Source organism: Chelon labrosus (assembly GCF_963514085.1).
Source record: "Chelon labrosus genome assembly, chromosome: 24".
NCBI classification, from domain to species: domain Eukaryota; kingdom Metazoa; phylum Chordata; class Actinopteri; order Mugiliformes; family Mugilidae; genus Chelon; species Chelon labrosus.
The window spans coordinates 11,297,415-11,585,772 of record NC_140357.1 but is presented as its reverse complement, the minus strand read 5'-3'; the positions used below and the strand labels follow the sequence as shown (position 1 = coordinate 11,585,772).

Below are 288,358 nucleotides of genomic sequence, written 5' to 3'. Positions count from 1 at the left end.
CGGCCGATATGGTCATTTTTTTACACATCGGTATCGGTCAGGTGTAAAAATAGAGCCGATGTGAACAGGCCGATAATTATTCCTGTGTATTTGATGTGTGTGCAGAGCTAGTGAGCGGAGCTGAGCGGTGCGAATGTCCTGCTCCTCGCTCAGGTGGCTGTTCAGTCGGCCGCTCCTCCGCTCAAATTCACGTCAGGCCGCTCCGCTCAATTTCGCTCCCCGCTCCACCTAAAAGTCCTCCCCCGCTGCAGCGAAATCGCTCCACGCTCGCTCCAATTTAAAAGAGGGAGAAATAACCCTATCAGTTTCCTTTCTAAAATATTTCACGAACTCCATCTTGCCATGGCAATTTTTTTGAAAATGAACGGTTTTGGTTTTATTAGGAAGAAATGAATTCTGGGTGGATTTGGGCACGCGTCAGGCTGGTGGTGTGAGCGGTATCGGAGCGGAACAGAGCGCCCGCTCCGGCCTCTAAATTAACAAGCGCTCCGCGCTCCACCAAAATTCCATCCGCTCCGCCCCTCGCTCGCTCGCGCTCCGCTCACTAGCTCTGATAGCAGTAGCTTTCTTCCGCTGCTTAGCATTAGCTAGTTTTTCATATTCTTTGTAGGCTTCGGGATGCTTGTTTTTTAAGTGGGTGATCAAATTGGTTGTGTTGAACGATTTGACACGAGCTCCCCCTCGCATCACCCGGCCTTCACAGTCATTACATACAGCATAGCGAGGAGTCATTACATACAGCATAGGATCCTCTTCAAAGACTTTGAAAAATGACCAAACAGACGACATCTCTGCTCAACTAAAGATTTTTCAATGTTTACAGAAAACAGTATCAGTCATTTTATTTTGCTAAGTGGCTTTGGCCATTTTTTAGGCCTACTACTGTACCTTAAATATTTTTCAATGTTATCAGAATACAGTATCAGTCATTTCTGAAAATAAAATGCAAAAGTAAAAGAAAAAAAATGTGTTTCATATATATATATATATATCGACATCGGTAAATATCGGTATCGGCCATAACAGCAATATTAACATCGGTTATCGGTATCGGCCAGAATTTTTACATCGGTGCATCACTACTCATTCTATGAACTGAAGTGCCATCCCATTCCTAACTCATAGAATCCAATATGATGTCGGTCCACCTTTTGCAGCTATTACAGCTTCAACTCTTCTGGGAAGACTGTCCACAAGGTTGAGGAGAGTGTTTATAGGAATTTTTGACCATTCTTCCAAAAGCGCATTGGTGAGGTCACACACTGATGTTGGTCGAGAAGGCCTGGCTCTCAGTCTCCGCTCTAATTCATCCCAAAGGTGTTCTATCGGGTTCAGGTCAGGACTCTGTGCAGGCCAGTCAAGTTCATCCACACCAGACTCTGTCATCCACGTCTTTATGGACCTTGCTTTGTGCACTGGTGCACAGTCATGTTGGAAGAGGAAGGGGCCCGCTCCAAACTGTTCCCACAAGGTTGGGAGCATGGAATTGTCCAAAATGTTTTGGTATCCTGAAGCATTCAATGTTCCTTTCACTGGAACTAAGGGGCCAAGCCCAGCTCCTGAAAAACAACCCCATACCATAATTCCTCCTCCACCAAATTTCACAGTTGGCACAATGCAATCTGAAATGTACCGTTCTCCTGGCAACCTCCAAACCCAGACTCGTCCATCAGATTGCCAGATGGTAAAGCGTGATTCATCACTCCAGAGAACGCGTCTCCACTGCTCTAGAGGCCAGTGGCGGCGTGCTTTACACCATTGCATCCGACGACTTGCATTGCACTTGGTGATGTGTGGCTTGGCTGCAGCTGCTCGGCCATGGAAACCCATTCCATGAAGCTCTCTGCGTACTGTACTTGGGCTAATCTGAAGGTCACATGAAGTTTGTAGCTCTGTAGCAATTGACTTTGGAGAAAGTCGGCGACCTCTTTGCACTATGCGCTTCAGCATCCGCTGACCCCTCTCCGTCACTTTACGTGGCCTACCACTTCGTGGCTGAGTTGCTGTTTTTCCCAAACGCTTCCATTTTGTTATAATAGAGCTGACAGTTGACTGTGGAATATTTAGGAGCGAGGAAATTTCACGACTGGATTTGTTGCACAAGTGGCATCCTATGACAGTTCCACGCTGGAATTCACTGAGCTCCTGAGAGCGGCCCATTCTTTTTACAAATGTCTTGTTTCACAGTCTGCATGCCTGAGTGCTTGAATTTATACACCTGGGGCCAGGCCAAGTGATTAGAACACCTGATTCTGATCACTTGAATGGGTGAGCGAATACTTTTGGTAATATAGTGTACGATGACTCCCACCTATAAAGAAGAAGAAGAAACAACAGAGGAGATGATTTAGTGTTTCTCCTCTTCATCAGGTGTCAGTCAGTGATGCAGCACAAACGACTCAAACGACGACCTTCAGTTTGACTTAATCAGTTAATCATTGTCCTCCTGCCAATAGAGAAGGCCTACTTTACAAAACAACCAGTTTTAGACGTTTCAAGTCATAAGGACACCTTGATAAAGTCGTTCTCATCAGAGAGGAGGAATAATCTTTCCTCTAAAAGGTTGAGGGGCGCACATTAAATCTGGAAATACCTTGAGAGTTTTCTCCCCGGCTGAAAAATGTGGTGGAAATGTTGTCTTGTTCTTGGCAAGCTCTTGAAACTAGCTGGTCCGGACTGATGTTTGGATTAGTGCGACAGAAAGGGTGACAAACGGTGATTTATGGGGAAACGGACGGAGCAGGAGCAGAGGTTTTTGTCCTAGGAGTATGGGCATGGCATAAAACAAGGATGCATTAAAACGTGACACAGCAATAAATGTTCGCAGAAAACGTTTCCTGGTTAAGTTGCGTAATACTGGCAGCAGCAGTGTTTCTCAAGCCACAGCCAAGGAACCGCTAACATGTGTCCTGTCACTTTAACGCAGCAATTTTAACCAACTCTTATGTCGCATTTCACGTCTTTTTCGTCAACCTTACATCCAACGTTATCTCCCCGCTTCCTGTCCTCTGATTTTTATGAGTAATGTGTCAGAAATATCGCCGAAAAACGACAACAACAAACTAAGCTTTCACAACTTGTCGCTAGCAGCATAAACACTGACAGAGCCAACGGCTGCCGTTAGCTCTCTAAAGCCGACAAAGGCGTCGTAAGCTTCGTACTTTGAATTAAAATCCACCGTAATGAACCAATACTCACCGGCTCGGCTGCGTGTTGTGGTAAAATATCCGTTTATTGACCAAAAAGACAACTATTGTGAGGAGTGTGTCCTCAAGCTGCCGCACTGTTTCGCTCAGTGTCTCTTCTCTTTGGATGGAGCCGCAGTAACGACAGCCGCTGGCCACGCCCCCTGCGTAATGCGTAGAGTGCGTAATTACGTACGCCTGTCTTCTTCTTCTTCTTCTTCTGTAATGTTTATTGGCAGTTTGCATACTTAGTGCACTACCGCCATCTTCCGGGCTGAGGAGTGACCCAATGGGATGCTATTTATACCCTATTTAAACAAATAAAAGAAATAAAAAAAAAAAAAATAATAAAAAAATAATAATAATAATAATAATTTAAATTCTACTTGCTAGTTGGGTTTCTTTAAGGAAAGCTATAACAGCCCTAACTGTGGACTGTGTGCAAGCTGTACTCAACAAGTTTCCTATTGTTAGATCTTTCTTTACAACTCTCTTCATCTTTTCCCTCTCTCTGGAATATTGTGTGCAGTCTAGCAGTATGTGTTTTACGTTTTCTATTTCTCCACAGTGTGTGCATACTCCAGTCTGGTGTTTCCCTATAATATGTAATCCACTGTTTAAACTTGTGTGTCCCATCCTCAATCTGTTTAACCATGTTTCCTCCTGCCTTTCCAATCCACTGATTTTACTAGCTGTTACCTCCTTGTGTATGTTATACAGGTGTCTGCCTTTTCCCTCCTTATCCCATCTCTCTTGCCACATTCTGTTGATTTTGTCCTTAATAATACTTTTCATTTCTGACCTGCTTAATGCAACATCCAGCTCAACCAGTTCTGAAGTAACAGCTTCCTTTGCCAGTTTATCTGCCTTCTCGTTCCCCTCCACTCCCCTGTGTGCAGGGACCCATAAAAAACCTATGCTTTTTCTCTGTTGGTTTATTTTAAAAATGAGTTGATTCATTTCATGTAGTAGACCCTGTCTACATGTAGACTTTCCACTCTGAATGCATGCAAGTGAGGACATTGAGTCTGAACAAATTACCGCCTTATTGGGTTTTACTTCTTCCACCCATTGTAGAGCCAGAATTATTGCTAACATCTCTGCTGTAAAAATGGCCAGATGGTCTGTTGTCCTTTTTTTAATATTAACATTGTATTTTGAAATGTGGACTGCAACCCCTGTTTTCCCAACCTGATCTTTTGATGCGTCTGTGAAAATCTGAACTGCGTCATCATACATTATATCTATATATTGCTGAACGTTTTGATATACTCCTGACTTCATTATGTTCTTAGCCTCCAGATCTACCCTAGGAGAGCAAAACATCCAGGGTGGAATAGTTGGTCTACTGACAGTTTTGCAACACTCAATGGTGTCAATTTCCATCTCCTTAGCCTGCCTATTCCCATGCCACCCAAAGCTGCGTGATGGTCGCCCATACTCCCAGCAGTCTAATAGCACCTGCTTTGTGGGGTGTGTTTCTTCATGACCCTGGAGATTAACCCAGTAAAACATAGATAATTTTAATCGTCTGAGGTCTAAAGGCATTTCTCCTACTTCCACTTGTAATGATGGAACTGGTGTTGTCCTAAACGCACCACAACATATGCGAAGTGCCTTGGCCTGTACTCTATCTAGTTCTTGCATTGATGTTTTAACTGTTGAACTATAAACTATGCTTCCATAGTCAAAAACAGAGCGAACCAGTGCAGTATAAATCCTTTTTAGGGACAGGCCTGATGCTCCCCAGCTAAACCCTGCTAAACACTTCAGTATATTTATACCTTTTTTGCACTTATCAATCATTTTCTGAATGTGTGTTTTAAAATTCAGCTTAACGTCAAACCATACCCCCAAATATCTTATACTATCAACTTGCTTAATTTGCTGCCCATATAGTTTGAGATCAAGAGTAGGGTTTGTTCTTTTTTTGGAAAAACATATAAATTGTGTTTTCTCAATAGATAGATGAAAGCCCCACTCATGTGACCACTTTTCGACCTTAACAATTGCTGATTGCATTTTAACCTTCAAATTGTCAGTATTCCTACCTCTTACCCACAATGCCCCATCATCAGCATATAATGCTCTACCCATCCTCTGATCTATTCCATTAAAAATGTCATTAATCATTATATTAAAAAGGATTGGGCTACATACACTTCCTTGTGGAGTACCATTCTCTATTGGATATACACTTGAAAACTCCATCCCTACTCTTACCTCTATAGTTCTGTTATTCAGAAAGTCTTGAATCCAGTTGAACATCCTGCCACCTATGCCCATCTTATTTAACTTAATTAAAAGCCCTTCCTTCCACAACATGTCATATGCTTTTTCAATATCAAATAATATAGCCAAAACAGATTCTTTACATACTTGGGCTTTCCTGACTTCATTTTCTAGACAAATAATTGGGTCCATTGTTGTGCGGCCATTACGAAATCCACTCTGGTGAGGGGAGAGCAATCCTCTTTTTTCAATTACATATCCTAGTCTTATAGTAATCATTTTCTCCATAATTTTGCATAAGTTGGATGTAAGAGCTATTGGTCTATAGCTCTTAACCTCTGTTTTATCCTTACCTGGCTTACCTATAGGGATAACCACAGAATGTTTCCACATTCTAGGCAACTTCCCTTGCTCCCATATCTTATTATACAGTCTTAAAACTACACTCTTAGCCATATCAGATAGCTGCTCTATCATTTTATAACACACATCATCTTTCCCTGGTGAAGTACTCTTAGCACCTATTAAAGCTCTTTTCAGTTCAAATAATGAAAAATGTGTATCAATTGCACAGTCACTCGTAACTTTCCTCCCCAGTATGCCTCTGTTTTCCTCAATCACCTTTGTTCTCCACACTAACTCCTCACTTGATAGGTTCTGTGTGCTATGTACCTTAACAAAGGCCCTAGCCAGTACCTCTGCCTTTTCTGCATTAGTTACTGCTTCAGTGTCATTTCCTTTTATCACAGGTAAAGAGAAGTCCCTTCTAATTCCTCCCATTTTTCTTATCATTCCCCATACCTTACTAACCTTGATTTCTGACCCAATATTGCTGCAAAAGTCTCTCCAGTATTTCCTTTTAGCCTCACAAATTACTCTTTTGGCTTTGGCCTGTGCTTTTTTATACTCAATTAAATTATTGAATGTGTGATTTGATTTAATTACTTTAAATGCCTTGTTCCTTACCTTAACTGCTTCTTTACACCCCTCTGACCACCATGGAACCATTTTCTTTTTCCTCACCCCGGAAGATTTACCTATAGTCTCCTCTGCAGATTCATACAGTATGCCAGTAATCATAGAGTTCAACTCTTCAACATCATCACCTCGGTGTGACATAATCCCCGTCAGCTTCTCACTTGCTACCATACTATAAAGTCCCCAGTTGGCCTCTTTCATTTTCCATCTTGGGAACCAGTTATCTTCTAACTGAACACTTTGATCTCTCATCTTTGTCCATATAAGGTAGTGATCGCTTCCTAAACTATTTTCATTAAAAACTTCCCATTGGCTTCTCCCTGCTATTTGTTCTGACACTATAGTCAGATCGATAGCTGACTCTGTTCCTCTGCCTACATCAAATCTTGTACCTCTCCCATCATTCAAACAAACTAGATGGTGCTCATCCATGTACTCCTCAATAGTACTCCCATTTTCATCTGTTCTAGTACTGCCCCATAGTGAGCTGTGTGCATTAAAATCTCCACATATTATTACTTTACCATTTCCCCCTTCCCATATATCTTCTAGCATAACTTTTGTTAACTTTTGACAGGGGTTATAAAAATTAGCTATTTTGATTCTAGTTCTGTTAACCCATACTTCAATGATGATCACTTCAGTCTGTGCATCAATGTTTATAGCCCTAAAGTGAATACCTTGTTGGATGAATGTAGCCACTCCACCCCCTGTTACAGGACTTCTATCTTTGCGCACAGCCGTATACCCATGAATTATAAAATCAAGAGAGGGTTTTAACCAAGTTTCCTGAATACAGATGATATTAGGTTTTACAGATTGTTCTTCAATAAAGCATTTTAACTCTTGTCCGTTAGCAATTAAACTCCTGGCATTCCATTGCAAAATGGATATACCCATCAGAATCCACCACCACATGATGACTGACCTTCTGCTACCTCTGCTCTAAGCATTTCATTAATAGAATCGGTTGTTAGTCCCTCTTCACCTAAGTACTTCTCTGCTGCTTTTATTATTATTTTAATTCTTGCTGTTCTGCTGTCTGTTTGTGCTGTACAGTTAATGACTTCCACCATAAATGCAATAAATGTCTTCTTTTCTACAATCAGAGTATTCTCATTTACTCTACAGCATTTATGAACAACGTTTTGGGCTGGATTTTGGATCGCAGGTACCATTCCTACCCTTGGGCCTACATTATTCCTTGTTTTCACATCGACTTTTTTGATTGCTTCAGCATATGTAATATTCTCTTTCACGCTCACATTTTGGACTTGAACTGCTCTTTTGTGTGCTTCACATCCCTTATACGCAGCGCTGTGCTCTCCCCCACAATTACAACATTTAATTTTCGTCCCTTCAGTACATTTACCATATTCATGGTCCCCTCCACACTTAGCACAACGGGCCTTAGCTCTACATGCTACAGCAATATGACCAAAACGCTGGCATTTAAAACATCTTGTCGGTGGGGGAATGTATGGTCTCACTTCATAGCTCACATACCCAATTCTAACCCGTTCAGGTAGTTTGTCCTCATCTAAGGTTATCATAACAGACAAACTCGGTCCTTTAACTCCGTTTCTAGTGTATGGCAGTCGTTTAACTTTATTTACACGAACTCCACTTATGTTTACTCTAATTTCCTCTTCGGTCACGTCAGTCGATACTCCAGATATAACACCCATAACTCTCCCTCTTTCTTCCCACATTTGCGGTTTCACAGCCTTCCCCAGCAGTGTTTTACACATCATTAGTCCTTGCTGTTGATCTCTATCCGTACAAACAATTAGCAAGTTTCCATCTCTTAAAGTTTTGACTGTACGTACCTCACCTACTAGCTTGTACACAGCTTCGCTGACCTTTAAAGGATTTAATGTACACGGTGTTTGAAATCGAATTATAACTTTAATGTCATTTTCTTTAATCTCGCCTCCTCTGTTTCCAATGGCTTTCCTTTTCTTGCTCCCTTGTCTCACCTCCTGCCAAACTCCCTCGTTTGAATTCGCTCCACTGGAGTCTAATGAATCTTCAATACCTTCCAGCTCCTCTAGATCGTTCTCACATTCACTTCCTGCATGCATGTCACTTCCTGACCATCCCGGATCACTCCTCAGCCCTCCTGGCTTTCGCAACGGATCTGGGCCGTGCTTCACCATTCCCCTCGCTCCTAGCTCTCTCTCCGCCATCTTCGACCTAACCTCACGTACGCCTGTGAACGTTACGTACGCTTTTCTAAACAATGTTTTTTTCTTTTTTTTATTTACCTCTAACTCACCAATTTTTTTCAACTAACATTTAAATCAACACTTAAATACATCAACTGCTGAATCTGTTTTATTTTTTTATTTTTATTCAAGTTATTTTTGTACTTAGTCCATTGTGCTAATACACACAAACCAAACCAAATTTGTGAAATCATTTACCTTAACAAAAATAGAGTATGACGGCTTTTATATTTACAATTAATGTAATAAAAGAAAACTGATCAACATACCTGCACCTTTTTTTGCATAGTAACACATGCTCATAACATGCTCAAAAAACACTGCCCAAAAAAATATGCCAGGCTCCATTCTCGTTTTAACACGTCCTTAATTATTTATTTTATTATAAATTACGAATAAAGGCATAATTAAACATGATGAAACAATAATTGTTTCGTCTCCTCCATTTTAGTTACTTAATTTGCACAAGTGTTACAATGTTTTGCTAATTTATTTACTTAAATCAAACAAACTTGTCAAATTTAACTTAATTCACATTCAGTTATTGCATTCAGTATCAGGGCTATTAATTTTACAACAAGTGATTGTTATAAAATTGTGCATCCACAACATCGGTGTACTCTGTAAGTCTTATAAAACACATAGAAATTGCAGAAATATGCCAGTCTTTCCATACCATTCTCATTTCCACTTGTCCTCCAGTGTCCTTGTCCTTTTGACTTTCAGCACATTATACTTCCACTGCATTACATGTAATCTGACATCTATAACTACATTTCACACTTTACTTGCGACTTTACTTTTTCCTGACTATATTCAGTGAAGGACTAGTATTTTCATTGTTTCCTGACACACAGTAAAACAAACATACACAGAAAAAAAACTCACCTAACATTCTCCATGTAGAAGAACTATTTAAGCTGATGTGCTAAATGTAAAAAAATACACTTATACTGTTATTTAATAGCAATTAATAACATTGGATACTGGTGGTTAATTGGCGCCATCTAAAGGTGAAAATGATAACTGCAAAAAAATGTTTTTAATGTGTGAATAATTCGAGAGGAACTGGACTTTATTTGTTGGTGCTATTAGAATAGATTGATTGCAGTTCTGTTGATGATGTTAAATGGAAAAACATCTGGATGATGCTCTCCTCTTCACTCCACCTCCCAGTAAAATGGTCCAGTCAGAGTCTCTCTACACACAAGCTGCTGCTGATTCAACCTCTCTGGATCATCAGGACTCAGCTCATCCTCTCTCAGCACACATACCGTCCTGTTTACCTTTACTTCCACCTACACACAGAAGAAACAACAGAGGAGATGATTTAGTGTTCAGAGCAGCTGTGGTGCTCAGCAAGCTTCCTTTCAACTCTCATGTTAACGTGTTGGAGCTGGAAGCTCACAGACCTGCAGAGACTTTTAGCATCAAGTCCACAGGTTTCCAGGAAACACTTTTGATACTGTGTCTAGTACAATACTACTGAAAGACATATGGACTGACTCCAACCCTCCACTCACATCAGAGTCTCCAGTCTACAGTCTGGACTCTTCTCAAGATCAAGCAGCTGCTTCACATCTGAATCCTTCAGGTTGTTGTAACTCAGGTCCAGATGTTTCAGATAGGAGGGGTTGGACTTCAGAGCTGAGACCAGAGAATAACAGCTGATCTTTGACAAATTACACCAACTCAATCTGAGTGAAGAATAAAAGATGTTAATAAAATCACTGATAATCAATCAGATGTGTTCAGGTTTTAATGTTCAGGTCAACATTACTACGTCCTAATCAATGAACTGTTCTGTAAAATGAGTAGAGAGACTTTGTCCTTGTGTTATTGTCATGTCAGCCATCTACACTTTCAACTAACACTCATCTTTAAATTGGCAGACTAAATTTAGGACAAGAAAAGAGAAAATATGAGCAGGAGGAAATTTACATCTTTATAGGTGGAAGTTCTGTATGAACATAAATTAAGTTCAGTTTGTAATTAAACAAATCACATCCACAATAGTAACAGACATCCAGTGAACTGACCCCAGAGTCTCCAGTCTACAGTCTGGACTCTCCAGAAAACCACACAGCTGCTTCACTCCTGAATCCTTCACGTTGTTGTTATTCAGGTCCAGATGTTTCAGATGGGAGGGGTGGGCCTTCAAAGCTGAGACCAGGAAATCACAGCTGATCTCTGACAAAGTGCAGCCCTTCAATCTGAATAAAGAATAAAAGATGTTAATAAAATCATTGATAATCAATCAGATGTGTTCAGGTTTTAATATTCAGATCAACATTACTACGTCCTAAACAATGAGCTGTTCTCTAAAATGAGTAGAGTGACTTTGTCCTTGTGTTAATGTGGATCATCATTATGTCAGCCTTCTCCAGGCATCATCCAAACATCAACACAACATTCAGACACAACAGTCACATGTCAGATGTACATTACAGAGTTCTTATAATTCCTTCTGTCCACACTGACTGTGAAGTGGTCTCTTCCTAACACAACTACACTGTAAGAAATGACTTGATGAGTTTCTTCACAGACAGTATGAACAGAAAGAATGATTACTGACTCCAGTAACTCTTTAAATGTACATGTGAACACTAGACTGGTCCTGATTTGAGATCAGACCAATCACAGATGACTGAGGAGACACCTGCTGATATTAAGGAACATGATGCTCTTTCATTTAAACCAACTGTTTGTGGTCCATTTTCTATCTGTCAATCCTGACAAGACAACTGTTTAAACTGATAAAAACATTCAGTGAACTGACCTCAGAGTCTCCAGTCTACAGTCTGGACTCTCCAGTCCAACACACAGCTGCTTCACTCCTGAATCCTTCAAGTAGTTGTTGTAGCTCAGGTCCAACTCTGTCAGATGGGAGGGGTTGGATTTCAGAGCTGAGGCCACAACTTCACAGTGACTCTCTGAGAGTCCAGAGCCAGAAAATCTGTCATGACATATAAAATATGTTAATATGAATGAAGACACTTTATTATTTACTTTGTGCATTTGAAAACTAAACAGTTGGACTCATCCTGTTTGACATTTTGTTCTTCACATCAGTGATTCAGCTTCTTATCTGACATGACACAATAATTCTCATCAGTTTCTCTTAAACTTGCAGACTTCTAAACTTTGTTTTGTTTTAATCTTAATGGAGATAAATGGAGTTACATTTAGTCTTCTTCCACAGTCTGTCAGTGTGATCTGAACTCATGTCTGACTCCACAGAGTCATGATTAAAATTATAAAAATGTGGAAAACATCCCTTTAATATGGTGGTTGAGTGAGCTCAATGCACTGCAACTTAAGAAAACACGTGCAAATAGACTCACAACACCAGCAAACACAAAATGTGCTTCAAACACAAAAACTCACACCACCAGCAAACTCAAAAACGCTCTACAAATATAGAAATGTGCTGGAAGTGCAGAAACTCAAGAACTCACACAACGGAAATGTTCACTGAGGACCCTAAAAAGTGACGGACCTTGTTTTCTCAAATCCATGGATTGCTCAAAACAAACCCATCTGCTAGCAGCTGGCTAACTTGCTCCTGGTATGATGCTACTAGTACCACGTCACGTTAGTTGAGGTAAATTAATATAAGCTATACCACACTCTACATGATAATTTGTTTGAAATTCGTTTAACGTTTTAAAAAAATGGTATTGTCGTAACTTGTGTTCAATTTAAACTGTTACATAGCTTTGGCTCGCTCATGTCCAGCTGTGATACCTCCTCCATGTCTGCCACACTGTATGTACCGTTACCTGCTTCAGCAATAGATGCTGGTACTATGTTATCTTAATTCAACAAATTATATTTGAAAAATGTCACCTATATTTTCTTTTATCCCACAGATGTGACAGAATAGTATTGCCGTTATATTTTTCATTACTGTAAGTATTTATACTTTTATTTTCCTCCATAGTTACCGTGTGGATCATTGGTGACATGTTTGTCCAGCGTGGGGCCTAGAGAGCTACAGAGACCTTCAGAAGAAACCTCTGCAAGCTGGACGTATGTGTCTGATGTTTGGCTGGTGTGAACTTTGATGGAAAACCTTTCACCTCTTCTTTTCATACTCCCTGTTAGGAAGAGCAGCGCTGAAAATCCTCATCCTCTGAGGTGGCAGTGACATGTGAGAGTTCAGTCAAATCGAGCTGGTCACCTTGACGAAGGCGGACATGCACCCACTTAGACCTCTGCTCTTCCTCATTCCTATAACACCACCCTTAAGCCCACTGCGACTTGTACAAACCTTGTTTGACTACCTGTTTATTTTTACATTTTATAGTCTGAAATACAGTCACCATTTTGTGTCTAATGTCTTGTATTCAAGTTCTGTTACAGTCAGTAAATTATAGGTCACATTTCAATAAATTATCTTTGTATTTACACTCCTCAGGTCTTTTGTGCTGACGGTAAATGCTACATTTTACATTAAAATATCACTGTCAAATGAAAGTACAAACCAATCATAATAATTGATCACTTATCATAATAATTTATTTATTAATAACAAAAGTGATTACTGCTAATAAAGCAATAGCTTAAGAATTTATGGCATAATCTTACATTTAGAAAAACATCAATACTAAAGTTGACACATCCGGGCTGTAATAAGGAATCAGTGATGAAGTGATGACTTCAGAAGTCCTGTTAGTCCAGCTTCATCTTCATCTCATGCTGAACGTCACAGCAGCCTGACGAGATCACTTCACTCAAACAGACATGTAAAATAATGTGTTATACTTAAAGGAGAGCTACCGTTTTTTAAAACCTGGACCTTACTTCTGGCATAAAATACGATCGTTTACTTGCCCCTATAACTTTGGTGTCATTTGTAGTTATTCGGGAGATATTTAGATAGATTTAGATATCCATATAGTGGGAGTGACTGGGGCACCGAAGTGCAGCCTCTTAATAACGCATTATCTGCCGCGAAACTCGTTAATTTCACCAATATTTTGTTATGATACACTAGTGCTAGTGCTAACCCCAGGGTTTGGCTGGGTCTTCCAGTTGAATTTCGGGACACGAAAAAAAGTCTCTACCACAGCCCGGTTTATCATAGAACGGAAATCCTCCAGAGCTGTGATACAGACATTTCTGGAGACGTCCAGACGAGTATCTCCTGGCCTCAAATCCACTCTGAGCAACAGAGGCATTCCTCCTCTGTTGTCATAGACGAACACTGTCCACAAGAACACCACCAGTTACTATCTATTCGCGGACGTGCAGCGGTTTGTTGTTCTTTAGCCAGCTGTTCCTCTCTCTGCCTCAGCATCCTCCTTTCAACGAGCTCCTCATCCGTATACTCTGGCTCAAAATGGTAAGGACGTCCATCATAAACAAAGTCGTCGTCCACAACCTCAGAATCGGAAAAATATTCAGCCATGTTGCAAAAAACAAGGAGCAGCAAATTACAGGTAAACAAGCTAACCATCGCGCTCATGTCAGAGGTTAGTAGGTCAATCTACAGACCCTGGATGATGATAACAGGTAACTCCGGACTCAACGGGGAATAGCAGTGTATCATAACAAAATACTGGTGAAATGAACGAGTTTCGAGCTATGAACGAGCTATGCTGGAAGGCTATCCTAAGGCTAATTCAATAGCTGGCTAATTATCTAATTAACTTCTGCTAACAGGCAAGCTATGTTGGGCACAGACACTTAACATATAAATGATCCTCGAAATTCACTAACCGAATAAAGTGATGGACACATTTCTGGGATGTTGTGGTGGGATTTGCAGCAAAGCAGCCAGGTATCATTTGCATTTAAAATTATCAAAATGGACCAAAATCGCAAACACTGCAGAGAAGAAGTCATTAACTCGTAATTAACGCTGATCCTCGTGAGGATCAGCGTTTGAGCAAACAAGGTCCATCGCTTTTTTGGAGTCCTCTGGAAACATTTCCGTTGTGTGAATTTGCAGCACATTTCTGTACTTGTAGCGCATTTTTGAGTTTGCTGGTGTTGTAAGTCTATTTGCATGTGTTTTCAGAAGTTGCACTGCATTGAGCTTTAAGGCACATTTAGAACAGATTAAAAACAGACAATTAATGTCTAATTACTTATATTAATCAACAGACAGCTTTAATATACTGTATATATAAATAAAGGAATATAAACAGAAGGAAATTTACATTCTCACAGTGTTTGAAACAGCTGGAAAAACAAATTAAACACTGTTTGATAGGGTGATAATTTTATAGTGTGAACATTTAAAGAACTAAACTAACGTAAACTGATTTATAATGTTAATCACATCTGGACTCACAGAGCCTTTCTGCAGTTCCTCACAGCTGGAATTAGTCTCCGTCGTCCCTCCAATGATGTCTTGAACTTGTCCATGTCCAACTCATCCAGAACATTCTCTGACATCTGCAGCATGTAGGCCAGAGCTGAGCAGTGGATCTCAGAGAGTTTTTTCTCTGATCTGTTCTCTGACTTCAGGAACTCTTGGATCTCCTGATGAACTGAGAGGTCGTTCATCTCCATCAGACAGTGGAAGATGTTGATGCTTCTGTCAGGAGAAATGTTGTCCATGTTCATGTTCTTCAGGTTGTTGATGGCTTGATGGATGATTTTTGGACTGATCTCTGTCTGACCCAGCAGACCTCTTAACAGTCTCTGGTTGGACTGCAGACAGACGCCATGAAGGAAGCGAACCAACAGGTCCAGGTGACCATTTATACTCTGCAGGGATTTCTCCATGACTCTCTTCAGAAAGACATCCAGAGTTGAGTTATTGTAGTTTTGTCCCAGGAAGTCCTTCAGCACCTCTGTCTTCCTGTTGGTGTAACAGTGGATCATGTAGACTGCAGCCAGAAACTCCTGAATGCTCAGATGGACGAAGCAGAACACCTTGTCCTGGTACAGTCCTCTCTCCTCTTTAAAGATCTGTGTCAACACTACTGAGTACACTGAGGCTGCTCTGATATCGATGCCACACTCTGTCAGGTCTGATTCATAGAAGATCAGGTTTCCTTTCAGCAGCTGATCAAAAGCCAGTTTTCCCAGAGACTCAATCATCTTCCTGGTCTCTGGACTCCAGTGTGGATCTGTCTCAGATCCCCCATCATACTTGACCTTCTTCACTTTGGTTTGAACCACCAGGAAGTGGATGTATATCTCAGTCAGGGTCTTGGGCAGCTCTCCTCTCTCTCTGGTTTTCAACACATCCTCCAGAACTGTAGCAGAGATCCAGCAGAAGACTGGGATGTGACACATGATGTGGAGGCTTCGTGATGTCTTGATGTGGGAGATGATCCTGCTGGCCTGCTCCTCATCTCTGAATCTCTTCTTGAAGTACTCCTCCTTCTGGGGGTCAGTGAACCCTCTGACCTCTGTCACCATGTCAACACACTCAGGAGGGATCTGACTGGCTGCTGCAGGTTGTGTGGTTATCCAGAGGTGAGCAGAAGGAAGCAGTTTCCCCCTGATGAGGTTTGTCAGCAGCACATCCACTGAGGTGGACTCTGTAACATCAGTCAGGATCTCAGTGTTGTGGAAGTCCAGAGGAAGTCGACACTCATCCAGACCGTCAAAGATGAACACAACCTGGAACTCTTCAAAGCTGCAGATTAATGCTTCTTTTGTTTCAGTAAAGAAGTGATGAACAAGTTCCACCAAGCTGAACTTTCTCTCTTTCAACACATTCAGCTCTCTGAAAGTGAATGGAAATGTGAACTGGATGTCCTGGTTGGCTTTGTCTTCAGCCCAGTCCAGAGTGAACTTCTGTGTTAAGACTGTTTTCCCAATGCCAGCCACTCCCTTTGTCATCACTCTTCTGATTGGTTTATCTCTTCCAGGTGAGGCTTTAAAGATGTCTCCTGGTCTGATGGTTGTTTCTGGTCTGTCTAGTTTCCTGGATGCTGTTTGAATCTGTCTGACCTCATGTTCATCATTGACCTCTGCGGTCTCTCCCTCTGTGATGTAGAGCTCTGTGTAGATCTCATTCAGAAGAGCTGAGTTTCCTGCTTTAGCAATCCCCTCAAACACACACTGGAACTTCTCCTTCAGAGTAGATTTAAGTTCACGTTGACAAACTGCAGCAAAATGTTCTGAAGAAACAACCAAAAAATAAAAATATATGACTAAATTACACAGGGAATATTCTAATATTTCATTACCCTAAAGAATAAGTGTTTGAATATATCTTGCGCCATCTCTTTCAATGTTCAGAGAAATCCTCTTACTGCTCTGCAGACAATCAGCCAGCTCCTCTTGCTTCATTCTCCTCAGGACGTTCAGTATGATCTTCACAAATGCATCTCTGCTGCTCCTCCCCTGCTCTTCATCCTCACCCTCCAACACCTCCTCATCCTCCCTCTGACTCTCTAAGCATTCTGGGTAATCTGGACTCAGAACCCTCTGAATCTTCTTCAGCTCGTTCTTCACAAAAGTGACAATGTTGTCCTCCAGCAGCTGGAACAGAAAACTATATGAATGACAACCAGACTGAAATCATGGAGACAAACATCAGATCCATGTTGGACGGACTAACAGTCCACTGGTCTACAAAGAGCAGCATGGAGATGATGGAAAATAGTTGTTGTCCATGTACAGACCTTAAATATGGAGTCCAGGTGTGTTTGATGCTGATCAACAGACTGAACACTGAGAACATTTAAACTCTGCTGCTCCACTCTGTGAATGAATCATCAACAATTAGTTCACATCATATCAGTCCACAGAGACCAACATGTAAATGTCCATGAAGTGATATCTGGATGTGAACAGTGAATCAGATGACTCCTTGTAGTCATAAAGGTTGATTATTCTTTCTGATCCCACTGAGAATCAACAGCTTTCAGCTCTTAGCTTCTTGATGCTTGGCCACTAACTGTATTTACATCTGATTTCTGACCAACATCATTTCTGACATAACTCCTGGTTCTATTTGTCTCTTAAATGAATATTGTTAATGTTGATCTTATAACAGAGTCAGTCAGGTTCAGGTTATGGTGTCTTGTTTTTTTCACTTTCTCCTGAGATAAACATAGGATAGACTCTGCACTGGAACACACTGATATCATGTCTATACTGATGCAGACACATGTAATAATTCATCTCCACAGTCAGCTCCTGGTTTCTTCATTCATTAAAACACATTTCTTCTTTAATGCTTCTGTTGTTCTTTTCATTTGATGGAGACTCTCAGTGGAGTAGCTCCAGGAGCAACTTTAGTAATAATATGATATCTTCCTCTAACACTGACATTCTTGTTTGATGATAAAGTTTAAATGAATCAAACTCCCAGCTATTTGTTATTTTCTGTGTGTGACAACAGGAACAGAAAATATAACAGTCTCATGTATGTCTCACTGGTCATCATCTGAACCAGACTGGTTGGACTGGACAGCGTCCAATATTCAACAACAAGACAATTCTACATGTCCAATAAATTCCCACCCATCCAACAAATTACAGCCAAAGATCAACAAGTAACGTTTCACTCTCAGTAACAGTTTACCTCTGATCATCAGGGGAAACTTGTCCTTTAAAGTCGATAAAGAAATCTTTTGAACGGTCACTCTTGAAGGACACACAGCTGGGTTGTGGTTCATTCCTGTGAATAATGAAATGAAAATAAATAAATGAATTAAATCAAAGCAAAGGCCCTTTTGTCATTGTATACAGGACACAACAAAATTGTGAATATTCATCACATCAGTGCTTATAAAAAGAACAAATGTGAAAATAAAATAAAATATTCTACAAAACACAATCACAAACAATCCCATTTAAAACATAGACAAGGCTGGGCGATAAAACGATAACGATATATATCGCGATAGACACGTGATCGATATCAATAGAAAATACGTTCGATAGAATGTTCGATAATTTCACTTGAACTCCGTTAGAGAAAAACAGGAAGAAAACCCAGAGCCAGAACTGCAAGTCATTCTGGGGGGATGTAGGCAGAGGAAGGGCTTTAGCCTCTCGACCTATCATGGCCCAGCTAAGCCAGGTTGGTGGCATCAACAACAACAACAAAAAAGAACAGCATGGAGTGAACGGAGAATATGAGTGCGACAGCGTGAGAGGAAATTGTAGATAAAAAGGAAAGGTCACGTCACCAGTTTGGCAATATTTTGATTATTTTAAGTCAGACAAGAGTTGTCTGAGAGACCGATGTTGTCTGCAAACTTGGTGGCGAGTGAGCATATTAATTGTCTCTTATCTTTCTTGATTAGTGTAAGAGTCGGTTAAGTTTCGTTTATCTGCCAGCTGAGTGAGCGGCTGCTGACTCTCGGTTAAGCAGGGATCCACAAGCAGCGGTTATGAGTCGGTTAAGTTTCGTTTCTCTGCGTATTGTGCTTAAGTGAGTGAGTGTCTGAGTACTTTAGTTTGTTAGTGGTCAAGTCTGGTAGTGCGTTATGTTTCTCTGCCGAGTGAGATGTAAGATGTTTGAATGGTGCCGTTTATTGAATATATATCAATCAAACGTGGTAGGACTCAACTGAGCTGGTTAAATACACTCTAGATTCATGATTCTTGAGTAGTTTTTGATGGCGATTCTTTTTTCCACCGCTACTGAATATTAATTAAAAATGAATTAAAATGAAATGCTTTTGAATATGTCATTGTTATAATTTTAAAAAAATTAAAGTGACGGGTAAAAATGGGTTATGATGGGATTTTCATGACCCCGTCAGTCAAAATGACAGACAACGGAAAAAGTCTAACGCAACCTCTGATCAAGAGGTACACGGCAGCAGTGCCATACGACAAAACATCAAAGCGATATAAAGAAATAACGGCTGCAGTTTAGCACAGTTGAGAAGTCTGGGTAGAATAGGTTAAAAAAACGAATCAATAATTATCGATATCGACTGATATGAAACACTTATATCGTGATACATTTTTCAGCCATATCGCCCAGCCCTACCATAGACCATAATAAATATTAAATATATTATTATTAGGTGGCTTTTATAGTCACTGAGTGTGTTTATTGATGAACTGGATGACTTTGTTCAGCTGTGAAACTGTTCAATAGTTTAGGTGGTGTGAGTTTTTTATGGACCTGCATCTCCTCCCAGGGGTCAGGAGGTCAAACAGGTGGTGGCTGGGGTGGGAAGAGTCCTTCACAATGTGTAATGCTTAACTTAGTGTTCAGGATGGATGGAGGGATGGAGGGAGGGAGTACGGTGGCTTTGATGTTGTTCTTTGTAATAAAGGGAGTGAGAGCAACAGGTCTGTATGTATTAATGATGATAATAAAGGAGCTGAGAGTTGAGCTCTGACATGTAGAAGAGTCATGGACAGTTAGAGATGTTCATCTCACCTCTGATCTTTGGTCTGGTTCCCATGTTCCCCACTCAGAGTGGTTTTAGAGGGAGGAACTCCCTCCTCTCTGTCCTCACACTGATCCATGCTGCTGGATTCACATCAGCTCACACACACTTTATACCTTCACCTGCAGAGGTGAACAAACTGACAGTGTGTGGTGTGCACGGACGTGTTACATCAGGCTGCGTCTGCAAAAAAAGAAAAAGAAAAGAGCTGCAAGTGGAGACGGCCCAGCGACAGCGGTAACAGCATACACGTGATACCCACTCAGTGCCATGACTGAACACCGGCCCAAAATAAATAAATAGATAAAAATAACACCGGCCCTCGCGGCCCGATAGTCAGACCGGCCCACCGGGAATTATCCCGGTCCTCCCGATTATCCACTCCGGGCCTGATCCTTGTTATCTACCTTAACAGGTAGTGAACTTTATTGGCTCGTCACAACGGTGCACACTTACTTACAACTTTCCCACGGATACAACCCCCTTGGTGTCAGAAGTGGAATGACGGATATTTTTAACCCTTGCCTCCTTCGTCCCAACTTCTAACCTTCAGCTGTGACTCAGTTAAATATCGATCAGATTTCTACTGGAACTAAGCTGCTGACATCTGATGTTAAAGAGTAAAACATTAGAAACTGCTGCTGACTTTACCTTCAGACGGAGGTTAACACCGATAAAGGATCTGCGACACGACGCTGGTGACAGTGAAAATAACTTTAGACTTAAATGTTGATGAAAGTAAACTGAACCAGAGAGCCAGTGATGCGTTTGAGGAACCTTGTAAATCAGACACATCATTCAGAATTTAACTCAGTAATATTATTAGTAGTAGTATTAATCTAATAATGTGTGTGTGGTTGTTAATCATTTCCATAAATAATAATCCGGTGTATAATGAACACAATATAATTTCAAGACAAATTCATCAACATTTTGGTGAATAAAGACTGGATCCACCTACAAATGAAGGTCAGGTAGATCCCTTGTTCGTTTATTTTGTCAGTTTCATATTATTTGTAATGCAGCTGGATTTTATCAAAGGCTCTGAAATGAATTAAGGTTTTAGGACAAACGCACATTATTGACACCGTCCAGGAAAACAGCAAAAGAAGCCGATTCTTAAATATCCCATTTTCCCTGAAGGCACCTTGAATGTTGACTTCAAGAGTCAGCAGAGTCTGTCAGAGGACGATCACTGCTCAACGAAAAACACCACAAACAGGATTTGTCTCCCTGTTTCCATTTTCTGTACTTTATAGTTCAGTTCAACTACATTTAATTTCACTTCCACTATATAATTGGTGATTCAGATATTTAATTAGTTGTTTATTGTTTATTAGGAAAAACAATGCAACTTAGCAGCATCTCAAATGTCATAATCTGAAGATGGTGAAGCCTTCTGTCAATTTTCTAGGTGTCAAATTTCACCTGAAGAGTAAACAGTAGATGAAGAGGATGTCCCCGTGACTTCAAAAGTAGGTTTATCAAAAATTAAGCTCTAAACAACTGTTAAATACGTGCACAAACTAATGCACAGGGCAGCAAGGACATATTTGTAGCTCTAAAGACTATTTGAAACTTTTAATTCAATTGTAAATCAAACTCTTGTTGTTAAGTTATTAGTACGACTTAATACAGAGCATCATTAAGAACCAAAGTTACAGGAAGAGTACTACTGACTTCAACTAGTCGTTGTCAACTTCCCCAAGAAAAATGCAAAACTACTAACTAAATATACTGAATACTACAGACCCAGCCTACATCCTCAGTCAGTAACTAAGGAGCTGCATCAAGAACACAGACACTGAACAGACAAATTAAACCACCAACGAGACTGAAATGACACATACACCACCTGAAGCTCAGTGTCTCTGCTAACATCAGTATTTCAATCAGCTTAATAACATCTGAGTCTATATATAGAGAGTGATTATTATTACTATAAAGACTGAAGAAGAATAGAGCTGAAATACTGCAGTGAATGTGTCAAATTGTAGTTCCCGACAGTGACCGCTGGAGGGCAGTGAACGCAACAGTTTTTGTGTTTGGATCGTTCTTGATAACAGCAACATCATGGGGGGTGAACACACTTCATAGACACTGTGAATATTAAAGAACAGATGTCTGAGAGTCGTGTTGATGGGAGGAGCTACTAACTGGTATAAACTAATGTCTGTCTTGAAGTAAGGACTGGAACCTATTCAGGGTCGTATTAGAGAAACCAAACCACTGATGCTGCAGCTTTTTATTAAACTCAGAGCAAAGAATTAGACAAACAGTGAGCAACAAGCAGGATCAGTAGGTCTATTAGTGTTTTTAGCTACAATTCAATTTACATATGACACCTATACATTACTGTAAAATACTGTAACATTACAACATTATTTTAAAGGTGGTAAGATGTTATGAAATACATGTAATATGATACAGAAGTAGAAGAAGAATAATGACACATAGAGTGAATCAGAAGATCCATGTATAAACTGCAGCATTCTACTTCAATTAAATATAAATGGGGGAACCAAACAAGATTAAAAACAACAGTTGATGGTCTTTAATGAAAAACTCTCCTCTTCACTCCACCTCCCAGTAACATGGTCCAGTCAGAGCTGATTCAATCTCTCTGAATCATTAGGACTCAGCTCACATACGATGACTCCCACCTATAAAGACAAGAAACAACAGAGGAGATGATTTAGTGTTTCTCCTTTTCATCAGGTGTCAGTCAGTGATGCAGCACATCCAGTATAAAGAGCAGCAGGGACTTCAGTCCTGTTCAGAGCAGCTGTGGAGCTCAGACAGCTTCCTTTCAGCTCTCATGTTAACGTGTTGGAGCTGGAAGCTCACAGACCTGCAGAGACTTTTAGCATCAAGTCTGTTTCCTCCTCTCAAGTCCACAGAGGAAATAAACTGCTGAGAGTCATGAACACTTCATTGCAGCACAAACACTTTAGTGATGGATTTACATCTGTTCCATTTAAATAAAGAGTCTGAGTGTGTTGATGAACATCTCATGTGTTTCTGAAGCATCAGCTGACTAATAAACATTGAAGATATCTGATGAAACTAATGACAGAGATACAGATATGATGACTGGACCTCAGCAGAGGTTCTGCTCTGTATAAAGACCACATGGTTACTAAATGTAATGATGGTTCTGTGATTTACAGGCTTCAGTCAGACTGATCTCAGAGCTGTGACAAAGATGAAAGTGATCAGTTGTTTAGTTTTGAGGTGACCAGAGGTGTATAGTAACGAAGTAGATGTACTTCAACATGGCTACCTCCGCAGTTAACGCTGATGAGAAAGACACAGAAGATGTTACCACACTGACAGCATCTCCTTCGGTAGAAGACGACAGTCACCCGTGACTAGGAGATAGGAGGCACTTTTTTGTGTTCTTAGGCAGACAGACAGATGCTTTATTTTGTTCTCAGGCAGACACTTGATTCATTCACTCAACAAGTGTTTTTTGGTTTTTGTTTTATCATACCACATCTATTTCATTCACCTGAAAGTAAATAAAGAGAACAAGGGGAGAACCATTTTTGGTTGTTTTGCTTCTTTTTATGTGTACGATAAAAATACTTTTTACTTTACTTGTACTTGCACTTATGATACTTGAGTATATTTTTTCACAAGATACTTTTGATACTTAAGTAGATTTAATTTGAGCTACTTTAAGACTTTTACTCAAGTGATTTTCTTATGAGTGACTTTAACTTTTACCAAAGTCATTTTCAGTTATGGTATTTGTACTTTTACTTAGTTATTTTTTCAAGTATACACCTCTGGAGGTGACAGAACAAACAGTCTGAGATCAGATTTGATGAATGAGGACCACTGTCTCTATTCATCTAGTAAGGCTGTCAGCTGGAATCCAGATTTGTGCCCTGAAAACATGAGCACAGCAAGCTTCAGGATGATCTGATTGGCTGACTGTTGTCTCTGTCTTTCTGTCCAGTCCTGAAGTTTGTCATCATTCTCCTCTCACAGCTTCACTGAGGAAAACAGCTGCAGGTTTAGATAAAACACTGGATCTTTGTTTTGATACTGTGTCAAGTACAAAACTACTGAAAGACGCATGGGCTGACTCCAACTCTCCACTCACCTCAGAGTCTCCAGTCTCCAGTCTGGACTCTTCACAAGATCAAGCAGCTGCTTCACATCTGAATCCTTTAGGTAGTTGTAAGTCAGGTCCAGATGTTTAAGATGGGAGGGGTTGGACTTCAGAGCCGAGACCAGATAATCACAGCTGATCTTTGACAAACTGCAGTAACTCAATCTGAATAAAGAATAAAATATGTTAATAAAATCATTGTTAATCAATCAGATGTGTTCAGGTTTTAATGTTCAGATCAACATTACTACGTCCTAATCAATGAGCTGTTCTCTAAAATGAGTAGAGTGACTTTGTCCTTGTGTTATTGTAGATCATCATCATGTCAGACTTCTACATTTTCAACTAACACTCATCTTTGAGATGACAGACTAAATTTAGGACAAAAAAAAGGAAAATATGAGGAGGAGGAAATTTACATCTTTATGGGTGGAAATTCCGTATGAACATAAATTAAGTTCAGTTTGTCATTAAATAAATCAGTTCCACATTAGTAACAGACATCCAGTTAACTGATCCCAGAGTCTCCAGTCTACAGTTTGTACTCTCCAGAAAACCACACAGATGATTCACTCCTGAATCCTGCAGTTCATTGTTACTCAGGTCCAACACTGTCAGATGGGAGGGGTTGGACTTCAGAGCTGAGGCCACAACTTCACAGTGAGTCTCTGAGAGTCCACAGTCAGTAAATCTGTCATGACACGTATTATTTACTTCATACATTTAAAGATTAAACAGTTGGACTCACCCGTTCGGTGATTAGAAGAAATTAAATATAGATAATTATTGTATAATTAAATATATTAATCAACAGACAGCTCTAATATACTGTATATATAAATAAAGGAAGCTATACAGAAGAAAATCTACATTCTCACAGTGTTTGAAACAGCTGGAGAACATCTGCAACAAAATACAACTGACATGTAATGTTTGCAATAAGCAAGTTAAACACTGTTTGATAGGGTGATAATTTTATAGTGTAAACATTTAAAGAACTAAACTAATGTAAACTGATTCATAATGTTAATCACATCTGGACTCAAAGAGCCTTTCTGCAGTTCCTCACAGCTGGAATCAGTCTCCATTGTCCCTCCTCTGATGTGTTGTATTTCTTCAGGTCCAACTCATCCAGAACCTCCTCTGACATCTGCAGCATGTACGCCAGAGCTGAGCAGTGGATCTCAGAGAGTTTCTTCTCTGATCTGTTCGTTCATCTCGATCAGACAGTGGAAGATGTTGATGCTTTTGTCAGGAGAAATGTTGGACATGTTCATCTTCTTCAGGTTGTTGATGACTCTCTGGATGATTTCTGGACTGATCTCTGTCTGACCCAGCAGACCTCTTAACAGTCTCTGGTTGGACTGCAGGCAGACGCCATGGATGAAGCGAACCAACAAGTCCAGGTGACCATTTTTACTCTGAAGGGATTTCTCCATGACTCTGTTCAGAAAGACATCCAGATTTGAGCCATTGTATTTTCGTCCCATGAAGTCCTCCAGCTGCTCTGTCTTCCTGTTGGTATAACAGTGGAACATGTAGACTGCAGCCAGAAACTCCTGAACGCTCAGATGGACAAAGCAGAACACCTTGTCCTGGTACAGTCCTCTCTCCTCTTTAAAGATCTGTGTCAACACTCCTGAGTACACTGAGGCTGCTCTGATATCGATGCCACACTCTGTCAGGTCTGATTCATAGAAGATCAGGTTTCCTTTTAGCAGCTGATCAAAAGCCAGTTTTCCCAGAGACTCAATCATCTCCCTGGTCTCTGGACTCCAGTGTGGATCTGTCTCAGATCCTCCATCATACTTGACCTTCTTCACTTTGGTCTGAACCACCAGGAAGTGGATGTACATCTCAGTCAGGGTCTTGGGCAGCTCTCCTCTCTCTCTGGTTTTCAACACATCCTCCAGAACTGTAGCAGAGATCCAGCAGAAGACTGGGATGTGACACATGATGTGGAGGTTTCGTGATGTCTTGATATGGGAGATGGTCCTGCTGGCCTGCTCCTCATCTCTGAATCTCTTCCTGAAGTACTCCTCCTTCTGTGGGTCAGTGAACCCTCTGACCTCTGTCACCATGTCAACACACTCAGGAGGGATCTGATTGGCTGCTGCAGGTCGTGTGGTTATCCAGAGGCGAGCAGAGGGAAGCAGTTTCCCCCTGATGAGGTTTGTCAGCAGCACATCCACTGAGGTGGACTCTGTAACATCAGTCAGGATCTCAGTGTTGAGGAAGTCCAGAGGAAGTCGACACTCATCCAGACCGTCAAAGATGAACACAACCTGGAACTCTTCAAACCTGCAGATTCCTGCTTCTTTGGTTTCAGTGAAAAAGTGATGAACAAGTTCCACCAAGCTGAACCTTCTCTCTTTCAAAACATTCAGCTCTCTGAAAGTGAATGGAAATGTGAACTGGATGTCCTGGTTGACTTTGCCTTCAGCCCAGTCCAGAGTGAACTTCTGTGTTAAGACTGTTTTCCCGATGCCAGCCACTCCCTTTGTCATCACTCTTCTGATTGGTTTATCTCTTCCAGGTGAGGCTTTAAAGATGTCTTCTGGTCTGATGGTTGTTTCTGGTCTGTCTAGTTTCCTGGATGCTGTTTCAATCTGTCTGACCTCATGTTCATCAATGACCTCTGCAGTCTCTCCCTCTGTGATGTAGAGCTCTGTGTAGATCTCATTCAGAAGAGTTGAGTTTCCTGCTTTAGCAATCCCCTCAAACACACACTGGAACTTTTCCTTCAGAGTAGATTTAAGTTTACGTTGACAAACTGGAGCAAAATGTTCTGAGTAAATACAACAAATAAGATCAGTGAATAAATGACATAGTAAATGTTCCAACATTTAATTCCTTGAAAGAATGAATGATTATACTGTTTCTTGCTCTATCTCTTGAGACATTAGTAAATGTTTAATTTATTCATCAGTTTCAATGTTCAGAGAAATCCTCTTACTGCTCTGTAGACAATCAGCCAGCTCTTCCTGACCACTGAGAACGTCTGGGTGACGACTTTTCCTTGATTTATTATCTCTGTTTTCAGTCCAGCCTCTCCTCATGGACATCCCACTAGCTTCAGGTTCTCGCTTTCTAAAAAAGACAGGGCAGATTCTATAATGAACCCAGAACACCTTGAGAAAAGATCTTTAAAATATAAAACACTGTGAAAAGGTGTTTTGTTCATAAATCCACTCTGACTGAACCACAAACCACCAAGAAAGCTTCATAGACATGCCTCTTAACTTCCAAACAGTAACATTCAGAAACTAGTCCAGGTGTGTTTCATGGTGATGGACAGACTGACCACTGAGAACATTTAAACTCTGCTACTCTCTCACTTTCTGCTGAGATAAATACTGGAACACACTGATATCATGTCTATACTGATGCAGGCACGTGTAATAATTCATCTCAGCTCCTGGTTTCCTCATTCATTAAATCACATTTCTTCTTTAATGCTCCTGTTGTTCTTTTCATTTGATGGAGACTCTCAGTGGAGTAGCTCCAGGAGCAACTTTGGTCATAATGTGATATCTTCCTCTAACACTGACATTCTTGTTTGATGATAAAGTTCAAATGAATCAAACTCCCAGCCATTTGTTATTTTAAAATATGTGTAACAACAGGAACAGAGAATATAACAGTCTCATGTATGTCTCTCTGATCATCATCTGAACCAGACTGGTTGGACCGGACAGCGTCCAATATTCAACAAGACAATTATACATGTCCAATAAATTATCATCCATCCAACAAATTACAGTCAAAGATGAACCAGTGACACTATACTCTCAGTAACAGTTTACCTCTGATCATCCGGGGAAACTTGTCCTTTAAAGGTCACAAAAAAATCTTTTGACATGTCACTCTTGAAGGACACACAGCTGGGTTCAGGTGAGTCTGGTCTCTGATGGATCCTGAAAGAATAAAAACAGTAATGATGAACTCACTGAAGATCAGATATTCAGTTAAAAGATTTCTAATATTTCTGTACTTGCTGTAACATTATCTTACCTTTTCTCAGATAAATGTTGTTTAAAATCATGCTCCCCACTCAGAGTGGTTTTAGAGGGAGGGACTCTCTCCTCTCTGTCCTCACACTGATCCATGCTGCTGGATTCACATAAGCTCACACACACTTTCCACCTTCACCTGCAGAGGAAACACAAATCATTCACCTGAATATCAAATCCTTGACATAATTTCTGCTGTTAAAGCATCAGCTGCTCCTCCAGTGACTGGTTCTTATTGTGTGTTTCATATCAGTGTTGGTAGAAAAGCGGCAATCAGCTGCTGTTCTTCTACTATCAGTCCATTAGATGGAGTCATGAAGCTGTAGCAGTTACAAAAGCACCGACTCTGAAACTTCATTTTTGTTTTTTTAAAAGGTTTCACAGTAAACAGCAGAACACTACTGTGTCTTACTTTAATGGTGGAGACGATGGTTTTATGAAACACAGTGCAGTTTGATTTGTGAAGAAAGTAAACAAAAATCAACTGATGGTCACGTTTGATTCCAGTCAATCAATCATCTAACAATAACGTAGACTGATCTTCAAACACAAGAGTGATCCAAACTTTGTAATGAAATTAGAATCTGCTACAAACACCACAGAGCAGAAAAAAACAGTAACGTTACACAAGTTGACAAAGTTAAGTCCAAAGAGCTGAGCAATAAACAATAAACACAGGTGAGCTACTTCCTGGAACGAGTCAGTCTTCACCTGTAATGGAGGTTAATAAAAAAGACCTTTGACCAGTCTGTGATTTCCAGTTAATTCTAACTAATGTTTTTATACCGATGTCAACATGTATATTTATTAAAGCCCTCTGATCACTCAGCTCTGCAGTGTGAATATAATGACACAGAAAGACTGATCTGTTCTCCAGCGTCTGTCTGAAGAGCTCAGGCCTCATTTAGTGGCTCAGACAGCGGGAGATCAGCGGCTCCTCTCCACCTCCTCCACAGACTGATTCAGGAAAATCTACCTCCAGTCATCAGAAAGTGGAGCTACACAGAAACAACCACTCTATGTTCACCTGATGATCATCAACAACTCTCTACTCTCCACGGACTCTGATCACAAACATCCACACAAAACATGGTCATAAATATATATATATATATATAGTTGCCTCCCTCGACCCATTGCTAAGCTTTCGTCTCTGATTCATTTAATATGAACTATCTCAGTAATTTCTGCAGGAACAGCAAAAGTAAAACATTAGAAACTGCTGACTTTACCTTCAGATGGAGGTTTACACAGAGAAAAAGATTTACGACACAGCATTGGTGAAAGTGATAGTAAACTGGAACTAGGAAACACCCTAGTCTTATGACATACAGTCATAAAATAATTTGGTCCTGCACATTTATTTCTGATTCTTAAAGTTCATTTTCTTGTTAATACTGATTGTCAGTGCAGGACTGGAGTATTTAACTACAGTGTGGTAGTGGCCTTGTGGTGGCTGTGCAAGTGTCTATGGCTTGTTCTTAATCACCTTAAACAGCCACACCTGAGAAGATGTGAATAAAGGGCCTTGAAGAGGCCGATGAGGCTCACCATGTCTCTTCTGTCTGCTTTTTCTTTTTAATGAAATAAACCCTTGTTTTTGTGACTCTGTCAGGTTTTTGCACTTTATGTTGTGGCCCTCGAGCCCCCCGCTCGAGGGCCACAACATAAATTGATTAGAACTCAGGACCTTCTCCCACTCGAAGAATTATACCACCAGCTTCAGAGTGAGCAAACTGTACTTAGTTTATGGTGTAACATGGGGGAAGGTGAATCTCATGGGGGGAGTGTTAAGTGTCTGAATCGTTATCTATATGTCTCTGGTAGGAGTTCACCTTGGTTTGTATTGTAGCAGAATGGCCCACACATCCTTTGGCCAATGCAAAGCAGAGGTGATGTGTTCAAATGCTCCACAATAGGACTCAACCTCAGTCTCTCTGAACACCGGGACTAGCTGGATATTCTTACTGACCTTGAACGTGTCAGAGTTACTGGATGAAACAGACTGCCACACAGGATCTAGTCGATTTAATGAACACAGACAATAAATGTTTTTAAATGATCCAAACCCAGAAACTATAACGATCACTGCCCTCTAGTGGTCACTGTCAGTAACTACAACTGTCCACATCCAATATTACTGATATTCACATCTACTGCAGTATTGTAGCTCTAATGTTCATCAGTCTTATTGTGACTCTATATGTGAATACAGACGAGATTAAACTGTGTAAAAGTGTTTACTACTCTCTGATGGTTACGGAGAGGAACTGCAACTTAGCAATAATGACAGGCAGGAGACTTGTTGTAAAAAAATACAACCAGGAGACATTTTACTTTACAACCAAATGACAACAAAGATACACTATAAAATGAAAACCACATGTCATGCTGTTAAAAAAGTGAAGACACAAATTACAATACAGATGGAACAAATATATACACAATCAACAATGAGAAACAACAGAAAGGATTGTTAATGCTGGCTTATTTACATTTACACAAAATATTTGTTTTTGTTTTTAATGTGTCTGGATAATTCAAGAGGAACTGGACTTTATTTGTTGGTACGATTAAAATAGATTGATTGCAGCTCTGTTGATGATGTTAAATGAAAAAACATCTGGATGAAGCTCTCCTCTTCACTCCACCTCCCAGGAACATGGTCCAGTCAGAGTCTCTCTACACACAAGCAGTTGCTGAGGACTCAGCTCATCCTCTCTCAGCACATGCCGTCCTGATTAGAACAATGATGTACAGCTACAGAGAGAGGAAGAAAGAACAGAGGAGATGATTTAGTGTTTCCAGAGACTCCTTTTCATTAGGTGTCAGTCGGCGATGCAGCACATCCAGTATAAAGAGCAGCAGGGACTTCAGTCCTGTTCAGAGCAGCTGTGGAGCTCAGCCATCTTCCTTTCAGCTCTCATGTTAACGTGTTGGAGCTGGAAGCTCACAGACCTGCAGAGACTTTTAGCATCAAGTCTGTTTCCTCTGCAGATTTCTCTCAAGTCCACAGAGGGAATAAACTGCTGAGAGTCATGAACGCTTCATTACTGCACAAACACTTCAGTGATGGATTTACAGCTGTTCCATTTAAATAAAGGGTCTGAAGCATCAGCTGACTAATAAACATTGAAGATATCTGATGAAACTAATGACAGAGATACAGATGTGATGACTGCACCTCAGCAGAGGTTCTGCCCTGTATAGAGACCACATGGTTACGAAATGTAATAATGGCTCTGTGATTTACAGGCTTCAGTCAGACTGATCTCAGAGCTGTGACAAAGATGAAAGTGATCAGTTGTTTAGATTTGAGGTGAGAGAACAAACAGTCTGAGATCAGATTTGATGAATGAAGTCCACTGTATCTAATTGGCTGTTGTCTCTGTCTTTCTGTCCAGTCTGTCTCCATTCTCCTCTGACAGTGTCTCTGAAGAAACCAGCAGCAGGTTTCCAGGAAACAATTTTGAAACTGTGTAACAAAAGTACAATACTACTGAAAGAAGTATGACTGCAACCCTCCACTCACCACAGAGTCTCCAGTCTCCAGTCTTTACTCTCCACAAGATCAAGCAACTGCTTCACATCTGAATCCTGTAGGTTGTTGTAACTCAGGTTTAGATGTTTCAGATGGGAGGGGTTGGACTTCAGAGCTGAGACCAGAGAACCACAGCTGATCTCTGACAACCTGCAGTACCTCAATCTGAATAAAGAATGCAAGATGTTAATAAAATCATTGATAATCAATCAGATATGTTCAGGTTTTAATGTTCAGATCAACATCACTACGTCCTAATCAATGAGCTGTTCTCTAAAATAAGAAGAGTGACTTTGTCCTTGTGTTATTGTGGATCATCATCATGTAAGCCTTCTACACTTTCAACTAGCACTTATCTTTGAGATGACAGACTAAATTTAGGACAAGAAATGAGAAAATATGAACAGATTACGTCTTTATGGGTGGAAGTTCTGAATGAAAAGAAATTAAGTTCAGTTTGTAATTAATCAAATGAGATCTACAATCGTAAAAGACATTCAGTGCACTGACCCCAGAGTCTCCAGTCTACAGTCTGGACTCTCCAGAAAACCACACAGATGATTCACTCCTGAATCCTTCAGGTTGAAGTTATAACTCAGGTCCAGGTGTTTCAGATGGGAGGGGTTGGACTTCAGAGCTGAGACCAGAGAATCACAGCTGATCTCAGACAAACTGCAGCGAATCAATCTGAACAAAGAATAAAAGTTGTTAATAAAGTCACTGATAATCAATCGGATGTGTTCAGGTTTTAATGTTCAGTTCAACATCACTACGTCCTAATCAATGAGCTGTTCTCTAAAATGAGTAGAGTGACTTTGTCCTTGTGTTATTGTGGATCAACATCATGTCTGCCTTCTACAGACATCATCCAAACATCAACACAACATTCAGACAACTATTCATGTCAACACAAATCAACAACATGCTGCTGACCTCAGTCAAGTCCGTCATTACAGGATTAATATCAAATCACACATGTTGGAAAACAAACTGTTCATTAGTTCATTGATTCCATGAACTTCTTCTTCCTGTATTTGGTATCTCAGTAGGTTTGTGTTGTTAAAATGTTAAAGGAGAAGTTCATATTTTCAAGTCTGTCTTCAAACAACAGTAACATGTCAGATGTATATTACAGAGTTCTTATAATTCCTGCTGTCAACACTGACTGTGAAGTGGTCTCTTCCTAACACAACTACACTGTACGAAATGACCTGATGATATTCTTCACAGACAGTATGAACAGAAAGAATGATTACTGATTCCAATAACTTTTTAAATGTACATGTGAATGCTAGACTGGTCCTGATTTGAGATCAGACCGACCACCAATGACTGAGGAGACACCTGCTGATATTAAGGAACATGATGCTCCTTCATTTAAACCAACTGTTTGTGGTCCATTTTCTATCTGTCAATCCTGACAAGAGAACTGTTTAATCTGATAAAAACATTTGCTGTCAATCCTGACAAGAGAACTGTTTAATCTGATAAAAACATTTGGTGAACTGACCTCAGAGTCTCCAGTCTACAGTTTGGACTCTCCAGTCCAACACACAGCTGCTGCACTCCTGAATCCTGCAGGTAGTTGTAGCTCAGGTCTAACTCTGTCAGATGGGAGGGGTTGGACTTCAGAGCTGAGGCCACAACTTCACAGTGACTCTTTGACAGTCCACAGTAAGAAAATCTGTGACGACACATAAATATGAAATATGTTAATATGAATGAAGACACTTTATTATTTACTTCATGCATTTAAAGACTTAACAGTTGGACTCATCCTGTTTGACATTTTGTTCTTCACATCAGTGATTCAGCTTCTTATCTGACATGACACAATAATTCTCATCAGTTTCTATTAAACCTATAGACTTTTAAACTTTATTTTATTTTAATCTGTAAATGAATGGAGAGATGAATGGAGTTACATTTAGGCTTCTTCCACGCAGTCTGTCAGTGTGATCTGATCTCTAAGGAACATTTAGAACAGATTATGGACAGAAAAATTCATGTCTAACTAAATATATTCATCAACAGACAACTCTAATATACTGTATATATAAATAAAGGAAGAGAAATGGAAGAAAATCTACATTCTCACAGTGTTTGAAACAGCTGGAGAACATGTGTAACAAAATACAACTGAAATGTAATGTTTACAATAAACAAGTTAAACACTGTATGACAGGGTGATAATTTGTGTGAACATTTAAAGAATTAAACTAATGTAAACTGATTTATAATGTTAATCTCATCTGGACTCACATAGCCTTTCTGCAGTTCCTCACAGCTGGAATCAGTCTCTGTCGTTCCTCCAATGATGTGTTGAACTTGTTCAGGTCCAACTCATCCAGAACCTCCTCTGACATCTGCAGCATGTAGGCCAGAGCTGAGCAGTGGATCTCAGAGAGTTTCTTCTCTGATCTGTTCTCTGACTTCAGGAACTCTTGGATCTCCTGATGAACTGAGAGGTAGTTCATCTCCTTCAGACAGTGGAAGATGTTGATGTTTCTGTCAGGAGAAATGTTGTCCATGTTCATCTTCTTCAGGTTGCTGATGGCTCTCTGGGTGATTTGTGGACTTATGTCTATCTGACCCAGCAGTCCTCTTAACAGTCTCTGGTTGGACTGCAGACAGACGCCATGGAGGAAGCGAACCAACAGGTCAAGGTGACCATTTATACTCTGCAGGGATTTCTCCATGACTCTGTTCAGAAAAACATCCAGAGTTGAGTCATTGAAGTTTTGTCCCAGGAAGTCCTCCAGCACCTCTGTCTTCCTGTTGGTGTAACAGTGGATCATGTAGACTGCAGCCAGAAACTCCTGAACGCTCAGATGGACGAAGCAGAACACCTTGTCCTGGTACAGCCCTCTCTCCTCTTTAAAGATCTGTGTCAACACTCCTGAGTACACTGAGGCTGCTCTGATATTGATGCCACACTCTGTCAGGTCTGATTCATAGAAGATCAGGTTTCCTTTCAGCAGCTGATCAAAAGCCAGTTTTCCCAGAGACTCAATCATCTCCCTGGTCTCTGGACTCCAGTCTGGATCTGTCTCCGATCCTCCATTATACTTGACCTTCTTCACTTTGATCTGAACTACCAGGAAGTGGATGTACATCTCAGTCAGGGTCTTGGGCAGCTCTCCTCTCGCTCTGGTTTTCAACACATCCTCCAGAACTGAAGCAGAGATCCAGCAGAAGACTGGGATGTGACACATGATGTGGAGGCTTCGTGATGTCTTGATGTGGGAGATGATCCTGCTGGCCTGCTCCTCATCTCTGAATCTCTTCCTGAAGTACTCCTCCTTCTGGGGGTCAGTGAACCCTCTGACCTCTGTCACCATGTCAAAACACTCAGGAGGTACCTGATTGGCTGCTGCAGGTCGTGTAGTTATCCAGAGGTGAGCAGAGGGAAGCAGTTTCCCCCTGATGAGGTTTGTCAGCAGCACATCCACTGAGGTGGACTCGGTAACATCAGTCAGGATCTCATTGTTGTGGAAGTCCAGAGGAAGTCGACACTCATCCAGACCGTCAAAGATGAACACAACCTGGAACTCTTCAAACCTGCAGATTCCTGCTTCTTTGGTTTCACTGAAGAAGTGATGAACAAGTTCCACCAAGCTGAACTTTCTCTCTTTCAACACATTCAGCTCTCTGAAAGTCAACGGAAATGTGAAGTGGATGTCCTGGTTGGCCTTGTCTTCAGCCCAGTCCAGAGTGAACTTCTGTGTTAAGACTGTTTTCCCAATGCCAGCCACTCCCTTTGTCATCACTCTTCTGATTGGTTTATCTCTTCCAGGTGAGGCTTTAAAGATGTCTTCTGGTCTGATGGTTGTTTCTGGTCTGTCTCGTTTCCTGGATGCTGTTTCAATCTGTCTGACCTCATGTTCATCATTGACCTCTGTAGTCTCTCCCTCTGTGATGTAGAGCTCTGTGTAGATTTCATTCAGAAGAGTTGAGTTTCCTGCTTTAGCAATCCCCTCAAACAGACACTGGAACTTCTCCTTCAGAGTAGATTTAAGTTGACGATAAGCTCCATCAGGAGTTCCTTGATGAACACACAATAGATAATTATTTAATTAAATTACACAGTAAGTATTCTAATATTTCATTCCCATAAAGAATAGGTGTTTGGATATATTGGCACCATTTCTTGAGACATGTCTTGAGACAATGTTTAATTTATTCATCAGGTTCAATGTTCAGAAAAATCCTCTTACTCCTCTGCAGACGATCAGCCAGCTCCTCCTGCTTCATTCTCCTCAGGAAGTTCAGTGTGATTTTCACAAATGCATCTCTGCTGCTCCTCCTCCACTGCTCTCCATCCTCACCCTCAAACACCTCCTCATCCTCCCTCTGACTCTCTAAGCATTCTGGATAATCTGGACTCAGATCCCTCTGAATCTTCTTCAGCTCGTTCTTCACAAAAGTGACAATGTTGTCCTCCAGCAGCTGGAACAGAAAACTATATGAATGACAACCAGACTGAAATCATGGAGATAAACATCAGATCCATGTTGGACAGACTGACAGTCTACAAAGTGCAGCATGGAGATAATGTAAAGTAGTTGTTGTCCATGTACAGACCTTAAATATGGAGTCCAGGTGTGTTTGATGCTGATCAACAGACTGACCACGGAGAACATTTAAACTCTGCTGCTCCACTCTGTGAATGAATCATCAACAATTAGTTCACATCATATCAGTCCACAGAAACCAACATGTAAATGTCCATGAAGTGATATCTGGATGTGAACAGTGAATCAGATGATTCCTTGTAGTCATAAAGGTTGATTATTCTTTCTGATCCCACTGAGAATCAACAGCTTTCAGCTCTTGCATGTTGATGTTTGGTCACTAACTGTATTTACATCTGATTTCTGACTCTCAGTGGAGCAGCTCCAGAGCAACTTATTTAACATGAACATGTCAAATAAATTTCTGTCAATCAAAAGTATCACTAAATTACAGTCAAAACAGGAAAACAAATATATTCCCAGTTACAGTTTACCTCTGATCATCAGGGAAAATTTGTCCTTTAAAGTCAATACTTAAAAGTTTTGGCTGGTCACTCTTGAAGGACACACAGCTGGGTTCAGGTGAGTCTGGTCTCTGATGGATCCTGAAACAAAAACAGAAAATTATAACAGTCAGTGCATGTTTGTCATAATAGTACTAAACTGGACATCATTCAATATTCAACAAGACAAAGCAGAACTAATTATATATCCCAAATAAATTGCCATCCATCCAACCAATAAATTACATCAAAGATGAACCAGTAACAATTTACCTCTGATCATCAGAGGAAACTTGTCCTCTAAAGCCAATATTTAAATATTTTGACCGGTCACTCTTGAAGGACACACAGCTGGGTTCAGGTTCATTCCTGTGAAAAAAGAAATTAAATTAAATTAAATGCCTTTGTTTCCATTGACATCACATTAGTGCTTTAGAAAAGAACAAATATGAACAGAAAATAAAATATTCTCCAAAACACAATCACAAACAATCCCATTTAAACCCAGACCACAATAAATCAAAACAGGTGGTGGCCGGGGTGGGAAGAGTCCTTTATAATGTTTATTTATTCTCTTGAGAGGTAACAGACGTCTACAATGTCATGGAAAGTTGTCAGAGGACAACAGATGATCCTCTGTGCTTCCTAAAGTCCAGAATGAGTCTGTTCAGGATGGAGAGACGTGGCTTTGATACCTCTCAATACTAGTCTCTCAATGTTCTTTGTCATAATGGGAGTGAGAGCTACAGGTCTGTAATCATTAATCATGATAATAATAAAGCAGCTAAGAGTTGAGCTCTGACATGGAGAAGAGTCACGGACAGTTAGAGATGTTCATCTCACCTCTGATCTTTGGTCTGGTTCTCATGTTCCCCACTCAGAGTGGTTTTAGAGGGAGGGACTCCCTCCTCTCTGTCCTCACACTGATCCATGCTGCTGGATTCACATCAGCTCACACGCACTCTCTACCTTCACCTGCAGAGGAAACACAAATCATTCACTTGAACATCAACTGAAAATCATCTTGATCGTTGCTGCTGTAGAAACATTTGCTGCTACTATTTTCTGTTTCATGTGTCGGTGTGAAAAGCTATTCTTCTTCTATCAGTCCACTAGATGGACTCATGAAGCTGCAGAAGTGAAGAGCAACAACACAAGCACCAACTCTGAAACTTCATCTAAGACGTTTATTTTTTCTCACTAACAATACAGTTTGATTTCTGAAGAATGTAAACAAAAATCAGCTGATTATCATGTTGTTGGATCCCATTAAACAGGATCTTTAATCTTAAAACATCAGTTATTCAAACTTTATAATGAAATAAGAAGTGAAAATATCCTACAAACATTACAGAGCAGAAACAAACAGAGAAGTTACTAAAGAGAAAATTAAAGTTGGAAACAAACCAAACTTAGTTTATTCAAACACTCCTTAAATAAATCTAATAATTCCCTCTTCACACCTGGACACTAGAGACTATGACACTCGTTCCTGGAACGAGTCAGGCTTCATCTGTGATCGAGATTTATAAAAAAACAAAAAACAAAAAAACAAAAGACCTTTGACCAGTCTGTGAATTCTGACTAATGTTTTTGTATCTATATGAACATAATGACACAGAAAGTCTGATCTGTTCTCCAGCGTCTGTCTGAAGAGCTCAGGCCTCATTTAGTGGCTCAGACAGCGGGAGATCAACGGCTCCTCTCCACCTCCTCCACAGACTGATTCAGAAAAATCTACCTCCAGTCATCAGAAAGTGGAGCTACACAGAAACAACGACTCTACGTTCACCTGATGGTCATCAACTAACTCTACAGCTGATCGTATTCACGTGACTCTGATCACAAACATCAACAAAAAATGACGGACATTCAGTTTTTAACCGTTGACTCCTTTGTCACAACTTCTAACCTTCAGCTGTGACTCAGTTAAATATCGATCAGATTTCTACTGGAACTCAGCTGCTGACATCTGATGTTAAAGAGTAAAACATTAGAAACTGCTGCTGACTTTACCTTCACACGGAGGTTAACACGGAGAAAAACATCTGCGACACAACGTTGATGAAAGAGAAAGTAAACTGAACCTGAAAGCCAGGGATGCGTTTGAGGAACCTTGTAAATCAGACACATCATTCAGTATTTAACTCAGTAATATTATTATTATTAGTAGTAGTATTAATATTACAATTATTCTAATAATGTTTGTGGTTATTTATCATTTCCATAAATAATAATCCGGTGTATATTGAACACAATATAATTTCAAAGACAAATTCATCAACATTTTGGTGAATAAAGACTGGATCCACCTACAAATGAACTTTATTGAAATCATCTGTACAGTTTAGACTGAATGATGAACCATCTCCTCCCAGAATAAAACAGATTTCAGTGAATATGTGTCTCCTGAATTTGGTGCTTGAAAACAGGTTTCAGTGACGGCTGCTGATGTGCTCTTTATTTAAAGACACAACTTTTACATCACCAAAACAGTCACTGGAAATAAAACGTCTGCTGACTGTAAAAAAAACTCCACATATCACATCAAAATAAAGCTTCTTCTTCAAGTGAAACTTCAGCTGATACTTGATAAATGATTGAAACTTTACATCAAGTACAAATTACAGGTATGAAACATTTCTAAGTTATCTTTCTGAACCCACAAACATGCGATATGATTTTGACAAAAAATAAAAATAAAAACAAAAAACAGTTAGCAATTAAATTGGCAATCCTAAATTTGAGAAAGTTGAAAAATTATTTTACAGAAGGAAGTGTTATTTTGGGGACTATTTTCAGCAGTGGATTAATCCACGTTTGGTCCTGCAGTGAGTAGTTTCCCCCTGTTCGTTTATTTTGTCACTTTAATATTATTTGTAATGCAGCTGGATTTTATCAAAGGCTCTGAAATGTTTTAAAGTTTTAGGACAAACGCACATTATTGATTTCGTCCAGGAAAACAGCAAAAGAAGGTGATGCTTAAATGTCCCACTTTCCCTGAAGGGACCTTGAATGATGACTTGAAGAGTCTGCAGAGTCTGTCAGAGGCCGCTCACTGCTCAACCCAAACACCACAAACAGTTTAAACTACCACTATATCATCACTCGATGTGAATATTAACATATTTAATAAACATAGATGGTCTGAGTGTTCACATGAAAACCGTTTCTGGTTTATTACTGGGGGTGGGGATTTGTCTCCCTCAGGTGGAAGAAAGAGGAACTGCATGTTGTCGATTTAATGACCACAGATGATGATAACGATCACTGCCCTCCAGTGGTCACTGTCTGTAACTACAACTGTTCACATCCAGTAACACTGATGTTCACATTGACTTCAGTATTGTAGCTCAGTCGGATAATGACTCTGTATGTGATCACAGATAATACAGTATATCAGCAGAGACTGATGAGTGTTTACTGCCCTCTGGTGGTCACAGCAAGGAACTACAGCTAGCACCGAACAAATACTCTGTGAAAAATGGAAATTGGCAGATGCAATGTAAAAATAAAAATCTAATGAGATGCACAGTGAAGATGGAATATAGGGCATGCACTGAAAAACTGAATGAGATGAACTGCAAGAGATAAATTGACTGCACAAATAGAAAAGAGGAAATTAAGTGTTTCCATTTTTTTTACTCTATATTACAACTAACACTATTTAATTTCACTCCTACAATTTAATTGCTGATTTAATTAGTGATTAATAATAATAATAATAATAATAATTTACCTCTTACTCACCAAAAACACAATAAACTCAATTTTTTCAACCACAATTTAGATCAACACTTGAATACATAAACTGTTCAATGTGTTTTACTATTTTTATTCAAGTTCTTTTTGTTCTTAAGTAGTAGTACAACGTTTTGCTAAAACACTCACAAAAACCAAGCCAAACACAATTTGTGAAATCATTTACCTGAACAAAAATAGAATATGACGGCTTTTATAATTACAATTAATGTAGTAAAAGAAAACTGATCAACATACCTGTACCATGTAGGGTTTTATTTGCATAGTAACACATAGTACAACATAGTACAAATTGCACAAAACACTGCACAAAAATGTTCGGCTCCATACTCATTTTAACTCGTCCTTATACATTTATTTTCTTATAAATTACAAATAAACACTTTTGTTTCATCTCCTCCGTTTTAGCTACTCAATTTGTTCAAGTGTTACAATGTATTGCTAATTTACTTACCTAAATCAAGCCAACTTGTCAAATTGAACTTTCCCATTCAGCTATTACATTGAGTATTAGGGTTGTTAATTTCACAGTAAGTTACTGTTTTTATATTTACAATTAATTATGTAATAAAATACAATTGTGCATCCACAACATCTGTGTACCCTGTAGGTTTTTTGTTTAAAACAAATACAAATTGCAAAAAACATGCCAGTCTTTCTGTACCATTGTCTTACTACTGATATTTAATATCAGTAGTAAGACTGATATAATAATATAATGTTCCTAACTGACTCCACAGAGGTCACTGATGGTGATTTGGCGCCACCTAAAGGTGAACAAATAAACTGCATGATGTTGGACTACCAGACGATAAGCTGTCTGAGGTTTCAGGAGTTCATATTTAAACCTCAGACTTCCCACCAGTCCCCTAGAACTGAAGAAGGCACTCGGATGAGTGGTGAAACGTCTTCTCAAAAAACTCTACAAGTCCAGTTGTCTTTTTTGAACCTTTGTTGGATATTAGAATAGATTGATTGCAGCTCTGTTGATGATGTTGTTGAATGGAAAAACATCTGGATGAAGCTCTCCTCCTCACTCCACCTCCCAGTAACATGGTCCAGTCAGAGTCTCTCTACACGCAAGCTGCTGCTGATTCAACCTCTATGGATCATCAGGACTCAGCTCATTGTCTCTCAGCACACATACCGTCCTGTTTACCTTGACTGCCATCTATAGAGAGAAGATGGAACAACAGAGGAGATGATTTCGTGTTTCCAGAGACTCCTTTTCATCAGGTCAGTCAGTGATGCAGCACATCCAGTATAAAGAGCAGCAGGGACTTCAGTCCTGTTCAGAGCAGCTGTGGAGCTCAGCCAGCTTCATTTCAGCTCTCATGTTAACGTATTGGAGCCACAACTGAAAGAAATATGGACTGACAACAACCCTCCACTCACCTCAGAGTCTCCAGTCTACAGTCTGGACTCTTCACAAGATCAAGCAGCTGCTTCACTCCTGAATCTTGCAGGTTGTTGTAGCTCAGGTCCAGATGTTTAAGATGGGAGGGGTTGGACTTCAGAGCTGAGACCAGAGAATCACAGCTGATCTCTGACAAACTGCACCACTTCAAACTGAATAAAGAATAAAAGATGTTAATAAAATCATTGATAACCAATCAGATGTGTTCAGGTTTTAATGTTCAGATCAACATTACTACGTCCTAATCAATGAGCTGTTCTCTAAAATGAGTAGAGTGTCTTTGTCTTTGTGATATTGTGGATCATCATCATGTAAGCCTTCTACACTTTCAACTAACACTCATCTTTGAGATGACAGACAGACTAAATTTAGGACAAGAAAAGAGACAATATGAGCAGGACGAAATTTACATCTTTATGGGATGAATTAAATTAAGTTCAGTTTGTAATTAAACAAATCAGATCCACAATAGTAACAGACATCCTCTGAACTGACCTCAGAGTCTCCAGTCTGCAGTCTGGACTCTCCAGAAAACCACACAGATGATTCACTCCTGAATCCTTCAGGTTGTTGTAACTCAGGTCCAGATGTTTCAGATGGGAGGGGTTGGACTTCAGAGCTGAGACCAGAGAATCACAGCTGATCTCTGACAAAGTGCAGCGAATCAATCTGAATGAAGAATAAAAGATGTGAATAAAATCATTGATAATCAATCAGATGTGTTCAGGTTTTAATGTTCAGATCAACATTACTACGTCCTAATCAATGAGCTGTTCTCTAAAATGAGTAGAGTGACTTTGTCCTTGTGTTATTGTGGATCATCATCATGTCATTCTTCATCAGACATCATCCAAACATCAACACAACATTCAGACAACTATTCATGTCAACACAGATCAATGACATGCTGCTGACCTCAGTCAAGTCTCTCATTACAGGATCAATATCAAATCACACAAGTTGGAAAACAAACTGTTCATTAGTTCATTGATTCCATGACCTTCTTCTTCCTGTATTTGGTATCTCAGTAGGTTGGTGTCGTGATTACTGATTCCAATAACTCTTTAAATGTACATTTGAACACAAGACTGGTCCTGATTTGAGGTCAGACTGACCACCGATGACTGAGGAGACACCTGCTGGTATTAAGGAACATGATGCTCCTTCATTTAAACCAACTGTTTGTGGTCCATTTTCTATCTGTCAATACTGACAAGAGAACCGTTTAATCTGATAAAAAAAACATTGAGTAAACTGACCCCAGTGTCTCCAGTCTACAGTTTGGACTCTCCAGTCCAACACACAGCTGCTTCACTCCTGAATCCAGCAGGTAGTTGTCTCTCAGGTCCAACTCTGTCAGATGGGAGGGGTTGGACTTCAGAGCTGAGGCCACAACTTCACAGTAACTCTCTGAGAGTTCACAGCCAGAAAGTCTGTCATGACACACAGATATAAAATACATTAATATGAATGAAGACACTTTATTATTTACTTCATGCATTTGAAGACTAATCTCGCCCGATGACAGCTGGGATAGGCTCCAGCAGACCCCCGCGACACCAATCAACTATCTTTAAAAAGGTGGCCGTGGCTTCCCTCCAGTGCTGCATAATTCTGCATGTTTCAATCTGTGCCAGTACCCAAATTGCTCCTCACGCTTTTGTGGTGTTTCTTGTTGCAAACGTAGAATTCATCTCCTGTGTCTTCTCTTTTTTTCAGTGCCTCCCTGAGAGAGCCAGTTACCTGCCCTTGCAGTGATTTTGTGTTTTTTTCCCCTTGCCCCTGGAGTTTCCAGGGCTTATTGTTTGCCTTTTGCATTTTTGGATTTTACTTTTGGATTCACATTTCTTGCTGATTTTTTATTTTTTATTTTTTTTGAACAAACTCACGTAGACTTCAAAACATTGTGCTTCAGTCTCGTGCATTTTGGGTCCGGCCTCTAGCTGGACAGCCCATTACATTTAGAACAGATTAAAAATGGGCAATTAATGTCTAATTACACATATAAATAAATGGACAACTCCAATATACTGTATATGTAAATAAAGGAAGATGAACAGAAGAAAATCTACATTCTCACAGTGTTTGAAACAGCTGGAGAACATCTGTAACAAACTACAACTGACATGTAAAGTTTGTAATAAATAAGTTAAAAACTTTTTGATAGGGTGATAATTTTATAGTGTGAACATTTAAATAATTAAACTAATGTAAACTGATTTATAATGTTAATCACATCTGGACTCACTGAGCCTTTCTGCAGTTCCTCACAGCTGGAATCAGTCTCCGTCGTCCCTCCCATGTTGTTTTGTACTTCTTCAGATCCAATTCATCCAGAACCTCCTCTGACATCTGCAGCATGTAGGCCAGAGCTGAGCAGTGGATCTCAGAGAGTTCCTTCTTTGATCTGTTCTCTGACTTCAGGAACTCTTGGATCTCCCGATGAACTGAGAGGTTGTTCATCTCCATCAGACAGTGGAAGATGTTGATGTTTCTGTCAGGAGAAATGTTGGACATGTTCATCTTCTTCAGGTTGTTGATGACTCTCTGGATGATTTCTGGACTGATCTCTGTCTGACCCAGCAGACCTCCTAACAGTCTCTGGCTGGACTGCAGACAGACGCCATGGAGGAAGCGAACCATCAGGTCCAGGTGACCATTTTTACTCTTCAGGGATTTCTCCATGACTCTGTTCAGGAACATATCCAGAGTTGAGTCATTGTAGTTTCGTCCCATGAAGTCCTTCAGCACCTCTGTCTTCCTGTTGGTGTAACAGCGGATCATGTAGACTGCAGCCAGAAACTCCTGAACGCTCAGATGGACGAAGCAGAACACCTTGTCCTGGTACAGCCCTCTCTCCTCTTTAAAGATCTGTGTCAACACTCCTGAGTACACTGAGGCTGCTCTGATATCGATGCCACACTCTGTCAGGTCTGATTCATAGAAGATCAGGTTTCCTTTCAGCAGTTGATCAAAAGCCAGTTTTCCCAGAGACTCAATCATCTTCCTGGTCTCTGGACTCCAGTGTGAATCTGTCTCAGATCCTCCATCATACTTGACCTTCTTCACTTTGGTCTGAACCACCAGGAAGTGGATGTACATCTCAGTCAGGGTCTTGGGCAGCTCTCCTCTCTCTCTGGTTTTCAACACATCCTCCAGAACTGTAGCAGAGATCCAGCAGAAGACTGGGATGTGACACATGATGTGGAGGCTTCGTGATGTCTTGATGTGGGAGAAGATCCTGCTGGCCTGCTCCTCATCTCTGAATCTCTTCCTGAAGTACTCCTCCTTCTGGGGGTCATTGAACCCTCTGACCTCTGTTACCATGTCAACACACTCAGGAGGTATCTGATTGGCTGCTGCAGGTCGTGTGGTTATCCAGAGATGAGCAGAGGGAAGCAGTTTCCCCCTGATGAGGTTTGTCAGCAGCACATCCACTGAGGTGGACTCTGTAACATCAGTCAGGATCTCAGTGTTGCGGAAGTCCAGAGGAAGTCGACACTCATCCAGACCGTCAAAGATGAATACAACCTGGAACTCTTCAAACCTGCAGATTTCTGCTTCTTTGGTTTCAGTGAAGAAGTGATGAACAAGTTCCACCAAGCTGAACTTTCTCTCTTTCAACACATTCAGCTCTCTGAAAGTGAATGGAAATGTGAACTGGATGTCCTGGTTGGCTTTGTCTTCAGCCCAGTCCAGAGTGAACTTCTGTGTTAAGACTGTTTTCCCAATGCCAGCCACTCCCTTTGTCATCACTCTTCTGATTGGTTTATCTCTTCCAGGTGAGGCTTTAAAGATGTCTTCTGGTCTGATGGTTCTTTCTGGTCTCTGTTGTTTCCTGGATGATGTTTCAATCTGTCTGACCTCATGTTCGTCATTGACCTCTGCAGTCTCTCCCTCTGTGATGGAGAGCTCTGTGTAGACCTCATTCAGAAGAGTTGAGTTTCCTGCTTTAGCAATCCCCTCAAACACACACTGGAACTTCTCCTTCAGAGTAGATTTAAGTTTACGACCAGCTCCATCAGGAGTTCCTTAATGAACATACAAAAGTTAATTCATATAAATGACATGTGAATGTTTTGTAATTTCATTCACCTAAAGAATAAGTGTTTAAATATATCTTGCTCCACCTTTTGAGACATTAGTAAATGTTTAATTTATTCATCAGGTTCAATGATCAGAGAAATCCTCTTACTGCTCTGCAGACGATCAGCCAGCTCCTCCTGCTTCATTCTCCTCAGGAAGTTCAGTGTGATCTTCACAAATGCATCTCTGCTGCTCCTCCTCTGCTCTTCATCTTCACCTTCCAACACCTCCTCATCCTCCCTCTGACTATCTAAGAATTCTGGGTAATCTGGACTCAGATCCCTCTGAATCTTCTTCAGCTCGTTCTTCACAAAAGTGACAATGTTGTCCTCCAGCAGCTGGAACAGAAAACTATATGAATGACAACCAGACTGAAATCATGGAGACAAACATCAGATCCATGTTGGACAGACTGACAGTCCACTGGTCTACAAAGAGCAGCATGGAGATGATGGAAAGTAGTTGTTGTCCATGTACAGACCTTAAATATGGAGTCCAGGTGTGTTTGATGCTGATCAACAGACTGACCACTGAGAACCTCTGGGTGACTCCTTTTCCTTGATTTCTTATCTTTCTCTTCAGTCCATCCTCTCTTCATGGACACCCTGCTGGCTTCAGGTTCAGGTGGGTTTTGATTTTCCAGTTTCGTCCTGATAAACACATGACACACAACAGCGTAACCCTGATGTCGTTGACAATATCTTTAAAATATCTTAAAACACAGTAAAATGTTTTATTCATCAGTCCACACTGAGTGATGCACAGACTATTATCAGTGATTTTGAACTGACCAGACAGAAAATGTCACAGAGACGACTGTAAACTTTCGAACAGAAACATTCTTAGACTCTCTTTGATTGATCATGTAGCAGTAATAATCTCAGTGAGGTACACGTTCTACATCTCAAAGCCATCCGTTGTTTCTTTGCCTCCAGAAAATGATTCTGTGGATGTCACATGGAGTCACAGGAGTGACTATGGATCTTTTATTTACTTCCACAAGTGCACCTCCAATCGACCCAAATGATGCGAATTAGCCAAGAAGCTTCTCAAGTTATGACATAATATTCTGTGGTTTTCAAAGCTGAGTGCATGTAAATTGCTGTCTTACTGGAATTGTGCTGTAGTATAATTTAAATCTGGAAACATTACTTCACTGATAAATTAGATGTCCTGATAAACTTAACCAAAACTACAATTGTTAATATAAAATTTGTGGATTGAATGGATTCAGGAGATCTTTACAAAATAAACAATCATTCAGATCTTTTAATTTCTGTTTTGTTTTAGTTATTCCAGCAGTATTTGTACTCTGTACTATTGAACTGACGTTTTCCTGTTTACAACTACAATAGTTTGACCTGTATAAAGACAGAGTGTGTTATATATCTATATATGCATCTATTTTCCCACCAGTAGACAGTAGGTCATTGTTCTACACATGTACAGTATATCTATATCTGTATCTGTTTATCTTGTGAATCATCTGAGGAAGAATCTATAAGATGAAGAGCAGCATACAAACACACAGACGTCACAACTAAATTAAATAATCATGGACTTTATTAACAATTTACCTCTTTGTAGTAGCAGAAGGATGTTCTTGTTTAAAATCAATTAAGCGACCCATCGACCTGTCGCTCTTGAAGGACACACAGCTGGGACCAGGTTCAGATTCAGGTGTCTCTGGTCTGAACTGCTGCTTTGTTCTTCAACACAACACAGAAAGTTTTCTGATGTCAAAATAAACGTCCTAGTTACTTTTACAGATCAGTTATAAAGGAACAGTGTTGAACTGAATGTTATCTGATTAGTGTAGAAGCTGCAGGAGTTCAAGGTTAAACATGCACAGAGCTTTAATAGAATAGTTTAAAAGAAAGTGAATTAATATTTATTATTACCATATTTAAATATGGTTACCTCTTAGTAGCAGAAGGATGTTCTTGTTTAAAATCAATTAGGCGACCCATCGACCTGTCGCTCTTGAAGGACACACAGCTGGGACCAGGTTCAAGAGAGTCTGCTCTCTTATGGGACCTGATTAAATTAGTTCAACTGTTCAATAAATGCTCTGTGGATTAAATCATTAAATTTTGACGTGACACTAACAACTCACGTTCGTTTTTGTCTATATTCAGTAATAATGTGCTCCTCTCTGAGGACTCTCTCCTCTCTGTCCTCACACTGATCCATGCTGCTGGATTCACATCAACTCACACACACTTTCTACCTTCACCTGCAGAGGAAACACAAATCATTCACCTGAGCATCAAATCCTTGACATTATTTCTATTGTTTAAAAAAACAAACAAAAAAAAACAATGAATGACACTGAATTTGACTGGAGATGTCAGAATTCAACACAACTAAAGAACATGTTTAAAACTTTCAGTTCACTTTACAACACTTTACAGCTTTTATCTGATGTGAAAGGTGTGTTAGTTTGTACTTTGATCGATGTCCAGAATGTTAATCACTATTAATATCTAACAAATGAGGCCATGGTGAAAACAAACACCAACTGTAATGAGAGAAAACATAGGCTGATCAGTCTGAGAGAAAATAGATATACTACATATATGCATCTAAACGTATGTTTTAAAAGAATACATATATTATTGTATTCAGGAGAAAATGTGTTTTCACCACAACAAGTTCCAAAAGCACATATAACCTCTGAAGACAACTTCAACATATAAGACTATTTTAATAATTTGTGAATATTACAAACTATTGTTTTAAACCTCTTTTTAAACAACGACTCCTTCACAGGCTGCTACAGGCAGTCGTCATAAAGTAGAGCTGCAAAGAAACAATGACTCTGTGTTCATTTAAATAGGCTACATGTTCATTAATGTAAGATCAAGATCACAGGACTCATTTTAACTCAACTACGCCTAGAAGCATACATCACTGTGTTCATCTGATGACCGTTCCCATGGCAAATGATGTTGGAGGTTGTAAATTATTCTGAATTCCTGTTGCACTGATGTTAATGTATTTCTATAAAGCCATGAAGGTATGTGAATACTAATCTGACAAATCCAATCCAATCCAATCCACTTTCTTTATATAGCACAATTTTAACAAACACAAGGTTTCCAAAGTGCTTTACAAGATAAAACACAATAAAACACAATAAATAGATAACACAATAGAAACACAATAAAAGATGAAGTAGTAAAAATATGCATGTATACACATAAAATCAAATATCCAACGTCTCTCTATAATGCAGTCTCTGCCTCAACGTCAGTCGTTTTATTTTGTGGATTTAGACGTTTCTTCATCCCTAGAAAACGTTGGGCTATAGGAGGACAAGAGGTCCTATTTTAATAGATAAGCCATGTGTTGCTTTGCAAAACCTCTAAACTGCATTAAGTTGAAAGAGGATAACGTTCACACACGTTAAATGTTTGCATCCCAAATTTATACTTTCACCTCTGACACAGATGTCAGTTGCTGACAGCTGATGTTAAAGAGTTAAACGTTATAAACTGCTGACTTTACCTTCAGACGGAGGTTTACACGGAGAAAAAGATCTGCGACACAACGTTGATGAAAGTGAAAATAACTTCAGACTTAAATCTGAGGCTGGCTCCAGATGAATGAAGATTTAATAATTTAATTTAATCTGATCATCATATTATTTGATTCCAGTGAATCATTTATCTAATAATAATGTAGATTGATCTTCAAACAGAGTAATACAAACTAAATGATGAAATAACAAGTGAAAATCTTCTACAAACATTACAGAGGAGAAACAAATAGTTAAGTTGCTAAAGACAAAATTAAAGCTTTAAACAAATCAAACTTACAGTTTATTCAACCAGTCCAAAGACCTGAAGAAAGACTCCACACCTGGACACTAAACAGGTGAGCTACTTCCTGGAACAAGGGTCAGTTTTCCTGTGATCGTGTCAGGACAGGAAGGAGGGATGTAGATTTTCACAATAAGATGAGAGTTTATCAGACATATTTATTCTTGATTCGTTTAATTACTGTTATTGTCAGTTTGAAATTACTTTCTCTGATAGTTTCTATGTTGTAGGAAAACATGGTCTGCAGTGTTATATCTAAAAAAACACATTTATGATGCTTTTCATTCATAAATATTCAGTGATTGACTCCAGACCATGCAGGTTAATGATGGGATTAGGTGACCTCCTGTGGTGAAACAGTGAACTGCAAGAGAGTCAACATGACAGTCACTGACAGAAAGAGGACACAGAGACACAAAGTGAGGTGAAAACAAAGAACAGGATTTATTCTCCTGACTGAACACAGTGAGTGTCTACTCTGTCACTGATCTCTTCTTCGGTATGAAATTAACAGATTGTAGTTTATAATGTGGACACGGTTGCATCTGATCAAACTATTATTTATATGTGGCAGTGGGACATTGTAGATGAGGACAAATGCACACATTCAATTAAACAGCAAAAAAAGACAATACTTGAATATCATATTTTCCCTGAACGATCCTTGAATGATGAACTGAAAGTGGAGACAGCAGTAAGATGATGACTATGTTCATCTGTTGAGCTTCTGCTGCTGTAATGTGTTGTTTAGTTGTTTTAACAGTGTATTCTGGCCTTTTATGGAATTGGTTAGAAGAAAGAAACAAGAGGATTACATTAGATATGGTTTAAATCGCTTTTCATCTTCACATGAAATCAATCGCTTAGTTCATATTAAGAAACTAACTATGACTTCCTCAGTAAAAATCTTTTCTTCTCAAATCATAAAAACATTCAAATCATCACTGTTCAAATGACCTGTGATGAAGATTTGTCTCAGTCTCGTGGTGGCAATGTGAACTGCAAGGCACCCAGAAACTATCATGATCACTGGCCTCTAGTGGTCTCTGTCAGTAACTACAACTGTCCACATCCAATAATACTCACATTCACATTTACTGCAGTGTTGTCAGTGACAATGACAGAGTTGTTTGTTTACACATTTTTATTGGAGTTTGTGCCACAGGAAATATCAAAGATTTTATATTTTGAATGTACTATATTTATTCTCACACCTGTAATTGTTGGTTGCCGTAAGAATAAGATTTTCAATAAAAAAAAAAAAAAACATATTTAATATTGTTCCTGACAACTTAAAGTTCATGGACACACAGGCCAACAAATCACCTGACAGTTTCATAGAAAAAGTAACATAGAAAAAAATATGTGAAATATAAAAATATAAAAAATTTACCTGTACATTTCATAATATTGGCTTTTACCAGAATACAACATGTTTAGAAGGTTTACAAATCAAAGGCAACACTTTCTTTGACAACTAATCTATTTTCCAGATAATTTCATGGAAATCTGACTCATAATTTCCAAAAACGTATCTGTTATTTACCAGAATTTCCTATAATGATAGAAAAACAACCAAAAAACAACTTTAAATAATGACTTTTTGTTTCTTGGTGACTCTGACCTGCTGTACATTAAAGTATCAATTTTCAGTCATCTGCAGGTTAAAGCTTCTGAAGTGATGATTTGGTGAAGACAACTGTCTTAAGATGCTGGAATCTACTGAACAGACAAACAAGCGAAGACAGACATGAGAATATCAACGCTGAGAAACAACAGAAACAACTGTTGATGCTGGCAGGTTTACATGAGAGCATATTTGGTTTGTTGGTAATGTGTCTGAATAATTCAAGAGGAGCTGGACTGTTTTTATTCATGCAGTGCAGCTCTGTTGATGATGTTAAATGGAAAAAACATCTGGATGAAGCTCTCCTCTTCACTCCACCTCCCAGTAACATGGTCCAGTCAGAGTCTCTCTACACGCAAGCTGCTGCTGATTCAACCTCTCTGGATCATCGGGACTCAGCTAATCCTCTCTCAGCACACATAACGTCCTGATTAGAACAATGGCTTCCACCTGTAGAGAGAAGAAACAACAGAGGAGATGATTTAGTGTTTCCAGAGACTCCTTTTCATTAGATGTCAGTCAGTGATGCAGCACATCCAGTATAATGAGCAGCAGGGACTTCAGTCCTGTTCAGAGCAGCTGTGGAGCTCAGACAGCTTCCTTTCAGCTCTCATGTTAACGTGTTGGAACTGGAAGCTCACAGACCTGCAGAGACTTTTAGCATCAAGTCTGTTTCCTCTGCAGATTTCTCTCAATTCCACAGAGGAAATAATCTGCTGAGAGTCACGAGCACTTCATTACTGCACAAACACTTTCGTGATGGACCTCAGCAGAAGTTCTGCTCTGTATAAAGACCACATGGTTACTAAATGTAATGATGGTTCTGTGATTTACAGGCTTCAGTCAGACTGATCTCAGAGCTGTGACAAAGATGAAACTGAGTTGTTTAGTTTTGAGGTGAGAGCACAAACAGTCTGAGATCAAATTTGATGAATGAGGACCACTGTCTCAATGCATCTAGTAAGGCTGTCAGCTGGAATCCAGATTTATTTCTTGAAAACATGAACACGACAAGCTTCAGGATGATCTGATTGGCTGATTGTTGTCTCTGTCTTTCTGTCCAGTCTGTCTTCATTCTCCTCTGACACTGTCTCTGAAGAAAGCAGCAGCAGGTTTCTAGGAAACACTTTTGACACTGTGTCTAGTACAATACTCACACTACTGACTCTAACGCTCCACTCACCTCAGAGTCTCCAGTCTACAGTCTGGACTCTTCACAAGATCAAGTAGCTGCTTCACATCAAAATCTTGCAGGTTGTTGTTACTCAGGTCCAGATGTTTCAGATGGGAGGGGTTGGACTTCAGAGCTGAGACCAGAGAATCACAGCTGATCTCCGACAAACTGCAGTGAATCAATCTGAATAAAGAAGAAAGATGTTAATAAAATCATTGATAATCAATCAGATGTGTTAAGGTTTTAATGTTCAGATCAACATTACTACGTCCTAATCAATGAGCTGTTCTCTAAAACGAGTAGAATGACTTTGTCCTTGTGTTATTGTGGATCATCATCATGTCAGTCTTCCACACTTTCACCTAACACTCATCTTTGAGATGACAGACTGAATTTAGGACAAAATATGGAAAATATGATCAGGAGGAAATTATATCTTTATGGATGGAAATTCTGTATGAACATAAATTAAGTTCAGTTTGTATTTAAACAAATCAGAGTAACAGACATCCAGTGAACTGACCTCAGAGTCTCCAGTCTACAGTCGGGACTCTCCAGAAAACCACACAGATGATTCACTCCTGAATCCTGCAGGTTGTTGAGACTGAGGTCCAGATGTTTCAGATGGGAGGGGTTGGACTTCAGAGCTGAGACCAGATAATCACAGCTGATCTCAGACAAAGTGCACCACCTCAATCTGAAAGAAGAATAAAAGATGTGAATAAAATCATTGATAATCAAGCAGATGTGTTCAGGTTTTAGTCTTCACATCAACATTACTACGTCTTAATCAATGACCTGTTCTCTAAAATGAGTAGAGTGACTTTGTCCTTGTGTTATTGTGGATCTTCATCATGTCAGCCTTCTACAGACATCATCCAAACATCAACACAACATTCAGACAACTATAACAATAACATGCTGCTGACCTCAGCCAAGTCTCTCATTACAGGATCAATATCAAATCACACATTTTGGAAAACAAAATGTTCATTAGTTCATTGATTCCATGACCTTCTTCTTCCTGTATTTGGTATCTCATTAGGTTTGTGTCGTTAAAATGGAGAAGTTCATATTTTCAAGTTTGTCTTTAAACAACAGTCACATGTACATTACAGAGTTCTTATAATTTCTGCTGTCCACACTAACTGTGAAGTGGTATCTTCCTAACACAACTACACTGTAAGAAATGACTTGATGAGTTTCTTCACAGACAGTATGAACAGAAAGAATCATTACTGACTCCAATAACTCTTTAAATGTGCATGTGCAAACTAGACTGGTCCTGATTTGAGATCAGACCAATCACAGATGACTGAGGAGACACCTGCTGATATTAAGGAACATGATGCTCCTTCATTTAAACCAACTGTTTGTGGTCCATTTTATGTGTGTCAATCCTGACAAGAGAACTGTTTAATCTGATAAAAACATTCAGTGAACTGACCTCAGAGTCTCCAGTCTACAGTTTGGACTCTCCAGTCCAACACACAGCTGCTTCACTCCTGAATCCTGCAGGTAGAAGTTGTAGCTCAAGTCCAACTCTGTCAGATGGGAGGGGTTGGATTTCAGAGCTGAGACCACAACTTCACAGTGACTCTTTGAGAGTCCACAGTAATAAAATCTGTCATAACACATAAATATAAAATGTGTTAAAGTGAATGAATACACTTTATTATTTACTTCATGCATTTGAAGACAAAACAGTTGTAGTCGTCCTGACATTTTGTATCTGACATGACACAATAATTCTCATCAGTTTCTCTTAAACCTGCAGACTTCTAAACTTTGTTTTGTTTTAATCTGCAAATGAATGGAGAGATAAATGGAGTTACATATAGGCTTCTTCCACACATTCTGTCAGTGTGATCTGATCTCACGTCTGACTCCACAAAGACATCATGATTAAAATGATAAAAACGTGGAAAACATCCCTTTAAGGCACATTTACAACAGATTAAGAATGGAAAATTAATGTCTTTTAAAATATATTAATCAACACACAGCTCTAATATACTGTATATATAAATAAAGGAAGATTAACAGAAGAAAGTCCACATTCTGACAGTGTTTGAAACAGCTGGAGAACATCTGTAACAAAATACAACTGACACATAATGTTTACAATAAACAAGTTAAACACTGTTTGATAGGATGATAATTTAATAGTGTGAACATTTAAAGTACTAAACTAATGTAAACTGATTTACAGTGTCAATCACATCTGGACTCACAGAGCTTTTCTGCAGTTCCTCACAGCTGGAATCAGTCTCCATCGTCCCTCCTTTGATGTTTTGTACTTCTTCAGGTTCAACTGATCCAGAACCTCCTCTGACATCTGCAGCATGTAGGCCAGAGCTGAGCAGTGGATCTCAGAGAGTTTCTTCTCTGGTCTTTTCTTGGACTTCAGTAACTCTTGGATCTCCTGATGAACTGAGAGGTCATTTATCTCCATCAGACAGTGGAAGATGTTGATGTTTCTGTCAGGAGAAATGTTGTCCATGTTCATCTCCTTCAGGTTTTTGATGGCTCTCTGGATGATTTTTCTTCTGATCTTTGTCTGACCCAGTAGACCTTTTAACAGTCTCTGGTTGGACTGCAGACAGACGCCATGGAGGAAGCGAACCAACAGGTCCAGGTGACCATTTATACTCTGCAGGGATTTCTGCATGACTCTGTTCAGAAAGACATCCAGAGTTGAGTCATTGTAGTTTTGTCCCAGGAAGTCCTCCAGCACCTCTGTCTTTCTGTTGGTGTAACAGTGGATCATGTAGACTGCAGCCAGAAACTCCTGAACGCTCAGATGGACGAAGCAGAACACCTTGTCCTGGTACAGTCCTCTCTCCTCTTTAAATATCTGTGTCAACACTCCTGAGTACACTGAGGCTGCTCTGATATCGATGCCACACTCTGTCAGGTCTGATTCATAGAAGATCAGGTTTCCTTTCAGCAGCTGATCAAAAGCCAGTTTTCCCAGAGACTCAATCATCTCCCTGGTCTCTGGACTCCAGTGTGGATCTGTCTCAGATCCTCCATCATACTTGACCTTCTTCACTTTGGTCTGAACCACCAGGAAGTGGATGTACATCTCAGTCAGGGTCTTGGGCAGCTCTCCTCTCTCTCTGGTTGTCAACACATCCTCCAGAACTGTAGCAGAGATCCAGCAGAAGACTGGGATGTGACACATGATGTGGAGGCTTCGTGATGTCTTGATGTGGGAGATGATCCTGCTGGCCTGCTCCTCATCTCTGAATCTCTTCCTGAAGTACTCCTCCTTCTGGGGGTCAGTGAACCCTCTGATCTCTGTCACCATATCAACACACTCAGGAGGGATCTGATTGGCTGCTGCAGGTCGTGTGGTTATCCAGAGATGAGCAGAGGGAAGCAGTTTCCCCCTGATGAGGTTTGTCAGCAGCACATCCACTGAGGTGGACTCTGTAACATCAGTCAGGATCTTATTGTTGTGGAAGTCCAGAGGAAGTCGACACTCATCCAGACCGTCAAAGATGAACACAACCTGGAACTCTTCAAACCTGCAGATTCCTGCTTCTTTGGTTTCAGTGAAGAAGTGATGAACAAGTTCCACCAAGCTGAACTTTCTCTCTTTCAACACATTCAGCTCTCTGAAAGCCAATAGAAATGTGAACTGGATGTCCTGGTTGGCTTTGTCTTCAGCCCAGTCCAGAGTGAACTTCTGTGTTAAGACTGTTTTCCCAATGCCAGCCACTCCCTTTGTCATCACTCTTCTGATTGGTTTATCTCTTCTAGGTGAGGCTTTAAAAATGTTTTCTGGTCTGATGGTTGTTTCTGGTCTGTCTAGTTTCCTGGATGCTGTTTCAATCTGTCTGACCTCATGTTCATCATTGACCTCTGCAGTCTCTCCCTCTGTGATGTAGAGCTCTGTGTAGATCTCATTCAGAAGAGTTGAGTTTCCTGCTTTAGCAATCCCCTCAAACAGACACTGGAACCTCTCCTTCAGAGTAGATTTAAGTTCTCGACAAGCTCCATCAGGAGTTCCTCAGTGAACACAAAATAGATAATTATTTAAATAACTTACAGAGTATATATTTCAACAATACATTCCCCTAAAGAATAAGTGTTTGAATATATCTTGCTCCATGTGTTGAAACATTAGTAAATGTTTAATTTATTCATCAGGTTCAATGTTCAGAGAAATCCTCTTACTGCTCTGCAGACGATCAGCCAGCTCCTCCTGCTTCATTCTCCTCAGGAAGTTCAGTGTGATCTTCACAAATGCATCTCTGCTGCTCCTCCTCTCCTCTTCATCCTCCCCCTCCAACACCTCCTCAGCCTCCCTCTGAGTCTCTAAGCATCCTGGGTAATCTGGACTCAGATCCCTCTGAATCTTCTTCAGCTCGTTCTTCACAAAAATGACAATGTTGTCCTCCAGGAGCTGGAACAGAAAACTATATGAATGACAACCAGACTGAAATCATGGAGACAAACATCAGATCCATGTTGGACAGACTGACAGTCCACTGGTCTACAAAGAGCAGCATGGAGATGATGGAAAGTAGTTGTTGTCCATGTACAGACCTGAAATATGGAGTCCAGATGTGTTTGATGCTGACGGATAGACTGACTACTGAGAACATTTAAACTCTGCTGCTCCACTCTGTGAATGAATCATCAACAATTAGTTCATATCATGTCATTCCACAGAGGCCAACATGTAAATGTCCATGAAGTGATATCTGGATGTGAACAGTGAATCAGATGACTCCTTGTAGTCATAAAGGTTGATTATTCTTTCTGATCTCACTGAGAATCAACAGCTTTCAGCTCTTGTTTCTTGAAATCAGCTATTTGATTTCTGACCAACATCATTTCTGACATAACATCTGCTTCCATTTGTTTCTTAAATGAATAATGTTAATGCTGATCTTATAACGGAGTCAGTCAGGTTCAGGTTATGGTGTCTTTTTATTCTCACTTTCTCCTGAGATAAACACAGGATAGACTCTGCACTGGAACACACTGATATCATGTCTATACTGATGCAGACACATGTAATAATTCATCTCCACAGTCAGCTCCTGGTTTCTACATTCATTAAAACATTTTTCTACTTCAATTCTGCTGTTGTTCTTTTCATTTGGTGGAGCTCCAGGAGCTCCACCAAACTTGTCTGTCATAAACTGTCATAAAGTGATATCTTCCTCGAACACTGACATTCTTGTTTGATGATAAAGCTTAAATGAACCAAACTCCACCATCACTTTAAAATTATTGTTGTTGTTTGTTAAATGTCTATCTCGGTCAGCAGGCAGCACACTTTTATCATCATTTTATTAACAGGAACAGAGATTATAACAGTTAGTGATGTCCAGGGGAAACTTGAGTTTTAACATGTTTAAATACTTAGAGTAACTTTATCTTCGGAATAAAACTTTGGCAACCAATGGCCTACTACATGTGATAAGACTCAAGGATGGAAGCATGGTTGTACAGACAATGTGAAATTTCCACCTCCATAGTCGTAGCCTTTTTTCTCCGTACTCTCAGGCAGAATTGGCTCTGATGACACTGAAAGTGGATCCTGATCTCAACCGCTGTCCGCCCACAGTTCTGCCACCACCACTGTCGTCTGTTCCACAACAATGTGCCACCATCCTCTTTTCAGCAACCAAGTCCAGCTGATAGCTCTGATCAACCAATGCCACCTCGGAGTACAGACAGTGAGTTAGAACCAGCACTATCTCATTTCTTTCGACCACAAGTAGGCAGTGTTCAGAGCAGCTCTGATTGTGTGCAACGAGATCTATGCTGCACTAATCCAGAATCATGCACACAATGGCCTATATGTGCAGTGGGCGAGGGTAATGGCTGATAAAGAACAATTCCCCACTAAAGTTGATATGACAAGAGTTACTTCCTGTAGACAGCACAATGATGAAGACACTCATGAGTATTCAATTATCTTTTTAATACTCCCAGTGGCCTTGAGCTGCTGTGGTCAACAAGGACAGTGGGCCTGTAATTGCTTTAATGGCAGATGCATGTATTGAAATCAGACTGGACATTGGGCTCGTGATTGCTCAACAGTGGTAGGGTGATGGACTGGTGAGGCCTGATGAGTTGACATCAGAACCTGAGGTCGCAGTAATACCTTATACACAAAAGCATAAAGATCTCTGCAATGATGACCTGCTTGTTTGCAGTGAAGAACAGCTTACACAGACTCAAGTAATGATTTCTATTTATGCTAGTTATGTAGATGACTCCTACAAACACTTTCCTCAGTAAACACTTTAAGTAAAGGGACAGATAATTCATTTTCTGGTTGACTCCAGGGTTACACATTCCATTATTTGATCTTTTGCGTTTGGAACAACTCAACCTGAAATATGTGGTCATTCTGTATATTATGTTGGAGCTTTAAAAGAACATTTAATGGCCCCTTTTCCAATTTAAACACAAATGCAGCTTACTTTTCAGCTAAACTTGATCCTGTTGCTGCTGGTGAAAAGATCATTTTAGCTTCTGGAGACATTGTTGGTTACAGTGATGTCATTCTGTTTCACCTGCTTCACATCTCTCTATTGCCAGATGGTTGAGCTACAACACTGTTTTGTTTGACATGTGAACGTAACTGTTGTATTGGTTGTATTGGTGTGAATCCAGCAACTCTCTGACCAGGCCCTGGTGATGGTGATTTACATAACTGTGTTGATTTCCTTCAACAAGTCTGGTCCCCTCACCCTGACCTTCAGGAAGCACCTTTAACTAACTCAGACTTTGTTCATTTTGTCGATGGCTCTGTATTTCATGTCCAACCATCAGTAGAAAAACTGCTGGTTTTGCTGTTCACTCTATGAAGTTCTCATTACAGGCTCCTTTTTTCATCTTGCTCGGCGTAAACATCTGAGCTGGTCGCCCTCACAGGAGCCTATAAACTTGTTGAAGGACAATCTGTTACCTCTATGTTTTTGGTGTTGTTCATGATTTTGGTGCACTTCGGAAATATAGGCATATTTTGATATCAGATAGTAAACCTATTTTACACTCTGACAAAGTTGTAGCTCGCCTGGATGCCATTCTTCTCCCAATAGCTGTTCCTGTTTTTAAATTTACTGCTCATACAAACTAACTTATTATATTTCTAGGGGAAATGCAGCAAAAGCTGCAGCCACTCAACCACCATCTGCAGCTTCTTGTCCCATTCTTTTGTATGACAATGACTCTGTTCTTTCAACTCTCTCTGCTGTTCAGTTGTTTGCCTCTCCACAGGAAAAACAACTTTGGGTACAAAGATAATCTCCAATCAAAAACAACTCCTTATATGGCACTGTTGAACCTTGGCCTTCCTCTGCTTAGATGGACCTATAAATGTAGATGATGCTGTGTAGAAGCCAGAGACTCTCACTATCTCTCTTCCCTCAATAAAATCATAAAATAAACAGAATGCATTCTTTCTCTTTGTTTCTCACTAGAATCTCTTTCTGTACTGAAGGAAGCTGAAAACTTAACTTTCCACAACAATGTTTACAGGTACTGCTGATCCCACTGATACAACATACCTGTTTGAGTCAAATGTTACTGAATCATCAATGGGAAGTCGCTCTTACAACATGATACACAAACAGCTCTGAATGTGTATAATGATGATCAGCGATTTGAACATGCTTCTGCCTTGGGGTTGTTGGCACCCAGCCAAATGAGAAAGAAAAGCATTTTCTCTGCAACTTTCCACCACAATGTTTGGCTAGCTGTCAATGACTGTCACTGTTGTACTCTGTTCATGTGCCTGTCCCAATCAGTGTGAACCCATTTGCATTGATTTCAGTATGGCTGCAAATCATTGCAACGCAATCTGAATGGGGTCCAGGAGGACTTGCACTAATGAAGATGCTAAACATGTTCCCAAACCTCACAACACAATTAAAGACACAAGACACAATTAAAAGATGGTAACATTTTCAACTTTGTCACAACTTACCTTCTGGAGTCAAATGTTACTGGATGTTCCCAGTCACTCTTCATAGACACACAGCTGGGATCAGGTTTGCTTTTGAGTTTGGGGTTAGGTTTAGGTTCAGGGTACTCTGGTGTATGATTTATCCTAACAGACAAAGAAGAGACCAACTTACTTGCAGCAGAATGTTTTGTAACACATCCATTTCTTAATTATTAAATTCTTATCAAGTGAGGATTTGTCATCACTGTGACAGGCTACAAAATACTTACAATAAGCTTCATCTGTGAGACAGATATCATTCACACAAACAACTCTGACAATAAAGATGCTGAACATGTTCCCAAACCTCACAACAAGACACAATTAAAAGACGGTAACATTTTCAACTCAGTCACAACTTACCTTCTGGAGTCAAATACAATTGCACGTCCCATGGACCGGTCACTCTTCATAGACACACAGTTGGGATCAGGTTTGGGTTTACGTTTATGGAAGTGTGGTTTCTGATGGATACTGAAAGACAAATATGAGACCACCAGAGAGAGAAAGTCACTCTTAGTCTACAGCCACAGAAGCTGTGTGTGAGATGTGGAAAACTAGAAGATGAACTCATTGCCTGGGAAGTCATGATGTTTCATTTTGAGCAGGATTGCTGCAAAAAGTTTCAACACACAAACACCTCACTAATGAAGGTGCATAGCTCTGACATGGAGAAGAGTCATGGACAGTTAGAGTTCTTCTTCTCACCTCTGAGCTTTGCAGTAGTTCAGGTACTTCTCACGTAAATCTCTCACACTGGGTTTAGAGGGAGGGACTCCCTCCTCTGTGTCCTCACACTGATCCATGCTGCTGGATTCACATCAGCTCACACACATTTTCTACCTTCACCTGCAGAGGAAACACAAATCATTCACCTGAACATCAAATCCTTGACATCATTTCTGCTGGTAAAATAAATAAATAAATAAATAACATTCAATGACACTGAATTTGACTGAGATGTCCAGAATTCAACACAACTAAAGATCACATTTAAAACTTTCACTTCACTTTACAGCACTTTTCAGCTCATTGCACAAATATTAATGTTAGTCACTATTAATATCTAACAAATGAGCCCATGGTTAACAAAATCACCAACTTATAGAGAGAAAGGAGAGCATGATCAGTCTGAGAGAAAACAGATATACTACATAAATAATTTATGCATTTAAACATCTGTTTTAAAAGAATAAATATAGTATAATATTCAGGAGTAAATTTGCTTTCACCACAACAAGTTCCAAAAGCACATGAAACTTCTGAAGACAACTTCAAAATATAAGACTGTTTTAATAATTTGTGAATATATCAAACTATTGTGTTAAACCTCTTTTTAAACAGCGGCTCCTTCCCAGGCTGCTACAGGCAGTCGTCATAAAGTAGAGCTGCACAGAAACGGTGACTCTGTGTTCATTTAAAGAGGCTACATGTTCATTAATGTAAGATCAAGATCACAGGACTCATTTTAATTCGACTTCACCTAGAAGCATACATCACTGTGTTCATCTGATGATTGTTTCCATGGCAAATGATGTTAGAGGTTGTAAATTATTCTGAATTCTTATTGCACTGATGTTAATGTATTTCCATAAAGCGATGAAGGTATGTGAATACTAATCTTCAAAATATCCAATGTCTCTCTACAACGCAGTCTCTGCCTCAGTGTCAGTCGTTTTATTTTATGGATTTACAAGTTTCTTCATCCCTAGAAAACGCTGGGCTATTGGAAGACAAGAGATCCTATTTTAATAGATTGTGTTGCTTTGCAAAACCTCTAAACTGCATAAAACTGAAAGAGCATAACGTTCACACACCTTAAAAAATAAATAAAATAAGCTGAAGAAGGGTGCCTGCCTGGACTGGTAGAGTTTCTTGAAGACAAAGTCATGAAATAAAAAGTGAACATCTACTACAAACATTACAGATCAGAAACAAACATTAAAGTTACTGAAGACAAAATTAAAGCTTTAACTAAATCAAACTTACAGTTTATTCAACCAGTCCAAAAAGCTGAAGGAGACTCTATTCCACACTTGGAACAGGTGAGCTACTTCCTGGAACAAAGGTCAGTTCGCCAGTGATAGAGGCAGGACAGGAAAGAGGGATGTAGATTTTCACAATAAGATGACAGTTTATCAGACATATTTATTCTTGATTCATTTAATTACTGTAGTCAGTTTGAAATAACTTTCTCTGTTTAATTTCTTTCTTTATCTTGTAGGAAAACATGGTCTGCAGTGTTATATCTAAAAAACGCATTCATTCATGCTTTTCATTCATAAACATTCAGTGATTGACTCAAGACCATGCAGGTTATTGATGGGATTTGGTGACCTCCTGTGGTAAAATAGTGAACTGCACGAGAGTCAACATGAAAGTCACTGACAGGAAGAGGACAGAGACACACAAAGTGAGCTGAGAACTGAAAACAAAGAACAGGATTTATTCTCCTGACTGAACACAGTGAATGTCTGCTCTGTCACCGATCTCTTCTACAGTATTAAATGAACAGATTGTAGTTTATAATGTGGGCACTGTTGCATCTGATCAAACTGTTATTTATATGTAGCAGTGGGACCTTGTAGATGAAGATAAATGCATACATTCAGGCCAACAGCAAAACAAGACAACGCTTAAATATCATATTTCCCCTGAACGGTCTTTGAATGATGAACAGAAAGTGGAGACATCAGTAAGATGATGACTCTGTTGAGCTTTTTTACTCACATTTACTGCAGTGCTGCCAATGAAAATGACACAGTTGTTTGTTTCCACATTTTTATTTGAGTTTGTTCCACAGGAAATATCAAAGATTTTATATTTTGAATGCACTATATTTATTCTCACACCTGTAATTGCTGGTTGCTGTAAGAATACGATTTTCCATAATGTATTCAACTTTCGTATTCAAATTCTTTGATTATCAGAAAAGTAGGAAATTATTCACATACTCAAAGAACAAATAATTTACAGATAAATCCACAATAAATTAATCTTCAGTTACAACCTGAAATGAAATGATTAAAACCAGCAACAAAAGAAAAATGCTTTAATTTTAATTAAAAATAAAATCTTAACACATTTTTACTTTTCCTATGTTTAGTACATTTTCCTGACATCTATTAAAGTTCATGGACACACAGGCCATCAAATCAATGGACAGTTTCAACACAGGAAAATAATATATGAAATGTAAAAATCACATTTACCTGTACATTTCATAGTATTGGCTTTTTACCAGAATACAGGATTTTTTTTTTAGAAGGTTTACAAATTAAAGACAACTCTTTATTTTACACCTGATCTATTTTCCAGATAATTTCATGGAAATCTGACTCATAATTTCCTAAAACGTAATCTGTTATTTACCAGAATTTCCTAGAACGATAATGACTCTTGGTGACTGTGATCTGCTGTAAATTAATGAATCATCTTTCAGTCATCTGTAGGTTAAAGCTTCTGAAGTGGTGATTTGGTGAAGACAACTGTTTTAAGATGCTGACATCTCCTGAATGGAAAGACAAGTGAAGACATGACAATATCAAAGGTGAGAAATAACAGAAAGGACTGTTGATGCTGACAGGTTTACAAGAGAGAATATTTGGTTTGTTGGTATGTGTCTGAATAATTCAAGAGGAGCTGGACTGTTTTTACTTATGCAGTGCAACTCTGTTGATGATGTTAAATGGAAGAAAACATCCGGATGAAGCTCTCCTCGTCACTCCACCTGCCAGTAACATGGTCCAGTCAGAGTCTCTCTACACACAGGCTGCTGCTGATTCAACCTCTCTGGATCATCAGGACTCAGCTCATCCTCTCTTAGCACAAATACTGCCCTGTTTACCTTGACTGCCACCTATAGAGAGAAGAAACAAAAGAGGAGATCAGTTACTGTTTCCAGAGTCTCTTTATCATCAAGTGTCAGTCAGTGATGCAGCACATCCAGTATAAAGAGCAGCTGGGACTTCAGTCCTGTTCAGAGCAGCTGTGGAGCTCAGCCAGCTTCCTTTCAGCTCTCATGTTAACGTGTTGGAGCTGGAAGCTCACAGACCTGCACAGACTTTTAGCATCAAGTCTGTTTCCTCTGCAGATTTCTCTCAAGTCCACGGAGGAAATACACTGCTAAGAATAATTTCTGCACAAACACTTTAGTGATGGATTTAAAGCTGTTCCATTTAAAGAAAGAGTCTGAGTGTGTTGATGTGTTTCTGAAGCATCAGCTGACTAATAAACATTGAAGATATCTGATGAAACTAATGACAGAGATACGGATGTGATGACTGGACCTCAGCAGAGGTTCTGCTCTGTATAAAGACCACATGGATACTAAATGTAATGATGGTTCTGTGATTTACAGGCTTCAGTCAGACTGATCTCAGAGCTGTGACAATGATGAAACTGATCAGTTGTTTAGTTTTGAAGTGAGAGAACAAAGAGTCTGAGATCGAATTTGATGAATGAGGACCACTGTCTCTTATTCATCTAGTAAGGCTGTCAGCTGGAATCCAGATTTATTTCCTGAAAACATGAACACAACAAGCTTCAGGATGATCTGATTGGCTGACTGTTGTCTCTGTCTTTCTGTCAAGTCTGTCTCCATTCTCCTCTGACAGTGTCTCTGAAGAAAGCAGAAGCAGGTTTCCAGAAAACACTTTTGATACTGTGTCCAGTACAATTCTACTGAAAGAAGTATGGATTGACTCCAACCCTCCACTCACCTCAGAGTCTCCAGTCTACAGTCTGGACTTTTCACAAGATCAAGCAGCTGCTTCACATCTGAATCCTGCAGGTTGTTGTCACTCAGGTCCAGATGTTTCAGATGGGAGGGGTTGGACTTCAGAGCTGAGACCAGAGAATCACAGCTGATCTTTGACAAACTGACGCGATTCAATCTGAATAAAGAATAAAAGATGTTAATAAAATCATTGATAATCAATCAGATGTGTTCAGGTTTTAATGTTCAGATCAACATTACTACGTCCTAATCAATGAGCTGTTCTCTAAATTGAGTAGAGTGACTTTGTCCTTGTGTTATAGTGGATCATCATCATCATGTCAGCCTTCTACACTTTCAACTAACACTCATCCTTCAGATGACAGACTAAATTTAGGACAAGAAAAGAGACAATATGAGCAGGAGGAAATTTACATATTCATGGAGGAAGTTCTGTATGAACATGAATTAAGTTCAGTTTGTAATTAAACAAATTAGATCCACAATAGTAACAGAGATCCAGTGAACTGACCCCAGAATCTCCAGTCTACAGTCTGGACTCTGCAAAAAACCACACAGATGCTTCACTCCTGAATCTTTCAGATTGTTGACACTCAGGTCCAGATGTTTCAGATAGGAAGGGTTGGACTTCAGCGCTGAGACCAGAGAATCACAGTTGATCTCTGACAAACTGCAGCCATTCAATCTGAATAAAGAATAAAAGATGTTAATAAAATCATTGATAATCAATCAGATGTGTTCAGGTTTGAATGTTTAGGTCAACATTACTGCGCACTAATCAATGAGCTGTTCTCTAAACTGAGTAGAGTGACTTTGTTATTGTGGATCATCATCATGTCAGCCTTCTACAGTCATCCAAACATCAACACAACATTCAGACAACTATTCATGTCAACACAGATCAATAACATGCTGCTGACCTCAGTCAAGTCTCTCATTACAGGATCGATATCAAATTACACATGTGGGAAAACAAACTGTTCAATAGTTCATGATTCCATGAGCTTCTTCTTCCAGTATTTGGTATCTCAGTAGGTTTGTGTCGTTAAAATGTTGTCTTCAAACAACAGTCACATGTCAGACGTGATTGTTGTTTGAAGTCATTTAAACCAACTGTTTGTGGTCCATTTTCTGTATGTCAATCCTGACAAGAGATCTGTTTAATCTGATAAAAACATTCAGTGAACCAACCTCAGAGTCTCCAGTCTACAGTTTGGACTCTCCAGTCCAACACACAGCTGCTGCACTCCTGAATCCTTCAGGTCGTAGTTGAAGCTCAGGTTCAACTCTGTCAGATGGGAGGGGTTGGACTTCAGAGCTGAGGCAACAACTTCACAGTGACTCTCCGAGAGTTCACAGTACGAAAATCTGTCATGGCATATAAATATAAAATATGTTAATATGAATGAAGACACTTTATTATTTACTTCATGCATTTGAAGACTAAACAGTTGGACTCATCCTGTTTGACATGTTGTTCTTCACATCAGTGATTCAGATTATCTGACATGACACAATAATTCTCATCAGTTTCTCTTAAACCTGCAGACTTCTAAACTTTGTTTTGTTTTGATCTGCAAATGAATGGAAAGATAAATGGAGTTACATTCAGGCTTCTTCCACACAGTCTGTCAGTGTGATCTGATCTCACGAGTGACTCCAAAAAGTCATCATGATTAACATGATAAAATGTGGAAAAAATCCCTTAAAGGCACTTTTAGAACACATTCAAAATGGACAATTAATGTCTAATTAAACTTATTAATCAACAGACAGCTCTAATATACTGTATATATAAATAAAGGAAGATAAACAGAAGTAAATCTTCATTCTCAAATGTTCTTTCTTTTAACAAAATACAGCTGACATGTAATGTTTACAATAAACAAGCTAAACACTGTTTAATAGGGTGATATTTTTATAGTGTGAAAATTTAAAGAACTAAACTAATGTAAATTGATTTATAATGTTAATCACATCTGGACTCACTGAGCCTTTCTGCAGTTCCTCACAGCTGAAATCAATCTCCGTCGTCCCTCCTGTGATGTGTTGTACTTCTTCAGGTCCAACACATCCAGAACATCCTCTGACATCTGCAGCATGTAGGCCAGAGCTGAGCAGTGGAACTCAGAGAGTTTCTTCTTTGATCTATTCTCTGACTTCAGGAACTCTTGGATCTCCTGATGAACTGAGAGGTCGTTCATCTCCATCAGACCGTGGAAGATGTTGATGTTTCTGTCAGGAGAAATGTTGGACATGTTCATCTCCTTGAGGTTGTTGATGACTCTCTGGATGATTTCTGGACTGATCTCTGTCTGACCCAGCAGACCTCTTAACAGTCTCTGGTTGGACTGCAGACAGACACCGTGGAGGAAGCGAACCAACAGGTCCAGGTGACCATTTTCACTCTGCAGGGATTTCACTGTGACTCTGTTCAGAAAGACATCCAGAGTTGAGTCATTGTAGTTTTGTCCCAGGAAGTCCTCCAGCACCTCTGTCTTCCTGTGGGTGTAACAGCGGATCATGTAGACTGCAGCCAGAAACTCCTGAACACTCAGATGGACGAAGCAGAACACCTTGTCCTGGTACAGTCCTCTCTCCTCTTTAAAGATCTGTGTCAACACTCCTGAGTACACTGAGGCTGCTCTGATATCGATGCCACACTCTGTCAGGTCTGATTCATAGAAGATCAGGTTTCCTTTCAGCAGCTGATCAAAAGCCAGTTTTCCCAGAGACTCAATCATCTCCCTGCTCTCTGGACTCCAGTGTGGATCTGTCTCAGATCCCCCGTCATACTTGACCTTCTTCACTTTGGTCTGAACCACCAGGAAGTGGATGTACATCTCAGTCAGGGTCTTGGGCAGCTCTTCTCTCTCTCTGGTTTTCAACACATCCTCCAGAACTGTAGCAGAGATCCAGCAGAAGACTGGGATGTGACACATGATGTGGAGGCTTCGTGATGTCTTGATGTGGGAGATGATCTTGCTGGCCTGCTCCTCATCTCTGAATCTCTTCCTGAAGTACTCCTCCTTCTGGGGGTCATTGAACCCTCTGACCTCTGTTACCATGTCAACACACCCAGGAGGGATCTGACTGGCTGCTGCAGGTCGTGTGGTTATCCAGAGATGAGCAGAGGGAAGCAGTTTCCCCCTGATGAGGTTCGTCAGCAGCACATCCACTGAGGTGGACTCTGTAACATCAGTCAGGATCTCAGTGTTGTGGAAGTCCAGAGGAAGTCGACACTCATCCAGACCGTCAAAGATGAACACAACCTGGAACTCTTCAAACCTGCAGATTCCTGCTTCTTTGGTTTCAGTGAAGAAGTGATGAACAAGTTCCACCAAGCTGAACTTTCTCTCTTTCAACACATTCAGCTCTCTGAAAGTCAATGGAAATGTGAACTGGATGTCCTGGTTGGCTTTGTCTTCAGCCCAGTCCAGAGTGAACTTCTGTGTTAAGACTGTTTTCCCAATGCCAGCCACTCCCTTTGTCATCACTCTTCTGATTGGTTTATCTCTTCCAGGTGAGGCTTTAAAGATGTCTTCTGGTCTGATGGTTGTTTCTGGTCTGTCTAGTTTCCTGGATGCTGTTTCAATCTGTCTGACCTCATGTTCATCATTGACATCTGCAGTCTCTCCCTCTGTGATGTAGAGCTCTGTGTAGATCTCATTCAGAAGAATTGAGTTTCCTGCTTTATCACTCCCCTCAAACACACACTGGAACTTCTCCTTCAGAGTAGATTTAAGTTTACGTTGACAAACTGCAGCAAAATATTCTGAACGAACAAACAAGAAATAAAATATATGACTAAATTACACAGAAAATATTCTTATGTTTCATTCCCCTCAAGACTAAGTCTTTGAATATATTTTGTTCCATCTCTTGAGACATTAGAAAATGTTTAATTTATTCATCAGGTTCAATGCTCAGAGAAATCCTCTTACTGCTCTGCAGACGATCAGCCAGCTCCTCCTGCTTCATTCTCCTCAGGAAGTTCAGTGTGATCTTCACAAATGCCTCTCTGCTGCTCCTCCTCTCCTCTTCATCCTCACCCTCCAACACCTCCTCATCCCCCCTCTGACTCTCTAAGCATTCTGGGTAATCTGGACTCAGATCCCTCTGAATCTTCTTCAGCTCGTTCTTCACAAAAGTGACAATGTTGTCCTCCAGGAGCTGGAACAGAAAACTATGTGAATGACAACCAGAGTGAAATCATGGAGACAAACATCAGATCCATGTTGGACAGACTGACAGTCCACTGGTCTACAAAGAGCAGCATGGAGACGATGGAAAGTAGTTGTTGTCAATGTACAGACCTTAAATGTGGTGTCCAGGTGTGTTTGATGCTGCTTCACTCTGTGAATGAATCATCAACAATTAGTTCACATTATTTTCTGCACCATCTGTAATCAATGTGTGGTTTCCTCACAAACTTAAACCACAGTGAGTTAATGATAGTGTTTTATGTTGTGACTGTTCTGATCAGAGATGAAACCAGTGATCAATTCTAAACCTGATGACTCAGGATCACAGAAAGTCCACATGTCTTAATCATCAGTTTTTTGTAATTAAACTTGTTTCATAAACATCTCCTCTCTGCTGTTGGACACTAATACAAACAACTGATCTGTATGTTGAAATATATATGTGAGCGCTGGTGTCAGAGGTGAGTTTGTTGCTAAAGTTCATCTTTCAACCTTTTACATACAATGTCCCTACAGATAACTGCTATAGTATCACTTCACCTTGCGGACAAAAAGACAGCTTACTTCATAAAGGCAGGTAAGAGCCACTGGAAGTTAAAGAACCAATCTCTCATTGTGGAGCTGGGTTCATGTTGTGGTTCTTGTGAGTCTGGTTTCCGCTGTATCCTGGGAGATGGAGAGAAATAATCAGTTCATCAGGTTTAAACAAGGAAAAGATGAAACTTGTCAAAGTCCAACAGTTATATAATCACATATAAAAACTCAGAAAGCCTCCAATGTCACACCAGTATTCATTGAACACGTTTATATTTTTGTGAACTGAATGCATCATTTAGTGAGCGTAGATATGGAGAGTTTTGCTTAATCTAGAGGGAAATATCGACGTTCAGCCCTGTTCAGTTTGTCAACGGAAAAAATTAATGTGAACTGTTCATTTTGGAGTCCATGAACTTAGTTCAAAATTAAAAAATGTGAAGTATGAACTTAAACTAGTTCACTTTTATGTGTGTGAACTGAACTTTGAACTTGTTCCTGTTTAGTGTGAACTTGCACAACACTGCATCACACAGTAACTACACCCAGACTAATGATGCTGCTTTCCACAGTTTGAGCAGGAGAGACATATTGTGGCTCTATAGTAGTAGGATGTGCTCAGATGTACACCTGACCATGATGCTAAGCGTGGATTCATTTTAAATCGGCAGTTTGTTCATGCGCATATAAACTTGTAAAACCAAATGACTTCTATTGACGTTACCCTTTAACTCCTCTATACGAATACAGATTTATTTCCAATTATGACTCCATACATAAGAATTCATTCATAATGTGAGGGTGTTGAGGGTGATACCTTTCCATGTTGGTAAAAACGTGCAGACACCTGATGAAAGAAACAGCAGACAGAGAAAGTTCAACCATCAGTCTTCACACATTGTACATCTAAAGTCAGCATCCTGACATATATACATACATATATAACTACATGCTTTTAGAAATGACATTGTAAAAAAAAAATGGGATGAGTGTGAACAGGATATTACTTCCTCTAACACTTACACTCTAGTTTGATGATAAAGTTTAAATGAACAAAACTCCCAGGAATTCGTAATTTGAAAATTGGTATTTTTTTTTCAGGATCATCAACTGATAAAGAATCAAGTTGATCTCAGTCAGCAGCTTTCTCTCAAATCACAGTTTTATTATCATAAAAGCTGTTGAAGTGAAGAGTAGTTGCACAAGCACTGACTCTGAAACTTCATCTTTGTTTTTTTTTAAAAGGTTTCACAGTAAACAGCAGCACACTACTGTGTCTGACTTTAATGGTAGAGACGATGGTTTTATGGAACACAGTGCAGTTTGATTTGTGAAGGAAGCAAACAAAAATCAGCTGATGGTCACGTTGTTTGATTCCAGTCAATCAATCATCTAATAATAAAGTAGATTGATCTTCAAATACAAGAGTGATCCAAACAAAGTCCAAAGAACTGAGCAATAAACAATGAACAAAGGTGAGCCTCTTCCTGGAACGAGTCAGGCATTACCTGTGATGGAGGTAAATAAAAAAATACCTTTGACCAGTCTGTGAATTTCAGTTAATTCTAACTAATGTTTTTATACTGATGTGCACATGTATATTTATTAAATCCCTCTGATCACTCAGCTCTGCAGTGTGAATATAATGACACAGAAAGTCTGATCTGTTCTCCAGGGTCTGTCTGAAGAGCTCAGGCCTCATTTAGTGGCTCAGACAGCGGGAGATCAGCGGCTCCTCTCCACCTCCTCCACAGACTGATTCAGGAAAATCTACCTCCAGTCATCAGAAAGTGGAGCTACACAGAAACAACCACTCTATGCTCACCTGATGATCATCAACAACTCTCTACTCTCCACGGACTCTGATCACAAACACTCACAAAAAACATGTTCATAAATATATATATAGTTGCCTCCTTCCACTCAACTTTAAACTTTTCATTTAACATGAACTATCATATCAATTAATTTCTGCAGGAACAGCAAAAGTAAAACATTAGAAACTGCTGACTTTACCTTCAGACAGAGGTTAACATGGAGAAAAAGATCTGCGACACAGCACTGGTGAAAGTGATAGCAAACTGGAACTAAGGAACACCCTAGTTTTATGACACATACAGTCATAAAATAATTTGGTCCTGCAAGTTTATTTCTGATTCTTTAAGTTCATTTTCTTGTTAATACTGATTGTCAGTGCAGGACTGGAGTATTTTACTACAGTGTGGTGCTTTGACTAAAGTAAATGATCTGAATAAATCCTCAGTCCAACAAAGCTGTCTGCTGTGAAGGATTCAGTTTGTTCCTCCTCATTATAAACACACATAAGATCAACTGATGACTTCTAAACACTCATGTGACAGTTTCCATGTTGGAGGAAAACATAGTTTGCAGTGTTATATCTAAAAAACAACTTGTTCCTCCCCTCTGCAGGACTGGAGTATTTAACTACAGTGTGGCCTTGTGGTGGCTGTGCAAGTGTCTATGGCTTGTTCTTAATCACCTTAAACAGCCTCACCTGAGAAGATGTGAATAAAGGGCCTTGAAGAGGTCTAAGATGAGGCTCACCATGTCTCACCCATCGCCTTTTTCTTTTTAATGAAATAAACCCTTATTTTTGCAACTCTGTCAGGTGTCTCTATTTCATGTTGTGGCCCTTGAGCGGGGGTCGTAACATAAATTGGTTACAACGTGGGACTTTCTAACACTCAAAGAATCATACCCCAGCTTCAGAGTGAGCAAACTGTACTGAGTTTATGGTGTAACATGGGGGAAGGTGAATCTTATGGGGGGAGTGTTAAGTGTCTGAATCGTTGTCTATACGCCTCTGGTAGGAGTTCAACTTGGTTTGTATTGTAGCAGAATGGCCCACACATCCTTTGGCCAATGCAAAGCAGAGGTGATGTGTTCAAATGCTACAAAATAAGACTCAACCTCAGTCTCTCTGAACACCGGGACGACATGGATATTCTTACTGACCTTGAACGTAACAGAGTTACTGAATGAAACAGATTGCCACACAGGATCTAGTCGATGTAATGAACACAGACAATAAATGTTTTAAAATGATCCAAACCCAGAAACTACAACGATCACTGCCCTCCAGTGGTCACTGTCAGCAACTACAACTGTCCACATCCAACAATACTGATGTTCACATCTTGTCCAGTATTTTAGCTCTAATGTTCATCTGTCTAATAGTGACTCTATATGTGAATACAGATAATAATAAACTGTGTAAAAGTGTTTACTACTCTCTGATGGTTACAGAGAGGAACTGCAACTTAGCAATAATGACAGGCAGGAGACGTGTTGTAAAGAAATACAACCAGGAGATATTTTACTTTACAACCAAATGACAACAAAGATACATTATTAAATGACAACCACAAAGTGAAGACGCAAATTACAATAGAGATGGAACAAATATATACAAAGAATACAATCAACAATGAGAAACAACAGAAAGGATTGTTGATGCTGGCTACTTTACATTTACATAGAATATTTGTTTTTGTTTTTAACGTGTCTGAATACTTCAAGAGGAACTGGACTTTATTTGTTGGTACTATTAGAATAGATTGATTGCAGCTCTGTTGATGATGTTAAATGGAAAAACATCTGGATGAAGCTCTCCTCCTCACTCCACCTCCCAGTAACATGGTCCAGTCTGAGTCTCTCTACACACAAGCTGATGCTGATTCAACCTCTCTGGATCATCAGGGCTCAGCTCATCCACTCTCAACGCACATACCATCATGTTAACCTTTAATCCCAGCTATAGAGAGAAGAAACAGCAGACAAAATGATGATTTAGTGTTTCCAGAGACTCCTTTTCATCAGGTGTCAGTCAGTGATGCAGCACATCCAATATAAAGAGCAGCAGGGACTTCAGTCCTGTTCAGAGCAGCTGTGGAGCTCAGCCAGCTTCCTTTCAGCTCTCATGTTAACGTGTTGGAGCTGGAAGCTCACAGACCTGCACAGACTTTTAGCATCAAGTCTGTTCCCTCTGCATATTTCTCTCAAGTCCACAGAGGAAATAAACTGCTGAGAGTCATGAACGCTTCATTACTGCACAAACACTTCAGTGATGGATTTACAGCTGTTCCATTTAAATAAAGAGTCTGAGTGTGTTGATGAACATGTCATGTGTTTCTGAAGCATCAGCTGACTAATAAACATTGAAGATATCTGATGAAACTAATGACAGAGATACAGATGTGATTACTGGACCTCAGCAGAGGTTCTGCTATGTATAAAGACCACATGGTTAATAAATGTAATGATGGTTCTGTGATTTACAGGCTTCAGTCAGACTGATCTCAGAGCTGTGACAAAGATGAAACTGATCGGTTGTTTAGTTTTGAGGTGAGAGAACAGTCTGAGATCAGATTTGATGAATGAGATTTATTTCCTGAAAACATGAACACAGTATCTTCAGGGTGATCTGATTGGCTGACTGTTGTCTCTGTCTTTCTGTCCAGTCTGTCTCCACTGACACTGTCTCTGAAGAAAGCAGCAGTAGGCTTCCAAGAAACACTTTTGATACTGTGTCTAGTACAATACTACTGAAAGAAGTATGGACTGACTCCAACCCTCCTCTCACCTCAGAGTCTCCAGTCTCCAGTCTGGACTCTTCATGAGATCAAGCAGCTGCTTCACATCTGAGTCCTGCAGCTTGTTGTTTCTCAGGTCCAGATGTTTCAGATGGGAAGGGTTGGACTTCACAGCTGAGACCAGAGAATCACAGCTGATCTTTGACAAACTGCAGTCACTCAATCTGAATAAAGAATAAAAGATGTTAATGAAGTCATTAATAATCAACCAGATGTGTTCAGGTTTTAATGTTCAGGTCAACATTACTTCGTCCTAATCAATGAGCTGTTCTTTAAAATGAGTAGAGTGACTTTGTCCATGTGTTATTGTGGATCATCATCATTTCAGCCTTCGACACTTACAAGATGAGATGACAGACTAAATTTAGGACAAGAAAATGGAAAATATGAGCAGGAAGAAATGTTTATCTTTATGGATGGATGTTCTGTATGAACATAAATTAAGTTTAGTTTGTCATTTAACGTATAGCAACAGACATCCAATGAACTGACCTCAGAGTCTCCAGTCTACAGTCTGGACTCTTCAGAAAACCAAACAGATGCTTCACTCCCAAATCCTTCAGCTCGTTGAAACTCAGGTCCAGGTGTTTCAGATGAGAGGGGTTGGACTTCAGAGCTGAGGCCAGATAACAACAGCTGATCTCTGACAAACTGCAGCCAATCAATCTGAGTAAAGAATAAAAGATGTTAATAAAATCATTGATAATCAATCAGATGTGTTCAGGTTTTAATGTTGAGATCAACATTATTACGTCTTAATCAGTGAGCTGTTCTCTAAAATGAGTGGAGTGACTTTGTCCTTGTGTTATTGTGGATCATCATCATGTCAGCCTTCTACAGACATCATCCAAACATCAACACAACATTCAGACAACTATTCATGTCAACACAGATCAATAAAATGCTGCTGACCTCAGTCAAGTCTCTCATCACAGGATCAATATCAAATCACACATGTTGGAAAACAAACTGTTCATTAGTTCATTGATTCCATGACCTTCTTCTTCCTATATTTGGTATCTCAGTAGGTTGGTGTAGTTAAAATGTTAAAGGAGAAGTTCATATTTTCAAGTCTGTCTTCAAGCACCAGTCACATGTCAAATGTACATTACAGAGTTCTTATAATTCCTTCTGTCCTCACTGACTGTGAAGGGGTCTCTTCCTAATACAACTACACTGTAAGAAATGACTTGATGAGTTTCTTCACAGAAAGTATGAACAGAAAGAATGATTACTGACTCCAATATCTCTTTAAATGTACATGTGAACACTAGAGTGGTCCTGATTTGGGATCAGACCGACCACCGATGACTGAGGAGACACCTGCTGATATTAAGGAACATGATGCACCTTTATTTAAACCAACTGTTTGTGGTTGATTTTCTATCTGTCAAACCAAAGAACTGTTTAATCTGATAAAAACATTCAGTGAACTGACCTCAGAGTCTCCAGTCTACAGTCTGGACTCTCCAGTCCAACACACAGCTGCTTCACTCCTGAATCATGTAGGTAGTTGTAGCTCAGGTCCAGCTCTTTCAGATGAGAGGGGTTGGACTTCAGAGCTGAGGCCACAACTTCACAGTGACTCCCCGAGAGTCCACAGTTATAAAATCTGTCATGACATAAACATAAAATATGTTAATATGAATGAAGACACTTCATTATTTACTTCATACATTTGAAGACTAAACAGTTGGACTCATCCTGTTTGACATTTTGTTTTTCACATCAGTGATTCAGCTTCTTATCTGACATGACACATTAATTCTCATCAGTTTCTCTTAAACCTGCAGACTTGTAAACTTTGTTTTGTTTTAATCTGCAAATGAATGGAGAGATAAATGGAGTTACATTTAGGCTTCTTCCACACAGTCTGTAAATGTGATCAGATCTCATGTGTGACTCCACAAAGTCATCATGATTAAAATGATAATAATGTGGCAAACATCCCTTTAAGGCACATTTAGCAGGGATTAAAAATCTACAATTAATGTGTAATTAAATATATTAATCAATGGACAACTCTAATATACTGTATAAATAAAGGAAGATAAACAGAAGAAAATCTACATTCTCACAGTGATTGACACAGCTGAAGAACATCTGTAACAAAATACAAATGACATGTAATGTTTGCAATAAACAAGTTGAACACTGTTTGATAGGGTGATAATTTTATAGTGTGAACATTTAAAGAACTAAACTAATGTAAACTGATTTATAATGTTCATCACATCTGGACTCACAGAGCCTTTCTGCAGTTTCTCACAGCTGGAATCATTCTCCGTCGTCCCTCCTGTGATGTGTTGTACTTGTTCAAGTCCAACTCATCCAGAACCTCCTCTGACATCTGCAGCATGTAGGCCAGAGCTGAGCAGTGGATCTCAGAAAGTTTCTTCTCTGATCTGTTCTCTGACTTCAGGAACTCTTGGATCTCCCGATGAACTGAGAGGTCGTTCATCTCCATCAGACAGTGGAAGATGTTGATGCTCCTATCAGGAGAAATGTTGTCCATGTTCATCTTCTTCAGGTTGTTGATGGCTCTCTGGATCATTTCTAGACTGATCTTTGTCTGACCCAGCAGACCTCTTAACAGTCTCTGGTTGGACTGCAGACAGACGCCATGGAGGAAGCGAACCATCAGGTCCAGGTGACCATTTATACTCTGCAGGGATTTCTCCATGACTCTGCTCAGAAAGGCATCCAGAGTTGAGTCATTGTAGTTTTGTCCCAGGAAGTACTTCAGCACCTCTGTCTTTCTGTTGGTGTAACAGTGGATCATGTAGACTGCAGCCAGAAACTCCTGAATGCTCAGATGGACGAAGCAGAACACCTTGTCCTGGTACAGTCCTCTCTCCTCTTTAAAGATCTGTGTCAACACTCCTGAGCACACTGAGGCTGCTCTGATATCAATTCCACACTCTTTCAGGTCTGATTCATAGAAGATCAGGTTTCCTTTCAGCAGCTGATCAAAAGCCAGTTTTTCCAGAGACTCAATCATCTTCCTGGTCTCTGGACTCCAGAGTGGATCTGTCTCAGATCCTCCATCGTACTTGACCTTCTTCACTTTGGTCTGAACCACCAGGAAGTGGATGTACATCTCAGTCAGGGTCTTGGGCAGCTCTTCTCTCTCTCTGGTTGTCAACACATCCTCCAGAACTGTAGCAGAGATCCAGCAGAAGACTGGGATGTGACACATGATGTGGAGGCTTCGTGATGTCTTTATGTGGGAGATGATCCTGCTGGCCTGCTCCTCATCTCTGAATCTCTTCCTGAAGTACTCCTCCTTCTGGGGGTCATTGAACCCTCTGACCTCTGTCACCATGTCAACACACCCAGGAGGGATCTGATTGGCTGCTGCAGGTCGTGTGGTCATCCAGAGGTGAGCAGAGGGAAGCAGTTTCCCCCTGATGAGGTTTGTCAGCAGCACATCCACTGAGGTGGACTCTGTAACATCAGTCAGGAATTCATTGTTGTGGAAGTCCAGAGGAAGTCGACACTCATCCAGACCGTCAAAGATGAACATAACCTGGAACTCTTCAAACCTGCAGATTCCTGCTTCTTTGGTTTCAGTGAAGAAGTGATGAACAAGTTCCACCAAGCTGAACTTTCTCTCTTTCAACACATTTAGCTCTCTGAAAGTCAATGGAAATGTGAAGTGGATGTCCTGGTTGGCTTTGTCTTCAGCCCAGTCCAGAGTGAACTTCTGTGTTAAGACTGTTTTCCCAATGCCAGCCACTCCCTTTGTCATCACTCTTCTGATTGGTTTATCTCTTCCAGGTGAGGCTTTAAAGATGTCTTCTGGTCTGATGGTTGTTTCTGGTCTGTCTAGTTTCCTGGATGCTGTTTCAATCTGTCTGACCTCATGTTCATCATTGACCTCTGTAGTCTCTCCCTCTGTGATGTAGAGCTCTGTGTAGATCTCATTCAGAAGAGTTGAGTTTCCTGCTTTAGCAATCCCCTCAAACACACACTGGAACTTCTCCTTCAGAGTAAGTTTAAGTTCACGTTGACAAACTGCAGCTTCATGTTCTGAAGCAAACAAGAAAGAAAATACATGCCTAAGTTACACAATAAATGTTCTAATGTTTCATTTCAAATGTTTAATTTATTCATCAGGTTCAATGTTCAGAGAAATCCTCTTACTGCTCTGCAGACGATCAGCCAGCTCTTCCTGCTTCAGTCTCCTCAGGAAGTTCACTGTGATCTTCATAAATGCATCTTTGCTGCCCCTCCTCCTCTGCTCTTCATCCTCACCCTCCAACACCTCCTCATCGTCCCTGTGAGTCTCTAAGCATTCTGGGTAATCTGGACTCAGATCCTTCTGAATCTTCTTCAGCTCGTTCTTCACAAAAGTGACAATGTTGTCCTCCAGGAGCTGGAACAGAAAACTATATGAATGACAACCAGACTGAAATCATGGAGACAAACATTAGATCCATGTTGGACAGACTGACAGTCCACTGGTCTACAAAGAGCAGCATGGAAATGATGGAAAGTAGTTGTTGTCCATGTACAGACCTTAAATATGGAGTCCAGGTGTGTTTGATGCTGATCAACAGACTGACCACTGAGAACGTTTAAACTCTGCTGCTCCACTCTGTGAATGAACCATCAACAATTAGTTCACGTCTTATCAGTCCACAGAGACCAATATGTAAATGTCCATGAATTGATATCTGGATGTGAACAGTGAATCAGATGACTCCTTGTAGTCATAAAGGTTGATTATTCTTTCTGATCCCACTGAGAATCAACAGCTTTCAGCTCTTGTTTCTTGATGTCTGGTCACTAACTGTATTTACATCTGATTTCTGACCAACATTATTTCTGACATAACTTCTGGTTCCATTTGTCTCTTAAATGAATAATGTTAATGTTGATCTTATTGCAGAGTCAGACAGGTTCAGGTTATGATGTCTTGTTATTCTAATTTTCTCCTGAGATAAACACAGGATAGACTCTGCACTGGAACACACTGATATCATGTCTATACTGATGCAGACACATGTAATAATTCATCTCCACAGTCAGCTCCTGGTTTCCTCATTCACTAAAACACATTTCTTCTTTAATTCTGCTGTTGTTTATTTAACTTGATGGAGACTCTCAGTGGAGTAGCTCCAGGAGCAACTTTGGTCATAATGTGATATCTTCCTCTAACACTGACATTCTTGTTTGATGATAAAGTTTAAATGAACCAAACTCCACCATTACTTTACATTCATTGTTGTTGTTTGTTAAATGTCTATCTCTGTCAGCAGGCAGCACACTTTTATCATCATTCTATCAACAGAGAACAGAGATTATAACAGTCAGTGTTATCCAGGGGAATCTTAAGTTTTAAGATGTTTAAGTACTTTCAGTAACTTTATCTTGGGATAAAACTTTGGGAACCACTGGCCTACTGCTTTTGATGAGACTCAAGGATGGAAGCATGGTTGGACAGAAAATGTGAAATTTTGACCTCCATAGTCGTAACCTTTTTCTCCATATTCTTAGGCAGAATTGGCTCTGATGGCACTGAAAGTGGATCCTGATCTCGACCGCTATCTGCCCACAGTTCCGTCACCACCACCACTACCGTCTGTTCCACAACAATGTGCCACCATCCTCTGTTAAACAACCAAGTCCAGCTGATAGCTCTGAGCAACCAATGTCACCTCAGAGTTCCGACAGTGACAAAGAACCAGCACCACCTCATTTCTTTCGACCACAAATAGGCAGAGCCCAGAGCAGCTCTGATTGTGTGCAACAAGATCCACGCTGCACTAATCCAGAATCATGCAGACAATAGCCTATATGCGCAGTGGGCGAGGGTAATGGCTGATAAACAGCAATTCCCCACTCAAGTTGATATGACAAGAGTTACTTCCTGTAGACAGCCCAACGATGAAGACACTCATGAGTATTTGCACCGTTTCAATGATCTTTTTAATGCTCCCAGTGGCCTTGAGCTGCTGTGGTCAACAAGGACAGTGGGCCTGTAATTGCTTTAATGGCAGATGCATGTATTGAAACCAGACTGGACATTGGGCTTGTGATTGCTGAAAACAAAAGCAAACATCAGAGCAACAGTGGTAGGGTGGTGAGGTCTGATGAGTCGACATCTGAACCTGAGGTCACAGTAATGCCTTATACACAAAAACATAAAGATCTTTGCAATGATGACCTGCTTGTTTGCAGTGAAGAACAGCTTACACAGACTCAAGTAATGATTTCTATATATGCTAGTTATGTAGATGACTCCTACAAATGCTTTCCTCAGTAAACACTTTAAGGAAAGGGATAGATAATTAATTTTCTGGTTGACTCCAGTGCTACACATTCCATTATTTGATCTTTTGAGTTTGGAACAACTCAACCTGAAATATGTGGTCATTCTGTATATTATGTTTGAGCTTTAAAAGTACATTTAATGGTCCCTTTTCCAATTTAAACACAAATGCAGCTTACTTTTCAGCTAAACTTGATCCTGTTGCTGCTGGTGAAATTTTAGCTTCTAGAGACATTGTTGGTTACAGTGATGTCATTCTGTTTCACCTGCTTCACATCTCTCTATTGCCAGATGGTTGCACTTCAACACTGTTTTGTTTGACATGTGAACGTAACTGTTGTATTGGTTGTATTGGTGTGAATCCAGCAACTCTCTGACCAGGCCCTGGTGATGGTGATTTACATAACTGTGTTGATTTCCTTCAACAAGTCTGGTCTCCTCACCCTGACCTTCAGGAAGCACCTTTAACTAACTCAGACCTTTAACTAACTCAGACCTGCAGCCACTCAACCACCGTCTGCAGCTTCTTGTCCCATTCTTTTGTATGACAATGACTCTGTTCTTTCAACTCTCTCTGCTGTTCAGTCGTTTGCCTCTCCGCAGGAAAAACAACTTTGGGTACAAGGACAATCTCTAGTCAAAAACAGCTTCTTATATGGCACTGTTGAACCTTGGCCTTCCTCTGCTTAGATGAACACAGAAATATGGACGATGCTGTCTATAATCCAGAGACTCTCACTATCTCTCTTCCCTCAATAAAGCCATAAAATAAACAGAAAGCATTCAGTCTCTTTGTTTCTCACTAGAATCTCTTTCTGTACTGAAGAAAGCTGAAGGCTTAACTTTCCACAACAATGTTTACAGGTACTGCTGATCCCAATGAGAATTAGTGTTTAGTTTATTTATTTATTTTCTTCTTTATTTGATAGGGATAGTGAACATTAATGAACATCTATTCAGACAGCAATAGACATAAATATGTCGGATTATAGCAACAATGCTAATTTGCATCCGCAGTCCCCAGGCAGGTAACACAAAAACATGATAAGCCATAGGACAGGAGGACAATAGATCACAATAAGAGCACATCGCAAGACAGTACATTACTAAGAAGATAAAAGTCAATGGTTACAAGACTGGTTTGCTTTCAACCACTGCTTGAGGTGAGTTTTGAAGGTTTATAATGTTGGAGACTCCCTTATGGAGAGTGGAAGACTGTTCCAGATCTTACTGGCCTTTACAGAAAGAGCATTTTGTCCAAAGGCTGTTTTTCTGTGTGGGACCTCACAGTCCCCTCCAGAGGAGGCCCTGGTTCTGAGACAGCTCTGAGCCCTTTTTTTTAAGAAAGTCAGACATGGGAGGTGGGGCAAGTCCATGTAACACCTTGTACATCAAACAAGCAAATTAATAAAGATTTTTAAAATTCCAGAGGCTCAGTAAGTTGTGCTTTTTTAAGATGTTACGTGAAATGACATTGGTTTTCTATCAAAGACCTTTAAAGATTCTTTAAAGAGTGATTCAATGATTTTCTCAATGTGTGACAGAATCATTTGAGTGTAAAAACATTCTAGCAGCACCAAGTGTTATGAAAGGGCGTATTTGTTTAAAATTTTTCAAATTGAATTTCACTGTATTAGATAATCTTTTAATGTGGCTCTTGAAACATAGTGTGGAATCAAATGTCACACCAAGGTGCTTGAATTCGGAAACAATTTCTATTTCCTGTCCTCCCAAAAATACGCCTGAATGTTTGATGTCCAGTGGTTGCTTTGTGAACATCATACAAACAGGTTTAGTTCTGTTTAGTAGCAGGCAAGATTCATGAAGCCACTCATTTACAGGAACCGGAGCTGAAGTAAGAACAGAGGCTGCTTCGTGAATATTTTTTGCACTAGTGAAGATGACAGCATCATTAGCGTACATTTGAAATTGAACTTTAACACATTAACATACATAGAAAATAACAGAGGGCCAAGTATTGACCCCTGAGGTCGACCAACAAGGACATCTAGAAAAGTTGATTTGATACTGTTTAGTTTAATTTAGTTTCAACAGCTTTCACCAACTCTTCACGTTGCAGCAAACCTCTTTAAAATACCATTTATATAGCAAGGATAGTGACAATTAACATGCTGCACATGTTTCCAGCCCTCATCAAAAGACATTTAAAACATTTAACTTAATTACAACATACCTGTTTTAGTCAAATGTTATTGGATCATCCATGGAAACGGACTCTTACAACATGATACATAAACAGCTCTGAGTGTGAATAATGATGATGCAGAGATTTGAACATGGGCTGTTTCTGCCTTAGGGGTTGTTGGCACCCAGCAAAGGAGAAAGAAAAGCATTTTCTCTGCAACTTTCCACCACAATGTTTGGCTCGCTGTCAATGACTGTCACTGTTGTACTCTGTTCATGTGCCTGTCCCAATCAGTGTGAACCCATTCGCATCGATTTCACAACAGTTGCAAATCACTGCAATTCAATTTGAATGGGGTCCAGGAGGACTTGTACTAATAAAGATCCTGAACATGTTCCCAAACCTCAGAACAAGACACAATTATTAAAAGAAGATTAAAAGATGGCAACATTTTCAACTTAGTCACAACTTACCTTCTGGAGTCAAATGTTACTGGACGTCCCATGGACTGGTCACTCTTCATAGACACACAGCTGGGATCAGGTTTGCATTTGAGTTTGGGGTTAGGTTTAGGTTCAGGTTCAGGGTACTCTGGTGTCTGATTGATCCTAACAAAGAGGAGACCAACGTACTATCAGCAGAATGTTTTGTAACACATCCATTTCTTAATTATTAAATTCTTATCAAGTGAGGATTTGTCATCACTGTGACAGGCTACAAAATACTTACAATAACTTTCATCTGCGAGATAGATATCATTCACACAAACAACTCTGACAATAAAGATGCTGAACATGTTCCCAAACTTCACAACAAGACACAATTAAAAGACGATAACATTTTCATCTTAGTCACAACTTACCTTCTGGAGTGAAATGTTACTGGACGTCCCATGGACTGATCACTCTTCATAGACACACAGCTGGGATCAAGTTTAGTTTTAGGTGCAGGTTTGGGTGCAGGTTTAGGTTTAGGTTTAGGTTCAGGTTCAGGGTACTCTGGTGTCTGATTGATCCTAACAGACAAAGAGGAGACCAACTTACTATCAGCAGAATGTTTTGTAACACATCCATTTCTTAATTACTAAATTCTTATCAAGTGAGGATGTGTCATTTTACAATAAGCTTCACCTGTGAGACAGATATCATTCACACAAACAACTCTGACAATGAAGATGCTGAACATGTTCCCAAACCTCACAACAAGACACAATTAAACGATGGTAACATTTTAAACTCAGTCACAACTTACCTTCTGGAGTCAAATGTTACTGGACGTCCCATGGACTGGTCACTCTTCATAGACACACAGCTAGGATCAGGTTTAGGTTTAGGTTTCGGTTTCGGTTTAAGTTTAGGTTTAGGTTCAGGTTCAGGTTCAGGGTAGTCTGGTGTCTGATTGATCCTAACAGACAAAGAGGAGATCAAATTACTATCAGCAGAATGTTTTGTAACACAGTCATTTCTTAATTATTAAATTCTTATCAAGTGAGGATTTGTCATCACTGTGACACGCTGCAAAATACTTACAATAACCTTCATGCTGAACATGTTCCCAAACTTCACAAGAACACACAATTAAACGATGGTAACATTTTCATCTTAGTCACAACTTACCTTCTGGAGTCAAATGTTACTGGACGACCCATGGACCGGTCACTCTTCATTGACACACAGCTGGAATCAGGTTTAGGTTTAATTTTATGGCAGTCTGGTTTCTGATGGACACTGAAAGACAAAGTTCAGACCACCAGAGAGAGAAAGTCACTTTTAGTCTACAGCCACAGAAGCTGTGTGTGAGATGTAGAAAATAGAAGATGAACTCATTGCCTGGGAAGACAAGATTTTTTATTTTGAACATGATTGCTGCAAAAAGCTGCTTTCAACACACACACACACACCTCAGTAATGAAGGTGTAGAGCTCTGACATGGAGAAGAGTCATGGATAGTTAGAGTTCTTTTTCTCACCTCTGATCTTTGCAGTAGTTCATGAACTTTTCACGTAACTCTCTCACAGGGGTTTTAGAGGGAGGGACTCCCTCCTCTCTGTCCTCACACTGATCCATGCTGCTGGATTCACATCAGCTCACACACACTTTCTACCTTCACCTGCAGAGGAAACACAAATCATTCACCTGAACATCAAATCCTTGACATCATTTCTGCTGTAAAAAAAAAAATAACATTCAGTGACAATGAATTTGACTGGAGATGTCCAGAATTCAATACAACTAAAGAACTTTCACTTCACTTTACAGCTCTTTAGACTTTTATGACATATTAATGTTAGTCACTATTAATATCTAACTAAATTCCTGTTGCACTGATATTAATGTATTTCTATAAAGCGATGAAGGTATGTGAATTTTACAGGATTTACACATTTCTTCATCCCTAGAAAACGGTGGGCTTTAGGAGGACAAGAGGTCCTATTTTGATAGATAAGCCATGTGTTGCTTTGCAAAACCTCTAAACTGCATAAAACTGAGAAAGGATAACGTTCAGACACCTGAGAAAGAAAATGAACAAAATAAGCTGAACAAGGGCGCCTACCTGGACTGGTAGAGTTTCTTGAAGACAGGGTCAGAGACTCCAGTCTCAAGGTGTGAACGGGGATGAAACTTGTTGAGGACAGGTGTTAAGACTGTAAATTGATGACAGATTATATCTCAGTCCACCTCCCCGTTCAGAGAAGGATTTTAACTCCTTTTTCAGATCATCCACCTTCACCAAGATGGCTCCGCGGAGGGTAGCCACGGTCTATTCTTTTGGACCAAAGCAAATTCCTTGTATGTGTAAACATGCTTGGCCAATAAAGTCTGATTCTTCACTGAATTTATGCGCTGCAGCATCAACGGAAAATGTTTGCATCCCAGATTTATACTTTCACCTCTGACACAGATTTCAGTTGCTAACATGTTAAAGAGTTAAACATTATAAACTGCTGACTTTACCTTCAGATGGAGGTTTACGCCGAGAAAAGGATCTGTGACACAACGCTGGTGACAGTGAAAATAACTTTAGACTTAAATCTGAGGCTGGATCCAGATGAATGAAGATTTGATAATTTAATTTAATTTAATCCGATCATCATATTATTTGATTCCAGTCAGTCATTTATCTAATAATAATGCAGACTGATCTTCAAACAGAGTAATACAAACTAAATGATGAAATAAGAAGTGAAAATCTTCTACAAACATTACAGAACAGAAACAAACAGTAAAGTTACTGAAGACAAAATTAAAGCTTTAAACAAATCAAACTTACAGTTTATTCAACCAGTCCAAAGAGCTGAAGAAAGACTCCACACCTGGACACTAAACAGGTGAGCTACTTCCTGGAACAAAGGTCAGTTCACCTGTGATAGAGTCAGGACAGGAAGGAGGGATGTAGATTTACACAATAAGATGACAGTTTATCAGACATATTTATTCTTGATTCATTTAATTACTGTTATTGTCAGTTCGAAATATCTTTCTCTGATAGTTTCTATGTAGTAGGACAACATGGTCTGCAGTGTTATATCTAAAAAAACGCGTTTATGAAGCATATAATTCATAAATATTCAGTGATTGACTCCAGACCATGCAGGTTATTGATGGGATTTGGTGACCTCCTGTGGTGAAATAGTGAACTACAGGAGAATCAACGTGACGGTCAATGACAGGAAGAGGACACAGAGACACAAAGTGAGCTGAGAACTGAAAACAAAGAACAGGATTTATTCTCCTGACTGAACACAGTGAGTGTCTGCTCTGTCACTGATCTCTGCTACAGTATTAAATGAACAGATTGTAGTTTATAATGTGGACACTGTTGCATCTGATCAAACTACATGAGGACAAATGCATACATTCAGGTAAACAGCAAAACAAGACAAAGCTTGAATATCATATTTTCCCTGAACGGTCCTTGAATGATGAACTGAAAGTGGAGACAGCAGTAAGATGATGACTATGTTCATCTCTTGAGCTTCTGTTGCTGTAATGTCTTGTTTAATGTTTTAACAGAGTATTCAGTCCTTTTATGGAATTGGTTAGAAGAAAGAAACAAGAGGATTACATTAGATATGGTTTAAATCGCTTTTCATCTTCACATGAAAACAATCTCTTATTTCATATTAAGAAACCAACTATGACTCCCTCAGTAAAATCTTTTCTTCTCAAACCAGACAAAAATAATCAAATAATCAATGTTCAAATGACCTGTGATGGAGATTTGTCTCCCTCTCGTGGTGTCAATGTGAACTGCAAGACACCCAGAAACTATCACGAGCACTGGCCTCTAGTGGTCACTGTCAGTAACTACAACTGTCCACATCCAATAATACTCACATTCACATTCACATTTACTGCAGCGCTGTCAGTGACAATGACACAGTTGTTTGTTTGTTTCCACATTTTTATTTGAGTTTGTACCACAGGAAATATCAAAGATTTTATATTTTGAATGCACTATATTTATTCTCACGCCTGTAATTGTTGGTTGGTGTAAGAATACGATTTTCCATAAAAATGTATTCAACTTAGTAAATTCTTTGATTATCAGAATAGTACTTAAATTATTCACAAGTAGAGAACAAATAATTTACAGATAAATCCACAATAACTTAATCTTCAGTTACAACCTGAAATGAAATGATTAAAACCAGCTACAAAGGAAAAACGCTTTATAAGTAAAAATAAAAGAAAATATTATCACATTTTTACTTTTGCTATGTTAAGTACATTTTCCTGACAACTTTTAAAAGTCATGGACACACAGGCCAACAAATCACCTGACAGTTTCAACACTGAAAAATGATATATGAAATATGAACATCACGTTTTCCTGTACATTTCATAATATTGTCTTTCACCAGAATACAGGATTTTTTTAGAAGGTTTAAAAATTAAAGACAACACTTTATTTTACAACTAATCTATTTTCCAGATAATTTCATGGACTCATAATTTCCTAAAACATAATCTGTTATTTACCATAATTTCCTAGAAAGACAGAAAAACAACCAAAAACCAACTCTAAATAATGACTCTTGGTTTCTTGGTGACTCTGACCTGCTGTACATTAATGAATCACCTTTCACTCATCTGCAGGTTAAATCTTCTGATGTGATGATTTGGTGAAGACAACTGTTCTAAGATGCTGGAATCTACTGAACGAACAGACAAGTGAAGACAGAGAATATCAACAGTGAGAAATAATGAATCTTGGCAGGTTTACACGAGAGAATATCTGTTTTTTGTTGGAAATGTGTCTGAAAATTTTAAAGAGGAGCTGGACTGTTTTTGTTTATGCAGTGCAGCTCTGTTGATGATGTTAAATGGAAAAACATCTGGATGAAGCTCTCCTCTTCACTCCACCTCCCAGTAACATGGTCCAGTCTGAGTCTCTCTACACACAAGCTGCTGCTGATTCAACCTCTCTGGATCATCAGGACTCAGCTCATCCTCTCTCACCACACATACCAACCTATCCCACCTGACTCCCACCTGTAGAGAAGAGAAACAACAGAGGAGATGATTTAGTGTTTCCAGAGACTCCTTTTCATCAGGTGTCAGCCAGTGATGCAGCACATCCAGTATAAAGAGCAGCTGGGACTTCAGTCCTGTTCAGAGCAGCTGTGGAGCTCAGCCAGCTTCCTTTCAGCTCTCATGTTAACGTGTTGGAGCTGGAAGCTCGCAGACCTGCACAGACTTTTAGCATCAAGTCTGTTTCCTCTGCAGATTTCTCTCAAGTCCACAGAGGAAATAAACTGCTGAGAGTACGCTTCATTACTGCACAAACACTTTAGTGATGGATTTACAACTGTTTCATTTAAATAAAGACTCTGAGTGTGTTGATGAACATCTCATGTGTTTCTGAAGCATCAGCTGACTAATAAACATTGAAGATATCTGATGAAACTAATGACAGAGATACAGATGTGATGACTGGACCTCAGCAGAGGTTCTGCTCTGTATAAACATGGTTACTAACTGTAATGATGATTCTCTGATTTACAGGCTTCATTCAGACCGATCTCAGAGCCGTGACAAAGATGAAGCTGATCAGTTGTTTAGTTTTAAGGTGAGAGAACAAACTGTCTGAGATCAGATTTGATGAATGAGGACCACTGTCTCTATTCATCTAGTAAGACTGTCAGCTGGAATCCAGATTTATTTTATGAGAATATGAACACAGCAAATTTCAGGATGATCGGATTGGCTGACTGTTGTCTCTGTCTTTCTGTCCAGTCTGTCTCCATTCTCCTCTTACAGCATCTCTGAAGAAAGCAGCAGCAGGTTTCCAGGAAACACTTTTGACACTGAGTCTAGTACAATAGTACTGAAAGAAGTATGGACTGACTCCAACCCACCACTCACCTCAGAGTCTCCAGTCTACAGTCTGGACTCTGCACAAGATCAAGCAGCTGCTTCACATCTGAATCCTGCAGGTAGTTGTTGCCCAGGTCCAGATTTTTCAGATGGGAGGTGTTGGACTTCAGAGCTGAGACCAGATAATCACAGCTGATCTCTGACAAACTGCACCAACTCAATCTGAAAAAAGAATAAAATATGTTAATAAAATCATTGATCAATCAGATGTGTTCAGGTTTTAATGTCCAATTCCACATTACTACGTCCTAATCAATGAGCTGTTCTCTAAAATGAGTAGAGTGACTTTGTTCTTGTGTTATTGTGGAACATCATCATGTCAGCCTTCTACACTTTCAACTAACACTCATCTTTGAGATGACAGACAAAAAGTGGAATATATGAGCAGGAGGAAATTTATGTCTTTAGGGATGGAAATTCTGTATGAACATAAATTAAGTTCAGTTTGTAATTAAACAAATCAGATCCACAATAGTAATAGACATCCAGTGAACTGACCCCAGAGTCTCCAGTCTACAGTCTGGACTCTCGAGAAAACCACATAGATGCTTCACTCCTGAATCCTTCAGGTTGTTGTCACTCAGATCCAGATGTTTCAGATGGGAGGGGTTGGACTTCAGAGCTGAGACCAGAGAATCACAGCTGATCTCTGACAAACTACACCACCTCAATCTGAATTAAGAATAAAAGATGTTAATAAAATCATTGATAATCAATCAGATGTGTTCAGGTTTTAATGTTCAGATCAACATTACTACATCCTAATCAATGAGCTGTTCTCTAAAATGAGTGACTTCGTCGTTGTGTTATTGTGGATCATCATGTCAACCTTCTACAGACATCATCCAAACATCAACACAACATTCAGACAACCATTCATGTCAACACAGATCAATAACATGCTGCTGCTTTAATGAGTCTCTCTTTAAAGGAACAATATCAAATCACACATGTTGGAAAAAAAAATGGTTGAGTCGTTCATTGTTTCCATGACATTTTTCTTCCTATATTTGGTATCTCAGTAGGTTTGTGTCGTTAAAATGTTGAAATAGAAGTTCATATTTTCAAGTCTGTCTGCAAACGACAGTCACATGTCAAATGTACATTACAGAGTTCTTATAATTCCTGCTGTCCACACTGACTGTGAAGTGGTCTCTTCCTAACACAACTACACTGTAACAAATGACTTGATGAGTTTCTTCACAGACAGTATGAACAGAAAGAATGATTACTGACTCCAATAACTCTTTAAATGTACATGTGAACACCAGACTGGTCCTGATTTGAGATCAGACTGACCACTGATGACTGAGGAGACACCTGCTGATATTAAGGAACATGATGCTCCTTCATTTAAACCAACTGTTTGTGGTCCATTTTCTATCTCTCATTCCTGACAAGAGAACTGTTTAATCTGATAAAAACATTCAATGAACTGACCTCAGAGTCTCCAGTCTACAGTTTGGACTCTCCAGTCCAACACACAGCTGCTTCACTCCTAAATCCTTCAGGTAGGTGTTGTGACTGAGGTCCAGATATTTCAGATGGGAGGGGTTGGACTTCAGAGCTGAGACCACAACTTCCCAGTGACTCTCTGATATGCAGTACGCAAATCTGTCATGACACATAAATATAAAATGTGTTAATATGAATGAAGACACTTTATTATTTACTTCATGCATTTGAAGACTAAACAGTTGGACTCATCTTGTCTGACATATTGTTCTTCACATCAGTGATTCAGCTTCTTGTCTGACATGACACAATAATTCTCATCAGTTTCTCTTAAACCTACAGACTTCTAAACTTTGTTTTGTTTTAATCTTTTAAGGAATGGAGAGATAAATGGAGTTACATTTAGTCTTCTTCCACACAGTCTGTCAGTGTGATCTGATCTCACTGACTCCACAACGTCATCAAGATTACAATGTTAAATGTGGAAAACATTGCCTTAAGGCACATTTAATTATGGACAATTAATGTGGAATTAATTAATATACTGTATATATAAATAAAGGAAGATAAACAGAAGAAAATCTACATTCTCACGGTGTTTGAAACAGCTGGAGAACATCTGAAACAAAATACAACTGACATGTAACGTTTACAATAAACAAGTTAAACACTGTTTGATAGGGTGATAATTTTATAGTGTGAACATTTAAAGAACTAAACTAAAGTAAAATGATTTATATAATCACATCTGGACTCACAGAGCCTTTCTGCAGTTCCTCACAGCTGGAATCAGTCTCCATCGTCCTTTCTCTGATGTGTTGAACTTGTTCAGGACCAACTCATCTAGAACCTCCTCTGACATCTGCAGCATGTATGCCAGAGCTGAGCAGTGGATCTCAGAGAGTTTCTTCTCTGATCTGTTCTCTGACTTCAGGAACTCTTGGATCTCCTGATGAACTGAGAGGTCGTTCATCTCCATCAGACAGTGGAAGATGTTGATGTTTCTGTCAGGAGAAATGTTGGACATGTTCATCTTCTTCAGGTTGTTGATGGCTCTCTGGATGATTTCTGGACTGATCTCTGTCTGACCCAGCAGACCTCTTAACAGTCTCTGGTTGGACTGCAGACAGACGCCATGGAGGAAGCGAACCATCAGGTCCAGATGACCATTTTTACTCTTCAAGGATTTCTCCATGATTCTGTTCAGAAAGACATCCAGAGTTGAGTCATTGTAGTTTTGTCCCATGAAGTCCTCCAGCACCTCTGTCTTCCTGTGGGTGTAACAGCGGATCATGTAGACTGCAGCCAGAAACTCCTGAACGCTCAGATGGACGAAGCAGAACACCTTGTCCTGGTACAGTCCTCTCTCCTCTTTAAAGATTTGTGTCAACACTCCTGAGTACACTGAGGCTGCTCTGATATCGATGCCACGCTCTATCAGGTCTGATTCATAGAAGATCAGGTTTCCTTTCAGCAGCTGATCAAAAGCCAGTTTTCCCAGAGACTCAATCATCTCCCTGGTCTCTGGACTCCAGTGTGGATCTGTCTCAGATCCTCCATCATACTTGACCTTCTTCACTTTGGTCTGAACCACCAGGAAGTGGATGTACATCTCAGTCAGGGTCTTGGGCAGCTCTCCTCTCTCTCTGGTTTCCAACACATCCTCCAGAACTGTAGCAGAGATCCAGCAGAAGACTGGGATGTGACACATGATGTGGAGGCTTCGTGATGTCTTGATGTGGGAGATGATCCTGCTGGCCTGCTCCTCATCTCTGAATCTCTTCCTGAAGTACTCCTCCTTCTGGGGGTCATTGAACCCTCTGACCTCTGTCACCATGTCAACACACTCAGGAGGGATCTGATTGGCTGCTGCAGGTCGTGTGGTTATCCAGAGGCGAGCAGAGGGAAGCAGTTTACCCCTGATGAGGTTTGTCAGCAGCACATCCACTGAGGTGGACTCTGTAACATCAGTCAGGATCTTATTGTTGTGGAAGTCCAGAGGAAGTCGACACTCATCCAGACCGTCAAAGATGAACACAACCTGGAACTCTTCAAACCTGCAGATTCCTGCTTCTTTGGTTTCAGTGAAGAAATGATGAACAAGTTCCACCAAGCTGAACTTTCTCTCTTTCAACACATTCAGCTCTCTGAAAGTCAATGGAAATGTGAACTGGATGTCCTGGTTGGCTTTGTCTTCAGCCCAGTCCAGAGTGAACTTCTGTGTTAAGACTGTTTTCCCAATGCCAGCCACTCCCTTTGTCATCACTCTTCTGATTGGTTTATCTCTTCCAGGTGAGGCTTTAAAGATGTCTTCTGGTCTGATGGTTGTTTCTGGTCTGTCTAGTTTCCTGGATGCTGTTGTTTCAATCTGTCTGACCTCATGTTCATCATTGACCTCTGCAGACTCCCCCTCTGTGATGTAGAGCTCTGTGTAGATCTCATTCAGAAGAGTTGAGTTTCCTGCTTTAGCAATCCCCTCCAGCACACACTGGAACTTCTCCCTCAGAGTAGATTTAAGTTCACGTTGACAAACTGGAGCAAAATGTTCTGAATGAATAAATAAGAAATAAAATATGTGACTAACTTACACAGTAATTATTCTAATAGCTCATTCTCCTAAAGAATAAACGAGTCAATATCTTGTTTCATCACTTGAGACATTAGTAGATATTTTATTTATTCATCAGGTTCAGTGTTCAGAGAAATCCTCTTACTGCTCTGCAGACGATCAACCAGCTCCTCCTGCTTTATTCTCCTCAGGAAGTTCAGTGTGATCTTCACAAATGCATCTCTGCTGCTCCTCCTCTGCTCTTCATCCTCACCCCCCAACACCTCCTCCTCATCCTCCCTCTGACTCTCTAAGCATTCTGGGTAATCTGGACTCAGATCCCTCTGAATCTTCTTCAGCTCGTTCTTCATAAAAGTGACAATGTTGTCCTCCAGCAGCTGGAACAGAAAACTATATGAATGACAACCAGACTGAAATCATGGAGACAAACATCAGATCCATGTTGGACAGACTGACAGTCCACTGGTCTACAAAGAGCAGCATGGAGATGATGGAAAGTAGTTGTTGTCCATGTACAGACCTTAAATATGGAGTCCAGGTGTGTTTGATACTGATCAACAGACTGACCACTGAGAACATTTAAACTCTGCTGCTCCACTCTGAGAATGAATCATTAACAATTAGTTCACATTATTGTCTGCACCGTTGATAATCAATGTATGGTTTCCTAACAAACTAAAACCACAGTGAGTTAATGAAAGTGTTTGTCGTGAATGTTCTGATATAATCAGAATAATCTCTGCTGTGACTTTCATAAATAAGTGAAACCAGTGATCAATTCTAAACCTTCTCCATACAATGTCCCTACAGATAACTGCTTCAGATAACACTTCACCACGGGGACAAAAAGACAGCATCCTGAACTGTTTTCCTCTCAGAGTCCTTAAATGTCAGATGTAGAAGACCAGTTGTGCTGATATCTGTCAGTGACGTTTTAAATTAATTTATATCTTACTTCACTGAAGCAGATGATTTCCTTTTAAATTTATAGAACCAATTTCTCTTCGTAGAGGTGAATTTATGTTGTGGTTCTTGCTTTCTGCTGTATCCTGGTAGATGGAGAGAGGCAACTGGACTTCCAGTTGCCTTTTTTAAACCAGCTCAGTCCTTTTTAAACCAGGTCAGTCAGAGTTTCTACTGAACAAGAATAGCTCGAAGCTGCTCATTTAAAAAAGAAAAAAAAAAAAGGAAAAAGGAAAAAATGAATGCGAACTGTTCATTTTGGAGCCTATGAACCTCGTTCAAAATGAAAAAAATGAAAACTATGAACTTAAACTAGTTCACTTTTATCTGCATGAACTTAACTTTGAACTAGTTTCTCTTTTGGGTGAACTTGCACAACGCTGCATCATACAGTAACTACACCCAGACTAATGATGCTGCTTTCCACAGTTTGTGCAGGAGAGACATATTGTGGCTCTATAGTAGTAGGATGTGCTCAGAAGTACACCTGACCATGATGTTAAATGTGGATTCATTTTAATTAATTTATAACTTACTTCTTTACAGTTGAGGATTCTTGTTTTTTAAAGGTCATGTCGACACCCTTTGATCGATCACTCTTCATAGACACACAGCTGGGTTCTGGCTTCTGCTGCATCCTGGTGTTTTGAGAGAAATTCATTAATTATCAACATTCAACAAGTCCAACAAAGTCTGAAGCTGCACACAGTCAATATAGTATTTCACATGTATAAACTCCAGAAGACAGTAACAACTTCTTTACTTTTTTACAGTCGAAGGTTCTTGTCTTTTAAAGGTGATGTCGACACCCTTTGATCGATCACTCTTCATGGACACACAGCTGGGTTCAGGTTCAGCAGAGTCTTCTCTCTCATGACTCCTCGGAGACAAAGACGAAAATCATTACCTCACAGTTACTGAAGCTGCTATAAAAACTAGAAAGAGCAGATCACTGTGAACCGACTGGATGACTGAGACCAGCTGTAAACCTGACTGACCACAAGGGGGCACTCACTGGCTGTTGTTGAACCTTTAATGTAAAGAACTGAGTGACACTGCAGTCAATCATCATACTGTGTTAAAAAGTTACCGCGATGAAATTATTTAGTTTGACCAACTGAGACTAGACTAAATTATAAATGTCCTCAAGACTATTACAGCACGTTTTAATTGTTGGTTGGTGGTCAGTGCCTGGAAGCAACTCTTTTCATTTAAGCAGATGCTAATAGCTATGCATCCTAGCATCACGTGAGTAAGCGTATTGCGTCATTTCCTGCTTCTGCACCGTGTGGTATTGCTGTTTACAGAGTGTTAGCGTCGCTCAAATTCCAAAAAACGTTCTGTTTATTGCGGGGAATTCTTACGCATCTTCAACCACCTGTCCTCTATAGCTACTTTTTGAACCACACACACTCTCTCTTCTAATCAACTTTGTCTGCTAACGTTAGCGAATTAACCATGGCTTCTCCCTCTGCTTCCCCTTCTCTCTCCTGCATCTCGTGCCACATGTTTAGTTACTCCTCTGCCTCCTTTAGTGGTAATGGTATGTGTAACAAATGTAGTTTATTCGTAGCACTGGAGGCGAGGCTTTCCGAATTGGAAGCACGGTTCCGCACCATTGAAAAACAACCAGCAGCTAGCCAGGGCCCTGTAGCCGGTGCGGACCGACCAAGAGTAGCTCCTGTTAGCATAGCTCCAGTTAGCTGTCCCCCGACAGCTCCCGAGCAGCCGGGAAACCAGGGCGGCTGGGTGACGGTTCGAAGGAAGCATAGTCCCACAAGGCCCGTGGAGCACCACCAACCCCTTCACGTCTCCAACCGATTTTCCCCACTCAGCGACACACCCGCTGAGAAACCAACTCTGGTGATTGGCGACTCTATTTTGCGGAACGTGAAGATAGAGAAACCAGCGACCATAGTTAGATGCATTCCAGGGGCCAGAGCGGGCGACACTAAATCTTACCTCAAACTGCTGGCTAAGGCTAAGGTTAAATACAGTAAAATTGTTATTCACGTCGGCAGTAATGACACCCGGTTACGTCAGTCGGAGGTCACAAAACTTAATGTGGAATCGGTGTGTAAGTTTGCTAAAACTATGTCGGACTCCGTAGTTTTCTCTGGTCCCCTGCCCAACCTGACCAATGATGACATGTTTAGTCGCACGTCGTCATTCCATCGCTGGTTATCTAGGTGGTGTCCAGAAAACAACGTGGCCTTTATTGACAATTGGCACACTTTCTGGGGAAAGCCTGGTCTGATTAGGCGAGATGGCATCCACCCAACTTTAGCGGGTGCTGCTCTCATCTCTAGGAATATGGCCGATTTTATTAACCCCCCGAAACCATGACAACCCAGAGTTCAGACCAGGAGGCGGAGTTGTAGTCTTACACACTTCTCTGCCGCTTCTCAAGGACTGTCTCACACCCTAAACTCTATCAACTCTATAGATGTTCTGTCTGCTCCCAGATTATTTAAACCAAAAAATAACAACAGAGGAGTTTCTCGTAGGAACCTGATACAAATCAGTACAAGTTCATTGGTAGAACAGAAGAATAGGAAAATTAAATGTGGTCTTTTAAATGTCAGATCTCTCTCATCTAAATCTCTTTTAGTGAATGATCTGATAACTGATCATCAGACTGATCTATTTAGTTTGACTGAAACATGGCTACAGGATGATGAATATGTTAGTTTAAATGAGTCTACTCCACCCAGTCATAGTAATTATCATATTCCTAGAAGCACAGGTAGAGGAGGAGGAGTGGCAGCAATCTTCCACTCTGATTTATCTATTAATCCTAGACCTAAGGAGAGCTTTAATTCATTTGAAAGTCTTACTCTTAGTCTTCCCCATCCAGACCAGAAAATACAAAAACCAATTCTTTTTGTTGTGGTGTATCGCCCACCTGCTCCTTATTCTGAGTTTTTAGCTGAATTCTCTGAGTTTTTATGTGATTTAGTTCTTAGAACAGATAAAGTCATTATAGTAGGTGACTTTAACATCCATGTTGATGTTGTCAGTGACAGCCTTAGCTCCTCATTTACATCATTATTAGATTCAATTGGCTTTTCTCAGAACGTAAACGGATCAACTCACAGTTTTAATCACACCTTAGATCTTGTCCTAACATATGGCATAGAAACTGAAGGTTTAATAGTATTTACTCATAACCCTCTTTTGTCTGATCATTTCCTCATAACCTTTGAATTTGCAATAATGGATTACACAGGAACTGAAAAGACATTTCATTACAGTAGATGTTTGTCTGACAATGCTGTAACTAGATATAAAGAATTAATTCCTTCTTTATTTACCTCAGTACCATGTACCAATGTTGTGGACGACAGCAACCACAATTTAACCCCTGCACTAATAGATTATTTTGTCGATGGCACTGCAGCATCGCTTAGTTCAACTTTAAACTTAGTTGCTCCTCTGAAAAAGAAGGTCATAAATAGGAGGAGGCTAGCTCCATGGTATAATTCACAGTTGCGCTGTTTAAAACAGGCAGCCCGAAAGCTAGAAAGAATTTGGCATTCCACTAATTCTGAAGAAGCTCGCATAGCCTGGAAAGATAGTTTAACAACTTATAAAAAAGCTCTCAGTAGTATTAGAACAGCATATTATTCATCATTAATAGAAGAAAACAAGAACAACCCCAGATTTCTTTTCAGCACTGTAGCCAGGCTGACAAAGAGCCACAGCTCTGTTGAGCCATCTATTCCTTTAGCCCTCAGTAGTAATGACTTCATGAGCTTCTTTACTAATAAAATTGTCGGCATTAGAGAAAATATTCAAGGCATCCTTCCAACAGCTGTTAAAGATGCAAGTACAGCGACATTAGAAACTTTTGTAAGACCTTATCAATATCTGGAATCCTTCTCCCCAGTAGATCTTCTTGAGCTCTCTTCAACAATTACAGCATCTAAACCATCAACCTGTCTTCTAGATCCAATCCCAACTAAATTGCTCAAAGAAGTTTTTCCATTAATTAACACCTCCATATTGAACCAGATAAATTTATCTTTATTAACAGGATATGTGCCTCAGTCTTTTAAGGTTGCTGTAATTAAGCCCTTACTCAAGAAAGCCACTCTAGATCCAGATGTTTTAGCCAACTATAGACCAATCTCCAACCTTCCTTTTATTTCCAAAATTCTAGAAAAATTTGTTGCTAATCAGTTGTGTGACCATTTAAACAGGAATGGTCTGTTTGAAGAGTTTCAGTCAGGTTTTAGAGTTCATCATAGTACAGAAACAGCTTTGGTTAAAGTTACCAATGATCTCCTCATGGCTTCAGACAGTGGACTTGTCTCTATACTTGTTCTGCTAGATCTTAGTGCTGCATTTGACACTATTGATCATAATATTTTACTACAGAGACTTGAAAGTGAGGTCAAGATTAAAGGAACTGCATTAGACTGGTTTGAATCCTATCTATCTGACAGATTCCAGTTTGTTCATGTCAATAATGATTCCTCTACTTATACAAAAGTAAGTTATGGAGTTCCTCAGGGTTCTGTGCTAGGACCAATACTCTTCACGTTATACATGTTGCCATTAGGCAAGATTATTAGAAAACATGGCATAAACTTTCATTGCTATGCAGACGACACCCAGCTATATTTATCTATGAAACCAGATGAAACTAATCAGTTGGTTAAACTCCAAGCATGCCTTAAAGACATAAAGGCTTGGATGACCTGTAATTTCCTACTCTTAAACTCAGACAAAACAGAAGTTATTGTATTTGGTCCTAAGCATCTCAGAGATTCATTATCTAATCACATGGTGTCTTTGGATGGCATTACCTTGGCCTCCAGTACTACTGTAAAAAACCTTGGTGTTATATTTGATGAGGATATGTCCTTTAAATGTCACATAAAGCAAGTGACCAGGACTGCCTTCTTTCACCTGCGTAATATCGTCAAAATTAGGAACATCCTGTCTCAGAGTGATGCTGAAAAACTAGTTCATGCATTTGTGTCGTCCAGACTGGATTATTGTAATTCATTACTGTCTGGCTGTCCAAATAGCTCTTTAAAAAGCCTCCAGTTGATTCAAAATGCCGCAGCAAGAGCATTGACAGGAATTAGCAAGAGAGATCATATTACTCCAGTTTTAGCTTCTCTTCACTGGCTCCCTTTAAAGTCTAGAATAGAATTTAAAAACCTCCTCCTTACATACAAGGCCCTTAAAGGCCTAGCTCCATCGTATCTTAAAGACCTTATTGTACCATATCATCCCAGCAGATCACTTCGGTCTGAAAGTGCAGGCCTACTTGTGGTTCCTAGAATTTCAAAAAGTAGAATGGGAGGTAGAGCTTTCAGCTATCAGGCTCCTCTCCTGTGGAACCAGCTCCCAGTTTGGGTTCGGGAGGCAGACACTCTCTCTATCTTTAAGGTCAGGCTTAAGACTTTCCTTTTTGATCAGGCTTATAGTTAGGGCTGGACTAAACCATCCCTTAGTTATGCTGCTATAGGCCTAGGCTGCTGGGGGACGATGCACCAAACACATGTCCTCCTTCTTTCTTCTCTCTCCTCTCTCGCATCCTCCACTTTCTTTTCTCTGGCACAGAGCTCTTGCCCTCTAATTTCCTATATACTACTAGTCATACAATTCTGTGCTATTACTATGTAGAATGTTTACTGCTGTGTGTGTCCCACCCCCCTTCCCCCCCTTCCCCCCCTTCCCCCCTCTTCCCCCCTCTTCTTGTGAGTATCTCTGGCCTGGAGTGGTGTGTTTCCCGTGGAGCTCTATACTACATCTGTTGTCGTGGTCTCATCAGCCTGCCCAGTCTTCATGGAATCCTGCAGTTATCCACTCCTACCTAAATGAACAATTCTCCAACCTGCCTATGATTCCTCTTACATTTTCAAACTGTCATGTAACATCATCAGTTTGTATCATAAGATTCCTCATGTACACTTTAGTCAGATATGTGTATCTATGACAGATGTATGTTTATCTTGCTGTTCTCTTCTCTTCTCTCTTTGCTGTTCTCTTCTCTCTTTCTTCTGTCTGTACCCGGCTGGCCTTAGGCAGATGGGTCCCTCCATATGAGCTGGGTTCTGCTCGAGGTTTCTTCCTGTTAAAAGGGAGTTTTTCCTTGCCACCGTTGCCTTCAGGCTTGCTCTGGGGGTTTCAGGCCGGGTTTTTGTAAAGCGTCTTGAGACGATTTGTATTGTTATTGACGCTATATAAATAAAATTGAATTGAATTGAATTGAATTCGTTTCAGTACAATTTCAAGTTATAAGCAGATTGGTCATGCGCATACAGACTTGTATAACCAAATGATTTCTATTGACGTTACCCTTTAACTCCTCTATACGAATACAGGTTCATTTCCAATTATGACTCCATACATAACAATTCATTCATAAAGTGAGGGTGTTGAGGGTGATACCTTTCCATGTTGGTAAAAACCTGCAGACACCTGATGAAAGAAACAGCAGACAGAGAAAGTTCAACCATCAGTCTTCACACATTGTACATCTAAAGTCAGCATCCTGACATATATAAATACATACTACATGCACTTAAAAATGAGAGTGTGAAAAGACGGGGATGAGTGTGAACAGGATATTACTTCCTCTAACACGTACATTCTTGTTTGATGATAAAGTTTAAATGAACAAAACCCCCAGGAATTTATTTTAAATCTGTGTTTTTTTCAGGATCATCAACTGATAAAGAATCAAGTTGATCTCAGTCAGCAGCTTTCTCTCAAATCACAGTGTTTTTTTTAAAAGGTTTCACAGTAAACCGCAGCACACTACTGTGTCTGACTTTAATGGTGGAGACGATGGTTTTATGGAACACAGTGCAGTTTGATTTGTGAAGAAAGTAAACAAAATCAGCTGATGGTCACATTGTTTGATTCCAGTCAATCAATCATCTAATAATAAAAGTAGATTGATCTTCAAACACAAGACTGATCCAAACTTTGTAATGAAATAAGAATCTGCTACAAACACCACAGAGCAGAAACAAACAGTAACGTAACACAAGTTGACAAAGTTAAGTCCAAAGAACTGAGCAATAAACAATAAACACAGGTGAGCTACTTCCTGGAACGAGTCAGGCTTCACCTGTGATGGAGGTTAATAAATAAAAAAAAGACCTTTGACCAGTCTGTGAATTCCAGCTAATTCTAATGTTTTTATACCGATGTCAACATGTATATTTATTAAATCCCTCTGATCACTCAGCTCTGCAGTGTGAATATAATGACACAGAAAGTCTGATCTGTTCTCCAGCATCTGTCTGAAGAGCTCAGGCCTCATTTAGTGGCTCAGACAGCGGGAGATCAGTGGCTCCTCTCCACCTCCTCCACAGACTGATTCAGGAAAGTCTACCTCCAGTCATCAGAAAGTGGAGCTACACAGAAACAACCACGCTATGTTCACCTGATGATCATCAACAACTCTCTACTCTCCACTGACTCTGATCACAAACATCCACAAAAAACATGTTCATAGATATACATATAGTTGCCTCCCTCGACCCAACGTTAAACTTTCGTCTCTGATTCATTTAACGTGAACTATCGAACTAATTTCTGCAGGAACAGCAAAAGTAAAACATTAGAAACTGCTGACTTTACCTTCAGACGGAGGTTTACACGGAGAAAAAGATCTGCGACACAGCGCTGGTGAAAGTGATAGTAAACTGGAACTAGGTAACACCCTAGTTTTATGACATACAGTCATAAAATAATTTGGTCCTGCACGTTTATTTCTGATTCTTTAAGTTAATTTTCTTGTTAATACTGATTGTCAGTGCAGGACTGGAGTATTTTACTACAGTGTGGTGCTTTTACTAAAGTAAATGATCTGAATAAATCCTCAGTCCAACAAAGCTGTCTGCTGTGAAGGATTCAGTTTGTTCCTCCTCATTATAAACACACACAAGATCAACTGATGACTTCTAGAAACACTCATGTGATAGTTTCCATGTTGGAGGAAAACATAGTTTGAAGTGTTACATCTAAAAAACGACTTGTTCCTCCCCTCTGCAGGACTGGAGTATTTAACTACAGTGTGGTAGTGGCCTTGTGGTGGCTGTGCAAGTGTCTATGGCTTGTTCTTAATCACCTTAACCAGCCACACGTGAGAAGATGTGAATAAAGGGCCTTGACGAGGCCTAAGGTGAGGCTCACCATGTCTCACCTGTCGCCTTTTTCTTTTTAATGAAATAAAACCTTATTTTTGCAACTCTGTCAGGTGTCTCTACTTTATGTTGTGGCCCTCGAGTGGGGGTTGTAACATAAATTGATTATAACCTGGGACCTTCTAACACTCAAAGAATCATACCCCTAGCTTCAGAGTGAGCAAAATGTACTTAGTTTATGATGTAACATGGGCGAAGGTGAATCTTATGGGGGGAGTGTTAAGTGTCTGAATCGTTGTCTATACGCCTCTGGTAGGAGTTCAGCTTTGCTTGCATTGTAGCACAACGGACCACACATCCTTTGGTGAATGCAAAGCACAGGTGATGTGTTCAAATGCTCCAAAATAGGACTCAGCCTCAGTCTCTCTGAACACCGGGACTAGATGGGTATTCTTACTGACCTTGAATGTGACAGAGGGACTGGATGAAACAGACAAACCCAGAAACTATAACGATCACTGCCCTCCAGTGGTCACTGTCAGTAACTACTGTAGGAACCTGTGGTCCTCTCAATTCTCCCCCTCTCTGGAATTTAAATTTACGGAGTTGTTTTGCAGAAGAACTCTTCTAACAGATCAACCTTTTACACCTTAGCCATAAAGGTGCCATGTCCAGATGCTGGACAGTCCCATGCTATTGGACCTCCCTGATGCTCTGGACGTCATCTGAGCCAAAAGAGACAGATTTACACTTCTTGTGGATATTCCCACTCTTGTTTCTGGACTAATTAGTCCTGAATCGAAAGAACATCAACGCGATATCAGGAACTACAAAGAATGAATTGACTCCTATGGACAAAGTCTAGAAGCCTTAATGTGATGTTCAATTATGTTTTAAACTTGTGATGTACTAATTTTCTTTTTCAGAGACAAATGCAAACATACCATTTTAACAGGTTTTGCCCCCCTCTCCGAGAGTGACCGAGGGAGTGAAAAAGATAAGAAGGTCGTAAATAACTTTCTTTCCCCAGGACCAGACTCTGATCTGCATTTCTCCTCTCTAAAAAGAGCCTAAGTTTGATAATATGACTATCGAAAATGTAATAACCTGGTAAGTTATATATTATTGTTCAGGAAGTGCTTACGATCACAATGAGACGATTTTGATCCTTGTACGATAAAGCTAGCCCAAATTCACATAATTTGTCACAGTAAGGATGGATCAACATTGCCATCAAGTGGCTATCTTTAAAAGTATTTTCTCTCTTTTAATCATTGAAGTTAAAGAATGTTGAAACTTAGGTAGGCTATGTTCTTATACTAATAGTAGCTATTAGGCTAGTTGAAATCATAACTGTTGGAATTGTTATTTTAGAAACCTCAACCTTTTATTATTAGCAAAATGTCAATGTAAAGAGAACTTGAGTTTATTAATTTATTGATGCTTATGAGTTATTTTGATGTAGTCATTCTGATACGTCATCTTGTCATGTTGTAATGTTGAGTGTTGTCGCATACGAAAAACATTGCTAACGAGTCATGATGAGTGATGGAATGGTTAAATTTAGTAATATAAAATAGGTTAAGAAGATCAGGCAATAAGACATCTCGAAACAAAGAACTAGGCGTTCTCTTCTCTTTCCGCGCGAAGATTCTGGAAACCCGATCCAAACACGCCCTGAATAATTAACTCATAAAACCAGAGAGACGCTCCTTCTTCTCCGCTCTTTCGCCGCTCTTTCTCCGGACTTTTATACTTTTGCACTTTCTCCGGACTTTTGCACTTTCCACTTTCCGTTCACGTTCTACTTTTATTTTAGTCTTCTTCTTTACGTACTTAGTCACGTTTATACTTAGTAACTTTAAGAACAACTTGAATATTGACAATCCGGTCCTTTTCAAGCTCTGTTTGTTTCTCGTCGGATGTTTTTCCCGACGTACGATTTTTATAGTGACTTAAATATTTTTCTAGCTTTATTCATTTTTATACTCTACGAACCGAAGTACTAACCAACATCGTTTATAAGTTAGCCAGCATAGACAGCTGGGATATCAGATATCCAGAAGACCCAATCTCTTCGACGGATCAAGAAATCAAGAAGCTGTTGCCATAGCAACGACATCAAGAAGACGTGACGATCCGACTTCTTTCTTCAAACATAAAGACATTGCCAAGTGTCATCTACTGCCTTTGACTGGACACCTACAGCGCTCTCAAGCAAAGCTGGGTGTTGGAGTTGCAGACCAAGCAACAAGTCCTGTCTACCGGTCCCAGAGAGACCTGCATCTGTGCCGCTTCGTCACCATCTCGTCACACCGACGCTCCGCCATCACCGACGCCGAGAAGACTCTACAAAAGTAGGCTTAATCGTTCCTACCGCTTAAGACAAAGAGTTGGTGTCACTACGTTGAAACTCCCTACTAACATCTTTTAGAGAAGATTGATTAGATTAGATATCAAATCCATCCCCTTTAGTTTAGGACTTAAAACATCTCCATCTCTCACCATCGCTCCAGAAATTAGTTATTTCATACCTTATTATATTCGTTCATTTGATTACACTCCTATATTCTATTAGTCCCTCATTTATTCATAGTTGTCACTTTATTAAATAAATATTTGTTCACACTTAAGAAGTTGTTTGTGATGTTATTTTACGGCAGAGAATGACTGGTACAAATTGTAGTAAAGGATTCACTCCTTCAGATATGCAAATTATTGAACTGAGACTGATAAACTGATTTATACCGTGTATAAAAAAACTCAAGTTCTACGATAACAGGAGGTGGTGCCCTAACGAGACATTTTAAAGGTGTAGACTACCCGACACTACAACTGTCCACATCCAATAATACTGATGTTCACATCTACTGCAGTATTGTAGCTCTCATGTTCATCAGTCTAATAATGACTCGATATGTGAATACAGATAAGATCAAACTGTGTAAAAGTATTTACTACTCTCTGATGGTTACAGAGAGGAACTGCAACTTAGCAATAATGACAGGCAGGAGAAGTGTTGAAAAAATACAACCAGGAGATATTTTATTTTACAACCAAATGACAACAAAGATACACTATGATAACAACCACATGAGATGCTGTTAAAAAAATTAAGAGACAAATTACAATACAGATGGAACAAACATATACAACGAGAAACAACAGAAAGGATTGTTGATGCTGGCTACTTTACATTTACATACAATATTTGTTTTTGTTGTTCATGTGTCTGAATAATTCAAGAGGAACTGGACTTTATTTGTTGGTACTATTAGAATAGATTGATTGCAGCTCTGTTGATGATGTTAAATGGAAAAACATCTGGATGAAGCTCTCCTCTTCACTCCACCTCCCAGTAACATGGTCCAGTCAGAGTTCCTCTACACACAAGCTGCTGCGGATTCAACCTCTCTGGATCATCAGGACTCAGCTCATCCTCTCTCAGCACACATACCGTCCTGTTTAGAATGATGATTCCCACCTATCAGAAGACGGTGTCAGGAGTCCAAAGCCCCATGAAGCTGCCCGACATGATTGATGGAGTGAGCAGAGCTGTTAGCGCTCAGGCTGAAGGTATAAACCGCAACATGGAAAACACCTTGGACAGAGCTGTTCGTGCTCAGACTGTGGTCAATAACCGCAACATGGAAAACATCTTGGCGAAGCTTTCGGCTTTGCTAAGGCAAATGAATGGATTTGAAGACCAGAATGGACAAATAGAGTAAGTCGTGTCTATTGAAACGCAACGACTCGCCCTAACCCAAACAATCATAATCTAATCTGCATTCCGGCCCTCAGCCCCCCAGGAGATGCTGCACAAACACTTTAGTGATGGATTTACAGCTGTTCCATTTAAATAAAGAGTCTGAGTGTGTTGATGAACATCTCATGTGTTTCTGAAGCATCAGCTGACTAACAAACATTGAAGATATCTGATGAAACTAATGACAGAGATAGAGATGTGATGACTGGACCTCAGCAGAGGTTCTGCTCCGTATAAAGACCACATGGTTACTAAATGTAATGATGGTTCTGTGATTTACAGGCTTCAGTCAGACTAATCTCAGAGCTGTGACAAAGATGCAAAGAGAGTTTTAAGGTGAGAGAACAAACAGTCTGAGATCTGACATGATGAGTGAGGACCACCGTCAGGATGATCTGATTGGCTGACTGTTGTCTCTGTCTTTCTGTCCAGTCTGTCTCCATTCTCCTCTGACAGCATCTCTGAAGAAAACAGCAGCAGGTTTCCAGGAAACACTTTTGATACTGTGTCTAGTACAATACTACTGAAAGAAGTATAGACTGACTCCAACCCTCCACTCACCTCAGAATCTCCAGTCTACAGTCTGGACTCTTCACAAGATCAAGCAGCTGCTTCACATCTGAATCATTCAGATTGTTGTCACGCAGGTCCAGATGTTTCAGATGGGAGCGGTTGGACTTCAGAGCTGAGACCATAGAATCACAACTGATCTTTGACAACCTGCACCACCTCAATCTGAATAAAGAATAAAAGATGTTAATAAAATCATTGATAATCAATCAGATGTGTTCAGGTTTTAATTTCCGTATCAACATTACTACGTCCTAATGAATGAGCTGTTCTCTAAAATGAGTAGAGTGACTTTGTCCTTGTGTTATTGTGGATCATCATCATGTCAGCATTCTACACTTTCAGCTAACACTTATCTTTGAGATGACAGACTAATTTTAGGACAAGAAAAAAGGAAAATATGAGCAGGAGGAAATTTACATCTATGTGGGTGGAAGTTCTGTATGAACATAAATGTATGAACTGACCCCAGAGTCTCCAGCATACAGTCTGGACTCTCCAGAAAACCACACAGATGCTTCACTCCTAAATCTTGCAGGTAGTTGTAACTCAGGTCCAGATGTTTCAGATGGGAGGGGTTGGACATCAGAGCTGAGACCAGAGAATCACAGCTGATCTCTGACAAACTGCAGTGCATTAATCTGAATAAACAATAAAAATCATTGATAATCAATCAGATGTGTTCAGGTTTTAATGTTCAGATCAACATTACTACGTCCTAATCAATGAACTGTTCTCTAAAATGAGTAGAGTGACTTTGTGTTATTGTGGATCATCATCATGTCAGCCTTCGACAGACATCATCCAAACATCAACACAACATTCAAACAACTGTTCATGTCAATACAGATCAGTAACATGCTGCATGGATATGTGTATGTGCCTTTACAAAAACAGTTTCTACACTTGCAAAAAAAAACCTTCTTTGAGGTTGCAGACTAAATTTAAGACAAGAAAACAAAAAATGTGAACTCAAGGGTAATACAGCTAGAACTCTATACTAGTTAAAAAGTATATACAAACATAAAGTAAGTTCAGGTTGTAATTAAACAAATCAGATCCACAACAGTGACATCGAGTGAACTAACCTCAGAGTCTCCAGTCTACAGTCTGGACTCTCCAGAAAACCAAACAGCTGCTTCACTCCTGAATCCTGCAGTGTTAAGTTGTCACTCAGGTCCAGATGTTTCAGATGGGAGGGGTTGGACTTCAGAGCTGAGACCAGAGAATAACAGCTGATCTCTGACAAACTGCAGAGATTCAATCTGAATAAAGAATGAAAATGTTAATAAAATCATTGATAATCAATCAGATGTGTTCAGGTTTTAATGTTCAGATCAACATTACTACGTCGTAATCAATGAGCTGTTCTCTAAAATGAGTAGAGTGACTTTGTCCTTGTGTTATTGTGGATCATTATCCAAAAATCAACACAACATTCAGAGAACTCCTGTGTTTGGGATCTCAGTAGGTTGGTGTCATTAAAATGTTAAAGGAGAAGTTCATATTTTCAAGTCTGTCTTCAAACAACAGTCACATGTCAGATGTACATTACAGAGTTCTTATAATTCTTGCTGTCGACACTGACTGTGAAGTGGTCTCTTCCTAACACAACTACACTGTAACAAATGACTTGATGAGTTTCTTCACAGACAGCATGAACAGAAAGAATGGTTACTGACTCCAATAACTCTTTAAATGTACATGTGAACACGAGACTGGTCCTGATTTGAGATCAAACCGACCACCGATGACTGAGGAGACACCTGCTGATATTAAGGAACATGATGCTCCTTCATTTAAACCAACTGTTTGTGGTCCATTTTCTATCTGTCAATCCTGACAAGAGAACTGTTTAATATGATAAAAACATTCAGTGAACTGACCCCAGAGTCTCCAGTCCACAGTTTGGACTCTCCAGCCCAACACACAGCTGTTCCACTCCTGAATCCTTCAAGATGTTTTTATTCAGGTCCAACTCAGTCAGATGGGAGGGGTTGGACTTCAGAGCTGAGGCCACAACTTCACAGTGACTCTCTGAGAGTCCACAGTCATAAAGTCTGTCATGACACATAAATATAAAATATGTTAATATGAATGAAGACACTTTATTATTTACTTCATGCATCTGAAGACTAAACAGTTGGACTCATCCTGTTTGACATTTTGTTTTTCACACCAGTGATTCAGCTTCTTATCTGATATGACACAATAATTCTCATCAGTTTCTCTTAAACCTGCAGACTTCTAAACTTTGTTTTGTTTTAATCTGCAAATGAATGGAGAGATAAATGGAGTTACATTTAGGCTTCTTCCACACAGTCTGTCAGTGTAATCTGATCTCACATCTGACTCAAGTCATTAAGATTAACATGATAAAAATGTGGAAAACATCCCTTTAAAGCACATTTAGAACACATTAAAAATAGACAATATTAATGTCTAATTAAATACATCAATCAATGGACAGCTCTAATATACTGTATATATAAATAAAGAAGGATAAACATAAGAAAACTACATTCTCACAGTGTTTGAAACAGCTGGAGAACATCTGGAACAGAATACAACTGTAATGTTTGCAATAAACAAGTTAAACACTGTTTGATAGGGTGATAATTTTATAATGTGAACATTTAAAGAACTAAACTAATGTAAACTGATTTATAATGTTAATCACATCTGGACTCACAGAGCCTTTCTGCAGTTCCTCACAGCTGGAATCAGTCTTCGTCTTCCCTCCCATGATGTGTTGAACTTCTTCAGGTTCAACTGATCCAGAATCTCCTCTGACATCTGCAGCATGTAGGCCAGAGCTGAGCAGTGGATCTCAGAGAGTTTCTTCTCTGATCTGTTCTCTGATTTCAGGAACTCTTGGATCTCCTGATGAACTGAGAGGTCATTCATCTCCATCAGACAGTGGAAGATGTTGATGTTTCTGTCAGGAGAAATGTTGTCCATGTTTATCTTCTCCAGGTTATTGATGGCTCTCTGGATGATTTCTGGACTGATCTCTGTCTGACCCAGCAGACCTCTTAACAGTCTCTGGTTGGACTGGAGACACACGCCATGGAGGAAGCGAACCAACAGGTCCAGGTGACCATTTATACTCTGCAGGGATTTCTCCATGACTCTGTTCAGAAAGACATCCAGAGTTGAGTCATTGTAGTTTTGTCCCAGGAAGTCCTCCATCACCTTTGTCTTCCTGTTGGTGTAACAGTGGATCATGTATACTGCAGCCAGAAACTCCTGAACGCTCAGATGGACGAAGCAGAACACCTTGTCCTGGTACAGTCCTCTCTCCTCTTTAAAGATCTGTGTCAACACTCCTGAGTACACTGAGGCTGCTCTGATATCGATGCCACACTCTGTCAGGTCTGATTCATAGAAGATCAGGTTTCCTTTCAGCAGCTGATCAAAAGCCAGTTTTCCCAGAGACTCAATCATCTTCCTGGTCTCTGGACTCCAGTGTGGATCTGTCTCAGATCCTCCATCATACTTGACCTTCTTCACTTTGATCTGAACCACCAGGAAGTGGATGTACATCTCAGTCAGGGTCTTGGGCAGCTCTCCTCTCTCTCTGGTTTTCAACACATCCTCCAGAACTGTAGCAGAGATCCAGCAGAAGACTGGGATGTGACACATGATGTGGAGGCTTCGTGATGTCTTGATGTGGGAGATGATCCTGCTGGCCTGCTCCTCATCTCTGAATCTCTTCCTGAAGTACTCCTCCTTCTGGGGGTCATTGAACCCTCTGACCTCTGTCACCATGTCAACACACTCAGGAGGGATCTGATTGGCTGCTGCAGGTCGTGTGGTTATCCAGAGGCGAGCAGAGGGAAGCAGTTTACCCCTGATGAGGTTTGTCAGCAGCACATCCACTGAGGTGGACTCTGTAACATCAGTCAGGATCTTATTGTTGTGGAAGTCCAGAGGAAGTCGACACTCATCCAGACCGTCAAAGATGAACACAACCTGGAACTCTTCAAACCTGCAGATTCCTGCTTCTTTGGTTTCAGTGAAGAAATGATGAACAAGTTCCACCAAGCTGAACTTTCTCTCTTTCAACACATTCAGCTCTCTGAAAGTCAATGGAAATGTGAACTGGATGTCCTGGTTGGCTTTGTCTTCAGCCCAGTCCAGAGTGAACTTCTGTGTTAAGACTGTTTTCCCAATGCCAGCCACTCCCTTTGTCATCACTCTTCTGATTGGTTTATCTCTTCCAGGTGAGGCTTTAAAGATGTCTTCTGGTCTGATGGTTGTTTCTGGTCTGTCTAGTTTCCTGGATGCTGTTGTTTCAATCTGTCTGACCTCATGTTCATCATTGACCTCTGCAGACTCCCCCTCTGTGATGTAGAGCTCTGTGTAGATCTCATTCAGAAGAGTTGAGTTTCCTGCTTTAGCAATCCCCTCAAACACACACTGGAACTTCTCCTTCAGAGTAGATTTAAATTGACGTTGACAAACTGCAGCTTCATGTTCTGAATGAATAAAGAAGAAAAAAATATATGACGAAATTACACCGTAAGTTTTCTAATATTTCATTCCCCTAAACAATTAGTAGGGTCAACATATCTTGCTCCATCTCATGAGACATTAGTAAATGTTTAATTTATTCATCAGGTTCAATGTTCAGTGAAATCCTCTTACTGCTCTGCAGACGATCAGCCAGCTCCTCCTGCTTCATTCTCCTCAGGAAGTTCAGTGTGATCTTCATAAATGCATCTCTGCTGCTCCTCCTCTGCTCTTCATCCTCACCCTCCAACACCTCGTCATCCTCTCTCTGACTCTCTAAGCATTCTGGGTAATCTGGACTCAGATCCCTCTGAATCTTCTTCAACTCGTTCTTCACAAAAGTGACAATGTTGTCCTCCAGCAGCTGGAACAGAAAACTATATGAATGACAACCAGACTGAAATCATGGAGACAAACATCAGATCCATGTTGGACAGACTGACAGTCCACTGGTCTACAAAGAGCAGCATGGAGATGATGGAAAGTAGTTGTTGTCCATGTACAGACCTTAAATATGGAGTCCTGGTGTGTTTGATGCTGATCAACAGACTGACCACTGAGAACATTTAAACTCTGCTGCTCCACTCTGTGAATGAATCATCAACAATTAGTTCATATTATTGTCTGCACCGTCTATAATCAATGTATGGTTTTCTCATAAACACAAACCACAGTGAGTTAATGATAGTGTTTTCTACAGTGAATGTTCTCATCAGAATAATCTCTGCTGTGACTTTCATAAAGAAGTGAAACCAGTGATCAACTCTAAACCTGATGATCAGATGCAGAAGACCAGTTGTGCTGATATCTATCAGTGACATTTCAAATTAAATTAAATCTTACTTCTTTACAGTTCTTTTAAAATGAAGGTCGACATCCTTTGATTGATCACTCTTCATAGACACACAGCTGGGTTCTGGTTTCTGCTGCATCCTGGTGGATTGAGAGAAACTCACTAATTATCAACATTCAACAAGTCCAACAAAGTCTGAAGCTCCACACAGTGAACATAGTATTTCACATATATAAACTCCAGAAGACAGTAACAACTCCTTTACTTTTTTACAGTCGAGGGTTCTTGTCTTTTAAAGTAAAGGTCAACATCTTTTGATCGATCACTCTTCATAGACACACAGCTGGGTTCAGGTTTAAGGTCAGCAGAGTCTTCTCTCTGATGACTCCTAGGAGACAAAGATGAAAAGCATTACCTCACAGTTACTGAAGCTGCTATAAAAACTAGAAAAAGCAGATCACTGTGGACCGACTGTACCACTGAGACCAGCTGTAAACCTGACTGACCACAAGGGGGCGCTCATTGGCTGTTGTTGAGCCTTTAATGTAAAGAACTGAGTGACACTGCAATCAATCATCATACTGTGTTAAAAAGTTGCTATGATGAAATGATTCAGTCAGAACACTTTAACCAACTGAGACTGGACTAAATTATAAATCTCTTGTTTTGACTGTTACAGCACGTTTTAAATGTTGGCTGGTGGTCAGTGCCTGGAAGTAACTGTTGTGTCCTTATCTTTGGTTCAGCCAAGACTTTCTAGAGCAGATGCTAATAAAAATAAGAAGTTTTATCGTCATTGTCCGGTAAAAAAAAACAAGATAGCTAGCATGGCAGTGCTACGTTCCAGTTCAACTGCAAGTTATAACCAGTGTGTTCATGGCCATATAGATTTCTATTGACGTTACCCATTAATCGCCCTATACGAATACAGGTTTATTTCCAATTATGACTCCATACAATGATGTAGCCCTGTTGTTATAAGAATTCATTCATAATGTGAGTGTGCTGAGGGTGATACCTTTCCATGTCGGTAAAAACCTGCAGACACCTGATGAAAGAAACAGCAGACAGAGAAAGTTCAACCATCAGTCTTCACACAGTTGAAAAAAACATGTTATGTCATCTTCCAGTGATTAGAGTGCAACAGAAAGTTAATCTGTAATTGTGTTGTTTGGCCCCAGTAAAGTCAGGAAGCGAGGGCTGTCTGCATTCACACCTGCAGCTGTTTATTGATCTGGATTAAAATGATCAAAAAGAGTAGCAACGTTGCAGAGCAGCTTTATTCATGTGTTCACAGAGAAGATGTGACGAGGTGAAATGAACCAAGTGTCTAGTCTAGAAAGTAGTGAGGCTTCTCTCCGCCATCTGCAGGATGAATAACACGTACAGGCCTCATTTCCATGATTAACTCACTGTTGATTTAATTTAGTGAGTCACTACTACTTAAATATAAAGTTTTAATAGTCTGGATTACTCATGCAACACACATTAATGTTAACAGTGCATTTATATCGACTGTAATATTGAATATTCATCATCACAACCCAAGAGCAAAGACATTCTTCCTGTATTTGGCCTCGTTTATCATCACATCTCCAAACTAGTCTCAGAGTTCCTCTTTGTCTCTAATCGGCTTTATTTCTGCTGCCCGACTGAAGCTAAACAACAAAACGTCAGTGACAACTTGAGAATAGAGTCATTAATGTGTTAATCAGTGAAAAATATTGCTTACATTACCTTCACATGGAGGAAACCAAGATGCCCCACAAGCGGAATAGAAACTGAAAGTGAAGTTAAAAACAGGAAATGACTGACAGGCTGCAGCTGCTGGATGTTTCCAACAGTCTCAAATATGAACACACACAAAAAATATGAAAACAAAAATACATAAAAGTGCATGTATGAGCATAGATTTGACAAATGAGGCCGTGCTGTATTAATTATTATTGATTATGTGCAATAAATTAATGTCAAACTGTGCTTGAAGTTGCAAAAACATCAGTTAAGTTATTAGTTTTAATAAAAACAAACCTAAAGTTTAATAGTATAACATATTCTAGCTACTATTAGTATAAATAATATTACTATCTACTACTTCCACACTATCTCAGAGGCTGCGTCTCCAGCTTCATAGAATGGTCCTCTGCTGCCACTGTGTGGCATTAAAGTGGTACTGCAGGTTTTAAAAAGTCATGCTCACACCTGCAGCTCAAACCTTTCACTGAGTCACATGTTCTAATCTGTGTCCAAGCAGGTAAAGGTATTTAAACAGCAGTTTAAGCCAATGGCAACACCTGCCTGTTTTCTTTTCATGTCATTTTGAACATGCCGTCTCCGGGAGCTCCACCCAGTAGGCAAGGCACACAGGTGAAGCAGGTTCAGCAACAGTAGAGACCAGACTTGATCCTGTTCAGACTTAAAAAGGACGATTTTGTGAAGTGAAAGATGGATTGGAGCGTACAAACAAATATATAATTCTAAGCCAGAAGAGGAACTCATTGTCTTACTGGGAGTTTATTTTTTATTTGAGAACCACACAGACCAGTGGAAATGGGGACCTCTATTTTGTCGGTGGGGAGGACTAAGAGTGGAGCCTCTTGCATGCTCCTCGTCCTCTTCCTCTGCTTCACTGGGGTGAAATGTGAGCTTCAGGAGTCAGAACCGTCAGCGGCGACCAACTTCGACAATGTCAAACCTCTCCACGATGAAATCGACAAACCTCAGGCCTACCCTGAGGAGGAGAGGGCCAACCTTCCTGTGTTTACCATGGACTATGCCCGGATCCAGGTCCCCTTTGAGTTTACACTGTGGGTACTTCTGGCCTCCTTTGCCAAAATCGGTATGTTGAAGAATGATATTTAATGTGAACAAGAGCAGGTCAGGTGTCAGTGCTTCTCACTGCTCCTTCTCTCCAGGTTTCCACATTTACCATAAAATCATCATCTGGATCCCAGTCCTGACTCCTGATTTCCATCGGCCTCTTCGTCGGCGCCATCATGCACTCGGTGAAGGAGGAGCCGCCGGCTGTGCTCAGCTCCAACATCTTCTTCCTTTACATGCTCCCGCCCATCGTCCTGGACAGCGGCTACTTCATGCCCACCCGGCCGTTCTTCGAAAACGTCGGCACGATGCTGTGGTACGCCGTGGTGGGAATCCTGTGGAACAGCATCGGCATCGGGCTGTCGCTCTTCGCCATCTGCCAGTTTGAAGTGTTTGGAGTTCAGGACATAAACCTGCAGGTCACAGAGAGTGCTTTTAATCTATTGAAAGGTCAAAGGTGACGTGATGTGCATGAATCTCTAAAGGAAAGCAATGTCTACTTGTTGCTTATAATCTTTAGAGCATGTGTGATTGTTGCAACATAGATAAATGTCACCTTTTAAATTTACAGACATGCCAAGTAGTAGAACTTCTTGGCGAGTTTCAGTCGCCAAATCTATACTCTCCACGGACTCTGATCACAAACATCCACAAAAAACATGTTCATAAATATATATATATATAGTTGCCTATATATAGATTCAGTTTGTTCCTCCTCATTATAAACACACATAAGATCAACTGATGACTTCTAGAAACACTCATGTGATAGTTTCCATGTTGGAGGAAAACATAGTTTGCAGTGTTATATCTAAAAAACAACTTGTTCCTCCCCTCTGCAGGACTGGAGTATTTAACTACAGTGTGGTAGTGGCCTTGTGGTGGCTGTGCAAGTGTCTATGGCTTGTTCTTAATCACCTTAACCAGCCTCACCTGAGAAGATGTGAATAAAGGGCCTTGAAGAGGCCTAAGGTGAGGCTCACCATGTCTCACCTGTCGCCTTTTTCTTTTTAATGAAATAAACCCTTATTTTAGTGACTCTGTCAGGTGTCTCCACTTTATGTTGTGGCCCTTGAGCGGGGGTCGTAAAAAATGAGACTCAACCTCAGTCTCTCTGAACACCGGGACTAGCTGGATATTCTTACTGACCTTGAACGTGTCAGAGGGACTGGATGAAATAAACACAGAAACTATAACGATCACTGCCCTCCAGTGGTCACTGTCAGTAACTACAACTGTCCACATCCAATAATACTGACGTTCACATCTACTGCAGTACTGTAGCTCTAATGTTCATCAGTCTAATAATGACTCTATATGTGAATACAGATAATATTAGACTGTGTAAAAATGTTTACTACTCTCTGATGGTTACAGAGAGGAACTACAACTTAGCAATAATGACAGGCAGCCAGACGTGTTATAAATAAATATGACCAGGACATATTTTACTTTACAACCAAATGACAACAATGATACACTATAAAATGACAACAACATGAAATGCTGTTAAAAAAAAGTGAAGACAGAAATTAAAATACAGATGGAACAAATATATACACAATCAACAACGAGAAACAATAGAAAGGATTGTTGATGCTGGCTACTTTACATTTACATAGAATATTTGTTTTTGTTTTCATTTATTTATTTATTGTTTATTTATTGTTAAAAGGATCCTCATTAGCTGTCACCAAAGTGGGACAAGCTAGTCTTCCTGGGGTCCAAAAAAAAACAAACAAAAAAAACATTAACAATAATAATTTCAAAACAATAAAACATCTTAGACATCATTAAAACGTCATCAGAAATGATTCAAAATAAGTTATTACATTCATAAGTATTACATTCATACAGTCCATTCCCTTCTTACAAATTTAAATATTGCATTCTCAAATGGTACTTGAAAGATATTTTGCTATTCAGCTTACGTATATTCAATGGACAATTATTCCAATGAATGATGGCACGATAAATGACTGTCCTCTTTAAGGCATTTGATTTTGGAAATGGTAACATCATCTGGCCACCATCGGATGACCTAGTCAAATGAGAATGAACCTCATCACATCTGACACTTTGGTTATATAAAAATCGGGTGGAGAAGAAAAGACAATGCTTCTGAAAAATGTAGTCGTATTGAAAGCCAGCCTGAATAATGTGTCTGAATAATTCAAGAGGAACTGGACTTTAGTTGTTGGTACTGTTAGAATAGATTAATTTCAGCTCTGTTGAGGATGTTAAATGAAAAACATATGGATGAAGCTCTCCTCTTCACTCCACCTCCCAGTAACATGGTCCAGTCAGAGTCTCTCTACACACAAGGTGCTGCTGATTCAACATCTCTGGATCATCAGGACTCAGCTCATCCTCTACCAGCACATGACATCATGTTTGAAAAATAAAAATGGCTTCCAGCTGTAGAGAGAAGAAGAAACAACAGAGGAGCTGAGTTAGTGTTTCCAGAGACTCCTTTTCATCAGGTGTAAGTCAGTATTGCAGCACATCCAGTATAAAGAGCAGCTGTGGAGCTCAGCCAGCTTCCTTTCAGCTCTCATGTTAACGTGTTGGAGCTGGAAGCTCACAGACCTGTAGAGACTATAAGCATCAAGTCCACAGGTTTCCAGGAAACACTTTTGATACTGTGACTAGTACAATACTACGGAAAGAAGCATGGACTGACTGCAACCCTCTACTCACATCAGAGTCTCCAGTCTACCGTCTGGACTCTTCACAAGATCAAGCAGCTGCTTCACATCTGAATCCTTCAGGTTGTTGTTACTCAGGTCCAGATGTTTCAGATGGGAGGGGTTGGATTTCAGAGCTGAGACCAGAGAATCACAGCTAAACTTTGACAAATTACACCAACTCAATCTGAATAAAGAATAAAAGATGTTAATAAAATCATTGATAATCAATCAGATGTGTTCAGGTTTTATTGTTCAGATCAACATTACTACATCCTAATCAATGAGCTGTTCTCTAAAATGAGAAGAGTGACTTTGTCCTTGTGTTATTGTGGATCATCATCATGTCAGCCTTCTACAGACATCATCCAAACATCAACACAACATTCAGACAACTATTCATGTCAACACAGATCAATTACATGCTGCTGACCTCAGTCAAGTCTCTCATTACAGGATCAATATCAAATCACACATGTTGGAAAACAAACTGTTCATTAGTTCATTGATTCCTTGACCTTCTTCTTCCTGTATTTGGTATCTCAGTAGGTTTGTGTCGTTAGAATGTTAAAGGAGAAGTTCATATTTTCAAGTCTGTCTTCAAACAACAGTCACATGTCAGATGTACATTACAGAGTTCTTATAATTCCTGCTGTCCACACTGACTGTGAAGTGGTCTCTTCCTAACACAGCTATACTGTGAGAAATGACTTGATGAGTTTCTTCACAGATAGCATGAACAGAGAGAATGATTACTAATTCCAATAACTCTTTAAATGTACATGTGAACACGAGACTGGTCCTGATTGGAGATCAAACCGACCACCGATGACTGAGGAGACACCTGCTGATGTTAAGGAACATGATGCTCCTTCATTTGAACCAACTGTTTGTGGTCTGTTTTCTATCGGCCAATCCTGACAAGAGAACTGTTTAATCTGATAAAAACATTCAGTGAACTGACCCCAGAGTCTCCAGTCAACAGTTTGGACTCTCCAGTCCAACACACAGCTGCTTCACTCCTGAATTATTCAGGTTGTAGTTGTAGCACCTCAGAGCTGAGGAAACAACTTCACAGTGACTCTCTGAGAGTCCAGTTATAAAATCTGTTATGACATGAATATAAAATATGTTAATATGAATGAAGACACTTAATTATTTACTTCATGCATTTAAAGACTAAACAGTTGGACTCATCCTGTTTGACATTTTGTTCTTCACATCAGTGATTCAGCTTCTTATCTGACATGACACAATAATTCTCATCAGTTTCTCTTAAACCTGCAGACTTCTAAACTTGGTTTTGATTTAATTTGCAAATGAATGGAGAGATAAATGGAGTTACATTTAGGCTTCTTCCGCACAGTTTGTCAGTGTGATATGATCTCACAACTGACTCCACAAAGTCATCATGATTAAAATGATAATAATATGGAAAACATCCCTTTAAGGCACGTTTAGAACGATTAGAGATGGACAATTAATGTAATCAACGGACAACTCTAATATACTGTATATATAAATAAAGGAAGATGAACAGAAGAAAATCTACATTCTCAGTGTTTGAAACAGCTGGAGAACATCTGTAACAAAATACAACTGACATGTAATATTTGCAATAAGCAAGCACTGTTTGACAGGGTGATCATTTTATCGTGTGAACATTTAAAGAATTAAACTGATTTATAATGTTAATCACATCTGGACTCACAGAGCCTTTCTGCAGTTCCTCACAGCTGGAATCAGTCTCCGTCATCCCTCCTGTGATGTGTTGTACTTGTTCAGGTCCAACTCATCCACAACCTCCTCTGACATCTGCAGCATGTAGGCCAGCTCTTCCTGCTTCATTCTCCTCAGGAAGTTCAGTGTGATCTTCACAAATGCATCTCTGCTACTCCTCCTCTGCTCTTCGTACTCACCCTCCAACACCTCCTCATCCTCCCTCTGACTGTCTAAGCATTCTGGGTAATATGTACTTAGGTCCCTCTGAATCTTCTTCAGTTCATTCTTCACAAAAGTGACAATGTTATCCTCCAGCAGCTGGAACAGAAAACTATATGAATGACAACCAAACTGAAATCATGGAGACAAACATCAGATCCATGTTGGATAGACTGACAGTCCACTGGTCTACAAAGAGCAGCATGGAGATGATGGAAAGTAGTTGTTGTCCATGTACAGACCTTAAATATGGAGTCCAGGTGTGTTGGATGCTGATGAACAGACTGACCACTGAGAACATTTAAACTCTGCTGCTCCACTCTGTGAACGAATCATCAACAATTAGTTCACATCATCTCAGTCCACAGAGACCAACATGTAAATGTACATGAAGTGATATCTGGATGTGAACAGTGAATCAGATGACTCCTTGTAGTCATAAAGGTTGATTACTCTCTGATCCCACTGAAAATCAACAGCTTTCAGCTCTTAGCTTCTTGATGTTTGGTCACTAACTGTATTTACATCTTATTTCTGACCAACATAATTTCTGACATAACTTCTGGTTCAATTTGTCTCTTAAATGAATAATGTTAATGCTGATCTTATAACAGAGTCAGTCAGGTTCAGGTTATGATGTCTTGTTATTCTCACTTTCTCCTGAGATAAACACAGGATAGACTCTGCACTGGAACACACTGATATCATGTCTATACTGATGCAGACACATGCAATAATTCATCTCCAGAGTCAGCTCCTGGTTTCCTCATTCAGTAAACCACATTTTTCGTTTAATTCTTCTGTTGTTCTTTTAATTTGATGGAGACTCTCAGTGGAGTAGCTCCAGGAGCAACTTTGGTCATAATGTGATATCTTCCTCTAACACTGACATTCTTGTTTGATAATAAAGTTTAAATGAACCAAACTCCACCATTACTTTCAATGTCATTGTTTGTTTGTTAAGTGTATATCTCTGTCAGCAGGCAGCACACTTTTATCATCATTTTATCAATCAGTGTTAAGTATCCAGGGGAATCTTAAGTTTTAACATGTTTAATAACTTTATCTCTGGGATAAACTTTGGGAACCACTGGAAGTTAGATTAGCATGGTTGTACAGACAATGTAAAATTTCCACCTTCAAAGTCTTAGCATTTTTCTCCGTACTCTCAAAATCTGCTCTGATGGCACTGAAAGTGGATCCTGATATTGACAGCTGTCCGCCCACAGTTCTGCCACCACCACGACCATCTGTTCCACAACAATGTGCCACCATCCTCTGTTCAGAAACCAAGTCCGCAGCTGATAGCTCTGATCAACCAATGTTACCTCAGAGTTCAGACACTGAGTTAGAACCAGCACCATCTCATTTCTTTTGACCATAAGTAGGTAGAGTCCAGAGCAGCTCTACTTGTGTGCAACAAGATCTACGCTGTCATCCCAAAAATACACCTGAATTTACAGGAACCATAGCTGAATTAAGAATGGAGGCTGCTTCGTGAATATTTTTTGCACTAGTGAAGATGACAGCGTCGTCAGCGTACATTTGAAATTCAACTTTAAGACATGAATTTGTCGTTAATATACATAGAAAATAACAGAAGGCCAAGTATTGACCCCTAAGGTAGACCAACAAGGTTGATTTGACACTGTTTAGTTTGAATTAGTTCCAACAGCTTTCACCAACTCTTCAAGTTGCAGCATGGATTATTGGATCATCCATGCGTAGTCACTCTTACAACATGATACACAAACAGATGAGTGTGAATAATGATGCAGAGATTTGGCAAATAAGATTTTCCATAAAAAATGTATTCAACTTAATAAATTCTTTGATTATCAGAAAAGTAGTAAAATACTCACATACTCAAAGAACAAATAATTTACATATAAATCCACAATAAATTCATCTTCATTACAACCTGAAATGAACAGATTAAAACCAGCAACAAAAGAAAAACGCTTTATCAGTAAAAATAAAATAAAATCTTAACACATTTTTACTTTTGCTATGTTAAGTACATTTTCCTGACATCTATTAAAGTTCATGGACACACAGGTCAACAAATCACCTGACAGTTTCAACACAGGAAAATAATATATGAAATGTAAAAATCACATTTACCTGTACATTTCATAGTATTGGCTTTTTACCAGAATACAGGATTTTTTTTTTAGAAGGTTTACAAATTAAAGACAACACTATTTTACAACTAATCTATTTTCCAGATAATTTCATGGAAATCTGACTCATAATTTCCTAAAACGTAATCTGTTATTTACCAGAATTTCCTAGGACGATAATTACTCTTGGTGACTGTGATCTGCTGTAAATTAATGAATCATCTTTCAGTCATCTGTAGGTTAAAGCTTCTGAAGTGATGATTTGGTGAAGACAACTGTTCTAAGATGCTGACATGTCCTGAACGGAAAGACAAGTGCAGCCGTGACAATATCAACGGTGAGAAATAACAGAAAGGACTGTTGATGCTGGCAGGTTTACAAGAGAGAATATTTGGTTTGTTGGTATGTGTCTGAATAATTCAAGAGGAGCTGGACTGTTTTTGCCTATGCAGTGCAACTCTGTTGATGATGTTAAATGGAAGAAAACATCTGGATGAAGCTCTCATCTTCACGCCACCTCCCAGTAACATGGTCCAGTCAGAGTCTCTCTACACACAAGCTGCTGCTGATTCAACCTCTCTGGATCATCAGGACTCAGCTCATCCTCTCTTAGCACAAATACTGCCCTGTTTACCTTGACTGCCACCTATAGAGAGAAGAAACAAAAGAGGAGATCAGTTATTGTTTCCAGAGTCTCTTTTTCATCAAGTGTCAGTCAGTGATGCAGCACATCCAGTATAAAGAGCAGCAAGGACTTCAGTCCTGTTCAGAGCAGCTGTGGAGCTCAGCCAGCTTCCTTTCAGCTCTCATGTTAACGTGTTGGAGCTGGAAGTTCACAGACCTGCAGAGACTTTTAGCATCAAGTCTGTTTCCTCTGCAGATTTCTCTCAGGTCCACAGAGGAAATAAACTGTTGAGAGTCATGAACGCTTCATTACTGTACAAACACTTTAGTGATTTACAGCTGTTCCATTTAAATAAAGAATCTGAGTGTGTTGATGTGTTTCTGAAGCATCAGCTAACTAATAAACATTGAAGATATCTGATGAAACTAATGACAGAGATACAGATGTGATGACTGGACCTCAGCAGAGGTTCTGCTCTCTGTAAAGAACACATGGATACTAAATGTAATGATGGTTCTGTGATTTACAGGCTTCAGTCAGACTGATCTCAGAGCTGTGACAAAGATGAAACTGATCGGTTGTTCAGTTTTGAGGTGAGAGAACAAACAGTCTGAGATCAGATTTGATGAATGAGGACCACTGTCTCTATTCATCTAGTAAGGCTGTCAGTTGGTATCCAGATTTATTTCCTGAAAACATGAACACAACAAGCTTCAGGATGATCTGATTGGCTGACTGTTGTCTCTGTCTTTCTGTCCAGTCTGTCTCCATTCTCTTCTGACAGCGTCTCTGAAGAAAGCAGCAGCAGGTTTCCAGGAAACACTTTTGATACTGTGTCTAGTACACTACTACTGAAAGAAGTATGGACTGAATCCAACCCTCCACTCACCTCAGAGTCTCCAGTCTACAGTCTCGACTCTTCACAAGATCAAGCAGATGCTTCACTCCTGAATCCTTCAGGTTGTTGTCACTCAGGTCCAGATGTTTCAGATGGGAGGGGTTGGACTTCAGAGCTGAGACCAGATAATCACAGCTGATCTTTGACAAACTGCAGCAACTCAGTCTAAATGAAGAATAATACATGTTAATAAAAGCATTGATAATCAATCAGATGTGTTCATGTTTTATTGTTCAGTTACCACGGCCTAATCAATGAGCTGTTCTCTAAAATGAGTAGAGTGACTTTGTCCTTGTGTTATTGTGGATCATCATCATCATGTCAGTCTTCTACAGATGTCATCCAAACATCCAAACAAATGTCATCCATCACAACATTCAGACAACTATTCATGTCAACACAGAATAATAACATGCTGCTGACCTCAGTCAAGTCTGCATGGATCTGTGTTTGTGTGTGTTTTTGTATACAGATGTGACTGTTTAACAGAAATTAGAAACATTCATTTACTTTAACAACAAAGACATTTTCTACACTTTCTGAAAAAAAAACACACATCTTTGCAGTTGCAGACTAAATTTAGGAAAAGAAAACAAAAATAGGACCTAAGGGAAATAAAGCTAGAACTGAAAACTACAGTTTTAAATTCTGTATGAAAATAAATAAAGTTCATTTTGTAATTAAACAAATCAGATCCACAATATTAACAGACATCCAGTGAACTGACCTCAGAGTCTCCAGTCTACAGTCTGGACTCTCCAGAAAACCATACAGATGTTTCACTCCTGAATCCTGCAGGTTGAAGTTATAACTCAGGTCCAGATGTTTCAGATGGGAGGGGTTGGACTTCAGAGCTGAGACCAGAGAATCACAGCTGATCTCTGACAAACTGCATGAACTCAATCTGAATAAAGAATAAAAGATGTCAATAAAATCATTGATAATCAATTAGATGTGTTCAGGTTTTAATGTTCAGATCAACATTACTATGTCCTAATCAATGAGCTGTTCTCTAAAACGAGTAGAGTGACTTTGTCCTTGTGATATTGTGGATCATCATCATGTCAGCCTTCTACAGACCTTAACCAAACATCAACACAACATTCAGACAACTATTCATGTCAACACCGGTCAATAACATGCTGCTGACCTCAGTCAAGTCTCTCATAACAGGATCAATATCAAATCACACATGTTGGAAAACAAAATGTTCATTAGTTCATTGATCCCATGACCTTCTTCTTCCTGTATTTGGTATCTCAGTAGGTTTGTGTTGTTAAAATGTTAAAGGAGAAGTTCATATTTTCAAGTCTGTCTTCAAACAACAAACTTGATGAGTTTTTTCACACACGGTATGAACAGAAAGAATGATTACTGACTCCAATAACTCTTTAAATGTACATGTGAACACTAGACTGGTCTTGATTTGAGATCAGACTGACCACCGATGACTGAGGAGACACCTGCTGATAATTAAGGAACATGTATGATGCTCCTTCATTTAAAACAACTGCTTGTGATCCATTTTCTATCTGTCAGTCCTGACAAGAGAACTGTTTAATCTGATAAAAACATTCAGTGAACTGACCCCAGAGTCTCCAGTCTACAGTTTGGACTCTCCAGTCCAACACACAGCTGCTTCACTCCTGAATATTGCAGGTTGTTGTAGTTCAAGTTCAACTCTGTCAGATGGGAAGGGTTGGACTTCAGAGCCGAGACCACCACTTCACAGTGACTCTCTGATAGTCCACAGTCATAAAGTCTGTCATGACACATAAATATGTTCATATGAATGAAGACACTTTATTATTTATTTCATGCATTTGAAGACTAAACAGTTGAACTCATCCTGTTTGACATTTTGTTCTTCACGTCAGTGATTCGGCTTCTTATCCAATATGACGTGATAATTTTCATCATTGATAGAGAGAGATAAATGGAGTTTCAGACAGTCAGTGTGATCTGATCTCAGGTTTGACTACACAAAGTCATCATGATTAAAATGATAAAAATGTGGAAAACATCCCTTTAAGGCACATTTAGAAAACATTAAAATAGACAATATTAATGTCTACATAAATATATTAATCAACAGACAGCCCTAATATACTGTATATATAAATAAGAAATAAGAAGAAAAAATACATTCTCACAGTGATTGAAACAGCTGGAGAACATATGTAACAAAATACAACTGATGTGATTTTTGTAATAAACAAGAAAAGCTCTGTTTGATAGGGTGATAATTTTATAGTGTGACCATTTAAAGAATTAAAGTAATGTAAACTGATTTATAATGTTAATCACATGGACTCACAGAGCCTTTCTGCAGTTCCTCACAGCTGGAATCAGTCTCCGTTGTCCCTCCTCTGATGTGTTGTACTTCTTCAGATCCAACTCATCCAGAACCTTCTCTGACATCTGCAGCAAGTAGGCCAGAGCTGAGCAGTGGATCTCAGAGAGTTTCTTCTCTGATCTGTTCTCTGACTTCAGGAACTCTTGGATCTCCTGATGAACTGAGAGGTCGTTCATCTCCATCAGACAGTGGAAGATGTTGATGTTTCTGTCAGGAGAAATGTTGTCTATGTTCATCTTCTTCAGGTTGTTGATGGCTCTCTGGATGATTTCTGGACTGATCTTTGTCTGACCCAGTATACCTCTTAATAGTCTCTTGTTGGACTGCAGACAGACGCCATGAAGGAAGCGAACCAACAGGTCCAGGTGACCATTTATACTCTGCAGGGATTTCTCCATGACTCTGCTCAGGAAGACATCCAGAGTTGAGTCATTGTAGTTTTGTCCCAGGAAGTCCTCCAGCACCTCTGTCTTCCTGTTGGTGTAACAGTGGATCATGTATACTGCAGCCAGAAACTCCTGAACACTCAGATGAACGAAGCAGAACACCTTGTCCTGGTACAGTCCTCTCTCCTCTTTAAAGATCTGTGTCAACACTCCTGAGTACACTGAGGCTGCTCTGATATCAATGCCACACTCTGTCAGGTCTGATTTATAGAAGATAAGGTTTCCTTTCAGCAGCTGATCAAAAGCCAGTTTTCCCAGAGACTCAATCATCTTCCTGGTCTCCGGACTCCAGTGTGGAGCTGTCTCAGATCCTACATCATACTTGACCTTCTTCACTTTGGTCTGAACCACCAGGAAGTGGATGTACATCTCAGTCAGGGTCTTGGGCAGCTCTCCTCTCTCTCTGGTTTTCAACACATCCTCCAGAACTGTAGCAGAGATCCAGCAGAAGACTGGGATGTGACACATGATGTGGAGGCTTCGTGATGTCTTGATGTGGGAGATGATCCTGCTGGCCTGCTTCTCATCTCTGAATCTCTTCCTGAAGTACTCCTCCTTCTGGGGGTCAGTGAACCCTCTGACCTCTGTCACCATGTCAACACACTCAGGAGGGATCTGATTGGCTGCTGCAGGTCGTGTGGTTATCCAGAGGTGAGCAGAGGGAAGCAGTTTCCCCCTGATGAGGTTTGTTAGCAGCACATCCACTGAGGTGGACTCTGTAACATCAGTCAGGATCTCAGTGTTGTGGAAGTCCAGAGGAAGTCGACACTCATCCAGACCGTCAAAGATGAACACAACCTGGAACTCTTCAAAGCTGCAGATTCCTGCTTCTTTGGTTTCAGTGAAGAAGTGATGAACAAGTTCCACCAAGCTGAACTTTCTGTCTTTTAACACATTCAGCTCTCTGAAAGTGAATGGAAATGTGAACTGGATGTCCTGGTTGGCTTTGTCTTCAGCCCAGTCCAGAGTGAACTTCTGTGTTAAGACTGTTTTCCCAATGCCAGCCACTCCCTTCGTCATCACTCTTCTGATTGGTTTATCTCTTCCAGGTGAAGCTTTAAAGATGTCTTCTGGTCTGATGGTTGTTTCTGGTCTGTCTAGTTTCCTGGATGCTGTTTCAATCTGTCTGACCTCATGTTCATCATTGACCTCTGTAGTCTCTCCCTCTGTGATGTAGAGCTCTGTGTAGATCTCATTCAGAAGAGTTGAGTTTCCTGCTTTAGCAATCCCCTCAAACACACACTGGAACTTCTCCTTCAGAGTAGCTTTAAGTTCACGCTGACAAACTGGAGCAAAATATTCTGAATGAACAGACAAGAAATAAAATATATCATTACATTTCACAGGAAATATTCTTATGTTTCATCCCCTCAAGAATAAATTATATATTACCCTGAGACATTAGTAAATGTTTAATTTATTCATCAGGTTCAATGTTCAGAGAAATCCCCTTACTTACTCTGCAGACGATCAACCAGTTTCTCCTGTTTCATTCTCCTCAGGAAGTTCAGTGTGATCTTCACAAATGCCTCTCTGCTGCTTCTCCTCTGCTCTTCTTCCTCACCCTCCAACACCTCCTCATCTCCCCTCTGACTCTCTAAGCATTCTGCGTAATCTGGACTCAGATCCCTCTGAATCTTCTTCAGCTCGTTCTTCACAAAAGTGACAATGTTGTCCTCCAGGAGCTGGAACAGAAAACTATATGAATGACAACCAGACTGAAATCATGGAGACTAACATCAGATCCATGTTGGACAGACTGGCAGTCCACTGGTCTACAAAGAGCAGCATGGAGATGATGGAAAGTAGTTGTTGTCCATGTACAGACCTTAAATATGGAGTCCAGGTGTGTTTGATGCTGATCAACAGACTGACCACTGAGAACATTTAAACTCTGCTGCTCCACTCTGTGAATGAATCATCAACAATTAATTCACATCATATCAGTCCACAGAGACCAACATGTAAATGTCCATGAAGTGATATCTGGATGCGAACAGTGAATCAGATGACACCTTGTAGTCATAAAGGTTGATTATTCTTTCTGATCCCACTGAGATTCAACAGCTTTCATCTCTGTATTTACATCTGATTTCTGACCAACATCATTTCTGACATAACTTCTGGTTCCATTTGTCTCTTAAATGAATAATGTTAATGTTGATCTTATAACAGAGTCAGTCAGGTTCAGGTTATGTTATCTCACTTTCTCCTGAGAAAAACACAGGATAGCCTCTACTCTGGAACACACTGATATCATGTCCATACTGATGCAGACACATGTAATAATTCATCTCCACAGTCAGCTCCTGGTTTCCTCATTCATTAAAACACATTTCTTCTTTAATGCTCCTGTTGTTGTTCTTTTCATTTGATGGAGACTCTCAGTGGAACAGCTCCAGGAGTAACTTTGGTCATAATGTGATATCTTCCTCTAACACTGACATTCTTGTTTGATGATAAAGTTTAAATGAACCGAACCCCACCATTACTTTAAAATCATTGTTGTTGTTTGTTAAATGTCTATCTCTGACAGCAGGAAGCACACTTTCATCATCATTTTATCAACAGGAACAGAGATTATAACAGTCAGTGTTATCCAGGGGAATCTTAAGTTTTAACATGTTTAAGTACCAGGCTTGTGCACAATTCAGAATTTCAGAATTGGCCGCCATTCAATTCATGAGTTGGAATTTGAATTGAATTGACTCCGCCCCACAGGAAGTTGAATTTGAATTGGAGTTGGAATGACAGGAAGTGGAATTAAATTCATGGCAATTCAAAGAAATTCCAAACAGTCATACAACAGAAAGAATGTGTTGAATCTCACATACAGTTACATTAATTTTGTAATTTAATAGCATAATGTCATTACACATAACTAGTCACTCCTCAACCCTGCATACATGTTGTTCCAACATATAGATAATGATCAAATTCTTGAAATAAATTACTCCCTCAATGTTTGATTAGTTTTGTTCAAAATGTTATTTTCATTTCAAAGTAATCAAATAACACAAAGTCGTTGTAAATGCAGCTGTCATTTATTCCAATGCAAAACTCATTGAGCAACACTGTTGCATCTAATTCTCAATAGCTCCTCAAATGTTTTATCATTGAGTCTGCACCGTTCTGGTCTGAATATCTTTCCTGCAACACTAAAGATTCTCTCAACAGGTGAAGAGGAAGCTGGTATGGCAAGATATTTACAAATGACCTTTTAGGCCTGCTATTATTTTCCATGTCGCTGTTATTGCAGGTGTTAAATCTTTAAACGTTTGTAATCTGAAGTTGTAAGGGACTTCTGAAACTTAAAAAGTCCGGTGTTGACCATCAGATTGTGTAGAAAAGAAGCTTTCAAACAAATGTCCACCTCAAATTGTTTGGCAACCATTTTAAATACTTAGTTAAAGCAAAGCATTCTGGGATATGGAGTCACGTTCCATTGTGTTCCACAAAATTACAATTCCAATAAATCAAACTTAATTATGTGTTCTGTGACTAGAGCTTTTAACATTCATTGCTGGGGGGAAACATTTCCTGTTAATGTAATCTGTACAAGTAGTTCAAACTAATATCATTTATAGAATATGTAATGAAATCATATCTGACATATATTGTAAAGCTTCATTGTTAAACACTTCACTTATATATATGAATTTCTTTGAATTTGTATTGAATTGCAATTCTGCTTCCTTCAATTCAAATTCGAATTGTAATTCTAGATCCTGTTTTTGACATCAATTCAAATTCAATTCAAATTCAAGAATTGAATTGGAATTTAAGAGTCATTCTCAATTCAATTCTGAATTGTGCACAAGCCTGTTAAGTACTTAGAGTAACTTTATCTTTGGGATAAAACTCTGGGAACCACTGGCCTACTACATGTGATAAGACACAAAGAAGTTAGATAAGTATGGACAATGTGAAATTTTCACCTCCATAGTCGTAGCCTTTTTTTCTGTACTCTCAGGCAAAATCTGCTCTGACGGCACTGAAACTGGATCTTGATGTTGACCCTTGTCCTCCCACATTTCTGCCACCATCACTACTGTCTGTTTCACCATCCTCCGTTCAGCAACCAAGTCCAGCTGATAGCTCTGATCAACCAATGTCACCTCAGAGTTCAGACAGTGAGTTAGAACCAGCACCATCTCATTTCTTTCGACCACAAGTAGGCAGAGTCCAGAGCAGCTCCGACTGTGTGCAACAACATCTACACTGCACTAATCCAGAATCAAGCAGACAATGGCCTATATGCGCATTGGATGAGGGTAAAGTTGCAATTCAACATCAATTCCCCACTAAAGTTGATATAACAAGAGTTACTTCTTGTAGACAGCGCAATGATGAAGACACTCATGAGTATTTGCACCGTTTCAATGATCTTTTTAATACTCCCAGTGGCCTTGAGAAACCCTTACAACATGGGATTACAGCTGGTGTGTGGGAAACACATCTCTGCAATGGACTGAAACCTGACATAGTTACAGCCGTACACCAGAGATGTGTGGGTGTGGTAGATGCTCATTTAGAGGAACTTAGTCATCATGCATGCCATGCACAGGACGCTCTGTTAAGGAGGCCAAAGATGAAAAGATCCAAAAAGACCTTCATAGCTGTGACAATGTTCCAACTTATTCTTCATGTCAGAGGATGGGACAGAGGACAGGGTAGCGGACACAACAGAGGAATGCCTAGAGGTTCACTCCGTGCTGATGATGCATGCCACTGCTGTGGTCAACAAAGACACTGGGCCTGTAATTGCTTCAATGTCAGATGCATGTATTGCAACCCGTGACACCCTGTGGGCCTCAAGGCCTGCTTCCTGTTTAGGGTGGCTGCTAGGATCTGGGGATTGTTTTCCCTTATTGCTGACACCTGTGACCGCCCACCTATATATACTGCAGCAGGCAGTCTCAATCACTCTCTCCTTTCTGGGTTGTGGTTTGAAGGAACATAATGGTTTGCATGTTCTCGCTCTTTGTGCGGCATTGTTTAAGTTTGGTTAATAAATCTGAGTTTTACTTTAAAAGAAACTTGTGTGGTCTCCACATTTTGTCCCTCCTCTGAGCCAGGTCGTGACAAAATTGGGGCTCCCTCATTCATCTAATTGTGATTGTGTTTTTTTTGTTGTTGGAGCATCACACATGGTGAATATGTTTTCTTAATTTGGAGAGCTTTAATTTGTCTAGACCATTTTGGCTTTTTGCTTTTGAGGAAGGCACATGGTTCTAAATTGTTTCGTGTGGAATAACTGGTGATCTCCTATGTTAGGTGTAGCAGCTGTTTCCCATAGGGAATCTGTTTTTTGGTTTTTTTTTTGTTTGTTTTTTTCTCATTATTTTTTATTAATTTTTCAGTATGGTTACATGATATAATTCACAGAAGCAGAAAAAATAAATAAGAAACTAAATAAATTGTTTAGTGTGGAATAACTGGTGATCTCCTATGTTAGGTGTAGCAGCTGTTTCCCATAGGGAATCTGTTTTTGTTTTTTTTTGTTTTTGTTTTTTTCTCATTATTTTTTATTAATTTTTCAGTATGGTTACATGATATTATTCACAGAAGCAGAAAAAATAAATAAGAAACAAAATAAAAAAAGCAAAACAAACAAACCAAAAACAAAACAACAGCTCAGATCCATATAAAGAATACTTGGGGTTACAGTAATAATATAATATGCGGTATGAGCACTCAAGAAAACCCCTGCAGCATGATATTGGAGACACTAGGTTCTACATAGTTCAGATAGGGTTCCCACACTTTATAGAATTGGTCTGTTTTTGAATGTAATATACATGTAAGGTATTCTAATGGCACTAGGTCAAATACCACTCTTTGCCAGCCTTTAACAGTTGGTACTTTTTCAGTTGGTATATTCTTCCTCGCTGCATAAGTAAGAATACAATACAACCTCTTATTCTGTTTAGATATTAAGCGTCGGCTTGGGAGGCCCAATATGAGAAACAAAAGGTTCATCTCCAGTTTCTAAGCCCAATATCTTTTCTATTTCAGATAGCACATTAGACCAGTACATTTGCAGTTTCAAACATGACCAAAAACAATGAGTTAGGGTACCAATTTCTGTCGTACATTTAAGGCACATGGGTGAAAAAGTAGAATTGAAGTGATGCCTGCGATTGGGGGATATGTGCATTCTGTGGAACATCTTTAATTGTATGGCTTTAATACAATTGCAAACTGAAACTGATTTAGCATATCTCCAGACACCCTTCCACTCTTCATCATAAATTGTAATATTTAGTTCATTTTCCCATGTGCCTTTAAGCCTCTGTAACCAGAGGGTGTAGAATATATAGCTTTATAAAACAGGCTCACAGATAGCTCTCTATCAGTTAGGAATAATAATTTCTCAACAGGAGAAATTTCATGGTTCTTAATTAAGGTAGTACTGTGTAAAATATAATGCCTTATCTGCAGATAACGAAAAAAGTCATGTCTGGGGACAGAATATTTCTCTATAATTTGTTCAAATGTCATAACCACATTATCAGAGAATAAGTCTTTCAGTCTATGGACACCATTATCCCCCCACTGTCTAAAACCACTATCAGACATCCCAGGCTGGAAATCATGATTATTCACAATAGGGGTAAAAACAGATGTAAACTTTGACCTTCCCTCAAGTCGACATACTGATCGCCATGCCAGAAGTGTATTAAGTGTAACCGGGTTATTACAACTCAGTCTAATATTTTTAAATTTCCTAAAGAACAGTAAGTCCCTTAATAGATACTTTGAAACCTTGAGTCATTTACAACCCAGTCATAAATATACCTCATGTGAATACACAACTGATATGTTTTGACATTTGGTAGGTCAAGACCCCCTACAGAACCTGGAAGTTGTAATGCAGCCATCTTAAGTTTTGGGGAACGCTTGCTCCATATAAAGGAACTTAGCCAGCCATTCAGGTCTTTCAACACCCTATTTGAAAATATGACCGGAATCATTTGGACAGGATACAACAATCGAGGCAAAATATTCATTTTAATCAAAGATATATGTCCTAGCCAGGAGACAGGTAGATAATTCCAACGCTCGAAATCTTGCCTCACCTTCTCGAACAGGGGAACACAATTTGCTTTATACATTTGCTTAAATTTCGGGGTTATGAATATACCTAAGTATACAAAACCTACAGGGGACCACTTAAAGGGAAAAGAAGGTAAAGCAGTTGGTATGGAATTAAGGCTCCCAAGTGGCATGGCTTCAGACTTGGTCAAATTCATTTTGTACCCAGAAAATTTGCTAAATGAATCAGTTATGTTAAATAGAGCTGGTATTGACGTCTCTGGATTAGAGATAAATATCAAAACATCATCTGCATACAGACTAGTTGGCAAACAAGAGGGGAGACAAGGGGCAGCCTTGCCTCGTACCTCTGTACAATGGAAAACTGTCTGATTTAAGCCCATTAGTCAGAATGGTCGCCTGAGGGTTATCATACAGAATTTTGACCCACCTACTGAAGTTATCACCGAGACCAAATTTATTTAACGTATAAAATAACTAAGCCCATTCTACCCGGTCAAAGGCTTTCTCAGCATCTAGAGAAAGCACCAGACCATCAATATCTCTTTGCTGGAAAGCCTGAATTACATTGAGAAGGCGCCTGACATTGTTACGGGAATTGCGAACTTTTATGAAACCTGTTTGGTCTTCAAGTTGAGTAGCTAATATTTTTGAAAGTATCTTCTGGTCCACATTAAGAAGAGCTATCGGTCTATATGAGGAAAAAGACTCTGCGCACTTCCCCTTTTTCAGAATGAGAGAAATATTTGCTTCCCTTAGACTCTGAGGTAATCTATTATGCAAAAAAGAGTGGTTAAACATATCGAGTAATGGGTCTGCTAATAATTCACAAAATTCTTTATAAAATTCACTACTAAACCCATCACGCCCAGGGGCTTTTCCATTTTGTAAGGTTTGTATAGCGTTCAGTACTTCCTCTCTGGAAATGGGGGCATTAAGATTAAGAGCCAATGGCTCCAACCACTTTCCCCGTCACACTAAGAACCCCTTTCAACAGATTCCCTATGACAATCTTAATGCTCCCATAGGGAATCTGTTGAAAGGGGTTCTTAGTGTGACGGGGAAAGTGGTTGGAGCCATTGGCTCGGGATCACACACAAAGGACAACTTGAAAAGCATCGTAAAAGCTAACCTGCAAGAAGGTGGTTTTCTGCCAGATGGGGAAGGGTCGAGTAAGTACTTCTTTGGCTGGCTTAACATTTGAACAGCAGAAAGAACTGCTGCTGTTGAACTTAGAACATGAAAAGGAGTTGGAAAGAATGAAATACAAAACAGAACAAATGAAATTGGATTTGGCATTGCAAAAATTAGCAATGATTAAGGATGGTAGAATGTCTGCATCTCCTTTAATGGGGGGGAGCACTGATCCACATTTTGATGTCTCATATTGTGGTAGTGTTATTGCTAAGTCAAGACATTAGGAGGCAGGAGCCTATCAGAGACACACCAGCTGTTAGGTCCAGGAAACGTTGCTCCGTTTATTGTTCCCATGACAACCCTAACATTCTAAAGTCACCTAGAAGGACTTATCTCTACACATACAACATGAGATTCTTGACACAGTTTAATGAAAAAGATGTGGAAACTTGCTTTTGTATGTTTGAGCGTGTTGCAGATTCAAGAAACTGACCTGATGAGGAGCGAACGCTAATGCTGCAATGTGTCTTTACAGGTACAGCACAAGAGGCTTATACCGCTCCATCCTCTGAGGACTGTAAAGATTACAAGTTGGTACAAGCAGTGGTTCTGAAAGCATACGAGTTGGTTCCTGAAGCATATCGCTAACGTTTCAGGGGCTGGCGAAAGACCAGTAAACAAACGTATGTGGAATTTGCACGTGATATGGTTTCACATTTTAATTTCTGGTGCTCCTCGTCTGGTGTGAAAACATTTGACAAATTATGCAACCTGGTTGTTTTAGAACAGTTCAAACAGTCTGTGCCAGATTACATCGCAACATATATTAATGAACACAAAATCATGTATCCCAGCAAGGCTGCAATACTGGCTGATGAATATGTATTGACACACAAGCGCATCTTAGGTGAGCTGTACCAAAGTGACAAATTCCAGAAAGTAAATTCCTTGTCCCCAAAGTTGAAACAGCATGCTAAGGGTAAAAGTGATTTCAATGTATGTAATTATTGCCAACAAGAAGGTCACTGGAAAAAAGAATGTCCTCTGTTACAAGGAAAAGGGAAAACATCTCAGGTGAAGTCAGCTGGTCTGGCTGTTTCTGTTCCTAACCCCATAGTTGACACAGCAAAATTGGTGGCTCCATTTCATTGGCAAGTCAAGCCAATAGGTACTTCTGAGATTGACATAGCCCCAATTTTGTCACGACCTGGCTCAGAGGAGGGACAAAATGTGGAGACCACACAAGTTTCTTTTAAAGTAAAACTCAAAGAGCGAGAACATGCAAACCATTATGTTCCTTCAAACGACAACCCAGAAAGGAGAGAGCGATTGAGACTGCCTGCCGCAGTATATATAGGTGGGCAGTCACAGGTGTCAGCTGGGAAAACAAGCCCTTCCCCAGATCCGAGCAGCCACCCTAAACAGGAAGTAGGCCTTGAGGCCCACAGGGTCGTGACAAACCAGACTGGACATTGGGCTTGTGATTGCTCAAAACAGAAGCAAACATCAGACTGAGGGCAACAGGTGATGGACTGGTGAGGCCTGATGAGTTGACATCTGAACCTGAGGTTACGGTAATGCCTTATACACAAAAACATATTGCTCTTTGCAATGATGACCTGCTTGTTTGCAGTGAAGAACAGCTTACACAGACACAGACGCTGCTTGATGAAGCTATAAAACACATTGAATCAAGAAACCCTCAAGTAATGATTTCTATTTATGCTAGTTATATAGATGACTCCTACATATGCTTTCCTCAGTACACTTTAAGTAAAGGGACAGATAATTCATTTTCTGGTTGACTCCACACGTTCCATTATTTGTTCTTTTGAGTTTGTAACAACTAATCCTAAAATATGTGGTCATTTTGTATATTCTGTTGGAGCTTTAAAAGAATATTTAATGGTCCCTTTTCCAATTTAAACACATATGTAGTTTACTTTACAGCCAAACTTGATCCTGTTGCTTCTGGTGAAAAGACTATTTTAGTATCTAGAGACATTGTTGGTTATAGTGATGTCACTCTGTTTGTTCCACATGCTTCACATCTCTCTATTGCCAGATGGTTGCGCTACAACAGTGTTTTGCTTGACACGCGAACATAACTGTTAAGCGTTGTATTCGTCTGAATCCAGCAACTCTCTGACCAGGCCCTGGTGATGGTGATCTCCATAACTGTGTTGATTTCCTTCAACAGGTCTGGTCTCCTCACTGACATTTAGGAAGCACCTTTAACTAACTCAGACCTTGTTCTTTTTGTAGATCTGTATTTCATGTCCAACTGTTGGTAGAAAGAATGTTGGTTTTGCTGTTCACTCTATGAACTTCTCATTTCAGGTGCCTTCTTTCATCCTGCTCCACGTAAGAATCTGAGCTGGTAGCTCTCACAGGAGCCTTTAAACTTGCTGAAGGACAATCTGTTACCTCTATGCTTTTGGTGTTGTTCAGGATTTTAGTGCACTTTGGAAATATAGGCATATTTTGTAGGCATATCAGTTGGCAAACATATTTTACACTCTGACAAAGTTGTAGCTCGCCTGGATGCCACTCTTCTCCCAAAAGCTGTTGCTGTTTGTAAATGTCCTGTTCACACTAACTAACTGATGACATTTCTAGGGGAAATGCAGCTAAAGCTACAGCCACTCAACCACCATCTGCAGCTTCTTGTCCCATTCTTTTGTATGACAATGACTCTGTTCTTTCAACTCTCTCTGCTGTTCAGTCGTTTGCCTCTCCACAGGAAAAACAACTTTGGGTACAAAGACCATCTCTAGTCAAAAACGGCTCCTAATATGGCACTTTTGAACCTTGGCATTCCTCTGCTTTGATGGACCTATAAATGTGGATGATGCTGTGTAGAAGCCAGAGAATCTCATTATCTATCACTATCACTATCACTCAATAAAATCATAAAAGAAACAGAATGCATTCAGTCACTTTGTTTCTCACTAGAATTTCTTTCTGTACTGAAGGAAGCTGAAGACTTAACTTTCCACAACAATGTTTACGGGTACTGCTGATCCCACTGAGAATCAACGTCTCGTTCAGTTTTCAACAGCTTTCACCAACTCTTCACATTGCAGCAAACCTCTTTAAAATACCATTTATATGACAAGGATAGTGACAATTAACATGCTGCACATGTTTCCAAACCTCATCAAAAAATATTTAAAACATTTAACTTAATTACAACATACTTGTTTGAGTCAAATGTTACTGAATCATCCATGGGAAGTCGCTTTTACAACATGATACACAAACAGCTCAGAGTGAGAATAATGATGATGCAGAGATTTGAACAAGGGTGGTTTCTGCCTTTGGGTTGTTGGCGCCCAGCAAAGGAGAAAGAAAAGCATTTTCTCTGCAACGTTCCACCACAATGTTTTGCTAGCTGTCAGTGACTGTCACTGTTGTACTCTGTTCATGTGCCTGTCCCAGTCTGTGTGAATCAATTTGCATCAATTTCAGTATGGTTGCAAGTCACTACAATGCAATCTGAATGGGGTCCAGGAGGACTTGTACTAATGAAGATGCTGAACATGTTCCCAAACCTCAGAACCAGATACAATTAAAAGATGGTAACATTTACAACTTAGTCACAACTTACCTTCTGGAGTCAAATGTTACTGGAAGTATCATGGAGTTGTCACTCTTCATGGAAACGCAGCTGGGATTAGGTTTGCCTTTGTGTTTGGGGTTAGGTTTAGGTTCAGGGTAGTCTGGTGTCTGATTGATCCTAACAGGCAAAGAGGAGACCAAATTACTAGCAGCAGAATGTTTTGTAACACATCCATTTCTTAATTATTAAATTCTTATCAAGTGAGGATTTGTCATCACTGTGACAGGCTACAAAATACTTACAATTAGCTTCATCTGTGAGACAGATATCATTCACACAAACAACTCTGACAATTAAGATGCTGAACATGTTCCCAAACCTCACAACAAGACACAATTAAAAGACGGTAACATTTTCAACTCAGTCACAACTTACCTTCTGGAGTCAAATGTTACTGGAAGTATCATGGAGTTGTCACTCTTCATAGAAACACAGCTGGGATTAGGTTTGCCTTTGTGTTTGGGGTTAGGTTTAAGTTCGGGGAAGTCTGGTGTCTGATTGATCCTGACAGACAAAGAGCAGACCAAATTACTAGCAGCAGAATGTTTTGTAACACAGCCATTTCTTAATTATTAAATTCTTATCAAGTGAGGATTTGTCATCACTGTGACAGGCTACAAAATACTTACAATAAGCTTCATCTGTGAGACAGATATCATTCACACAAACATCTCTGACAATTAAGATGCTGAACATGTTCCCAAACCTCACAACAAGACACAATTAAAAGACGGTAACATTTTCAACTCAGTCACAACTTACCTTCTGGAGTCAAATGTTACTGGAAGTATCATGGAGTTGTCACTCTTCATGGAAACGCAGCTGGGATTAGGTTTGCCTTTGTGTTTGGGGTTAGGTTTAAATTCAGGGAAGTCTGGTGTCTGATAGCTACTGAAAGACACAGGGGAGACCGCCAGAGAGAGAAAGTCACTTTTAGTCTACAGTCACAGAAGCTGTGAGTGAGATGTGTAAAACTAGAAGATGAACTCATTGCCTGGGAAGACATGATGTTTTATTTTCAGCATGATTGCTGTAAAAAGTTGTTTTCAACACACACACACACACACACACACACACACACACACACACACGCACACCCACATACCTCAATAAGGAAGGTGCAAAGCTCTGACATGGAGAAGAGTCATGGACAGTTAGAGTTCTTCTTCTTACCTCTGAGCTTTGCAGTTGTTCATGTACTTCTCACGTAACTCTCTCACAGTGGTTTTAGAGGGAGGGACTCCCTCCTCTCTGTCTTCACACTGATCCATGCTGCTGGATTCACATCAGCTCACACACACTTTCTACCTTCACCTGCAGAGGAAACACAAATCATTCACCTGAACATCAAATCCTTCACATCATTTCTGCTGTAATAAATAAATAAATAAATAAATAACATGCAGTGACGCTGAATTTGACTGGAAATGTCCACAATTCAACTAAAGAACATGTTTAAAACTTTCAATTCACTTTACAGCTTTTATCTGATGTGGAAGGTGTGTTAGTTTGTACTTTGATCGGTGTCCAGAATGTTAATCACTATTAATATCGAACAAATGAGGCCATGGTGAAAAAAAATCACCAACTGTAATGAGAGAAAACAGAGCCTGATCAGTCTGAGAGAAAACAGATATACTACATATATGATCCATGCATTTAAACATATGTTTTAAAAGAATACATATATTATTGTATTCAGTAGTAAATGTGCTTTCACCACAACAAGTTCCAAAAACATATAAAACTTCTGAAGACAACTTCAACATATAAGACTGTTTTAATAATTTGTGAATATATCAAACTATTGTTTTAAACCTCTTTTTAAACAACGGCAGTCATCATAAAGTAGAGCTGCACAGAAACAATGACTCTGTGTTCATTTAAATAGGCTACATGTTCATTAATGTAAGATCAAGATCACAGGACTCATTTTAACTCAACTACGCCTAGAAGCATACATCACTGTGTTCATCTGATGACTGTTTCCATGGCAAATGATGTTGGAGGTTGTAAATTATTCTGAATTCCTGTTGCACTGATGTTAATGTATTTCTATAAAGCGATTAAGGTATGGGAATACCAATCTGACAAAATATCCAGCCTCTCTCTATAATGCAGTCTCTGCCTCAACGTCAGTCGTTTTATTTTGTGGATTTACAAGTTTCTTCATCCCCAGAAAACATTGGGCTATAGGAGGACAAGAGGTCCTATTTTAATAGATAAGCCTTGTGTTGCTTTGCAAAACCTCTAAACTGCATAAAACTGAAAGAGCATAACGTTCACACACCTTAAAAAATAAATAAAATAAGCTGAAGAAGGGTGCCTGCCTGGACTGGTAGAGTTTCTTGAAGACAGAGTCATGAAATAAGAAGTGAACATCTTCTACAAACATTACAGATCAGAAACAAACAGTAAAGTTACTGAAGATAAAATTAAAGCTTTAAACAAATCAAACTTACAGTTTATTCAACCAGTCCAAAGAGCTGAAGAAGACTCTTCTCCACACCTGGACACTAAACAGGTGAGCTACTTCCTGGAACAAAGGTCACTTCACCTGTGATAGAGTCAGGACAGGAAGGAGGGATGTAGATTTTCACAATAAGATGAGAGTTTATCAGACATATTTATTCTTGATTCATTTAATTACTGTAGTCAGTTTGAAATAACTTTCTCTGATAGTTTCTGTGTTGTAGGAACACATGGTCTGCAGTGTTATATCTAAAAAACGCGTTTATGATGCTTTTCATTCATTATTATTCAGTGATTGACTCCAGACCATGCAGGTTATTGATGGGATTTGGTGACTTCCTGTGGTGAAACAGTGAACTGCACGAGAGTCAGTCACTGACAGGAAGAGGACAGAGAGACACAAAGTGAGCTGAGAACTGAAAACAAAGAACAGGATTTATTCTCCTGACTGAACACAGTGAGTGTCTGCTCTGTCACTGATCTCTTCTACAGTATTAAATGAACAGATTGTAGTTTATAATGTGGACACTGTTGCATCTGATCAAACTATTATTTATATGTAGCAGTGAGACCTTGTAGATGAGGATAAATGCATACATTCAGGCAAACAGCAAAACAAGACAATGCTTAAATATCATATTTCCCCTGAACAATCTTTGAATGATGAACTGAAAGTAGAGACAGCAGTAAGACGATGACTGTGTTCATCTGTTGAGCTTCTGTTGCTGTAATGTGTTGTTTAATTGTTTTAACAGTGTATTCTGGCCTTTTATGGAATTGGTTAAAAACTAACTATGACTCCTTCAGTAAAAATCTTTTCTTTTCAAACCAGGAAAACATTCAACTCATCGATGTTCAAATGACCTGTGATGGAGATTTGTCTCCCTCTAATGGTGTCAATGTGAACTGCAAGGTACCCAGAAACTATCATGATCACTGGCCTCTAGTGGTCACTGTCAGTAACTACAACTGTCCACATCCAATAATACTCACTTTCACATTTACTGCAGTGTTGTCAATGCCAATGACAGATTTTTTTGTATCCACATTTTTTATTGGAGTTTATACCACAGGAAATGTCAAAGATTTTATATTTTGATTGCACTATATTTATTCTCACACCTGTTGGTTGCTGTAAGAATACGATTTTCATAAAAACCTTTTTTTTCTGAAACATATCCAGCTTAATTAATTATTTGATTATCAGAAAGGTACCTAAATTATTCACATACTTAAAGAACATATAATTCACAGATGAATCCACAATAAATTAATCTACAGTTAGAACCTGAAATGAAATGATTAAAACCAGCTTTGTAAACAAAATTAAAATAAGATATTATCACATTTCTACTTTTGTTTTCTGAAGAACATTTTCCTGACCACTTTTAAAGTTCATAGACACACAGGCCAACAAAACACCTGAAAGTGTCAACTTACAAAAAAATATATGAAATGTAAAAATCACATTTACCTTTGCATTTCATAATATTGTCGTTTACCAGAAAAGGTAAACTTTTTAAAACGTCTGCAAATGAAAGACAACATTTGATTTTACTACTAATCTTACTTCCAGATAATTTCACGGAACTCTGACTCATAATTTTCCTAAAATGTAATCTGTTTTTACCAGGATTTCCTAGAAAGACAGAAAAACATCCAAAAACCCACTCTAAATATTGACTCAGTTTCTTGGTGACGCTGACCTGTGCCTTAATGAATCATCTTTCAGTCATCGGCAGGTTAATGTTTCTGAAGTGATGATTTGATGAAGACAACTGTTCTAAGACGCTGGAATATACTGAACGGACGGTTGATGCTGGCAGGTTTACATGAGAGAATATTTGATTTGTTGGTAATGTGTCTGAATAATTCAAGAGGAGCTGGACTGTTTTTGTTCAGGTAGGGCAGCTCTGTTGATGATGTTAAATGGTAAAACATCTGGATGAAGCTCTCCTCTTCACCTCCCAGTAACATGGTCCAGTCAGAGTCTCTCTACACAGAAGCTGCTGCTGATTCAACCTCTCTGGATCATCAGGACTCAGCTCACCCTCTCTCAGCAGACATGATGACTTCCACCTACAGACAGAAGAAACAACAGAGGAGATGAGTTAGTTTTTCCAGAGACTCCTTTTCATCAGGTGTCAGTCAGTGATGCAGCACATCCAGTATAAAGAGCAGCAGGGACTTCAGTCCTGTTCAGAGCAGCTGTGGAGCTCAGCCAGCTTCCTTTCAGCTCTCATGTTAACGTGTTGGAGCTGGAAGCTCACAGACCTGCAGAGACTTTTAGCATCAAGTCTGTTCCCTCTGCAGATTTCTCTCAAGTCCTCAGAGGAAATAATCTGCTGAGAGTCATGAACGCTTTATTACTGCACAAACACTTTAGTGATGGATTTACAGCTGTTCCATTTAAATAAAGAGTCTGAGTGTGTTGATGAACATCTCATGTGTGCATCAGCTGACTAAAAAACAATGAAGATGACTGGATCTCAGCAGAGGTTCTGTTCTGTATAAAGACCACATGGTTACTAAGTGTAATGATGGTTCTGTGATTTACAGGCTTCAGTCAGACTGATCTCAGAGCTGTGACAAAGATGAAACTGATCAGTCATCTTTTCATCTGGTAAGGCTGTCAGCTGGAATCCAGATTTATTTCCTGAAAACATGAACACAACAAGCTTCAGAATGATCTGATTGGCTGACTGTTGTCTCCGTCTTTCTGTCCAGTCTGTCTCCATTCTTCTCTGACAGCATCTCTGAAGAAAGCAGCAGCAGGTTTCCAGGAAACACTTCTGATACTGTGTCTAGTACAATACTACTGAAAGAAGTATGGACTGACTCCAACCCTCTACTCACCACAGAGTCTTCAGTCTACAGTCTGGACTCTTCACAAGATCAAGTAGCTGCTTCACATCTGAATCTTCCAAATTGTTGTAACTCAGGTGCAGGTGTTTCAGATGGGAGGGGTTGGACATCAGAGCTGAGACCAGATAATCACAGCTGATCTCTGACAAACTGCAGCACCTCAATCTGAATAAAGAATAAAATACGTTAATATAATCATTGATAATCAGTCAGACGTGTTCAGGTTTTAATGTTCAGATCAACATTACTACGTCCTAATCAATGAGCTGTTCTCTAAAATGAGTAGAGTGACTTTGTCCTTGTGTTATTGTGGATCATCATCATGTCAGCCTTCTACAGACATCATCCAAACACCAACACAATATTCAGACAACTATTCATGTGAACACAGACCAACAACATGCTGCATGGATCTGTGTATATGTGTGTGCTTTCTGGATGCAGATGTGACAGTTTAACACAAGTTATAATCATTCATTTACTTTAACAACAAACAGACATTTTTTACACTTTCTACAAAAAACACACGTCTTTCAGGTCACAGACTAAATTTAGGACAAGGAAACAAAAAATATGAACTAAAGGTAAATAAAGCTGGAACTGAAAAACTAAAGCTTTAAGTTCAGTTTGTAATTAAACAAATCAGATCCACAATAGTAACAGACATCTAGTGAACTCACCTCAGAGTCTCCAGTCTACAGCCTGGACTCGCCAGAAAACCACACAGATGCTTCACTCCTGAGTCCTGCAGGTTGTTGTAACTCACGTCCAGATGTTTCAGATGGGAGGGGTTGGACTTCAGAGCTGAGACCACATGATGACAGCTGGTTTCTGACAAATTGCAGCGACTCAATCTGAATAAAGAAATGTTCAGATCAACATTACTACGTCCTAATCAATGAGCTGCTCTATAAAATGAGTAGAGTGACTTTGTCCTTGTGTTATTGTGGATCATCATCATGTCATCAAACCACACATGTTGGAAAACAAACTCTTCATTAGTTCATTGATTCCATGACCTTCCTGTATTTGGTATCTCAGTAGGTTTGTGTTGTTAAAATGTTAAAGGAGAAGTTCATATTTTCAAGTTTGTCTTCAAACAACAGTCACATGTCAGATGTACATTACAGAGTTCTTATAATTCCTGCTGTCCACACTGACTGTGAAGTGGTCTCTTCCTAACACAACTACACTGTAAGAAATGACTTGATGAGTTTCTTCACAGACAGTATGAACACAAACAATGATTACTGACTCCAGTAACTCTTTAAATGTACATGTGAACACTAAACTGGTAATGATTTGAGACCAGACCGAACCACCTATTACTGAGGACACACCTGCTGATATTAAGGAAGATCTCACCCCCCCACAGACACTCCCCCCACCCCCACCCCCTGCTTGACTGTGACGACCGGCCAGGTGGGGAGACAGCTGGAGAGACTGAACCAACGCAAGGCGGCAGGCCCTGATGGTATCAGCCCCAGGATATTGAGGACCTGTGCCAGCCAGATGTCTGCTGTTCTCCAGCGTCTTTTCAACCTGAGCCTCAGCCTGGAGAGGGTGCTGCTTCTCTGGAAGACCTCCTGCCTGGTTCCTGTGCCTAAGAAGTCATCTCCATCTGGCCTCAGTGATTACCGTCCAGTTGCCCTTACATCCCATGTGATGAAGGTGCTGGAGAGGTTGGTGTTGGCCCACCTAAAGCCACAGGTGAGATCTTCTTTAGACCCCCTACAGTTTGCCTACCAGCCGTGTCTGGGGGTGGATGACGCTGTCATCTATCTTCTGCAGAGAGCTCACTCACACCTGGATGGTGGTGGAGGCTCAGTGAGAATCACATTCTTTGATTTCTCCAGTGCCTTCAACACCATCCAGCCTTTGTTGCTGGGTGATAAGTTGCAGTTGATGGGTGTTGGTGCGTCCACTGTCTCCTGGATCACTGACTACCTGACAGACAGGCCACAGTTCGTGCGTCTGGGTCATGTCCTGTCTGATGTGGTGGTGAGTGGTGTGGGAGCCCCACAGGGCACTGTGCTTTCTCTGTTCCTGTTCACCTTATACACCACTGACTTCCAGCACAACTCAGAGTCATGCCATATACAGAAATTTTCTGATGACTCTGCAGTTGTAGGGTGTATAAGCGGTGAACGGGATGAGGAGGAGTATAGAAGGTTGGTGGACGGATTTGTGGGGTGGGCTGGAAGGAATCACCTGCTGCTTAACGTGGACAAGACCAAAGAGATGGTGATCGACTTCAGGAGGAAGGGAACAGCTCCTCTGCCCCTCAGCATCCTGGGTAGGTATGTGGAGAAGGTGGAGGATTACAAATACCTGGGAGTGACCATCGACAACAGACTGAACTGGAGGACCAACAGTACAGCTGTGTACAAGAAGGGCTGCAGCAGACTCTATTTCCTGAGGAAACTGAAGTCCTTCAATGTGTGCAGCAAGATGCTGGAGATCTTCTACCAGTCTGTTGTGGCCAGCACACTTTTCTCCGCTGTGGTCTGCTGGGGCAACAGCATTACAGCCAGTGACGCCAACAGACTGAACAAACTGATCAGGAAGGCTGGCAATATTATTGGCTGCAGACAGGACACTTTTGAATCGGAGAGGAGGACTCTGAACAAACTGTTATCAATCATCGATAACCCTGATCACCCTCTCCACCACACAATATAGACAACGGAGCACCTTCTCCAGAAGGCTCAGACAACTTCGTTGTCTCAAAGAACGCTACAGGAAATCTTTTCTGCCCCAAGCCATCAGTCTGTACAACTCCTCAACTGTGTGTGACAGATGACACTCTGGACTTTTGTTTTTTCTTGCACATTTGCACATGTTTGTTTTGGGTTAAATTGGCTGTTTAATTGGCTGTAAATTTTTAATCTTACCTATATTCAGTACACCTCATTGCAATCTAATTTAATATTTCTTTTTAATATTCACTTTTAATATTCACTTATTCACTTATCTTATAAACTTGTTAATATTGTGTATACTTATTTTATTTTTATTGTTGATTTTAGCTTTTGTTATATTTATGTATGGTTGAATGCCTGTACATTGCTGCTGCAACAGAGAAATTTCCCAGTTTGGGATTAATAAAGAAACTATCTATCTATCTACTATCTAAGATGATAGTCCTTTATTGTCCATTTTCTATTTGTCAATCTATTTGTCAATCCTGACAAGAGAACTGTTTAATCTGATAAAAACATTCAGTGAACTGACCTCAAAGTCTCCAGTCTACAGTTTGGACTCTCCAGTCCAACACACAGCTGCTTCACTCCTGAATCCTGCAGGTTGAAGTTGTTACTCAGGTCCAACTCTGTCAGATGGGAGGGGTTGGACTTCAGAGCTGAGGCCGCAACTTCACAGTGACTCTCTGAGAGTCCACAGCCAGAAAATCTGCCATGACACATAAATACAAAATATGTTAATATGAATGAAGACACTTTATTATTTACTTTACTACATGCATTTGAAAACAGTTTTGCAATCTCAGAGCAAAATCAACTCCTCCTAGCCCGTTCATCCAATTAGCTGCTGAGTGGGCCATAAAAGCCAGTAGCATTTGGTTAGCTTATTTTTCACAAGGTTTGAATTGTTCACTGTCTGCTGCTGAGCGGACCATACAAGCCAACACCATTTACTTAGTTCATTAGTTAGATGGACAGGGCCTCAATAATGTGTTTTGCCTGGGATCTTGGCACGAGTGATTGTAACATCTAGTCCTGTGTATTAATGAATGCTGTATATATAAATAAAGGAAGATAAACAGAAGAAAATTTACATTCTCACAGTGTTTGAAACAGCTGGAGAAAATCTGTAACAAAATACAACTGACATGTAATGTTTACAATAAACATGTTAAACACTGATAGGGTGATAATTTTACAGTGTGGACATTTAAAGAACTAAACTAATGTAAACTGATTTATAATGTTAATCACATCTGGACTCACAGAGCCTTTCTGCAGTTCCTCACAGCTGGAATCAGTCTCTGTCGTCCCTCCCATGATGTGTTGAACTTGTTCAGGTCCAACTCATCCATAACCTCCTCTGACATCTGCAGCATGTAGGCCAGAGCTGAGCAGTGGATCTCAGAGAGTTTCTTCTTTGATCTGTTCTTTGACTTCAGGAACTCTTGGATCTCCTGATGAACTGAGAGGTCGTTCATCTCCATCAGACAGTGGAAGATGTTGATGTTTCTGTCAGGACAAATATTGTACATGTTCATCTTCTTCAGGTTGTTGATGGCTCTCTGGATGATTTCTGGACTGATCTCTGTCTGACCCAGCAGACCTCTTAACAGTCTCTGGTTGGACTGCAGACAGACGCCATGAAGGAAGCGAACCAACAGGTCCAGATGACCATTTATAGTCTGCAGGGATTTCTCCATGATCTTCTTCAGGAAGACATCCAGAGTTGAGTCATTGTAGTTTTGTCCCAGGAAGTCCTCCAGCACCTCTGTCTTCCTGTTGATGTAACAGTGGATCATGTGGACTGCAGCCAGAAACTCCTGAACGCTCAGATGGACGAAGCAGAACACCTTGTCCTGGTACAGTCCTCTCTCCTCTTTAAAGATCTGTGTCAACACTCCTGAGTACACTGAGGCTGCTCTGATATCGATGCCACACTCTGTCAGGTCTGATTCATAGAAGATCAGGTTTCCTTTCAGCAGCTGATCAAAAGCCAGTTTTCCCAGAGACTCAATCATCTTCCTGGTCTCTGGACTCCAGTGTGGATCTGTCTCAGAACCTCCATCATACTTGACCTTCTTCACTTTGGTCTGAACCACCAGGAAGTGGATGTACATCTCAGTCAGGGTCTTGGGCAGCTCTCTTCTCTCTCTGGTTTTCAACACATCCTCCAGAACTGTAGCAGAGATCCAACAGAAGACTGGGATGTGACACATGATGTGGAGGCTTTGTGATGTCTGGATGTGGGAGATGGTCCTGCTGGCCTGGTCCTCATCTCTGAATCTCTTCCTGAAGTACTCCTCCTTCTGGGGGTCAGTGAACCCTCTGACCTCTGTCACCATGTCAACACAGTCAGAAGGGATCTGACTGGCTGCTGCAGGTCGTGTGGTTATCCAGAGGTGAGCAGAGTGAAGCAGTTTCCCCCTGATGAGGTTTGTCAGCAGCACATCCACTGAGGTGGACTCTGTAACATCAGTCAGGATCTCAGTGTTGTGGAAGTCCAGAGGAAGTCGACACTCATCCAGACCGTCAAAGATGAACACAACCTGGAACTCTTCAAACCTGCAGATTCCTGCTTCTTTGGTTTCAGTGAAGAAGTGATGAACAAGTTCCACCAAGCTGAACTTTCTCTCTTTCAACACATTCAGCTCTCTGAAAGTCAATGGAAATGTGAACTGGATGTCCTGGTTGGCTTTGTCTTCAGCCCAGTCCAGAGTGAACTTCTGTGTTAAGACTGTTTTCCCAATGCCAGCCACTCCCTTTGTCATCACTCTTCTGATTGGTTTATCTCTTCCAGGTGAGGCTTTAAAGATGTCTTCTGGTCTGATGGTTGTTTCTGCTCTGTGTAGTTTCCTGGATGCTGTTTCAATCTGTCTGACCTCATGTTCATCATTGACCTCTGCAGTCTCTCCCTCTGTGATGTAGAGCTCTGTGTAGATCTCATTCAGAAGAGTTGAGTTTCCTGCTTTAGCAATCCCCTCAAACACACACTGGAACTTCTCCTTCAGAGTAGATTTAAGTTCACGTTGACAAACTGCAGCTTCATGTTCTGAATGAACAAACAAGAAATAAAATATATGACTAAATTACATAGTAAGTATTCCATTGTTTCATTCCCCTAAAGAATAAGTGTTTGAATATATCTTGCTCCATCTCTTGAGACATTAGTAATCAGGTTCAATGTTCAGAGAAATCCTCTTACTGTTCTGCAGACGATCAGCCAGCTCCTCCTGCTTCATTCTCCTCAGGAAGTTCAGTGTGATCTTCACAAATGCGTCTCTGCTGCTCCTCCTCTGCTCTTCATCCTCACTCTCCAACACCTCCTCATCCTCACTCTGTGTCTCTAAGCATTCTGGACTCAGATCCCTCTGAATCTTCTTCAGCTGGTTCTTCACAAAAGTGACAATGTTGTCCTCCAGCAGCTGGAACAGAAAACTATATGAATGACAACCAGACTGAAATCATGGAGACAAACATCAGATCCATGTTGGACAGACTGACAGTCCACTGGTCTACAAAGAGCAGCATGGAGATGATGGAAAGTAGTTGTTGTCCATGTACAGACCTTAAATATGGAGTCCAGGTGTGTTTGATGCTGATCAACAGACTGACCACTGAGAACATTTAAACCCTGCTGCTTCACTCTGTGAATGAATCATCAACAATTAGTTCATATTATTGTCTGCACCATTTGTAATCAATGTATGGTTTCCTCACAAACATAAACCACAGTGAGCTTTCTGTAGTGAATGTTCTGTTAGCATAGACGTGCCTTTCGCTCAATCTGGTGGGAAATAACAATATTCAGGAAAAAAAAGAAAAAAAGTTTTCTGACAGCTGTCAGCCAGCATGCGATATCTGGCATACAGCATGGCTGGTGCAGTTGAGCGAGAAGCCACCTCCAGCACCACAGAAGCAGGTGATGCACACAAACATTCATTCATCCATTCATTCATCTTCTATACCCACTTATTCCTGTTAAGGGTTGTGGGGGTCTGCTGGAGCCTATCCCAGCTGTCATTGGGCAAGAGGCGGGGGTACACCCTGGACAGGTCGCCACTCTATCTCAGGGCTAACACAGAGAGACAGACAATAGGCGCGTTCGACTTCATGCAGATCTGTGCAGATCTGACTTGACGTGATGCATGCTGGGTTGTTCATGCTCATAGACCTCGAATATGATTGGTTAAAATGAACTTGTTCAACCCAGCATGCATCACATCAAGTCAGATCTGCACAGATCTGCATGAAGTCGAACACGCCTAATCATTCACACTCACACGCACACCTACGGCCAATTTAGAATCACCAATTAACCTAATGAGCATGTTTTTGGAAGTTGGGAGGAAGCTGGAGTACCCAGGGAGAACATGCAAACTCCACACAGAAAGGCCCAGTTGCCCCACAAACAGTTGAGTTATTTCCTAGTATATACAGTCAGTGGTTATTTAAAAAAGCAGTACAGATCCTTGTGGAAAAAATATCACGGGCTGAGAAAGGATGGGCAGGTCAGTCAGAGATTCCACTGAACAAGAATAGCTTTAAGCTGCTCATTTAAAAAAAAAAAGTAAATAAATGAAAAAATGAATGTGAACTGTTCATTTTGGAGTCTATGAACTTCAACAAAGTCTGAAGCTCAACACAGTGAACATAGTATTTCACATATATAAACTCCAGAAGACAGTAACAACTTCTTTACTTTTTTGCAGTTGAGGGTTCTTGTCTTTTAAAGGTAATTTCAGCATCCTTTGATTGATCACTCTTCATGGACACACAGCTGGGTTCAGGTTTAAGGTCAGCAGAGTCTTCTCTCTGATGACTCCTAGGAGACAAAGAAGAAAAGTATTACCTCACAGTTACTGAAGCTGTTATAAAAACTAGAAAGAGCAGATCACTGTGGACCGACTGTGTCACTGAGACCAGCTGTAAACCTGACTGACCACAAGGGGGCGCTCACTGGCTGTTGTTGAGCCTTTAATGTAAAGAACTGAGTGACACTGCAGTCAATCATCATACTGTGTTAAAAAGTCACCATGATGAAATGATTTAGTTTGACCAACTGAGACTGGACTAAATTATAAAGCTCCTCAAAACTATTACAGCACGTTTTAATTGTTAATTTGTGGTCAGTGCCTGGAAGCAACTGTTGTGCCCTTATCTTTCATTTAACCAGATGCTAATAGCTAGCATTGCCAGTTCAACTGCAAGATATAAGCAGTTTGAAATGACACTGTAAACAGACCAGGATGAGTGTGTAACAGGATATTACTTCCTCTAACACTGACATTCTTGTTTGATGATAAAGTTTAAATGAATCAAACTCCCAGCCATTTGTTATTTTAAAATCTGTGTAACAACAGGAACAGAGAATATAACAATCTCATGTATGTCTCACTGGTCATCATCTGACCCAGACTGGGTGGACTGGACAGCGTCCAATATTCAACAAGACAATTATACATGTCCAATAAATTCCCATCCATCCAACAAATTACAGTCAAAGATGAACCAGTAACACTATACTCTCAGTAACAGCTTACCTCTGATCATCCGGGGAAACTTGGCCTTTAAAGTCGATAAGAAAATGTTTTGACTGGTCACTCTTAAAGGACACACAGCTGGGTTCAGGTGAGTCTGGTCTCTGATGGATCCTGAAAGAAACACAGCAATGATGAATTCACTTAAGCTCAGATATTCAGTTAAACGATGCATTAATAGCATCCAGGGGAATCTTAAGTTTTAACATTTTTAAGTACTTAGAGTAACTTCATCTTACATTTTCTTAGATAAATGTTTTTGTTCCTTTGACCGGTCACTCTTGAAGGACTCACAGCTGGGTTGTGGTTCATTCCTGTGAATAATGAAATGAAAATAAATAAATTAAATTAAATGAAAGGCCCTTTTTGTCAATGTTGTAACACAGTTGTCATTAGAATTCATTCATAATGTGAGTGTGTTGAGGGTGATACCTTTCCATGTTGGTAAAAACTACTTGCAGACACCTGATGAAAGAAACAGCAGATAGAGAAAGTTCAACCATCAGTCTTCACACAGTTGGTCTGACTTGAGTTTGTTTGTTGCAAAAAAACAACAACATGTTAATAAGGACAGATTACTTTGTTCCAGTTTATTAGAACAATCTAAAATGATGGTGATCATAGTGCAACAGAAAGTTAATAATTGTGTTCTTTGGCCACAGTTTATTGATCTGGATTAAAATGAAGCACCAACCAAATGAGCAGAAACGTTGCAGAGCAGCTTTATTCATGTGTTCGCAGAGAAGATGTGACAAGGTGAAATGAATTGAGTGTCTAGTCTAGAAAGTAGTGAGGCTTCTCTCCGCCATCTGCAGGATGTATAATACGTTCAGGCCTCATTTCCAAGATTAACTGTCGCTGCTGCTTAAATATAAATGGATTCCTCATGCAATATGTAATGTTGAATATTCACCATCACAATCCAAGATCAAAGATATTCTTCCTGTATTTGGCCTCGTTTATCATCACATCTCCAAACTAGTCTCAGAGTTCCTCTTTGTCTCTAATCGGCTTCATTTCTGCTGTCGCCACTGAAGCTAAACAACAAAACTTAATTTACAACTTGAGAATAGAGTCATTAATGTGTTAATCTGTGAAAAATATTACTTACATTACCTTCACATGGAGGAAACCAAGCTGCGCCTCAACCGGAAGAGAAAACGAAAGTAAAGTTAAAACCAGGAAATGACTGACAGGCTGAAGTTGCTGAATGTTTCCAGCAGTCTCAAATATGAACACACACAAAAATTAAAAATAAATAAATAAATAATACATAAAATGAGCATAGATTTGACAAATGAAGCTATCCTGTATTAATTATTATTGATTATGTGCAATAAATTAATGTAAAACTGTGCTTGAAATTACAAAAACATCAGTTAATTTATTTGTTTTAATAAAACAAACCAAAAGTTTAATAGTATAATATGTTCTAGCGACTATTAATATAAATAATACTATGTAGCTCTTAGTATTACTACTATCTACTACTTTTACACTACTTCTGCTGCAGCGGCAGGACATCAGAGGGGCACAGGTTGAGGGGGATCGACAGTGGGTCAACGATCTAAATCTACATTTGGTCAAGCACCCACTCCTCCCCCCATGCATCCGCTCCCTCACCTGCCGACACCTGGCTTATGCCCTCCTCACTCAGCCCCTCACACCTCTGGCTCATCAGACGATACAACCACTTCACACAAGGATGGAGCCACTCATCCCCCACCACTGTCCTTCACAGCAGACCAGGTGAAAAAATAGCTCAGGAAGATAAAAGCGAGGAAAGCAGCTGGACCGGACGGTATCAGCTCCAGGCTCCTTAAGTCCTGTGCAAACGAACTGTCTGGAGTTATGGAGCATGTCTTCAACCTGAGCCTTGAGCTGAGAGTGGTACCACAGATTTGGAGGACCTCGTGCATGGTACCGATGCCCAAAAACATCGCACCCTAAAGACCTCAGCAGCTACAGACCGGTGGCTCTAACATCCCACCTGATGAAGACACTGGAGAGACTGATACTGGGACATCTCCACTCTGAGGTGGGCCCCTCCATGGACCACTACAGTTTGCCTACCGTCCTAATGTTGGAGTGGAGGATGCCGTTACCTTCCTGCTACACCAAGCTCTCTCTCACCTAGAAAAGCCCGACAGCACTGTGAGAATCACCTTTTTTGATTTCTCCAGTGCAGTCAACACCATCCAGCCGCTGATTCTGAGGACAAACTGGAGAGGATGGGTGTGGACCACCAGCTGTCTACATGGATCCTGGACTACCTCACAGACCGACCACAGTTTGTGAGAAACAGGAACTGTGTGTCTGACCTGCTCACCAGCAGCACGGGTGCCCCTCAGGGGACTGTCCTGGCCCCCTTTCTTTTCACCCTCTACACAGCAGACTTCAGACACAACACCGACAGCTGTGTACTGCTGAAGTTCTCTGATGACTCTGTGATTGTAGGCCTCATCAGAGATGACGACGACGCAGAGTACAGAGGAGTGACGGGGAACTTTGTGGACTGGTGTCAGCGAAACCACCTTCTTATCAACGCGGGGAAGACCAAGGAGATGGTGGTGGATTTCGGTAGACGTCGTTCTGCCCTCCCCTCACCAGTGAACATCCAGGGAATAGACACTGAGCAAGTGGACTCTTCTAAGTACCTGGGTGTTCACCTCAACACCAAACTGGACTGGACTCACCACACTGAGCCACTCTACAGGAAGGGACAGAGCAGGCTCTACCTTCTGAGGAGACTGAGGTCTTTTGGAGTGAAAGGGGCACTCCAGAAGACCTTCTATGACTCTGTAGTGGCATCAGCCATCCTGTGCGGAGTGGTCTGCTGGAACAGTGGCATCACAGAGAGGGACCGGAAGAAGCTGGATAAGATCATCAGGAAGTCTCGCTCCGTCCTGGGCTGCTCTCTGGACTCAGTGGGGGAGGTGGGTGACAGGGGAGTTCTGGCTAAACTGTCCTCCATGCTGAACAATGAGTCCCACCCCCTGCACGGTGATCTGACAGAACTGAGGAGCAGCTTCAGTGACAGACTGCTTCACCCTCGATGTGTAAAGGAAAGATACAGAAGGTCTTTCCTTCCTGCTGCTGTCAGGCTCCACAACGAACACTCTTAATATGTGCAATATTACTACATCATATGTGCAATAGTACTACACCATAAGTAAAAACTTTTTTACAATTCAACCCGTGCAATATTACAATTTAATCTGTGCAATATTTCTATCTGATTCTGTTCACTATTTATCTTCTATAGCTACTCTTTTTGCTCTTGCTATTTTTTTTATTCTGCATCTTTCTGTAAGCTGTTGTGAACTGCAATTTCCCCATTGCGGGACTAATAAAGGTTTTTCTTATTCTTATTCTTATTCTTATTCGGAGGCTGCAGCTCCAGCCTCTGCTGCCATCGTGTGGCTTTAATGTGGTACTGTAGGTTTAAAAAAGTAATTCATGCACCTGCACCTCAAACCTTCCACTGAGTCACATGTTCTAATCTGTGTCCACGCAGGTAAAGGTAGATTTAAACAGCGGTTTAAGCCAATGGCAACACCTGCCTGTTTTCTTTTCATGTCATTTTGAACATGCCGTCTCCGGGAGCTCCACCCAGTGGGCAAGGCACACAGGTGAAGCAGGTTCAGCAACAGTAGAGACCAGACCTGATCCTGTTCAGACTTAAAAAGGACGACTTTGTGAAGTGAAAGATGGATTGGAGCGTACAAACAAATATATAATTCTAAGCCAGAAGAGGAACTTATTGTCTTACTGAGAGTTTTTTTTTAAATTTGCGATCCACTCTGACCAGTGGAAATGGGGACCTCTATTTTGTCGGTGGGGAGGACTAAGAGTGGAGCCTCTTGCATGCTCCTCGTCCTCTTCCTCTGCTTCACTGGGGTGAAATGTGAGCTTCAGGAGTCGGAACCGTCAGCGGCGACCAACTTCGATAATGTCAAACCTCTCCACGATGAAATCGACAAACCTCAGGCCTACCCTGAAGAGGAGAGGGCCAACCTTCCTGTGTTTACCATGGACTATGCCCGGATCCAGGTCCCCTTTGAGTTTACACTGTGGGTACTTCTGGCCTCCTTTGCCAAAATCGGTATGTTGAAGAATGATATTTAATGTGAACAAGAGCAGGTCAGGTGTCGGTGCTTCTCACTGCTCCTTCTCTCCTCTCCAGGTTTCCACATTTACCATAAAATCACCATCTGGATCCCAGAGTCCTGCCTCCTGATTTCCATCGGCCTCATCGTCGGCGCCATCATGCACTCGGTGAAGGAGGAGCCGCCGGCCGTGCTCAGCTCCAACGTCTTCTTCCTTTACATGCTCCCGCCCATCGTCCTGGACAGCGGCTACTTCATGCCCACCCGGCCGTTCTTTGAAAACGTCGGCACGGTGCTGTGGTACGCCGTGGTGGGGACCCTGTGGAACAGCATCGGCATCGGGCTGTCGCTCTTCGCCATCTGCCAGTTTGAAGTGTTTGGAGTTCAGGACATAAACCTGCAGGTCACAGGGAGAGTTTTTAATCTATTGAAAGGTCAAAGGTGACGTGATGTGCATGAATCACTAAAGCAAGCAATGTCTACTTGTTGCTTATAATCTTTAGAGCATATGTGATTGTTGCAGCCTAGATAAATGTCACCTTTTAAATTTAAACTTCTTTCTTCTCTGCTTCCTCTGCAGGAGAACTTGCTCTTTGCCTCCATCATCTCGGCCGTGGACCCCGTGGCCGCTCTCAACGTCTTCGAGGACATTGGAGTCAACGAGCAGATATACATAGTCATATTCGGAGAGGGGCTCTTCAATGATGCCGTCACTGTGGTGAGTGCAGTGGATGTGTGATGGTTAGGGTTAGGGTGATACAGCTTGAAACTGTTTTCGTGAAAATGCACTGAATCCAAAATTGCAAATGACCCTGCCCTGGAGGGGGAATGACAGAGTGAATCTTTGCCCCTGCAGCTTCCTCTCAGTCTAGTTTGGCCAGTTCCCCAGCGTGGAATAGGAATGTCAACCATAATAAAGCCGCCTTTTTTTTTTTTTCCCTTCGGCCGGGTTTCGCTCGAGTGGCGAGTTTCAGTCACCACTTGTTGGCACAGATTCTCTCCAGCTGTGAATCTTGTCAGTGTTGCCAGTCGGGTGCGGCGTGTGCAGCTTTATCCTGAATGAAATTAAATTTAAGCTGAAGTGAGAGCGTTGAGTTGAGTTGTTGAACCGGATCTACAAAAATGAGAGTTATTATTTATTTGTTGACAATATGGTAGCACTTCCACATTGAAGTTTTTCTTCCAACTTTTTAATCCTTGATGCTACACTGATAAATAATCTGAATTCTCCCTCCACCCTGCCTCCACTGCATGCACACTTTCAGACTTAATCCCCCTCATCTCGTGCATCCCGTCTCTGCAGGTCCTCTACAGCATGTTTGCCTTTCTGGCCGACATGCCGGTCATCGAATCCCCCGACGTGTTCCTGGGAGTGGCCCGGTTCTTCGTGGTGGCGATCGGTGGAGTCCTCTTCGGCCTTCTCTTTGGCTTCGTGGCCGCGTTCACCACGCGTTTCACCCACAACGTGCGCCAGATCGAGCCCCTGTTCGTCTTCATGTACAGCTACCTGGCGTACCTGGTGGCAGAGCTGTTTGCCATCTCCAGCGTCTTGGCGTAAGTGCAACTGAGTTAACAGTTGAGAGGTAGATTACTGACTAACCAGCCTCCAAATCCAGGAAAGTACATGATGTGTATTTGGATCTTTATCACTCAGCTATTTCAGATTCTTCCCAAACTAAACAATTAATGAGTAAAGATTCATTTCTAGTGATGTTTCAAGCTGTTTAAGTCATAAACCCACAAATTAGCCTGAAATGGTCTGCCAACAAAGTGCAACAATGATCATTAACACAAATGACTGCAAAGCTGCATCAAGGAAAATATTCTGCAGCTGCAGAATATGTTGCTTTAACTAAGTACAGCTGCCACTAATGAACCTTAACCCTCCCAGACTCAAACCTGATCTCTGTGCGACTTGTACAAACTTGCTCGTCCACATAGTTTTCCACCCTCTGAGCGTGACACAAGCCCAGAGTGACATGTGTGGCATCATGTGACGACGCGGTTAACCTTTGTGAATGGAGAACAGGGCCACGGGTGCAGCAGGAGACAAATGAAGGCATAAATTCATGTGTTATATGTTGGACTTGTTGGAAATGCAGCACTTGTCCATGTTCAATTAAAACAGATAGATAGAAATAGATTATAAGACACATTATTATCAGATCGTAGTGTTTATTAATCCAGGTGTTGAACCAATAAGTGGAGGCTGCTCTAAAAGTTTGTATCTTCAAAGAATTGTTGTAAAATACTAAAAACACGAATTAAATAGCTGTTTATATTCATTTATGCTTACAAATTACAATTTTAGAAATATATTAAATAAGTCTGTCATGCAAAATGTGAAACGTGAGGAGTCAGAGTATCCAAAAAGTAATCGGACACTGTGGCGCTCTCTTGTGGCCAAATATGAGAACGCATGAAATTCAACAGCATTTAAACAGTGATTAAGGTGACCTCCCAGTATTTGATCATTTTTACTTTAGAAAAAAAACGTATCTCTTTATTTTTTTGTTATTAATTTATGCCTTAGATTTCTTTTAATTATGACTGCTGTGGGCATATTTCATCAAAATCTGAGTGGTAGCCTCTGACAGCCTCTGTTTACTTATTCTTTAAAGAAATTTATGCAAAGTATTAAAGGTGCGTGTGTTCAGTTAAAATGTTCAACAGGCCTCTAATTTCTTCTTCTTCCTCTGCAGCATTATAACATGTGCCATAACCATGAAGTACTACGTTGAGGAGAACGTCTCCCAGAGATCCTGCACCACCATTCGCCACGTTGTCAAGATGCTGGCCACCGTCTCCGAAACCCTCATCTTCTTCTTTCTGGGCGTGGTCACCATAACGACGGAGCACGAGTGGAACTGGGCCTACATCCTGTTTACCCTGCTGTTCGCCTTCGTCTGGAGAGGAATCGGTGAGAGGCTCGGTCTGAGGAGGCTCGGTCTGAGGAGACTCGGTCTGAGGAGACTCGGTCTGAGAAGACTTGGCCTGAGGAGACTCTTCAGGACTCGGCTTTCGCTCGTCTCGAATTAATCAGGTTTTTTTTGTTTTCTCTTCCCTTGCAGGGATCCTGGTGCTGACCCAGATCGTCAACCCGTTCCGAACAATCCAGTTCACGTTTAAGGACCAGTTTGGCCTGGCCTACGGAGGCCTGCGAGGGGCCATCTGCTTCGCCCTGGTCTTCACGTTGCCAGATAACATCAACAGGAGGAACCTGTTTGTCACGGCTTCGATTGCCATCATCATATTCACCGTTTTCATTCAGGTGGGCTGGAAACCTTGTGACTCACAATGAGACCTGAATCACGGCAGAACTGCCTCCGTTAACGGCCTCTCTGTCCCGTCTCCTCTCCAGGGCATCAGCATCCGTCCCATAATAGAATACATCAACATCAGGAGGACCAACAAAGACCTGAACACTATCAACGTAGAGATTCACACCAGGGCAAGTATCCTCATCCGTTCTCCAATTTTTGTGTTAAACAGCACATTTATCTAATAATCCTGGCGTGCTGTGTGTTTTAAGGTGATGGAGCACGTCGTTTCTGGCATTGAGGACTTGTGTGGACAATGGAGTCACTACTACTGGAAAGACAAGTACGTGGACGTTTAACATGATAACATATTTCTGACTCTTGATAAAGGCTAATCTTTACTCCTCTTTTTGTGTCTGCAAGGTTTAAGAAGTTCAACGATCGCGTTTTGAGGCGCATCCTGCTCCGGGACAACAGGGCCGAGTCCAGTATCGTGTCTCTGTATAAGAAGCTGGAGCTGCAGAACGCCATAGATATACTGGACACACCGATGGGAGACCTCAGCGCAGCGCCATCTCTTGTTTCTCTGCAGTGAGTGACTTGGTTTGAACCTTTTTTTAAAAAAATATATAATCTATATCTTTAATTTTAGAGCTACACAACCCGGCAATTGATTTTACATTAACACACACAGACTTCAGCTAACTGCATCAAACGTTTATTAAATCTAACCCGGCTGCAGCCGATGAAGCCGTTTCCTGTGCGTGCATCCGATAATAAAACATGACACTTCATATCTCTTAATCCCTGCCCGTTGCCGTCCTATCAGTGACGAGATGAAGGAGGCGTCCCGCCCCAAGAAGAAGTTCCTGGCTGCTGACGTGAGGAAAATGCAAGACATCCTCTCAAAGAACATGTACAAGATCCGACACAAGGTAACAGAGATTAAGACGTCAATCCCAAATCCTGACTTTATCTACGGATGTTTTCTTTCATTTTTTAATCCATTTTAGTGACGTATTCCAAATCTGGGGCATAAAAATAAGGGGAACAAAGGATGGTTGTGAATCCATGTCTGAACATTCAAAGTATACCTCCGTGTTTTCCAGACGTTGGCTTACACCAACAAATACAACCTGCCTGATGACAGCCGGACCAGGGAGATTCTGATCCGCCGCCACGCCAGCATCAGACGCAGCCTTCGAGCCGAGAGTTTCCGTGATGTGATTGTTTTTTTTTTTTTTTATGTGTTTTGAAAAACCTCACACACACCTTGTCACTTTGCCTGATCTTCACTCTTCCTCCTCCTTTTTTAGCCTGAACAGAACATTTCCAAATCTCAGAAGTACTACTCCCTCCAGCCTGGAGGTGACCTGGAGTCTGCGTTTCCGCTCAGAAGACGAAGCCACGGTGAGTTTTAACTTGAATAAAGCCAACAAGACGACCAAACAGAAACGTTTTAATCCTCATCTTCTTTTTTTGTGTCAGCTGGTGGGGAAGGTAACCGTCACTCAGCTCATCTTCAGACCTCTGGTGTTTCGCCGCGCTCCTCATCCCGCTCTATGGTCTCTATGAAGAGGCTGAACACCATAAAGGAATTGGGGAGTCCAACGGAGCCCCCGGCTGCATCTCCTGATATAAACATGTTGGATGAGGGGGTTTCTGGAAGTCTCCGAGGCAGGAGACCACCAGTCCCTGCACCCAGGAGGCGAAGCTCCCATCAGGAAGATGAAGACCAAACAGGAGGTGAAGAGGAGCCAGTGTGTCCTCCACATCTGCCACCTCCTCGAGGATGGATACCTGAGAATAGACAGCAAAACGAGTCTGGAGACCCACTGCTTAGACACTCGTCACGGGGGTCACAGGGGTCCCGAGGCTCCGCGAAATCATGACTGAAAGAAACTTTAAAATATGAAACGTCCTTCAGCATCTGCTGCCTGTGTTCACCTCTACCTGCTTTATAGTAAAGCCTACTGTTAGGGACTAAGCAGTGAGGCTAAATGGAGAGAGGAGGTTTTGATAGAAAAAGTGGGTTTTTATTAATCAACATATATAATCAAACTGCAAACATAAGTATATCTACTAAAGAGGTCAACAAACTATAACTATATCAAATTTTACAGCAACAACATAGGGAATAATCATTAAAACAAAAATACGGCGGTTGGCATGGCAACTGGTGGTCGCCATTATGTCACATCCCGTTTCTATAGCGTCAAAACTGAAATTAAACTTTTCAAAAAAAACTGACACCTGAATATGCTTCAATATTATATTAACTGCCTAAAATGACAGAAACCATTATTTTAAAAAATTATTTATTTGACGTATTTTAGTGTTTTAGTTCGGCGCAAGTCCCGTCCACTAACATGGAGGAGGGCGGAGCTTATGAACTATACTGGAGCCAGCCACCAGGGGGAGCTCTACTTGATTTGGCTTCACGTTTAAAGGAGCACTTCCGTCCATCGTTTCTGTGGCCTATGGATCAAACCAAATCAAACAGTAAGGGGTAGACAAACAAACATAAATAAAGTCAACTCAACTCAACTATAGGAAGATTCCCCCCCATGCCATGTCAGCACATGGTACAGCCTGACAAGATGGCTCCCGTATTTACTCAGGCTCCACCCACTACAATAGCTTTTGCTCACCAGGAAGTAGACCAGCAGCAGGTAACACAAAAACAAAGAAATAAAGGTTAATACCTCAAAACAAAGAAACAAACTAACTTGTAAATAACCCCACACTGTCAATGTTTGCAGTCAGTAGTTAGGGTAAAGGTTAGAAGCAAATGAAAACCTAAATAAAACATGGTTGTGTGTGTGGGCTGTAGTCACTTTAAACACAAAATAGCAGAACTTGGTAAGACTGGGGAAAGAAGTTAGAGCAGCAGAATGAATGAAATGGGAAGAAGTTGATATAAACAACTTTCCCTCTGTGTAATAGATGCGTAAATCTGTGTAAATTTTACTCAAGCACCACACGGTTGACTTCTATTCAAAGAAATAAAGGATGACCAGCACAGTTTTCTGCACTTTACCCCCAAATAAAAACAAAGTGATTCATGGGTGATTAGCAGAAATCCAAATACAACCCACATAACAGTGGAGGATGTGTAAAAACACACAAAACTATAGCTGGAGCACATTTGGGTTATTTACACACGACTCCAATTAAACAGATGGCAGCAAAGTGATGTGATGCGAAGACGACTGTGCTTATTATTATTAGAAATCTTGGACCAAATGAAAGCAACCGTTCTCTAAATCCACTTTTGAATGCTCAGGTGCCAAACTGGAGATCTCAGCACATGTTCAAGTTGTGCAGTAAAAAAAATAGGAAATAGGAACAAACCAAGAAACTGGCTAAATGTTAGCATGTTCAGCTAACTAGCTTACTAACTAAAGACCAAGAAGTAAGTAAAAATAGTTAGTGCCTGCACCGACACTCATTATTCAAGGTTGTTTAATAGTTAAAAGCACAGTAAAAGCCATATTGTTTGGCAGTCAATCCACATTTTTAGCACTAAGTCATACTGTGTGTATATAAAAAATTACAGGGCTAATGTTAGCTTAGCTAGCTGTTGCTGCTAGCTAAAGCTGTGAATCCAGGTGATTAATTTAATCGCTAGAAATATGAAATAATGCTTTAGTCTTTACCTGCAACGAGAGACAAGTTGTTTTAATAAAAACTGTGAATTGTTTTGTGAAAAAAAAATAAAAGTGTCATATAAATATGTATGGGGCTTACTGTTAATGAATTCAGTGTCTGATACTGTATGCTGACGAACACTAAACCTAAACATGACCACATGGCGCAGATGGATATTGCGCTGCGAAATCCGATAAGCGTCCTGTTTCCTTCAGAATGCATTTGTTAAAGACGGGATGGCTAATCCAATAAAAGAAAACAACCCTTTTCAAATGTTTGATTTGCTTGCCCTGCAGTCTTGCGTTAAATGCTCAGACATAGACACAGACGGCTTCATTGTGTAATGTTACACTCCTGTATTCTACCGTCTAAAAAGTACATTTGAAACCCACAGGTGCTATTAAACTCAGGAGAGAGGAGATGGAGCACTGAACACTCTCCCCCTTGTTCGCTTTAATGCCCTCTTTTATCAGTCCATTTGACTCTGATTGCCTTCCCGTATGATCATTCAGAGCTTACATTTTTATATCTACCAGGCACTGAGAGCAAAGGCTATAAATATCTTTTTTTTTCATGTGCTGTGCTTTGTGATAATCTTGTTTCTTGAATGGGCACCAATGAAACTTGACTCCTCTTCAAATTCTGTGTTAAAAACGGACAAAACGAGCACAGCTAGTTGTTTAAAATTCCATTTCGGAAACAAAAATCTGTTTACAGCATAAAACCAGTTCTGCTTTAGGAAAACAGAACCTATATCTGAGATTTTTGTAAACAAGAGACGTGTGAGAGACAAAGCTTTGAACTAAATACACATGGCATGTCTTCATCTTGAGAGTGAACTACAAAAAAAACACTAAGTGACATAAAGCAACCTTAAGTGGCTGTAAAATCATGCAAAACGACTACAAAACCACGGCAAATTGCTATAAAAAGACGCAAAACGGTCACAATAACCTGCAAAATCACCACAAAGAGACCCAAAATGGCTACAAAGGCTCACGAAATGGCTACTGAAAGATGCAAACCCGTCATAATAACATGCAAAATAACACCAGAGATGCAAAATAACCACAAAGAGACTCAAAGTGTCTACAAAGACTCCCCAAACGGCTGCTAAAAGACGCAAAACGTTCACAAGAAGGTGCAAAACAACCACAGACGAAAGCAATTTTAATGAAATGCTAAACCACCATAGAGAGAAGAAAAACAATTGCATAAAAACATACAAAATGGGATCAAAAATATGGAAAACAATCACAGAGAAAGACCAGAAAGACATAAAAGGACTTAAACGATATACAAAATAAAACCAGGAAGTGATGCAAACAACCACAAAAAGACGCAATCTTAAAAAGCTATAGTGCAGAATCAATAAAACGGTGCTTTCAAGAACTACTTGAACGAAGCTAATTTGTATTAAAATAACATTTTGTAACTGTATAAACCAAACCTGACTTGCTAAAGGAGATATTTACAGCATGCGCATAATTTCAGGGAGAAACGATTGTGTCAGAAAAAGATCCCACAGTTGTTGTAGATGTCTTGACGTTTGTTGTGAAACTGGGTAACGAGGTGCAAAAGTAATTTTTCCTGTTGCGACAAATCTCCTTTCACAACACTCTGCCTTAGAATAACATTAGTCTTTATTGCTATCAGCTTCCCTGCGTCCTGCACACATGGTTTAATTAAAGGTGTTCCACTGAGATTAGCAGCATTTCATTATTTACTGAGAATCAACACGGTATGCAATTAGCTCTATTAGTAATAGAAGAAATGTCAATTAAAATATAGACAGACTGTTTTTTCTTTGTCTGCAGTTTTGCCTTAATCTCTTTCTCTTATTTTCAGATATTCCGGAAAATGTGAGGAACCAAAATGATGTGCATTTTGGTAAGTATCCGCACATTTAAGGTGTCAAAAATGTCAAGAGCAATCGTATGGGGAAATGTCTGCTGCGGTTTTAATGACGCTTCCAAGTTTCTGTGAGCCTTTTCTCACATGTATGGTGTTTTTTGCAAAAATTCAAAGTTCAAAATGGTCTATACTGATGCATGGGTGGCCTTAAACAAACTAAATGTCTCTTTCAAGCTAAAATAGCAGCAGTGATTCTTCAGATAATGTTCTGTACTGCTTGTTTCTACATTACTTATTCTTTATTTCGTTTCCACACAAGTAAAAAGTACTAAATCAATTTGGGACCAGCTGAAATCTCTGAAAATAATTAAATAGATGAATAAAATTAACAAAATGTTTGAAGCTGTTGAGTATGGAATATTAAAAAACTTGAATACTTAAATTCACCCATTAAAGAAAATCTCATAAAGCAGCTTTAAACTAAGATATTTAAGAACTGAATGTGGTTTGAAAACTGCTTTTTAAACCTTCACCACGATATTTATCAGCTCCTGTCGGCATGAATATCTTCTTAACATTTGACCTTTTCTGTAAAGAACAGGGCTGACGAGTGTTTTTTATTTATTTTTTTAAATGTTAAAATCCCTCCACGCTCAAGGACGACGATCACACTCGACAGTAAATATGATTAGCAGCGTGGACAATAGCCAGCTTGTCAAATATAAATCAGGGTCGTACATTTTTAATGTCAGTTTACTGTAACAACAAAAGGAAGGGAGATGAGGATTTAACAAACTGCTCCTGAATGCGAGGCTTAATCACGACAGCGTTCATAAATCCCTCACACCTCTCGGCACGTGAGGGGATTTACTACGCAAATAAACGTCTTATTGTTTGGATAAATCTCATTAAAGTGAGTGATGACACCACAGTTAAGGCCACTTCTTCTAATTTTGCATTTATTTTTGTGGCAACTGTTGGGTTCAGAAAATTTCCATTGAGTGGGTTTTTCTGTCGGACTCAAAAACAAAATTCACGGTTCCATCCGTTAACGTGAGGAGTTGCAAACTTTTTTTCACCTCAGCCATACGTAAACGTAATTATTCAGACATTTTAATTAGATTTTTTTTAATTTGCACATTATAAAATACATAGAAATCACACAGCAGCTGAAACCAAGGTTGAATTAGCTTTAAGTGCAATACCACTAATGGCCACTAGATGCTGACTACAAAAAAATACGAAGTCGAGTATTTTTTTGTAGCAATTTTGACACGCAAGCAGAGAGTAGTCGGTTTCATACCCTCTATATTGCTAGAATGGATTATAAACATATAATTTAACAGTATTTTAAACAGTTTAGCAGCTAACGCCCTATAATGGTGTTTAGTTTGGACGTTTTTGATTATCTGAAGCTGAGATCTTTAACATTTTTCTGTGCAGCCTACTCTTTACTCTGCCTTTCCTCTTCGATGTGCACCCTTTGACTCACATGGATTCATTGTGCAAACTGGAAATAAAAAAGGAACTCGTCCTTCACCTGTAATAAAAGAAGCAAACGGCGGCGGTTTCTTCAGAGGTCAAAGGTTTGAGTTCAGCGTGGATTCATCAGCCTCTCGAAGCCGTGAATGTTCCAGAAAAGCTTGAAAACCTCAAAGCGAACGCCTGCAAAATCTTTGCCTCGAGCAAATTTGCATTCTGATCAAGAAACGGCTCCGTATGTGGGAGGCACTGGCAAACATCCTGGTTTATGAACTGTCCGTCAGCCGCATACGAAGCAGAGAGAGAGAGAGGGAAGAGGAGAGGAGAGGGGGACGAGCTGTGTTTTAAAGCAGGCTGCAGCCAGAGAGAGAAACAAAGCAGCGACAACAGATTGTGTGTTTAACTGTTTTTTTGCCTTTGGTGAAGCTTCAGTAGCGGCGAGGAAGAGCATTTCTCCCTCTCAGCATTTTTACAGTGGCACTGGTTTCTGCTTCAGTCAGCTCGGAGCCCGAGAAGCAGCCGAGAGAAGTCGGAGGAAACTTAAAAACTGAGCTGCTCATGCAGGTTTTTAAATTTTCTTTCAGATAAAGGATCATCTGGTGACAGCGTGGAGCAAACATGAACCAAACTGCATCCGTTTCCCATCAGATTGAGTGTCAGCCCAGCAAGGATAGCAAGGTAGGATGGATTTGTTCTTTTTGGGGTTGCTTTTCCATCTGGTTTTAACGTTTTTTAAACAGATGGGTAGTACATAAAGTTAGTTTTTAGCATGCAACGTCCAATTGTTTGCAGGTAATGTCATGTTTTCGTTGTTTGACTTGTGCTTGATCATAGTTCATCACCTGGATTCTGTCTTGTTCCTCCACATTCTCCCAGATTTCTTGATTTTACCTCAGTAATGTTTGTGTTTCTTCTTCTTTCTTCTTCTTTAAACGGTGTAAACGCTGCAGGAAGCATCACCGCTCTCTTATTTGTTAAGACAGCACTTTGCGCTCTGCTTGGTTTCCACTGCGTTATACCGCTTCTTCGCTCACTTCCTGCTTTCCCAAACTACAATTTGGGCTGTTGTCATATTAACCGAGCGTGCACGTGTTAATTGCGTGTAAATTAAAAGAGTTTGTTTAAACCTAGCATAAACACACATGCGCAAACCCTCTCCAGCACCAAAACACCCATTTTTTTCCTCTAGCCCGGGCCTAATCGCAGTTTTATTTTGGGGCGTTGACATGAATTCAGCCTCTCTCCCAGAACAATATAAAGTCTAATTACGGATTTCTGCTTTCCTGAAGATGCACATAAACCCCTCCCTGGTTGACGAATGGAGGTTAACGGTACATTTTCTTTTGCAAACGTGGGTTTTAAGAAAGATTTATATTAACTAATTCAGCTATTGTCATGATCTGGGGTTAAAATGAGATGAAAACAAGGATTTAACATGTAAATCTATCTGAGCCTCCTCCAGGTGTACTCATGTGACAACATATCAGTCACCAGCAATATTTCAGGTGCTGAATAGACTTTTTCCCGGCCACGTGATTGTACCTGTACAGATTTTGGTGGTTATCCAGTTATATCTGTCTGGGATATTAAACGATGACGAGCTCATGTGTTTTCCATGATCTCTCCATGTTCTGTTGATGATGTTCTCTGTGAAATCCAAGTCAGAGGAGGCTCCAACATGAAAGAGCTTCATTATTGCCTGCAGTTTATGCAAAGCGGTTCTTAGCTGCGAGCAGATCCCTCAGACAGGGAGATGAACAGGCAGCCAGAGTATAATCCCGCACAATCCTGAGCTGCTGCTGCAGCCTCTCAGCAGGACGAGTAATCTGGCAGGAGGGAGCGTCGATAAGAGCGAGAACTTATGCAAAGAAATGTCACTTTTTCCTAGCACTTCCTCAAAAAATCTTCCACTTTACAGCAATTTAAACTCAAACCACCAGACACGGTGGAACATGATGATTTGTGGCTTTTAATTTGCATTATTTAGTGCTTTTAATTGAGTTATAAATCAAAGCCTTCAGTTATAAACCAATCCTTCAAATTAAGCAGCTGCCTCTTGAGATTCAGTGTAGCTATATATCACCCCGTGTCTTTATTTACAGATGCAGACAAACCTGCTTCCATTTGCATTTTACTTTCACATTAATTGAACTTATAAAAGGATAGCACTGTGTTTTAAGAGTGAGAACTTTCATCACACCTGTTAGATGAAGAATAAGTGACAGGAACAGGGGTGTAAACGCAGGTTTGTGTGACCGGCGCGAAGTTCAGCAATCAAAGCCAATCAAAGGCACCGTGGAGGCGTGAAGTCTAAACATAGTCGCTGCCAAGGCAAGAATCAGCAGTGTGAAGTGAAGCAGATTTTGGACGTGCACGGGCAACGTGTTTCCTCGATGTTCAGGTGAAACACTTTCACCTCCTCAGAGTTGGTCCACCTGAGAGAAGCTGAAACGAGGACAACTGGACGTTTCATTTAAGGAGCTTCTCTGCTTCTAAAAGTCATCTAACGACCCAGTATCGGCTTGAAAATGGTTAATATTTCCCAGACTGTCTGGTGATTTTATAAATCAGGAATCCGGCTCATTAATTTAGTCCCTGCGGCCGAACACATTTAAACCAAACTCACATCAGTCCCTGCTGCTAACCTAAACTAATCTAGTTATAGCCTTAGATTAAACGAATAAACTGGATTCATGTCAGGTTAAATCAGTTTTTGTAGTTTTTACTTTCACGCCACGTCAGAAGTTATGAGCTCCTGTTCTTCCAAGGTTGCACATCATTAATTTACCCATTTAAAAAAAGTTCATAAAGAAACAAAACAAGCATCTTAAAGGAGGTAAAAAGTTGTTTAAGCAGCTGTTACGCATATTTATACGTCAGCGTGCAGTCGGTAAAATTACCATTTTAAGACTCAAGACTATATTTTCGTCTTTATAAGCTTCTTGTGCAACTTTACAATCATAAAAGACGTTTGAACCGCCATGTATAATCATCCCTGATGCTCCGGTGTGTTTTATTTACTACTTTAAGGCTTTTATTTCAGAAACTAGGCCACAAATGTTAAAATGAATAATGGCTAATGTCTGTAGGAGATGCATCCTGTGATAAACATGATGCTTTAAGTGTCTCTGCAGTGAAAACCAGATGCAAACTGAGAATAAAAGTTTAAAATCATGACATAAAAAATGCATCAAAGTATAAAACAAACGCTAAACTGTGCTTTGTTTGATTCTTTTATTCTTGATTACCGCTCTCTCTCTCTCATTTTCACTCTCCCCATCGTGATTGTGCTTGGTTGTTGCTTAGTAACTTGTCGTTCTGGGACATTTTCATCGTATATATATTCGTTATCACTCAAATCCCGTTTGCGGCGCTGGGGGTCAGGAGAGTGGGAGGGCGCCGGAGTTAGCCGTGAGTCAGTTGTAAGAGCAGAAAGCTTTAAAATCACAAGACGCTTTCTTTCGTCTGCGCAACTTGAGTTGACATCCCATGATCTGACCATGAAGCTACTTCTTCACCTCGTAGATCATTCAGAAACGGCTAAAGTCTTGTTTTTGTTCAGCCTGACCTTGAACTCGGTACACTTGATGAGTTCTGCTACTTGAGGTTGAAACTTTTTACAGATCCACTTGAGGAAAACACTGAGGTTTGTATTGTCAGTCTTCTCTGAAGAGACCTTGAAAGCAAGCTGTTAAAATATAGAGTGTAAACTAAACTGTTTCCAGTCCTCTATTAATCCGCTTTAATTTATCCTCACCCATAACACCAGCGATTAATGCTCTTTTATTTTATTGAAATCAAGGATCTTGTATTGATGATGGGAGAGTCTGACCACTGCACAAAGCCTTCTCCAGCACATCCCAAAGATTCTCAATGGGGTTAAGGTCTGGACTCTGTGGTGGCCAATTCATGTGTTAAAATGATGTCTCATGCTCCCTGAACCACTCTTTCACAATCTGAGCCCCATGAATCCTGACATTGTCATCTTGGAATATGATCCATTGATGGAATAACCTCGTCATTCAGTATATTCAGGCAGTCAGCTGACCTCATTCTTTGGGCAACATAATGTTGCTGAACCTAGACCTGAGCAACTGCAGCAACCCCAGATCATAGCACTGCCCCCACAGGCTTGTACAGTAGACACTAGGCATGATGGGTGCATCACTTCATCTGCCTCTCTTCTTACCCTGATGCCCCCATCACTCTGGAACAGGGTAAATCTGGACTCATCAGACCACATGACCTTCTTCCATTGCTCCAGAGTCCAATCTTTATGCTCCCTATTGAAGCCTTTCTTCGCGCCGTCAACCAGGAATCCAACCAACTCTGCTCTGAAGTGAAGCAACAACTGCTCCGAGCGGCGTCCAGCCCCAGAACCTGTGAAAGTGAACAGATTGCCGCCATAACAGGGTTTAGCAGCCTGCGCGGCGCCTCACAACAGTCACAACCACTGAATGTTAACACTAGCCCGCTGCCGTCACGGCCATCTGTTACCGTGGAGATGGACATGGAGTAAAAGGAGGAGGAAGGAGAAGAAGGCGACTAATGCTCCGCTGCAGAGTTTATTACTCATAAACCTGTGATTGGACTCTGTTGTTCTTCAGTGGCTAATTTTAGCCCCGCTCACTCTCTCAGTAAAATAAAACGAGATATTAGTGCTCGTGTTCAACGCTTAATGAATAGTTTCACATTTCAGACGTGCTTCACTGCCTTCATGCCCGAGCCAGGCCGAGTGAGAGATGAGTTCCCGGCTGTGAGAATATTAACGTGTGAACAACTCCAAGCTGAATATTCACCGTTTGTGTGCCAACGTTTGTCCAGTTTTAGTCTTGTTTAATGTTCAGACACAATTCTGTGTCTTACCGCACGATTTAAACCCAAATCATGCACATTTATTTGTTAATTGACAACAAATAAATAACAGCAAGAGCCAATAATTAGCTTGTGTGCCAACTTTTGATGCGAAGACGCCAAAAACGACTTCAAATTTACTTTTAAAAGCCAAAAAATAATAACGATGATGATGCTCTATAGTGATGCTATTTTGATTTGGTCCCATAAATATCAGAGGAGCTTGTCAACGGGAAAGGCATGCACCTGGTTGGGGCCCCGACAGTCTCTAGAATCACCTATACAGCCTGGTAATAATGCAGATAGGTTCTTCAACATTTGATGTTTTAAAAAATCTAATTTATTGGTGATTAAATGAGCATAAAAATAGGTAACGATGTGATAAATGTGCAGCGTTTAACCCTCTCTGAGGAGTCAAACACCAGGAGGTGGCTGAACAGTAAATAACTGGATGCACTTCTCGTCTCTTGCCACTAGAGGGCGACATTATACAAGACTGCTGCATATGAGAGAGTGATGTGATACCAGAGGCTTCTAGTCACAAGAAAAATGTAAAAACTAAAATATAAAAGCAGAGCAAACCTGCCGCCTGCGTCACAGTAAATGTTCTCCTTGCTCATGCCGGCGTTTACTCTGATGCGTGTTATTTTTGGGTCAGTGAGTCACGCTGCCGGCTCATATGGCGCCGAGCGGCACCTCAAGGAACCATCTCAGGTTGGCGCTGGAGTATAATTGCACGGATCAAGGTCAGCGCTCAGGAGGCCGCAGCCCCGAGGCTATAGGCAGCGCTCGCGGCCCCTTCACGGGCATGGATTCCTCTTTTACTTCAGCCGGCTCACAGCACAGCACAACACCGGTTCTGGAGAGTGGGACGAGCATATAGTTCAAGGATAGAGGAGTGATGTGCATGCTGGATACGGTGCTGAATTAATTTAGTCAAAAAAGGAGGATTATTCACATCTGCACAGTATTTAACTGTTAGCATGTGACAGGCTTTAAAGCTCTGAGAGATGCTTTTATGGACTTCACCTTTTATTTTTAATCCTATGTTCTCAAAAGCGTTGGCAGCTTTGCATGAAAGGTCATAGGTCAAAGTTGCCTTCACTGTCTGGCCTGTCTTTGTTTTCCTGCAAAACATCTGTGCAGGAAGTCTTCACAAAATGAGGCTTTAATAACAAGCATATTCTAAACCTCATCATTAGCATGGTTAGCATTCATCACAGAAAGCAGCAGGTGCCTTTAATGCCGTGGAATAAACATTAGTGAAACGTATTAGTTTTGCAAAGTTTTCCCTGGCGTGTTTTTGTTTAAAGTCTTTAACCACGAGGAAACATCAAAAAGCATCAAACCGGGTTCGGCTGATTGCTGGCCCGGTCCCTTACGGAGCTGAATGTAAAGCACACACAGCTCGGAGCAGTGGAGACTCTGTGATCCGTGGCTTCTTTCCAGATGATAATCCTTAGCTTACATTAGACCCAATAGTCTTGGTAGAAGTTGGAATAACCTTTTAGCGACACAATCTGCCTTCTGACACCTCTAAAGTTCACTACAAACACTTATTTATGTTTAATTTTCTATACTTCTTTTGACAAAAGTCTGTGACAAACTCTTACTTTTCTCACAACTAGTCATAGTCTCACCCCCATGAGTGACCAGAAACTTAAATTTTATCCCTTTTATGTTATAATTCATAATTTTTCTTTCATTCAGACGCTGATTTAAGTGTAGCACAGAGAGACGGAGATAAAAATCATATAGGAATACATTTAATATAAAGATATACGTTATCAGTGAGCTGCAAAGTGACATTAAACGTATCTGGTGGTTATAGACCGAGTCGTGCACCACCCACAGATGCTCCTAATTAAAACCTGAACTCCCCAGCAGTCTTCCAGAGCCAAACGCCTTCAAGGAAACCCAGTTGTCTTTGTTTTAGATCTGAACCACGAGCAGCCGGACGACTTAGAGTCTTCCCAGACTGATGGGCTGGAATCCAGACCTCTGAGAGAGTCGCCGTCAGTCAGTGACGAGTCCAACAGCGGCGGTGCCTCTTATTTAATTTCCATAATCTGTCTTTAAGCAGGTTCCGTTGACTCCTTTTTCCTCCTTGATCTTCCTGCTGCTCGGTGATCCCTTGGTTTACAGATGACGGGGTTTTGCAGCTTCTGATCTTCTCACCTTTAAGGCGTTTAAGTCCTTTGACCAGTGAGATTATATCGTACCATAGACAGACGGGGCAGCATCATGTCATATTATAAATAACAGAGCCAACACTATGAGAATAAGGCCCAAGTCCTAACAGGTCACCTTCCCCCGGCTGGGAGGGGTGGGCAGCGTCGCATGGACCCAGACGGAGCCACAGCCGTGTTTTCTTCAAACACTTTCTAACAATATTTTTCATGTTTCTGGGGTGGGAGGCTATACAAGAGGGTTACCTTGGCAACCAGAGTCTGGGATGCCCGCTAATGACCGTCTGCGTTCTCAGATCCCGGCAATCGCTTCTGGGCCTTTTGGGTAAAACGGCGAGCACTCTGTGTTCAGTGAGGAGGCAGAGGAGGAGGAGGAGGAGGCCGCTCATGTTTAACACCCTGAACTCACCTGAGCAGGCCGTCACCGGGCCGCTCCTCCCCAGAGCCGAATTAGACTACGAGACTAACGACGTCAGGAGAAACTGGGTTGACTGATTTCACTTGTGAATGACACCATTTTTTTTTTTTTTATGAAGTAGTAAAATCAGAACAGAGGCTTTTTGTGTGTGTGTGTGTGTGAACCAGACGTCTGTTTATTCTGAAGAGAAACGTTGGTGGCGAGAGCAGAAGAGCTGCTCGTCATTATCAATATTCACATTTGTTGTTTGCTGGGCCACGTCTGAGCGGTTTGAGGCGTCAACATGATGGAGCCAGAGCTCAGGTTCCTGGAGGTGAGCTGCCAATACTCTCTCTTTATTTATTTATTTATCTATAGATGGGAGGTTGCTGGGCCTTAGCTGGACGTTTGATGTGTGTTTATACGATCGAAAGCTGTCGCGCTTAATGAGCTGCGAAATCAACCAACTCATCTGACATCTCTGACGCGAGGTGAGGCCGCAGACCTCCGCCGAGACGAGTGACGCCGTTTCATTGTCCCGTGCGGGCCTGCCACCTCCAGGGAGCCTCTGAGAAACAGAAACGTGTCCTCCGGGACTGAAAGTGTGTCACGCTGTTGTTTTGGGTGATGAATGAGCGAGTCTCTGAGGAGGTCTGGACGCAGGATGTCGGGGGTTATGTGCTGCACGCTGCAGTCAATGGAAAACCAAGGAGCTCTTGTCGAAAGATGCTTCCTGAATAATGAAGTTTCCACGACACAATAAAGTCGGCGGTGTGTGTATTTCCATGGTGAATATTATTGACTTGCAGCAATGTGGAGTTTGCATGTTCTCCCTGTGTCTGTGTGGGTTCTCTCCAGGTTCTCTCCAGGTTCTCCAGCTTCCTCCCACCGTCCAAAGACATGCTGCTTAGGTTCAGTGTCTCTCTGTCCTAGCCCTGTGATAGACTGGAGACCTGTCCAGTTTTCATTTTTGGTTCTCAACGATTCTTATTGCAGCCATTTTGTGTCTCATATTTGCCGTTTTACCTCTTACTGTGGTAAGTTTGTGCGTCAGTTTGGTCATTTTGAACCTCTGGATTCTTATTCTCGTGATTTTGTTTCCATTTTTTGGTTATTTTGCTTCTTATTGTCATAATTTTACTTGTTTTTGTGGCATTGAACTTGTTCCTGTGGTAGTTTTTGTCATTTTCTTTCTTATTGTACTCACTTTTACCCTTTGACTTCCTATTTATTCATCAAATTTTGATGTTTTATGGAACAAAATGGGTGGCTGGGTTCTCTCCAGGTTCTCCAGCTTCCTCCCACCGTCCAAAGACATGCTGGTTAGGTTCATTGGTGATTCTAAAGTGGCCGTAGGTGTGAGTGTCTCTCTGTGTTAGCCCTGTGATAAACTGGAGGACAAGCAGCTACAGAAAACAAGCTGTGGACCCCTCCATGCATCTAATATATGATTCTACCACACGTGCAAGACAGCAGCTACGTCCTCCAGTGATTCTTTTCCGGGCTACTAGTGTCAAACAACTCCAACTTCAAGATAAAGTGTGAACGCACCAAACTTATGAACCCTCACTGAAGTGTTTTGTTGAGTTTGTGACTGAATATAGAGGTTTTTGGGTGTAATGTACACTAACATGACTCAAAAGGACTAAAACCCATTGACAAAATTCCCAAAAGTGTTTTTTTTAGGCTGTAAACTGTCGTCCTTGGACGCTCAGCTGAGCTTCAGGCTGGTTAATTGCTCAGTCAACCACCTTGACCGAGTTCTTTCTAGGTCAAAGTGTCGCTTCTTGTATCTTGCCTCACGATACTCCAATTTGCCGACAACAACCACCACTAGCAGCAGCATCTTTGTCTTAGCCAGCCTTCGCTTTAACCAGGTTTTATGTTAAATGAGTTGCTGCAACGTGCCTCAAGGCGAATTAACACTAAGAGGAATGGAAAATTATGCAGATCCGTTTTCTCGGGCTGGAGTAAACCTCAGTCGTGTGAGTTTACCTCGACAGAGAAATCTTATTAAGTCCCCATGCATGGATTAAAATACCCTCGTGTATCATCACATGACTAATATGTTTTGCAGGTACATGGCTTTCATCTGCCAGCAGCGCTACGCTACACCCCCACTCACAGCTCGCTCGTTGTCTTTGGGCCGGCGCCTCGTCAGGATTTAAAGGTTCCTCTGGAGGCAAGACGGAGATGAAGAATTGCTCTGTGGCTGTCCATCAGCGTCAGACGCCCAGGAGGAAGCGTTTGTGAGCTTTTCTCTTTTCTTTTCAACGCTGCCAGTAATTAAGCAGCGTTTGGTTTCTCAAACGTGGCCCGGCGGTATCTCTCGTTCCCCCCCTGAGAGAAAGCAAAGCACCTCTCCTCAGCGTTTCACCACTTTAACCTGCTCCTCTCCTGCCTCAATTAACTTCCTTATCACCAAAAAAACGCTTTCTAACCGAACATCCGTGGGTCCAGACTCAGAGCCCTGCAGGTTAGCTCCGCGCCAGCAGCAGGTTAATTACATTCACCCGGGCGTCCCACGTGCGAATCTGTCCTTGATTAGACGGCAGGAGTGAATCCCAGCAAACTGATTCGACCCGTTGAAGGAAACGGGAGGATATTTGGAAAGTAAATCTCATTCTAAGAGGAGGCCCTGCCAGTTCTCTGCACAGACACGTGCAAACATGTCCGAGTGCTAGAAGCAGAGGCGCAGATGCACATATGAGGTTGCGGTTTGTGGACTGTGGAGAGGATTTGTGCCTCGGGGACATTAGTGAACTTCCCAAACACCAGCAGAGGTCAGGGAGAGATCATTTCCATGTGGTCTCTGATTCCGCCTGTTAAATATTTAATGAAGGAGGCTAAGGCCTGAGCTTCTTTGAGCTTCTGTTCTTGCCCTCCCTCCTTTCTTCTTTGTCTCCAGCCTCTTTCTCTCGTTTGCTTTCTCCCCTCTGGATGTTTTTTCGATCTTCTTCCCTGACCTCGCGCCTTTTCCTCCGTTTCGGAGTCCTGCTGAAGCTGTGCTTAAAGATGCATCGGGTGGCGAATGTAGAGGATGGAGACAGAAGATGCACCCGGTTTGGACGCGTTCACTGCTAAATGTTCACGTCTCCACATGGACGTGAAATCGTCCAAAATCTGCAAATGTGTGTTTTATTTAAACCCGGGTCTAAAAGCCTAGTGACCTTTGACCTGCGACCACCGAGTTTTGAAGCGTCCCCTGAACCAGAATTAGCCGTTAGCTTATTATATAATTGTTTGAATCACTGTTTGGACGTCTGAGCAGCAGCCACTAAAGGGGGTGGGGCTTAACTAACTCCAGGCCCCAAATATGGAAAGCAGAGATTTGTTATTTGTATCTGTGCTCAGAAATAGACACAAAATGTACACAATAAGTAGACAAACACCCTCAGGCCGGCTTGTCTTTTGGCGTCAGATCCTGCGTCTTCATTTGTGTGTGTTTCCCATTTCCCTCCCAAGCTTCCCTCCCTTATCTCCATTATTTTTAGACGGGACGGTGGGCACGGCGTGCGAGTGTGTGTGCGTGCGTCGTGTCCTCGGGGGGCTTTCTCTGTGACACCTATCGGTTTGCATTCAGTCAGCTGGCAGCGGGGAAGGCCAGCTGGTTGCTGATCTCCTCCATCGTCTCGCCTCGCTCCTCGTCTAAAGGGGATTTTCAGACGAGAAGCCTCGGCCCCCCGGTTCATTCTCCGATGACACGGCGAGCTGTAATCCCATAATTTATTACCGAGGGATGCTCTGACTCTGGATATCACAGAAGGGCTCTCGGTCCCTGAAGTGAAACTGTAGGAATAGTAGCGTGACGTCGTCAGAGGTAAAAATACCACAAAGTGCTACACACAGATTCACTGGGAGCCCTTTATGGGAACGATACACTGCTGCTATACAACTATAGAGGGAGACTATAGAGGTCTTTGTGCTGCTTACATGCCTATGAGGTGGTAGAACATGAATTTACAGATGTGACGGCTGAAATAATGGCTGACTTTGAGTTTTTTTCCAGTCTTGGAGACTCATAATGTGGCTGTAAGGTATAAAGATAATGCCTTCATGGAAATATTCATCATCTGAGTGTCAAGGAGTTGATTTTTTTTTTACAACAGAATGCTTCTGATAAGTTGTAGGACTATCCAGTTGCATGCAGAGGTATTTAATCGGTTGAACCATGCCTCATCATGAAATCCAGATGATGTGACTGGGATTGGAAACCAGTGAACCAGTAGCAGTGAGTGTCTAATAGCACCTCATGGTCCAGAGCATAAATATTTAGTTGTGTAACTGACGGGATGATTTAAAAAAAATAAAAATAAAAAAAAATGATGCTAGTATTTTTTAACCAGATAAAGAAGGTTTTACAATAACAAAACCCTTAGATAGAATCATTAAACAACTAGTTTCATAAATAGATTTTATTTTTAAAAAATAAATAAAATATTCTGTGCATCTACTTTGTAAAACTACACAATGAACAAAGCTTAAAAAAAAAGAAAAAGAAAGTAGTATTTCTCTATAAGATATAGGCTCAGATAGATTTCAGCACCATGGACAGCGCTTCACCGACAACACCGGAAGTCTGGGTCAATATAAAAAATAAAAGCTTTCACAGATTTGTTTATTTTGATAATTAACTATTTCTAAACTAGTGTACATGTCAGTGGGGGAAGCGGTTCGAGTTTATTGACACATTCAAAGCTTCCCACTCGTGGAATAAATGCGCACATGAGCAGGAAGTGTATTTAAATTTTTTAAAGACAATAAAATGCAGCGAAAATAAATAGATTTAAAGCGGTTTGAAATGTTTTTAGACAATAAAATTTAAAACTAGTAAGAAAGAAATGCAAATACAAAAACTGTATATATATATATATATATATATATATATAAAAAATAAAAATACATGGATTAAAACCGAAATCTTAACAGTGACGAGATAAAACAAGAAGAGTCAAATTATATATATTTATGTGTTTAAATGTTTTTAGACGTGCTGTTCTCAACATGAACGCGATGCTTGACCCTTAAACACGAAACTACAGGAAAGATGTCCGCGCTCTTATTTTGAAACTCGTACCGGAAGCACTTGTCGCCCGTTGCGCGCAGCTTGACGCTCCCGCCGCTAAACTGTCGCGCCGGCAGGTTTCGGGTGTCATTAACCGGGAGAGAGCCGCTGGACTGAGGCTGAGAACCGAGACCGCGGCTCCGGGACAATGACGGCGTCTAAAGATCCGACGAAGAAGAAGCCGAAGGACTCTCAGCAGGACGAGGTACAGGTGAAGAGGGAGCGCTTGTTTTTGAGTCTGGCAGCCGTCTGGAGGTACATGTGTGGACCGGTTACACGGTGGACAGGGACACCGGGACAACTGGAGACGGATGAACTGGTTTTATAGAGCAGGATTTTAATTTAACAGCATTTAATGCAAATATTTATATTTATATGTCTGCAATATGATTAGTTGTGTTTTAGTTTTCTTATTAAATAACTCATTTAAACTGTATTTTTACTTTAGTGGAGTCAAAGTTCAGTCTTTGTGTCTTTATTTTAATCTGTCTCATCTAATTAGCTTCACTGACGTTAATAAGGTGCTCGGCTTCAACAGGTTGTAACAGATATAAGGTTAAATAATGTTAGTTTATGGTTTTATTTCTATTTTTTTGCTGCTTCATGTCGTATCTGGATCAGTTTGAGTCCGATTTAGTGTCTCATGGTGGATGTTTGCGTCCTATCCGTCTCATTTTTATCAATATTACTTCTTGTTCTGGTCGTCTTATATATCCTGTGTGTTGTTTTCATTATTTCCAGTCTCGTTTTACATTATTAGGTCATTTTAAGTCTCATTTTGTGTCCCATTTTGCCTGTTTTGTCCCTGATTTTGGTCAATTTGAGTCTGATTTGGGGTTTTTCTATTCCCTCCCTCACGTTGCATGTCTTCGTGGTCATTTTATTTCTCCTTTATGGCCTCATGTCTCTCTCTGGTCCTTTTTTTGTCTCTTCCACTCTGTAAAATCATCTGTTTGACAACTTTAATATCATTTTTTGTTTCTCTTTGTGCTGATTTCATTTCTCATTTTTCTCGTTTTGTTATTTAGCATTTAAAATGATCTGCCTTGGGTCATTTTATTTCTCTTTCCTCATCTTCCTTGTCTTCCTTTACATCCGTTTGCAGTCCTCCAGCCTCTTTGTGCCTCATTTGCATATTTGTGTCTCATTTCTGCGTCTCTCTGGACCTTTTTCTCTCTCATTCTGTGTTTATTCTGCATCCGTGGACCCGTCCTGGCCTCGTCCTGGCTGTTTTGTGACATGTTTGGCAGGGGCCCGGCCCTTTTGGCCACTTGGCTCGTGTGCCAAAGATCTGCTCGCTAATCCGTCGGCGGGACTGGCACATGGTTTCCTGTAAAGCAAATATTGGATTTAGTTTTTGGGGCTGAGGGTTAAGCTGTGTGTGTTCTGGTGGTCTCTGTTTTGGGTAAATAACACATGTACGTCTTCACGGCTGTTATCGATTGATCCGTGGATTGTTTCTGGATTAATTGTCTCGGGTTCTCTGTCGATGTGTTTATCTCTTTAACCTCCTCTCTCCCTTCTGAACACAAACACAGCTGTAAAAACACACACACTAGATTTCCTTGCCTGCTTTAGTCTCCACTGAAGTGAGTCTGATCAACAGACTGTTGCAGTGAACTCACAGCGTGCAGAGAATTAGCTCAGAGATGTTGAACTAATACTCAGAGAGGAGTCGATGGCCCAGCGGTGTGCAGACTGAGCTCTACCTACCGCAGAGAGCGGCTCTGAATCAGATTTTCCTGCTTCGTTTAATTAAACAGTTTCCATCTCGGTCAGCGGTTCATGTGATGCACATCGTTCCGGACACGCCTCTCATCTTCGGCGTCGATATACTTCCAACTTAAAGAAAGTTTTGCACGTTTGGAGATTTTAAATCGACGATTAGTTCGGTGAGGTTGGAGGTTGGGCTGCAAATCACCAGAGAACTGTTTCTCACCGCTGCTGCTGGTGGTGGTTGGGAGTTAACAGAGGAAGCATGTGTCTCAGTTTAGGCATTTATAATCAAAGTTTTCATTTTACTTCTTATTGTGGTACGTTTGTGCATCAGTTTGGTCATTTTTGAACCTCTGGCTTCTTATTGTCGTGATTTTGTTTCTGTTTTTCTGTCATTTTGCTTCTTATCGTACCCATTTCTACCATTTGGTTTCCTATTTTTTGCTTGAATCGTTCACAAAAACATCCCAAACTGTTTCAGATCTTTTAGCTGCAGGGTCACTGAAATAGTTTAGCTGCAATTTTGATGTTTTATAGAACATAGCTTCCTCCCACCGACCAAAGACATGCTGGTTAGGTTCATTGGTGATTCTAAATCAGATAGACTGAGACAGACTGGAGACCTGTCCAGGGTGTAGCCCACCTCTCGCCCCAATGACAGCTGGGATAGGCTGTAGGTAAGAAGAACAGAAGCTGTTAGAAGCTGCAGCTTTAATCAAGGTTCTGCTTCTAGTCCGACTCCAAACATCTGCTTTAGATCAGAACGGTTCTGCTTCGTACCGAGCTGCTCTGAGTTTCTAGCTCGCCTTTTTAGTTTCTGTCTGAACAAAGGCCATTTAAAGACTTTGTGTGTTTATGCGTGATTTTAATCTGTCTCATCTAATTAGCTTCACTGAAATTAATATCATGTGCTCAGCTCCAACAGGTTGTACAAGACATGAGGTTAAATAATGTTAGTTTATGGTTTTATTTCTCTTTTTTTTGCTGCTTTGCATCGTATCTGGATCAGTTTTAGTCAGATTTTAGTGTCTCATGGTGGATGTTTGGTTCATTTTGTGTCCTATCCGTCTCATTTTTATCAATATTACTTCCTGTTTTGGTTGTCTTACATATCCTGCGCGTCATTTTCTTTATTTCCGGTCTCATTTTACATTATTGGGTCATTTTAAGTTTTATTTTTGGGTCAGTCTGGTTTGAGTCTCATTTTGTGTCTTATTCTCTCATCTTGGATATTTTCTACTCCATCCTGGTCAACTGGAGCCAGATTTTGGTTATTTTCACAGCTTTATATCATTTCTTGTTTGGTTATCTTGCATATTTGTGGTTATTGTCAATATTTTGAGTCTCATTTTACATTATTTGCCTTTTGAGTTTCATTTTTGTCAATCTGAGTCTGGTTTGAGTCTCATTTCGTCCCTCACATTGCATCTCTTCGTGGTCATTTTTTATTTTTCGGTCATTTTATTTCTCTTTTTGGTCTCTTTTTTGTCGCTTTGACTCGTTCTCTGGTTGTTTTGCATCTCTAAAATCATCTCATGATCCGTGGTCTCAATTTGACAAGCTCCTCTGACCCGAAGTCTCTGAGGAGTCTGTCTCTTAAGCTCTGAACAAAGGCCATTTAAACGTCCCCCCTCCATGTCACTGAGCACTCGTCCACACCATTACCTCATCTTTTCTCTCTTTTTTTATCCAAGCTACAGGTGAAACTTTCATCATCGGACGGTGACGTGAGAAATGACGCAAGCTGGTCGCTTCTAGACAGCTTTAAAAAATAAAAATAAATAAAAGTGACAGCCTGAGACATCTTTAAAGCAAACTGCTGGATTTCAACCTTTCCTGGTGCCGAGAGCTGGAAATAAAAAGCTCAGATTACATTTTCTTTAGAGAAAAAGCTTTAGTCTGATGGCTCTTTGGGTGGATAATCACTGCCCTGTCTAGACGGGATGAGCGTAAGCTGCATTCACTTCCACTGTTATGACTGCAAAAGAAATCAATTCAGGCTGATTCCAGACACGTGATATGTTTTATTACTCGTCCGTGTATTTAAAATCTGACTGCTGATGCTGAGCTCTGATGTTGTCTGTGTGCAGGAGTTTGTGGACGTCAGCCCGCCGCAGAGGAACTGGAAAGGCATCGCCATCTCTCTGCTGGTGATCGTGGTGGTCTGCTCGCTCATCACCATGTCCGTCGTTGTCCTCACGCCCGGTAGGTCGCACACTTTTATTCTACTAGCGTTTAACTTTCTAAACCCTAAACATCTGGATCTCTTGGTCGTTTCCTCAGCTGAGCTTCCAGGAAGCAGCAGGTCCAGGCTGAGCGTGGATGATCTGTTCAAACCGGAGTTCAGCGCTCATGACCCCGAGGCCACGTGGATCAGTGGTGAGTGCAGCGTGTCTCTGGGAGGATAAACACTTTATTTAATCAAGCTTGTCTCTTTGTGCATCAGTTTGGTCATTTTGGACCTCTGGATTCTAATTTACTGGTTATTTTTCTTCTAATTGTCAGAATTTTGCTTGTTCCTGTGGTAGTTTTGTTAATTCTGTGTACCATTTTAGTCATTTTGTTTCTTATTTTAGTCGTTTTTACCATTTGGTTTGTCAAATCGTCTTGTTTTTTGTCCAAAAAATATTCCAAACTGTTTCAGATCGGAGCGTCTTTTAGCTGCAGTGTCATTGAAAGAGTTAAATACAGATATTTTTGTGACGTTACACACTTTACGCTCTGAACCCATCTTATTTTGTTGCTTAAATGGATTAATCTGATTCTCCGCCATGATAGACGCCACCCTGCTGCACAATGGCATCTAAATTGAATCCGAAATTGGGAATTAAAATGAAATTTAATGATGTATCGCTGCCTTGGTTCTTGGTTTTGTCCCCCAGACGGTCCAGTACTGGCTCTTGTTTATTTTTAGCTCTATTTTTGGTCTCCACCACCTGTTGACGCGGATCGATTGCCGCTAAACGCTCCTCCGTGTTCACCGGCTCGTCTCTAACTTCTTCTGCCTGCTGTTTGCCGCTGATCAGGCAGCGCTCAATTAGCTTCGCCTCTAAGGAGAGCTGCCTCCCGTTACCGTGGCGAGGACCAAAACCATCAAGTAGTGGCTGAAAAAAACAAAAAACAAAAGATGGTATAAAGCAGGGCTTGTCATTTAGAGAGAGTCCGTAGCTTCATATAAAGCCAGTATTTCCCAGATGAATCCATCAAACCACAGGACGGACACGAAACAGTTTGAGAGAGCTGTGTGTGAGAAGTTCAGGTCACCGTGGGAAGTGTGTCGGCACAAAATGACAATCTCCCCGCCTGAGGTTTCATTATAGTGTCCAAACATTTGCCGGCGAACAGAGGGCTCCTGTAATAATTCCATATAAACCACCTATTCATCAGAAGCAGAGCGTTTAAAAACGTTACAGAGGATTTATCAAGGTCAAGAAACTCAAATGATCTTGTGTGTGAAAGAAGTTTGCTTCGAGGACGATTCACCTTATACGAAATGAAATGTTCTTTGTCGGTTCGAGGGCCACAGGTGAGTTTTTAGATCTCGCTCGTAGCTCGACATAAATCCAGTAAATAAACGAGAATTAAAAGTAAAACGTATAACGGTGTGTAGTGAACACGTAGGCTAACTGAGGTGACTCCTGCTGACCTGCAGATCCAAACACAGATGGCCTCGCTGTGCCTCAGCTCAACAGCCTGCAGCGACTCACGGTCAATATCCTGCAACCCTGTGACAACACTGTAATTAAAGGATTATAATGACTGGTAAAAAAAAACAAACAAAAAAAAACAAAACATGTATGCTCGCAGCTTATTTGTCATTACGACTCCTAATAAGAGTAAAAATGATTAGTATGACCTTATTAATATGCAGATGTGTGCACAGGAGGGGCTGTTTAAATAATATATAATATATGCAATCAAAGGCAGGTCCTTCAAAGCATGGATGGAGCTATTTTAAACAGAAATAAATCCAAGGATAAATACAAAAAGGAACAGACAAGAACATACAGGAATAAACAGCAGAGAGCAGGAGAAGCAAGGGCAAGCATAGACTGTATATAAATATGGACTACGCATCTCCACTTTCTTGCTTTGGCCAAACTGATGCTATTTTCACCAGGGATGCGGGCGGCGTCCATCTTTCAAGTTTGGAGCCAGAGTCTGATCAGTACAGTCCGAGGGTGGAGCCACGCGGAGCCGCGATATCGATGCCCCGCCCACACAATTAATACTACGCTCTGCTCTACCACCGCCGCACTTGAACATTCATCAACATTATATTAACTACCAAAAATAACAGAAACCATCCCTGGAAAAAATGTATTTGACGTGTATTTCAGTGGAGCTGTTCCTCCGTCCAAAGAGCCAATCTTTAGTTATCCAGTTTGTTTCCCTGTTTTATTTTCCTGTCTTTGTCTTTTCCCATCCCTGTGATTACACTCTCATGTCTTCTGTCTGTGCTCTCCTCTTGCCTCTTATCCAGTTGTCTGTTGAGTAACTTGTTTGTTTCCCAGTTGTTTTGCCTGTTTCCATGTTTTCTCTTGGTTTTTTTCTTTTGTTTGTCTTGTGTTTTTTGGTCAAAGATTAAGAAAATAACTAGAGAACGGATCCAAAAGTCACGCAGTCACTGAGTACCGAGGCATAAAAGTAATATCAGAGTGTCAGAGTTAAACATGGACACAGCAGCAGATGTTTTAAAGGACGTGATGAAGTGACTCATCCAGATTAACTGGACGTTAGGGTTCAGAGGTCGTCTTTTGGTTTTGTCGGTCGCAGCTGTAGCTCAGGTGGCCCGTTACTCTACGCTTGCGTTGGAGACGAATAAAAAAAGCAGATTCACTGTCCTGAATGTTCTCAGCTTTGAAGTTCACTGACCTTTCTCCTCCTCAGTCTTCCTCCAGGCCATGTCGCCGGCGCCTCCTCATTACAGTTTCTCTCCGTGTCACATTAAACGCTCTCCGCTGGAGGCGTTGCAGCCCCCCCTCCCCTCCCCTCCCCTCCCCTCCCGTGACCGAGGCCTTTTGCTGCGTCACACCATCCCTTCACATCCTCCGGCTCGTATTCAGGTTGTTTGACTGGCTCCTTGACAGATTGTCAGAGAAAGTAAACAGCAGCTATGGATTAAAAAAAATCCCAGCAGTTTTTCCTGACAACATGACGACGGCTAAATAATTTCTTTTACGGTAGAATCAGCAGCTCTGATGGCTAAATATATCCTAAAACATCTTTCTGGAGAGTTGAGTGAAGGTGAGAGGAGGGAAGGGAGAGACTCAAGGACGGTGAGAGATGGCTGTCCTCCTCTGGAAATGAAACTGAGAACCAGCGCCTGCTGTGTCCTTCCCGTCCACAGGGAGATAATACTAATGACTAGTCCTGTGGCCTGTGGCTCCTCATTATGGGCTCTTGATGGTTTGGCCTCTAACGCACACACTGAGGATTTGGTTTTAGTCACTAAATGCAGAGAAACAAACAAGATCTGGTCCTAATTCCTGATCTGACTTGAATCTGTGTTAGCCTCTTTTAGCGGCTAAACAGCTAAACGTTTCTTTTCACCAGATGCATCAATGCAAAGATGCGTTCACAGTCGTCAGTTTGTTGCAGTACCAGGGTATAGCCTGTTAGCACGTACGTTCAGCTAATTGTTGCTGGTATTGTAGTGTAGGATGTGTGCTACTGCAACATGCGGTTAGCTTATTGCACTAAACTGAACGTCTGCGCTTTATTTCATTCTTCAAAAAACAAAAAAACTTCCCCACAACACTCAAAAATTAGTAATGAACACGGTTAGCAGTTAGCCGTTAGCCGTTAGCTCGAAGGGAGGCTGCGTTTCTTTTATGCTGTCAAACTTCAGTAATGAATTTTTCAGCCCTACAGGGTCGCCCCGTCCCGTTAGCCGTTTTTCTTGAGATTGACGACAGATGTGGGAAATGTTTACCCGCCGTACCGAGAGGCGTAAATCTAACCTTGATCACGTCAAGACTATCGAGGGCCCCGGGCCTGAATTTACTGTCGGGGCTCCCGGGACGTGTTGTGGGTGTAATTCAGACACGTCCGTGATAAAAAAAAATTGCTTCCTTGACGACCTCCAACTCATTTCCTCTTTGCCAACATCCGAGTCGGGCTTCAATAATTTAGCGGCGCCGGACGGGGACACTTACATCAAACCTCTATGATAGCACTTCAGGAAGCAGGTGATGAATTGAGTGAAACAAAGCGAGAGAGCCGAGGAAAGTCACAATAAACCGGAGGTGGAAATCACACCCAAACACGAGATAATAGAAAGAAATTAAGACGTTAGATTGCGGCTGCTTGAGTCTAGCGGCTGCTTAACCAAGAGCTGAATATCATTAAAGATAACATTTCATCTCAGGCCCGTCAGGAAACCAGAGCTAAACAATCAAATCTGCTTCCTGAGCACGTTTCTCCAGATCAGATGAAGGATAGACGCTCACATCTGGGTGAACTACGCAGGTTTAGATCATGAGCACCAACATAAAGCTCTTTGCTTCTTTTCCTCGGCATCACCCTCAACATAGCGTCGGCCATCATTGACCCGTGTGCTGCGTATTTATAGGGCGCATGCTGAAACGTGCCTTAGTGAATTATTCAGGAGGTTTGCATCGGTGTACGGTTCACGTAAAGCCGAGGGGGCCGTCTGTGTAGGGTTTAGGCGAGCGTGAAGAAATCGCCCAGGTGCTCGGAAAGAAATAAAAGAGTCTTGGCGTGTAATCAGCTTCACGCTAATGAGGCTGGTACAAACGATAAGGCTGCATCATTAGAGGAGACCTGGATGAATAATACAACACATATGATGATGATACATTATGTATGATAGCATTAAGTCAATCAAAGGGATCATGTAGAGCAACGTTATAATGCTGTAAATCCTCTTTAGATCCTGTATGAGCTGAAAGCTTCTAGAAGTGGCCAAAACTATGTGGACGCCTCAACATTAGACTTGTAGTTTGCAGCTGCAACTCTGACTGACTTTTAGTGCAAAGAAGAGCAAGTAAAGTAGGAGAATGTTTACATTTAATAAGCTGTTCTTCCAAAAAAAATGAAGTCCTAGGTCTCAGTGTTGGTGTCTCTTCAATTCTCTGACTAAAACAGTGGACAAATTAGGAATAGCAGCTATTTTCATTGAAAAACTTCAGTCTTCCGTGTCATTTTCTTCGTCTTCATCTTCTCGCTGGGGCTGCAACTTCCACCAGCTCCTCCGGAAGGAACCCCCAGGCCGTACAATCCCTCCATCATGTCCCAGGTCGGCCCTGAGGTCTCCTTCTGGCTGGACATGCCTGAAACCCCTCTTCCCGGGAGGCGTCCAGGAGGCGTCCGGGAGGCATCCTTCACCAGACGCCCTATCCACCTCAACTGACTCCTCTCGGCGTGGACGAGCAGCGGTTCTGCTCTGAGCTCCTCCCACTCGTATAAATTTCGCACTTTGCAAATTCAGTTAGACCCTCTGGCCCCCGTATGTTTGGCACCTGTGCATCCTAAACCTTGAAAACTCAAGCACGCAAAAGTTTGAGTGGAACAAATTGGTAATTATTCTGAACGTGTTAGTCACTGCTCTCTTGTATCAGCCAGGAATAGTTTAACACTTCAATAGGGCAGATTTGGTGAACATGTACTTCTAGAAATGTGTTTAAGTCCAATACTCACTCTCTTTTAGCTCCGTTTTGGTCTCCTCCAACTCCAGAAGGAGATATTTGCGTCTTCAGCTGCCAAATGCTCCTCTCTACATTCAGTTTTAGCTGGTTTACTGGGATTAACTGTAGCACAACCAGATGAGGATGCGACTTCTGTTGATAAATGTTCACCAGAAAGTCCCGTGTCTTGAGAGAAAGGAAATCTGTGGCTCGGTTATACGCCGATTGTAGAAACGCTCGCTCCGTTTTCAAAATAACATTAAAAATAAGCTTGAAATCCTTCAGATTCATTCTCAAATGGCTACTCATGTGCAAAAACAAAACAAAAAAAAAATTCTGCCTATTATTCCCTTGAGTGAGGAGAGGGTATTTGTGGGATTTTGGGAATTAGAGCGCCACATTTATCAGGCGTAGCAGCAGCAGCAGCAGCAGCAGCGTTGAAAGTAGGTCTTGGATCAGCTTCAGATGCAGAGACACTGAAACAAACAAACAAAAAAAACAAGCTGTGTTGACATCTGATGCACAAGAAACTATCTAAACTGATCTCATGTCTCAGCAACTTTTCATACAATCTACTTTTTATTTTTTCCTTACATATTCGTGCACATTCAGCTTGAAAGCCGCCTCTCCTCGTACAGCGGGGGAGAGTGATTGCGGGGAGGCAATCGGCCACAAATTCATTCCAAATGAGTTCCAGGAGTTCACGAGGAGGCGACGGAGGGAGGCGCAGCTGCGTTCGGTTCAGTTTGATGAGGGTTATTTCAAAAATGTTAAAAATAAACTCCACATTATTGTGTTTGGCTTTAATATCTGCAAATATAGATTGACTGTAAATATCCAAAGAGCTTGGCCGTTTTAATATCGTACATGTTATATCTTGTGTGTTGTCAGATTCGGAGGTTGTGTACAGGAACAGAGACGGACACGTCATCAAGTTCAACTTTGTCCTGAACGAGACGGAAGTCGTTCTGAGCAACAGCACGTTCGTAAGTGACACTCATTAATTTATTGTCACTGGTGGGAATTTGTCTTTCAATTCACATTTACAGCATTATTGGTATTTTATAGCTCTTCAGGTTGGTCTGAAGTCTTTATGTGGTGAATTACCTGCAAAATCCGAGCACAGTGGCGTCCTATGAAGGAGCTGATTCGTGCCTTCACTCACCTGGAGCTTGTAAAAGTCAATGTGAACCCAAAATTAGCATTTCTCGTCATCTGCACTTGCGCTCCTTCCAGGAACATGATATTCTGTCTGGATCAACTGTTCAGCCAGGGATATTTATTATCAAAAGGAGTCCATATTTAGCTAATTGCATCATTATAATCCTGTTGCTGTTCCGTAATCCTCGTGCACCGTGAAAAATCGTAAACCCTTTTATTACCGTCCTCACACCTTCGCTCTTTTCTGGCTAAACTGCCTTTTTTTTGCAGAATTGTGCAGAATGGCTTCTGGTGTTGCATAAAGGGATTTAATGAGGATTTGAGGCCCGGCGGTAAGCTTGTCAAAGTATGCACGCGAAATCAAAAAGCAGAGGTGGCCTTGTAGTTAGGAAGTCTACGTTTTGACCCCCGCTCTGAAATTGCCATTCAAAGTGAGCACTTGCTGCCTGGCTGGCTGGCTCCCTGGCTGGCTGCACAGCTTTCATCATAGAGCTCCCAGAATAAGTGCAGACATATAATAAACCATTTCATCAAAAGAGAAACCTGAATCTCACAATTAATGCACCAAAACAACTGCAATTTAAAAAACAGTATGCCCAATCTTCTCTTTTTTAAGGTCTGACTAATCGTTTAGTCGCGCAGCACAACTTTGAAATGTCGTCCGCAGAATATGTGTCCACCACCTCGTCTCACGGAAATGTCACAACCTGCTGCTGTTCCCTTGTGGTTTTATGGCCTTTAGCTGCCAGATTAGCTTTTTGCCTGCTGCATTTATTTTTTTTTTATTTTTTTATTTTTTTATATGTCACCATCATGGGACATAAACTGGAAATATCAGCCATGTTAGCTCACAGGAAAGAACAACAATAACCTATCAAATATAAATCACTGCACGTCTCATAGGAAGGGCTGTAGGTGACCCATCATCATTATTTTTATTTTTTTATATGTATATATTTATTTAATATTTATTTTTCCATCTCATGTGTGTACTGTCCTCGCTGTGGGATAAATAAAGGTTTATCTCAATTTAAATAATAATAATAAAATAAATAAATAAAATAATTTCTCAGGCAGGCGGGAAGCCAGACCTACGTTTCTTCCAAGCTATTAGCTATTAGCTGTTAGCACTGTGTATTTAGATGCTGTTTACAAGCGGTGATGGTAACTTTGATAAGACCTGGAGCTTGTGCGGCCATGATCATGACATGGGAGGCCATCTACTCTCAAATCGTTTGGCTTTGACGGGATAACGTCAACCGTAAGTCATAAAAACGCCGCTGCTAGCCAACTGTTGGCTGCTAAGCGTTCGGAAGCCGCCGAGGCTAACGGTTAGCGAGCTAACGAGTGACTAACTGCTAGCTAAACTGTTAGCTGCTAAGCGTTCGGAAGCCGCCGAGGCTAACGGTTAGCGAGCTAACGAGTGACTAACTGCTAGCTAAACTGTTAGCTGCTAAGCGTTCGGAAGCCGCCGAGGCAAACGGTTAGCGAGCTAACGAGTGGCTAACTTAACGCAGGAAATGCAACAGCGTAATAAAAAGACGAGGCTATACAGGGAAATATTTTTTTTTTCTCAACGATTACGGCAAACACTATGTCTTATACTATAAATTATAAAATAATAACGTAACATCCAGCATCCGCCATTTCTGAAAATGTAATTTTATAGCTAATGTTAGCATGCTAAAATGCTCGAGCGTTAGCATTTAGCGCAGTGCACCCTTACTGACGGTTAGCATAGCAACGTCTTTTTTTTTTTTTTTTTTTTTTTACCTTTATTAATCAAGAAGTACTGTTTAGTGATCATTAACTAGCCTCATTAAGTCAGTAAGTAATTATTAAGGAAATTACTTTTAAAAAGTCGTTGAATAATACCAGTTAGTGAACGTTAAAGACGTTATTTTTAAACGTAGCTTAACATGAGCAAGCTAACAGTGAAATAATGCTAGCTTTCTACCAACAGGTAATTAAGTCAGCATTATTAGGCACTTTTATAGATTTATATATATATATATAAAGCCTAATCACACTAAGGAACTACCAATAATTATAGCTAGCTGTAATGAAGTGGCCTAGCTACGAAAATTAGCCGCGAACTTGTATTGCTAGCGAAGACTAGCCAGGTAAGCTAGCTAGACAACTTCCTATTGTAAATAGATGCAGGTGTGTGATTGTTTTCTTTCTGGTATAGTTTTTAATTCATATATTTTTCTACTGATCATCTACGTCTCATTGGATTTACCTCACTTTCTTGTGTTTGTGTCTTATTTTTGCACAGTGTGTAAGTCATCGTGGAATAAATAATAATCACAAGAAGTGTTAAATCTGTTATGTTGCGGTTATAGTTTTGCTTTTTGTTTGTTTTTTTTCTTAGGTGGCCTTCAAGGTGGCAAAGTACTCATTGTCTGCAGACCTGAAGTATGCGCTCTTCGCCTACGACGTCAAACCGGTGAGTTTCAAATTAAAAAATGAACGCTCGAATAAATCAAAATCACCACCTGAACGTCACATGAAACACAAGCTCTGATTGCGGTTCGTCGTCAGCGTTGGCCTCTTCAGCCGTTCTTCTCGGCTTTTGTTTCACTTCCTGGCAGCCTGGCATTTACATTGTGCTCCTGTGCAACACCCAAGGGTGCCGTCAGTCACACATCTGCGTAACACAAACGCACGCACAAACAAACGCCCTGCACCTTCAGGTTTCAGATACTTGAATGTTTTTTTTTGTCGTTTTCCGTTTCTTAAAAGCAACAAAATTGTAATTAACATGAATTAACTAATGACTAATGATGCTTTGGATGAGGCTGACGGGGAAAGACTTTGATTGTGCTGCGCTGCTAAATAGTAAAGACAACCACCTGCACTCTGAACAGGAGTTTGCTAAGTTTTGGGTTTGCGTATGCCTGTCCTTCCACTTTTTGTCCGTCTCTCCTCCACAGCGAAGGTTTTTCATTGATTTAAAAAAAAATTATTTGTTCATGAACACATGGATCCAGGCTCTGTGTTTGCCGCTGCAGCTGGCAAACACCCCCACAACAAACACTGCCAGGTCAAAACCTCTTCTTGGCTTAAGGGCCTCTCAGTGGATGGATTTTTAACACAGGCAAAAAAAAAAGTTGAGCGTACACACCTTTAAAAAATAAATAAAATCTCTTCTGTGTACGTAGAAACCATCAATTTCCTCTGTGTTATTTTTCTTCTGCGGCTCATTCAGGCTTAATTGATTGCACTCCAGTTTTATTTGTTGCTATGGTAACGCGGCATCCGCTTGGAGTGCAAGTGAAGCTGCTCGATGAAAATCCTCCTTTACTTTGGCCTCAGTTGAATTTCTTTTACTCTCGTGTGCCGCGATGTGTGTGAAGGGAAGTCGCCTGTCTGTGCAGGACGCACAGGATTTAGGCCAAAGGTTATGCTTCCGGTGACGATCCAACTGGTTTGTGGAGGCAAACAGAATGTGTTCCTGTATGATTCTGTCAGATGGTGGGGAAAAAGATGAGATTTCTCACCTTTTAAAGGGTTTTACAGTGAAATATCTGCTCTTTAACGCAAGTCTAGCGTACTGGATTTGCAGCTTTTACGTGGATCAAGTTGAATCCCTTGCAAATTTACAGTTCCCACCTACGTTGCACCAGAAATCAAAGTCCTTACACCGTCTGCTGCAAGTATGAGGGGACCGGTAAGTCACAGATATATATCGTTAAAGGAACAGTATGTAGGATTGTGGCCAAAGCTGGTACTGCAGTCACTTTCAAAATACTGTAGAACGGTGTATCCCCTCCAACCTCCCCCCTGACTCGAGGTTGCCAGGTTACCGAGGTAACGTTAGGCTACTCAATACGTCTCAGTTACGTTTCACATCGCCATAATCGACGTGCTAACGTTGTTTTCCTCGGCGTTTCAGCATAATGACAGAGAAACGGGCTCATAATGCATCGCTAATGTTAGCAATGACGACTCGCCGTTTTTATTTCCCAAACAATTCCTTACCTTTTCAATTCGATGACCCACCTCCTCTGTATGCGCTAACGTAACGTTGCTTTGCACGAACATGCATAACTTTGTTCCACTGTCGTGAATATTTTAAATGTCCATTTACATTATGTACAAGTAAGTTAGCCAGGAGAAAATTAGCAACATTGGTGTCTGTCTTCAAATTCTTCTCCGTTTTCAGCCGTCTCCATCTTTCAAAGGCATCTCCTACAAATCCTTGTTTTATTTCGGACTTTGTCACGACGTATTTCGGATTCATAACGAGGTCTTTTAGGTTTAGTAACGTTATACATGTTTTATCCGACACGTTCGTAGCTGCAGCTGCGGTAACTAGAGCAGAGCTGGCAACCCGGAAGACGAAACTCTACTGACTTCATGATTAGTAGATAGGTAGAGGGTGGCGCCTCAGACCAAAACACAACATGACAACAACAACATCATTGAGGGCTGCAACTCTCACTTTTAAATGACAATATCCTGGCCGGACCACTGTTGTCAGTGATATGAGTATTTGAAATGAACATGATTTCTTCATGTCTAGTGACATATCAGGGCCATTTTATGATTAACTGAAATACATTTCTTACATACTGTTCCTTTAAGTTAAATGATTAGTAATCTTAAAAATACTGGATATTCAGAGCGTTGTGTCGTTGATCACGTGTGAAGACGAGCTGCAGGACACAAACGTACAGTATGTAAGGTTTTCTGCAAGGTGTCCGTCCCAGATTATTGTTTGCATTGTGTGACCGGGGTTGAACTCTCGTTGCAGATCTACAGATACTCATACACGGCCTCCTACATCGTGTACAACATCTACACGAGGTAAGCCGATTCAGATTGCCGTCGCCGTTCGCGCTCTGATGAATCCACGCGGCGGAATCCTGAAAACAGATGGCGGCTGTTTAATATATGTACGTGTGTTTATCAGGGAGGTGTGGGAGCTGAACCCTCCCGAGGTTCAGAACGCGGTGCTCCAGCATGCAGCCTGGGGAAGACAAGGACAGCAGCTGGTAAGGCTGAGTGTGTTTGTTTTTTTTACAGCGTGTGATCCATTCTCTCATTTTCTTTTCATCGCGTTGCCCGTCTTTTCATAAATTCGCGCTGTCTCGTCGCTCCGGAGGGATCCGCTCCAACGATGTGATTGTTTTTAATGGAAAATGGGCTCTAGTTAAACCCATGTTGTGCCACGTCTGTGCTTCTGTGTGCAAAGAAAAGTATGGGTGATAACGCAGGTCCTCTTCTTAATCATCTTCATGGAAGAAAAGATACAGTTTTTGTATTATTAGACATTTGGGACTATTTTGTGCCAGTAATTAGACTCATAAATGACGTGGAGTTCCCCAAGGCTCTGTTCTCAGACCACTTCTTTTCATTCTCCCGTTTAAACAAAGATAAAACAAAACGATTGCCTTTGAAGCCGAAGAGGAGTTAATTATGGAAAGGGAAAATGTTGAATAAAGAGCAAGAGTCCTCCGTATCTCTGCTACAAATGGCGACTGAGAACAGAACTGTGTTAAATAAATAACAGCGGGAGGAAAAAAATGGATTCAGGAGGACGTTCAGGATATTGGAGAAGAAGCGGGCCGGCGCCGATCGCATTTGCAAATGCAAATATTAAAACGCTGATGGAAAAAGAACGAGAGAACAAACGCTGCATGCTGCGACGAAACCAGGAGCTTTTAATATATATGGAAAAATAAAACGACGCGGAAAAGCAGCTTGACGGCAGAGATGAGAACACGGGGAGTAAAAAAATATATAATCTGCACGCGTGCCTGTTATCGTCCCATCTCTTCAGATCTACATCTTTGAGAATAACATCTACTACCAGTCGGACGTGAGGAGCAACTCTCTGAGAATCACCTCGTCTGGGATGGAGGGCGTCATCTTCAACGGACTCGCCGACTGGTTGTACGAAGGTGACGCTAGCCGCTACTTCAGACACTTTACTACACCTTAGCACCGTTACACAACTTTTAAACTAATCATTAAACCTCTCCGTCTTTAATTTGTGAGAGAAACTTAAGCTTTTACTTTATTTTTTGCACTTGAGCCCAACTTTCCCTCCGTCCAGAACACACAACATTCAGCCTAGTTCTCAGAAATGAACGTTAACGACAATGTGAAGCTTTTTCGGCCTTTAAATGTGATTATTTCTGGATTCTGGATGTATTATTTATCCATTATAGTTAATTAGATGAGCTAAAACGGTTCAACAGTGAATAAAATGGTGTAATTTCAAACAGCCCAGGTATCAGGGGCTTGTTTTCATGCTATGCTAGTTAATGTATATAGGTATTTATGCTGTTCAGTTCAGTCTGCAGCCTGAGATCTCCTCCCTTTTGCTAATATATCACTATTAGTTTGCAGCTGATGTAAATCTCCAGTTTGGGAGAGGTGCTGTGTGATCTTTGGTCGAAGGCTATCGTTCCAGGGTTTCACTGTGGATCCTCTGGTTTTTGCGGAGATTTGTCGCGGGCATTAAGGATGCAGCGGAGCGGGCTAGACAAACTCAGCAGACTGGCGATGAAAAACCAACAAGAAGCCGCCGCGATCCATTAAGTCTCTGTGCAAACAAATTCAGTAACGCGCTGATGGTCTTTGCAGCGTGCACACACACACACACAGTCTGAGGGAGACTGGATGACGTTACAGAATCACTGCTGTTTGAGGATCGACTGCGAGCTGTGTGCTTTGACTTTTGGATTTAACTTTAATTTAGACTGAAGCCATTTGGCTGCAATGATGCGAGCAAGCAGACGGGAACAGGGCTATGTAGGAAGAAGGAGGAGTAAATAAGAATCTGTGTGTTGTTTCCTGTCAGAGGAGGTTCTGCGTTCACACTTGGCTCATTGGTGGTCGCCTGACGGGGAGCGGCTGGCGTTCCTCACCATCAACGACAGCCTGGTGCCCAACATGGCTCTGCCCCAGTTCACCGGCAGCGCCTACCCCCGAAGCCTCCAGTACCCGTATCCCACGGTAAGCTCCTAGCATGTTCAGGGCCGCTGAAGACACCAGGAAGTCTTCATAAATTAATGACATATGTCCCGTCAGGCCGGTCAGATCAACCCGACAGTCAAGCTGTCCGTGGTCAATCTGTTCGGAGCGACTCACACTCTGGAGCTGCAGCCTCCCGATCGCCTCGCGCTCAGGTGACGACACGCGTTTTAGATTTTTAAGAGGCTGGCCCACGCTGCCAACAAACCTCCTGACGTGAAACAACTCCTCTGCAGGGATTTCTACATCACAGCGGTGAAGTGGATCAGCAACACTCACCTCGCCGTGCGGTGGATCAACCGGGCCCAGAACGTCTCACAGCTGACGGTGTGCGACGCCACCGTAGCCGCCTGTCTTCAGGTGGGACTCATTCACAGTAGCGTCTTTAAACTGCTTCATGTAAACGTTGCTTAAAGTCTGACTCTGCTTTTCTGTCCTGTTATCCAGAGACATGAGGAGTCTTCAGAGACCTGGCTCTCCAGACAGGTGAGTGTTGTCCTCTAAAGTCCAGAAAGACGTGGGTAAGATAAAGCACCTGATGGGACGTGGTGAGTTTCTGCAGCAGAGGAGAGCGGTGACTCCCTCAGGCCTTTATCCAGGGGTGAGGCCTGTTAGGTTAATTAACCAGCAGCAGACACTCTAAGCTAACAGTCAGAGGTACAGAGGGACCAAGTAATTGGACACAATTGGACATTTTAAACTTGAAACTTGTTTCCACTTTTAAATAACGAACACAGACTTCTGTCCCCTGCTGGTACAAAGAGGTACTTGCTTTCACGCAGATGCAGAGCTGGTCCCGTGCTGTAGTCTTAGCAACTCTTTGCACCAGACGCAGGAGAGGAAATGTACTAAAGCTGTCTCCTCCTGAGTCTTGACTTTTTCTCTCTGCAGAGACAGGAGCCGCTGTTCTCCAGGGACAGGAGCAGGTTTTTCCTCACGCTGCCCGTGAAACAAGGAGGTCAGGGAGACTTCCACCACGTCACCATGTTCACCAGGAAGGTGACTGCTGGATGACTCCTCCTCTATCTGTCCTCCTTCTGTCCTTGACATGTCTCCTTTGTGTCTAATAACCCTCTTACCCGACACTGGGTTTATCTCTGAAAGGGAAGCGAAGGGTGATTTTAATCATTACGATGCCATCCGCAGCATTAACGCTATTACCTCCTTCCTGCTACGCTCCTCTACTTGTATTCCTCTTCACCTTTTTGTTATTATACAAATCAAACGTATTGTTATATTCAGTTACGGAGCGACCAGGACGAAGTTCGCCACTTGACGTCCGGAGACTGGGAGGTGACGAAGATCCTGGCTTACGATGAAAACAACCAGATCGTGTAGGTTTATCTGATGTTTTGTTTTCTTAGACTTAGAATCATCCACAAGGAAAATTGCTTCGTCACCGTAGAGTGATCAGTCTGTTGGAGAATGAGCTCCGCTGTCCCTCTATTGTCTGGTGTAGTGGATGAGATGGATTGTCCATGATGGAGAGCAGTTTGTCCTCCTGTCCCTCACTCCAACTCTCTGCTATTAACATATCCAGCCTTTCAGATCCATTTGTCGATCCTCCTGACGTCCTTTTTGCTGGTAATGCTCCCCCAACAAACCACAGCAGAGTTTAAGGCTGCTGTGTTGGCGTTAAATCTTAATCTGCAACGTAAATATTAGCTCTAGATGACGGATAAAAGAAAAGCAAAAGAGAAGCCAAGGGGATAAATGAGTTTTACTCTTTTGCACAGTAAATTCAGACACATTTGTATTTAATTTAATCTAAAGTTTGCTTTTAATTCATGCATCTGGAGCTTTTCTTGCCTTTCACACAAGCTTCGTATCTTAACGTCTGGAGGAAAAAAGCATAATTTATAACCAATTCAGCAGGTTTTTCCACTAGAAAACAATTTATTTCAGTCATTAAACACGAGACGACTCAGATAATAGCCTCCCAGCTCTGCTCTGTAGAGGAAGAGAAAGACATGTGGTGTTTAGCTGTGTGACGAGCGCCGTTCATGACGGTGTCGCCGTGTTTACGGTCGGCCGGCCGCAGAAACGCGGCGACTGGAGCGGGCAGATGTGCAACGGATCGATGACCTTGTCCTACTTCTTGCTGCTTTCCTTCACACAGATACCTCCTGAGCACGGAGGACGGCGCGCAACAGAGACATCTATACAGGTGAGACACAATCACACACACACATACACACACCGTCTGGTATTCGCTGCTCTTTCAACGTGTATAAGTCGTTGCACGTTTCCCGTTTGGCAGCGTGTCGACTCTGGGTTTGTTTCCACGGCGATGCCTCACCTGCGGCCTGAAGGAGGAGTGCACCTTCTTCGACGCGGACGTCAGTCCCGACGCGCAGCACGCCGTCCTGCACTGTCAAGGTCTGAGAGACTGCCTGAATGAGATTAAAAAAACAATATTAAGACTCCTTTAAACAGCAACCAGGCATCTGTAGCTGCTATGATGTGTTCAAGTGCATCTTTCTGGTCCAGACACATGCACCGTCGCTGTCGGCCTTCGTTGCCATAAGTTCTTAGGTGGCGGTTTGTTGTGTCCGGGCCTTTAGCACCTAAGTTGCAGCGCTCTGGAAACCCCCTCCTTGCTTCTAAAATAAGTTTTACATCAACAAAACAGACTGGAAATTCAAAACTTCATGTTTCACCGTCTTCCTCTGCTGCAGGTCCCAGTGTTCCAGCTGTGCTGCTGCTGAGCTTCGACGACGTGGACTGTGAGTAGTGTGAAATCTGCCCCAATGTTTTTTCTGCGCTGCTTCTTTTTATTTATTTTTTTCTCTTCTTCTCACGTCTGCTCTGAAATGGAAAAAGCGTCTTTTCCTGCAATTAACGCGGCACCGTCCCATTTGTGTGGAAACACGAGCAGCTGTCGGGTCTGAAGTGGTGCCAGGCCGCGCTGATAATTCGTTTGCATTTCGAGACGTTTAATGTGCCTCGAATCACAGCGCTCCATTATTGTTTTTCTAGAAAAGCTAATCGTCTCGGCTGAGGGCTGCAAAGAGGCTGGAAACACGTCTTTGAAAACGAACAGGGGGAGATTTGTCTGTAATTAACCGACTGTAATATTCAGCAGCAACGTGATGCAGCAAGAAACACAGACAAAGAGAATATTGTGTTTTTAATAAGGATGCACTGAAAATTTTCGCCCGAAAAACCAAAAATGCACTTTTGGGCCATTTTCGGCCGAAAATTGCTGCTTTTGTTGCTTGCATCATCACAACATCCTGTTTCAGTGATAAATTTTTGGCTGAAAACGGACCAAAAGTGCATTTTTGGTTTTTCGGCCGAAAATTTGGGGACTTTTAGCGCAGAAACGACACATGTAAGCAACAACCGCAGCAATTTTCAGCCCGAAAGTGCATTTTCGTAGACGGGGTTCCTTTCTCAGAGAAAAGCTTAACTTCAAGTCTTTCAGAGTGGCGGCCAAAGCCGATTCGAAAGAAAGTTGTTCGCTAGCAGCAGCCATCGCTCTGGTAGTTCTAGCAGGACGGGGAATTCACGCGTAATTCACGGAATTTATGGTCGCAGGTCAGTCGTCATCACGTTAAGCCCGGCGCCCACCGACTCGTGATTGGCCCGGTACATCTTGGATTTTTCGACATCTAAAGTCAACGGAGAGTAACTAGACGCGCCCCTAGCGGCAGCAAATGTAATTTGCTGCCGCTAGGGGCGCGTCTAGATTCTAGGCTAGCATTTTCGGCTTTTCGGCCAAAAGTATTTGGACTTTTATTGCCGAAACAACACGTGCAAGCAACAATCACAGCAATTTTCGGCCCGAAAGTGCATTTTCGGTTTTTCGGCCAAAACCTTTCGGACTTTTATCGCTGAAACAAGGTTAAAGTGTGTTTTTCATGAACTCTTGTCTGTATTGTCTTCATTTCTGCCTCAGATTTTGACCTTTACTGCATAAAGGCTTAATTACTGACACTAATCAAACCCTCATTCTTCACATTTCCCTTCAAATGCCAGACGCCGGCTTGTTTTTCTGTAGTTTACCTTGAAAAAGTGAATCACATAATGAAGGGAGAGAGAGCTGCTGTTGTCTTATGACGTGAGTTAGCGCAGATTAACCTGCAGGAGTTTGTTGTGTGCTGCTAGAGTTTGTCTTGTGTGTCTTTTAACGGCCCTGTTGTGCTCTGATGAAATGATTTCTCCTTCACAGCGTATTTCATCCTGGAGAACAACCTCCCCCTGAGGTCGGCGCTGGAGACTAAAAGGAGGATTCAGTCTGATATCCGGATGATCACTAATGATAACTTTGGTACGAATTATCCACACTCAACGTCTCTGTTAGTGTCACGAGATAATTGAGCCACTTAGACGACGCCAGCGTGCGTCTCTCCTCGCCGTCTCCTCCTTTTGTCCTCCGGCTAATTCCGCCTCCGTCTTCTCTCGCAGAGCTGCCTCTGAAGCTCATCTATCCTCCCGACTTCTCTGAGTCCTACCTCTACGGCCTTCTCCTCATTGTGTGAGCCCCTTTCTCCGCTTTATTACATTTACATATTGTTGTCATTTGCATTCGGCGAGCTTCAAAGGCCAAGTTCAGTGAGGACACATGAAAGTGAAACACTTGTTTGCAGCTGCAGGCTGTCGAATGCTGGAATATAGGAAGGAAACTAGAATATATATACGATCAAGCTGCTGCAAACCTTTGCTTTTTTGTAAATGTAGCGTCAGTGTTCAGCTCCGTAAAGAACCTAAGGAGTCTGCACATCTGGCTGAAGTAAACAAAGTTTAACTTTACTTGCATGAATAAATAAAAAATCAAATTAAAAAATGCAAATATAAATGCCCGGTCACGCCATCAAAGGAACGCCGGCAACGAAGGCAGACATCACAGCCGTCCGTCTGGCGGCTTGTCTTTATCGTAACTGATTCATCTCAGAGCTACTGAACGTAGAGGAGGTGCTTCTTTTACTTCTTCTTCTTCTTCTTCTTCCTCCTCTTCCTTTTCTTCTTCCTTTTCTTCTTCCTTCTTCTTCCTCCTTCTTCTTCCTCCTCCTCCTTCTTCCTCCTCCTCCTTCTTCCTTCTTCTTCCTCCTTCTTCCGCATTCTTCCTCCTCCTCCTTCTTCCTACTTCATTCTTCTTCTCCCTTCTTCTTCTTCCTCCTCCTTCTTCCTCCTCCTTCTTCTTCTTCTTCTTCTTCTTCTTCTCGTGCATGTGGAAGAATTAGTTGAACCTGACGAGCAGAACGTGATTAAAGCCTAATAAATAACCCATCCACAGTTTATCTCATTTAAAGCTGTATACCTGCTACTTGCACGAGCAAAACAACAACAACGTAGAAAGACCTCTTGCCTGTAAACCTTTGATTATGCTCCAGCAGAGACTCTGCCAGTCAAATATTCTAGACGAGGCAACGTAGTCATAAGCCGTATTTGCACGGGACTAGTTTTATCTGGGGACCTCCAGTAATTTGGAATAATTGCGGAGGTCGTCTGTGATCTTAATCCCAGTGCAAAGATTTTACTTCTTTTTTTTTTCTCCCCTGCTTCTTGTCACTTCAGAATAATGAGGGATGTGCTATGAATCAAAGTTTGGACAGATGTTAGGGAGAACAGCACAGATGTCGCTGACCCGTTCACCCATTTAGACGGATGAAAAGTTAAAATTGTAGTTAGTTCCTGCACTGAGAGAAGTAAAACTCTGTGTCGACAGCGGCAGCTCTCTGGGCGAGCAGGCGGTGACCAAGGAGTTCAGACTGGACTGGGACCAGGTGCTGGTGGGATCGGAGCAGGTCATCGTGGCCCGTCTCGACGGCAGGGGGTCGGGGTTCAGAGGTCAAAGGTAGGCGACAGTTTTACTGGTAGTTGTTTTCAGTTGAATTGGCGCTGAAGGTCCGGATTAGACTCGCTAACCGGCGTCTTTGTGACTCGGCAGGGTTTTGCAGCAGATCCATCAGAGGCTCGGGACAGTGGACGCAGACGACCAGTTAGCAGCTCTGGAGTATGATCTCTATCATAAAATAAGTATAAATATAGGTTTCTTAGCACATGTCAGCTTCTCATTTACACGCCGCCTCCGTGTTTTCTTTGTTTTTCTTTCTCCAGATACCTGGTGAAGCTGCCGTTCATCGATCCCACTCGCGTCGCCGTCTTCGGAGAGGTTCGTCCGTCAGACTCGGGGCTAATTAGACACCCGGTGATATACTAACTGACCCAATGAATCTCTGGGGGCTACTTCACAACTCGTTAAAGCACGCGGGATGATTATTATTTATGAGGCGAAACGGATGACATTTAAAAATGCAGCGAGGGTGCAGGCGTTTTGTTTTTTTCATCTTGGTATTCATCTTTACTCAGAAGGTGCTCTCTACAGAAAACATCAAAGAAAACACCACGTAAACCGGTTTAATCTTAACATTACAGTGTCATTTATCAGTTCGGTGTATTTGGAAGTAAAAACAACTGTTTGATTATTCATTTTCTGTAACCGCTTGTCCTCTGGAGGGTTGTGGAGCGGGCTTGGAGCCTGTCCCAGCTGTCATTGGGCGAGATCCTTCCTGGACAGGTCTCTAGGCTACAACAGGGCTAACACAGATAGATTAACACTCACACCTACAGCTAGTTCAGAATCAGTGAACCTAACGAGCATGTCTTTGGACGGTGGGAGGAAGCTGGAGCTATTTAAATCACTCCTGTTGAAGCTTTTGTCGCAGCCAGACATGTTCCTGACTAGTTCCCGCTCCACGAGCATGCAGCGAGCATTTCACAGGAACGTATTGATCGCTAGCTGACATTAGTGCCAGCCCTCCTGGAGCCCGTTCAGATTGCAGTGCGTCTGCGGTTCGAAACATGCGAGCGTCTCTTAAGGACAATCTGGGCCCATTTGGCTTTGACGGCTTGACGCTGATTAGTCTTTAAAGACGCGCGGTCTGTGCTCTGTGTGGAAAAGCCTCTCGTCTCTCCTGCAGGGCTACGGCGGCTACCTGGCGCTGACCATGCTCAAGTCCACAGAGACGCTGATCAGGTGCGCGGCGGCTCAGGCTCCCATCGTCGACTGGACCATGTACGGTGAGCCAGGCGTCATTTATTACGTCTGCAGCTTCTTCACGACATCTTTATCCTACATGATCTTTTCATATGTATTCTCAGGGTAACGTGACTTTAATTATCCTTCACTTCTGCTTTCGGGAATTCGGGCCTTATTGAATTTAAGGATGAAAAGCTCTCCTCACTTCTGGGAGCGAACACTCAGTATTAGGACTCGTGTTCGGCTCAGGAGTTTAATAGACTCTGCTTCAAGCAAAGAGAGAGCAGAATAATGTGCTTAAAACTGATTTTTTTAACCACTGCATGAACTGAAAACCTCTATTTTCCATCATTCACTGTTGCGTATTCCACTTTTATGATGTCTTTGCTTTTTGATTTCAGCCTCTGCCTTTTCAGAGAGATACCTCGGCTCACCTTCGACTGAGAAGAACAGATACCAGGTGAGCTCCTTCTAACAGTTATTCACCTTATTAATGTGCCTATTGTGGCTCGCACTTTGCAACTGAAACCCGCACAAAGAAGTCTTGACAGCTGTATTACTGGGTTCTCCTTGCCAGCTGAGAACGTAAATGTTTAGCAAATCTGCACTTCAATTTGTTTTACAGCTCCCTCTCTTTGCAGTTAGCAGGACATAGACGGCGTAGGCTCCGTACGTAGGTTATGAGCCATTTATACTTGTGCTCTCGTCAGTCTGGCTCGCTCTGTAACGAGTCCTCCCAAACACTAGTGGCCGCTGCGTCTTTTTTGCCTGCTTCGCTTTCAACCAGATTTTGCAGAAGACGAGTCGTACTCGCGTTCGTATCTCCGAACCTCCTCGGTTAACCTTTCCTCGACGTGGTCCATCTTTATTGAACCAAAGCAATCAGTTCGGAAACTTCTGGAGATGGAGAAGCAGCTGGAAATACTGAAGAGGAAACACGCTGCTACCAAGCGGACCAATCACAACGCGTAGTTAGATTTCTGGTGAGGTGCACGTCAGGCTATGGTGTTAGCGTCCACGTAGGGGGCCTGTTCCAAAAATGAGTCAATTCTCATAGACCTCCTTGTTAATATTAATATTCCGTGTTAATGTTCCACCATTTGAATTAGCTGGGACTTGGGCGGGGTCAGACATTGGTCGATGTCAGGAACTTAAATTGGTAAATTACCCTCTTCTCCGTCTCTCTTCTGCCTCCATCGTCCAGAAATTCAGCCTCTCACATTTGCACTGATGAATGAATACGGTAGAGTATCCCCAGACGGAAGTCCCTGATGTAGTTAGAGCCAAGTGGCTGCTAATTTCCTTCTATGCTTTTAGTCGAACCGGAAACAACTGTTTAAAATGATTCACATGAAAACCACCACATTAGACTCATGAATCAGAAAGTCTTTCTAAAGTTTCTAAAAGTAAAGAGTGGCCTCCGACACAGAACAATCTAAAATGGCGAGATGCTAGAGGTGTAAGTTGGAAAAAAATATATATGTACATATAAATATATAATTACGCAGTCGTCCTCCAAGTGAAGGTTGCAGTCGGTGTGTTTTTCCTCTAAGTGGGTTGCATATAACTGGGCCAGAGTGCTCTATTTCTGTGGCTCTCACAGCAGGAGGGGAGGGGAGGGGGCGAGGTCTCCTTTTAATGACATCCAGAGAAGGGAAACGTGGCCCCGAGTGATCAGACAATAATCAGCCGAATGTCATCACTCATCGCGTCCTTCGAGACTCGGCTGCAGAGAAAGAAACTGGTTTTAAAATGTCTGCTTGTTGAATCCCACCCAGCTGTGGGGAAATGAAAATGAAAACACTAATGGGAGTGAGATATGTCCTGAAATATAACAGCTAGAGTAAATATAACATGAATGACTTTCTATCGGTGTCCAGGAAATGGTTTTATAGTCTTGTATCGTACTTTTAGCTCACTCATCTTGTTTGAATGGAGAATATGAAGCTTGTGGTAAAAGAGGAGACGAGGAAAGGAACTTCCAATGAGATTTAAAACGCTAAAGATGAACATGAAACCATGAATGAAAAAGGTCAGGGGTTGTGTGCATTAATTTACTGGAACACTCCACAGCTATGTCCATCAGCTTTCCTGCTAATGGATTTCCAGGCTAAGTTGCTAATTAGCGTCTCAGCTGCAGCGCAACACACGTGGTGCATTTTGACAAAACTTGACGAAACATCCTGTCGCAGAGCTTAAAATCCTGCAAAGCGAGTGTCTCCTAGGGGGGGACGAAGGTGTGGTGCGACTGCATTTGAGGTGGTTATGATTTGTGATTGAGTCCTGATCTAATTTAACCCAAAGAGTAAAGAAATCACTTTGGATTCACGTAAAATTTCCAGTTTTTCGCACATTTCCTCAGTTGAGAAAGTCAGTTGTTCTATAACATAAATTTCCTGAACTAAATCTGACTCTTGGTTATTGCTTTTGAGTTATTTGTAATAAATATCTTATGCTAAGCTAAGCTAACTAGCCACAGCCTTGCAGATACATAAACTGATTTCCTCAGATTTATTTGGCGACCCTTTGAGAGGGGTCCCGACCCTTACGTTTGGAGCCACTCTGCTCAGCAGCAGCTTAAATAATTTGACTTGTTCTGCGTCCCCAGGCGTCCAAAGTGCTGCCCGCTCTGAAAGGTCTGCAGGGAGGAACTCTGTTTCTGGCCCACGGCACCGCTGACGGTACGAACATTTATTTCCTCCATCCTCCTCCTTTAGTGACAACAGAAACAGAAGATGTAATTTTCACAGCAGCTCATAATGTGTGTTATTAAACGTAGGCGTGAGTCCTTTCAGCCGGCGGCGGCTCCGTTCTCTTGCTGTGAGACTCTCGGCGGTGCCCGAGCTTTGAAACCTCGACCGCAGTGAGAGCTTTTATCTAACCGTGGAGTTAACCTCGCCGACTCTCATTTCCATGTCTTGTGTTTCTCCGCAGCAAACGTTCACTTCCAGCACTCAGCGGAGCTCATCAAACACTTGATAAAGATCGGGGCCAACTACACTATGCAGGTAAGAACTAAGGCTTTAAAAAAAATAAATAAAAAGGTCTGATTCAGCTTCATTGATAAAACACAGGGACTTTCTGTAGCTTGTAATGAGCCTCCATTATATATTCCCAGCCTTTATGCTAAGCTAACAAAAGATCAGCCATGAGCCTGCTCCTAAAAATGTTAATGAGCAACCTTCTACTGTCGTTTCTCCACAATAATTAGCTTTAGCAGTTAGCTTAGCATAGCTCAGCCTGGCTACAACTTCAATTTAAGTATAACTTTTACAAATGAGATATTAGTACTAACAATTAGCCGTTTTTTTTTTTATATACTTAGACGAGGTTTAGCTTTAGCAATTAGCTTAGCATAGCTTAGCCTGGCTACAGCTTATTTTCTTATTTTTACGCTTCAATTTAAGTATGACTTTAACAAATGAGATATTGATACTAACAATTAGCCGGTTTGTTTTATACTAAGGCGAGGTTTAGCTTTAGCAATTAGCTTAGCATAGCTTAGCCTGCCATATCGTTTTGTACAATTTAAACAGATACGGTATAAATACATATACTTTCTGTATTTTAGACGGAGTTAAAGCTTCGTTTGGTTTAAACAGAAACAGCTCTTTTTCTTTATTCCCAGCCGGTATGCTAAAATAACGCGGCTAAGCTAACCAGAGATTATACAGGATAACTCTCTAGCAGTAAATTACAGATTCCCTCAAATACAAATGACAATCTTTGGGAAATGTGGCCTTGAAATTCTCTCTCTTTCTGTTTTCTGGGGCAGATCTACCCAGACGAAGGCCACTTCCTGTCAACACGCAGCCGGATTCAGCTGACTCACTCCCTAATAGGATACTTCGGAGCGTGTCTGGTCGACACGTCGTTGCTACTCGACCAGCAACGGGACGACGAGTGAGAGGAGGGATGTTATCACCGTGTGTGTGCGCGCGCGTGTGTGTGTGTGTGTGTGCCCCCTGGTAGACAGAGTGTGTGTTTGTGTTTTATACCTGTTGCACAACGTTTGATGGACGAAACAAGCTTCTTCTTCACATATCAGACTAGTTTGTATCGTAGAGTTAAGCGCCTACAGTTCAGTAATGTCCAGTATCATGAGGCCGAGTTCACCTGTTATCACCGGGAGTGTTATTGCCTGTTTCTCGTTGAAACTAAATATGGTTTATCTTAATTTCATGTACATATTTTTTATATATATTTGGATTTCATGTCTGCAGTCTTTGCTTTAATTCACTGGGGCACTCCACAGCTATGTCCATCAGCTTTCCTGCTGAAGGATTTCAAGGCTAGGTTGCTAATTAGCTTCTCAGCCACAGCACAACACATAAAACTACGTTTCCCAAGATGCATTTCAGCAAGAAACATCCAGTCACACGACTTAAAATTCTGCAAAGTGAGTGTCTAATAGCAGGGTAGAAATGGAGATCAACAGCTGTGGAGACATCTAAGCCTGTCCCCCGGTGTATTGTGGGTATTGTAGTATCTTACGAATAGTACTGCTTCTACTTCCAGGTCCCTTTTCTTCTTTTTAATGATTTTTAAAAAAGAAATGGATGATTAGTTGTTTAAAATTTAAGTAAATCCTAAAGCCGGAGACGGAAGCATTGAAACATAAACTTGTTTGTCGAGCCTGATCAGTCTCGTTGTGTGTTCATATCGACTTTTATACTTTATATTTCCCATTGTTTCATCCAGCTCTTAGGCAGCAGTAGATGTACAGTACTTGACGTCGTAGGATCCGTCTGCTTGTCTGTACCAGTGTTTATTATAAAAGCACAGATTTTTTTGTTTATCCATACGAGACTGAGACGTCAGAAGCGCTGATTTGTCCTGGTGCACCTGTGCAGACAGGTTTGCTCAATTTCCCGCCGCTTAAAGTCACATTCCTCAGCAACGCTCCCAGGTCGTAGCTTTTTTTTTTTTTTATTTGTAGACCAGTGCAGTAAAAGGCGTCAGTCAGAAGCGTCGTGACGGCTGCCGAGAGGCGCTCCTCGCCGTGATTACGGGGTGTTACCGGAGGCTGCGCGCATCAATCACGGCTGATGATGAGCGTCGAGGAGGAGGAGGAGGAGGAGGAGTTTCACCAGAGAATTAAAGCCACGGCGAGTAAACAGTGATGCTGCAGTGGCGGTGGCAGGAGCGGCAGTCGCCCAGGTGCGTGGCTGAAGCAGGTGGTTGCCGTGACAACCGCCTCACCAGCCCAGGAATCCGGCCTCTCTCTCTCTCTCTAATTCATACAAAGATGAAACGTGGCGGCTGCTCTGTGCGTAGCCATGTGTGTCTGCTTCTCATACAAACACCAGTGTTTTAGTTGGGCTTAATGAAACGGTGTGTGGCTGTGGGGTTTCTAATGTGACTTCATTTTTTTTGAGAGGGGTGGGTGGGAGACAAAAAAGAAAAGAAGCTTCTTGTATTTCTTTTTTTTTATTAATTTGGCTATTTTAATATTAAAGAGCAATGAACAAGGTATGTATGGTCTCACGTTGGTGATTTCTTGCTCCTTCACTGGAACATTTTTGTCTTTTAATGTCACTTCCATCGTTTTCATGTGTCATTTCAGAGCCTGTCAGTCCATCCCTGTCCTGGAGGTGTCCTCAGTGTCTCCCCCCCCCTCTAAGTCATCACCTGTTCCCAATCAGCTTCATTCCCCTCCCTTCCTCCCTTCCTCCCTTCCTCTCACCAAGTAGGTCCATGTAAATGTTTGTTTTTCCTGTTACAGTCCAACAAAAATGAAGCTTTAGGAGAGCCTTTAACATTAAATCTACACTGTGTTCGTTCGTTTTAAATGACAACAGAGTTGAAAACAAACCATCTGGTTTAACCTGCAGCAGTAAAGTCAGCTGGACCTTTAGCTAACGGCCGCTCTTCCTGTTTCCCTTTTTACTCCAGACGCCTGCTGGTATGTAGAGCTCCTTCCTTTCATCTGATCCTTGACTGTAGTAGTCGTGGTGCGTTCAAGTGCAGCATTTTAGTCCAGACAACCTTCGCTGACGTCAGCTGTTATCCGTAAGAATCAGCTACGTATCCTCCATAGATGCTTCTTCCTGGCAGGAGCTGGGACCTTGACACCACATCCTGCCTTCCCTTCGTCATTTCTGCACAGACAGAGGTTGCAAAAGACGTCACCGGTCCAAGGCCGTAATTTGACCTCAGTCCTGTGGAGCTGTCCCGTCAGTGCATCTTTGATAAAGAGTCTGTGGTTCAGGCTAGAAAAGGGGCACGGCACTGAAAACAAAAGGACATTTCTCCTGAAACTGAAACTTCTTGGATGTATTCAACTAAAGCCCCAGTTGTTTGCTAAAGTGTCTGTATATTTAAATTCACTTGAGCCGTTTTAATCCTCGCAGCTGCTCAGACTCCTCAAAGGGGTCGACTTGTAGTACGTTACTTTATATGATCAGCTTCTTGACTCATTCATCCGTCTGTTGCGCGGCCAGGCTGCGGTGTGTCCCGACCCCGCTGCGGTGGTACATTCATATCAGCACCTTTTCATTTCCTTTTGTCATATTGAGTAGGTGTGTTTGTGCGGCAGCTTTCAACACTGACAGATTTGATTTAAGCCTCGCCGTCATGTTGAGAGAACAGAAACAGTAAAAAAGTGTACAGCGCCGCGGCTCAGGCTTATGAAATATAAGAGAAAAGAACATTTATCTTTCCTCTCCGTCCTTCGTGACCTTTATAAATCCCCTCCTGTCCACGCTGCCTAGACTCCGCTCAGAGTGAACCGTAATTACATCAAAGCAATTACAGAGGCGATATGAAGGCCTCGTCCGCCGAGGAAGGAGGAAAAGCTGCAGCAGGAACTTCAGAAAACTCTGAGTTAAGACCTGAACGGGGAAATAAGTTCGTCTCTGGTGGCTCTGCAGAAAGATTATAAAGGAGGAAATTGTATTTTTACTGTTCGTCTTTGGCAAGTTTAGAACAAAAGCAGCCAGGGGATAAATATACACGATGTAGACGTCGTGATAATGCTGTAAAATGTTAAATATTTTATTGCTGTTGATGAATCAGAGTCGGATAATGACTAATAATTAGAATAATAATGAAATAAACTGCACATGTTGTTCCTTAAACATTTAGCCTTTAAAAATAAGAAATGAAGACTTTGGTGTTTGGTAATTACACTTTATATTTTAAGCTTTATGTTAAGTGTCTATATTAATAATAACGTCTCCTCTCTGAGTGGCACCAAGCTGCCATCTTGTGGTGAACTCACCACAGCTCATCTTCTGGTTCCTGGTTGTTGACGACCTTATAGATGTTTTCTTGTGGACATACTTTAATTTAAAGGCGTTGGATTGTCATTCTCAACCACTTTAGAATTAAATGCATGTTTATTTATCAGCCACACGGCCTCAGATGACTAAAGATAATCATCTGCTGACCTGCACAGATCCTCAACTGGCGCCAAGACAGTCTATCAGCTAAATCAGAGCCATAAATGTACATCATTCACCAGAAATAAATGACAGCGCTTCAGAAAAGTTTGCATCAAGAGACGGACATGCGGTAGGTGTAAACAGTTTTATTAGAAAAGAAGACGGAGAGACGCGTTCTCTCCCGTTTGAGAGTCCTTTTTCAATAAAACCAAACACCGTGGGGTTGAGCTTGGCCGAACTGCTGCCCTGCCGTGTTTATTATAGACGACTACACACCACTGCACGTGGCTCTTGGATTACAGTCATTTCATCATGAGATAAAAAATGAAGAAAACGCTTCTTTAATACAACTCTGTTACCCGTCTTCTATTTCTAATACTCCTCCCCCTCTTCATCTTCCTCGAACGAGTCGATGCCGACCTCTTCGTAATCCTTCTCCAGGGCAGCCATGTCCTCTCTGGCCTCTGAGAACTCTCCCTCCTCCATCCCCTCTCCGACGTACCAGTGCACGAAGGCCCTCTTGGCGTACATCAGGTCAAACTTGTGGTCCAGTCGAGCCCAGGCCTCGGCGATGGCGGTGGTGTTGCTCAGCATGCACACGGCCCGCTGCACCTTAGCCAGGTCTCCTCCAGGAACCACAGTCGGGGGCTGGTAGTTGATGCCCACCTTGAAACCTGTAGGACACCAGTCCACAAACTGGATGGTGCGCTTGGTTTTGATGTTGCTGATTGCCACGTTGACGTCTTTGGGCACAACGTCGCCGCGGTACAGCAGGCAGCAGGCCATGTACTTGCCGTGGCGAGGGTCGCATTTCACCATCTGGTTGGCTGGCTCGAAGCAGGAGTTGGTTATTTCGGCCACAGTGAGCTGCTCGTGGTAGGCCTTCTCCGCGGAGATGACTGGGGCGTAGGTGGCCAGAGGGAAGTGGATGCGAGGGTAGGGCACCAGGTTGGTCTGGAACTCCGTCAGGTCCACGTTCAGGGCTCCGTCGAAGCGCAGGGAGGCGGTGATGGAGGAGACGATCTGGCTGATGAGGCGATTGAGGTTGGTGTAAGACGGGCGCTCGATGTCCAGGTTCCTGCGGCAGATGTCGTAGATGGCCTCGTTGTCCACCATGAAGGCGCAGTCGGAGTGCTCCAGGGTGGTGTGCGTGGTCAGGATGGAGTTGTAGGGCTCCACCACAGCGGTGGACACCTGAGGAGCTGGGTAGATGGCAAACTCCAGCTTGGACTTTTTACCAAAGTCTACCGAGAGCCGCTCCATGAGCAGAGATGTGAAACCGGAGCCCGTTCCTCCTCCGAAGGAATGAAACACCAGGAAACCTTGGAGTCCTGTGCACTGGTCAGACTGAAAGAGAAAGGTACGGTTAACACTTGATAACGTCAAAAAGAGTTGCTGCTGCTTGAATCTTTGTCTTATTCTGCAGGCCTTCTCGCGGCCCTCATTACCAGTTTGCGGATCCTGTCGAGGACGGCGTCGATGTGCTCCTTTCCAACGGTGTAATGGCCACGGGCGTAGTTGTTGGCGGCATCCTCCTTCCCTGAGATCAGCTGCTCTGGGTGGAAGAGCTGGCGGTAGGTTCCTGTACGAACTTCATCTGTAGGATAGAGATGAGACATAGCAACAGGTTAATACAGATTTATACTGAGAATCAGCTAGAAGTTAATTAGAGCTAGTGTCTAATAGTTGGTGATGAAGTTTTGGAGTTTGACAGAAAAAAGGTCATCGCAACTAATGCAACTAATAACATTAACTGCAAGTTGGCAAACTCTAAAATATAAATCGGTTTCATGCATCCATCAGTGTTTATGAGTTAAATCTTTGTTGTCACAAGCAGATTTACAACCTGCTATGAAATGTGAGCCCTTTAAATTTGGCTGAGTCTTGAAGTGCTTCCAATGAACTTTGGACTAGAATATGAATTCATATAAAGTACTAAAGTACTTGATTGCATAAGTTATGATCCACTAGGGTTATCTTTATAGGTTCTTTCTCAGTAAACCTTTTAAAATGCTCCTTAAACTTGGAATAAGTGGTTTTATTTGGCCACTATGGACGGCAGAGACCGGTTTGACAAATGATTTGTGAATTTGCTTCATTTGCAACTCCTGAGGGAAATATCTGGCTCTTTAGCAGCTAAATCCTGCTCTATTTTCACTAGTTACTAAAGGGTTTTATTCATGCTTGCTTTTTAATCAGCCTAATCTGAAAAAGTTTGAAGGAAACGTGATTTGCCAAAACTGCAGCCGTTATTTTCATCTAAATTAGTCATTTACTTCACCAGAAAAGCTGGTTTAATGTGTCCACACACCACTCCTTGCTGTTGACAAAGGCCCTTGCCTCCTAACCGTTAGCTCCCAGGTATGACGTGTCGTCAACAAGTCTGTGAAACAGCAGGTTGTCTTCCTTCCTGTTTCGACCCAAAGCTCAAAGTAAACCCTCACCAATAACAGTGGGCTCCAGGTCGACGAAGATGGCTCTGGGGACGTACTTCCCGGTGCCGGTCTCGCTGAAGAAGGTGGTGAAGGAGTCGTCGTAGCCTCCGGAGGGCTTATTGGTGGGCATGTGGCCGTCAGGCTGGATGCCGTGCTCCAAGCAGTACAGCTCCCAGCAGGTGTTGCCCATCTGGACACCAGCCTGGCCAACGTGGATAGAGATACACTCGCGCTGTAGAAGGGAGAAGAAAAATATATTTCATGTCTCATATTTATTTTTATCACTCTCCTGCTACAGAATTAGCAATGGATTCGTTGTGCAAACCAAAAGGGAGTCTGAAGACACATCTAGGCCAGCCCATTTTTCTTATTGCCCACATGTTTGCTTTTAAACCTGCCTTGACATGCTGAGAAGGACCTGGGTGGCGTCAACATGACAACGCACTGCAGCCTCACTTCTGTGGAGCAAGAACTTCCAGTCTGTGTCGACAAACTAGGCAAAAGACTGTTTCGGATGTCCCCGAAAGTGGGACACGTCAAATGAGCAATCTGTGATCTGCATAAACAGGCAGTGGTGATTAACACAGTCCTGTCAGGGTGTCTGTCTGCAGGGGCCAAAGTGCTTCCACACCCTGCTGAGGTATTTCTACCCTTGTAAACGATGTGGGTGGGGGTGGAGGGTGCAGGCGTGGAGAGGACAGGAACAAGTTTGGTCTGATCATGTAAAAGCAGAGTTGTGCCTGGGGGAGTTTAGCATTTAGCATGCAACGTGGTCTTTCCAGATTTGTTAACTGGCCTTTCTAGGGCAAGTAAAAAGAGGCAGAAAAGCATCCGTGACAAGGAGCTTATGATAAACCCTAACTGTGGCATTAAGGCATTGATTTCTGTTGATCTATGACTTTGTTTTTTTTCCCCACAGTGTCCACATTAGCACGGTCTGTCAACAAAAGGCCAGCTGTCAGCGGAAATATGAGAGCGCACACGTCATACGTCGCTGTCAAAATACCACTCGTACCTGCCAAGACCATAGTTAAGGTAAACCAAACGCTGTGTAATAAATACACACATGTTTGCAAGGTAACGTGGACGGAAAACACAGCCATCTGTCGCTGAGCTAATTTTAAAGGGTCGTCAGTAAGTCATGTATTTATGTTTTTGGTGATTTCTTTTAAAGTCGGCCTCTCTTTGAACTCTTAACCTACAAAAACTGACGGGACGATTTGTCTTTGTTAAAGAAACACCAACAATGCAGCCGAACACGTCCCTTTTAAAGAAGTAGGCTGACAGAAGCATGTTTGACTTTTGAGGAGATAAAATAGAGATAAAAGATAAAATAGTTTCACTGGGAACATTTTGTTTTTTTTTCTCAGCAACCTAATTCAAGACAAGACATCATTATGTTAAACTGACTAAGGGTGATGTTTATTTTAAGAGATAAAATTAAAGTATAAAAACACTGAAATATTTAGCTAAAAGTCAACAGTTAAATATAAAATGGATAAGAAATGAAAGGTAAACTGCTGAAGTTGATGGAAGTAAACAGTCAATATTTCTAAGCAAATGCCAATAGATAAATGGCTGAAATACTTTGTTAATCGTAAAAGATTAGTACTCAAACTAGGTCAGCAGTTAAAAACCGTTAAAAGTAAACTGCTGAAATCAATGGAAGTAAACAGTCAACATGGCTAAGCTAACACCAATAGATATGCGGCTGGAATACTTTAATTATTGGTCATAATAGGTCAGCAGTTAAAAACTGTTTAAAGTAAACTGCTGAAATCAATGGAAGTAAACAGTCAACATGGCTAAGCTAACACTAATAGATATGCGGCTGAAATACTTTGTGAATTATTGGTCATAGTAGGTCAGCAGTTAAAAACTGTTTAAACTGCTGAAATTGATGGAAGTTAACGGTCAGTATGGCTAAGCTACTGCTAATCGATATGCAACTGAAATACTTTGTTAATCATAAAAGATGAAAGACTAGGTCAGCAGTTAAAAACTGTTAAAAGTAAGCTGCTGAAATCGATGGAAGTGAACGGTCAACACGGCTAAGCTAACACTAATAGGTATGCGGCTGAAATACTTTGTTAATCATAAAAGATTAGTGGTCAGACTAGGTCAACGGTTAAAAAACATTAAAAGTAAACTGCTGAAATTGATGGAAATAAACGGTCGATATTGCTAACCTAATGCTAATGGATAAACATCTGTAATACTTAGTTCATCATAAAAGATGAAAAACTAGGTCAGTAGTTAAAAACTGTTAAAAGTAAACTGCTGAAATCGATGGAAGTAAACGGTCAACACAGCTAAGCTAATGCTAATAAACAGTTGAAATACTTAGGGAAAGGATTGAAGTTTTTTGCTCATAGTAGATAATGATTGGCTGAAATAACAAAAGGTTCATGTTTGAGATAATAAATAGTGATAGTTCAGTTTCACGGTGATGTTGAGCCACTTTAAAACTCAATGTACAGCGTCAACGGCGCACAAACATCATCTGAATGTAGTTTTCTCAGCCTGGCTTCGAGCATATTTTGAATTTCGATCCCTTCACCCACCCCCCGTCACGACGAGCAGCAGAGGAGGAGTCACAGCGGCAGGGGTGTTTCCAAGTATGGATATGGCGGCCAGCTATTTTCAGTGAAGTGTCATTCACCCGACCCGCAGAGACCAATGACCAGATAGGACGCCCAGACAGCAGATTATATCACGCAGCATGCTGCAGAGTGCTCCTAAAACCTTCAGTAAGTAGGACACATGCTGCAAAACTAGTATGAGGCATGAACTGTTTCCTGAGCCAGAAAGTTTCATCTGTTGGCTGGATATGAGGAACATGGGGGCGTCTGTCGAAACATGCCGCACACTGACTCAGTCCAGAACACACACTTCCAGGCAAAAAGGAGGGAACTGAGCGGCCCTCTGCTTCCTGTGTCTGAAACGACGTCACGTGTGACGCTGGCGTTTCACCGTTTGAGCGCAAACACTGGGGAGCTTTGTGCTAAGAGTGGATTCTGGAAATAACATGGAGAAATGTTGCCACACAGGGGGACACGCCCGAACTGTAAATCCAGAATCTAAACGAGACAACAAGATGCTATTTATCTGCGTCTTAACCCGAACAAAAAATAGCTTTTCAAGGTGGAACTGCAACTCTAAACTCTCACACCTCCTCCACTTCGACAGGAAGTGTCACAAAAACCATTTGTGAAACCCCTTTCATGCCGTTAACACCTCAAAAAACACTTCTTTAAGTAGTCACTCCAGTCCGTCTGGGGTTTCCAGATGGCCTGCAACTGTTACAACACCCTTGTTTGCGCACATGTTAAGGCGGAACAAAGTCAAAAAGAGGAAAGGTCAGTGTCCTTAACTCCTGCTGGACCTGTCACGTTACACACAGGCTACATAAGTTTATTTCCCGGTCTATTTCTGTGAGGTAAACATATTTAGAAAGAGACGACCTTAAAATCTGTGAAATCAGCGTCTTATCAGCTCAAACAGGCATGTAAAGCAGTCTGCTGGAGGCCACATCAGCATTCCCGGGCAGCCGGGGCAAACAAGCAAGCAAGCCCTCCTGCTCCTGTGAGTCCCCATATGGAAGCGGTTAACCTCTCCCGGAGCTGGAGCGAGCGTGTTTCCACTGATTGGCTAAACATATAAACGCTTTCCATGCCCGGGATTTATGTGGCGCAGCAGCAGTGTGGGGGCCTCTAGAGCAGGGGCAATACCCAAAAGCTCTGGCTTGTTGGAGAACTTGTGAAGAATGTATGAAGACACAAACAGGAAATGCACATTTCTTTGGATGTTACCACAGCTGAGGAGTAACAGTAATCACCGATAACAGTAGCTATGAATGAATACTCACCATTTTGCTGTTTTGATTGTCTTTTTGAAGAAGAAGTAGTAGTTTAAATGATCAGGTTCTCACAGTGCACCTATAATGAGATCTCTGTGAGTGAAGTCCCATCAGTGTTGGACACGCACTCACTTTTATAGCTACTACAGGGGGAGGAGGACGAAGAGGAGGAGGAGGAGGAGGAGCCACCGACAGCTGCAACTTTGTTCTTTCTACATCCTCATGTTCAGTGAGGACTTCCTGTCTGGCCTTGCCACAGTAAAAGGACTCAAGGGTAAAAGTAGATCCTCTAGTAGAAGGTAGCTTTATTTTTTCACCTTCTGTTCTTTCCGTATAGCTGCTGCCACAAAAAGAGTTAAGATTAAACTACTATTAAGTACACAAAGTAGTTAAACGATACTTATTAATCTGCAAGAGCATTGAATGTTACATCGAAAAGCAAAACAACTACATTAAAGTAAGTCCAAGAAAACAGGAAGTGTCAAAGAAAAGAAGAACTTTGCTGTTAAACAGTAAAAATTTAATTATGCACATATAAAATCCTGATAAATCCACTCCACTGTGGGTCTAATCCGTGCTGCGAGGAAATTTGTGAATGCAAACATCTCGTATCAAAAAAAAAAATCTGAATACCGCAGAGCTGATTTAACAAGAAATGCATGTTGCATTATGGGAAATGTAGGAGAAAATACTCTTCAAAATGAAGCAGCTTAAAATAAATGCAACCAAAACTGTGGTTTGGTTGCATTTAAAAAAAGAAAAGAAAAGAAGAAGAAAGAAAACCATGAGGGGAACTACAAGTTGACAGTTTCAGGTCTTGACCACTAGATGGAGCCATCACCATTTAGATCCTTTAACACCAGAGCCAATAGGGTTGTGTTTCTTTACAGTCTTTCTATTAATAAGAAATTATTTGGTCACATCTGTTAGGGTTTACTTTGTTAACTGGAAGTTTAGACGTAAACTATTCAAAGAGTACACTTGTTGAAGGGCCAGATGTGTTTTATGCCTTCCACATGTTGCATCGAGGCGTCATGTAGTTTGGTATTGAAGAAGAAGAAGAAGAGAACTCACCTGTCCATCAGTCTTTACAGGAATGCAGAGCTGATCCAGGAGCCTTCAGAGGCCTGAGCCCATCGCACCAGGCCCTCAGCTCTGAATGTAAACGTCCTCATAATCCCCAAACAAACCCCCCCAGTCCCCTCCTCAACCACTCATTCCCCCTTCAAACGCCACCGCCGCCACCCCCTCCTCCCCCCTCAAGCATCTCCTTTTTGAAAGGAGAGATATTTTTCGATTGGCGGATAGTGGAGATCTTCTTCATGTGCCGTGTTTCGTCCTCCTCCCCTCGGAGCGCCGCAGATTACTTTTAAACTATTTCTTACCCTCTCGTCTCTGCACAGGTTCTCGTCGCGGCGTCTTGAGCTGTGACGTGACCTGAACACCAAATCTAAGTTTTAATTGCTTTATTTATAAGACTGTTATTAGTAAAATGATTCGGCTTACAAATCTGATGCAGTAAACAACATAAATGTAACCACAAATAAGTCAGTCTCTGACAAAAATACAGCAGCAGCTTTGCTTTGATTGTCACCAAATATCTCCTAAATCAATGGCACTCCCATTAGCCTCAGATTAGCTGGTTAGCAAACATTAGCATGCTAAAATAAGCTGGTGAACATAGTAAATCTGTGATAGCTGAATGCTAGCAGGCTGCCCTCAGCACTTAGCTCTAAATATTGCCTCACAGAACTACTAGCATGGTTTGATAGTTGCAGAGATGTATGCATTGCCAACTGAAACTGTGCAGCTGATGAAGCTGCATAGCTGCTTCTGAGAAATAAATCTCAATCACTGTGCAGTTGACTACGATACAATCAGTTGCAAACCGAGTGGCATTCCCACTAGCCTCAGATTAGCTGATTAGTAAACATTAGCATGCTAAAATAGGGAGATGAACGTAGTAAAATCTGTGATACCTGAATGTTAGCAGGCTGTTGTGAGCTAAATATTAGCTAGCATACCTCTAGTTTAATAACTGCATACATGTTTGCAACCCTGGACCTGAGGGTGGCAGTGTAGCTCATGTAAAAGTAAATTTCAGACAAGCTAAATATGCATTACAAGAAATAAATCTGTATCACTGTGCCGATGTTGCATTCCCATTAGCCTCAGATTAGCTGGTTAGCAAACATTAGCATGCTAAAATAGGCCGGTGAACATAGTAAATCTGCAGCGCCTGCTACAAAGCTGCAGGATTAGCATGTTAGCATTCAGCTCTCAATTTACCTCAAACAAAAGTTGTTTGAGGTAAATTTTGCTCAAACTAAACGTGTATTCCCAGTAGAAGCTGAGCAGCTAAAGGAGGTTGTTTTGTGGTAAATCTTCCAACGCACTTTTCCCAAATCCCTGTTAATAAATTAGCTCTGGATTGGGGTTAAAAAAAAAAAAGCTGAAGTGGGATATTTCAGGTGTTGGATCACCACTTGGGATCCTCTGTGTGTATTCTGCCCTTTGCCTGTGGAAAATAATCCAATCCTCTGATTCAAGTGTATAAACTGTCCCGCAAGCAAAGAATGCTAATTCCTGTTGTAACCGAGACGTGTTCCCTGAGGGATCTGCCCTCGGAAATTAAGGAACTCTAATCCCTTCCAATTATTATTGTCTATAGTTGTTTCGCTGATGGGGAGATTTAGCCAAAGAGTTGCTAAGTGGACTCTTCATCCAGACAAATCTGTTTATTACAGAATCCACTGATTGCTTTCCCAAACAAAGAGTCGGTTTCGAGTGTTTCGCGCTCTGACGGGGATATGCGGCTTTGTTCTTGAGGCTTTAAAAATCAAGTGTTATACGTTTTCGAAGATAAAAAAAATATAAGCATCAAATCCTAATCCGCCTTAGTCGCAAAACAGCAGCAGTATTGAGTGCGTCATCTAGTTTTAACGACTATTTTTCACATTTGAGGAATAGTTAATCGATCGTCTGGTTGACCTGTTGAGTCGAGCTCAAAAGACTGAAAACAATTCACTTCAGCTTCTGTCGATGCACGCCCCGAGAGGAGTCGGGATGATTTATAATTACGACCGCTATCGAAAGCATCTGATCCGTAATCTGTAATAATCTGCAATGGATTACATGTTGAAAGTAACCGGGGGGTCCCCCGCCTGCAAATCCGTCTTGAAGCTGGCGGTCTCTGGGCTGGCAGCGATAAGGCTTAAGCTGTATTGAAGCTGGATGGATGCAGAGATCAAAGTCTGCGGTCAGAGCCTCAGACCGCAAAAAAAAAAAATAAACTCCACAAATCATGCTCTCCAGATGAAATAGTTGACACTTCGCTGTGTGTGTGTGTGTGTGGCCACAACCTGCCCCGAGGCTTCAGGACGCCCCAGAAACAACCCTTTACTGCTGGATGTTGGGTCAGTCAGGTCTGTCCTCACTCACCTGCGTTTTAAAAAGCGTCTTCACTAACGTTATTATAAGAACCTGACGTGGTCGACGGGTTAAGAGTCAGTTTGAAGGATGGGTTTGATGTCGGGGATCTGTGGAGGCCTCGCCAAATATCTGTTACGATCAAGTCACTGGACTCAAAAGTGCTTCCAACACTGAAAACTGTCCCTGAACACATCGTTTAAGACTTTAAACGCGTAGCTGCTTTGTTTTTAAATCACTGTATGTGTGGATTAATAGAATCCTATAGGCTAATATTCCTATAATGCTCCTGTGGAGTCTCTCAGCATCCATATTTATTAATCTGGAACTATCTGATATTCTATTATGCTCCCTACAGCCGTCAATCACTATCATCATCAGAATAAATTGGACGTTTCTCAGATACCGCCATCGATTCATTTCTATCTCCGGCCCCCACGCCGGGGCGCTCAGCGGCCTCTGGTATTGATCTTTGCGCCTATTAAAACCTCCTCGGGAGCGTCGTCCTATTTATTCCATACAGGAGCCTTTTCGCGGCGAGAAATCGATTATTATCCGCCCCGGTCGAAGAGAAAACGAGTCGCGGATGAGGCCGGGGTGATTTCTGATCATTTAAATATCTCCAACTCAGGCTGTAGTGTTAAGGGTTCGTTAAGGACTTTTAACCTTTTAAATATAATGTTTTTTCTGGGTGGGTTTGAATTTTAAGCGTGTTTTCAAGCTTTTGGGGAAACAGGAGGTCAAAGGTTTCGCGTGCGACACGAGTGCGTTCATGCGTTTTGTCTGTGTGGCTGCTCTCGTTGCAGGTGATGAATTCAGGGCCTTTATCTCTGCTAACGGCGGCAGAAGACGACTCCTTTAATGCCAGGTCTCACCGAAGGGCTGCAGAAATGTCAGGTAGCCAACGGCCATTAAACACACACACACACACTTTTTTTTTTTTTTTGCTTCTATCTTCGTGACTCGGAAGAATCTGCGTGAAATTTGTCACCTTTGACCTTTACGTACATATGCACCTCTTCTTTCCTTAAAAAAAATACTTATTACTAATTAAAATGACATTTAGAAAGCTGCAAAACCTGCAAAAATTTGTTTGTAATTGTTTCATAGTCTCTTGTATTATTTTCTATGAACATGCACGAATAAAACACCTACATTAGTCATATATAGATGCATTAAATTAAAGTTTATGCAGCCTTCTTTTGGAAAGTAAAGCCAAAAATGAAATAAAACAAAAAGGTCCAGCAGCAGCGTCTTCATTTAAATAATCATTTATTTGTTAAAACATGGACAGTGACAGCTGAGAACACAACAGACCATGGGAGAGTCTACTGAATATCATTAATCACTAATATATGTCAGAAGGAACCTAAACGACGCCATGTCTCGTATCAAAACGCTCCTAAACGAGGAGGAGGAGGAGGAGGAGGAGGAGGAGGAGGAGGAGGAGGAGGTGTCTTCATTTACACTCCTTCATTTTCAGGCAGCTCAAGGAGTTAAGTCGATCCTCTTCCGTTCTGAAAGCATGCTTCAGTCTCTTATATTCAGGATGCACAGGTAAATGTAAACCACCTCTTCTTTCGCTTGTTAGCATTGTTCAAAGTCTTTTTTTTTTTTATGCAATGAAAAGAGGCCAAATTGTCAGGAAGCGATGCTCGTCCTCTCGTGTCTCTAAAACGGCAACGTGTCCAGGAATAACTTATCTATTATTGCAGGCGGCGGCACCAGGTCCTCCAGCTTCAAATAGAAAATCCTCTGCAGGCCTTGGATGCACAGAGTGCGCAGCTCGGGCAGCTTCTCCAGGAGTCTGGACAGGTGGTTGGACCAGCAGGTGGAGACGACGGCGGCGGCGGCGGAGGGGTCTGCGCCCGTGCCGCCTTCCTTCATGCACCTGACCACGCTGTTCTGCAGCTCCTCCACTCTCTTGGGCTCCTTCAGCCCGTGGCGCTCTGCAGGTCCACCGAGGAAAAACACACAGGGCACAACAGACTATTTAAGCTACAGGGGGATTTACAGTAATAAACAAATTATACATTAAATTTACCTTATGTATATGTATATAAGTGCACATTTTACTTAATTAAACCTTCTTTAATCCATTGTGCAAGATTTTCCCCTTCCGTAAAGCCATATTTTTAGCTAATTAGCCTAAGTTAAGGTTTAAAACAACCAGAATTTAGCTTATTTTATTACATTTTTTGTATAATTATTTGTTAAAGATCTAGTATTTGTAGGTAAACCCTCATGCAACCCTTTTCCTTTAAGCTTAACCAGGTAGCTATTACATTTAGCTAACTAATGCAACAAAAAAATAAATGTCTGTGGCTGTCTCACCAGTGACCAGGGCCAGGGTGCAGATGCAGGAGAAGGTGGAGACGTCCAGGTTCATCCGCTGCAGGTTGGCCGAGAACTCGACGATGCTGTCGATCCACTCCCCGAAGCCCCGCAGGCACTGGAGCCGATGCCACACCGAGCCGTCGCAGAAGATCAGCTTCCCTTCCTCCGGGTTAGACCTGAAACGTTATGAAATACCTTGTGTTTAAAAAAAAAAAGTGTAAAGCTGATGAACAGGTGCAGAGAAATTTGTCCGAGGGCTTGTGGATGCAGTCGATATCAGACACAGGAATGAATCTCAATCCAGGACTTCTCTGAAACCTTTCCAGATGTTTATCTAGATCTATCTTGGTGCAGAAAGCATCAGTGTCATGTCTGAAGAGGAGTTCTTTACCTGTACGATAGTCTTAAAACAAAGAGCTCCAGGAAGGCTGAGTAGAAGAGGAGGTCTTGGTCGTGCCTAGGCAGGGAGGTGAAGCCAGGGATCTTCTGCGCCCAACCCCGGATGACCTCCATCGATCTGGTCAGGAGGTCGTAAAACTGGCGGACGTGCTGAGCGTCGTCTCCCGGCGGACTCCCTGGGCTCTCCTTGAACTACAGGTGAAGGAGGAGGGGGGGTCAGTTACAGCTCTGTTCAGGCGTCAATCATTCAGGAACCGTGTTGACCCCTTGCTTACTTTGGAGTAGTCCAGGCGAGAGGGCGGAGGGTTCGACTCCACGTGGGCCCTGATGAGGGCGCTCAGGAGGCCGCCGCTGCTGCTGCCGCTGCTTCCAGGCGAAGACAAGTCCGGGAGAGCCCTGGGTTTGGACGGCAGGCGACCCCTTCGACCTTTCAGACCGTCCGTCCTCACCACTAGAGAGCGTGCAGAGAACACTTAGCCTCCACGTATATATATATAAATAACACAAAAAGGTGGATTAGTTTACCTTCTTTGACCATCCCCACTGTGAGGCACTTCTGGAAGCGACAGTACTGGCACCGGTTCCTCCTGCGTTTGTCCACGGGGCAGCTTTTTGCAGCCAGACACACGTACCTGGCATTTTTTTGCACCGTCCGCTGCACAAGAGAAGAACGAAAATTATGTTATCCAGTTAGTTACACCCAAAACATCCATTATTATCTCAAAAAACAATATGTAGATCTCCTTAAAGAGCTTTATGGAGCAACAATAATAGAGATTACTCCTAGAAAGAACTGTTAAAGGTAAAGAAACTTATTTTTTATTATTAATTTCTGGAGCCATTTCAGTAAAGCTTTAAATTGTCCTTTCAGAAATGAGCAGCAGCACTCCTGCTCCTGTGGGCCATCTGAGACAGTGTAAGGCATTCAGCAGGCGGACAGGGGCAGTCTGGGTAAATACAGGGTCGTGGTCATTCATAATTTGGAGAATAGCCCCCGGGAATCTCCTTCTTAGAGATGGATGGAGAGGGAAGGGTGGAGTTTTTATTCACGGCACGTCGGTGGTCATTTTCATACAGGACGCTGAGATCAAAACGTGCACCTGGAGTGTAATGACCACATTTAGAAGGCCACTCATGAGTCCCTCTGGGATTTTTATATAATTGGAAACTAAAATGAGCAAAACATTTTGTAGTTTTCTGGAAATAAAAGTTCACATAAATGTTCCTCGCTGTTTGAAAGCGACCCAGATGAAAGCGCGTCTTTAAATAAAGTTGCAAACCTTGAAGAACCCCTTGCAGCCCTCGCAGGTGCGCACCCCGTAGTGCTGGCACGCTGCGTTGTCCCCGCACACCGCGCACAGCCCCTCCGAGCTCAGCGGTCCCCGGCTGGAGCCCGAAGAAGACTGGTACTCCATAAAGTGGTGGTGGCCGTGGGCGAGCTGGAGAGGGTGAGGGAACCCCACCGCGGGCGCTTTGCTCAAAACTGTGGGGCTGTCCAGCGGCTGGTGCGCTCCCCCCGCGGCGTCCAGGTTCATGGACACGTGGAGGGATCCGTCAAATTTCATCTGGCACGCGGACAAGCTCTGGCCGCTGTGCTGCGCATGCTTTAAGGAGAACAGAGAGAATCTGGAGAGCCCGCTTTTCCTGTGCGCCGCCGCCGCCGCCAAATAGTCATGTCGAAAACTGTACAGCGAGCCCGAGTCCTCCCATATGTGTCCCGGTGGAGTCTGGAAGTTGGACGTGATTGATGTGTGCAGCGGTGATGGAGAGCGGTAGTAGTAAACGGAGCTGGCAGGAGAGAGCAGCTCCTCTGACTGGTGGTGCTGGTGACTGGGTTGATACCGCGGACACCCGTGCGCGTCCTCCACCTTGACGCACGGCAGCTCCCCCTGAACCGGCACCTGGAAGAGACAGGGGGGCTTGACGTCGTAGCCGGAGCCGTACGTGTCCGCCAAGGGTCCGAAGCTGGGGCCCGAAGCTGCGGCGGAGATTTCGCTGTTGGTGAGGTCCATGCTGAACTTGACGAACTCCGGGGTGAGGAAGTCGCAGGTGCGCTCTCCGCCGGCGGCGCCCTGAGAGGCTGGGCTGGCTCCTTGAGGAGAGGAGCCGCACTGGGTCTGGACGCACGGCATGGCCTCTGAAGAAGTACAAAGTGGGAAAGGAAATACATGAGAAACTGGAGTAATACGCGTGAAAAAATATAGACAATGTGGTTTTAATTTAGTTAAAAACACAAATTGATTGTGCACACTTGTTGCAAATGCGCACTAGGATGCATAGTGGTCAGAAATGTACCTTTAAGTCTTTTCCACAAAGTGTTATCCTCCTCTAGACTTTCCCTGGCGTGGAACAAAAGCAACAGGCGATCATTTACAATCTCCACGGTGACATAAACGCAACTAAACTCGCAGAGAAACACAGAATATCCCGTACCTCAGACGTCCGTCCGGCGCAGGAGCTCGACGCTAAGTAATCCCATTTCCTACTGTTGCTCTTTTTTTTTTTCTTCTCTCTACTGTTGCGTGCGGATGTGCTGCTGGAGCTTCAGCTGCGACCAGAAAGATCCGCTTCTGAGTCTGGAGAGAGCGAAGGAAATAACTGCTCACTTCACCCACTCCCCGGGCTCGCAGACTGGCTGCCAGTGACACCGACAATGTGCTTTTGTTTACGTGGTGCGCACTCTTGTGCCAAACCCTATTACGCACAAGCCACAGAGGGTGGTGCGGTGCCTGCGTGTGTGTGTGTGTCTGTGTCTATATATGTGTGTGTGTGTGAGTGGAGGAGCATTGGCTGGCGTGGGCGCAGAAAGTGGTCCATCTCACTGCCTCAGTCCTTGTTACACTTCACATTTTACGCATTTTGTTTTATTTCCTCAGACTTGAGTCCAAACAAACACTGCATGCTGTTTTTAATTGTTGGGAAACAAGATGGAGTAATTACCTCATCACGTTAAAGTGATTTTCAACAGGTGATCTTTAATCTGTGGTTTATTTTTGCAGTTTTAAAGCATCTATCTCGTTTAAAAACAATGCAATTAAAAATGCAAGTTTATTTCTATGACTGTTTAATTGTTTTTCTGCCTGTTTTCTTTCCTTGGAGATGGAGGAAGCGACAGCTGGCTGCACTTCTCCTCTTTTATTATTATTATCCTGAAGCAGGAGGATGGAGGGGAAGACTGGAGTTGCGCAATCTCCCCCTTCGCTTTACGTCAACGACGTGGGCCCCGCCTCCGCGCCAATCCCATTGGCCGCTTGAACGCTGGCGCCTGATTGGCTGCCGGCGACGTCGCTCCGCGCTCCCAGTTTCCTGGTTGTAACTGTCAAACACAGGTCTGGATATCAACCGATGCCCTCAGTCGCCGCCCTGCATCGCTCCGAGCGACTTTTATTCAGCCACAAACCAAGAAATCCTGTAAGTGGGAATGTCTCTTGTGTCGCCCGATGTTTTCTGGACATTTTAAAACCGACCTAACGATTCATTAACCGGTGTGTTTTGTTTGGCAAAGAGCCAGAAATGCGGAGCAACATCTCGAAACGATTGTTTTCTTTGCTAGAGATTATATCGAACAATAACCTCTTGTGATGCGGCAAGCAAAACTAACTAACGTGTTATTTTAAGCTGCTTAAAACCCGTTAAACGGCTGAATTATTCATGTAAAAGGCCAGCCCTTCCTGTTCAAGTGCATATCTCGTCTTTTTATAACGTAAAGAGCTTATTGGCGACCGTTAAGACGCAGCATGTTGCTGGTTTTCCTTAAAGATGTCACTGAGCTGACATTTTAATCCTGTCAAACATCACACCGACTTCCTCTTTGTGTTGTGGCCAATACAGGAATGCGGTACAACGCGATTAATATGCCACCACCTGCTGTCTAAAGCAGAAACAGCTCCCAGTTAGCATGCTTTTTTTAAAAAGGGACAAAATGTCTATGGACTTCGCAATGGGGGAAAGCGTTTCTTGATTTGGGAAGCCCCCCTCCATCTCTGCTGAGTCACAATGAGTGTTCAGGCTGATGTAACAGTTCCTCACATTGTGGCTGTTAAACTCACTGTTTATGAGAACCCACAGGAACTACACCCTTCAAAGCAAATTCCTGCCTCAGGTGTTCCTCAGGGCTACTTACTGGGTCCTCGTTTTATTTAAAAAACATACTTAACAAGACAAGACTTAACATCTCAAATTGTTTTCTTAATTAATGATTCTTAAGTCACAGAAATGTTGACGTCTTTAAATTGTTTGCCTTGAAGGGCAAGGAGGAATAATTTACTATAACACAGCAAATCCACACAAAAGAGCGGCCGAGAGTTGGATATTTTATAACTGACGAAAAACCAGTACCCAAATTGAGGCTTAAAATTAATTTTTTCTTACCAAGTTGTCTGAAATTCACAGAATTTGAATTTAAATTGTGAACGGACTAATTAGAGTAAACTAGATTAGAAATAACTTGTGCTAGGGGCAAATGGTAGAAACTTAAAACACACTGAAGCTCAATATTTTGCCTTCAAACAGCCTCACTTCTCATATTACTGGCTGATATTTCGTTGTGATGACGATAGATTACATTGTTCAGTTTCAGTAAACCATAATTGTCATTGTATAATATCATATTTTACTCATTTTGGTAAAGTTTTAAGATAATCTGTTTAAATCGCTGCAGTTTATGTGACTTACAAGCTTTTATAATTTGTCTGAGAGCTACTATCTGACCGACACAACAGCATGCTACTTGTAGTAGGTCATTAGTTACACCAAACTGGTTACTGACATTTGAGCCATCTGTAGCCGTGTTTTATTAAAATGCATTACAGTCTGTGTCGCTCCCTGGAAACCTTAAGTCGAAGCGCGTAACGGCAGGAATGCAAATAATTTTTTGGACTGCCCCTGGAGACAACTGAGGCTTGCAACCTGTCAGGCGGCGCTGGTGTCGTGTTCTTCAGGACAATTATAAAAATATTCAAACGGAGGCCTTAACAGTTGCTGTCCGAGTTATATACAGTATTAAATCCTTTTAAACGTCACGATTCTTCATAGGTGAATGTGTGGTTTAGTTATTTGAACATTTATCTTGTTGCTTACAGAAATTTTAAGAGAATAAACTGAATATTTTTAGACTTTAAAGCAGTTTAAAGGTGATTAAAACAGGAAAGGGTCTTTCCCTTAAGCACACAAACATACATGGACAAAGGATAGGATCACACTTTATTCACAGTTTAAGATATTAAAGGACATGTTTGTAGTTTTCATGCACCTAAATCTGCTAATGAGCTTTTCATCTGATCATGACCTGATTTAAATGTTGGAGGTGATGACACGCAGCCATCACGAGAAAGCGATGTGCCTTTTCGGCCTGACGAGCAGCTTTTTGGACTCTCCCTCGCCGGCCTTGCATGCCTCCTTCACATGATCACCTGTCATGCCGTGAGCTTTGTAACCCACGGCTTTCTTTGCTTTGCCTCCCGCCTGAACTTTTATTTCCCAACTGAACAGGGGCGATGGCGTTTAGGAGGGTACTGAAACGGACGGCCGTGGTGGGCGGCGGGGCGGTCGCTGCGGCGTTTGGCCTCTCGCAGCTCCTCGAGTACAGGAAGACGCAGGTAAGCTGTGCTCCAGCAAACGTCTCCTTTTCTTGTAGTTGCCAGTGTCTTGTTTCCAAATCAACAACGGCGTCTTGCATGCTTTTCTTTTAAAAAAAGGCTTCTCTTTAGGGAGTGAAGTCTTTGTGGACGTGTCCCATCTAGCTTTAGGAATGTGCTTACTGTCTTTAAGTTTTTATTTGACGCTTCACCAGCAGGCACGCTCACACTGAACTCTGACCTGCACCGAATTCACAGAAGGTCGCGGTGACCTGGCTTATTTAAAAGCAATAAAGAGATTTAGATGAGAAGACTGATACTGCTATCCTTAATTAGAAGCTAATGCTAGCTTAGCATTAAGAGTAGACATTCATATTGTTTCGTTTAATGCGTACAAAAACAAAATTCTTGGATAAGGCTTTCAAACAAATACCAGAAACATTTCACCCTCTTCCAGAAAGCATTTTAACACTCTTCCCTTTAATTTCCCCTGTTTATTGTGTAACAAGCAGTAAATTATTGATGCAAACACTTAGCGGGTGCATCTCCAGGCCACATCAGCACCTAAATCCACAAACATTCACCAAAAACTTGAGGACTGAAGAAGCTTCAGGTGCAAAATGGGAGCCGAGGCGGGACGACTGGTCAGACCGGGGGCCGTGCTGGCCTCGTTTGAGCCGCACAAGCAGCTGTGTTTCCTTTGACCTGACTTATTTTAGTCATAAGTACATACCAGACTTTATCTGCCTGCACAACCTAATGTAAACTTTGTCTTGTGTCCTGGTGCGATAATGTCGTCTCTCGCCCATCGTCGTCCTCTCAACCAAGCATGGATTGGTAAGCAAGAAGTCAACCCCTGATGAAATACAATTATTTTCCACAATAGTTTGTAATCATGCATGCCTCTAATCCCAGTAATTGCAACGCTGATGAGACAAATGTCCGTCTTGGGCATATATGGCTTGGAGAAGTTTTCAAGGCAGCGGCCGATTGGCTATCAGCCTCCACCGTGCCGCTCTCTGACTTAACTTGATTACAGGGGGGGCACGCTGGCGCTTAATTCTGTGGCGGTGTTTGTCTGCGCGCATCATCAAAAATAGACAATGATTATATCATCGCCTTGTTTGCGGCTGCAGACCTAAATTGCAAAAAAAAACGCCCGCTACTATTTGCAAGTCAAATGCGGCGGTGGCTTCAAAGCAGCTTGATGCAATCATTTAGCTTGAACTGCTAAAGAGAAAGATGAATAAATATTTCATTAGAAGTGAAATCCCTCATATCAGAGAGGAGCCGTGTGTGTGTGTGTGTGTTAGTTTTTTCTTTTTTTTTAATATAATCGTAGTTGTGATTATTTCTTTAATTATTTCGCTAATCAGACAATGGGTTTAGATGATGTTCCCTGAGCAGATTTATTTTCGTGGTCTGTGGCGGCGCTGAGCAGCATGTTGCAGCAGGTCGTAACCCTTAGCGCTCTGTAATCTTTGCTTTGCTTCTAATCACAGCAACAATATGCTCTGTTGGTTTTGTTTTTTTTGTTGTTTTTTTTACTTTAGCAACACTTCACTTGAAATGTGAGACATCATAAGCACATTATAATTTGAAGCTCAACCGAGAAGTTCAAGGTTTGAGGATCAAAGTAGCATTATTAGAACAATAAATAAACAAAACTATTAATATCTGCAGCACGGGATTACTGAAGAGCTGTTTTAAAGCTCAGCGTTGCGTCTCTGGCCCGTCGCCATCTTGGTAATTGCGTGAATCCACCAAACTCCTAGCCAATTCGGAAATCGGGCGTCTAGACCGATAGCTAGCAACCTGCACTTGTCACTCAAAGCAGCCACGCCCCTAATTAGGTTAGAAACGCGTTGTTCACGCCAAATAAAGTCAGCAAAAATACTCTCCAGTGTGCGATGTATACCACTTTTTGATTTTTTTAGGTTAGAAACGTGTTTATTTCCGTTTATTTCCGACATTTTAACATTGAGTTCTACGGTTATTGACTCGATTTCGCAGAAAAGCCTCTAGTGGACATTTGTGGAACTGCCGTTTTTTGACGTTTCAGCTTAAATTGTCCGTCCCCGAGGTTACAGCTTGATCTGCAGCAATAAATATAATAAAAACACATATTTTCTGATAGCAGCCTGTTCCACATCGCTGAAAAAAAAGTTTTATAAGAGTTTTAGCGGTCCACTAGTTAAGTATTAATGTGCATTGTTGTGCTAAGAGCGGTACAGCGGTATGTTCTGCTACCCTACATTATATTTCAGCAGGCATCTCGTTGCACAGTCAAATCCATAATGTATGAAAATGATTGCAAACATTTCAGGATGTGATTATAATGTGAGAGTAATGTGCTTATAATGGTTCAAAATGCAGCTCAAGAAGGAAGTGTTGCTGCCTCCTCCCCTCCTTAACGTAGGATTTAGCATTTAACAAGATCTTAAAGAGGCGTCGTTCGGTCTGTGTGACACCGGTGTCTGTGTCGCAGGCTCAGCTGGCCCACGTGGCGGCAGAGGCGGAGCTGAGGATTCCCTTCGCCGACGAGCTCCCGTCCCGGCAGGCCCAGCTGGCGGCGCTGAGGGACACCGAGGAGTTTGACGTGCTGGTCGTCGGAGGAGGGGCCACGGGTGCAGGATGTGCCTTAGACGCTGTCACGCGCAGTAAGCTCGCCGCCGGCACATCATAATAATCAAACTCATGTTTCTGTGATTTAATTGATTTGATGCAGAGACTCTGGCTTTTTAAAATCTCCGTCCCAGACCTGAAGACTGCTCTCGTGGAGAGAAACGACTTCTCCTCTGGAACGAGCAGCCGGAGTACCAAGCTGATCCACGGCGGCGTCCGCTACCTCCAGAAGGCCATCATGAAGCTGGACTACGAACAGGTTCCTCTGCGTTACACTTTCACCTGGTTCAGCTTCTCTTCTTTACCTTTGTCTCATACTGTGCTTTAATGTTATCACCAGTACATGATGGTGAAAGAGGCCCTGCATGAGCGAGCCAACCTCCTGGAAATCGCGCCTCACCTGTCCGCGCCGTTACCCATCATGCTTCCTATTTACAAGTAAGCGTCAGTGATAATAAGGTCTTTAGGGTTAGAACTTATAGAGTTTAACTTAAATCTGTGTGTTTTGTTTCCAAGATGGTGGCAGTTCCCTTACTACTGGGCAGGGATCAAGATGTACGACCTGGTGGCTGGGGTCCAGTGTCTGAAGAGCAGCTACCTCCTCACTAAGGCCAAGGCTTTGGAGCTTTTCCCCATGCTGAAGAAAGACAAGCTGGTGGGAGCCATCGTCTACTACGACGGTGAGTCAAAGCTTCGTTTTACTCCCACAGGCCGACTGAGGGGGAGGAGGGAGGCTTTATTTTCCCTTCACATTAATGTGTGTGCACGGTTATCTGAAAAATCACGCTCGGTTTGTTGATGCGTCTCTTTATTTTCTGTAAACCTGAAAAGACAGATGAGTCAGATTTGCCCTTTTCCACAGTTTTCTCGTTGCCTCCTGCAGCGAAGAATCACGTGACTTAACGTGAGCAGGATTCTGAAACGTAAACAGTCCAGAAAGCTTTTTACAGACGCATCCGTTTACTTCAAAGGCGTTGAAGGCCGGGCCGTCGTTGAGCCGCTGCAGTGAAGAGTTATTTCCTTGTAGAACGTGTGCACCAGCTGGTTCTTGGCTCTAGTCTCCGGCGTGGTGTGTCCGAGCCTTAAGGCGTTGCAAGACAAAATGTCAGAGTCTAATCACTCTTTCTTTTTCTGAAACACGGCATATTTAACCATTTCAGGCCTAAAGTTAGAGGCTGAGTTACCGTTAATGTCCCTTAAATAGAAGTTACACCTTCCTCTAGCCGTTCACGTACAGCTACAGTGAATACTTGATTCGTAAAGTCAGAAGAATAAATCAGATTTAAAAGCTAGACGTTTCTAAAGTCTCCAAGTTCGACGTTTAAGCCGCAGTGAGAGATTAAAGGAACGCGAGCCTCGGATGCAGCTTTAACCCGAGGCCTTCCCGTCTCCACTGGTGCTGAAGAAAGCGTGTTGACAGGCTGGTAGCATCGCGTCTCGTCCCCGTGGCGGTAAAGGTTTGTGTGTATGTGTGTGTGTTTGTGTTCCTCCCGGTTTGGTACGACGGAGAACCAAGCGTCCCGCTGCAGGCGTCACTTTTCTTTCTGCCGCTGAAAATACCAGGGGATGCCTGTTTACTGACGGTCACTGAGTACGAGCTCCTAAGAGGAAGAAGAAGCTTTAATTTATCAGAATAAAATATAATACGTGCAGAATTATGGTTGTTTGAGTTAAATGTGTGAAGATATAACCGGCTGAGGTGCAGGCTGAGAAAAGGGAAGCAGCATATGTTTGATTTCCACCTCCCCTCACCCCTCCTCCATCATCTGCTCCGAGTGGGGGGTAGGGTGAGTGGGTAAGGAGGGGGGGGGAGTCTTTTCTCCAATTATGCCGTCTGGAACAATCACGCCCGTGACATTTCGAAATCTGACCTTCTCTCCCGGCGGTGTGGAGCACAGAGCGCCGTCTTCGTCGCGGTCGCCGGTCGGAGCTGCAGCTATTTCTGCCGCTGTCTTGGTTACAGCCGCCGCCGCCGCCGCTGCTGCTGCTGCTGCTGCTGCTCCTGCAGCCGCCGCCAACAAGAGCAGAGACTCTTTTTATTCTCTCGCGCACACACATACCGGGACGGCAAACATCCAGGCCTCTTATATTGATTGGGCTGGGTGGTGTTCTGTAGCATGCTAAACAGGAAGCGCCAGATAAAACTGAGCCTCTGGGGAGAAACTGTTGGAAGGAGTCCGACGTAGACCACCTTCATTTTTGCTCTTTCGGCTTCTGCCAACATTTGAATTTACATTTGAAGATCACGATAGTATTTTATAATGATAAACAGCATAAACTGAACACAAGAGCTTTTGTAGCTTTGTAGTTTTTAAGTGTTCCTAATAAATTGGCAGCTATTGAGCCCACAAATCGTAAAATTAAGCAGATTTTGATATTAAATTAAAGCTGTAACCTCCTTTAAAAGTGTCCAACAGTGAAATCTGTCACAGTTTTGGCTATAAAGTAGAAAATTATATATTTTACAGCTTCCTCAAGCCTGAAGTGACGTCTTAAACTTTATTTTTAACCAAAAAACTCATCTGTAGGAGCACGATTAAACGTTTCAGGTGAAATGAACGAGCGTCTTCTTCGTCTTCTTCTTCCGTTTCCTTCAGGGCAGCACAATGACGCCCGTATGAACCTGGCGATCACGCTCAGCGCCGCCCGCCACGGCGCCGCCATCGCCAACTACACCGAGGTGGTGGAGCTGCTGAAGACGAAGGACCCGCGGACGGGCAAGGAGAAGGTGTGCGGCGCCCGCTGCAAGGACGTCATCACGGGTGAGGGGACGCACTGCCCTGTCCAGATCGGTTTGAAGGTTAAATGAATAAACGGAGACTCTTTGAAGGGATAACCTGTTATGTACCAATATTAGCTTGTGTGGCGTGCTGTGTGCGCTCATTTTGGACACCCTGAAAGATTCCCTGGAGTTAATGGTTTAAAATCAATATAGGACGTTGAATATTGGGGCAAAAATGCAGTAAAAATAGAAGAAATATGTAAAATGTGGATCTGTTTCTCTTTTCTTTCCACAGGGCAGGAGTTTGACGTGAAGGCCAAGTGTGTGATTAACGCCACCGGGCCGTTCACGGACTCTCTGAGGAAGATGGACAAACAGGAAACCAGCAACATCTGCCAACCCAGCGCTGGCGTTCACATCGTCATCCCGGGCTACTACAGGTACGACACGAGCGCTTTAAGACCCGCACACATTTACTCCTCCGTGGTTGTTCCTCTCATTCCTGTGTGTAAATACGAGCCATTATCAGACCGGCGCTTACATGCGCGGGACAATCTCCTCCGGTCGAGATACAGCCGAGCAGCCGAGTGGTTTTGTTGAAGTCGGAGGATTTTAAAGTTCAGCCGAGCTTATTGAGTGAAACCCGAGGGAGCGCGAGCCCTTTGAACAGAAATGCCAACCACCTAATTTTCTTTCCTCCTCCCTTTCTCTCGTCTTCATCCTGCCGCTATCTGCCGCCCCCACCTCCTCCTCCTCTACCTCTACCTCCTCCTCTTCCTCCCCCGTATGTGTTTTTCCCATTTGTTTTTTTGTCTTTTCTCCTCGCTGCTCCTTCTCCTGCTCCTCCTAGAGCCTCCCAGTGTTTCACACTCACACAAATTGGCCAGCTGTTGTTTCTCGTCCCTCTCTCCTCTCCACCAATAATCAATGTGTCCCACAGTCCCGACAACATGGGCCTCCTCGACCCGGCCACAAGCGACGGCCGCGTCATCTTCTTCCTGCCCTGGGAGAAGATGACCATCGCCGGAACGACCGACACCCCCACCGCCGTGACGGCTCACCCCATCCCGGGGGAGGACGACATCAACTTCATCCTGAGGGAGGTCCGCAACTATCTCAGCCCCGACGTAGAAGGTACAGGAGCCGGGCTGTCAAACGTTTCTCTCGTAATCGCCCAGATTCTTCGACATTTAGGCCGTTTGGTCCCAATAACAAACTTAAACGTTAAGAGAATAACACATCAGCTGTGTTTGTTTTGGTTTTTTTGAAGGTAGCCGACACTTGCTCAGACAAAATCGGACAAAACCTCTTCATTCTGATCAGATTTATGTGTTTACAGCCTCAAAATAAAACTTTATTGACGACTCTGAATTGTTAGAGTAGAAGAAGAAGACAGAGATGTCGTCTCCAACATGGATTCTAGCTTGGTTCATCTTTTCAAACACTTTCTGTCCAGTAACCAGAGAGAAACTAGAGATACCTCTCTACATCTGATCTGAAGCAGTTTTATTCTGATTAGTAGAGAAACACTAGTGTCTGTGTAAACGTAGCCAGAGTCTCCCTGGTCTGGTTGTGAGACTTCTTGCATTTAAAGTGCGTTAATTTTCTCCATTAACGTCTGAGTGATTAAACTGTGACTTCATGGCGTCCACAGTGCGTAGAGGAGACGTGTTGGCAGCGTGGAGCGGCATCCGTCCTCTGGTGACGGACCCCGACTCCAAAGACACGCAGTCCATCTGCAGGAACCACATCGTCAGCATCAGCGACAGCGGACTGGTCACCATCGCCGGTACGTCTCTTTGGACGTTTATTTATTTGTTGTTATTATCTGATTTTAACAAAACGTCCTCCGTGTTCAGGTGGGAAGTGGACGACCTACAGGTCCATGGCTGAGGAGACTCTGGACGCAGCCGTTAAAGCACACAGCCTCTCAGCCGACTCCTGCAAGACCGTCGGTTTGATGCTGGAGGGAGGGAAGGGCTGGACGCCGACCCTCTACATCCGCCTGGTGCAGGACTACGGCCTGGAGAAAGAGGTCAGACACGACGGCGTTATTAATAAAGGATAAAGAAAACCTGTGCAGAAGAATCAGGAAAAAGTGGAAGAGCTGTTGGTTTTAGATGTGTCGTGTGTGAGAGCTTCAGTAAGAGAGGAAAGTTTGTGAGCTACTGTACACACCGGCAGACACACACTCATCTCGCCGCTCAGACACTCAGCAGAGGATCTGACATTAAAGCCGCTGCTGTAACAAAGCTGACATTTCTACTACACAAAAGACTGGACACACGTTGGAAACGCACCGTCCAATTTATCAATGGCATTAAGTAAGGGCACGTCGTCTCTCCAATAATTAGCCTGTTCGTTTTCATTAAACGCAGCAGAACATAGTTTCGCGTGAAGGGAGGGGGAAAAAAGCGCCGCGGCGCCGAGTGCCTACAGTAAACTTCCTCCTCATTAGAGGCTCCTGCAGCCGGCTCTCTCAAATATTCCTAAAAGGTCACTGTTGGTATTTGGACAGCGTTTGCCCTTTCACATGATCGGCAAGTCAACGATCTGAATAGCAAATAGCCTCCCGTGTCCTGTAAACACATGACACCTCATCGACAAAGCGGCGCGATCGCTTATCGCTTAACGCCCAAGAGGTGGAATCGATCATGTGGATACCAGCGGCTGCAGCTCGCACGTTGATTTTAGATTTAATCCTCCGTCTTTGGCTGCATCTGTTAAAATCTGAGATCTATTAAAGTGTTTTATTTTCACATTTGGAAACAAACCACATTTAGGAAACTTAAATTTTTTGTGAAAATGGTTTGACAGCAGCTTTACGCTTTAGCCGAGGTGCTAATCTTCACAGATTTTAACATTTTACCAGATAAAAGTGTTAACAACAGCCTTAAAACATGAGGTCAGCTCTGTTCTTCTCTTTCCTTCAGTTTAATACAGTAGAATAGTTTTTAAATCCTGTATCTGGCATCTCTCTCTCTCTCTCTCTCAGGTGGCTCAACACTTGGCCTCGACGTACGGAGGGAAGGCGTTCGACGTGGCTAAGATGGCTCACGTCACCGGGCAGAGGTGGCCGATCGTCGGGAAGCGACTGGTGTCCGAGTTCCCTTACATCGAGGCCGAGGTAAAGCCAGCGCCGCTCGCACACATCTGACAGCTGATTGTTTTTTAGGAGTCTCTGAGAGCTGACGTCTGATCTTCTCTCAGGTGCTGTACGCGATCAAGGAGTACGCCTGCACCGCCATCGACGTCATCGCCCGGCGGACGCGCCTCGGCTTCCTGAACGTGCAGGCGGCCGACGAAGCCCTGCCTCGCATCGTTCAGATCATGGGCAAAGAGCTGGGCTGGAGTCAGGAGAGGAGGACGGTGCGGACACGAGTTTTTTTTATTTTCTCAAGCCTCAGCCTTTGCCTCAGTGTACAATAGAGAGGTCCACACCCATTGTGCTTTCAGTGAAAGGAAACTGAACTCTCCCTGATTGTTAAGCAGCGGAGGAAAGAGTAAACAGGCTGGTTAAGTAAGAGTTCTGCTTGTTTTCTCCCAACTTTATCCAAATCTAACAGCAGGATACTTCACACTCTCTGTGAGATATTTCAAGTCTGAGGTAGAGGTGTATATGTAGAGCTGAATTATCAACATTTCTTTTGTATTTCAAGTCATAAATCAGCTGCTTTTCTCTGTCAAATACAACAGAACAAGTTTATTTTGAGGTATTTGGTCGAAAGAAACAAGTTTTTTGACATTTCATGCAGTAAAAGTCTCTCTGCTGCGCTTGTGTCCTCCTCCTCGCTGATTGCACTCTGCGAGCTCATCTAATTATCTCTAATGTGGAATCCAGGCGGAGCTCGACGCAGCCAAGAAGTTTCTGTACCACGAGATGGGCTACAGGTCTCGCTCTGAGCAGCTCACCAAGACGACGGAGAACAACCTGGACAACCAGGAAATAGTCAGGTGAGCATCGCTTCAGTCATTGATGTGTTTATTTTTGTTTTTGGACAGTAAATCTAATTCTCCCTGCTCATGTGTCCGACAGGTACAAGAAGCGCTTCCATAAGTTTGACAAAGAGAGCAAAGGATTCATCACCACCGTCGACGTCCAGCGGGTTTTAGAAGTGAGTCTATATATATATATATATATATATATATTTATTTATTTATTTATTAATTTTCTTACTCGCTCGTCTTCATTACACGTTATCGACCGCGCCTCTTGTTTTTCCCTCTCTGCAGAGCATCAATGTCGACATTGATGAGAACGCGCTCCATGAAATCCTTAACGAGGTGGACCTCAACAAGAACGGACAAGTCGAGATCGACGAGTTCCTGCAGGTATGTAACGTTCAGAGGCGGCGTTCGGACATTTAAGATGTTTTATAACACTGTTAATGTTAATTATAATTATAAAGGAGTTCTAGTTTGGTTGATTTGAGGCTTATTTCAGCAGTTACTTCAAATTTACTGCAAAATTTACGTCTGAAATCGATGTAGGCGAGGAAGCAAACGCTCAGGATCACTGAGAGGAGATTATCCAGTTGTTAATAAGTCGATCTCTGAGCCAGAAACACATGTGTGAAAGAATATCGGGCAAAAATAGTGGACGAAGGAATTTCTTTTCCTAAAATCGGCCCCAAAGATGTTGAGCTTTAAATTACATCTTATATATTTAACCCTTCAGTCTTCATAAAAGTAAAGAAACGTCACCAGGCACGGCTCATAAATGTACTTTGCATTATTTTTGAATTAAAAATAAGATAAATAATAAGATTGTTTTAAAAATGCACAGAAAACTAGAAGTTAGGCTGCAAATAAAAACACAAAATTACTAAATAAACTAAATAAAAATGCAAATATGAAGTCATTTATTTGACTCTGTCTTAGTTGCACAAAATCCAGAATTATTATCGACTATTTTAAGATAAAATTCACCTTTTTTTTTGTTAGTTTTGAGACAATAAAAGACTCGGCGAGGCAGCAAAGACAAAGGCGTCGTGGTTTTTTCGGCGCGTGCAGATGCAGTGTGGTGTGATGAGAGCAACCATTAATGCCTAACACCTCCGTCAGCGCCTGCCCTTCTCCAGCCAGCAGAGCAAACAGGACGGAGGACACAAAGGCTGCGTCCCTGGGGAACGCCGGCCGCTGCACAGATTTAGCCTTTATCTTTTTCTTTTTTTGTGCGACCACATTTAACCTTAATTCTTCATGAACACAGCCTCAACTTGCAGCAGAAGCAAGGTGAACCAGCCGTGTTACTTTCCTCCTGTCTGTCATCTGCGGTGTTATTACCAGATAAAAGCAACACGTTCCTCCTCGTACGTGATAATTAACCCGTTAAAAGAACAAAAAAAAAAAAAAAAAAAAGGGACCGCCGTCCACCTGAGAAGTGAGAACATCCTGCAAACACGAGGTGTGAAGTCTGAAGCGGCAGGTCAGCTGCCGTGGAGCTAATTAGAGAGGAGACTCTCCGTCGGCGGCCGGTGTAATGAGGCCTGAAGAGTGTCCTGCGGCCCCCACGTCCGTCTGCCGCTAAATTACTTTCTCACTTGAGTCGTCGCCGGATGACGAGTCTCTGTTAACGAGCAGCGCGGTTCTGAGAATAGTGAAAATGTGCCGCTGACGAATCTGTGTGTGTGTGTGTTTGTTTGTGCGCCTTGACCTGCACGGCGACAACTTAAGAGGCAACAAACAGGTAGAGTACAAGCGGAGCGTCCACGGGGAAAGACGGTTAACCTCCACCCCTCCCCTCCGACGGCCCTGCCTGAGAAGGGCTGCCTCTCTCAAAACTTTATTAAGACCTCGGGTGAACACGCACGAACATGGCAGCAGGGAAAAAACTCGCCCAGGACGTCCAGGAAGTGTTAAAGCTGCAGCAGGTTAAAAAACGCTGCTTCACTGTGTATTAATCCCAGTGAAGCTGCTGTGACTAGTGATGGATTCATCCGTCACAGTCCAGAGCTTTAAATGATTTAAGATTAATTATTAAAATAAAAGAAGCTGGAGTTGTTGGTGTTTTAGATTAATTTACGACGAGGTTTTTATTTCCTGCTGCAGCTTTGACAAAACTAGAACTGGTGCTGGTTTCATTTCTAACTCCTAAAACCCCTAAACCCCCGGGGCATGTGAAGGCTGTGGGTATATTTTGTCGTCGTCGTCCCACGGATAATTAATCCCACCCTCCCGGCTCGCCTCGGTTTGACAAGTTAACCTTTTTTGCCGTTTCTGTACCATGTCCTCTGCTGTTCCCGCTGCAGCTGATGAGCGCCGTGAAGAAGGGACAAGTGTCGGTCAGCCGCCTGGCCATCCTGATGAAAACGGCCGAGGAGACTCTGGATAAGAGGGGCCCGGTGTCGGTGGACCGGAGCGGAGGAGGAGTCTGATCCCCCAGAAACCCCCCCTCAGCTGCTGCTGCTCCTCTGGAGGCGGTAATGACGAGGGAAGCTCATGCAAATGGGGCCATTTGAATGACAATGTCGCAATCAGGAACGCAGCCGGAGGAATTTGGCCAAATCAGACGCACTCCTCTGCGTTGTTTGGGATGAAATCGTATCTAATGATTGAGGTTTTGTTTTTCTGGAAGTCAGAGACGGGAAGCTTTTTGTTGTGGTGCCTCTGACAGCACGCAGATGTTTTATATACGTCTTTTAATTATCTTTATCCGACACTCCTTTTTAATCACGATCCGCAGCGTCTTCAGCTTTTTATGCTTTTATCTTTTGTTAACTTACTAATAAGCCCAATAATGTTTCCTGGAATGAAACGGTAATGTGGTGCCAGCTATAGAAAACAGAAAATAAGCTGCCTGGAAATTAGCTTTTTACGCACATGCAAATGTTTTATAAGTGGAAATATTAAGTGTGAAAAGGGTTTTTAGATGCTACTTGAGGCCGGCGTTACTCCGGGTCGTTTAATAGGATGTGCTCCGTAGAATAGAACCTGACATAAACGTGATTTTCAGCCAGAAGAGACACAATTTTAATTTGAACATTAGGACTTAATTTCTTCAGAATAGTGAAAATATATTGAGAAAAAAAAAAAAAACTTTATTAGTCCCGCAATGGGGAAATTACAATAGTGGGGGAAGGAAAAGGGGAAGACTTACATATGACTTATATACAAGTCGGTGAACTGACTTATATATAAGTCCTTATATGTAAGTCATTTCAGTTTTCAGTCCCTCTTGCTGGTTCTGGGAAGTTAAGATGTTTTTATGCTCGCCTGGAAACCGGGCTAACTTGCTGTCCCGTGATCTGGAGTCTCCCGCTAGCGTATTAGCAGATCGATACAGATACAGAGCAGCTGATTAGCTTAGCTTAGCATAAACGCGTTTAGGGCAGCTAATACTTAAAAACTGCGAAAAGCTCTTAAAACAAGAACTTAACGTGTTCATCAGTCCGATCTGGAGCTATCTCTCGATGTTAGCTAGCTCTTTCCACCTGTTTCCAGTCTTTGTGGCTAAGCTAAGCTAACCACCTAGCGTTTAGACACGAGCACAATTCCAGATTCCATCAACTAAGCACATTTAAAGGTCAAACGGTTGCTTTTGAGAAGTGAAAGAAGTTCAGAAACGATTTAAGTTCTTTGTAGTTGGCGCCAGATTCTCAGTTAACTCCAGGAAACTCTGTAATTTACCTCCAGGACAAAGTCTCACTAATGAATGTCGTCGTTTCTGATTCTGTTGCAAGCACGATTCAGGTGTCATGTAATAACTCCCGAGAGCACACGTCCCTGATATACTGTGTTTTCCATCCGTTGCACTACTACTGCTGCTGACTCTGAGGTTTACATGACAACATTTTCCAGCTGTTTATTATTATCAATTATTTATTCTTCATTCTTCACTGCAGCTATTTCGTAGGCAGAAATCCACTTGTAGAGATTGAATGTTAATATATTACAAAGGGCATCATATATTATTATTGTTTTCTTTATATATATATATATTTTAAATCATGTGCTAAAATTTTATTTAGATCTAAAACCTGCTGTATTAACGCACATCCAGCCAACTCTTAATATTTAGTCCCGCTGATGTTTTTAACGTATGAATGTACGACATTTGCCTCAATGTGCCTACATTTTATTTTATTTTTTTCACAAAGCTACACGTGTTGAACAATAACAGGAAATTTACAAATGTTTAAAAGATATTTATATGAAGTTTATTACGTGTTTGTGTTGGGGTGTATGTTTGGTGGAGTCGGAGGCCTGCTGAGAGGACGAGGATTGGAGTTTGAGCTGATGCTTTTGGTCAAAACACTTTTTAAATATATAAAAAAAGTAAAATTTGTTTTTTTTATTGTGTGAAAACGAGATTTGTGTGCATTCAACCCAAAAAAAAAACAGTGTCTAGATCACCCAGACATCAGCAGCAAAAGATAAACGAACACGTTTTAAGAGATTTTCTGCAAATCTTCACAAAACAAAAAGAAGATGCACAAAATCGTCCACGTCTTTTACATTTTTAACCGTAAATCGGTGAAAACGCCTCTTTTCTGAATTGTTCCAAGCATCTTTTTAACATGCATCTTTCTCAACTCCCGTCGTCCCGACTGCCGGCCTCTGCTCCAGAGTCTCTAACGTCAAGGACGCAGCCTGTGCTTCCTTACTGCCTTCATGTCGTGGTTCAGATTCACTCACGTCGTCTGGCTTTTCTTTGGCCTTTTCTATTCTTCTACAGTAAACAGAGTCATTCCATAGACTGTGTTCTTACTCCCCAATGCGCCCAAGCCACTGTATCAGTGTGCGGTCACACGGGAGTCGGACGACAATGCCTCGACACTGAGGACCCTTCAAGCTGCCCGTCAGAAATAGCTCATGGGCAGCGCGACTTAAATCCTGATGTTTGATTGTCTGCTTTGGATGAAATTACAGCTTTATCCAGGGCTCAAAGAGAATCATATTCCTCCCCGGCAACACTGTAAGAATACTGGGAGCCAGTCTGCGGGTGGAAAAGAATCAATTATCTAATTAAATGTATCTGGTTGCTTGCCGAGCTTTGTGGCCTTTTTGTGTTTTATTGTGAGCATCAGTCAAAGCTGGCGTCAAAACAGCACAGAGGAGGGAAGAGAGCGGCTGTGAGGGGCGGTTTTTAAAAGGCAGCAGGGTGCGACGTATGTCAGTGTGAGTGGAAGCTTCTCAAACGGGAAATATTTACTCATTTTCTCTGTTTTATATTAATTTTATATGCCACAATCGGCTCTGGAAACTATTTATTTACACTGCAGGAAATTAAACGCACAGATTTAAGGCTGATTAATTAATATTGGCTGCTTTTATTTTATTTATTTAAAAAAATGATCTTGCTGTGAAACAAAATTATGTATTTGCAGCTTAGGTTAGTGTATTTTTATATTTTAAAATGATAAAAAATGCACGAACATGACAAAATATCTGGTACACATGGCAAATTTAACTTTTCACTGATATTGATGTATGTATTGTAATGTATAATTTTTTTTCCTTCTTTAAAATCAACATGCGACATTTAAAATGTGCGTTTGTTTATTTGAGTTGCATCTTCATGCTAACATGTAGCTTAGCTTAGCATAAATTCCAGAGGGAAACCAGAAGAAACTTAAATACATTAATCAATATCTGTAAAAAGCTAAATTTGCGATGTGTACCAGATATTTTGTTATGTTTGTGGTTTTTTGTTTTTATTTCCCTCTGGAATTTATGCTAAGCTACATGTTAGCATGAAGATGCCACTTTCTTACTCGAAAGCTTTTTACTGATATTGATAAATGTATTTTAAGTTTTTTCTTTCTTAAAAATCAACATGCGACATTTGAAATGTGCGTTTGTCTACTTGAGTTGCATCTTCATGCTAACGTGTAGCTTCGCTTAGCATAAATTCCAGAAGAAACTTAAATACATTAATCAATATCTGTAAAAAGCTAAATTTGTGATGTATACAAGATATTTTATTATGGTGTTTTTTTTTTATTTCCCTCTGGAATTTATGCTAAGCTAAGCTACATGTTAGCATGAAGATGCCACTCTCTTACACGAATGCTTTTTACTAGCTTAGCTTAGCATAAATCCCAGAGGGAAATAACCAGCTGTCTCTGACCGAAGGATGATATGATATTTTTTACTTTATTTTGAACTTAAAAGGGCATTGTTTTTACTTTTGAACAAAGGTAGGCTAGCTGTTAACCTTCTGTTTACAGTCTTTGTGCTAAGCTAAGCTAATGGGCTAATGGACTAATGGACTTATCTTCATTATGATCATACACATGGAGCGGGGAAAGTTTTCAGTGGCTGTTCAAAAGCTCCAGAGCAGCAGCTAAAATTAGCTTTAACTTAAACCCAGTGTGAATCTTAAAACATCTCTGTTATTAACGAAACCCACCGTCAGGTTAATTGTCCCGGCAGCTGATGGGTATTTTTAGCCCAAAGCATTTAGTTACCTACTAAGTGTTGCCTTTCCGTTTGTAAAACATGGGGTCAAGTTGCACCGAGTCAAAATATCTTCAGTGAGGTCAGTTCTCACAAGGATAGAAGTACACAAACGAACACACACACACACACATTAACCTTCATCCAGTCGACTCCTGCAAACTGTCTGAAAAACAGCCTTTTCTCCTGAAAGGTCACAGCACAGATTTGAGTGACAGCTTTAAGTCCTGCGCTCATATTACAATCTGCAGCCGAGACGTCTTCCTGGGAAAGGCCGGGAGGACCGGGGGAAGCAATTAATTGTTATGAATAATGGGACAAATCTGGTCGGCATATGACCGCTAATGCTCCTTTTCTTCCTCTGGAGGATTAGGACGGCGATGGCGGCCCGCGCCGAGGCGTCTGCCAGCGACACTAATTGAAATGGGTGAAGGTGTCGACTGTCTTCTTCTATTACTTCACGTCAAAAAGGGAATTTCTGATCCAAACAGTCCTCCACAAATATGGAGAACCTCGCAAGAGAAGTCTTTGATTTTAAATTAGGCAAATTTTAGCTGCAGTTTGTTTGGCATTTATTTTTGAGAAATCTGGGGGGAGGATTATTTCCTATTTTTGTTGTTTTAGGCTCCATAATTAAAGAAATGTGCATTTTGTTCATATTTAACAATTAAACAGTGAATCTACCTTTTGTTTTCTTCACATCTTGAGATTAAAAACTTTAAAAAAGTGGAAAATATTATGTATTCATCAGGAATATTATTATCTTTCCCTCTTCCTGATCAGACTGATATTATATTCCTGTAAAGAAAACCTTCATACCTAGCATTAAAACCAAATAATGTTACTCAGCTGTAAATTATAAGAGACATAATTTCTTAAGGGTTTATTTTCCCCCCCTGACTCCCTCGCTGACTAATCTGGCCTCTCCTTGCATGTGTTAGCAGCGTTGGCGCCTCCCCCAGCCCTGGAAGCTCGAGTACCGGTGTCAGTAATTAGAAATTTACAAGTGGAGAATTATCAGCTGCTGTTCACAAACAAAAAAATAATAATAATGATGATGTTTTGATGAGTTTTAATTAGAACTGTGAGTTAAGAGCGGCGGGACCAGACGGGCCGCTAAAGCCCTCATTCCTTCAGCTAATAATTATGGTAAATAAGATGATAATTAACTGATGGCTCGAGAAATTAATCGACCTCTTGTGAGGAAACGGAGTTCAAATATTGATACGAGGAGAGCCCAGGTAACAGGAGCTGCTAATTTAATATGTCATTATTTGGTGTTATTTTCCTAATTGCAAGGGAAAGCTGTTAAATCACATGGAGAATGACAACCTGCCAGCTCTGACTTATCCTCCAGGGTGCTGCTTCAGGAGGGCCACGTTTTTATGGGGCGAATAATGGTTCAGACCTTTCTGGGAGACTCTTGAACCTCCTCTGGTGGAACAAAAAACCCCATTTTGCGAGGTGTCCTGACATTTACCTGGGTCATTCGCAGGCTTTGTGGGCCGTCGGCGTCGCAGACAGGAAGCTCTTTCAGCCCGGCGTTTCAATAGACATCTGCCAATCAAACCAGAATCTCTGCGTCCACATTCTCCCCCCGTGAAGAGGAGGCTTCACGCCAGCGGAGACAAGGCCTGCTTGTCTCGGAGTGGTGAGAACGAATGTCTCAACGAGAGGAATGTGTGCAGCAGTGTGTGTGCTTTTAGTGACGGCTTCTGATTCCTCCTACGCAGTGAAAAGTGAGCCTTTATGAAGAGTTTCCTAATCTGCTCAGATTGTGTCCGTGATGTGTTTCCGCCTGGCAACAATGCTCCCCTTTCACACTCGAGCCTTGTGCGGTGAGTCACTCAGCCGAACGTCGCTGGCCGTTAGTGAGTCTGAGTGGGCCGAGCAAATGTGTTGGGGGAGATGTGACATTAAAGCAGCTCTGTCTCCGTCTCTCTAGGGTTTTCGTCAAAAGCATCCGGGGTTAAGATGCTCCAAAACCTTTGAGATTTGGCTCGACTCCCGGAGGGAAGACTGGAAAGCCCAGTTAGAGGTTCAACCCTTTGGTAAGTTGGATAATTATGAGATCCGACACAGAAAGGGAAGGTCCAAAAAGCCCTTAGACACGTTACATTTACATCCCCAAAGGTTTTAAAATGGCTTATCCAACGTGTTTGACATTGTGGCTGTAGATAGTTCAGGTGTGGGTCCAATCCCTTGTTGCTGTGTGCGTTTTTAAGTTCAACGCCCACAGGTCATCTCTCAAAGGACGTATAGGTCATAAGGTCAAACTACTATAATTTTTACCTCTTCCTTGGTAGCTTAAAGTATTAGGTCTACAGGTATTTGAAAACTGAAAAGCTCTAAGAAAGACCAGAAGGTTGTGTGATCTAGTGTATTGGGCAGTTACAAGCAGTTGGTTCAATCCCTATGAAAAAAAAAAAGTCAGTGACTTTTCTCGTAGTCGTAGTTGGAAGTCTAAGGCTCAGTATGTGGATGTTCTCACTATAGAAAGAAAATGATAATTAAAATAATTGTTTAATAATTTTAATAATTAAAATAATAAACTAAAACGTAAACCGGAAGCAGCTCGTTGACTATTTTTACGTTCGTGAATAAAACACGAATTTATAATACAATATAATAATGATAATAATTTAGGATTTTATTAACAAAGACTGGTTAATTTAAAAGAACAAACAAAAAAAACACCCGAAGAGTTAATTAAAATTTATTTTTTACGTTTTTTTTTATATTTCGCATTAACCGGAAGTAGTCAACAGGTGACCGTTAATTAGCCTGATTCATGTTAAGCTAGCAGCGGAACTTCGGCTTCAAGCCAACGTGTAGTTTTTCTCCTATAATTAAATAACTTTCGACTCTATGAAGAAGAAATAAGTAAAAATTAACGGTTCAAAAAGACGTGAAGACACAGAGAGTTGTTTCCAGGTAAAGTAATATCGCGTGATAACGTTGTTCGTGTTTACCCGTTAGCTTCGAAGCTAATAGCGGAGTAGCTTGTGTTGTTTAGCTAAAGTTAAGAAGAAATATTCTGTAACTTTGCACCTGCTTCATCCTTAATATATTTAATAAATAGTTTTATCTGCAAATGTTCTCAAACCCTGTACAGACATGTTGATTTGTAAATGCTGTGACAGGATGTTCATGAAAACCACCTGGAGGAAAAGTTAATTCTCTTTTTTTCCTGTAATCTCATGCTCCACCAGACCAGTCCAGTAGGTGGCGGTAATGCACATTTAAGGTGGTTTGCTAACCGCTATTAAACATCAGAAGAAGAATAAACCGGAAGTAGTGAACAGGTGTCGGTTAATTAGGCTGATTGATGTTAAGCTAACAACGCAGCTTGTGTCTCAAGCTAACGTGTCGTTTGTCCTAAAATAAAATAACTTGTGACTCTTTGAAGAGAAAATTAAACAAAACAAACAAAAAAAAAAAAACATAAATAGACTCGAAGACATCGACCTCGTTATGTCCAGGTACAGTGATATCCAGTTAAAGTTGACTACCTGTTCGTGTTTACCTGTTAGCTTCGAAGCTAATAGCGGAGTAGCTTGTGTTGTTTTACTGGTTTGAGTATAAATTTGTTAACTTGTCTACACAGTAGGAAGCCAAGACTTGAACACAACAATATATTTAATAAATTGTTTTATCTGCAAATGTTCTCAAACAGACATGTTGTTGATTTGTAAATGTTGTGACAGGATGTTCAGGAAAACAGTCAGTGATGCAGTGAGTCTCCACCAGGACCAAGCCCTCAGCACGACCATGTTACTCCTGAAATCCTGCTCAGAGAAGAGGGAGAGGTCAGAGACTTCAAGGTAAATCCTGCAGGGATTCAGGATTCATACAGTTCACACTAAATGAATAGAAACATTTTGATTTCATTTGACCCTTGTGCATGTCCTCATCTCTGTTCCAGATTAACTTCAGCATGGACTCATGGAGAGACAGGTCTTAGAAGTGCTCCGTGGTGTTCACCAAACCAACAGATGATCCCTCTGCTTCTTCTGGGACTCTGAGCCAAGCGGTGACTGAGCAGGACGCTGGAAAGTGACCCAAGCCCAGGACATGTGTCTGATCTGTAGGAGGAAACACAGCCAGCGTCTAACTGCAGGTGTGTTGGCTGCTGTCGTCAGATACAGTCATGTTTCAGGATGATGTGAAATGATTTCATCAACTTTTGTTGCACTGCTGACAAGAATATGACTGAGGAGTCATTAGTGTCTCTTTATCCACTGACTAATGATCAAATTATCATGTACATTTGTCCTTTAATGAGAGGATGTCTCTTCTTTATTGTAAGAGCAGATCTAATATAATATGAAGAAACTGAACACTAACTTTCAGCATCAACATAAGCTAAAGTTTAATCTGTTTATCACTTGAGACATGAGACATCAACACATCCTCCTCCTTCTGTTTCAGGTGGGTCTGTGGGATTCTCCTGGTTGCTGCCAGCGTGATGGGCATCATGTGTTGGTCTCCTCCAACTTGAGAAACTGTTCAACAGCATCAGGAGCATCCAGTTCTTCATGGTAAGTTCAGCTTTTAGTTGTCTTCTTTCTGTCTGACCAGCAGTCTGCAGCCTGAAGATCACTATCTCAGTTTATTATAGAAATCAAAGGTGGAAAAGTTTTTATTTAATCACCTGTTGTAAATGATCTGAAATCAAGAACAGTAAACTGATGTATGTTTTTAGCAGGTGGGGGAACACGCTGATGGACGAGCGCGGTCCTGTTTGTCCACGATTACGTCTACTGCAGCCTTCAGGACAGCGCCGCAGAGAAGAACCTGGACGTGACGCTCTGCCTAAATGGAATGTTTTTGCTGTTTATTCATGTGTAAATAAAAGTCAGAAAAACCAGCTGGATGCGTTTCTGGTCATTGATAATGAGTGAATGCTGCTTTTTAAAACATGAACTCTACAGCTCTGACTGTTAGAGGGTTGAACAAAAGGTAAAAGTAAAGCTAAAACACTTAGCTGTTAGAGGGTTAAACCGTTAGAGAATTTAACAAAAGGTAAAGCGTGGTTTGTGAGAGGCTTTGCCTCTCACAAACCACGCCGCTTTAAGACAGTTGAGAGGGGAGAGGTGGGTTTGTGAGAGGCTCCGCTTCGCTCCGCCTCTCACAAACCCACCTCTCCCCTCTCACCTGTCTGTGAGGGAGAGTCTTTGGGAGGGAGGTGAGAGGTGGGGTTTGTGAGAGGTGTCTTCGCAACTGATACTTTGAGCTTGACACTCTGGGGATTGAACTCCTGATCTTATGGTTCGTGGACCTCATGCTTTACCCATTGAGCTATGCCACCCACCCACCCTACTATGATTCTTTCTCTGAAATAACTCAGGTGGTGAGGAGGACTGTCTGACCTGGAGATGAACACACACAACCTCCAAAACTTCACCACGGTGAACGACAGACAAACGTCCTTTTAAAGCCTCAGACTGATGTTTCACCACAAAATATTATGAACAATCCAGATAAAAAAATAAATAACTCATTCTTTGTTTGACAGAAAAGCTTTTATTTTCTCCAAAAACATTAAATCACATTTTAATACACTTTCCTCTTAGGCCTCACTGTGGAAGTACATTTTATCATTTAATAAAAATAAATCTGTCCAATGAAAGTGACTCTTATTTACAATTACTACCGTTTCACTGTAGTACTTGTTTTTTATACTACTGGCTGCAGGTACGAGAATATATTTCACTGTGCATGCGACAAATAAAACCTAGAAAAGATAGACATATCTTAGTTTCTCTACCATTTCTGCGGAGACTGTGCTGACCTGATGTCAGAAGGTTTCTCTGTGGAGCTCTGAGGAAAGGTACAGTATGAGAAGGTGACGAAGTCAGACGACGACTCGTCTTCAGTTTTCATCTGGAAACGAAAAGGACACGACACATCCTGGATTTACTGAAGGAGGAAGAGGACACAGAGACACAGAAACATTTAGAGGATTCATCAACGTCCACAAAATTCAAATTAATCTGAAAAATGACTGAATTCAGTCTAAATGACATGAACAGCTACAAACAAACAAGAGGAGGACGTTCCATGTGGAGTCAACCAGGAGTTCCCGCCTCAGACGTTGATCATTTGTTCCTGTTGAAGAGTTAACACATGTGATGGAAAGTCCAAAATATTAGAGACGCCGTTTATCTAATTATAGCTGCTTTTACAGACGGAGCCTCAACATTTTAATTTATAGACCAAGTATTGATTTAAACACTCCATCTACATTATTCTTCTTATTTACAGACAAATACAAACCTGATGTTCAAGTTTCTGTCAGATTTAACTCTGACATGACTGTATGTAGACAGCTGTTTGATTTTTATTATTTTATATTTCTGCTGCATCACTTTTAAATAAAGGTTCATCTTATCTGAAATAATCGCCCCATGTCTCTATAATTTTGAGATGATCAGTAATAGACTGAACTGTCAGGACATTTGTTTCTGCAGTGATCAGATCACACACTTTACTTATTAGTTTTATTGTTGATAAAACACAGAAAGTCTGCTTTAAATCAACATTTATTTTGTCAGTTTATTATTTTTCTAAACGCAGGTGGACTTCACCAACGTCTCTGAAATGTCCGATTTGTCCTGAACGCAGCAGAGCAGCAACACGTTGCCTCTGTCCGTGTGTTGGTTTAATGTTTCTACAGTGAGTTGACCAACTGTCAGTCAGTTCAGTGACTTAGTGGTGAACACTGAGACTGAGAGGAAGCAGCAGGTCAGTCTGCAGAGTCTGGTTTTACTCTTTAACGAGTCAATTCAACAGTCAGAGGCAGGAGGACGCTCACTGCTCTGAAAACAGACTCACCTGCGCAGGTGAACGCAGCCTGTTCATCAACACAAACACTGCAAACAAACCGACACCAGAGTAAAGGAGAAGAACGAGACAAACGTTTTTACCTTCAGCTGGAGAGAAGAAGCCACGACGATGAGACTGAAACATCCAGAGGAACAGGAGGAGGAGGAGGAGGAGTGATGAAGCTCAGATACATTAGAGTCACACCTGATCCTGATAGATTTAATCAACACAGAGGACAGGAAGTGGTTAGAAATCATGATCATGATCACTGCCCTCCAGTGGTCACCACCAGTAACTACAACTGTCCACATCCAATAACACTGAGATTCAAAGTGACTCATTTACTTAGAAGAGAAAACCCAGTAGAGAACAGATGTGATGGGGCAGGTGATCTATAAATCTTAGGACAAACGTCCTTTGTTTAAACTTTGTCAACAGCTGAAGTTCTGAAGATGTTGATTCAAATCTTACAATCTGATCATTTTGAAGCTCAACACCCAAAGAAACAGACTGAAAATATCTACGACCATCAGGAGTTTTATTGTGGAGTAAAAACAAAAAAAAAAGATTCATTTTAAAGCAGTTTTAAATAGTAATGTAATATACTATACCTATTTGGTGTCATTGGTTGCCTGGTTCCTGTTGTTTGGGTGAAGTCCTGGAAATCATCACGGCCGTGTCCCCTCTCGATGTTCTGGACCGATAGAAGGAGGAGGTTAGAACAAAACTGACTGACATTTACTAATGTCACTATTTTATTACTATCTGTTACTCTGCTATTATAAAAGAAGTCATAATGTCACAGTATAGTATGTTGAAAGAAAGTTAACATTTTAGTAAAAGTGAGGCAGCAACAAAAACACAGAGACATGAAGACAACTATTGCTGCTTGATAAAGGACAACCAGAGTCTCTGGTCCGCCTGGTTATGTTACAAGCTTAAAGGCAAATGTTTTCACGTTCTTAAAACTTTCTTCCACTCAGGTATTCTGAGTACAGGTGAACTTTCGTCTTTCATCACTTAGCAATAGCTGTCTTCATGTGTCTTTAGTTGTGGTTGAACTGGTGGTGGGGGACAGTCTGGCCTTTATTACTATAGTGGTCTGAATGGGTATCAAGGAATTTTAATAAATAAATGTGAAGTTGCAAAGAAAAAGTTTTGACATTGGACCTTCACATAAAAAAATAAAAGTTAAAGAGAAATCAAGACAGCTATTGCTGCTTGATTAAAGGACTGAAGTTGTGACAAGGTTTTGTTAAGTGAATAAAAGTAATAAAACTTTCTACAAAACGGCACAACTTCAGTCTTTCATCAAGTAGCAGTGGCTGTCTTGATGTCTCTTTAATTGTGGTTTCCTGTGTTGTTAGTTGATTTTCATCCTCACATTTACAGCTGGTGGTGGGGGACTAAACTTATTCACTAAACTGGTTTGAATGGGTATCAATGAATTTTAATCTGGGACTTTTATTAAATGATTTCATTGATAATTGTTTGATTTGAAGGATTTCAGGTTAACTCAGAGAAATAAACATTCACATTCGGTCACAATCATTCGTAAATTCAAATTACCCAAATGTTTGTTCCATGTGCTCCATCCACACCTGTCCAGGTAGAAGGCTAGACCGACAAACAGGAAGTGGAAGAATCCAATGTGATTCATAGAAGGGGGGGTTGGACTGTACCAAGCTGGGTATTGTAGAAGGGGTGTTTGGTAGTGCATTGAAATCTCAGACTTGATGAGCTGTTCCTTGTGTTTTACATACATGGGGTTAAATAACTTGAAAGATAATCACCCATGCAGTAATTAGTTAAATCCATGTGAATTTATATCATATAGGTATCTAGGTAACCGTGCACATGTGTTGTCATGTGGCCATAAATTCAGGAAGCACCCATCATTTCCATCATCTTGCTTCTCCGATGCAGAGTTTGAGGCGTCCATGGTGTCAGGACTTGGATTCACACCCACTCACACATATGTGTCTGTCTCAAAAGTCAGAGAAACAACCATAGACAGAAAGAAGAATCAAAGAGCAAGGAAAGCTGTGGAAGAAACCCACCTTTGCATTCAAGGCAAAGGATCGGAGACATCCTCAAATAAAGGTATACGTTTTAATTTTGTTTCTGTCTCATTTCTCCTTAATTCCAGGACAACATAAGTAAAAAGTGTCACCCCACCTCACTCTCAGCTATGTTTTATTAGCATATATAGTTCTTAAATAGAATATGTCCATTTATTTTCCCCTCCCTAAGGAAGAAGAAGGAGGAGGAAGGAGGAGGAGGAGGGACTGAGGCCAGAATCAAAGACAGAAGACAGCAGGAACATATTTTACTTTCAGCTCTGAAGGTTGCCGAGCGCCTCCGGTAGAACTCCGTCCCGTGGCCTCTGACCCGGAAAGCCTCCAAGCTGCAAGTCCTTTCGTCTGCACGGTGAACGGTGACATTTCCCCCTTTATTCAAATGAACCAGAAAGACATGCATTCCTCTGAGTCGTGTGCATAACAACAGCTTCATGTTTTTAATTCATCTGAATCCGTTTTATTTTCTGTTAATAGCTTCAAACTCTATCTCTTACAGACAGACACTCAAACACTGTGACAGCCTGCACGGGTGGAGATCAGGCGCCATCTGTCGTCCAGTCCGGACCACGTAGGAAATGTGTTAGAGGCAGGGGAGCTGAGCTGAGTGGAGAGGACTTTGATGCATCTTTGTGTTTTTTTCTGCAACAACATCACACCTTTAAATCCCTCTAGAGGAACATCTCCATCGCTTTGATTTTTCAACACCGTTAAAGAAAACATCCATACATTCAAATGTTTGACACTTCATAACTAACACCTTGAGTTTCTGTACAGATGTAGACGAGCGACGGCTAATCACTGATGAATCCGTGAGATCTGGAAAAAATAAAAATAAAAAAAAGGGGGAAACAAACATCTAGTCGTGTCGGGAACGTAAGAAGCATGATGAGTTCAGTCTTTGACATCAGAGAGAAGGAACCAGACGAGTCCAGCTGATCTTGCCTCCTGCCACTAGAGGGCAGCAGTCGTCCACATAGAGGAGTGACTCCTCAGGTCCAGTGTGATCAGCATGGAGGCCTTCTTCTAATATTTTACAGTAAATCTGTACACAATCCCCCCCGTGTCTCCAAAACCAAAGTCTCCAAAAGCAAACATCCGCGCTCAGACCCTGATGATGCTGATGGAGGAGGAGGCTCTGTGCATCTGGAAGACAAGAACAAGGACAACGATGATTTACTAACTGATCGATCGGTTAATCAGTGAGTGGACGTTCTCTCCGGGGAACTGCATTTAATTAACAGTACTTTACACGAGCAGTGCAGGTGGAAGAGGCCGCCTGCAGCTTTAGGGACGAGCCCTGCTAGCATGCTGCGGCTAAAACCTCCTGGGACCAAGGCTTGGTCCAAAAGGGTGCAGTGGAGGTGGTTAGGGAACCCATGCCTCCTGGGTGCACCCTCTTTTGAGGTTTGCTGGGCGTCCCCCAAGAACTTTAAGGATGGATTATATATCTAGACTGGCCTGGGAACCGGAAGAGAGCTACAGACTCTGGATAAGTGGATGAAAATTTTGGTTTTCCCTCTTTAACTGGTTCTAAAGGTGAAGACATGATCTATGTCCTCTAGATCTGGCCTGTCTCTCTGGTCAAGCTGCCACAGTCTGTGGACATTTCTCATCACCAACCCGACAACAGGCCCCGGTTGCTTTATATTTAGTCGTGATGGTTGCTCGGAGATCTGCGATGCAACTACGAAAGGCTCCTCAGAGGAAACGAACTATTCCCGTCATGCATTGTAGAGAAGCGCTGCAACAAAAAACACAAAGGAGGACAAATGAAAGTCACCCGGCTGCTGTGGACGGCTCCGTTGTGGTAGATGGGCGAGCTGGCGGCCGAGGCGTTGTAGTAGGAGGAGGAGGAGGCCCGGACCAGCGGCCTCTTGGCCTTCTCCTTGGTGCTGTTGGAGTCGTTGTCTTTGATGATGTCGTACTGTCGGCAGAAGAGGGCGATGACGGCTGGAGGAGGCAGAGAGAAGTCAGACGCGTGGATAGAAAGACACCCAGGCTTTAAGGAACACAGCAACACACACCTGCCCACAGCAGCAGCACGGTGGTGATGATGAGCAGCTCTCCAGTCTGCAGGTGAGGAGTCATGCCCAGACCTTCCATCGCTGGTTCATCTGAGGACAGCAGACACACACACCGGGCTTTTACACACAAATATTATTCAGCTAAACGCATCTGAATTTATTTCTCTGGTTGCATGTATTATTTACGCTGGTCGAGGACGCCGGCCGGATAATGGTCGCTCCTCTCCAGAGTCCTGAAGTGGACGGCTCGGCTCGGCTGGCTGTCACCGTTCAACCCGACGGACTGCACCTAAAAAAACAAAACAAAACATAACAAGATCCTGACTGAGGCTGAGACGCTTCACAGCTGAACACTGACATTATGTAAGGAGGGTGAGAAACTGGCTCTGGAGGGGATGTTTAGCGAGCAAGTGGTGCTTAGGTTTTTGGCCGGGCTCCTGAATGATGATTGGAGGACACTGAGGAAGAGTGAAAGGCGACAAAGGGAATATAAATTATAATCACACTCATTCTGGATAACGCCACCAAACTCCACTGGGAAATTCTCCACTTTTTAACCCTCCTGCCCTCCAGGGGAAGGTCAGAGGTCAAACCCAGCCCCTGTGGACGTGGCCCGGGCTGTGCCAGTGACACTTGCGCAGGACGTCCGGGCCGGCTGCTGACGAGCACATTAAAGCGAGTCCTGCAGCTGAAGGACAGCCCGTATCAGTCTATCAAGCTGTAATGGATTATAAAAAGTTTAATAGTGCCGCTGTAATGGAGGAATTAAACTGCCAGCAGTGGAGAAGAGTCACTGAGAGTTAATAGGAACCTCTAATCTAATTAAGCTTCTCAAATACAGAGCTTTCAGGCCTCTACAATAATAAATAAAATATGATATAAATGGAAACTAATGGCTGTATTAAAGGTTAATTAATCATTTATCCCCATTAACAGAGCAGTTATACGCCTCTAAAGGGATTTACTGCATTTATTTAGCCTTTATAAACATTTAATACATGTTTAATAATAAATATTAGTTTTTTTAGGCCAGTTTAACTATGTAAAACACTTAAAAATATGTCTTTTACAAATGTCCACTAGAGGCTGGTTCCGAACGCGAGTCCGTCTCCATCGACGTCCTCGTTAAAAATATTGAAATAAACACGTTTACATCCTGTTTAACTTACAATACTGTGCTTAAATCCTTATATCTGTGTCTGATTGTGTGTTTTATTAGAAGTTTATTAACATAAAACCGTATTTAACACCAATGTTTATGATTTATTATGTGTGTGTGTGTGTGTGTGTTTTATACCTGGACGCTGTAGTGCGTGTCCTCGTCCAGATCCCACAGCACACACCAGCGGCTGGACGTGTTCACCTCTCGGATGGAGCGCTGCATCAGGCCGTCCTGCCTCTGCAGACCCAACACCAGCATTTAAAGGACACATTAATGGACGCTTTGACTGTGTCCAGAGACGAACACACAGCAGATGAGCACGTAAACACTTTGCAGGAACATGATCCAGCAGGGTAATTGGAAAAACTAAAGCTGTGTCCCGATATGAAGATAAATGCAAACCAGAATCGCAGCTGAAACGAGCAGCTTCGCCTCAAATAAACTCAGCTGAAAGCTTTTCTGTTTCACTGGGGGGGTTAGTTCTGCAGGGAAGGTAAGACCAGCTGTCATCATGTGGTAGAAACAGAAAGGAACTTTGTCAGTGTGAAAGGAAGCAGAGATAATGAACTGAGTCGATTACTAAATGGACCGTGTCCTGGTGGAGAGAATAGAAGCTGCTGTGTAAAGGACACTCAGGGACTTTTATTTTTTTATAAAGCTGTCTTAAGATAGCTCCCTATTTGTACATCCAGCCGTTAAACATCGTTAGAGCTGCATCTGTGTCTGATGAAGCAAGGTATTCTCTTTTAGCTCCGTTTTTGGTCTCCACCAGCTCCTGAAGGAAACTTAAAGCTGCTTCTTTGCTGAACAGGTTTTGGTCTAATTTTATTTGTATAGCGTCAATAACAATACAAATTGTCACAAGAAGCTTTACAAAATCCGGTCTGAAACCCCCATAGCAAGCCTGAAGGCTACGGCAGCAAGGAAAAACTGCCTTTTAACAGAAAAGAAAAGAAAGAAAGAAATTAGAGGATAGGAGCTCGGTGCAAGAGAGAAGAAATTAGAGGATAGGAGCTCGGTGCAAGAGAAAAGAAATTAGAGGATAGGAGCTCGGTGCCAGAGAAAAGAAATTAGAGGATAGGAGCTTGGTGCAAGAGAGAAGAAATTAGAGGATAGGAGCTTGGTGCAAGAGAGAAGAAATTAGAGGATAGGAGCTCGGTGCAAGAGAAAAGAAATTAGAGAATAGGAGCTTGGTGCAAGAGAGAAGAAATTAGAGGATAGGAGCTTGGTGCAAGAGAGAAGAAATTAGAGGATAGGAACTTGGTGCAAGAGAGAAGAAATTAGAGGATAGGAGCTTGGTGCAAGAGAGAAGAAATTAGAGGATAGGAGCTTGGTGCAAGAGAGAAGAAATTAGATGATAGGAGCTTGGTGCAAGAGAGAAGAAATTAGAGGATAGGAGCTCGGTGCCAGAGAAAAGAAATTAGAGGATAGGAGCTTGGTGCAAGAGAAAAGAAACTGGAGGATAGGAGCTCGGTGCAAGAGAAAAGAAATTAGAGGATAGGAACTCGGTGCCAGAGAGAACAGATTAGAGGATAGGAGCTCGGTGCCAGAGAGTAGAGGACATGTGTTCGGTGCATCGTCCCCCAGCTGCCTAGTCCTATTGCAGCAGAACTCAGGGATGGTTCAGCCCAGCCATAACTATGAGCTTGATCAAAAAGTCTTAAGCCTGACCTTTAAAGTAGAGAGGGTGTCTGCCTCCTGAACCCAAACTTGGAGCTGGTTCCACAGGACAGGGACCTGATAGCTGAAGGCTCTACCTCCCATTCTACTTTTTGAAACTCTAGGAACCACAAGTAGGCCTGCACTTTGAGATGGAAGTGATCTGCTGGGATGATATGGTACAATGAAGTCTTTAAGATATGATGGAGCTCGGCCTTTAAGGGCTTTTAAGGATTTTAAATTGTATTCTAGATTTTAAAGGGAGCCAATGAAGAGAAGCTAACTATGAAATTTATGGAAGTACACGATAGGAAAGACATGAAACATATTAAAGTTGAGCTGGTTTCAGCTCCACTTGTAAACACATCCTCAAGAGTGCTATTAGCTTCGATTTATTAGCCTGTTTCAACAAAGGAAAAAATGCTTCTCAGATATTAGGCTTTAATTATTTTAGATTACCGTAATTACGCACCGGCAATTTGTTCTGAAAAATAGCTCCATCTAATCACCCACCAGAACAAGGTCTCAATAACTCCTTTGTAAAATGAAAAGGGTGAGACGGCGTTGGTAGGCGCACCATTAATCCGTCTGTCCAGTCTCTTCCTTGGATGAAAGGCAGCGGAGGCGGCTGCTCTCTAGCCAACGGTGAGTCTGGTTTAGAAAAAGAGCCACGTTTCCGAGCTAGTAAATGTGTCAGTGAAGTACTAAAAGCTGAGAGAAGTCAATAAGTAGGAGGCTGGCAGGGCGCTCGGGGCTCTCCAGATGTCTGATTCAGGAAGTCAAGAGTGGTGTCTTCTGCTCGTCTGGCAGCGCTGAAAGCAACGGCTCGGCCAGGAGAGGTTTAATGGTCCCACAGCACCGACAGGCTGTCATGTACAATATTTATCTAGGAGAGGGTTAAAAGGGTCATTTATCAGCACCGGTGACTCAGCTGTGATTGGAACAGAAATTTTACTAAATCTCCCCTGAGAGAAAAATAAAGAATCTTCTAAAGCTCTCTGCAGATCTTCTACTGCGTTAACTGAAGGCAATGTTTTGTTTTTGACTGACCAAACTCTGCAGATAAACCGTTTGATGCGGTTTACATTTGATTTCAGAGAGAAACATTGCTCTAGTAAAGGGGGTTTGTAGACAAATCTTCTTTGCAAGCAGAGCAGGTCTGCACTGCGCCATCCACGGAGAACTGGAAAGATCAGTAGAACAAGAAGTTCTTGGGTAGCTCTCTCTTGGATTTTCTGTTTATTTTTCAGCCTCAGAGACTTTTAAAAAAGCGCCGGGATGCAGAGGAAGGGTTGTAAACTCGGTAAAATGTGACCTAGAAGTCGTCAGGTGATGTATTTTTAGATCAGAGGAGCAGCCGGATGTGTTCCAGCAGTGAAGTGCAGCAGATAAACAAATCTGTTTGTCAAGAAGGTTCAGAAACCTGACAACGTGCCTCCAGGATTAAACCAGCAGCATCTTCAGACCCAGAAATAGTTTATTTGATTAATATCAGCCTCACGTTCATCATTCAGTTAATGTTTCTGATAGTTTCAGATTCGTGAATCAGAGTTTAATTGGGTTACTTCCTGTGTGTGGTAGCAGCGTTACGCAATGTGTGATTCTCGGCAGCCGGCGCTCTGGGATTTGGAACAACTTCAGATGAGTGAAGCAACTCTTTGTCTGAGAACGCTGGCTTCGTCCTGCTTCTCCTTGACGAACAGACGGCTCGGCTTGTTACTGGGAGATACTGTGTGTTAACGGTCTCATAACGCAGCCTCTATCTGGGACTTGATCAAGCTTAAAGCACATCAACAACACCGCGGCTTATTCTTAAAAATCAGACCTGGCTTCTGGAGGAAAGGTGTTTTATATAACTGCATGTTTTGCTCTTATCTGGAGATGACTAACACTAAAACCTGCTGCATCCACCTGCTCCCCCCATTAATATTTGAGCAAGGCTTTTACAGAAGTGCTTCCCGAGGTCATGGCAGGAGATGTTTTACATCCCCGCCTTGTGTTTCTTGAAAATGCCACAAGGTTGATGGATTGTGAGTCAGACGTGGAGGGGGCGACTTTAAGAACAAAACAACCACAAAAGACACGAGCTGTTTGGCATCGCCGCCGCCGTGGATGTTCCTCCTGCGAGGCGAGTCCCGGCCAAATCATCTCCACTAATGGAGACGGCTCCCACGCAGAGCTCAGCTAATGTCTGGTTCTCCTTTTCGCCAAAACCCGGGGGCGGTGGAACCTGATTAAAATGAGGCCGGGGTTTTCAGGAGATCTTAAGGCGAACAAAAACGTGGCGGTATAACGGGAGAATGGATGTGACACGTCCATTACAGCGATGCAGCCGAGGCTGATGGTACTTCAGGTGGTAATTTAGCCTTTGAGAGCTCAATTAATCAAATTAAAATACAGAAAATTGCTGTAAGACACTTTAGCAGCAGAAGCAGTTTGCAAGGGAGCAAAGAGCTGGATAGCCTGTTAGCTGCAAGAGTTATAGAGCTAAAACATAATTAGCTAAAACTAGTGAGTTAGCTAGTTATAAATTTCACTAAATATAATAAGTAAATGTTAAGATAATTTTACTCGATCGAGTCGTCTTTATTTATATTTAACTTAACATTAGCAGCCACATTTTAAGGAGGCTATGTGGTAAAAGGTTAAGAAACCATTGATTTGATCCAATCATTTAATTTAAATCAAGGGTTTGACGTTTTGGAAAGTTTGGAAGAGTCTCCACAGGAGGTGACCTCACGTACCAAAACATTGCACTTGAACGCCCCGCTAAGACCAGAGCCAGACGGTTCATACACATTAAATAACTCTTCCTACCAGCAGGTGGCAGTAGTCTGTATTTGTTGTTAAAAAAAAAAAAAAGGAAACAGGAAGTGCTAAAAACTATATTTGTAGATTTGAAGGTTCACACTATAGACTGTATATAAAGATGGACGGTGGAACTTCTTCTCTAAAGTGAAGCCAAGGCAAGTATAGCTCCCCCTGGTGGCTGGATGCAGTATAGGTGATAAGCTCCGCCCCCTCCATGTTAGTGAATGGTGAGCCCAATTAATATAATTAAAATGCAGATAATTGCTGAAAGACACTTTAGCAGCAGCAGTTTGCAAGTGAGCAAAGAGCTGGGTAGCCTGTTAGCTACAAGAGTTATAAAGCTAAAGCATAATTAGCTATAAGTAGTGGGTTAGCTAGTTATAAAGTTAGCTAAATATGAGTAAATGTTGAGATAATTAGCTGAAACTTAAAAAAAAAGAAGCTATAGATACGAACAAAAATAAAGTCTGAGATGAATATCTATACAACTGGGATAGGCTCCAGCCCAACCGTGACCCTCCAGAGGACAAGCGGTGACAGAAAATGAATGAATGAATGAATGAATGAATAAATTAAGTCCTGGGTCGTCTTTTGGCTGCGCCTTTTGTAATTCTTCAACTTTTGCCTGTCTAGACGTGAACCACTTTCATTTAGCCAAACGTTTACGAGTAAATTCCTCAAACAGCTTCCCAGACTTTTAAACCCGCCCCGATTCAAAGAGCCTTTAAAGCAAAATGCTGACTGCTGACTGGACTCCAGACTGACACAGCATTTTGAAGGAAAATAAAAAAAAAATAAAAATCCACTCCCCAAATGATACAGTAAATATATAGAAACTGAATGATTTAGCTTTTAAAAACATGGCAACCGTCCAGGCTGTCTGGGCAGTTCAGTTCATTATTTGGATTCTTCCACCAAATGAAAGAGCAGAGTGAGACACTGGAGTCAGTTAAATAAGGTGACGATACAGGGATACTGCACCGTACCTGCTGGGAGATGGCGTAGCCAATGACGGTGTCTCCTTGAGGGACGTTCCAGGTCACCATGGCTGAGTGCGCCCTCAGCTGGGTCACCGATACGTTCACCGGGGCTGCTGGCACGGCTGTTAACACACACAGACAGTATTTTTAATATTTGTTAGGAGAAGTCAGGAGATGCTTAACGGCCTGCAGAGGATTTGTGGCTAAAAGTATGTGGACACCGTGGCTTGAATAAGAAGGAATGAGTAGGTGATAAAGTTTGTGTTCGGCTCCGTCTCTAAGGTGATGGATGGTACTGATGCGGCCTGGACGAGAGTCAAACACAAACCGATGCCAGAATGCCGCCGCTTTTCCCCGAAGCCTTAAATTTGCTTTAATAAGGAAATAGTCCCCAAACAATGACATGAACCCCCTGGACAGACGTCACCAGCTCCTTCACAAAGAAATATAACTCTGAAGAAATCACTGCATCAACAAAGTGCCAGGAGAGGGCTGAAGCCGTTATCTCTCTCCGTCTCTCTGGCAAATCAATCCATTAAAGATGAATATAGCGAGACATGAATAATGCTCTGCAGCCCAGAGGCATTATTCTAACCATGTCTCTCTCTTCTTTGTTATTGCATCTTATTTTATTATATCCCTCCATGCTCCGGTTGATGAGTGGATTTTAATCCTCTGTAATGGATTAAAACAAAAGGTGCCAAAAAATGCTAAAGACGAATTGGACTAAATATGCACAAATATATGACTGACTTTATTGCACAGTCAGGGGATCAAGTCATCTTTATTGATATTTCACTTAACATTTGCAGCCACATTTTAAGGAGGCTTTGTGGTAAAAGGTTAAGAAACCATTGATTTGATCTAATTAGTTTAAATCAAGGGTTTGACGTTTTGGAAAGTTATTTAAACAAGACGTAGTGACTTTTTAGAGTCTTCACAGGTTGACTTCACGAAGAAATCGTCGCACTAAGACCACAGCCAGACGGTTTATACGCAGAAAATAACTCTTCCTACCAGCAGGTGGCACTTGTCTTTTAAAAAAGGAAACAGGAAGTGCTACGAACTATATTTGCGCATTTGAAGATTCAGACTATAGACTGTATAAAGATGGACGGCGGGACTGCTCCGCAAAAGTGAAGCCAAAGCAAGTAGAGCTCCCCCTGGTGGCTGGCTGCAGTATAGGTCATAAGCTCCACCCCCTCCATGTTAGTGGGCGGGACTTGGGCCAAACTAAAACACTACAATACACGTCAAATCATTTCTTTCAAGGATGGTTTCTGTCATTTTAGGCAGTTAATATAATGTGTTTTTGGGATAAGCTTCGTTTTCGTTAGTTATTTGACGTTATGGACGTGACATATTGGCGACTACCAGTTGCCATGCCAAACGCTCCATACAGTGGCTCCGTGGGACTGTGAGAGTTGTAAAAACCAAAATTAAAAACAAGCTCAGTGTATAATCCAACATTTCGTTGTAAGTGGTGGTGGTAGAGCAGAGCGTAGCATTGATTAAACAAAAACGCGAATGAGTCTGGAGGAAGTGTGGGCGGGGCATCGGTATTGCGGCTCTGCGTGGTTCCACTCTCGGACCGTGTTGAGACTCTGGCTCCAAAGTCGCAAGATGGCGCCGCCCATATCCCCGGGAAAATAGCGTCAGTTTGGCCAAAGCAAGGAAGTGGGGACGCATTGTACATATTTATATACAGTCTATGCTCTAGATACACAACATGGACGTCCTATGTGTTACTTCTTGACTGGTCCCTTGCAGAGTCCTGTCCAGGTTTAGACTTGTGATAGGAGATATTAAGACCTAAGAGAGACTCATCATCAGATTTTAAGATCAACACGAAACAGACTGGTGAAAACTTGAGCTTGAAACTCATTAAACGTCTCCAACTGCTTGCACACCCGTCATCACCCGTCGCCGATGTTTGATATTTAAGGTTCGTGAATGATCAGGTCTGTGCTTTACCAAAAACCAACGAGAGAGACGAGTCTACGACGATTGCAGATAAAGCCAATGCAAGGAAGTGGCGACGCATTGTCCATATTTATATACAGTCTATGGTTCAGACGAAGATATAAAAGAAACTGTCTGCTTGGTGAGTCCTGGTCTTTATTCTGGCACATAACTATAAAAATAATTTATTCCACTCTGGTTGTTGGCATCAAACAAACCAGCTATAACAAGTTCACCAGGGAGCTTTAGATACGGTGACAGACTTTGCAAACTGAGCAGAGTCCAGCTTACCGTTTTTCCCCCTGCAGCCTCAGCTGCTGGTTCCTGCTTTGTATTTAACCACGACAGAGCCATCAATCCTGTCGTCGGACTCGCAGCGAGGAAGCGAAAAGGAGCACACGTCCCTAAATATCAAAGCGGTCCTCAAATAGTTTCCTGTTTTTGTTTGTGTCTGGATGAGGAGAGTAAACCACTCAGAGCCTCTTCAAACACGGCCTCGCCTCTCTTGCCAAAAACCTGCACGTCCTGGACACATAAACAAACATCCACACAGATACTCCATCAGTGTGTGTTTCCATCTGCGTGCACGGGCCAGATCTAAATGCACTTTGCACATTTAGACATCAGAACTGACGGGAAACGAAGACATAAGACGTAAAAGACAAAGTAAAGACATAAAACCCTGAAATGAAGAACGGGACAACAGCATGGGGACAGAGAGTGGCAGCCATCCGTCTACGTCTTTCCTCTCCCTGATGATTTAACATCTAAAGGAATCGATAACTAGATTTTTTTATTTATTTTTTTTCACCAAGGGCCAAGAACTATTGATGACCTCAGTCCATCCAATCCAAGTTCCTCTCCTTTCAGTGCGGGACAGGAATAGCACTCCACATTTCTCATCAGCTCTTCTGGCTGCAGAAAGCAATTAATATGTGGCCATTGGAAGAGTGTGTGAATGTGTGTGTACATACAGTATGTTTGTGTGTGTGTGTGTGTGTGTGTGTGGTTTAAAAAAAACACATCAGATGGGAAAAGGAGCCTCCGTGGCAGCCAATTAGGACAGCAAGGCTAAAAAATAATTATATTATTTATTATGGTGCATTAAAGGTCAAATTGTTGTTAAATAAATAAAATAAATCTATTTTTTTGTCTAAATTGTTTTGTATTAATGGGATTTAATACATGTGCAATATTTAATAATTAATATTTGTTAATATTCATTTAAATTAATTTAAATATTCATATTTTAACCATTTATTTTATTCAGTGCTTTAAGTAGTAACAATTTAAACAATTTAATTAAATGCTTTATTGCTATAAATTTGAAGATTTCTAATTCCACTATGGCGCCAACAATTTATTTATTTATTTATTTATTTTTTACAGTACATTAAAGTTTAATTTAGCATTTAGCATTCAGCCTAATTCCACTTTTCATCATTGTTCATCCGCTAAATCATACAAAGATGTGTTTGCACGCCTCCTAACAGCTGCACTGGATGAACAAATGAACAGAATATTGTTCAAATATAGAAACAGTGGCACGAGTTGCAATTGGTTAAAGTAAAAATTTAAAATTGACTAAAATAGAAAGAAAACAGGAGATAGAGAGATGGTCAGTCTCTCAGTCCTGTCTTCTAAGATGCTAACAAGCTACAGCTAACGTCTAACATGCACAAAGAGCAGTTTCTTGGTCTGCTGATCTTTTGACACCTTTTTCTGGAGCGGCGGCAAACCACAGCAAGCCTCTCCTCTGCTGCCAAAACCAAAGAGAGCAGCTGATCTCCAGGGCTGGCGTAGGCGGCAGCCCCCCCCCCCCCCCCCCGACACCTTCTCTCCAAATATTCAGTGACAGATATAAAATAAATAAATAAATAAATAAAAAATTTCAGCCTAATTCCAAACCGAGAGCTCCGTGGAGTATGACCATGAATGTCAGGCTCTATCTGGAGCTAACAAGCTAACCGCAGCTCATTATTCCAGCCAGCCTTCCTCTGGCTCCCTGCAGGACCTGCCTGCCAAAACCGCTGCACACTCATCACAGGAAAAATAAAAGAATATATGCACAAATGTCCTGTGATACAGCTACACAAAACATCCATCCAGCTCCAAACCGAGTGCTTTAAGTTCAGTCTGACTCGTCTGCTTCAGTCTGTGACTTCCTACAGTTCCCAGAATGCCCTCTGGCAGCTGACACACGGATTATAAACTTGTTGCATCCAGCGTGTGTAGGCGGAGTGAATGAAAGCAAAGCAAGAGCAACAAGGTGGGAGTTGTTGGTATTTTTTTTTTTTTTTTACCCAGTCGAGAAAATGCATCATCCTGTGGCTGCAATGCATTCTGGTCTATTTCCTGACACTGTGGGGGCGTAGAAGTTGGCCACTGTGCTTATTTTCTGAATATATATATATATGTACATATCCTCCCTGTATAATTACTGAATGTCTGTGCTGCAGGAAAAAGCAGTTTCTGAATTTAAACATGTGACGACACAGTTAATTGTGGCCGTGCAGAGATTTGTTCCCATTGAGCAAAAACAAGATCCCCTTCGAATGAAACGAAAGGCTGATTTTTAGGAGGTGGAGCGACCGCGTTCGGCGTCAGCGGGAAACGATGGAAGTCGGCACGGGAGGGAATTCACAGCGGGTGATGCAAACTGAGGCAAACATGCATTCAAATCACTCTTCATCAGTGTTTAACCACGGGGTTTGAGCTAAAACCATACATAAATGAGTTGGCACCAACAGGATGAGGGAGTGAACAGACTATTATTTGAATACGGGAACATTTGTTATACTGAAAACCTTAAAACTCACAAAAATAGAAAGTAAACAGGAGCTAGAGAGATGGTCAGTCTGCTAGCAAGCTACAGCTAACATCTAAAATTCACAACGAGCCAGAGGCGACATCTGTACGGTGAATAAAAAGATTCGTCATCAAGTTAAATGAAGAAACTTATTCAGAAAATTTTATAGGAAATAGAAAAAGCAAACTTAACCTACTGAGTTTTAAAATCCTGACTTCAGGAGAAACTTCCTCTTTGACTTTGCTAACATTAACCCGATATGTTTAATATGAAACAACATTATCTGCTGCGAATCATTGTAGACTCGTCTCTCTCGTTGTTTTTTTGGTAAAGCACAGACCGGATCATCCACAAATCTTAAATATCAAACATCAGCGACGGGTGATTTAACGACTTTCAAGCTCAAGTTAATCTCAAAATCGGATGGTGCGTCTCTCTTAGGTCTGAATGTCTGCCATCACAAGTCCAAACTTGGACAGGACTCTGCAACGGACCAGTCAAGATGTTCCTCATCAGACTGGAGGATTCATAAACACATAGGACGTCCATGTTGTGTATCTAGAGCATAGACTGTATATAAACATGTACGACGCGTCACCACTTCCTTCCTTGCTTTGGCCAAACTGACGCTATTTTCACCGGCGGATACGGGCGGCGACATCTTGCCACTTTGGAGCCAGAGTCCGTCCCACTGGACCGCTTTGCGAAGCAGTTGGCATGGCAACCGGTAGCCCCGCCTACTAACATGGAGGGGGCGGAGCTTATGACCTATACTGCAGCCAGACACCAGGGGGAGCTCTACTTGCTTTGGCTTCACTTTAGAGGAGCTGTACATCTTTATACATCTATGATTTTTACATGTATGCATTGAAAAAAACGCATATACATATAATTATAATGCAAAAGCAAAAGCAGCTAATCCTCCTTCAACACACAAATAAATAAAACACACTCAGAGCTGCGTTTCCTCGTCTGTGCCAATGATGAGACAAGATGCCCCCGAACTCCCGTCACGTTACCGCTGCTAAATCCCAACCGCTTTCATCTGCCAGGCCTGCGATGGAGTTCTCACACAGTGAATAGACCTCTGCAATTACATTATACACACACCGGGAGAGGAGATGAGAGGGGAGGCTTAGATGGGGGAGTCAGAAAGACAGAGGGGAAGAGATGGAGATGAGAGAGAGAGAGAGAGAGGTGGATGAAAGACGACAGGAATATGACAGAGCGGAGGATGAATGAGACGGAGGGAGGAGGAAGGCAAAAAAAAAAAAGATGAAGAGACAGCAGTTATCTCGGGCAGATATCAAGAGATGGAGGTGCTGAATTTTCAATCTTTCGGTTTTTAGAGAAGAGACGGGCGAAGGGCAAAGTGAGATGGATGGACGAGGAGGGAGAGAAAGAGATCAATGTAAAAAAAAAAATAAATTAATAAATGGAGAGGGGGGGAGTCGAATGTGGATATTGATTAAATGATAAAATATAGGAGTTCAGGGGGATGTTAAAGCACATGTGTCCTTGTTTGTCCTTCGTGATTTAGCGCCGTTTGTCTAAACTACGTATTTATACACATTAATTTTTAATTTTCTACACTTTAATTGTTATAAAATACGCCAAAGGTGGGATCATGGTTAGTTTCTTCACAGAGTATTCCTTTAAAGTCAAACATGTCACTACAAGCATCACCACAGTTAAGATTCATCCTCTTGGAGCCACGACTCTGTACTTTTTGCAGCCTTTGCTATATTTCAGTAGCCCAGAAAAGACAAACCAAACACTTCCGCTCAATTTTTGAAGATTTAACGACGAGTTGCAATTCCCTACTTCACCACTAGGTGGCTAAAAAGCTTACACCATGGCCCTTTAAACGGAGAACGCAAACAAATGGATAAATCTAAATAATATGTAAGAGTAGGTGAGAAAAGCTCAATTACAAAGACTCAGGAAGCCCACATCTCAAGTTTTAAACATATCAGTCCTTATACGGGTTTAACACGACTGTAAAATGTTGATGCACGGCCAGGGAAGTGTTTCTCTTTCCACACAATGCTCTTTTCATTAATTAGGACTAGAAGACGGAGATAAATCCTCCACCAAACCTACATTTTATTGTCAAATCCAAACCCAAACCAGCAGCAACAGAGTGTTGACAAAAACAAAACCTGACCCTCGTGATGGGAGCAGCTGTTTACATCGGCGCCGCCGCCGCCAGAGTAGAGTAAGTCCGTGACGCACGGGTCGAGGCCGACGGCCGGCTGTAAATCACGGAGAAATAACGGTTTGCTGATCGACTCGGACAGTCTAATCTGGCTAATGCCTCCCCGCCGCTCTCTGAGATGGATGGATGTCTGTTCAAGAGAGCGCTACCGTACAAGAGCAACCTGTGTGTCGTGGACAGGTTACGAGACAACAGACAGAGATGCTGTCTTTCTTGTGGCAGTCATTTTATGTCTTTTATTTCTTCTTTCCTGTTATGTTTGGTATCTCTCTCTATCTGTGCCCAATTATAAGATTGTGTGTCTCTTTGTGGTTATTATCACGTATCTTAAGGGACATTTTCAGTCTCTTCATGGGTGTCTGGTGTCCCTTTATGAGATTTGGCGCTTCTTTCTGTCTTGTGTCTCTTTTATGACATTTTGTGTCACTTTATGAGAACGTGTGTCTCTTCAAGGACATTTTACGTCTCCTTACAAGACATTTTGAGTCTCTCTGTGGACATTTCGTGTTTCTTCCGTCTCATTGTGGCGGTTTTCTGTCTTCACAGACATTTTGTGTCTCCTTACAGACATTTTGGGGTCTCTCTGTGGACATTTTGTGTTTCTTCTGGACATTTTTTGTCTCCTTGTGGCCGTTTCCCGTCTTCACAGACATTTTGTGTCTCCTTACAGACGTTTTGAGTCTCTCCTTAACATTTTGTGTTTCTTCTGAACACTTTGTCTCCTTGTGGTGGTTTTCTGTCTTCATGGACATTTTGTGTCTCCTTACAGACGTTTTGGGGTCTCTCTTTGGAAATTTTGTGTTTCTTCTGGACATTTTTTGTCTCCTCATGGTCGTTTCCTGTCTTCACAGACATTTTGTGTCTCCTTACAGACGTTTTGAGTCTCTCTTTGTACATTTTGTGTCTCTCTTTGTACATTTTGTGTTTCTTCTGAACACTTTCCGTCTCCTTCTGGTGGTTTTCTGTCTTCACGGACATTTTGTGCCTCTTTTTGTGGTCGTTTTGTGTCTTTTGTGGAGATCACGTGTCTCTTTCAGGCCGCTTCACGTGTCGTTTCGTCCTTTTGTGTCTTTGCACAGACGTTTGGTTGTCTCTCTGTGGGGTTCTTTTTAATTGTTGTCTCTTTGTGGCCGTTTTAAGGCTCTTTTTGTGTCTCTTTTCGCCCATTTTGTCTTTTTTTTTGTTGTTGTAATAAGCCTCACATTGTTTGACTTTAACAGGGAACGTTAGATCAGATATTCTAGTGTCGTCCTGATCATATGTCCACCAGTTCTATGTAATAATTTTAAACGGTCACGTACGTCTCTTTGCAGCCGGTCCAAGCTGCTAATCACATCCTGACTAATGACCACACTCCTTATGCAACAACATTTTTGACCTGGACTGTCAGCAATTAGCCGAGACTTTCAATGTTACCTCAGTGGGTCAAGATGAGTCATGTCCCACGAGTACGGATTAACGTTTGAGCAGCGGCAGCAGCAGCAGCCACAAAACTGAAACATAACGAAGGCAGAAAGAAAGAGGACAATGAGGAGAGCGGTGACGTGAAGCTGAGCGGAGCGCGCATGAATAAAAATAAAGACCTCATGTGTTGGCGCGTTTTTAACATCCCCCCCCTACGTGCTTTCTCCACGCGTTCAGCTTTCTCCTTTGTTCTCCCCAATGTCTTTCGTCTCGTTTCCAGGGATTTCACCTGAGAGCCGAGTGAGATGCAACACAACGGCAGAACGAGGGAGAAGGAGATGTGCTTGTCGAGCTGTGAAAGTCATTTTCAGTTTGGTTTTGTTCTGCCTCCTGGTATGGAGAGCGGGTGTCGAAGAGCAGACATTTATGACGCCGAGCAGAGAAGGCGAATGCAAATCGATAGGAAGGCTCGTAAATGCAGATCAGCTGCCTCTTTTTATTCAGCCAAGGAAGAGGCTCGTTGATCTGGACTTCACGAGGAACCTGAGGAACCAGCAGCTCAGATGATTGAACTGTACAGCTAATTAAAAAAACCCCGACAAGGGCTTGACAGTTTCACTCCAGCTGTTTGTCTTGTTGACATATAAGACAACAAACAGAGCACAGCAGCAGCTCCACTCGCCTCCAATCAAACAGGTGATCACGCCGCAAAACCGTAGTGTGCTTAAAGCTCCGGGAGACGGCAAAACAAGGGTTTATCTTCCAGGGTAAACGCATTCAGACGGGACGCATGAATAAATGAGCACTTCCAAGCTCCTGACAGAATCACACGGTGAAATATTCAACAACGCCCGATTTATATTTCATCGCTTCAAACGAAACGACGTTCAGGCCCCGAGTGTTTGTTGTCTTTGCAAACATCTGCAAAAAAAAAAAGAGTTAGTGCAAAGAGTTTGGACACTTATTTATTTTTTTTTACATTTTCTGGATTCTGCATAAAGGAATAGTTTAAGATTGGCTCGATAAGTGGCAGGAATGATAAAACCATTGTTAATATTGCTTTTAAATCATCATTCCACTTTTCTTTTGACAAGATTCTTCAGTTCTGAGTCCAAACTAAACCTTTAAATTCACATTTTCTGCAAATAAATCACCTTTTAAAACGAAATCCATCTTGAGGGACACATGCGCAGACACCTTTGCCACATCCAGCCGTTTCCAGCAGCTGCTTTGCATCCTCCAACACTGTGACTTCTCAGATTTTTATTTGCTCCTAAACTGACCTTGAACATGAGAGTGTGAGAGAGAGAAGAGAAAGACTCACTTGCTCCCACCATGCCAGGGGTTCGCCAGCAGGCCAGTAGCAGCAGCAGCAGCAACATCAGCCCGAGGTCCAGGTGAGGAGACGCGCTCATGTCCTCCTCTGTCTCCGCGCACACGCTCAACACACCTCCTGCTCTTCGCTTCCTTTCCTTCCTTCCTTTCCTCTCCTCTATCTCCTGCGCTTTTAGTGGAGGTTTCCCCGCGGGGTCACCGCTGCTGCCGCGTCCACATCACCCTTCATCTCTTCTTGCGCAATTTCACGACCCGCACTGCGCTGCTTTCACTCCCAACTTGCACGAAGTAGGTCAGCGGGCTGCGAAATCAAATAGCCTCCGCTGGAGAACGGGAGTGAGACATCTTCTCAGTCAGCCCCGCAGAAACCCGCAGCGAGGAGGGGGGGAAGCTAACAGGTAGTTCAGAGTCTCCAGTCTCTCTATCTATCTCCGTGTCCGCCGGGTTCAGCTGTGCGTCAAATGTCAGCTGGACAGAGTCTCCTTTCTCCGCCGGCGGGTGGAAGGTCGCGGGGGGTTTCAGCACCGCGGACAGCTCTCGGACATTTCTCGCCCCCTGGATGTCTCGCCGGAGGACGCGGGAGCGCAAAGGTGGTCCCTCTCATCCGGAGGGCTGCGGGGCTCTGGGCTCTCGGGAGGATCAGAAAATGTCTGAGCCTGCGGGAGAGCCGGAGGCAGCTCCTCCGATCAGCGTCCACCAACACAGCAACACAGCGGGGCTTTCAGCACAAATCCTGTCACCGGAGCATGGAGGAGGATGATGATGAGGATGATGATGATGATGATGAAGAGGAGGAGGAGGTGGCAGGAGGAAGGAGGGAGGAGGAGAGAGAGAGAGGATGAACAGCTGCGTTTCTTTCCTCTGGATCACCTGCATGTGGCTGGAATAAAGACAACTGTTGATTATATAACGTTGAGTTCAATTAGTCCATTTAAAGCGGACTCTTTTTATTAAATATAATTATAAAAATAACATGTTTATCTCCATAAATCTTATTAAAATCAAGTAACTTTACATTTATCTGTAAATACTAGCTGTTAGGTTTAATATTAGCTGTGTTCAGGTTTTAGCTAACTGAGTTTACCTGTGTAGCAGCAACAGCTATGCTAACGGTTTGTCAGTTAGCTTCAGGTTTTCACTTTTAACAGTTTTAGGTTTATATTTTTTTTTGCGTCTGTTAACCATTTGTTTTTAATTGAAGCTACCTATTTTAGAGACTTCCTCTTTTTTTCAGCTAGCTCACTATTAGAGTTTTATTATTTCAGGCAGGAACAGTGGACTGACCTTTAAGAGACAATGCAGAATTAAAACAAATACATAGACTCTTCTTCTTCTTCTGTTTCTTCTTCTGCTTCTTCTGCTGCTTCTGTTGCTTCTTCTTCTTTTGCTTCTTCTTCTTCTTCTACTTCTTCTGTTGCTTCTTCTTCTGTCGTTTCTTCTGTCATTTCTTCTTCTTTTGTCACTTCTTTTTCTTCTTCTGTCATTTCTTCTTCTTCTTCTTCCTCTTCTGTCATTTCTTCTTCTGCTGCTGCTTCTTGTGTCGTTTCTTCTTCTTCTGTTTCTTCTTCTGTTGTTGCTTCTTCTGTTGCTTCAGTTTCTTCTTCTGTCATTTCTTATTCTTCTGTTGGTTCTCATTCTTCTTCTGTCATTTTTTCTTCTGTCGTTTCTTCTTCTTCTCCTGTTACTTACATTGTGGACATTCAATTTTATTTTACGACTTCCTTCAAAAAGGGGTCGCCACTGCCAAAATGGAGGAGGTAAAAACAAGTAACAATTAAGTACAAGAGGAACATAATGCAAACTGTATTTGTGCCTCCATAAATCCCTCTTACTGCACAGAGTCGATGAAAGTCAAAGACTGTAACTGGAGAAAAAGCAGCAGCAGTTAAATTCTTTAAAGCACAGCAACAAAGGTTCTTTTTAATCTGTTTTTCATAATGAAGTAAAAACATTTCTCTGCATAATATTAACTTGAAAATTAATTCATGGCAACGATGCAGCTGTGAAACAGAAACAGGAGACAGAGCACATTGACCTTCCTTGTAAAGTCTATCAGTAAACAGAGGACATGCCTCCTGATCTCCTGCAAAGCTTTTTATATGATGTTAACTGGCGTTTGTCCCAGACGCTGAACGGTGTCAAAATAAAACACCTGTTAAATAAAGTCCTTGTTTAGCGGCAGCAGTTTTCACCCACCATTAATCCTGGGTCCAAGCTGTCGATTTGTTCCGGGGTTTCTTTTTTTAGCAGCAGCTATTTCACTCGACTCGACATTTCTGACATGACGTATTGAGTCGAGATCAAAGGCAGTGCAGGGTTTGCAGGGATCAAACGGAAGAAAAGTGTCTTAAAACGAACGAACTGGAAAGTTGTAAAAGTACAAGTTGATGTTCAGAGAACGTCCAAAAGGAACAGAGTGAACTGTTAGCGTCAAATTAGCTCTTTATCCAGAGATACGACGGCTGGAAGTCAAAAACCAACACTAGATTATTTATCACTCACTGGTTTTGACCAGTTCATGGGAAAAAAATGGATATGCATGAATCAGCCACAACGTTATGACCAGAGAATGACAGGAGAAGTGAATAACATTTAAACCATCTTGTGACAACACATCGTTCTGCTGGGAAACTTCTGGACCTGGCATTCATTGGTGTGGATGTTACTTAGACATGTAGCACCCACCTAGACCAGACCAGACACCCCCACTCCATAGCAATGACACACTAGACCAGACTACGCACACACACAAAAACGCTTTAGGAACAACTCAAAAAAAAAACATGAAGAACAGCTCAAGGTGTTGACCTGGCCTCCAAATTCACTAGATCCCAAACTGATCAAGTATCTGTGGGATGATCCACAGAGGCCCCTCCCCTCAAAGGCCCCCCAACTAACAACATCCTATTTCCAGACACCACAGGACACCCTCAGAAGGCCCATGTCCATTTTCTGATGAGTGTTTTGGAGGCACAACGGAGACCTACACAATATTAGCAAGGTGGTCATAATGTTATGCCTGATTCTCTGCCTTTAGAGGCCTCTTGTGGTAAATTGTGCAGAGAGAACTTAATTTTGTATTACGCTGCATCGAAACTGAACGAACGATCAACACCTGCAATCAAATAGTCGGGACATTACGCAGCATGAGAACAGATGGCAGCCAGTCAACGTTTGGAGCATGACTGACGATTAAAGCTCAAACTAACAACAACAACAACAACAACAAAGAGATGTCACTGCTGGTGTTTCAGGCCCGAGGTCTCTCAGCACACACCACCGTTTGTTTTAATTGTTTGCAGCTGTGAGCTGCTCATCCTGATCTATGCTAATAAACCACTGGTTTTGTAGTGATTTCAACAAACTACATTAAACTCCGCCTGGGCTTAAATAGATTTTATCAGAAGCAGCATATTCTTTGGATTAAATTTTTGACTCTTGCCGTCACAGATCTGCGAAGTAAAACAGACAAACGAAGGTGCAGCTCTGTCGACATCCACCACCAGTCGGGGTTGGTTCAGACATCTGGTGGTGCGATGCCTCCAGGACGCCTCCCTCTGGTGGTTATTTTCAGCAACTGGGAGGAAGAAGAAAGCGAGGAAGATCAAGAACATGCTGCAGGGTTTTAAACTTCCCATCTGTCCTGGGCTCGCCTTGGGATCCCCCCCATCCTCCCTCCCTCCCTCCTCTTCCTCCTCCTCCTACAAAAGCTGAATCATCTGCTGGAGAGGAGGACGTTAGATGCAGGAAGTCTGAGAGGAACTTTCCAGGTTAATTGGGAAACTGTAGAATCTTAATGAACCTAGAAGGTAAAACACAAGTGGAAACAACGATGGCTCAGTTCCATGGAATAAAATGGAAGTGGAATAAAAACATGTACTGAGCTCAATTAGCTTTTCAGAGATCCTGGTTCAACAGCCATTAACAGAAACTCTTTGACGCCTCGACGCCTCACATTCTGCTCAAGATCCTTCATTAGCGCCCAAGACGTCACACTCGTTACGAGCCCTAGCTGCTTTGTTGTCAGAGTTCACACAGCCTTCCCTCTCTGCAGAAATTCAAGTTTATTGCAGAGATGCAAATGTGTTTCTGAGAAAAGCCCTCAAGTGGAGATGAGGAGTGGAAGGATTAAGGAATGACACACACACACAACGTGAGATAAAAGCATGACAGGAACTTCTTTGACTTGTTTTAAGCCGATTTCTGGCTTTTAATATTTTGACTTTGAGCCAATTTTTCACTTAACGTTGATTTTAAATGCCAATTACTCACCAAATGAAGACAAATACCTTCTTTTTATTGGGTGTACCCACTCTGTCCACCAAGGGGAGCCAGCAGCTTGCTAATCCCTATTTATCCCTCGGCATTGCTAAGATTATGAGTCTTCTTTAAGCTGAGAACACAAATCAAGAGCAGGCCCAGTGAAGCAAGGCCGCAGTACGACTTGTAATAAGATTCGTCAGCATTTATTAGACGGTGGAAATAAAGAAATAGATAAACTAGATAAAAGTGAGCATACATGGTGCAGAACATGTTTAGTTTGATGGATATTTTATCACAAGGCTGCTGACCTTGACTGTGATGCGAGGCGCTGGAGGAATTTTAATGAATCACCAGCGATCGGGGCTCATTTGGTCACGAACATCTGGCTCAAACTCCACCGCCATGTGTCCAGTATTTGTAGTGAGGCTTAACAACGAAGGAGCACGAATACAAGTGTTTGAGGACTACTGCTTTTAAAAAATAAAACTAATTTATGACAATGAGCTGCAGGGTTCGTTCAGATTGTTCACAGCTGAGTGCTACCTGACGCAGCCCCTCGGAGATGTGAATGCAAATTATGACAGACAACAACAACAGCAACAACAACAAAGGCGTGAATGATAAATCACAGAAGCTCCCTGCTGCGGTTTGACAGTTTAATTTCCAATCTTTAAACTCACTGCGACTTTAGCTTCTGAATTTCCTGCATCTCTGGCATACATGCACGCAGCCAGCACAAATCAGAACCCGCCCACACAAAGGCTGCTGGACATTTACTTGAGGGCGAAGAGAAATGCATCAAATTACGAGGCCCAGATTTATTTCTTTATTTTTTTTTATTTTTTTAAATTCGTTGCTAATGATGAAAGCCAGTCGTGCATGGGCTAAGTGAAGCAGCTCCGCATATGGTGCTGCAGCCACGAGGAATGTCAGCCCTCCGTGTGCCCACATCCACCCCCCTCCCCACCATTTCAACATAATCTGGACAAATGAGAGAGTCCCCGAGTCAGACACCGAGCAGAACTTTGCATCTGCAGAAAAAAATCCTCTCTCAGCTCCAACCCATCAACTTTGTAGCCTGATTAATTTCTGACAGATGAATCAGCAGTCCGTTAACAAAGTTTGGGTCTTTAATTAGCCTCTAATCAAGAGAGATAAGCATATATCAGGTAGGCCGAGCATGCTACCGCTTAGATTTTGTGTCATCTGTGGATATTTTATTGGTTGTTTAGGGTTTAGCTGTTATGAAACCTACAGCCAGTCAGTAACGATGCAACAAAATCTAAAAAGCATCAGGATGTGCACATATCGGCAATGTTTTTGTAATTCCCGTCACTACCAGCAGGGGGAGACAAACATCCTGCACTGCACCTTTAAGGGCATTATTGGTACATATCTGCACCTTTAGCACAGCTTAAGCACCACTCCAGCTTCATTAAGCCTCACTAATTCACTCAAATGACTCATGGTCTCCGTCTTGCACGACGCTGAAACTGTACAATTCACCAGAATATTCCCAAATCTGTTCTAATCTGTGTTTAATGCCAAAAAAAACAACAGGATTCTACCACTTCTAGTTGTATAGATTCCTACTTCCTTCCTTTCATAACATGTCTGACCTTATCCCTTAACCTTTACTTATTTAGCATTTAAGCCAACATGCGCCCCTGGTTGAGGGTGTTTCCCCCCTCACAATCACAGAATAACAGGACTACATACAGTACACGGACACTCTCATGCAAACAGTGACACTTCCAGTATATTCAGGGCATCAAAGCTTCAGTCCTACTGACACCCAGGGGAACTTGTGTCCTTTGTCAAAGCAACTGGTTCTGCCACACTGGCAGCTTGAGCTAGGAGGCAGCCTGAGCAGTGTGTGTGTGTGTGTGTGTGTGTGTGTCTGGGTGTGCGTGTGTGTGTGTGTGCGGACGATGGAAAGAGAAAAGACGGTATGCGCTTCATATGGTCGTTAAGATCGAGTTGCAGCGACAACTACGAAACAAATCTTCATAAAATCCGAAGCACTCACAGCCGCCGCCGCCTCCACCCCCACCTCCTGTTTGACTGACGTGTGATTTCTACAACAGCTTGGCCGCGAGTGCTTAGCAACAAGGACAGAGACAAGATGTATCAGCACTTAATCTGTCATCTTGAAAAAGGAGCATCTCCTCAGCAGGGACTGCTGCCAAAATAAAAAATAAATAAATAAAATGATTGCTTTACATTTAAAATCCAAATCAATTAATTAGAAAAAACAGCAGGAAAACATTTTTCCTGACATTATTAATTTGCAGGGCTGCAAAACCAGAACCTCATTACATTTATATTTATTTTTATCTTTAGTTTGAGTTTTGTATGCTAACATTTGCTAATTAGCGCTTCAGTTTGACCTTATGGGGACGTTAGCTTTGCAGGAATTTGGCGATGAACCAAAGAATTCGAGTGATTTCACTACAACAACCCAGCAGCTGACTGAACATGGGTCCAGTTTGTAGCTGCAAAATTAAATTAGTTTTGTCAATGTTAATATTATTTATTTTGTATTTAATCTGTAAACTTGTTTTTTTGGGAAGCGCTGCTGCATATGAACAAAGATTATTCTCAACTTAAAGTAATCCTCCTTAAATAATTGAGAAAATTAGTTGAGTGTTGCATGAAATTGACAAAATTAACCACTTTTGCTAAGAAACACAAAATTTGGAACAGTTTGGGTGCATTGTGGGATGTACGGGTCAAAGGATAATTAAAAGAATGTACAGATGTTACATACTGAGCTTTCACTTTCTGCACATTTTTCCTAATCTGGTTCACGGCGCTGCGTTTCTTAACACCAGATATGCTGTACTATTTACTGTATGCATTTACAGCTTCTGAATATTTCATAAATCCTCTGTGGCCGACTCTACTTGAGGCTCCCCCGAGGTCGTCTCAAGTGTTTTTGCATTCAGGGCCCTCTAACTTTGCTCGCATCAAAAACTGTCCTTCCCGAGGTTCAGCGATGTTCCTCCATGAGTGTGTGTGTGTGTGAGTGCGAGTGTGTCTCATCTCCAGCCTCTGGCATGGTCAGGTCCAATTTCTATCACTGCACTCTTTGGACGAGCTAAGAAAATGGTTTGCCTCTGCACTGCACCAGTCACGCATTCATCCATTAATTTACGAGTCACGCGTATTTATGTATTCTTTCACTTATGCATCCATCTGCTCATTCATTCATCCACCATGACTCCTCTACGGTGTAAATCACCACCTGACATGTATTCCTATATGGTGTAACCTGCACTAACGGTACCCATAATCCCCTGGCCCGTATCACTGTAGTCCAGCACATGGTTGCCCTGCTCATCCTCCTCATCTGATTTCACAGCTGTATGTGCCCCGCATCTTAGCATGTCACATCTCATCGGACGGCATCGAGTCTAAATCCCATCGGGATTGTTCCAGGGGAGCCCACGTGTTGATGAGTTGTGATGATTAAAATAGATTCCCATCATACAGCATTTGTTATGACTCAATACCAATGTTCTGTCCTGCATTACCACCGAGGTAATCCTTGGACTGAACCCCTCGGAAGAGACCTTCAGCGCCTACGTGGAGGAAATGCACACTAATGACACGACCAGCGCTGTAAATAAAAACTATTTAAATGTAAGCTGCAGCAGTTTTTATCAGGAGTCATCTCAGTCAGACATGATTGGCACCATACAGGCAGGTAAAAAGCTTTGTTTTTACTTATTTAAATATACAAACACGCTATTAAATGCTGCATCTAAAATGTAAAAAACTTGCATTTCATAACTGTTAAACAGAACAAAATGCCACTTTAAGACAATAATTATTAGCTAAAAAAACGTGCACACCACTTAGCCATGCGATTTTGCTCGGTTTTGGTCTCCACCACCTTCCAAGTGAAACTCCTCCCTCTTAAGCTTCTAAATCCTCGTCACTGTGTCCACCTGACACTTAAACAATAACCTCAAAGACACTAAAATGCTCCAGAGAGCTTAGTTAAAAAAAAGTGCCTAAATCAAGCCCCCATGCGTTAGCTTAGCTAGCTGTTTCTGGCTAATGTGATAGCATACACTCATCTGATACAACCACAGACTGTATAAAGATGGACAGCAGAATAGCTCCTTAAAAGTGAAGCCTAAGCAAGTAGAGCTCCCCCTGGTGGCTGGCTGCAGTATAGGTCATAAGCTCCGCCTCCTCCATGTTAGTGGATGCGTTAGTGGAAAACACTAAAATACACGTCAAATACATTTTTTTCAAGGATGGTTTCTGTCATCTTAGATAGTAATTAATTGTGGCTCCACTCTCGGACCATACTGATCAGATTCCGAAGTCACAATATTTATATACAGTCTGTGGATACAACCAGTAGCTACATTATGGTTCTGTTCACCGTAAACAGATCTACCACATATATTCTCACTGTTTAACCACCTTTGGTTTGAGCCAATAAACAGCATTTTTCTGAATTAGGTCAATAATTTGAGTCAGTTTGCTGGAAGTGGCCAACTATGGTCCTGTTATTTAGGGTTGGTGAGAGTTAATCAGTGTTTAGAACCAAAAACCGCGAGACAAAGCTACAACTTGATTTTTAAGTAGATAGATTCTTCTAAACGGCCCAAAAACAAAACAGTAAAAGCTTTATTTGAAGGCTTATTTAGAGAGGTGGGGGTCAATGCACTGGTAATAAACCCACAGAATCGGTAAAAGGTTTATATTATGTGTTGTTTTGGCAACGCTTTTACATGACGAGAAAGGATCAGGATCCAAATAAGGGGGAAGGATTTAGAAAGCAGTCAAATGTTGAAAAAATACAACAGGGATTATCTTGTTTTGTTTGTGATCAAATCTGAGAAACAGAAGTCTGCTTTTCAAGTTAAGACCCGACAGTTACAGATGGTAAGATATGCCTTTAAAACCTCGACGTACTCTACAGCTTCGGCCGTCACGTTGGTTTTTCTAAAGAGGACATTGTCCTAAAACAGATCTGAAGTGGTGTGTTCTGCTTTCTCGTGGTTGCAAACACATATTGTTGGATTCATATGGGAACTGCAGCATCCCTCCATGTGTAATATGTAGCCTCCCATGCGTCACCAACAAAACTGCAAACTAAACTTGCTCTGGGTAAGTGTTATTGCCCGTTGTACCCTGCATCTCTGTGGTACAGTATCTTCCTCTTTGTATGCTAACAAAGCCAGGACACTGCATTTGAGCCCAGAGCAGTCAGACACAGTGAAAGTTCCTCGCCAAACAGAACTCTATTCATCATTGGATTTAGCCGGGAGGCAATGTGTACCCATTACTGGCTGCATTGACCACATGAGCGGAGAGGGTCAGGCGATATTTTCCATTAGGAATGTGGAGTTGTTTTGTTTGGAGCAGCTTTTCGAGTTATGGGTGAAGGCTTTTAGGGTTTTCTGAACACTTGTGAGAGGTTTATTGTTCCCAAGACACCGGAGTGCTTCGGTTAGAGCTATCGGGGATAAACTCTCGACATAAAAAGAGGATGGTTAGACGTTATGAAAAGGAAAAAGGGTTCAAAGGGGCTTGTATGTTCGTTTTAAGATCGTCTTTCTGAGGTTTAACTTTATCCTTTACATTCTCCCTTTGCACTAATCTCCCTGTGCATTATAAAGTCGTTTTTTAATGTTTTATGCGAATGGTTCTTACCCTGGTTCATCCACAGACATAACGACAGTGCCTCGAGAGAAATGTTTGTGATAATGGTTATTTAATGTATTGTAAGGCATTCTGTGGGCATGGCAACAGATCCACTTCTATGATCCAGACTGAAATATAATAACTAGTGGATTTTGATGCTTCCCCGACTCCGAGGACAAATTCAACCGATTTCAATGCTCTTGTGAGCATAAGCTCGACATTTGTGGTTCTGATTGAAATGTCTCGACAGTCTGTTGGGTAGATTGTCATCAGATTTGGTAGAAACGCTCATGTCATCCGCAGGATGAAACGTACAGATTTTGGTGATCCTCTGTGTTGCCTTCTGGCGCCATCATTGGATCAAAGTCTCAAATTGCCCAAGACATTTTTGGTTTATCGCCAAATTCCTGCATCTCTATTCCCTTATTTAAACACCAAATAAGTAAACTCAAAGAGTTCAGCAGCCACACTGCCTGAAGATGAATCTCCCTGACATTTCCAACAAACGCCAAACTTGTAAAAAGCCTTTTCTCCACTGGTACATGTTTTGTCTTTCTCCTACATCCAATAATTTATTTTATCTGTTGACTGACTGGGATGAGGAGCAGTGATGCGATGGAAGGAAAATGGATTCGAATCACAAATCAAACAATGAGGCAGTAAAAGCAGCCTCTTCAATAGGTGCACTGTAAAAACAAATAATTCAAATCTCTGCAGAGACTTAGACACAAAAAGCGTTACCATTGTTATTAAAGGATTAAAATAAGATTACAAAAATCTTTAAACTGAATTGATAAAATACTTCAATGTTTATGTCTGAGATAAGAATAAAACAGAATAAATGTTAAGTTTCACCAATGTATTAGGGAAAATTAATGGCAGCGGATGTAGACAAAAAAACAGCAGGAGGCCCAGACTGGCGCCATGTGGTACCCCACATCTAAGTATGATTATACAGTATTTCTAAAGGTAAAATCAAGCTCAATGGTTTAACACAGAACAAAATGCTTGAAACACAATAGAAGCAATTTACAGAAACTGTATTTTGACTGATACTAAGAAAGCTGACAAGCTGTAGCCCAGTTCTCTGACAGCCAACGATTACGTGCTGTTGTTTACTCACGGAAAATCAATGCCGATCGCAGAGGAGGGACATGTGGCAGAAATAGCTCGTAGCCAATATGTCCCACCACTCTCCTGCAACCTCACACCCTTTAGCAAACAGAACTCAATTACCTTTTCCGTAACTTTCCATTTAGAATCTGGTGGATTATTTCAGTACTTTTACTAACTTTTGCATTTCCTACTTCGGTTTAACTTATTTTTACATTTGTCAAGCTGCTGATTTTCTTTATTTTCTTTACTTCATGACTTTCTTGAATGCAAATAAAAGGAAAGACTACTCCAAGACTGAACGTGGTCACTACTTAACCTCTTGGCCTTTGGGTCGGTAGTAATTTAACGAACTAAGACGCAAAAGTGTTGAATTCTGTTGCCAGATCTCTCATCTCCGTTGCCCGTTTTGCCACTATTCTCCTACGCTCATTAACAATCAGTGGGATTGACCGTCACTGTGATCCCCCTCACTCTCTCCTTCACGCCCTTCTGCCTCCATTAGGACCCTGGTACCCTGATAGGACACTGGCTGCCTATGAGGACAGGCTCCGGTAGGAGTTGGGTGATAATGGGGGCAGCATGCGTTTCCTGGACCAGCCTGAGTTCATCACCTTGCTGGAGGCCATGGGCGGGGAGGGTGGGGGAGTGTTGGTCAACGTATAGGGCAACGGGAGCTGCCCCTGCCCTCAGTGTGCCCATAATCTGCCATCTTGGTCCTAAACTCCCAGACTACACCTCTTCTCTCCTGATCAGGAGCTTCCCTACACCTTAACCGGTAAGCACCTCCGAGATAGACCACCTCACCACATCCATTAAGATTTATTTGTTGGTTTTAATCTTATCGACTCATTAAGCAGAAAATGAGATGGCTCGTTATGGCCCTGCGCCCGTTAATACTCCATCAAACAATTTTCAACAGATTATCATTTCTCAAAGGACAGAGCGCATTTAGCACTTACAAAGATTACACTCAATTACACAAGGACGTTATGCAAACTATATATTTTTTTTTCTCCATCCACGGCTACAGACACTCTTTGTTTTTTATTTTCCGGGTTTTGAAGGTGAGCCAACAGTGAGGTCTGAGTAAAGAGCAGATTTCCTCTGATGACGACGCTCTATTCTACCCCCCTACACTCCTCCTTTGCCTCTTACGATTCAATGTGGAGCAAATTTAATGCTCTATTTGTAGTTTATCCCATGGGCTATTTTACAGTCGGATGGATAGGTAGAGGCATGGTTACCAATTTGTGTTGTAGGTAGGACAATTAAAAGGATATCTGGAGACTCATTACGAAGCGTTGAATTCTTCTCTGACGCAAGATCAAGATTTTGAACGGAGAGCATCTGTGAATCTGAATGAGGTGAAACATGTTCTCCATTGTCTGCACTGCCCCTAATCCAGACAGTACTGTTTGCTTTTCCCTGGCAGCTCCCTTAAATGTTCTCCTGCTGCAGTCCGGCCCTAATAATGTCAGATTAAGCTCTGCACAACTGTCCATCTGACATGAGGGCTGGATTTGCGCTGGATTGGAAAATCTGGATGGGATGCCTCCAAAGCTCTGTAATTCTGCACACACACACTCACGGGGGGAGAAGCAGAAGCAGATTAAAAAGCAGAGGCTGCAGAGGATCGGCATGTTGCGGCGCTTGTGTGCGCGCGTTTTAAGTGTGCGTGTTTGCTTTGACCTCTAGTACTTTGAGGGGTTTGGTTGCGTCAAGCCCAAAAAGTTCCTCAGCCCGTCCAGAGTTGGTCCTTCACAGCGAAGCAGATCTGTGTGGTTTTTAAGATAAGAAAGGCGGGTAATTGAACATGTAGGCGAGTTATTCTCGAGTCGATTGTTATCAGAAATGACAAGGACGCTAGCTTCGGTGGATTTTGGGACAGACCTCGGGACAGATGAGAGCCCCCGGAGGCTACAGATCTGATTCAGACCACCTCATCCCCAGACATGCCCCGACGATGCCCGTGTGCCTCACTGGGCATGCCCCCCTTTTGTTGCAGCTGAGGGAAGGAGGGGTGAGGAGGGGTGAGGAGGCTGAGGGGGTGGTGTGGGTGATGGTCACCCAGATTACGCCCCATCATACGGCCTATTTACAAACAACACAAAACAGCGAGGCGAACGGCGCTGCAGCAACATAAACCGGCCTCAATGAGGATGCGAGTCCATTCCGTTCCATCACATAAGAACCGTCACGTGTTCCTGTGGTCGCTCATGTGACCAGGTGGCACGGACCAATCGGGTGGCGGCGTTCGTCCTGGGCAGAGCAAAAGGGGAAAAAAAAATTCTTTTCCCTTTGCGATTTTTAATCTTGCAACGCCGAAAGTGGTCGTCAGCTACTGTATCCTGCACTGCACAAAGGTAAACTCTCTCCTTATCGCTCTTAACCAGACTCCTTTTATTTTTTGTCCTCTTAAAGATGACAGCATTCAAATGTTTTATTATTTTAAATAATAATAATAAAAATTAAATATTAAATGATGGATGTTTGAATTCCAGATAAAACTGTTGAAAACTTGCATGAAATCCAGATCTGAGCCGAGTTCGGTAACGTCATCAATAATTAATTAACTTGATAACTTACCCACAGCCCAGAATAATCATTATCCCAATAACGAGCTGCGACGTGTTCCAACTTATTGGCTAATTTTTGGTCAACGCCAAAACAATATGACCGCACGCAGGGTGGAAGGATTTTATATTTGATTTTACGGTCGGTCGGTTTTGTTGTTCTCTCTTGACGAGCACGAGTGGTTTAATTGTTCTACAATCAGAGCCGAACACGGAGCATGGGAGGATCTGCTTTTAACTGTGAAGCTGGACCGACCCGCTTCACTGCAAGGAATGATAAGATGATGGTCAGCCCCCCCTCCCCCCGCTCGAGATCATTATTCCAATTATCGTCAGACTGATATTAGCGCTGCTCGTGGCCTTGTTCTCGACTAGTCATAGGCCGAAGATGTCATTTGTCGTTACCTCAAGAGCTAGACGCTAAATTCAAGTTAAAACACGATGATGGGTAACCCTTTTGTTTGCTCGTCGTTTGAGGTTAAATAAAGTCAGCTGTGACGAAGCAAAGCGACGACAATCGGCCGAAAGGGGGACGTGTTCTCGGGCCGTTGTGCGCGGCCGCTCGGCGAACGCTCGGCGTATGGAAGCCATGACTTTGTGACAAGCAGTGATCTCACATTACAAATTGTGGCAAATCTAAAATGGCCGACTTAACGCTGGGCTCTTAGCGCCGCGTTCGCAGCACAACATGGTGCGCCTGCATTGTAAAGCCTTTAACGTGGTGCCAGCGCCGACTCACTGGAACACCCCCCACCCCCACCCCCCCCAAACTCCCCTCCCCTCCCCCGACACTTGGACTATTTTAAGATAACACATAGTAGTGGATGAGCTACTCCCCGATAGCTGGCCCTCGTGTCTTCTCGCCGTTCTCTGATTTGACTGGTTGCGTTGAGGATGTGGTGGCCACAGTTTTGATTGTGATTTAGGCTGAGGTATCAGGGTGCTGGGCCGCTGATGTGGCCTGACAGCTCTTGAGAGCACTGTCATAGCGGCTGTATAGGAAGGCCGACTGGGCGGGAGGACGCCCCCCCTCCCACTCACTCGTACAACAAAAGCCTGCGCCAGACGAGACGAGGGCTGCTCATATACCAGGAAGGAGAGGGCGAAAACCTCAGGACTCTCCGTTTCTTCTTCTTCTTGATCTGCCTCCAGTTACTATTTCTGACAGCAACTCCCTCCCTGCACCTCACAGTCTCATCCCTGTTGCTTCCCCTGTCACAAACTTTAAGAGGTTTTGGTCTGTACATGTAAAAGTCCTGAGTGGAAACATAAGGATGCACGAGTTGAGGCTCTGCTGCCCCACATGCACGCTAATTACCCCCTTTGTTCACCCCTAATTGGAGCACGGGCCAACATATTGTATATCTTCTGGCTGACCTGCAGCTGCACACATATGGCCTATCAGTTAATGTATGCCAGTTAATTATATTGATTTGAAGCTCCGCCCACATCCACAGCGTTCCTATACGCAAAATAAGCGTCAAAGCTAAAAGAAGTCATTAGTTTAGCTCATCCTTTACCTTTGAGGTCCATCTAAAGTTGCCTTCTCTAAAGGAAATAGAGGAAACGGCTGATTGCGTCAAACTTGACATGAATTAACGGTGCCTTCGGAGGACTTTTAGGAACACAAATGTGCACGAATGAAAACGTAGACATGTAGAGGAACTTGAAATGGTAACTGCAAAATCTTGCAGTTGGTAAATTTAAAATAATAACTCAGCCTCGCAGCTTCATCTGTGGTGATGAAAGGTTTTTATATCAAACCGTCATAATGACATTTCTGTAGATGTGTGGATTAGGACGGAACAGATGACAGAGGCTTTGGCCTAGATTAGGGAGCCCCGCCGTCCATTTAATGATTTTCTTTACAGGATTTCACTTCTGACGGAGTAACTTAGTGTTTATATTTATAGCTTTATTTGGGGGGGAGGGGGTTGAACTGAGGGTTAGCTGGTCGTAACCCTAACCCTAACCCTAATGAACAAAATGCAGCTTCATTAGCTGGATTTCATTCCTGTGCACAAAAAGGAAAGGTGTTTCTGACCTGGCACAGTGATGAGTTCAGGACAGAGTCCACATCTGGAGCCACCTCTGCCTTCGTCCTGTCAGAGCAAAAAGCCAAATATCATGTTTTTGTTTTTAAAATGTCTCGCTCAGAAGCTTTTATGATCAATACCCGGCTTCATCAGAGCCCCTTAACTTTGCTCTTTCATTTTGTCCCTGAGTGTTTTTCCATCACTTCCACCCCAGCGGTTCCACATAACAGCAGCATCTCCTCATTGTTACGGAGGGCCGAGAGATAAAAGAGGTCCGAGTTCTTCAAGAGCAGCGCTCAAGTCTTTTCTGTGGCGAGCAGACGCAAGGAGAGATGGGGGGGTTGAGGGGGAGAGGAGGAAAGATGTAAGGGGTGTGGAGGGGGTGGTGGAGGGGGGGAGCCATTTTGTGCACTGCGTTGTCCAGCCGAGCGTAAAGCGTGATTAATTCAATAGCCGCCATAGAGGAGGAGGCTAGCAGCGCTGCAACGCCGAGCATGACCCACTTTCCCCGTCAGATGTCATGAAACATTCCCTGCCGTCCCTCTCTGCGCTCCAAGTCTCCAACTTCCTGTCCGAGGAGCACGGAGAACCGCAACGCCAATGCGTTTGCACAGAAACCATCGGCAAGAGAGTCTGAGCTTCATACTGAAGCAAATATGAGAAAATCTGAGTTAAATTTCCTTTTTTTTGTAAACTGGTTCAGAGCTGGGAGGTCTTTACGCCCATTGGCACCAATGATTCACGAGGCCTCGACCTAATTCTATTGTGCTACGGGACGCACAAAGCATCTCTGAGCTCCTGCACATTTTTACCCAGATTCCTCTTAATCACGAGAAGGAAAGTCTCAGAAGGGGTTGTTTTTTGTTTTTTATCTTGCTCATTATTGTGCAAAACATAGACGAGAAAGAAACCTAAAAAAAAAAAAATCCTCTTTTAGTCTCCAGTGTCTTTTTCCCTCCAATTTGAAGTTTTTAAAGGGATGAGCACTTCATCCAACATCAGCTTCAATCCTGCTGTCAATCTTGGAGTTCTTTCCTCCCCCTACCTCCTCACCACCCTCCCCCCCGTCCTCCCGTCCTCCCCCTGGAGAGGACCTGCACCGCTGGCCTGGGTCTTAAACCCGGATTAAGGCTTTTTATGTAATCTGGTCTCCTCTGGGAGATTGGAGAGACAGCTGGCGGCAGAATCCCTGTCCTTATCTCTCGAACCTCCTCTGGCCTCCGACCAGCTTCCTGGCGTAGATTAGAGCGGCCGCCCGCACGAATTTACATCCAGAAAAATATATTAATTCAACGTATGTCTGGGGCTATCATCACTGCACGCGATGAAAACAATCAGAAATCTGTAGATTCAATTAATAGCTTCACACGCTCAGAGAGAAGATTTGTTCTAGGATAAATAAAATGTGCACAGTATTTGTGATGCCTTTTATCATCATAAACTGAATATCTTTGAGCTGT

The 288,358-nt window shown here is 41.7% G+C and overlaps 15 protein-coding genes, 3 long non-coding RNA genes and 1 pseudogene across 21 annotated transcripts in view; 4 read left to right on the top strand and 15 right to left on the bottom strand.

Moving 5' to 3' along the window:
• LOC311509022 overlaps positions 1-3,360 on the bottom strand; it is a 3,861-nt gene extending 501 nt beyond the window's left edge. The window contains exons 1-2 of the long non-coding RNA XR_014699778.1: positions 3,199-3,360; positions 1-2,760 (exon numbers count right to left, since the gene is read on the bottom strand). The exon at positions 1-2,760 is cut by the window's left edge and continues 501 nt beyond it. This is a non-coding gene — a long non-coding RNA (uncharacterized lncRNA). The remainder of the gene's footprint in view (positions 2,761-3,198) is intronic.
• A 6,371-nt stretch (positions 3,361-9,731) lies between these two features.
• Positions 9,732-38,708, bottom strand: LOC311509015 (NLR family CARD domain-containing protein 3-like; the record flags this gene model as incomplete). Of its 3 annotated transcripts, XM_084574032.1 has the most annotated exons (12): positions 38,661-38,708; positions 37,488-37,619; positions 36,918-37,013; positions 36,636-36,746; positions 36,212-36,290; positions 35,845-36,076; positions 33,890-35,672; positions 33,138-33,311; positions 32,138-32,314; positions 31,619-31,792; positions 30,817-30,846; positions 9,732-9,892 (listed from the first exon to the last, which is right to left on the bottom strand). In XM_084574032.1, the coding sequence occupies exons 2-11, from the start codon at positions 37,574-37,576 to the stop codon at positions 30,828-30,830; spliced, it is 2,934 nt and encodes a 977-aa protein (XP_084430158.1). In that variant the 5' UTR covers positions 37,577-37,619; positions 38,661-38,708. The 3 variants fall into 3 exon arrangements, with proteins under 3 accessions (XP_084430158.1, XP_084430157.1, XP_084430159.1); XM_084574031.1 differs by lacking the exon at positions 9,732-9,892 and having other exon boundaries at positions 29,921-30,846; XM_084574033.1 differs by lacking the exons at positions 9,732-9,892; positions 30,817-30,846; positions 31,619-31,792 and having other exon boundaries at positions 32,125-32,314.
• On the bottom strand, positions 10,605-16,882 carry LOC311509020 (protein NLRC3-like; the record flags this gene model as incomplete). The annotated part of the gene is made up of 4 exons (XM_084574038.1): positions 10,605-10,836; positions 11,403-11,579; positions 14,925-16,710; positions 16,846-16,882. 4 exons carry the CDS (start codon positions 16,880-16,882, stop codon positions 10,605-10,607), a joined length of 2,232 nt encoding a protein of 743 aa, XP_084430164.1.
• Positions 22,592-29,640, bottom strand: LOC311509566 (NLR family CARD domain-containing protein 3-like; annotated as a pseudogene). The gene is made up of 7 exons: positions 29,591-29,640; positions 27,880-27,990; positions 27,030-27,163; positions 25,120-26,861; positions 24,591-24,764; positions 24,065-24,238; positions 22,592-22,616 (listed from the first exon to the last, which is right to left on the bottom strand). The product of its transcript is annotated as an NLR family CARD domain-containing protein 3-like (transcript).
• On the bottom strand, positions 37,616-47,879 carry LOC311509565 (NLR family CARD domain-containing protein 3-like; the record flags this gene model as incomplete). Its single annotated transcript, XM_084574801.1, has 7 exons — positions 37,616-37,619; positions 43,083-43,176; positions 43,231-43,256; positions 44,072-45,854; positions 46,438-46,559; positions 47,487-47,618; positions 47,830-47,879. The coding sequence occupies 7 exons, from the start codon at positions 47,877-47,879 to the stop codon at positions 37,616-37,618; spliced, it is 2,211 nt and encodes a 736-aa protein (XP_084430927.1).
• A 5,129-nt stretch (positions 47,880-53,008) lies between these two features.
• Positions 53,009-84,673, bottom strand: LOC311509564 (NLR family CARD domain-containing protein 3-like; the record flags this gene model as incomplete). The annotated part of the gene is made up of 9 exons (XM_084574800.1): positions 53,009-53,231; positions 53,982-54,158; positions 54,769-56,551; positions 56,720-56,948; positions 79,124-79,202; positions 83,499-83,633; positions 83,888-84,040; positions 84,277-84,429; positions 84,642-84,673. The coding sequence occupies 9 exons, from the start codon at positions 84,671-84,673 to the stop codon at positions 53,009-53,011; spliced, it is 2,964 nt and encodes a 987-aa protein (XP_084430926.1).
• Positions 67,216-68,865, bottom strand: LOC311509021 (protein NLRC3-like). Its single transcript, XM_084574039.1, has one exon. It carries the CDS (start codon positions 68,742-68,744, stop codon positions 67,236-67,238), a length of 1,509 nt encoding a protein of 502 aa, XP_084430165.1. The 5' UTR covers positions 68,745-68,865; the 3' UTR covers positions 67,216-67,235.
• LOC311509508 (NLR family CARD domain-containing protein 3-like) lies at positions 75,061-78,815 on the bottom strand (the record flags this gene model as incomplete). Its single annotated transcript, XM_084574747.1, has 4 exons — positions 75,061-75,268; positions 76,041-76,214; positions 76,849-78,634; positions 78,749-78,815. The coding sequence occupies 4 exons, from the start codon at positions 78,813-78,815 to the stop codon at positions 75,061-75,063; spliced, it is 2,235 nt and encodes a 744-aa protein (XP_084430873.1).
• A 5,172-nt stretch (positions 84,674-89,845) lies between the features above and the next one.
• Positions 89,846-95,029, bottom strand: LOC311509563 (NACHT, LRR and PYD domains-containing protein 3-like; the record flags this gene model as incomplete). The annotated part of the gene is made up of 5 exons (XM_084574799.1): positions 89,846-90,077; positions 90,846-91,019; positions 91,619-93,407; positions 93,997-94,028; positions 94,929-95,029. The coding sequence occupies 5 exons, from the start codon at positions 95,027-95,029 to the stop codon at positions 89,846-89,848; spliced, it is 2,328 nt and encodes a 775-aa protein (XP_084430925.1).
• A 10,287-nt stretch (positions 95,030-105,316) lies between these two features.
• Positions 105,317-112,775, bottom strand: LOC311509016 (NACHT, LRR and PYD domains-containing protein 3-like). The gene is made up of 7 exons (XM_084574034.1): positions 111,493-112,775; positions 109,535-111,323; positions 108,729-108,902; positions 107,931-108,107; positions 107,310-107,483; positions 106,834-107,007; positions 105,317-106,733 (listed from the first exon to the last, which is right to left on the bottom strand). Exons 1-7 carry the CDS (start codon positions 111,557-111,559, stop codon positions 106,658-106,660), a joined length of 2,631 nt encoding a protein of 876 aa, XP_084430160.1. The 5' UTR covers positions 111,560-112,775; the 3' UTR covers positions 105,317-106,657.
• A 28,875-nt stretch (positions 112,776-141,650) lies between these two features.
• On the bottom strand, positions 141,651-149,842 carry LOC311509561 (NLR family CARD domain-containing protein 3-like; the record flags this gene model as incomplete). Its single annotated transcript, XM_084574796.1, has 7 exons — positions 141,651-142,415; positions 143,193-143,366; positions 143,882-144,055; positions 146,436-146,612; positions 147,170-148,955; positions 149,109-149,295; positions 149,774-149,842. 7 exons carry the CDS (start codon positions 149,840-149,842, stop codon positions 142,262-142,264), a joined length of 2,721 nt encoding a protein of 906 aa, XP_084430922.1. The 3' UTR covers positions 141,651-142,261.
• Positions 149,843-154,957: 5,115 nt separating this feature from the next.
• LOC311509387 (sodium/hydrogen exchanger 2-like) lies at positions 154,958-163,986 on the top strand. Its single transcript, XM_084574578.1, has 13 exons — positions 154,958-155,548; positions 155,630-155,955; positions 156,133-156,270; positions 156,856-157,106; positions 158,255-158,472; positions 158,624-158,823; positions 158,914-159,003; positions 159,085-159,155; positions 159,236-159,403; positions 159,642-159,747; positions 159,922-160,035; positions 160,129-160,222; positions 160,301-163,986. The coding sequence occupies exons 1-13, from the start codon at positions 155,260-155,262 to the stop codon at positions 160,702-160,704; spliced, it is 2,469 nt and encodes an 822-aa protein (XP_084430704.1). The 5' UTR covers positions 154,958-155,259; the 3' UTR covers positions 160,705-163,986.
• Positions 163,987-166,028: 2,042 nt separating this feature from the next.
• LOC311509188 (inactive dipeptidyl peptidase 10-like) lies at positions 166,029-207,974 on the top strand. The gene is made up of 27 exons (XM_084574271.1): positions 166,029-166,477; positions 182,111-182,225; positions 182,304-182,399; positions 188,561-188,655; positions 191,205-191,279; positions 193,590-193,642; positions 193,749-193,830; positions 194,619-194,739; positions 195,645-195,799; positions 195,875-195,972; positions 196,054-196,177; positions 196,265-196,303; positions 196,709-196,816; positions 197,060-197,151; positions 197,937-197,984; positions 198,078-198,196; positions 198,496-198,543; positions 199,992-200,090; positions 200,228-200,297; positions 201,489-201,617; positions 201,711-201,776; positions 201,881-201,935; positions 202,744-202,843; positions 203,204-203,262; positions 205,411-205,483; positions 205,737-205,810; positions 206,578-207,974. The coding sequence occupies exons 1-27, from the start codon at positions 166,418-166,420 to the stop codon at positions 206,707-206,709; spliced, it is 2,385 nt and encodes a 794-aa protein (XP_084430397.1). The 5' UTR covers positions 166,029-166,417; the 3' UTR covers positions 206,710-207,974.
• A 2,344-nt stretch (positions 207,975-210,318) lies between these two features.
• Positions 210,319-216,602, bottom strand: LOC311509139 (tubulin alpha-1C chain-like). Its single transcript, XM_084574203.1, has 4 exons — positions 216,491-216,602; positions 212,632-212,854; positions 211,636-211,784; positions 210,319-211,534 (listed from the first exon to the last, which is right to left on the bottom strand). Exons 1-4 carry the CDS (start codon positions 216,491-216,493, stop codon positions 210,560-210,562), a joined length of 1,350 nt encoding a protein of 449 aa, XP_084430329.1. The 5' UTR covers positions 216,494-216,602; the 3' UTR covers positions 210,319-210,559.
• A 4,979-nt stretch (positions 216,603-221,581) lies between these two features.
• On the bottom strand, positions 221,582-224,778 carry LOC311509058 (nuclear receptor subfamily 4 group A member 2-like; the record flags this gene model as incomplete). The annotated part of the gene is made up of 6 exons (XM_084574098.1): positions 221,582-221,859; positions 222,245-222,423; positions 222,639-222,838; positions 222,922-223,097; positions 223,172-223,301; positions 223,927-224,778. 6 exons carry the CDS (start codon positions 224,776-224,778, stop codon positions 221,582-221,584), a joined length of 1,815 nt encoding a protein of 604 aa, XP_084430224.1.
• A 1,164-nt stretch (positions 224,779-225,942) lies between these two features.
• Positions 225,943-242,956, top strand: gpd2 (glycerol-3-phosphate dehydrogenase 2 (mitochondrial)). Its single transcript, XM_084574416.1, has 17 exons — positions 225,943-226,057; positions 228,137-228,243; positions 230,711-230,882; positions 230,982-231,106; positions 231,188-231,285; positions 231,364-231,527; positions 233,445-233,609; positions 233,865-234,009; positions 234,510-234,703; positions 235,224-235,358; positions 235,429-235,604; positions 236,565-236,696; positions 236,780-236,938; positions 237,411-237,523; positions 237,606-237,684; positions 237,803-237,901; positions 239,821-242,956. Exons 2-17 carry the CDS (start codon positions 228,142-228,144, stop codon positions 239,944-239,946), a joined length of 2,184 nt encoding a protein of 727 aa, XP_084430542.1. The 5' UTR covers positions 225,943-226,057; positions 228,137-228,141; the 3' UTR covers positions 239,947-242,956.
• Positions 242,957-247,684: 4,728 nt separating this feature from the next.
• LOC311509039 lies at positions 247,685-248,604 on the top strand. Its single transcript, XR_014699787.1, has 3 exons — positions 247,685-247,794; positions 247,896-248,090; positions 248,402-248,604. It is a non-coding gene; the product is annotated as an uncharacterized lncRNA (long non-coding RNA).
• A 916-nt stretch (positions 248,605-249,520) lies between these two features.
• LOC311508996 lies at positions 249,521-251,587 on the bottom strand. Its single transcript, XR_014699775.1, has 3 exons — positions 251,410-251,587; positions 250,900-251,008; positions 249,521-250,081 (listed from the first exon to the last, which is right to left on the bottom strand). It is a non-coding gene; the product is annotated as an uncharacterized lncRNA (long non-coding RNA).
• A 1,635-nt stretch (positions 251,588-253,222) lies between these two features.
• On the bottom strand, positions 253,223-271,364 carry LOC311509502 (fibronectin type III domain-containing protein 4-like). Its single transcript, XM_084574742.1, has 7 exons — positions 271,233-271,364; positions 261,522-261,637; positions 256,201-256,302; positions 255,090-255,192; positions 254,904-254,993; positions 254,660-254,829; positions 253,223-254,022 (listed from the first exon to the last, which is right to left on the bottom strand). The coding sequence occupies exons 1-7, from the start codon at positions 271,321-271,323 to the stop codon at positions 253,981-253,983; spliced, it is 714 nt and encodes a 237-aa protein (XP_084430868.1). The 5' UTR covers positions 271,324-271,364; the 3' UTR covers positions 253,223-253,980.
• Between the last annotated feature and the right edge of the window lie 16,994 nt (positions 271,365-288,358).

Excerpts from the sequence above, each read along its gene's own strand:
- LOC311509021 (XM_084574039.1), bottom strand. The coding sequence starts at position 68,744 with ATGACAAAGGGAGTGGCTGGCATTGGGAAAACAGTCTTAACACAGAAG.
- LOC311509016 (XM_084574034.1), bottom strand. The coding sequence starts at position 111,559 with ATGAAGATCACACTGAACTTCCTGAGGAGAATGAAGCAGGAGGAGCTG. Across the intron at positions 108,108-108,728 it reads TGTGGACTGGAGACTCTGGG|ATTGAATCTCTGCAGTTTGT; the intron begins GTCAGTTCACTG and ends TTCTTTATTCAG. Across the intron at positions 107,008-107,309 it reads TGTATGCTGGAGACTCTGGG|ATTGAGGTGGTGCAGGTTGT; the intron begins GTCAGTTCATAC and ends TTCTTTATTCAG.
- LOC311509387 (XM_084574578.1), top strand. The coding sequence starts at position 155,260 with ATGGGGACCTCTATTTTGTCGGTGGGGAGGACTAAGAGTGGAGCCTCT. Across the intron at positions 157,107-158,254 it reads GCCATCTCCAGCGTCTTGGC|CATTATAACATGTGCCATAA; the intron begins GTAAGTGCAACT and ends CTTCCTCTGCAG. Across the intron at positions 159,004-159,084 it reads ACGTAGAGATTCACACCAGG|GTGATGGAGCACGTCGTTTC; the intron begins GCAAGTATCCTC and ends GTGTGTTTTAAG.
- LOC311509188 (XM_084574271.1), top strand. The coding sequence starts at position 166,418 with ATGAACCAAACTGCATCCGTTTCCCATCAGATTGAGTGTCAGCCCAGC. Across the intron at positions 200,091-200,227 it reads GATCACTAATGATAACTTTG|AGCTGCCTCTGAAGCTCATC; the intron begins GTACGAATTATC and ends CTTCTCTCGCAG. Across the intron at positions 201,618-201,710 it reads TCGGGGTTCAGAGGTCAAAG|GGTTTTGCAGCAGATCCATC; the intron begins GTAGGCGACAGT and ends GTGACTCGGCAG.
- LOC311509139 (XM_084574203.1), bottom strand. Across the intron at positions 211,785-212,631 it reads CCTGGAGCCCACTGTTATTG|ATGAAGTTCGTACAGGAACC; the intron begins GTGAGGGTTTAC and ends TCTATCCTACAG. Across the intron at positions 211,535-211,635 it reads TCGACAGGATCCGCAAACTG|TCTGACCAGTGCACAGGACT; the intron begins GTAATGAGGGCC and ends TTTCTCTTTCAG.
- gpd2 (XM_084574416.1), top strand. The coding sequence starts at position 228,142 with ATGGCGTTTAGGAGGGTACTGAAACGGACGGCCGTGGTGGGCGGCGGG. Across the intron at positions 234,704-235,223 it reads TCTCAGCCCCGACGTAGAAG|TGCGTAGAGGAGACGTGTTG; the intron begins GTACAGGAGCCG and ends TGGCGTCCACAG. Across the intron at positions 235,359-235,428 it reads CGGACTGGTCACCATCGCCG|GTGGGAAGTGGACGACCTAC; the intron begins GTACGTCTCTTT and ends CTCCGTGTTCAG.
- LOC311509502 (XM_084574742.1), bottom strand. The coding sequence starts at position 271,323 with ATGAGCGCGTCTCCTCACCTGGACCTCGGGCTGATGTTGCTGCTGCTG. Across the intron at positions 256,303-261,521 it reads GCTACGCCATCTCCCAGCAG|AGGCAGGACGGCCTGATGCA; the intron begins GTACGGTGCAGT and ends TTGGGTCTGCAG. Across the intron at positions 255,193-256,200 it reads ACACGCACTACAGCGTCCAG|GTGCAGTCCGTCGGGTTGAA; the intron begins GTATAAAACACA and ends TTGTTTTTTTAG.